Source organism: Dasypus novemcinctus, chromosome 16 (assembly GCF_030445035.2).
Source record: "Dasypus novemcinctus isolate mDasNov1 chromosome 16, mDasNov1.1.hap2, whole genome shotgun sequence".
Classification (NCBI taxonomy): Eukaryota; Metazoa; Chordata; class Mammalia; order Cingulata; family Dasypodidae; genus Dasypus; species Dasypus novemcinctus.
In genome coordinates, this window is record NC_080688.1 from 82,464,162 (window position 1) to 82,752,519 (window position 288,358).

At 36.7% G+C, this 288,358-nt stretch overlaps 1 protein-coding gene and 1 pseudogene across 3 annotated transcripts; one reads left to right on the forward strand and one right to left on the reverse strand.

Moving 5' to 3' along the window:
- Window positions 1–49,610: 49,610 nt before the first annotated feature.
- On the reverse strand, window positions 49,611–51,432 carry LOC139436643 (histone-lysine N-methyltransferase SETMAR-like; annotated as a pseudogene).
- Window positions 51,433–54,402: 2,970 nt separating this feature from the next.
- CDH7 (cadherin 7) lies at window positions 54,403–185,322 on the forward strand. 3 transcript variants are annotated; one of them, XM_058277868.2, is made up of 12 exons: window positions 54,403–55,036; window positions 65,417–65,826; window positions 105,758–106,052; window positions 109,470–109,589; window positions 118,216–118,383; window positions 120,659–120,846; window positions 138,094–138,347; window positions 150,211–150,347; window positions 151,065–151,186; window positions 151,871–151,988; window positions 155,010–155,261; window positions 170,496–178,242. In XM_058277868.2, exons 2-12 carry the CDS (start codon window positions 65,617–65,619, stop codon window positions 170,987–170,989), a joined length of 2,358 nt encoding a protein of 785 aa, XP_058133851.1. In that variant the 5' UTR covers window positions 54,403–55,036; window positions 65,417–65,616; the 3' UTR covers window positions 170,990–178,242. The 3 variants fall into 3 exon arrangements, with proteins under 3 accessions (XP_058133851.1, XP_058133852.1, XP_058133854.1); XM_058277869.2 differs by having other exon boundaries at window positions 54,423–54,542; XM_058277871.1 differs by lacking the exon at window positions 170,496–178,242 and adding an exon at window positions 184,824–185,322 and having other exon boundaries at window positions 54,937–55,036.
- The last annotated feature ends 103,036 nt before the right edge of the window (window positions 185,323–288,358 follow it).

The following is a 288,358-nucleotide window of genomic DNA, read 5'->3' on the forward strand; positions in this document are numbered from 1 at the left end:
AGTCTTTTAGTTGGTATATTTATTACCATTCACATTTAAAGTGATTATTGATATATTTGTAGTAATAAAAACGATATTGGTAACTATTTTCTATTTATTGCCCTTGTTTTTGTGCCTTTATTTGCCTTTCACACTTGTACTGCCTTCTCTCACTGAACTGAGAACTTGATTTCATTTTCTTGCCTCTCTAGCATATCAATTATACCTCTTTTTAAAATTACTTTAGTGGTTGCTTTAGAGTTTGCATATACATTTAAAACTAATTTAAGTCCACTTTCAATTAACACTATATTGTTTCACACAATATTTCCAATTTCTCTTTCCCATCCTTTATAACATTGCTGCTATTCATTTCAATTATCCATAAGTTATAATCACCCATATATTGTTGTTATTATTATTTTGAATATACTGTCAAAAGTTATATTAAGATTTTGTCTTCATTTGCTCCTTCTCTAATGCCCTTCCTTTCTTTTTTTATGTGTTGTTTTTAATTTTTTTAAAGATGCCTAGATTACATAAATGTTACATAAAAAATAGAGAAGATTCCTATATGCCCTGCTCCCTATACCTCCTACATTTTCCCATGTTAACAACATCCTTGGTTAGTGTGGTACATATGTTACAATTGAGGAACACATTTTGGAGCAGTGCAACTAAATAGGGATTATAGTTTACATTCTCTCCCACACAATTTTGTAGATTATGGCAAGATATATAATAGACTATATCTGCCATTGTGATGTCATTCAGGACAATTCCCAAGTCCTGAAAATGCCTCCGTATTACACCTGTTTTTCCTTCTCCCTCCACTCAGAAAGTCCAATGGCCACTGCCTCCACATGAATGATATAAGTTCTTCCATTTCTAGACTAACATTAAGTCTATAGTAGAATACAAGTAAGTCTACTTTAGTCCATAGTTCATTCCCCAATCCTGAGGATTCTAGGATGGTGATACCCACTCCACTTCTAATTGAGAGGAGGCTTACATCTCATGAGGCAGATGGATGGGACTCTCTTGCTTGTAGTTGTGGACTCTCTCAGTTCCTTGGGATGGCCGTTGTCAATCACCATCTCTTATTAGTTGTCCTGGGTGAGTCTAATGAACTGGAGAATGGGTGGTGCAAGTCTGTTGAGATTCAGTTCCTAGGTAGTACATGGACAGGCCAAAGATTTAAGTCTCTTGAACATACACTTATCAACTCTAGTACTAATTATAGGTTCAAATAGTAGGGTCAGAAGAGCTGTGTGTAGGTAAAGCACAACTGAGTCCAACTCTGTCACATTGGGGAGCATAAATTCCAAAGTAGGGCCCACTGGCAAAGCACCAAACTCCTGAGACATCTGCCCTGACTATAGTGTCTGGATGTCTCCAGAGTCCTCAGGAGCCCTGCTATTTGAAGTAGTATTTACTTAGGCAGTCAATGAGATCCTGCTGAGTCATGCATAAGCATAACCTCTGGAATGACCTCTCAACTCACACTGAAGTCTCTTAGACATATAAACTCATTTGTCTTTACCTTTCCCCCCTTTTGGTCAACGTCTTTCTCCAGTTGCATTGCTAGTGTGTACTCGGTAGTAATCCTCAATGCCAGGGAGGCTCATCCCCAGGAGTCATAACCCACACTGGGAGGAAGGTAATGCATTTATATGTTGAGTTCGGCTTAGACTAAGGCCACATGTAAACCGTTGGCAATGGTTAGTAGCTATGTTTCAATATTTGTACATCAGCTATAACAATTGTACTATCCACATATAAAATGTTATTAATTGGAAAACAGGGGAAAGGGGAAAAATGGTTGGTATATGGGAATCCCCTATATTCTGCATGTGACTTTTCTGTACCCTAAAACTTCTTTGAAGACAAAATGAAAATGTAGGACACTGGGGGAATAATTGGAAACAAATGTCACTGTCATACAAGACAACAGATCTTACAGCGATGAAAGACATAATGTCAAAACATTTTTTAAAAATTTTTTGATATTTTTTATTATTCCAATTTTTTGTTTTTTGTATTTTATTTGTTATTTTTAAGACTATCATTATCATTTCATTTTCTTGTTAACTGTATTTGGTTATTTTGTCAGCTTCATTTTTGAAGAAGTTTTAGATCAAAGAAGGGTTACAACTGTGGCAGGGGAGGATCATTGGTGCAGGGTATCAGTAATGGGGGATACATGGGATGAGGCTCACCTAGGGCATACACAAATGACATATAAATATGTTCAAGTGTTCGTGGGGCATTGTCACAGTGGATGGAGATTTACACAATAACCGAAAGAATATTGAATTCTCATCCTGAGGAGCTTTGCCACACTCTCTAATGGAACAGAAAGAATCCCCCAACTATAGGGGCAATGACTAGTGAAAGAGGATGGTCCATTGATGGACCCTTGAAATTGATGACTCTACTTATGAAACTTTACTTTTGAAATTGAAACTTAGCCTAGTATTAGAGGGTGCCTAAGAATTACCTCCTGAGTGTCTCTTTTTCACTCTTCCTTTCTTTATGAGATTTGAGTTTCTAACCTGCATCATTTTCTTTCTGTCTTCAGAATTTCTTTTAACATTTCCTACAAAGCAGGTCTACTGGCAACAAATTCCTTTAATTTCTGTTTGTCTGAGAAAGTCTTTATTTCTCCTTCACATTGGAAAGATAATTTTGCTGGATACCAAATTCTAGGTTGGTAATTTTTCTTTCATAATTTTATTGGTTCACCCCACTCTCTTCTTGTTTAAATAGTTTCTGAAGAGAAGTCTGCTATAATTATTATACTCATTCTACTATAGGTAAGGTGTTTTTACCTCTAGCTTCTTTCAGGATTTTCTCTAGTGAGTCCATGAAAATCAATAGCATCTAGTTAGATGTCTTCATCTGAAGTTTCCATGTTCCATTCCCTCACTATTAAATATCTTACCATCATATAGAAGAGCTGCTGGAGCTGACAATTCAATTTTTCTGAAGCTCTGCTAGTCTTATCATTGCCTGGTGATAACTTGATTTCTTTCTGTTGTGAGAGATTTAATCTTTTTTGCCTATATCACAAGGCATAAATATCCAGTAATGTCCAGTAATTTTACTTTGTACATCTTGGTATTGATCATTTTTGGTAAACTTTCTTTGGTATATAGTAATTTCAGTTGTTTCTTACTTTGGAAATGGTCTCTCCAATTAAATTTTTTTTTTTTAGTGTTTTTTCTGCTTCCTTGTTTTTCTTTGGGAATTCCTATTATGTGTTGACCTTCTTTGACTCTATTTAAAATTCTTTTTTAACTCCTTATTTATTTTTGATTTTTAAAATTCTTTGCCTTTTCAATTTATATTGATCTTAAAGTATTTTTTATGTCATTCGCTTGACTTTTCCTGTGAATTTAGTTTCAATTTATGAAATTATTTTTAAATTTTATCTCTTTTAATATTTTCTTGGATTCAGAAACTTAGTTTCTGTTATGATGTTCTCATCTCTTATATCATTTTCTTGATGTCTTTTTTCTGCTTTGAAATAATAGATTATCATTTTTATCTTTTTGTGCATGGATAAAATGTCTTTTTTTCAGTGCATTTATTATCAGAAGGGATGTTTTTTACTCTCATTTGTTGTTGTAGTTGTTGTTACAATAACTTTGTTTGGATTTGACTTTGAATTTTCCAGATGTTCAATTTTTTTATGTGAAATAAGTTCATTGCTTAACTTCATGGCTCTAGAATTCTCTCCTTATTTGCTTTCCTATAGTGTTCAATATTGCAACTTACTTTCTGGAAATCTTTGGCTCCATTTCCCTTCTCCACTTTTATTTGGAACTTCTCTTACCATAGTCTCTGTTGTACTCTATAGCTCAATTTGAAGTTTATTCCCAGAAATGTATCCCAAAAGTAGGTCTTGTCATGGAAAGCAGATTTGGTTGGTTCATTTAGTGGATCCATGGGCTTGGACTGCAATTCCCATGTCAGTCTTTACATTTGAAATTAGAAATTGAAAATAGTATTTTCTAAAATATCAAGGTTGAGATGCTTGTGAGAAACTTAAGGTGAGATATGCATTTGGGAATCTTCCTATGTGGGAGTTCAATCCACCAAAGCAATTAAGATTATCCAGAAAGCACAAGCAGAGGGAGAAGAGAAACAAAGAGAGAACGTTGAGAAACTCTAATAATGAGAAGAGAAAGAGAATGTAGAAATCACATGCAGAACAAACTCTCAGGACTGCATGTTCTTTTGTGGGCAAGAATCAGAAAAACAAATTACAAAAGATGGAAAACTGAAAATTGAAATATAACTATTAGAATTCGTAAGTCTCAGAGCTGCTGGAGCTTCTATAGACTTGTACTTCAAAAGTTCAACTTACATATTCAAGGTTACGCAACCAATAAATCAGGGAAAATAATTTTAGCCAAGATCATTTGGCTTTATAATCTTGGACATATAATAAAAAATTAAGTAAAAATAAAACATATCAATATAAGCAAAATAACTCAATAAAATACTGATGAATATTTATTGGTTCTTGTGGTAGGGAGAATTTTCTAATTTTGAAAGCAGAAGAAAACCAAATTTTATGTAAGTTAATTTTTTTCCAAAAAAATTGGCAACATCCACATACGAAAACAATAAAAGCAACTTAAGAGGAAACATATTATTAAATGACATATATAGCTGTAAATTTTAACTTAAAAGTACTAAGCTTGTGCCAACTCTTGATAAAAGAAAATACCTAATATGACTCAGTAAATACCAAATCTCACAAGCACATCGAAAGTTATAAAGCATTACAATAACCTGAAAAGAAGTACAAGACCTATGGGGCTGAATTGAGAATCACAATCGGCAGCTGACACAAGCTTTGCCAATTAGAGCAGATGGTATGGATACGCTTTGGTCCTCTGCCACAACCTCCCCTAGTAGGAGACCAGAATCTATGCCAAGAGAAAACTTGGAAGCTGCTCTCCTACTGCACTGATGTAAGATTTTCAGGCAAATCTTAATATACCTGCTTCCCTCTACGCTGAACTCCAGTATCTCTCATTATATATAATATTTGATTTTAAAAGAATGGGGAAGGAGAGTCTGGAATTGATCAATTGTATTCCAGAGATATTGCCTTAATACGTTAAATTCTGGGGACAAGGTCATCAACAGGAGTGCCACTGGTGTTATCTTCTGGTGATTACCGTTCCTGAATTATTTTAGTGTAGTGTCCAAGAAAGATGTTTTGTTTTTGTTTGGTTTTTGAGACTATTATATCTCAGCCAAATAAAATTATACTACCGAAATATTTTTTAACCCAGGAAATGGGTATAGGAGCTCTATTCATCAAACACATGTACACAAATCTTGAAGCCAAGGTTTGCTAGTTTCTTCCCTCTTTACTACACAGGCGGAGCTTTCTGTTTAGGAAACAAGCAAATGCTTTAATGTGGATTATGTTATAATAGCCTTCCTTACTCCATCGGCTTGAACCATTCAAAAGTCTGTCAATGTGTTGCTTGAATATGAAAGCAAAAGGCTTCAGACCAGCCATTCATTTCTGATGCTATCTGAGAAATGTGCCCAAGGGACAGTGATAAAAGGTAGGGTGAGCCATAAACCTTTCCTTCTAGAAAAAGTGAATTTACCTAGACAACTTTTCATCCTAGGAAAAATAAAGAAAATAAAAAGTCCACATGAGACTTATAAAATAAAAACAGTGCAGGAAAAAGGATGGGGGGGGGAATAACTTTAAGATTCAAGGAAAGTCTTTGCATCCTAAGATGGTTTAATTCTCTGAAATCATCAACTCAGATGTCCACTGCTTTTACACGGCTCAGTAATTACCATTACTGATGATTTTCAACGTCATTGAGACCTCCAAACACTGAATTCCTCTTCTTTCTTCCTCTCACCTCTCTTAGCTTATCATTTCCTATCCAGCACAGATTCCAGGGTCTCTTCCTTAACTCCACTCTTGTGAATATATCCAGCAATTTTTTCCCGTTTTCCTTTAGCTGTAGCCACCTGGAATAAATTGAAAGTTGGATAGGCTCTTTATCTGCCTTCTCTAAGCTTATGCCAGGTCTGCTGAGCCATACTGGGAACACACACACACACACACACACACACTTTCAAAGATTATGGTCTCCAGCCTAAACTGAAGGGCCATTCACCACGTTTATACCACTATTCAATTCCACACCGTGGTTTGATCATACCTTCTCAACTCTCTTCAAACCTACCCCAGCCTCGCCTTCCCTTTCAGTAGAGCATCTTGCTTCACAAGTTAAATAGAGCCCATCAGATGGGATCATACTCCACTTTCTATCACCACACTTAAAAATTACCTGCATTTTTATCAGTGTTCATGGTCTCCTGTTGTAGAGGAAAGGAAGTCGCTTTCTTGTCCAAGGAGTAAAACAGAATAGGAATGCACCACAAATAAATGCAGTTGGATGTTTTGGGGTATGGCTATGAGCTGACTGATGGATGTTACTGGCATCTACTGGGTAGATGCCAGAGAAACAGGAAGTTCTGCAATCTGCAGGGAAGTCCTGCATGTTGAAGTTGTCTCTTCTGGCGTGACTTTCAAATGTCTTTCTGTCATTCAAATTAGTGTTGAACATAACTACTTCAGAGATACCCCAGAATTTTTTACAGATTTTAATATCCTGGGAGTTCTAGAATTGCAGCCACTGTAAACATAAAGGGAAATTTTATTCTGTTTTCTTCAGAATTTTAGCAAAATGTGTTCGTTAACCTCTCCTTTCGGCTTTTTCTTCTATTCTTACAGTAAGTAAGTGGCATGTTAGAAAACGATATGGGATATAGGGGGAATGAAAGTCAGTTAAAGGGATGGGGAGTCCTGGAGGGAGATTTAGAATTGGAGAGAATTTTTCAGAGTAGGCCTAATTGAGAAAGTGACTTTGAGTCAATATTTGAGGGAAGTGATAGATTTATCTATATGTTCACGAAGAGAGGCACAAAAGTGAAAAGCCACTAATAGAAACCGTACTCACTCGCATCCGCTAATGTCCAGGTGATGATAGCTGGAATGGCTCATGTTTCTCGCCTAGTTATAGCACATTCTTGGTTTGGACACAGCATATGCTATAAAAAATATATATTTATATTTATATTATTCATCAGGAGAAATATGATACTTCTGTAAATTCTAAAACATTTTATCCAAGCTTTGCAATGAATTTTATCAAAACCAGGAAAAGTTGTGGAAACCCAAATGCACACTCAAAATATATATTATGCAGCAACTAGTTATTTTATCCAAGGTTATATAATAAACTTTAAATAACTAAAATAAAAATTGTAGTAATTTTTTGTACTTAAGTGTTAGAAGTAATTCACTTAATAAAATAAGCAATAATCAAATTTCTATAATATAGTCTTTGATCTATTTGTCTATTTGTTTGTTTGTTTGTTTTATGCTGTCTTCTCTCTAAAACATTTATCCTGTATGGGACTATGAGGGAAGGAGAAGGGCCAGGTTCTGGGTTTCTCACTTTTTTTTTCTGATGCAGTTATATGATCTAAAGTGTAACAGATGTGTTGCATTCGGGTTCTGGGGCCCTGAGTTGACTTCTTTACCATGCAGTCAGCTGGATGGGGCAGCTGGTGTCCCTCAGTCATTCATATATTAGACTTTCAAAATTTAAATACTAGAGTAGCTATAAAGTTTTCTTTTTTAATTTCACTTTATATAATTTTATTTGATTGAATATATTTCACTTGCATTTTAAAAATTTATTTCTATATATTCTATTAATTTTATAAGCATAGCATATGCACATGTATTTGATATTATTATATAACATTATTGTACTTCAGTTCTTCATCTAAACTAAGGAATATGTGACACTAAACATTTACAGACATGTTGCTGACATATTCATTAGCCAATGAGATTATTTGTATTGTAATATTTTTATTGTAATCACTTACTCATAACTATAAATACTGACATATTCGAAAATGGAGAAGACTGAGACTACATAACAATACCGTATCTGTAAAGACTGAATTGCAGATAAAGACTGTTTTCTTTTTAATTGGCTGTGGGTGTATTGAATAGTGACATATAAAGAGTGGGAAAAATGAAGCCTTAGAAATAGGAGTAGGAGTACCATCTGTTTTCAAGAAGATGGATTTTCACCCATCACTTAATTGTTTGTAAGCATTACAAAATTTTTCGGAGGATTTCTGTGTGACTTCAAGTAGATGGCATTTATGAAATCAAGTGTAAATATTCATAAACGGAATGTGTGGGTATACACAATATTGAATTTTTCAAGATCTCAATCAAAGTAGAGCATTGTTGAGAGAACAAACAGCAAAATGCAAAAGGAATAAATGCTTAATTGTCTGTTGTATAATGGCACTAAAAGGGAGGTCACCAATCTGAAAAGTCTTTTGGCATGGCTGCAGAAATGTTTTAGTAACAACAAACAAAGTTAAACCTCCTGTGACTCTTAGTAGGAATTCAGGGAATTGTTTTATCGTTTATCCCCTGATCTTAAGCAAAGATACCTTTTTAAATTCAGAAGACTGTAGCAAATATACTTGTGATTGAGCTGAAGCCAACCATTTAGTCTTTCAAATCAATGTCTTTTTCAAGATAAAAGCATACTTTTTTTCATTAACAGTGAATGATAATACTATAAAAGTTTTCTTTAAAACATCAAGCCCCTGAATGAAATGACTCAAATCCAATGGTTTGGCATATGATAGACCAAATATGAACACAGTTGATTAAATTATTAAATTTTAATTTAAATATTGTAGAATTATCTAAAACCACTCTAAGTTAATGAGTAACGTGGACTATAGCCTACATAATATGCTATAAAGTTTGTCTTAGTTTTTCTTATGTTCCCAAATTATTTATATTTTTCAAAATATTTCAATTTCGTGTTATAATTTATCTGTCAATGTACAAGTGTACTGCTTTTAAAACATCGACTTTTTGCAGTAATGCACTATACTGAAATAATGTTAAAATTAGATATGCGTACGATGTGACAACCATTTACTTTTAACATTTTACCCCTTTATTTTTATTCACTTCATTTTGTAGGCCTTTCTGGTAAAATGCATTTACTCATTTATTTAATTTCCTTTATTAATCATTCAGTTCAGCTAATAAGTGCATTCCTTTTGGTAAAATTTATTTTGAATATAAGAACAATTGATGGCATATGAGCAAGTCAGCTAAATAAAGAGCAGCCTTGAAAGAACACTAGAGGCTTAACAGATCTGGTGACTGAATTTCACGAGTCCATAGTGTTCATGTCAACAATAAGGAATCTAAGGCCTTGTGTGTTTTCACAATGGCTCATCTGTTTTGAGGTTCGGTTAAATAATGGTTAACGCAATTAAACTATTTGTTTGACTGACTTCTTAATCACTTATTCTTTCACTGAATTAACATGTAGCTATTTTACATGTAATGGTAGGGAATTAGTTATCTAAACTGACTAAATCCATAAAGAATAGGACTTTAAACACATAAATGTAAATATTGATGATTACGTGTTCAGAGTATTTTGGAAGAGTTTTTTGATAAATTCCAATTATTTTCATATAGTTAGTGAATATCAATTTGTATAAATTATTTAAAGATACATATTCTTGTTCTGATAATAAGTTCAGAGCATTTTGGAAGAAGTTTTTAAATGAATTATAATATTTTATATGTAATAAGTTAATATTAATTTGTAGAAATGTCTTAAAGATATATATTCAGCTGTCTGTTGTGACAATTACACAGATTTACAAATACAGTTTTCATATAGTATATGAAGGTTAAACAAATTATTAAAATTTGACATATTATTGAATGAATATAGTATAGGTTCAAAATGGAACAAAGTATTTAGAAATAGGGCTACCATAAAAGGATGAGTTGTTGTTATTTTTTTACAGATTATTTAAGAAATAAATAGTCTAAGTATTATAAACTTGACTTTAACACTTTTGATTGCTTCATAGTTAATCTCTCCTTTAGGTTGGTTTCATGTGTCAGTTATACCATTTAACAAAAAAAAAGGTAACCTTTTAAAGGGAAAATATTCATTAAGAGCAACTAAGCTAAAAAATGTTAGCTTAAAAAAGTAAAGTAGCATAGAAACAGCTATGGCATTTCATTCATATATATTGTGATATTTGTTTAATTTCAAGGAATTGACCACCATTTGACTGATTTTATAGACTTTTCATATTACTCCAGAACTGGCCAAATAAGAAGGAAAAGCAATTACTAATGTGTCACTGCTTCATTCTGAAACACAGGAGACTTTTAATAATTTAGTAAGTTACGCTGAAAATCTACCACCTTGTACACAGTAATTGTGTAAAATCCTAACAGAAAATGGAGAGAAACCCTGGCCAAAACTGCTGAATTTAAATGGTCTACAGTAGTTAAATGTTTGGAAGATATTTTATTAGAAGCAGCAGTTATGTTTAAAAGGAAAAAACCAGGCTAGATTGCTATTCCTAATGACACAATATCTAGCAGATAGTAGAGTCTCATTAACACTGAACAAAATGAAAACCCAAACAAATATATATTTCTATTAAGTAAAAAAAAAATGACTACTCCTACAGCTTTGTGTTTTAAATAAAATCTGTGTTTTCTCTCTTCCTTAACCAACACTTGGTGACGGGTCAGGCGTGAGCAGAGAGAATTGTGATTCAGACTGTAGATATACAGGCGTGGACTAGGCAAGAGGTAGGAGCAGTCTAAACCCCAGGCCCTGGATGGGTGGAAGGATACAAACCCTGGCCTCAGAGAGCAGGAGCACCAACAAGGAGGTGCCATATCTGCATAGAACTTCATTCTCCTGAAGAAGTAGAACTAAGGCATCATCATGTACAACTAGGCACTGAGATGTGTGCCAAGCCAGGAAATCAGTCACTGGTTTGCAAGTGAAAGGTTTGAGGCTTGTCCTCAGGAAACAAGATAGAAAAATTAGCCCATAACTGAAATCAAAGCACAAATTGCTCATTATGAGGAATGGTACTGGTTTCCTACTATTCCTTTCCTCTTTCTGCCTCTGCAATTCCACTAGATCTTCAGGTTCTCTTAGATCCTCACTGAGATCTTCTTGTGTATTAATGAAAATATGTAGTCACATGGCCAGTTTTTATCCCATAATTCAGCTCTATCCAATGGAAACTGATTTGAGCACAATGGTAAGCCACAATCTTAATTTTAATTTTGAGTAGCCACATTACAAAAAGTAATGATTTTAACAATGTACTTTATCTGACCCAATATAGCCAAAGCATTATGTTCCACATTAAATCCACATAAAGCATATTAATGAGATACTTCATATTGTCATACTAAGGCTGCAAAATCAGTGTATGTAACACAGCACACATCCCAGTTTGAACAAGCTCCTGTCAAATACTCAGGAGATGCACTGACATACGTGGTCCTACCATACTCAGAGTTGCCCTCTACTTCCTCCACTGACTATATCTTGGTAATATTCCTGAAGAGGATAGATAGCTAGGCACCCCTTTTTAAGAGTTCCATAGCATCCCATTATATGGCTGTCATAAGTGCAGATAAAGGATTCTAAATGCAAAAAGAAAGATTAAGAAAACGGGAGGCATTATGGGAGTGAGATAAAAATACTTCTAATTTACAAGCAAGGAAACTGTCAGAGTCTAAGCAACTGAAATGGAGTTATAGGAAGGTTTAACAGATCAATACACTAAACTTTCACATTTAAATGTATTTTGATTAAGGGTTAGGACTGAAAAAATGAATAAATTGACTAATTTTAGCAAGAACTGAAAAAGAAAAAGCACAGAGTTAATACAAGGAAACTAATAGAGTTAATACAAGGAAACTAATATAAGCACCTTCTACGTCTCTACTGGTGGCTATGGACTGCCTTTGATTACCAAACTAGTAAGACAAATACCACACCAGGGGTTGACCTAACAACAGGAATTTACTGTGTCAGGGTTTCAGAGGAGAAAATGTTGGCTTCCTCCTGGGTCAGTAGCATCCTCGCTGGCTGTCACTCCTTGGGGTCCTTGCCTTTCCCATCACATGGCCATATCCTCACCTTTCTCTTCTGGGTTCTGTTGACTACTGGTTCCTCCCAGTGGCTTTTTCTCTGTCTGAATTTCTTCTGCTTATTAAGGATTCCAGATTAAGACCCATCCCACCACACATTAATGAAAAATAATATCCTTAAGAAGTCCTACTTACAATGGGTTCACTCACACGGAAGGTGGATTAAAAACATGTCTAAATTGAGGTTATTATTCCCTTAAAATTATTGCCAATATTAAAAATATATTTCAGTTCAAAGAGACAGTCCTTGGAACTGCCTTGTATCTGGTTTCTATACATTTGGATTAATACATACACTCAGCATTGAAAAGTAGGAGTTGAAATAAAATATTAATTAGATGTGCAAAGTTGGTTCTAAAGGTATGCTGAGAGGTACATTCAATGCAGAGCAACCAGGGAAGCCACACAGTCCACTTTCCCCATTTCAAGGGTCAAGCAAACTGCAGGCTCTTAGGAGAGGGTCAGAGTCTGTCCAGAGGGCCGGGGTCGAGTTTAGCTGCTTCTGCCAAGGTCGCGGGCACAGGACTGAGGCTTACCCTGCTGCTGTAGTGGGCTGAGCGCACACGGGGACCTTCTGCAGAACTGGCTCTTTGGATTATTCACTAGCTGAGTTTCCCTTCATGGCTCTTATTGAGAGTGTTGTTAACAATATTAGAAAAATAATAAAATTTTATTATTTTAAAAGGTTTATCACCACTTTTGCATGCAAAAATAACTGGATTATTTAGGAGAAATACATCCAGAATTTCATTCTTTTGGTGGACTTTATGAGTGGGTGAATTTATTTATTTCACAAAGAAGTGGAAATCTGTTATAATTAGGTGCCCACCTAAGGTAGTAAGTGCCACCAACACACCTTGACTGTTCACTCAGGATCCATTCGTGCACCTGTGCATATGACAAAGAGCTGCCAAGGTCGTCATTCATTCTGAAAGGATATGAGAAGAGACCTCCCCAGAACTACAAATCAATTCATGCGCATTTTAACAGAAACCTTCTGGTGACTCAGTGCTAGGTTTGTTGACAATTCTAGAGGGACAGGGAAAACTGAAGACTTGGGAAGGAGAAGCTGGCAGATATAGGCACTGCCTAAGTGAAAAATCCTTCATGGTCACAGCCACCTAACGTAGCCACTGCCTAGTCCTTAAAACCTTTGAGGGTTTATCTTTAGTGCAAAAAAACACAAAAAGACCAGGATTTATATAAGGACAATACTGGACAAGACTTACTTTTTATGTTATAAATCTACATTTGAATATTGATTATAATATAATAAAAGTATTTGAAGGTCATAAAAATGTCACATATATATTGGGTGAATTTAGAATAAAAGCATTATTTTAATCTAGAGATGGTGCTATCTTCCCTTTTAAATAGGCAGGCAGTATAATACAAATTTGAATCTGGAGAAACTGAGGCATAAAACATTCCCTTCATTGGGAAAGTCAGTGATATAATTATCAATCTTCTCATGAAAGTACTATTCTCATTTTAGTCTTTTATAAATTTGACCACTTGAGCAAATAAACTCAAGGTAGCTTTCTCTAAAATGGAAAACTATTACTTGATCAAACTTGGATTTTCATGGTGCTTGATAATTTAATTCACTTGTATGTAATAAGGTGATATTGAAAATGGGCATGAAATTATATTTAATAGATAATAAATTGAGAAGAGAACACTTCACAGCCAATTCAGTTGTAAAACCTGGTTGTGTAAAAAAAAGACAAGGCAATTAGTATTACGGATTTAGCCCAAGGTAAGTAATCATGAATGCCTGATTTTTTAAAAAATTTCAGCAGTGTTGTAAAAATTAGATTATAGGAAATTATAGGGCATTGCATCCCACTTCCAATAAAAGTAAACAATATGCCAGATTTAAAAACAATAACTCTTAGACGATAACATAACGGCAAATCATCATGACCTGGCATCTAGCAATGGATTCTTGGATATGATACCAAAAGCAGTAGCAACAAAAGAAACAATAGATAACTTTAATTTCATCAAATTAAAGACTTTTGTGCATCTATGGGAAGTATGAAGACAGAAAACAAATTAGAGGTTACTAGGGTAAAGGGGGAAGAGGGAGTGTTTGGAAAATATGAATCAAACAAGCAAAAATGAGTCCAAAACTCTGTTTTGCTTTAAAAATATATAAAAATAAAAAAATCCCAAGTGTACAAAACAAAAAACCTGCTAACCAAAAATTAGATAAAAACCCACTAGAATTCTTTGAATTTGTTGCCAAATATACGTGTAATAAATAATAATTTCTTTCATCTTATGTAAGATTCTGAATTAAATTCCAACCTTTCTGCATTGTCTTCAAAGAGCATTAAAAATATAAAGTTGCAGAATTGACTAAAGAATCCAAATTTTAGGTAATGAACTCCTGAAGACAGGAACCATTTTACACTTTTAGAAACTATTGAGGACCTTAAACAGCTTCCATTTATGTGGGTTATACCTGTTGATAGGTACCATATTATAAATTAACACTGCATGATAACTTGAAAAATATGTATTCATTAATTGCAAACAACAAAGATACCCATTTCATGCCAACATAAGTATTTCTGAGAATAATAATGCTATTTTGAGAATACAATATTTAGTGAGATAAGTGGCATCGATTTATATTTTTGCACATCTCTTTAATGCCTGACTTAAGATATCTTGATCCTCATATCCGCTTCTGCATTCAATTTGTTGAGCTATGTTGTTGTGTTTGTAGCATATGAAGAAAATCCAACCTCACCCAGATATATGGTTGGAAAGGGAAGATTTTGCAGACCCTTGAAAAGGTCTGAGACCCCAGGGGACCTTAGGCCTCACTTTGAGAATCACAAAACTATTTGGAACACTAATTACCGAAGAGAACTTCATCCTGTATGACAGATGAATTCTAGCTAAAGCCATTCCCATTTTCCAAGACTTAATAAGAATGAAACATTTGTAAGGAAGCAATCCCAAATATACCTATTCTCTATTCTGGGAGAGGTACTCCTCTTTGGCTCCCCCACAGAACCTTGGCTTATCTCAATCCTTACCTTGTCTTGCTCAGTGTTATATATTTATTTATTTTCTGAAACTCTTTATTCTGCCATCTTCTTATGGGCAGGGCATATGCCCACTTTCCACTGGTTAGGATCTTGTCACAAGATGAAAGTACAATGGATCACTTGTTAAAGAATGTAAGAATGAATGGCTGAATGAATGTATGAAGACTATTACTTGAAATTTTATTTTAAGAAAGGTATTCCATCATCTAGCAGCTAATAGAAGTGTTCTGAGAGGATTTTTTAGGACAGGGAGAAACTTGTATTTAATTACAACAGCTAGTGAACCTCAGGAGAAAAACTTGACACCTTTCAGACACCTGCTGTCTGAAAGACATAAAAGAAAGCATGTTTCTTCCTTTTTTTCAGTTTGCTGAAATGGTGTCAGAGGTGGCATTGGATTTATGCTAATCATACTATTTAGAATCTGAAAAATATTTTATAACAACCATTTTATTTAGAAATAATTTCCTAAATTGAGATAATATGGTGGAAACAAGAAGAAAAACAAGTATCCTCAAAATAACAAAGGAAGTTTTTCTAGTCACACATCTAGACTTCTTATAGCAAGACTCTTTACATACTTCCAATCCCAAACTGGGTGATTGTATCAACACACTTATTTTTAATATTCCTTTGGCTTTGATTTTACAGTAAAATTGGTCTTTGTGTTTGTGCACGGATGCAGGCATGTAATAGACATGGAGAGAAAAATAACATATGACTTGCAGAACTTCTAAAATATTTCCTAATCATTTTATAGGACTTACCCTTTCCCAATTTTTTGTACCTAAGTTTTCCCATTTCCCCATTCACATTAATGTAGAAGCTAGGAAAATATCATCATCCAATTTTTAAAGATATGGTTACAGGTTAAATTAAGTCCCCAAATTCGTATAGTTGGGCTCGAGTGAAGATTCCTGTAGATGGACACTTTTCACAACATTGCTTTGCCTTTCCTCATCTTCTCACAGTCCCATCTTACCACCCTGCATGACTGGTTCTACTTCCTTATGAGATTATGGACGAATGCACAGTAGACCTCATAGATCTTCTTGCCTGATGAAGCAGCTGGTGGTGGCTCGAAGCTGCTGGCACTCTTGTGCAATTGCTCCACAGCCAAAGCAGATGGCAGAATCATGGGTGGAAATGAGGACCTCTCGTGCGGATGGAATGGGAGGCATAGGGACCGCTTCTGCTCCTGGTGGGCTTCTAGTACTAAACCCACCCCAGGAAGGTTTGCTCTTACTGATGGAGCAGAGGCTATTTATGAGGTGGCCACTGGGTGGGGCAAAAGTGCATACTTTGTAAGAGGACACTGACCTAATTGAAAACTATAAACGAGATAAATTGTTTCCTCAAATTGCATTCCTAAAAGTAACTGGAAGGCTCAAATCCAGATTTGAAGTAAAGGTCTGAATTCTCATTTTCTAGCATATTTACCGTATAATATTTTTACTGATTGTGTATATCTTTATTCGTGTTTAAAAGAATGTGTCATACACATATCCACACAGCAAAGTCTAAGGAACTAAACACAATTATTAATTTGTCTAACAGTAAAATAATATGTTACCACTGCTATTTGTAATAAAATTTTCTCTCTAATAGATCTTATCTGTTGGGCAGATATTTTGTCTTTCTGAGTATGTATGATAAAATTTTGCTTCAGAGTGGCAATTTTTTAAAATGATACTGATATTTCATGTATTTCCCCCAATCTACCCTATGATTTTTTAAATTCATAAACCATACAATTTATCTAAAGTGTACAATCAATGGCATTTGGTATAATCACAGAGTTGTGCATTCATCACTTCAATCAATATTAGAGCATTTTCGTACAAAAAGAGAATACAATGTCATACAAATATGCAAAATATTACAACTAGCTATAGTTTCTAACATTTGATGTATTTCTCTAATAGATCCTATCTGATGGGCAGATTTTTTTGTCATTCTGAATACGTATGTTAAAATTTTGCTTCACTGTGGCAATTTTTAAAATGATACTTTATTGCATTTTTCTCCTTAGTTCTGTTGCTTTGTGATTGTTGTAGTTACAGTCATCAAACACCACATTCATATGTAGCAACATAATTGTGGGAGTTTAGTATCTATAATCACTTTAAGAGAATGAGTGTGAATTAGCCCTTGGTTGGAGTGTTTAAAGAGGAAAAGAGTGAGATTTAGTGTTTAAAAACAGATGAGCCTTTTTCTACATCCAGATTTCTTGCAGATTTAGGCCTAGTCTGATTTTCTTTAGATTGGGAAAATTTGTAACCATGCTGCATTTAAATGAGTACATTATACAAAAGCTATATTCAGGTGGAATGTAGTAGTATATAGCATTCTATTTAAGGGACTAAATGCCTGAAAATCTAGCACAATAATGAAAATTTTCAACCCTTCAAATTTCTGTCATTTATAGACAATGTGAAAAATTTTGTTTTAAAAAAATTTTTTTCACCTATACGAGAAAGTTCCTTTTCCCTGGGTAAGCTTGTTATGAGTGAGAAAATAACAACTGAAAATGATAACACCACAAATGTCAGTATTAAATTGAAAGTAGAACATTTAGTGATATTTCTAGACTTTAGTTTATATTCTATGTGTTTTAATTTTTTGCTTTTGCTTTTGTTTTCTCAGAGAGGCAAGACTCTCTTCTTCAAAAGTGAGGAGAGAAGGGTGGGACTATGGGAGTATCCAATTTGGAAAAAAAAAAAGAAATCAATATTTAATGATACCTTTTCCTTTTCAATTTTCCCTCTCATTTATTTAGTGCTAAGAATGTCATTTTTAAGATGAAATATCTCAGAAGAGAGACCCTTTATTTTCTTTTTTCAAAACTCTTTTTTACGGTGTAGTAATTTATCAATAACAATATGCACTGTCAGCAGATAAGATATTCATCTTTACCATACACCATCTCTGTGGGGCGAATTGCTGCGCGGTGCACCATGGGAACACAGGCTTAGAAGCAATAGAGACTTTCAGCAAATGACAGGGCACAACTGGGCAAAAAGAGCAGGGGAAGCGTCCCATCGGGGCCAGTCCCCCGGAGACAACAAACTGCCTGGGTGCTTGGGTACGGTTCCGTAGGGTCACCTCCACTTGCCCCGCCTGGTGTCTGAGGAGAGAGAGGCTGTACTACCTGAGGCAGGGCGTTTGTACAACCGAGGCAGGCAGGGCCCTGCCTCACAGAGTTCCCGCCCTAATAAGCAGCTGCAGCTACTAGCTCCCAGTTTCTGGGTTTAAGGTCCGGTCAGGCCTTTTCAATAGATGTAAGACCTCCCATGAGTTGCAGAATGGGAACAGACTGAAGCGTTTGCACACAACAGGAGTGGAGTAGGGCTGAGAGATGGCTACAAGGTATGTCCATAATGTCCCCAGGAATCTCATTTATTTACAGAAAGTGTTGGGATAGAAGTAAAATTGCATTCAGCAAAGGTGCTGTGTTCAACATTTCTACCACTCGAGTGTGACTGAATAGATAAAGTAACGTCTCCACAGGGTTTCTCCCTTTGCTTCATTTGTGGCCACTAGGTAATCTCAGAAGATGGTTCAGTCACTACTCCAAGAGTCAAGATGAGGCACTTCTAAAACAGGAACAGAATGACCCACCCAAATACATCATCGAAATACTATAGGTAGGACAAATCAGGAACTAAATGAGACTCAGAGTAACACCTATGATAATAGCTATAATGATAATGATGATAATAATACAAATTCCATTTATTGAACTATGTGCCCTGCCCTGTATTAAAAAAATATTTTAAGTCCGATGCTCATAATTCTGCATGTGGAGTTTATTCCCTTTGGTAGGTGGGAAAGCAAGCTTGCCCAAGATTCCCGGGACAGTGAATGCCTGAGAAAGTACCAGAGAGCACTTATTATGACTGTAAACTCCAGAGTAAGGAAACGTAGATATCTGACACTTGCTCAGTGCCCTACACTTTACAAAGTGCTTTTACACCACTATTGGATTCATTCAGGAACCCTAGGAGATTCAGATATTATTAGCCTCTTGCACAGATGAATAAATGGGTACTTAAAATAACAATAATCACATGCCTAATAAATTGCAGAGCTCCAGGTCGAAAACTAGTTCTGTGCTCTCTCTATCAAATCAAACCAGCTGGGCTGGAGAACTGACTAAAGTAAAGAATATAGATATATAGGGAGGAGAAGGATATACATCTTAGAGTCCAATTCAGATGAGGATTTGTAGCTTTTTCTATTTATCCTTGTCCTACAGGTTACTAAAAGAAATGTGCCTGGAGGGGAACCACGGGGACAAAAACATTTGAGGAAATAAAGGTGGCTTACAAAGGCTGTGTGTACTGGCAGGGCAGAGGCCTGGAAGCACTAAATCTGCCAGCAGTAAAGGGAGGCCGAGAATTACGATGGCAAGCACTCGGGGCCTGAAGGCCGGTGGTAAGAGGTCCAGGCCAGGTTCGGTCACTAACCAGATGGAAGACTTGGGGGTCACGAAACCTCTTGGGGACTTATTTTCTCCACTTACGTACAATGAGCAGGTTGAACTATCTGATCTCTAGAGGATTTACCAACTCTAAAGGTTTATGGGCCTAGACCCTAATTACGTTGCAAAATGTATGAGGAAGTAATCACTGATATTGGAGGAACCCAATGGCCTCTACCAAAAAAAGTCCCCAAAGATCTTCTACCAGCTATCATGGCACCCAGACTTAGCCCTAGACCTCAGACCAGCAACAGTAGTATTATCCTTGAGAATGCTGAATTTTACCTGAACCTGCGATCCTGGAACTGAGCATAGGTAAGAAATTCCCTGCCCTCTGTGATACTGATAAAAGCAGCCTTCACATCTCCTAGCTTGATTAAACCTCAGGCAGGCTTGTCTGTAGGCTGCTGACCTCCCCCCTCACATTGGCCCTTACAGAATCCTGACAGAACATATTCCCCCTGACATCGACAGTAAATTTGGGTGATAAAGCCATAGGATCAACACACCCTGTTGCTTGAATTCACCCTCCAATATTTTCCCACTAGCTCAGCCCAGTCTCTCAGAACTCTCTTGTCCTCTGCTGCAGGACACTTGAGCCCTCACTCTCTCCCCTATTGAGAAAGCTTTCTGCTCTCCCTCTCTATCATAATAGCTTTCTGCTCTCTCTTTACTTCCCTGTTGCCATAGCTTTGAATAAAAGTCATCCTTGCCTGTTTAACATTGTCTGGTATGATTTTTCTTGAACGGCCTGCTTACTCTGCTCTGATTTGTCTTCCTTGCAGTTAATTCAGGAGAAAAAGGAAGATTCTGAGCAAATAGATCAAATTAGAAAAAAAAAAAGAGATTCAAAAGACCCCCTTTTTCTTGTAAGGCCTGGCTAGAGAATTATCGAGTCTATTAATGCTAGACTAGATAATGAGTCATGTTTCTGGACATGATGGGCCTCTCCCATATTCTTTTGTCATCAGAACTTCCGGAAACTTCCATTCCTTTCACTCAAATGCTGACCAGCTCCCTCTCTGTGCTTAAATATGGCAACAAAGAAAGGGCAACCATCTTTTGAGACTGACCCAGTTGTAACTTTGTTCTGAATGTATGAAGAAAAGTCCAAAGTAGTTTTTCTGGATTCCTAAAAAGGCAACTCCTCTGCCCTTCCAATATGCACCTAAATCAGTGATTCTCAGTGTAAGGATTTTTGACATTTGTCCTTCTCCTTTACTTTTCTGGTGGGACATTATATTATTTTATTCATTTGGTTATGTGTACAGGTGGGCTTGTTATCTAAAAATTTTATTTCAGGATGGTAAAAGTCCATTATAAAGCACTGGTTGTGAAAGGAATTCGTTGGCTCTTCTATGGCTCTGGATCACCAGTGTAAATTACTAACTTTATTCACTAGAAGTCTCCTTTCCAGACTCCCTTAGCTCCAGTGTTCCTTCAACATTCTTGATTAACCAGCACCTTAACTGCCCAGGACTAGGTCATCTGATTTTGCATTTGTTTGTATATTACTTAGAAGCACATGGGGGAAAAAAATTAGAAATCAGTGCTGTCCTGTCCAATCCCAAAGATAATCTAGTCAGCTAGCATTTATTGTACATATGAATCATGAAAGGCTCAGCTTCCAAACGATACAGATATGAAAGACATGGCATTATCTCAGTAAAGTCATATTTGTAGTTGGCAGGGCAGGAAGACACCCGTAAACATAACAGCATGAAGGCGTTGGTGCTGTATGATACATGAAAAACTTTTCATGCTATTTAGTATCTCACAGCTTTATTGAGTGATTCTGGAATCAGGTTGCATTCCATTCAGAAAGTATAAGGGAGCTCTGTTGGTGGTGGTGGTGGAGGAAGCTTATACAGGACAAACTTGGAAGCAAATAGGAAATGTTCTGATTGGCTAATTTTAAATTTCCATTTTACATTGACAGGAATGCCTCAGAAAGTGAGGAGCAAATATGCATTGATTAGTATGGTATGGTAAGGTGGGTCATTCTGATGAGCTCTCTCTACTGGACCAAACCTGGTTTATCATTAGGTGTTGCTTATCTGCAGTACTGTAGGGTGTGTTCCATTTTGTCTGAAAGCCCTGCAGATCAATCATTTTGTCTTCTGGAAAATGCTTTCTCAAAAGTGGATCCCTCCCATCCCCCAATGCTCAATGCATGCTGCCGTTTTATTTTACTTAACAAGTTTTAGGAAACAAATGACATGCTGTTGAATTACAGAAGGAGAAACAATTCTTTCGAGGGTGATCAGAGGAGTTGTGTTTTTTTTTAATGAAAAAGATAACATCTTGAAGTTCAAATGGGGTTTTGATACAGTAGGAGAGAAAACAGTATGAACAAAGTTAACTGGCATAAAAATTTGTGTTCAGGGAATACTAAGTAGTCCACCTGAGCGCAGAGGTGTGCATGCAGATGGGGTTTCAAGGAGCACGTGACAGACTTTGAGTGCCAAGCTAAGGAATCTTGACATATCCTGTTGGACGCTAAGAAGACCCTGCAAGTTTTGGGAGAAGGTCCTGACATGATCCAAACTATTTTAGGAAAATGATTGCCAGCAGTGTAAAGGACAGAACAGAGAGGCAAAGAAGAAAAAGAGGAAATGACTCATACTTAAGGGATGAGATGAGGCAGCCTGACCCTGAGAATAGACTGTGAGAACTGGAAGGAGGAAAGCTTCCAGGAGAGAACATTTGATTTGTTAAAAAGGTGTAGAGAATGAGGAAGACTGAGGAGGCGAAGATGCCAAGGCTCCTCACCTAGGCGATACCTGTAAGGGAAAGAGAAAACCTTACCGGAAGTTTCGAGGGAAGATAATGAATTTGATGCGGAACATGCTGATATCTCAATGTTAAACTCTGCTCTTAGTCAAGACAGTATCTAAATGTTAAAAGCACATCACCCAAAAAATATTGATAATAACCAGTCAATATCAGCTGTCTTCATGGCACAGCACTGACTCGTTTAAAAAGCCACTCAAAATATGAAGGAAGTCCAATCATGTTTTAAAGAAGAGGGAAATGAATTATGTAGGCATCAATGCTGTAGGTGGAATTAATTAGCAGATACAAAAACGATTCTTAAACGAATGCTATAATTTTAAAATGTGTACATAGCTGCCAATAAAACACAGCTTTTTATCTCCTATTTAATCTCATCTGATGTGACTTGATATGATAGCAGGCAGAAGAATAAAGCAAAAGTTCTGATGCTAGGAGGGACCCCAGGTGTGTGCACACTCCCCAAATCCATCTTTAGAAGCCACTTACTCTTGTACACTTTGGGTATAGCAATCTTTCACAAGGTCTTTCACGAAATGCTAATATTTTGCTTTTTGCTGTTGTTTCATGAAAAATTTCCATGTGCTCTTCCCTCAGATGCAAAGGATGTTTCCATGTAACAGTTTAATTTGAATGGGCTATAAAACAAGTTACTAGGCTGTTGGGCTTTTACCCAAGATATGGTTTGCCATCTCTCTATCTCACAACCACCAGGCAATGTTCCTGGTCAGGCTTCTGGCACCACTCTGGGTGGAGGGTAGTGGTGAAGGAATTACTTCAGAGCTGGGCCAACTGCTCACCCACTAGACTCCCACTCCTCCACCCCGGCACTTGATGGATTGAATTAGAGATCAGTGCAGTCATTTTAAAGAGGAGACAATAGCTCCCAGATAGATGGGGTTGAGAAAAAAAACCTAATTACCATATCTAGAGAAGCAAAATGTTAATAATAAAGCAAAGCTTGTCAGAAACGAAAAAACAGTAGTAAATAATAAGCTATTTGACTAGACAAGCATGAGTTTTAGTCGTTGCTTTTACACTTTTAAATCACAGAGCTAACAATCCTTTTTCTGATTTCATGCTCACGAGTAAGAACCTGATTATAGCGTGGCTTCCCATGTGGCATGGCTGCAGGTGGAGTGTCTAGTTGTCTCTCCAATTAGATAGCTCATTATAAATTGATAAACCGATGGGCATCATTCTTTTTAAGCTTTGTTAACAGGAGACCATTCCTGCTCCTGGTTGATATATCAGCTTTCTCATCCTCCTAGACTTAGATCCAAACTTTTTTTTTCCCCACACTTTTTTTAATTGAAGTTAATAGATCACAAAGAACATTACCTGAAGAAACAGAAGAGGGAAGCAGATTTGGCTCAACTGATAGAACATCTGCCTCTCATATGGGAGATCCAGGGTTCAAACCCAGGGCCTCCTGACCCATGTGGTGAGCTGGCCCATGCAGAGTGCCGATGTGCACAAGGAGTGCAGTGCCATGCAGGGGTGTCTCCTGCATATGGGAGCCCCACATGTAAGGAGTGTGCCCTGCAAGGAGAGCAGCCCCACACACAAAAAAGCGCAGCCTGCCCACAAGTGGTACCACACACACACAGAGCTGACGCAGCAAGATGTTGCAACAAAAAGAGACAAATTCCTGGTGCCCTGACAAAGAATGCAAACGGACACAGAAGAACATACAGCAAAATGACACAGAGAACAGACAACAGCCGGGTGGGGAAGGGGACAGAAATAAATTTTAAAAATAAAAGGAAATTAAGAGGTTGCCATATAACCCACTCCTCACTCCCCACTCCATCATTTTTGTAAATTGTATTTTTTGACAATATGTACATCTCAAAAAAATGTTGCATTAAAAAACATAAGAGGTTCCCGTATACCCCCCACCTCCCCACCCCACTCCTTCCACACATCATTGTGGCACATTCATCTCACTTGGTGAACACATTTTGGAGCACTGCTCTACAGGATAATAGTTTACCCTGTAGTTCACACTCTCCCCAGTACATTCAGAGGGTTATGGCAGGAAATATCAAAGTCCAGCATCTGACCCTATAGTATCATTTAGGAAAATTCAAAATCCCCAAAATACCCCACATCACATCTCTTCTTCCCTCTCCCTTCCCTCAGCAACTACAGTGACCACTTTCTCCACTCAATGCTACAATTTCTTCTGTTAGCCATATAAACTCATTTGTCTTTGTTATTTCACCCTTTTATTCAAGGTCAAAAAACAGTTTTTAACACATGATCCTCCATGTAGGCTGAGATATTCTGCTGGTCTCAGCTGACCCTTTTATTCAAGGTCTCTTTCTAGTTGCATCACCAGCTAGAGATTGGTAGTGATCCCTCAGCGCCAGGGAGTCTCATCCTCAGGAGTCATGTCCCACACTGGGGGGAAGGTAATGCATTTACATGCTGAGTTTGGCTTAGAAAGTGGCCACATTTGAGCAACATGGAGGCTCTCAGGAGGTAACTCTTAGACACCCTGCAGCTCTAGGCCTAGTTCAAGTTTCAGGCACACAGGCTCATAAGCATAGTGATCAGCATCAAAGGCTCATTACTGGACCATCCTTCCTTCTTGGTCTTTGCCAATGCATTTGGGGGATTATTGCTGTTCCACTGGAGAATGTGACAGAGCTCCCCAGGGTAGGAATTCAGCACTCCCTCAGTTGACGTTTGTAACTGTAACTATTATAAAAATACCCAACATATAGCAAAACATTTTTATATCCCCTATATACATGCCCTGGAGAACTCCCACTCACTCATGTGCCCCCCATCAATAACACCCCACACCAGTGTTCATCCCCTGCCATAGTTGAACCTCTCTGTAGTCCAAAACTTACTTAACAATGAAGCCTAATGTATTGCCAAATTCAATTCGTAGGAAATTGAAATATAATGATGGTTTTAAAATTTAGAAATAGAATACATACTAATTTAGAAATACTAAAATAAAATAAAAATAAATTGGTGTATTAAAAATGAAAACTATTATAAAGCTTTGTTTTTAATGTTTTTCTTTTATCAGTGTAATAGATGTTGCCCTATATATACAGTGCCAAGGCACTTTCTTTCATTTCTTCCTAAGTATCTACATCCTTTCTTTTTTTCTTTTTCCTGATTTTTAATTTTGTCTTCAAAAAAGTTTTAGATCACAGTAATTCACATGTACAATATAGGGAACTCCCATATATCCAACATCAAAATCTTTTCCCTTTTCCCCAGCAATGATCTTTTTACATATTCATGTTATATTTTATATTTGCTGCAGCTGATGTACAGATTTTGAAACATAGCTATCAAACATGGTTCCATTTTGCTTTACATTATGGTTTATATTTTAGACTGTACACATTTTAAAATGTTTAGTTTCCTTATGTTTTACAATATGGCTTACATTTTAGCTTATAGACTTTTATACACTTTTGGTGTAAGTTAACATGTCTTATATCCATCATTACATGATCTTGTGGAACAATTTCATTGCCCCCCAATTGCCCTGCTTCCATCTATTCTATACCTCTCCTCCCCTCCCCTCAGGGCCCAGAAGTGACAATCAATCTTCACTGCTTGAGGACCAGATTTACAGATACTTACAACAATGCTGAGGGTTTGACATACTAGACTACCGTAACCAATTGGGAGCCCCCATTCTCTAGAGAGAAACAATTCCCTCTGTTTGAGAACATCAGATCTCCCCAGGATGTGGGTACACCTTCAAACTCATTGTATGGGTCTCCATCCAATGATATTACACACTGAGACAAAATGAGCATTCACACACTCCCTAGAAACCTGCCCCTGCACCAGATGCCCCCCTTAAGGACCGTAAACTCGTAATCCTTCCTTATTATATTTTCTAAAGAGTTTTCTCAACATTATAGTTTAAATCATATACCTAACAGTCTCTCATATTCAACTGTTCTCACCATCCCTTCCCTCAATTCCTTGGGCTATCTGACCCATCCTCCCAACCCTAGGCCCCCTCAACCCTGCAAAACCCCACCCAAAGCTATCCCTATGCCCCCATCTTATCCCTTCCCTGTACAAATCCTTACCTTCAGCTTATCATAGACTTCACCCATGTAGGCATCAGCTTGCAACCTTCCTCTCCTCCCCTGCCCCACCTTCCTTTAAGCCTATCTTCCAGTCTCTAGCTCTCTGAGACAGCTTGGTTTGCTTACTACATATCAGAGAGGTCATGTAGTATTTGTCCTTCAATGTCTGGCTTGCTTCACTCAACATAAAGTCCTCAAGATACATCTATGTTATCACGTATGTTTGTACTGTATTCCTTCTTATAGCTGAGTAGATTTCCATTTTATGTATATACCACATTTTATTTATCCATTCATCTGTTGATGGGCATTTGGGTTGATTACAACTTTTGGCAATAGAGAATAATGCTGCTATGAACATTGGTGTTCATATATCGATTTGTGTCCTTATTTCCAGTTCTTCTGGTTATATATTCAGCAGTGGAATTGCTGGGTTATATGGCAAATCTATAGCTAACTTTTTGGGAAACTGCCATACTGTCCTCCAGAATGACTGGATCCTTCTGCATTCCCACAATCAATGGATGAGGGTTCCCATTCCTCCACATCCTCTCCAGCACTTGTAGTCTCCTGTTTTTTTTGATAACTGCTAGTCTTATGGGAGTAAGATGTTATCTCATTGTAGTTTTGATTTGCATTATCTTAATAGCTAGTGATTTTGAGCATTTTTTTCATGTGCTTTTTAGCCATTTGTATTTCTTCTTTGGAGAAACATCTGTTCAAATCTTTTTCCCATTTTTTAAATGGGTTGTTTGTCTTTTTATTTTTGAGATATAGGAGTTCTTTATATATGCAGGATATAAGTCTCCTCTCAGATGTACGGTTACCAAATATTTTCTCCCATTGTGTAGGCTCTCTTTTCACTTTCTAGACAAACTCCTTTGAGGTGCAAAAGGTTTTAATTTTGGGGAATTCCCATTTATCTGTTTGTTCTTTTGCTGCTCGTGCTTTGGGTGTGAAGTTCATGAAACCATTCCTTATTACAAGGTCCTGTACATGCTTCCCTACATTGTTTTCCAAGGTCTTTATGGTCTTGGCTTTTACATTTAGGTCTTTGATCCATGTTGAGTTGACTTTTCTATAAGGTGTGAGATGTTAATCCTCTTTCCTTCTTTTGCATATGGATATCCAATTCTCTAGGCACCATTTATTGAAGAAGCCATTCTCTCCCCATTGAGTGGGCTTGGTGACCTTGTCGAATATCAGAAGAGTGTATACATGAGGATCTATATTAGAACTCTCAATGGTTCCATTGGTCAGCTTGTCTATCCTTGTGCCAATACCATGCTGTTTTCACTACTGTATCTTTGTAGTATGTTTTGAAGTCAGGTAGTGTGATTCTTCCAATTTCATTTTTCTTTTTCAATATGTCTTTGTCTATTCGGGATCTCTTTTCTTTCTCAAAAAAGTTCATAGTTTTTCTAGTTCATTAAAAAAATCTGTGTTGATTTTTATAGGGATTGCATTGAATTTGTGGGTCAATTTTGGTAGGGTAGACATCTTAATAATATTTAGTCTTCCTATCCATGAACAGGGAATATTCTTCCATTTATTTAGGTCTTCTTTGATTTCCTTGAACAGTTTTGTGTAGTTTTCTGTGTATAAGTATTTTACATATTTAGTTAAATTTATTCCTAGGTATTTTATTTTTTAAATTTATTATCGTAAGTGGTATTTGGTTCTTGATTTCCTCCTCAGATTGCTCAACATTGGTGTACAGAAATGCTACTGATTTTTGTGCATTGATCTTATAACCTGCAACTTTATTGAACTTATTTATCAGTTCTAGAAGCTTTGTGGTAGACTTCTCAGGGCTTTCTATGTCTAGGATCATGTCATCTGCAAATAATGAAATTTTGACTTCTTCCTTTCCTATTTGGATAACTTTTATATCTGGGTCTTACCTGAGTGCTCGAGCAAGTACTTCTAGCACAATGTTAAACAGAAGAGATGATACTGGGCATCCTTGTCTTGTTCCTGATCATAGAGGGAAAATTTTAGCATTTCACCATTATAAATGATGTTAACTGTGGGTTTTTCATATATACCCTTTATTGTGTTCAGAGAGTTCCCTTCTATTCATTTCTTTTGCAGTGTTTTTATCAAGAAAATGTGCTATATTTTGTCAAATGCTTTTTCTGCATCTATAGATATGATCATGTGATTTTTTTCCTTCAATCTGTTTATGTGGTGTATTGCATTAATTGATTTTCTTATGTTGAACCATCCTTGTGCATCAGGAATGGAACCACTTGGTCATGGTGTATAATTCATTCAATGTGTTGTTGAATATGATTAGCAAGTATTTTGTTGAGGATTTTCACATCTAGTTTCATTAGAGAGATTGGTCTGTAATTTTCCTTTCTTGTAGTGTCTTTGTTTGGCTTTGGTATTAGGGTAATGTTGGCATCATAAAATGAGTTAGGCAATGCTCCTTCTATTTCAGTTTTTTGAAAGAGTTTAAGCAAGACTTGTGTTAGTTCTTTCTGGAATGTTTGGTAGAATTCACTTGTGAAGCCATCTGGCCCAAGACCCTTCTTATTTAGGAGGTTTTAATGACTGATTCTATCTCTTTACTTGTCATTGGTTTGTTGAGATCATCGATTTCTTCTTTTGTCAATGTTGCCTGCTTATGTGTTTCTGGAATGTGTCCATTTCTGCTAAATTGACTTTCTTATTGGAATATGGCTTTTCAAAGTATCCTCTTATGATAGTCTTTATTTCAGTAGGGTTGGTGGTAATATCCCCTTTTCTCATTTCTTATTTTGTGTATTTTCATCTTCTCTCTTTCTTTGTTAGTTTAGCTAATTGTTTGTCAATTTTATTGATCTTCTCAAGGAATCAGCTCTTTGTTTTATTTTTTCAAGTGCTTTCTTAATTTTTATTTCATTAGCTCTGCTCTGATCTTTGTTATTTCTTTATTTCTTCTTTTTTGGGGGTTAGTTTGTTGTTTTTTTACTAATTCCTCCAATTGTGCAGTTAGCTCTTCAATTTTAGCTCTTTCTTCTTTTTTGATGTATGAATTTATGGCTATGGATTTCCCTCTCAGTACAGCTTTTGATTCATCCCATACATTTTGATATGTTGTCTTATCATTTTCATTAGTTTCAAGGTAATTATTGATTTCTGTTGAAATTTCCTCCTTGACCTAATGTTTTTCTGAGAGTGTGTTGTTTAGCTTCCATATTTTGGTGCCAAATCTGTGGACCTTGCAGAATTCCAGCTTCATTTCACTGTGGTCAGAGAAATTATTTTGTATGATTTCGATCTTTCTGAAATCATTGAGTCTTTCTTTGTGTCCTAGCATGTGGTCTATCTTGGAGAATGATCCATGCGCACTTGAGAAGAATGTATATCCTACTGTATTTGGGTGTAATGTTCTGTATATGTCTTTTAGGTCCAGATCCTCTAATATATTGTTCAAAGTCTTTGTTTCTTTATTGATTCCCTTTTGAGGTGTTCTGTCCAATGATGATAGTGGTGTGTTAAAGTCCCCCACTATAATTGTAGAGGCATCTATTCCTTCCCTTAGTTTCTCCAGTGTTTGCCTCACATATTAGGAAGTGTCCTTGATAGGGGCATAAATGTTTATGATTGTTCTCTTTTCTTGAAGGATTATCCCTTTCACTAATATGTAGTGTCCTTCTTTGTCTCTCACAATAGTTTTGTATTTAAAGTCTATTTTGTCAGATATTAATATAGCTACTCCTGCTCTTTTTTTCATTATTTTTTGCCTGTAAGATTGTTTTCCAGCCATTCACTTTCAGTCTCCTGGAATCCCTGAGTCTAAGATGTGTTTCTTGTAGACATCATATAGATGAGTCATGTTTCCTTATTCATCTTCCAATCTGTGTCTCTTAACAGGTGAGTTTAACCATTGACATTCAGTGTTATTACTTTCAAGGAATTACTTATATTAGCTCTATATTCTTTGGATTTGTGTTTGTCATATGTTATTTGATTTTTTTTTCTTTTTTTTTCATTTTAGTTGTCCTTATACTCTCCTCCACCTCTGTCTCTACTGTTTTTTTCTTTCCTCCTGCAGAACTCCCTTTCGTATTTCTTGAAGGGCAGGTTTCTTGTTGGCATACTCTCTTAATTTCTATATATCTGTGAATATTTTGACGTCTCCATCATTTTTGAAGGCTAGCTTTGCTGGATAGAGTATTCTTGGTTGGAAATTCTTTTCTTTTAGCTCCTTGACTATGTCATACCACTGCCTTCTTGCCTCCATGGTTTCAGATGAGAAATCAGCACTTAAACTTATGGAGCCTCCCTTGCATGTGATGGTTCTCTTTTCTTTTGCTGCTCTTTTTTTTTCTTTTTGTCTTGCACATTGGATAGTTTGACAAGTATATATCTTGGGTAGGCCTGTTGGGATTTATGCTGTTCAGGGCGTGTTGTGCTTCCTGGACATGTTCATGCATCTCCCTCAATAGGTTTGGGAAGTTTTCAGCCATTATTTCCTCCAACACTCCTTCTGTCCCCTTTCCCTGCTCTTCTCTTCTGGGATGCCTATAATGCATATGTTTGTGCATTTTGCATTGTCACTCAGGTCCCTAAGTCCTTGCTGGACTCTTTCTATCTTTTTATTGGTCTATTCTACTCTCTGTTTGATTTCAGATGTACTGTCTTCCAAACCATTAATTCTTTCCTCTGCCTCTTCAAATCTGCTGTTATTGCTGAGAGTGTATTTTTGATTTCTTGGATTGTGCTATTGATCCCTATCTTATCCATTATCTTTTTGTGTATGATTACAATTTCTTCTGTACACTCTCCACGTGTTTTCTTAATATGCTTAATCTCTTCCTTCACTTCATTAAATTGGCCCATCATACATGCTTTGAGAGCTTTAATTATCTGTTCGGTGTTCCACTCCCCTTCCTGGTTTTTAGTTTGTTCATTGGATTGGACCATGTTTTCCTGATTATTGGTATGGTCTATAGTTTTTTGTTGCTGTCATCATTTTATCTTGTTGGGCTTATTCAGTTGATTAGCTTCTTCATCTCAGCGTTTAATTAGTTGTTTTTGTGTGCATGTTAAACCTTTTCTTTGTCACTTTGTTCTTCTTATTCTATTTCCTTGTTGTTGGCTAAGTTCCCTTGAAGGAAAATATTAGGGCCAGAGAAAGCAAAAGGGGTAAGAAAAGAAAAGTATTATAGTAGTATTGATAGTGAATGTTAGCAGAAGAACCTTGTGAGATCTAGGAGAATGGATATTGAACTCATGTAAGCTGTGTAGAGTTACAACAGTAAAAAAGTGGAGTACTTATAATGAGATAGTAAACTGAATATGGGGAGGAATATAGTGTGAATTAAAAGGCCAGTGTGGTCAGGAGAGAGGGAAAGAGAAAAGAAAGGACAGTAATATGTAGAGTAAATAAAAGATAGAAAACAAAATAGAGGTATTAGAGGTAAAAAGTCAGATATATTGGAGGCTAACCAAAGAGAGGTGGACTGTAAGAGAAACAATAAATGATGGAGGATAGAAAAATGTAAGGAAAGGGATAACGTTGGTAGCCAAAATCAGTACACACAGAAAAGAGGAAATTGAGGATGAGGAAGCACAGCAAATAAGAAATGTTGCCTGCAGGACCTAATACAAAAAAAGAAAAAAGAAGGAAAAAAGGGGGGTGGGGGGAGGGGGAAAAAAAGCAAGCAAGAAAAAGAGAAAGGAAAAAAATAAAAAATAAAAGGGCCATGGGGGGATAAAGAGGAAGGAAAAACAAGAAAACAAACCAACAAAAAAGATGAGAGAAGGCCTCAGGCAAGGAATCCTCTTTGCGGTTGAATAAACTGCTTAGGAGTCTGACCTTCCCCCTTTCTCTCTTCCTCACTTCCCTCTCTCCCAGGGCAGCAGGAAGGCTGTGTGAGGGCTCCCCAAGGAGATTCAAATGGGTCCCTGGTCTACCAACTCACCTCAGAAAATAGTGTCTCTTAATTTCTTGAGAGAGAGCACCCACTCCTTGCCAGGAACCCTAAATATGCTATCGGAAGCCTGCAAAGCACATCCCACTGTCCCTCTCCTTTAGGTGTGTTACAGGGAGGCTAGTTAATTTTCTGACTCCACCTTCTCCCAGACCAAGATTCCTATCCCAGAGTGTTTAGGTAAATTGGGCTCCCTCAGCAGATTCGCCTCTCCTCTCTTCCTAGGTTCTCCCCAAGTCAGCTGATAAGGTCCTCCAAACTCAATAAAAGGGGGACGAGACCAGAAAATTGAACTGCACTCCTTGGGCCCCTCTGTGCCTCCCACCTAAACCCTCCTACTCTTGGAGTTAGTCCGGGACTGGAGGGGTAGGGCAATGCCAGATTTCTGAGAGTGCTGGGCTCGGGAAACAGAGGCCTGGGAGAATGTGGACTTAGGGTACGAAGGTCTGTGAAATGTGGGTTGCGGGGGTTCAGGGAACATGGGCTTGGGATTCACATGTTTGGGGACACGGGGCTTGGGAACGCTGCCATGTGACCAGCAGTTCTCAGGGAGCACTGCAGCCCTTAGCCCCAGGGGGAAGGGATTTACCTTCCCACAGCTTCTGAGTTCAGTGTTAGCAACCTGCAGTTTTACCTTGAGCAAACACCAGTTTTGTTGCAGCCTCTTCAGATCAACGTCCAGACACTTCCTGCTTTGTAGGCGCTGAAACAGCCTGTCCTGCAGGATTCTGTCACCAGTCAGCTGGTCCTTTGCAGGAAAGATGACGATGGTGCACTAACTTGGACGCCATCTTACCCTGCCTCAGATCCAACCTTGAAGCTTGATGAATTTGAGGGTACCACCCTATAAAGCTTCTTCAGAGACAAATAGAATGCCTTCCCCTAAGCCTTTCCAGGAGCCTGTTGACTGCAATGTTTTCTGAGTTCATTTCAGAAATAATAGTCACTACTGGCAGAGGGAAGTCAGAGTGAGATAAAATACAAGGTAGCATGTTTGGCTCCATAATGTTATCCAGGCAGGGTGAGCATAGATTTCCAAGTTCAATACGTTGAAGGGTGACATTGAGAACTCACCAGATGCAAGAACAGGACAACAGGTGTCAACTGGACTGTCCCAGGAAAAACAGGGCATATAGTCTCCCTACTTAAGACTCAGATTGCTGTGATGGACAACTCTTGAGAATTTAAACTTGATGTTTTCATTACAGTTCTTTTTGTGGCTTTAATATGAACCAGTACTACAAGATAGAGCTTCCCCTCTTAACAATCAGGTACAGACTCCTCTCAGAAATGCTGGGAAGCTGCAGGGTCCTGCACTTGGCAGGCTATAGCCCAGACTTCCCTTTTTGTGGGTGGCATAGAAGGAATGGGATTGGGGCACGGTGCCCCCAGCTGTGCTCAGGAGAATCTGTATTTTGCTGCCTTAACTGAGAAATCTATTCTATAAGGTGAAGAAATGAATTTTACTATATAATTTTCCCCTCTCTGGGGATAGGGAATGGGAAACAAGTGAGAGTGAAGAGATCTTTTATTTATAAGTTTCTGTACTATTTGAATTGTGATTGTATTATTCTGATTTGTAATGATAGTTTTTTATTTTTTTTTTCATTAAGTCATTTTACCCTTTCTTAAATTCTGAGAGACTCATGTACTTATGTAATAAAAACCCCTATTAGCTGCCCATTAAGCTTCTTAGGAAAGCAGAAATAATTTTGAGTATCAAAGGGCTTACACACAAGGCTTTGATAAAGGGAAAATTTATTTTATAGAGTAACATAGATACATGTATAGCATTCTTTCAGGTTTTCGCTGCTTACACTGTTATGTCTATACTGAATTTCTTTTTATCTCCTGATTATCTTTTGTTGAGGTTTATCATGGAGAACAGTCATGCTGAAGTCCCCACGGTGTGTAAAGTGAGATGTCTATGTGCAGTCTTTATTCTCTGAAAGAAATTCCTTTGAGCACACTTTGCAGAAGAAGACAGCTGCTATAAATCATGTGGAATTAAATAATACATTTGAAATTTCTGAAATGGAATGAATTGAGATTAAAACATACACATGTAAGTGAATAAATACAGAAAATCAATTCTAAACCCAACAGCAAATTCCTGTTGCTTAAAATCTCCATTTTTGAGGTTGTTATTGGTTACAATATCAATGTTTACATAAAGTATATTATTAAGAATTAACCCAAACAGACAAGTTGCCCACTTAGCTGAAGTTCAGACTCTAACAATGCAAGTCATAGAGATCACAATAAAGAAATAAGTTGTCTATATTTTATCTTGGCTTCAAACATAGATAGTGCAATTTCTCTGAAATAAATGGCTTTCCAAATTTACTGATATTACATATTCCCAATCCTGGGCAGTTTAGTGATCAGATTTAGGCACCACAGTCTAGAAGCAGAAAATTAGAAGGCTAAGGACTTTAAAAATAAGGTACTTTAAACCACTTTTAGGTTGTATATGTGTATGTGTGTGTGTGTGTATATATATATATATATAAAAACACCAGAGCACTGTAAAATACAAACAGGGAACCCTAATGTAAACCATGGATTACAGTTAATACTACAACTATAATAATATTCTATCATCAGTTTTAACAAATGTACCTAATGCAAGGTGTTAGTAATGGGGGTTATGTGGGAACTCTTTATTTTCTGCATGATTTTTTTGTATACCTACAGCTTCTCTAACAACAACAACAAAAACATACTAAAAGTAAGCTAGGGAGAAGACAAAAATTTACTTTACTATAGAATAACTGCTAATTGTCCTAAGATGCACTTGCATGTAATATGTTCAGGGAAATTAGAGAAGTGCATGAAACCTTCAGAGACAGAGCAGCGAGAAATGAATAACTTCAAATGGAAGACTGGAAAGAGTAGAAAATCCATGTATAGGGAATTCATTCTCACTGAAGTCAGTTAGAAAATGTATTTCAGTTCTCATAGCAGGAAAGTTATCCTTCCAAACATTTGTTAAATGCCTTCAGGCCAACAGGAAAACATTAGCCATTTTTAAAGGAAATTATTAAAAAGAGCAAAACTTCTATGTATAGAGGTTTTTATTCCAGATTCATTTAACAGCAAAATATTGGAATAGTAACTGCAAATTTTTCACATTTATTGAGTGCTTCAATATAGTAAGGACATTTCTAAATATTATGTGTGTATATATATACATATTTCTTCATTTAATATTTAAATAAATCAGCAAGATAGATATTACAATTATCTCCATTTTGAAGATTGGTAAACTGAGGCTAGATGACTTAGTCATACTGTCAGTGGGTAGTAAAATCAGAATTCTAATCCAATACTCACCCTTTGGAATCAAGCTAAATATTCAACATCAGGCAAATGGTTAAATAATTTTTGTTTATCAGTGTTAATGTGCATCATTAAATAATATCCATGACTACTGGAGGGATACATTAAAAGATTTATGGATTTAAATTTAATACTCTTATGTATTTAATATATTTGTAAATGTCATTTAAAAATGAAAAGAAGAATTTCACTTATACTCTACTTACAGTTATTTAGATAGTCATAATTTCTGTGAAGGAGAAACAGAACATATGAAAATGAAAATTGTTGCTGTATGAAAGTAAGCAAACTGCTATAATGGATAGAACCCAAAAGACAATGAACCAAAAAGATGGAAGGTTATTTATTGCTTGGATAAGTTTCCAGGGAAAATAAGCAGATTCTGAGGAACAAAACCACCTAGGGACTTGTGCCAATGGTGGCTCTGCCATATTTATCACACAACTTTCAGGGCTGCTCTGGACCTCGCGATTGCACATGCTGGAAATGGGGAAAAGCAGAAGATTGGAGCAGGGATTTCTTCTTAAAGTGAGGTGGAGGTTGCATGTATCCCTTCCCATTACATTCCACGAGGAGAGCCCAGATTCATAGCCTCACCTAGCTCAAGGAAGGCTGTGAAAGATCTAGGCAGGCACCCAAGAAGGAGAGAAAGGCTGATACTGGTGACAGCTACCAGCCCTGGCCTCAAGGATACTGTGAGAATTTTCCCTTCTTTACCTTAATTATTATTTATTCAATAAGGACAAATGTTTTAAAAATCAGCAATAATTGGACAGTATTTCCAAGTAAACCCTGTCTCTTTAGAAGTTCAATTAAAACTCAACATTTTGAAGAAATGAAGAGTTGGTCATGACATAGATGTAAGTGTCATATGACTTCAAATGGTATAAGGTATCCTTTGATGAGAAAACATAAGAGTTACCATTCTGGAACAGACGGAAGTACATCTTGTCTGGTTGCCCATGCAAGATATTTCACAAAGGAATGAACTTTCCATAATATATTTAATTTCATAATATTGTACCATAGAGGGAAGTATCTTCATGACCCACCTGGTAAGCTGCTCCTGCCCTGAAGCAGAAGATTGCTGGCTGGTGGAATTGTATCCTGGCTAGTGTACTGTAACTGCAGATGCTACTCTTCCTCATATCAATGTCTAATTATCTTTAGGATCATTTTCTTTCATTCACATCCTGTTGCCTAGAGTTACATCAGTTAAAAATACTGTTAATCCCTGAGTGTTATCCTAAAAAAGGAACGTATGAATATTTGGTACATTGTTTTGTCTTGTTTTACTAGCTACAGGTCACCTGTTCTTGTTTTCTGTAAACTGTTCTGTTTATATTTTATATTCCTCCCAGTACTTTTAGAGGTACTATATAAATTAATTTTTCTCAAACTATATTATCAGCTCCATTTCCTCTATGCCAAATGTCTTTGTTTATTTTCCATAACAACTTATAGTCATGAACTAAATTCCTTAATGTTAATTTCACTGTAAATTGCATGGATTTTACTGGACACCCTCTGGACTCTACTCCCACAGATTAGTACACTGCGTTTATACTGGGTATGGAGCTTTTAGGACCAGTGTTAGAGCAGTAATTAACTTCAGAAACAGAGATATTCCTCATCTTCTTATGAAAGAGATATTCTATTTAGATCAAACACATATCAAAAGAGCGCATGACCCACCCCAATCAAGAGAGTGAATGAGATGCATTGGGGCTCTGTTCTTTGGAAGCAAAATTTAAGAAAATAGTTAAAGGATCTCAGGAAAAGGGCAAGCACTGAATCATGAGAAAGCCAAATTAAAAGCTGTGGGATCTTATGGAGCCTGGCTAGCCATTCCCCGACCCTTCACCTGCTCAACACAGAGCTGGCTGTGCTCCCAGTTCTGGAGGGAAGAGAAAAACCTCATGCACATACTGGGAGTCCAGTCTGGCGGTGATCTGTGGGACTCATCATCCCAGAACTTACCCTGTGTGTAGAAGCCAGTTCACCAAGCTTTTCCGAAGAACATGGTGGGAGAGCAGGCCTGTCAAACTCCTTGAGTCAGGATTGCTGGCTGTACAGCAGTGCAGTGGGACAAGTATTTTCCAGGGAAGAGGGGACATTTGAAGTATGTAAAGGGGTACTTCCTAGGGACATATGTGCAAACCCAACATAAGACACATGCACAGGAAAGATCAGAAAGGCCTCCGTTCTTCAGCCTGGAGTTAGTTTCTAAACTCATTGTATGGATAATCTCTGAAAGAGAACACTCACAAAATCAATCTGCGAAGACTAGGAAAGGCGTTTTTGGTTTTCTTTCTTTTTGTTTATTTATTTTATTTCAGACCCCTAGAATTAAGGAAATCTCTGTCGTAATACCAACTAGATGCAAGCTTAAGGAACAGAGGACTTACAGTCTAAATTCCAACAATAACACATTAAAATATCAGTGTGTCCAAGTTTCAACAAAAGATGACAAAACATAAAAAGAAATAGGAAGTGATGGCCAAGGCAAAGGAGAAGATTGAAGCATTAGAAACCATCAATGAAGAGGACGAGACTTTGGACATATCAATCAAAGAATTTAAACATATGGTCTGAAATATGCTCAAAGGGCTAAAGGATCATGGATAAAGAGAACTGTAGGAAATCAAGAAACCATAGATAAACACAAAGGGAATTTCACTAGAGAGCTGAAAATTAAGCAAAGGAACCAAACAGAGTTGACCACCACAGTAACAGAAATTAAAAACCCCCTTCAGAGCTCAATTACAGATTGAAGCTAGCAGAAGAAAGAGTAAATGAACTTGAAGCTATGAATTGAAATCTCCAAGTCTGAGAAACACAAGGAAAAAAAGTGAGCAGAGCCAGAGGAACCTATAGGAGACTGTCAAGAGTACCAAAATACACACAGCAGAGCCCTAGAATGAGAAAAAACAGAAAAGGACAGAAAAATATTCAAATAAACAATGGCAAAAAATCTTCCCAATTTTAACATGAATATACATATCTAGGATGCTCAATGAACTGCAAACATGATAAAACCAAATAGACCTATGTGGTAACATATTATGATTAAACTTTTGAATGCCAAAGATAATGAGAGAAGATAAAGAGAATTTTGAAAGTTATAACAGAGAAGCAATGTGTCACATACAATGGAGTCTCAATAAGATTTAGTGCCAAATTCTCACTGGAAACCAAGAAAACAAGAAGGCAGTGACATGACTAATTTAAAGTCCTGTATTAGTCAGCCAAAAGGCGGGGGGGAGGGGGGGTGTCAGATGCAAAGTACCAGAACTCTGTTAGCTTTTATAAAGGGCATTTATTTGTGGTAGAAGCTTACAGTCACAAGGCTCTAAAGAATTCTACTCAAGGTACCATGGAGGTACTTTCTCACCCAAAGACTTGCTACATGTTGACACAAGATGGTGGGTGACATCTGCAAGGGTTCAGCCTTCCTTCTTCCTCTTAAGGCTCCATGGTCCCAGCTTCTTCCAATCTCATCTGTAGGCTGGCATAAAGTTCATTTCTCTTTCATTGGCACTTATTTCTTTCCATGCTCATCTTCTCTGTTCTCTTCACAAGGTCAGCTGTAGACTATCACGCTCATTTCTCTTCCCAGGGCCTCTGCCAGGTCTAAGAAGCTGTCTCTCTTCCTCTGTGTTCTCCTTTTCTGTGTTTACTTCCATGTGAGAATCTGTTTTATCAGCTCAAAGGGTCTGGGACTCAACGCTGGGTTGTACTCTAATGACATGGTTGAATGAAAGCCCTGATCTTAACATAATTTAATCAGATGTCTCAGCTGAATCTAATACATTCAAAGGGTATCACACCCAGAGAAATAGACCAGTTTACAAACATAATCAATATTTCTTTTTGGAATTCATAGATAATATCAAACTGCCACAAGTCCTAAATCAAAAAATTGCCAACCAAGAATTCTGTCAGGCAAAATCGTCTTTCAAAAATTAGGGAGAGGTTAAGACATTCCTAGATAAACAAAAGTTGAGGAAATTTGTCACCAGTAGACCAGCCCTACAAGGGATGCTAAAAAGAGTTCTGTGGCTTTAGAAGAAAGGCCAATAGACAATAGATAGAAGCCACCTGAAGAAATTCAGACATCTGGTAAGGGTAACAACAGGGTTAATCTAAATGCTAGTACTACTGTATTTTTGGTTCATAAATCCTTTTTACTTCTATGGGATTGAAAAGGAAAGGCGTAAAATGTAATGAGAAATCAGTGGTTTTGGATTCATAATGTATAAAGAAGTAAATTGCGACAAGAACTACATAAAGGTCATGGGATGGAGGGGTTGGGGAACATAGTTTGTGAACACAATCTTAAAATGTACAACTAAAAGTTGGTATTAAAGCAAGCAAGATTGATATAGATTATGGATGTTAAATTTAAGCTCCATTGTAACTACAAAGAAAATATTGGAAAATATGCAAGCTCATATGCTAGGAGTGGGAGGGAAGGGAATTGGGGAATTAATGCAAAATTGATAGAGGGTTTCTGTTTGAGGAGATGGAAAAATTTAGCTATGGAAGATGGTGATGTTACTGCAATGTAGTGGGAGTGGTTGAAATGGGAAAGCATGTTGCATATATGTTCCCACAATTAAAAAATAAAAAACAGCTACTAAAGAAGCAACGACAATTAAAGATGATCCACATCCTGGACTAGATCTATCAAGGGAGGGGAGAAAGCTCAAAAAGACATTATTGGGTCATACGAAACATTTGGAATACAGACAGTAAGCTTTATATCAATTTTAAATTTCTTGAGCTTGATAACTGCACTTAAGGTGGATGTATAATTGAATATCCTTGCTCTTAAGAAATGAACATGGTGATATTAAGTGTTCAAGGAACATGATGCATGCAACCTACACTCAGATATTCAGAAAATGGATTGATAAATAGATAGATGGGTCGACAGATTGATGGATAGATGGGATAATACAACAAATCTGGCAAAATGTTGAAATTGAGTTATATGGGGGGCAGGATATGTTGGAGTTCTCTGTAAGTGGCTTATATTATTTTTGTGTCCTCTAAGTATGAAAATACTTCAAAATAAAAAGTTTAAAATAAAAAAAAGCAGAACATTAGGCCAATTACAAAGTCCATGTGAATTCTAGGTATTTGGGGAGAAATTTCTTGTCACATAATAGTTTTGAGTATATTAGGAAATGAAAGATTTAAAGAATATATAAATTGCCAGTCATGAAAAGAGTTCTGCATAGGAACATAGAGGCAACAAGAAAGAAAGGTCTCAAATTTAAATACTATGCAGAATTTAGATCATCATTTCAAAAGTAATGGAGCCATTCCTGATATAAATGACCATGGAATTCACTTCAATGTCAGCACTGACTTTAGTCAAGCAAAGGCCAATGAGTTCTCATCACCAGAATAATTTCCCCCCCATAATTTAGGAGGTGATTAACCAAGTCAATAAATATGCCATATGCATGGGAAGCAGATGTGGCTCAAGTGATAGAGCTTCCGCCTACCATATGGGAGGATCTGGGTTCAATTCCTGGGACCTCCTGGTGAAAAAGAAGAGAAAGTGTGCTTGTGTGGCAAGCCAGTGCCCATGCGAATGCCCACGTGGAACCAGTGCCTGCATGAGTGCCTGTGTGGTGAGCCAGTACCCTGTGCAAGTGAGTCATGCAGCAAGATGATGGTGCATTAAAAGAGAGACATGGATATCACCCAGCCTCTAGCTCTCTGAGACAGCTTGGTTTGCTTATTTCATATCAGAAAGGTCATGTAGTGTTTGTCCTTCAATGCCTGGCTTGCTTCACTCAACATAAGGTCCTCAAGATTCATCCAAGTTATCCCATGTGTAAACTACAATGTAAACTATAATCCATGCAGTCCAGCAGTGCTTCAAGATGTATTCACCAAATTCAATATATGTGCCACAATGATAAAGGAAGTTGTTGATGTGGGAGGAGTGGAGGTGGGGCGTAGGGTATGGGGGAACCTCTTATATTTTTTAATGTAACATTTTTTATGATCTATGTATCTTCAAAAAAATACAATTAAAAAAAATGGTCATTAAAAAAAAAGAGAGAGAGACAAGGGGAGAGTCAAAGTGAAGCACAGCAGAAACCAGGAACTGAGGTGGTACAATTGACAGGGAACCTCTCTCCCCATTAGAGGTCTCCAGGATTGAATCCTGGTGAATCCTAGAGGAGAGAAAATGAGAAGACTACTACAGACAGCAAAAACAGCAGGGCAGGAGGAGGGGAAGGGGGACAGAAATAAATTAATAAATTTTTAGGGAAAAAAACGGTATATGCTTAATGATAGATGGATGTATATATTTTTCATTTATTTGCATTTATTAATTTTTTGCAATGTTATTATATACCAGTGAAGTTTAAGTTAATATTTAAGTATCATCATTTTATTCTTTGAGTTCCTATGATTTGTAAGTTTCTCTACTAAGCTCTACAAATATGGACAAAGAATGGTATCTAGCCACAATAACTAGCAGTTCTAGTGGGGATGAGAAGAAAAATATTCTGAAGCAAAAGTCTTAACACATGAACATTTTATCACTGCCTTTGAATGGGAGTCCTGGAATTGGACAGGTCTCAGGTAATGACTAGCTTAAACTTTATCACAATAATAAATTTGGGGGACTGAGGAATATGGGATAGATGCTATTAATTTAAGGAATACAATCCCATCAAAGAGGAAAAATAACTGATGTATTTTTTTTTAAAGATTTATTTATTTATTTCTCTTCACCCCTCCCCCCCTTACCCTGGTTGTCTGTTCTCTGCATCTTCTTTGTCCGCTTCTGTTGTTGTCAGCGGCTTGGGAATCTGTGTTTCTTTTTGTTGATCTTCTTGCTGTGTCAGCTCTCCATGTGGGTGGCACCATTCCTGGGCAGGCTGCACTTTCTTTCTCTTTACAGACACACTCCTACGCAGGGACACCCCTGCGTGGCAAGGCACTCCTTGCGCGCATCAGCCCCACCCATTGGCCAGCTCCACACGGGTCAAGGAGGCCCGGGGTTTGAACCGCGGACCTCCCATGTGGTAGACGGATGTCATAACCACTAGGCCAAGTCCACCGCCTCATGTATTCTTAAATAATGTTTGCCTAGTGTTCTCATCTCTATTATTATCTCTAATTAGTGGATTAGGGATATTTAATTTTAGAAGTAAATATGAGATCTTTGATACATGTCCTTTTAAAACGTTTTTGTTTAACCCTATCAAAAGCTTTGATTGAAATGATAGTGTCATTTAAATCAATTTATGTCACCTTTTTAAAAATTATTTCAGTTATAATTTGCTGATATTTTCTTTTATTGGTTTTTGGTATGTATCTTGTTCGTTAGTTTTAAATTACACATACATTCTAAGCTTAAATCAGAAGAAAATCCAGCAAGCCCTGCCTAACCCCCGCTTTGGTGACAATCACTTACTGCTTAATGGATGGTTTTCCTTTATAAATGCCTTCAGACTCCCCTTCTGAAAGGGCATGTGCCTCTTAAGTGTAGGCCACATATCTACATACCAATGAGAATTCCTCAGGTGTTAGGAAGGCCCAGAGGCTGTAGCACATTTGATAATTAAGTGTAACTTAATGAATGCCCTAGTACTGCTTCTTCTGATTGTCTCTTCCATAACTATCTTGTAGTTTCTCATGGCATGATGGCCTACTTTTCAACATGACCATGCCTTAATATCGAGTGTATCAAATCTAATCCTATGGTTTATTGTGGGCAACCCCAGTTGGTCTTTTCTGAGCCTTTTCCTCCCTTCCTAGTGAATGGAAGTTATACTTAGGCCCTGCTGGTGGCTTGAATCACCTCAATTTGTTCTGGCAATCAGAGGCAGCTGCTTCATGGGAAAGACGAGAGGCCCACTGAGCATGCCCTCAGGACTGTCCTCCAGCTGAATGGAGAAGGCTCAGCTCTTTCTGCCAGCCAGCAGAGCATGTGCAAACAGATTTGCTGAAGTGCAGAAAGGTCCAGTGATTTAAAGAAAGGCTTGGTCTCTTTTCCCCTCTCACTTATTCTTTTTTCCTTTCTTTAAAAATCAAACAGGACAGTGGACGGGCTGGTATAATCTTAGCAACATCTGTTGCCTTTCACAAGGGTCTTTGCGAGGACAAAAACTTTTCAAGTGAAGACAGCCTGGACATGTTTCCCCAAGCACAGTTGGGCCTTTGTGTGCCTTCTGTCAGAAAGAGGACGAAGAAAGTTTGCTCTCTCCTTTTTTTCCTGATGAAACTGTCTGAAAAAAAATGTAGTCCCAAGTAGTGCTTAATGGACCTAAAGAATGCTAGAAAAGTCACATTGTCTCCCTCCTTGCTTTTACTCTCAATACCTAAATCTAAATCTTAAGCTCAGGTCATCAGAAGTGTGAAGGAATGTATGCTTTGCATTCTTTCATGCATATTTCTTTGAGGTTTATTTCTTTAACTTTAAGAGTAAGTCCAGAAAGTTTGGAGTTTTTAATAAAATTTATTTATTTTTGGTCAAAACAAATATTTCAGATTTTTTTCTCTTAAATTTGTTCATGTGCCTCTTACACCAATTAACTAATGTTGGGCTGTGACAAGTATTAATTTAGATAATTAACATAGGAACAGTAATCTGCTTTTTTTGCCAAATGTTTTTCACAACCAATTTTGTTTATCCCAACCATGACATACTTTCATAACAATGAGAGATGATGCAGCTAATGCACATGTATCTCCTGCAGCATCGCTTCTTTAAAGAGAGAAACAAGAAAACAAAACCAAATCAATTATCTATAATCTTATTAACTTTATATATGATTTTGGAATCCTTTACATAATTTTGAAAAATATATGTAGTGAAAATCTAAAGACATAGATTTATGTTTATCAAGAAAATGATGGAAATTGTACAGTCTTTTCTTATGACCCCAGACCTATTATAATATGAACATAAAAATATATCTGAGATTATGCATGTTTTTTTGATACTCAGATTCTTATATTAACATGGTATTTTAAAGCATGATGTACTTATGAATGGTTTAAAACATCCTTTAAACTTTTAAGTCAAAATGTATATAATGTGTTTTATTCTGAAATTAAAATGTTAATGCATTATTATACTAATAATGCTATTTATGGAAGTACAATTAAAAGTATAAAAATACAATATTGTATTTGTGCTTCCAACGACTCTTCGCCAGCAATTACCAAGTTTTCCTACTTTTCAACCAAAAGTAAAAATAATTGAACAAGTTCAGTATAGAAAGTAGTATATAGGAATATATAGTTCATGTGCCATATAAGTATGGAAAAATATGCTAGACATATTTGAATAATTGAAATAATTGTGTTTTTAAAGAAAGGAAACCTTACAAGTTGGGTATTAATTAACATTCAGACCATCCTGCTAGGACAGGGGAGGCTAGAATTACCTGAGAATGTTTCATAACTAGTCTTCATGAAATGGGATGATTCACATATTGTTTTATTTTGCTTCCAATAAATTTAGCTAAATGCTAAGATCCCTTTAAAATCAAATGTGAAAAAACTTGATAGCATAAATAAAAGGAAAAAAGGTCAAAGGCCATTTTCAACTTGCATATAATAAGGCACATGAAGAGCAATGCTTCAATACGTGTTCATCGATTGTAACAAATGTACCAGACTAATGAAAGATGTTAATGGGGGAAAACGTAGGAGGTATAGGGGGTGGGGTATTGGGAATCCCCCTATATTTTCTATGTAACATTTATGTAATCTAAAGCTTCTTTTAAAATAAATAATAATAATAAGGTAGATGTGTCCCATTAGGTGTTACTAAAATTCCAGGGTTCTGTAATAATGTAGATGGAACAGTGTAAATATTTCCAATCATTTTTTAAAAAACTATAAAGATAACTGCCATACACAAGAATGATAAGGTTCAGTCATGTACAATGTCTAAATGAGGGGGAAAAAATTAGAATTTTAAGTCTGACTGCTTGTATCTGTTATCCACATATATGCATAGAGGCCCAGCAGTTAAATTAATAAGTTGACTGTTGAACAGAGTGCACATGCACATCCTTGATAATATGCAAAGGCAGGCTAATTGTGGTCTGGTTTTCAGTGCCTTTAGGAGAAGTCAGAAATAGAGACTTGTATGTATAATCTCCCAATAACAAATACTGGAAAACACATCTTTTCAAAAGTCACTGTATGAGCCTGCAGTTTGGGTATAATTAGCAGAGCTATTTTTTGACACACTCTCCCAAATCAAACTCACACACCTAAAACATTATTTGTCTTGATCCTTTTTGTATTCACTCAATCATGAGAGTCAAACTAGGCAAATCTGTAAGGTCAGTTAATGAGATGTCTCTCAGGGATTACGAAGGATATATTTTATAACTGTCTTAATCCCTAAGGGACCATTTAAATATTTAAAAACCAATAATTTTCTAATAAATAACAGAAGTATTTTTATTCATAATTATGTCTTCAATAAAATTTAGCTTTTAATTATTTGAATTTTGAGTGGAAACTACTTGATATTTCACAGATAAAGGAATTGAATTATGAATCAAGGAGGATTTGTCTTTTTTATAGTGAACTATTCAGCATTTGATATCATGGTCTTCCCAAGTATATGCATTTTATCCTAAAGCAATGAACTCATTCAATTCTTATTCTCCTAAAGATTGAAAAATATATTGTTATTTAAGTAAAATTTTAAGGTGTGATAAAGAGCCCAGTCTGTAGAATTATTTATGAAAATACATTCAATTTTTACATTTATAAATTTGTCATAGTGCAAGCTACAAAAAATATCAAATTCAAAATGAGAAAGGCTAGAGCCAAATTCTTACTCCATTGCTCAGAAAAGCTACAACATGTAAATGAAAGTTCCTCTTGGTGTTTGAAATGCAAAATGTTAAATAAGTATGTCTAAATATCCAGGGTCTTTAAAAATCCTGTTTTGGATAGTTACAACATGGATGAACCGGCTTGCTTTCATTCCTGGGTTTTGATTTTTATTCCCATACCTGATATTTGTCATGAGATTCTGAACCAATCCCTTTGTCTTTCTGAATTTTGCTTTCATCATTGATAAAATGAGGGAATATGCTTCAGTGTCTTCAAAGATGTTTTATGTAGGTCATTCCATGCATAAGGTATTGAGTCCAATTATCCTCAGTGACTGTGGCTTCTTGGCAATTTAGTCACTTAATGAGGCTCATTAACCCTTTCAGACCATTAATTGTAGCCACAGGTACATTTGGAAGGCAATTCTTAAGTTTCTTTTTAAGCTATAAGATTTTTTTGTCAGCATTAAATGTAAAACAAAAACAAAACAAAACAAAAGAAACAAACAAAAAAAGACCTAACTAAATAACCATGGCGTAATTATTTATTTCCACCAAAACTTATTCTTACACGGATGCACTAATGGGTTAATAAATATTGCATCTTATTTTGCTTATGTGGTCTGCTTGTTTATACTGACTCTATTAGTCTATATTTTTAAGTTTTGATCCATTTATTTTGTACTTAATCTTTTGTAGAGAGGGGGACTTCCCTTAATTTTGGCTTTAGAGTGCCCATTCTGCTGGTTGGGGATGGAACACAGAAGAGATGCTTGTTATATACCTTTTTAATCTATAAGGTCTAAGAATGGAAAGTGGAAACCCTTGGCATTTCAAAAAGATAATGACTGCTTCAGAATTCACCTTTGTTTTTGTGCAATCTATGTATCTTAAAAAAATAAAAATAAAAAAATGGAAAAAAAAAGAATTCACCTTTGTGCATGAAGTTGCTCAAGTTCATAGAGAGACTGCAGCTCTTCTTAAGCATAAGTATCACCTAGGGCGGCGGTTCTTCAATATTTTATTAAGCATGTTTACCTTCCTAAAACTCCACCTTTGAAGAAGATGGCTCATTTCATCTCATCTTTCTTCCTAAGGTATACAGCTTCCTCTTGTATTTTCCCCTTCTGGAGTTTCCCTTTGAATATGAGTTTAGCCCATAACCCTCATACTCCAAGGAGATGTGTTTTGGGCCCGTGCAACTGCTGAAAGTAGGGTCATTCATGCTTGCACATTTTATGTGTGTTATGAGAGCACTAAATATAATTGAGTGGCACTAGCCATAAAGCCTCCAGAACCCAGGGCAAGCCAGCCAGCTCTCTGGGTTGACACACAGGGAGCAATCAAGTGTCACTGAGGGCCATGTAGTGGGCACAGGAAAGGACGACAGTGTCCCAAAGAGCAGGGTAACAGGGGATTGCATGCTTATGTACAAGAATCTCATTTTATCAGGAAAAAAGCTTTCCCTTACTAAATCCTTCTGCTCCCTGGAGATTGTTTACATTTCTCTAATTAGTCCCGATTTTGCTATCTTCTCCCTTCTCCCCTCTATAGCCCATTCATGTTTCAAGACCCAAGTGAAATGTTAACGCTTTTCAGGACTTTTCAGTTGCCTCTGCTATCTTCCTCCTTCAAATCCCACAACTCACTCCCTGCCATTCTCTTACCGAGTTGAGGTGACTCTCCCTTTTTGTAGTCAAGTGTGTGCCTGACCAGCTCTGGCCCATAGGCCTTTTCCTGGTAGCTCTTGCAATGCCTAGCATTAAACCTGTGCATAGTGTGTATCTGACAAATATTTTTAAAATGAACTGTGTTATTGTAAAAATCCCCTTTTTTTGCAAGGGTCTCTATGGCTTATTACAGAGTGACAGAGCAATGCTTAACAGAATTTGCATTAGGTTTTTGCTCTATGAAGGTTTCAGAAGCCTTTCATGGAACCACAATAATTCAAGAGAAGGCACAGACCTAGCTGGATTATTCTTGACGATTCTGATCTGAGCTGCTTTTTTAAAAAGTAATTTATGTTCCAACATTTCTGAATGCAGAGGAAATATGCAACGGCACACCAGGAGTATCACATGCCATTTAAATAAGGGTTCCTTTGCTTTGGTATTTAATACTAAATCCTAATCGAATGTTTATCTGTTTGATTTTGTTCTTCAGAAGGAAAATGTTGGGAAATTTGAGTTATGCAAAAAATTGTACTTCTACTTGCAAATGTTAACCAATGGCCCACAATGACTCAGAAAGTCTCCAGCTCCTGGAAGAAGTCCTGACTCTCTGGAGGAAAGCAGGTGATGGCAGGGAAGGCTTTCTTGGCTTACATTGGGCTAGAGAGGATTCTTCACCTTTGCTTCCCAACCCCACTATGTGTCATTTTGTCCCCATTTCTGATGGAATTTTCCACAGTGGCCAGAAGGAGAAACAAGCTCCCTGCAATCTCAGCAGCGTCTTTGGCAGGAGAGGCTAAGCTTCCCTGAGCATGCACACGCCTCTCATCCCAGATTCCTGAGTGCTGTGTGCTCTGTAGTCTGGAGGACTGAAGCCTCTTCAAAGGCCTGCTGCCCTCTTCCTCACCCTGAAACTTTTAAGGTGAGAATTCCTTAACACTCCGTAAGTATCCTTGCATTTTTGAAATGATTCTACACTATCTAAGCGGCTCCCTTGTTCTGTGAATATCTTCAGGCCCTTGTAACTGAGTGACATACCCTCCAAGTACTATAGTTTTGTACAGAGACTGAATTGTTGGACATTGAAAGAGGAGCCCTTGAGAAATCCTAACAAGCAAAATAGTTGTATTAGAGCAGACTTTGGCTTCTTCCCATCTAGTACACTATTAACAGCCATGGTCACAATTGAGAGGGCCTGTAGGGGAATGGTGCTGTGGGGCTAACCTTAGGTACACAAATCCTGCATCCTTTATCGCTCATAGAGTTCTGCTGTTAGGTTGGTGCAAAGGAATTGTGGTTTCAGACTGTGAATTGCAAATCATTAAAACTAGGCTCAAACTCGTCTTTATTACTCAAAATAGGAAACATTACCGTCAACACATTTTTGCCAACAAGAAATGAGTTTGCTTATTCCTGTAGTGTAAAAATCTGTGCTTTGAGATTTGACAAACTCTTGGAAAGCATTTTCGGCATCCTGATGGTTGTGGAACTGTTTTCCCTGCAAAAAGTTATCGAGATGCTTGAAGAAGTGGTAATCGGTTGGTGAGAGGTCAGGTGAATACGGTGAATGAGACAAAACTTTGTAGCCCAATGTGGTCAACCTTTGAAGCGTTGGTTGTACGGTGAGCAGTTGGGTGTTGTCGTGGAGGAGAATCGGGCCCTTTCTGTTGACCAATGCTGGCTGCAGGCGTTGCAGTTTTCGGTGCATCTCATCAACTTGCTGAGCATACTTCTCAGATGTAATGATTTTGCCAGGATTCAGAAAGCTGTAGCCAATCAGACCGGCAGCAGACCACCAAACAGTGACCATGACCTTTTTTTGGTGCAAGTTTGGCTTTGGGGAGTGCTTTGGGGCTTCTTCTCAGTTCAACCACTGAGCTGGTCATCTCTGGTCATACAAAATCCACTTTTTGTCACATGCCACAATCCAATCGAGAAATGGTTTGTTGTTGTTGCATAGAATAAGAGAAGATGACACTTCAAAATAATGATTTTTAAAAATTTTTTCAGCTCATGAGGCACCCACTTATCGAGTTTTTTCACTTTTCCAATTTGCTTCAAATGCAGAACAACTGTAGAATGGTTGACATTGAGTTCTTTGACAATTTCTCATGTAGTTTAAGAGGATCAGCTTTGATGACTGCTCTCAATTGGTTGTAGCCAACTTCCAATGGCTGGCCCCTAAGCTCTTCATCTTCAAGGCTCTCGTCTCCTCTGCAAAACTTCTCGAACCACCACTGCCCTGTATATTCGTTACCAGTTCCTGGGCCAAATGCGCTGTTGATGTTGTGAGTTGTCTCTGCTGCTTTACGAACCAAACTGAACTCAACTGAACTCAAAGAAAATCGCTCAAAATTGGTTTTTGTCTAACATCACTTTGATAGTCTAAAATAAATATAAAATAAACAGCAGGTAATAAGTCATTAGCAAAAAAACATAGTGAGAAATACACATTAAAATGATGTATAACATAACCACATTTATTTAAGAATATATGCCAATATCAAACAGCAAATTTCAACAATGCTAAAACACAATTACTTTTGCAACAACCTAATATCTTTTCTGATTCCTCCTCCAAAATATCCTTCTGGTACAGGTGATTCTATTAATTTAATAAAGAGTGAAGATAAGTTGAAAATATGATTTTTTTTAAGTGGGAGAGAAAAGAGGAAATCTAATTTATGTGTTGCCTTATATGATAGTGACACAATCAATCAACTGAAGGAATTTATTATATACAAGAATAGGAATATTAGAACCTCTTACATTTACAGTTCATAGACTCTTAAACAGTTGGCAGCATCTTAGGATGTACCTAGTTCAGTAATTTTTTATGTGTGTTTCTCAGAAAACTATGTGTTCTAATTAACCAGAAGCTGTGGGAAAAGGAGAGGAGAGGAAAAAGGAGCAAATAAAACCTGTCTTGGTCTGAGACTTGACCACAACTTAAACCTGTGAAACTTTTCTTTGATTTGCAGTTCCTGATGCTGGCCTTTCCAGAGAATAAAACACAAACCCCTTACAGGAACTGAGAAGGCCCTGCAAGTCCTGCCCATGCCCACTGCGCCAACCTACTCCATCTCCACCGTTGCCCTCGTGCGGCTCCTGCCTTCTCAGACATGCTCCGCTCTTGCTGTCTGCACACATTTACTCTTGTTCACTCTGCCTGGTCATTCTTTCAAGTCCTCAGGAGGCGGCTCATTCTCACCAGCAGAGCTCATCTTAATTGCTCTCACCAAAGAGAGAGACCGTCCCTGATTAGGTAAAGAGGCATCCCTCAGTTACTGCCTGTATCATCCCCAAGTCAGGCACTTAACTGCATTTATGAACATCTGTAATTTACCACCATTATTTACACTGGTAGTTGTTCATTGTCTGTTCTCCTCCTTGCCTAATCCTAATTCCTAGCATATAGCAGCACTCTACAATTCCTTACCCCTTCAATTAATAAATTAAAACTCTAACAAGCCTAAATAGTTTGAAAATCTCCACGCTGTTCCAAACCTATCGTTTAAAAAGTGATGAAACTGAGGAACAGAAAGTTTAAGTCTAGGTTGTGCAGATAGTCTCAGGACCAGAATTGGAATTCTGGTTAACTGAATTCACTTCACCTTTCCTGGCTGTGTAAAGGTTATGTTTTAAGACAATTTTTAAAAAGGAAGGTAAGTAGCATGGGAATAGGCAGAATATCTGGTTTAGGAGAGAAACCTGAATTTGCAATCAACTTCTACAAGGGACATAAGATAAAAAAAGGAAAAAGCATGAAAAAACTGAAGAAAAGAATAACCAAAATAACTTATTAAAAAAAAAAAAAAAGGTCTCCAAATCTCTGCCTTTCCTATATACAACGTCCTTTGAGTAAAACAAGCTCATAAATGAATATTGTGTAGTATCTGTTTGCTGATCACCATATCATTTCCTATACATGACAGACCCAGGCAATCAATGAGTAGTTCACAAAAAGCTTGACATGCTTGAAACTGTGCTAAATGCTGAGTAGGATACAAACATTGACTTGTTTATTCAAAAGTTTTTTACTGAGCACTTTGTGCCAAACGCATGCTACTTCCTGATGCTAATCTTTTACACAAGTCTCTGCCTTCCTGGAGTTTTTAGCCCTGAACAGTCATCAGAACAAGTCCCATCCCAGAAATCAGTTCATTAGGGAACACAAGATAAACCTATAAAGGCCATGAGAAAAAACTTAAAATTCAAGAGTGTGTGATATTTGCCAGAATAACTGAAGCTTTTAATACAGAAAATCACTTCAAAGTGCTTAAAGATGAAGCCAAGGATTAATGTCCAAGTGCCTGGGAATGAGGCTGCTCTTGACAGAGAAGGTTCCTGGGGAAAATGCAAGGTGATTTTAAAAAGCAGTTGGGCAGTCTGGTCTAAACTACTGAGATTGGGTCGGTGGCTGATGGTGGAGTGGAAATGGGCCATAAAATGGCCATCCAAACAGGTATGGAGCTTGGGGAGGTTTTGGGTTGGAGATCCCACTGTTCCTCTCTTTCCTTTTTTTTTTTTTTTTTTTAAAGTTTTATTCTCATTGGTTCATTTATTAATCATTTAACAACTGTTTGAGGTTGGGGACGGGAGCAGGGTCCCGACGTGCCAGCAGGTTCTGGTTCTCACTGGTGCAGACCCACCCCCTGGGGTCTGGAGGGGGATGGAGATATAACTTTAAAAATGAACCCATGTTGAGTAAACAGCTTAGCATGGTACCTGGAATTTAATGGGTATTCAAATTGCTTGTTAGAATTATTAGCATAGAACTCAGTTATAATGCTAACTAAATCGGCAGGGAGGGGGGAGGCTAGATGGACAGGAGGGACTGGGCGGGGGTGGGGGGTGGGGGGGGGAGCAAGTGTGCTTGAGTGAACCAGAAAGCAGAGGTGCTGACACGGACAAACCTGTGCCCCAGTAAGAGGCATCTGCACAATCCCTGCTAAGAGTGGATGGATACGAGGAGGAAGACAAGTTCCACTGGCAGGAGAAAAATGAAAATGAACGTTCTTGCAAATAATCACTCGCCCTCCTAAACTCCTATGACATAACACCTAGTCACCAGGATAAATCACGCGCCAGAGTAGAGGAAAACAAAGCGTGCTCGACCCACCTGGCTGCTGCGCGGTCTAAAGAAAAGATAGATCCTCTTTCCCACCTCGCGAGGGTCCTCCGTCCCACCCAGCGAGTAAATCATACACCTCGCAAGTTTTGCATTAGAGAGCTCAGCAGGGGAGAGCATGCTCTGCAAGCAAAGAAAGTAGAACTAGGGCAGTCCGAGGAGATTGAAAGGGCAAAACTATCAAGCAAGAAAACTGTAAGTTCTGATTAGTTTTATGACTTTGCCTTCATGCCTCAGGGGCTCAATTGATCACGGCTTCCACGACAGGCTAAAAGGGTGGCGGGGGGGGGGGGCGGGTGCTGGAAAAATTCTCCAAACTCTCCTCCCGCTCGGCGCTCTCGGCTGCCAGTGCCTGGCGGGGAGATGGATGGGCTGCAGGCCCGCCCACTCTCCCGGCGCCCCTTTATTTTGCAGCGAAGGAATCCATCCAGCCCGCCGTGCGGGAGGGGGCGGCGGGGGCCGCGCGGGCGTGCGCGCGCGCGAGCCGGCTGAGCGCTCCCTGTCGCCCGCCTGTCCAACAGCCCTCGCCGGGTCTCCGGGAGCGACAGAAGTCGCCGCGGCTCGCGGGCCGCCGCCCCACCTCGCCCGCCGGCGCCCCCCGCCCGCGCGCCCCTCGCCCTCGGGCCGCACGCGCGCCCTCGCCGGCCCCGGCCCTGGCCCCGCCGCCGGCCCGGGAAGCCGCCGGGGTCCTCCGGGGCGGGCCGAGGCGGGCCGGGGCAGCCCGAGGCCGGCGCCAGCTCCCCGGCGCCCCGCGGAGCGAGCGGTGACTGGAGAGGGGGCAGCGGGCGGGCGCCGCCACTCCGCGCTCCGCCGCCCGCCGCCCGGGGGTCCCCTCCGGGGGCGGCGGGCGCCCGACGCCGCGGGCAGCGCAGCGAGGCCCCAGGTGAGCGCGGCGCGCCGGGGCCGGCGGCGGTGAGCGCCCTCGCGGGGCGCTCGCGCGCAGGGGCTGAGGCGGGCGCCGAGGGCGGGCGGGGGCGCGGCGCGGAGTTGCCCCGGCGGCGCCAAGTTGCGGCGCGTGGCCGCGAGCCGCGGCTGCCGAGGCAGGACGGGCTTGTGCCCGAGCCCGGGGCGCTCGCCCGGGAGCGGCTGCGCGGCTGGAGCCCGAGTGCGACGCGCCAAGTAGTTGAGGGTAAGAGCCGAGGCCAGCGCTCTGCCCCCGCGCCGCGGACCCCGGCCTCGGCCGCCCCGGGGGCCGAGTCTGCGCGGGGCTGGCCCTCCGGGGTCCGCGGCGCTCTGCCATTGGAAGGGGCGTGTGTGCCTGCGTGGGCAGGCGTCCCTTTAAAGGTTCGCGCTGGGCACCTTTCGCCTTGCGAGCAGCGGGCGCTCACCCGCGGGCGCGCTGCGCTTCGCGGTCATTGGTATTCTGCGGGTGCCGGGCCTCCGCAGGCTCGGCCTCGCTCCGTGTCCTGCTCCCCCGCCGCCCGGGCCGCCTTAGATGTGCGCCGGGAGAAGGGCGCTCTGCTGCCGGCGAGGGGTGCTGGGCTGCTGTGCGGGAGCACGGGGCGCGCGGCTCGTGGCTCGTGTTCACCTTCCAGTGTGGATCGATGGGAAAGGACCTTCTGTCTGTCTGTCCTCACGTTTTAGATGGCTAGCCCTACGGATCACTGAGATGTCAGAGTTCAGGTGAGTAAAGATGGGCAGGGAGTGCACCCGGGCGGTGGCAGAACGGGCAGCTGTGAAGAAGGCAGGACGGGTTGGGTGTCTCCAGGCTTTTGGAGAGCTGCAGATCGAGTCATGAATATACTTGCAACACCTTTTACTTTGCAAGAAATAGCCTTTCTTTATTAGGACATTGATTAAGTGAAAGATCCTTGAAGACTCATCCTTCATAATTCCTGTAGCCAGGCAGGTGTTTGGGTCATTTTTCGTGCAGAAGTAGCGAAACAACTTTGTGTGTGTTGGGGGGCATAGAAGAATGTGGGTAACTTGTGAAAAACCACGTAGGGCTCGTGCTGAATGGCAGTATGTGTTTTTGAAATCCAGATGACTCCCACCCAATTTTAGGTTATGAACACTGGTGGCCTTTTTTTTTTTTTTTTGAAAAGAAAGTTTGCATAGACACACTGCCTCCAAAGTCTAAATAGTTTTAAGTGTCTTTATAAAACCAAATTGTGAGGGGAAAAATAAGGATAGGAAAAAAGGGATTACATTGGAAGCTTTCAGTAACTCTCTAAAAATTACTTCCTTTCTAAAAATCTGGCTTAGACGGTGTGCTTATCCAGGCTGTTTTGTTTTTATTATGTGTAAAGGGGAAAGCCACTCAGAAGCTTTTTCCTTATTCTTAGGGCTCCTTGGGACATTGTGAATTAAATTGCAGAAGAATCGAAGCAGGGTGTTAAACTGGTGACTTTGTGGAAGTCTTGGGTCTGTCGGTGCTTAATGTGGAGGGGGGTGGCCAGAGCAGTTGGGCAACATCCAACTTGATAGTCTCATCTGGTAAAGCAAGCTGTGGGAAAGCAGTCTGCCTGTGGAAAAAGAAATAAAGAAAACAATAATCAGTAGCGCAGACCATCACCCTGCTAAATGCTCTTAAGGCTTGCAGCGTTAATAAAGGGCATTGTGCCCTTACAGTGTGAGATATTATTGTAATTAAAGGCTGCAGTGGGTTATTAGAATTGTGTTAACAATCAGCTGACAGACACACAACTCTTCTTAAGTCTCCTTTTATTGATTTAATAGCACAGAGCTTTTACCCTTTCTTATAAAAGGGTAATTGTAAAGCATCTATATTACTGCAATTTACCCTTGAATTGACTCTAGTATTTAGTGTCCACTGAAGAAGAGAGGCTGTGGAAACACTGAGCTGGCCGCAGTTCAGCCTTCCTAGGTCGAAAAACCAACCAGCTGCGGGTCTTCAGGCACGATTTCTTTGCTTGTCTCCCTCATATTCAGCGTTTAAGTGTTTTGTTTTGTTTTGTTTTATGGTAAAGCTAACAAAAACTTCATAGCATTTATAGTGGTCTGAGAAAGTTAATACATTTTTGCATTGAGCCAGATCCTTTCTTTGTCAGATCTTCCAGAAATCTTTTTATAAAGTGCTAAACCTGTAACTTATTCTTTGTTGTGACTCATTATTGCTCCATGACTCCACCTTTCCTGGGTTTTATAAGGTTTTATGTTTATGGCTGTAGTAGCTTGTGTCAATCACAGTTCTCTCTCCCCTTCCCGCCCCCCCCAACCCCCACCTCCAGAAAGATTTTTTTTTAACTTGATTGGAAGGCTTCGAAACCTTAGTTGTAATTGGGAGTTTCAGAAACTTCTGGCATTAGTTGATTGTAAAGGAACTGTCATGGAAGCTTTTGTCCTTGGCATGAAGAAATCATCTGCTGCTTAGTGGGGTGATAAAAAGGAGCTGAGGACAGGAAAGAAGGCATGTCATTACGATCCTGTGTGTGAATATCTCCTTAGCCTGTGCCAAGCCGAGGGGATCTGGCTGTTACTGGCAATACAAGAGTGCCTCCTCTGGGAATTTGCTGGTTCTGCAGAAGGAGACCCCTGCAAGCATTACCCCTCATCATTCTGTTAGGCTCCTCACTGCTCCAGCTACCATGGCAAATGAATATGCAGGCATCTGTCCTTACTTTCATTCATTGCAGGTTGTGCTGTATGTTTTCATTCTTGCAGTATTTCTTTTTGGCTATTTTGCCGTTCATTGAAACATGATGCCTGTAGTTGAAGTCCCCCATAAATCACACTTGGCACAATGTAAATACAAGAGTAAATTATTTAAGAATGGTTTAAGGCTTCTTTTAAGAGTAATGAATTAAAAAAAAACACCTCTTTAAATATAGTCGCCGTTTTGATATTATATAAATGACTTAGTGTTGTGCTTTCTCATTTTTTCTTTTTACTTTACATAAGCTTCTTCTAGTTAATTATCAAATACTGTTTCTATTTCTTCTTCATTCCTTTCACCCATGACAGAGTTTATTTGTACTCAGTTGAGGATGCCACTATAATCCATTCCGAGAAGTTTTCTTTCCGTGTTTGAGAACCAGATGTACGCACCAGGCTGTGTGATTCATTTTCAGGGCCCCTGCCTGCATATTTAGGCCAGTTAGCAGTAGGAGGTTGTGGTCTGTAGTTGTAATGTGATCTGGCCCAGGGAGTTAATGAATTTGATCACAGTTTCTTGACTTGAGAAGTCACATATCACAGAGGGTCCCCAGCCCCACTAATTAAAATGTAAAAAAAAAAAAAAAATTATACCTTTTAAGTCCAAAGGAGAGGACGGTTTTATTATCCTAACATTTGCTGAAGTTAAAGCTAAACTTTAAATGATATAGCATTACAACAAATTAAATTGTTATAGAATGCTACAGTAGAAGCTGAAGATGGAAAAATTAAGTCTTGAACGATTGTGATGGTTACTCTATGAGCAGTCATCCCCAATTATAGAATATATAGCAACAATCAAAAGGGTAGTATTGGTGTTATAGGTATTTTGTCAAATTAATTGGCCATACACATATAGTTTTATACACTCAGTTTCCTGAGTTGGATGCTTTATTTCTAAAACATTCAATGGGTGATAGTTCAGATTTCAGTGGAAATAGTTGCTTGGTGTCCTAATGTAGGAGGAAGTTATTTTTTGATTGCCAGGGTGGTTTAGAAGGGAGAAGGCAATTTTAATATCTGATGATGTTCACTGTCCATTTGTCCTAACACCTTTGAGTATATCCTTAAACAATAAATCCCTGTATCCTCTTATTCTCCACCCCACAACCCCCTTGACCCTCCTGGAATGGTGAACGTTAGGTCCTTCTCCTTTTAAAATTAAAGCTCATGGTCATAAAAATTTGAGTAAGATCCAGTCTTCTTTTTGGTGCTTGGGAAGATGATCAGTTACTAAGATAATAAATTCAGAAGAGCTTCATTACTCAGAATGAGCCATTTTTAACAAACACTTTCAAGTACCCATTGCATGGAATCATCTCCAGTTCCATTAGTAACTAGCTGTGTGACCTTGGGCATTTCACTAGGACCCTTTAGATTTTAGTTTTGTTCTTAGTAAAGAAAGAAAGGACTGGCTTAGGTATTTTTGATGTCTTTTCCAGTTCATATATGCTACTCACCTGTGATTCTGCACCTTCGGGAATCTTGAAAGAGAAAAAGCAGACCCTGGGGATATCTTTAACTTTTTTTCCTCTAGCATGAGCCTTCAAGAAACCACATTATTACCTTCTACAGAAATGAAGAGAAATACCCTTTATCCGTCATAGACATTGTCCTTAGTATCTTGGCCCATATGGGGTCCACAGAGTGGCAGTCACTCTGAAAATGCCCCTTGTCCTGGACTACTACTCTCCGTTGCTCTCTTCTGACATCTGCTCATTCATGAATGGGAGATTAGAAAAGATCTTCTTTGGCATTCCCAAAACTGTATTAAGTGGGATCTACTTTAAAAAAACAAAAACAAAAACTAACCAAATGATGAATAGACACCATTCTTTATACAAAGCAGAGCACTCTAACTTTGTGTACAGAAATAAATCACACTGAGGAAGTGGGGGTAAAAGGTGGCTGTATCACGATGAAAGCAAGGGCAAATGAAGGTCTTTGAAGAAGACTTTGGGTGGGTCAGAAGGTGGTCTTTCCTATAATTGTTCAATTAAAATAATGTCATCAAATACCCCAAAATATCCAAAAAATAAGACTTCTTTTCCCAGATCATAAAAAAGAATTAGTAAATACAAGGTTGCTCAAAGCAATAAGATTTAGCATAGTGCCCTCTAGCCACTGCTTTGAAATGGTAGTATTTCCACGTTAAACCAATTTATTGTTCACCCTTCATAAGAATTCATTAAAAATATATTGTCAAAATGCTTTTCTATTTTAAAACAGCCTTAGAAATGACAGTTTTCTCCCAGTAGGTCAAGAGCAAGATTTTTTTTCCCATTTTGTTGTGTTAGAACTGTAATTTCTTGTTCTATTGTGCTTTATAAATCAGCAGTAGTATGTCTCAGGGAATATCAAATTCTGGAAATGTTAGGCAGTATGGATTTCTCTGATTCTCTGGATTAGTCTGTCAAGTGAACTGACAGTCCTCAAATGTCATGCTTAAACTTGTTTTCCTAGAAAATGCAAATGATTAAATTTATTTACCGTCTATAATGTTCCACCCAGTGGTGAGCTCCACCCATTTTTTTGTTTTTGTTTTTGTTTTAAGTAAGAAACATTTCTTTGCCCTAAAGAGAAACATAACTCCTTTAAGTCAGTATTACCTATTGACAATAAATCTGAATTAGGATAGTGTATGCTAACTAGTTTTCGAAACCATCTTGGAAGATCTGCATATGATGCAGGCTCCAGGCAGTGTTGAGCCTGAGTAGCTGCTTCTTGCCTAGAATTTAGGAAATTGTGATGATATCAGGTCTTTAACTGAGATAAGCCGTTGGTTAGGTATATTAGACTGCAATAAAAACACATTCCAATGTAACTTAAGTGCCACAAGACCTGAAATATTAATTTATTTCTTTCTGATATAATCGATGGTCATACATTATACCTCAAGGAGGCACTGGGGATTGAACCCAGAACCTCACACATGGGATGCAGGTGCTCAACCACTTGAGCTACAGCTGCTCCCCTCTGTGCCTCTTTATAAGGCATCTTAGCAAATATAAATTAATTGGCAATTAGGCATGTTTTTAAAACTACTCTTGTGGTTATATGTTAATGTGTAGTGGCTGAATATATTTTATACTCCTTGTCATGTTTTCAGTATGTTGACTTTAATTTAGATGGAGCAGGAAGAGTTACCCTTCTGCTGAATAACAGTTTGTTTATGCATTAATGAATACATACAAACCATTTTCTGTTAGTAAAGGAATTTAGTTATTGTTTTTAAGTATGAAAAAAGCACTTGATTAAAAGCTTGATAGTCACTTGATCTGATTTTTCTTAAAAGTGGTTTCATGGAGATGTTAAATAGAGCAGAAAATCCAAGAAAATTTTATAATAATGAATTCATTTGGATAAAGTAGTATTAGCTATTAAGGTTAAATGGAATAATAAACTTTCTACTTAGAAATTATTCTTTGCTACTTAGTTGAACAAAAATAATTGGGACAAAAAGGTGCCATGATAATGTGATTGATTTCAGCTCAAATAATAGATGATGACTTAGTAAATAACACCTGGCTAATCCTTCTCCATCTTTTTCCTTCTTGCTACGGTTCATTTAAAATTTCCTTTGCAGGCTTTTACTTTGTATTCCTTTGATTAAAGTGTATTGTGCTTATCACAGACCTGCTTGTGGTGATTTATGTATTCTCAGTTTGGCAAAAAAAAAAAAAAAAAGAAAGAAAATATGTTGTAAATTTAAAACAAATACAAGTCTTAGCTTAAAAATATCAGCTCAAGCACATTTAACCTTACTCAAATAAATATTTATATCTATTTTAAAATTTCAGAACAAAGTCATTAGACCAGTAGCCATCACCACTACTCTACAAACATCTGTGGTTGGTTCTTAAGCACTTCTTCTCTCCCCAGATGTGTCTTGTTTCTGGGTTTGTTTTTCCCCTCACAGTTACAATGCTACACATTTGTAATTGTCCTGAAGCTGACACAGGAGTGTGATGTCCCTGAAACTGTATACAGACTGGTCTTTTTTCTGTACTAGCTTTTCTCCTTTATAGTGAACATGACAACTCTCCAGCCAACCAGGGATTTGCTTTCGTCAGCCTTCCCATGGAAGATGGGATGCCACCCCACATTGCATGGAGGGCAGTGGCTCTGCTTGTTTTTGATGTGACTTTCCATTAATGTCTGTAAATGAAACTCAGGAGAGTAAGAGGAAGGGAAATAGAGAAAGAACCTAGAAGGCTGAGGGGGAGGATGCAGGATTTTGGCCCTAGGTCACTGTAAAAAGTCAGCAGTTGTGATTTTCCTGAGTGCAAGTTCATTTACATGTGACGCTTAATGTTGTTGTGCTATGTTTATACATGCTATTTGTGGGATGATAGGAAGCCTGTTTGGAGAGGTTATGCCAAATATGATGAAATCTCAAGTTCAAGTTTTGCTTATTTCTGTTTGATGACCATAAATAAATGACTGCAGGTTCGACGCTTCAGGGACGCTCATTTCTTTCATGATAACCCAACTCATGACTTGATAAATTGTGTTGAACTACTGCACTGGGTTTTGCCTTGGAAAAGTTCTGATTGAAAAGGACGGCAAGGAATTGCAAAGAGATGAAGAAAGGGAACCCCTGGTCTTTGACCAGACCCCTTTTCTACTGCTGTATCCTGGCACAATTGGTAACTGCAAAAAATGTTGATGAACTTGTCCCCACTTCAGATCACAGGTGTTCACATAAGTTTTTCTGGTTTTACAAGTGTACTCCACAAAGGGTCTTACAGAGGCATTATCTGCCTCCTAAAGGAGAATTTCACCATTTAATAATGTACACTAAGCCAGTTAAAGTATCCTTGTACACTCTTGTAGGTTTTCAGGCAAAGTAAAGAAAACTTGGCTTGTGAGACAGACAAATATGTCACATAATGCAGAGAAATTGAATGGAATTGTTTTCAAAGGGATTGTGATTCATTAAAATGGTAGAATTACCAAGGGATTTATGTATTGGTTTATTATATGATTCCTTTTTCCATATTAAAAAAAATGAGGCTGATCATAATGAAAACAATCAGTAAATATTTTCTGAATGTCAAGTATGTGCATAGCTCAGTTCAAGACACTGTAGGTAAAAAGAGTATAAACAACTCTCTTCATCAAGTTTATATTACTACTAGCTGCTTTTAAAACCCCTGATTTAAATTGGAAAGTTCTAAACTCTCAGGTATGTTTCCTTCACAAATAGTATCTCAGTGACTGTAAATACACCCACTTCTTTTAAATGTTCTCACTTATTTTATATGTTCCAGCAAATTTGATAAATCCACATCTTGCATTAGAAGAAATAATTTCCAAGAGGCTAGAAAAGGAAATTAAACTCGCTTGTTTAAGATCATGTGACAGTTCATAAACATGGCATATGTACTTTTTAACATTTTTTTAGCTTTCTTAATTGCTCTCTACTCTTTCATTTACCTTGTGTACTTTATCATAGCTTTAAAAAAGCTAACAACAATCAATTTTTTATATAATTGTCAAATACAAGAGCTGGGGGAAAAAAACTTTAATAAAGATGATTTACTTCAACTCCTTCACTTTGCAAATGTGAAAAATGAACTCCTAGAGGCATCTGAGGTCAGATAGCAAGTAGTTGAGGGTCTAGGGCAAACCCCTCTAGTGATTTTATCCCATCTGCATTATATTTCTTTTCTAATAAGCGGGCACAACTACTGCATTAAATACATATCTCCAAATCTGGTACCACTGTTTGACTTAAAAAATTTCAGAGGACATGCCTTTAGGAAAGAAAGGATAACATTCCTTTAAAAGAATGTTTGTTCCTTTGTTTTTTCCATCTAGATTTTTTTGGTTCCCAATCCATGTAGTTATCTGAACCCAACTACAACTAAGAACATGTTCATGCAGTGCATTAGTTCATTAAGTATTTTACTATGCATGGTATTAAAACTGAAAGTTAATATCACAAACTAACTTTAATTTTACCATAACTTTTTGTGATTAGCTCATTTAATCCTGTAAAGTAGGTGCAATTTTGTCATGTTCATTTTATAGGTGAGAGGCTTGAGGCTTCATCTCTGAAACTTAAGTTCTTAGAATTTAAATAATGAATCCAAGGTAGCCTAGCTAAGACATGACCCAGAATTTGAATCTTTATCTGATGCAGACCCCCACAGCCTTTACCAGTATATAATTACGCTAACCGCCTCAAATATAAAATGCAAAAACCTAATTGCTATTTAATTTTTGGAAGTTGGGTTATGATACATTATCACATTGAAACAGTGTTATCAAATCTGCTTAATCCATAAAGGAGCCTAAATAATATAGGTTAGCTGTATCACAATTTTGTAAAAAAAAAAAATTCTGAGGGATCAAAGCATTTATGTCAGTTTTTATGAGAACATACATTCTCTCTTGAGAAAGCAGAGCAGGAAATGTTCTTGGGCCACAGGTTTCACATGCTGGTCTCAGTCTTTCAGCACCAAGACTCTAAGCAAAACCCAGGAACTTAGGGTGCCACTAGGAAGCGGGAAGCCAGAGGCCTCTGCCCCTCCCCATCCTGACAGCTCTTCCTACCAAAGGCCACTCATAAATGCCAGGGGTGATTCCTGGCTCATCAGTAGACTAATCCATACACACGTGCACCATTTCCTAATTTAGGCACCAATTTGCCTCTTTAACCCCAGATGCCCTGTCTCTCAATTAAGTGGGTTGCTAGCTCAGACCTCCCTGTGATGAACTTTCCTGACTGAGGGATCTGCATTGGAATAAGAAGATACGGCTCCAAGTGAGCTCTTTCAAATTCTAAACTTAGAACTACCCGGTCCAGAGTGATTTCTAAATGGAATAAATTCATTTTTAATTCCTTGGGTGGGAGATCTGATTGATGGGAGAACGTGTTCAATGCACAAGCCACAATTAATATGCTAAATGATAGTTTAAATGTTCTGTAGGTTCTCAGCACACATCAGTTAGCTATTTGTTGGATCATTCTGGAATCCCTTCTGGAATACCAGAAATTTATAGAAATTTATTTTAAACAGGTATGTTCATGTTTTAATAGAGCTCAAAATCAGTGCAACCTGTTTCTCCTAGTTGTGTGGATTATATTACCACATTTAATACATTTTTATCTTTTATTTTGCTTTCACATTTCTTCTACTATATTTGGTATTTCCACATGAATTTGACTGTCAGAAATCTTTGTCTAGTGAATAACAGACATCTGGGTTATAGAAGAGACAAGGTACAAAGTTGTAAAAGCTTATAATATGAGGACAGTGTATATTTTCTGCTTTGTTAGAGATATTTTTGGTGTCCTCTTCTTAAAACTCTGTTTTCATTCTCCCTCAAAAAAAAAAAAGATTAAGCAAGTGGCAGTCCTTGTCCTTAATTATTCTATTGTTGATTTATTTATAGGTAGTAAAATGAATGCATAAGCCAAAGTGCAGCAAGTGATTTAAGTGCACATTTCATCATAAATTCTCACTCCTCTGTTTTGGTTTGTGTTTGGAAGTTTGCTTTGTAACTGATTTTATATCCCTTGCATAATCAGAATTCTGTAACTGAAATAAGTAGACATTAGAATAAAAGGCTTTTTCCTTGCTGCTGCTAAAGCACCTCCTGGGTTCATGCCAACAGTGAGTGAGGCTCACAAATGAAGCCAAGTTTTCTCACCCTTCTAATGATCAATGTAATTAAATTCCATAAATGTTTATGGAGGACCTACTATGCACAAGGCATACTGCAACATATTGAGTAAATATTTGTGGAAGAGCAAATAACTGTCAGGCAACAACATAACCTAACATGCTCCATGGCATACATGATAATAAGTTTGAAGGGTAGAAAATGGAAACTACTGAGCTTTTCAGCTGATCACAATCAAATCAGAACACATCAAAACAGCTGGTGTGCTGTGACTCAGAATCAATCAACCCGTTTTGAATCGCCTCATACTTCTTTATTTCTCTTTACAGTTTCACAGAAGAGCTTTAAACCAGCATATGTCCTTCCATTTGGTTAAATTCGTGCTTTGAGCTGCCTTGCTTTCATATTCTAATACCAGTGAATAAAACTGGCTGTAATATAGGAAAAAATAAAGGCTAGCATTATAGTGATTTTTAAAATGTTACATTTGTGCTAAATCATATGCTCAAGTAAAATGCCCTAGAAGACACAAAATTTTAAAACTGCATTTTGGAATGAGGATAATTCTGCATTAGCAGTGTTTGTGTAATTTACAAGTACGACCACATTTCTTGTAACTTTCAATCTTAATATATACTTAATTTTAATGATTATATAATGATATCTTGTGCAAATCAATATTAAGTTGGTAAACAAAAGCTGAAAGTCATGTATTTTGGTTTCTGACACTAGCTCTTCTCTTTGTTCTGATAGGTGCCTTTTGCAGCATTCTTTGGCGAAGGCTATTCAGCAGTGGTGACCTCTTCAAATCGAACACTCTACAAATTATTATCTCTGGACTCCCAGCTGACACCCTGCCGGAGGCAAGAGCCACTAAGCCAACTGGAACTGTGCCTTTTCTCTTGTCAAGGTTTCTTTCTTACACAGGAAAAAGAAAGAGGAAAAAAAAAAAGATGAAGTTGGGCAAAGTGGAGTTCTGCCATTTTCTGCAGCTAATAGCTCTTTTCCTGTGTTTTTCTGGACTGAGTCAAGCAGAACTCTCAAGGTCCAGATCAAAGCCCTATATCCAATCAGGGAGGTCCCGGACCAAGCGCAGCTGGGTGTGGAATCAGTTCTTTGTGCTGGAGGAATACATGGGTTCAGACCCTCTCTATGTAGGAAAGGTAGGGTATTCGGCCTTCAAAGTTGCAATTATTGTCAATGTCTGTGGTTGGATGGAGAACTGTTAATTTTTTCTTTGGGGGAAGACAACTGGAAACGATCACTCCTGTGAACTAGTTCACGTAATTTGTACAGTTAGCCGCCATGCAGTTGTAATTTTGGGTGTCACATCTAGTATGGTGAAGCTATAACTTTGTGAATTATGCTTTATTCCTTGAAACAGATGCGGATTCTATAGATGCCTAAATTACCATGACTGACCTACTGGAAAAACTCTTAAAACTGTAACAAGAATATTCATTAGCAAAAAGAGTAGTAGGTTCCTCAGCCAGTTGATTTTTTTAGCTCCTCCTTTTACTGGGTACCATGTAAATGATGCCCATACCAGCTTTATGCTTGTATGTCCTTCCCTGCAGGACACTGCAAAGTGGTGTTTCTCAACTAGTTGGCTGTTCAATATGAATAATTCAGACCTACTTTTTCAAGGATCTTTTTGCTTGTTTTTCTATTTTTGCTTTCTTTTTCCATTTGGATAAAAGCAAATGTAAACTGTAGTCAACTGGAGACAATATTTAGCCTTATGTTGGACAATTCATGGTATTTGCTTGATGGCCAAGTAGTACCCAAACTGAATAGTTCTTTTTCCACAGCTTCCTTCTGTATGAATACTCAGGCAGGAACTTTCCATTTGAGTGTCTTCTGAACTGAGGGGCACAGCACGGAAGCCAGGCCATCCTTAACCATCCTCGTAGCATGTTCCCAGTCCCCAGTTCACTGTGGGCTCACTTATTTTCTTATTTGTAAAGATTTTCTGAATTTTCCATATTGGTGTTGAGCATGGGTAAAGGTTTTCTATGTTGAGTGCATGGGCTAGAAATCTGTACCTCTACATTTCTATTTACGTTGTCAGTTTTTATGTTTCCATTCCTGATCAAATGAGGCACAGAACACTGATGAATTTATCTCTGAATGAAATTTTCAGCTTTGAAGGATAGAGGCAGAATATTTTTTCTTTATTCTGTGGATCATTTTTTCATTTGAACATACCTTAACTGAGGTGGAAAAAAATATTTTTGTTGATGGTCACCTACATAAATTGAGGTCTTCTTTAGGTTGTTTATTATTTCTCTTTAATGGCACTATATTTTACAAATACTGATATTCTCTTGTCAACAGAGGGATTTCAAAAGGTTAAAGATTTCTAGGGATGTGGATTAGGAATTTTTTATAAGCCAAGTTATAGCATTTTCCTGTCCTTAAAAGAATTATGTAAGAATACAAGGTTTTTTGTGCATATTTTTTTTCATTAACCTTTCTATTTTCATCAGTGGCATCACAATATGTACTACATATGTGCTAAATTTCTCGCTTTCACTTAACTTGTTTGTTGTCCTGTACAACAGTGAGAGCAGTAGTCATAATGCAATGTTATTGACTAAGATTCCAACTCTTAATTTCTTTCATTTTTAATGGACATTCAGCAAAATCAGAAAGCTTTTATCAATTGACAAATCTACAATATTCCACTACTCAAGAAAAAGGTAATAGACTTTAGCTGAAACCATATTTTTATGTGGGACCGTAAAATTTTCTAACCACAGCCAAATATTCTCATTCATTTGGTGTTAAATGGAGCAGTTTGGATGAAGTTGACATTTGAAAACTCCAGCATAACTGAGGTTTTATAAAATACCCTTCTTATAAGTTTATAATCTTCACATAATAATTCAGAACCCAAATAAATCCTATAAGTCAATTTAGAATTAGGAAAATGCATTCCCCCCCAGGTTACCTAAATTCCAAATGTATTTAAAGTTATTGAGTGATGCTGTTGTTATTTTTTGAGAGGTGTGTGGTTCCTGATTAGTTAACATGAAATATTCTGTGCTTCCCTTTCATTTAATCAGAGGAGATTAACAGATTTTATGTGACAGAAAAGCAACATTGTATCTATCTTTTGCATACTGCACTTTGGAGTGCAGTCCAGCAATTCATAGTGAAATGCTCATGATGGAAACAAGTTGAAAAAAATGCAAAGAACCCACATCTCTTACTTGACTGAAACACAGAAAAAGAGCAGTAAAATATTTCAAGATTTGTAGATAAGAGAGACAAATGAAGGGCCTTAGAGGAACAATTCATATTTGCCTAGTTCAAGGTGGCAGAGAGTTTGAGTACTTTAGGTTTTTGTCTATTAGTTGATCGAGTGATTCTTTTTAGATAGGTCATCTGAAGAAGCAGAGGTATAAGACTAATTTTGACCTCACTGCATTTTGGAACATTTGGGTATGTAGAATAAATATGCTTTTTTTTTTTTCCTTTTTTGAGTTGCAGAAGGTGATGGCTTATGGCCTGAAATGTTCATAGGATGGAAGAAATTGAAAATACTAGTTATATATGTGGAAGAATGAATAGGCAGGTAATCATGGAAATAAAAGAAAGACCTTATTATTTTACATGGACCTCTGTTTAACCTATGGCAATTAAATTGCTACCCTTAGTCTTCCTGATAAAACCTAGCTATTTAGGTAATTTGGAAGATTTAAGAAATGACTTCAAAATACTTTAGAGCTTAATTTGATCATATAATAGCTGAGTACTGTGTGTTCCAGATTGACTTCAATTTCATTGCCAACTTTGTCATACCCTGTTAGTGGCCTAACTTTGGGTAAGTTGCCCAATGTTACTAAATTTTAGTTTTTGTATCTGTAAGATGAGAATTATGGTATCTACAATTACAATTTGTTAATGAAATGAACAAGATCAAAATATAGGGAAATACATTCAATTAGTTTATTTTTTATTTTTTTCAAAATAGTTTAGATATATTTACCTATGTAATTATACACTAATTAGAAGTTAAATGAGTTGTGGACACTGTATTGTGGTATTGTGTCAAATGTGTGACCTTTCAGATGAAAGCAGACATTATTTTATGTACTAAATAGTATTTATGCATATCACAACTAGGTAGAGCAATAGTTTTGTTTGGATGTGCTTAGAAATATAGCATGTCTTTTATGTTCATATTTGTTTAGAAACTTTGACAAAAATATTGTCAGGGAGTAAATGATTCAGTCTTTAAATACAGGAACATCAAAGGTCGGAGAAACATCTGTTTAAATTGTTTTACATATTGAAATCATGACTGGTGGCCAACAAGATGAGTCAACTGCTATAAAGTGAAACAAATTTGGTCTCTAAGACATTGGGGGAAAGTGAGGTCACAGTATGGTTTGTGAACTTATTTTAGCCAATATCCTGAAATCATTTAACACAGGATAACCCAAGACCAGAGTATTACAGCATTGAGGGGGTCCTGCTGCACTTCACGAATCCTCACCCGGAGGCCCCAGGCCACACGGCCGAGCTGGGTGGACTCTGAAGGCCTGGGCTCCCGCAGAGCCACCCACTGACTGCTGCCTTCTGTGTTCAGAGTCAACGGAAGAGTCATCAGCCAGTACCCTGCTTGAGTTCCGCTGTCAAGAATAACAGCGCGCCTTTCCCTCGATCTCTGAATCCGTTCGTTCCCGGCATGCCCGTTTTCTTGTCCTTCTACAGGGAGAATGCAATGGAGCATCCTTTCCTTCTCCCTATGGCTGCTGAGCAGGCTGTTTTGGAGTTCGTAAGGAAGGAACATTCTCCAGTCATCTCACCGCATCACTGCGCACAGTCTAGCCCAGTCTTTTCCTCACCTTGGCATTTCTCACTTAAACGTCCCTTAACTATCTGACAAAAAAAAAAAATCTGTCTGCAAAACCACCCAGCGTCTGTTCCAGGTATTAAGTGTTTTTCATCTTTCCTGACCGTAATGGTCTGCCAGCCGATTGCCACGCTCTAGGCCATTACTTTCATTGAAATGTGTGCTTCGTGCCTCTTCCACAGTCTGCTTGCCTCGCTGTGAACATCACTCTTGCCGATTCTGCTACTCCCCTCTCTTCCCTGACTCATTCGGGGAGAATTTATTCCTATTACCCCCTTTGAAATCAAATACATAGAAATGCAGTGTGGGATTTACTTTGCTTTAAATTTAAACTTGCTTGAAAGTGTTGCCGAGCATTTTCGATGCATTAATTACACCTCAGCAGTATCTCTCAGTCAGGGATACTCCATCTCCTGATAGCTAAAGATCTGTTCAGTGTTCCAGAAAAGAAACGTTCATCTTTAAAACAGGTTGTGTTCAAAAACTGAGTTACAAGCTAGATTCCCTAACTGGGCACATTTATGTTAGGCACACAGAAGGAAAATAATGAATCCCAAGTATTGCTTAGGGAGGAGCGTAATCATTAGAGTAAAATGTACATTTTATAGATTTGGGTGGAGATAATCCTTCTAAATATAGAAATTGCTTATAGTCTCATCATATCTTAGGAAAAAACAAATATGTTTTTTTCTCTAGGTATGTATAGAAAACCAATTTTCATAACATCTTTAGAATCAGAGTTAATTCGTGATGGGCCTTGTTCTCACCTTGTTAGTTTGCTGATACAAGTGTGGACCTCCTGGTGACTTCAAAAGGAATTTGGACATGGATCAACTCTGTGAGACGCAAATAAGTTCAGATTTTTAGAAATATGTTTTTGGCAGTTATTTTTAGCTATTATACTCCAGTATAACTATAAAATATCAAACGTGTCTTATTCACATAAAATCAGTAATTCAAAAATATGGTATCCTTTTTACCATATTTAAAATAAAATGCATTAGATTTTGCCACTAAAATATAGAGGCACGCCATTAATTTAAATTTAATAATTTTCAAAGTTAGTTTAGAAAGGAAGGTCATAATTATCAAGGCCTTATGTGGGATTACGCAGCAAATGGTGGGGGGGGTTAGTTACAGTTACATAGTTAAAACCAGTTTAGGTAGTCTCGATGAGCTCTAAATTTTATAATTATGTAGATAAAAATAATTTTAAAATGCTGTCTTCCTTGATGTGTTTTTGCATTTATACATACTCTCCTTGCCACCTATTTGGTGAGGCAGCCAAAATAAAGAATAAAATTTGGCCTATACCAATTGTGTTTTTGTGTTGTTGAATTTTTAAGTACAAAACACAAGATATAAACTAAAATGATAGCCTTTCTATGTTAAACGAACTATGATTGTTTTGACACACTTAATATGGAGTACTCACTGATACAGGGTAACAGGCTTTGCATCAGTCTCCATGACTCACTGAAGAGGATGGTACCATGAGCTAAGCAATAGATCACTCACGGGACCTTTCCTTGTTTGAAGCGTATATACAGAAGTTCTATATGGGGGAGAATTTCATCCTAATCCTTCCACATGGTTTATGTTGATTATATGTGTTAGTCTGATCACTGGAGAGAAACAGTAGTTTGCAGAAATACGCTTAATTTTGTACCTCCAAATCCTCTTGTATGCTTTGAAACCTGATCTTCAGTCATTTCTTCCTTCTCTCTTTCCTTTCTTCTTCAAATACTTAGCAAGTTTGTGCTCTGTGGTTTCATAGTCATTACTGATAAAATCTTCAGAAAATCCTGGTGAACTAAGAATGAGATGAGATGAGGTGACAGATACATTTGAAAGTTAAATGAGTAAGTAAACAACCGTTAGAGGTTTAATTGAGAAGAGTTAGAAAGTCGTATGCCTGTATCAAAGAATTTTCTTTTTACAAAGCCTAAAATTTTAGAACAATTGGACCTAAAATTAACTCTTAACTTGTCATAAAACCAACCACTCATATTTTGAGGAAAGATAAACTTTCCATATGTAAAGGCATTTTAATTCATAAGAAATAAGTAAATGAATATCAAGTAAATTTTGACAGTCACTAACATAGTCTTAAGTTAGGTATAGTAAGAAGTTATATGGAAAAATTGTTCCACTTGGGGTTTGAAAATTTTTACTAAATGAGTCCTAGAAAGGATTGTTACAGTGTTCCTCCACAGGTTGTTAGATGTGTGACCTCAGGAGCATTGAGGAACCTCACTGAGGCTGAGTTTCTTTTTGTATAAAATGGAGATAGTGGTAATACCCACCTCACCGTGTTATTGAGAAGAGTAAATGAAATAAGCTAGCACGCTCAGGACATGCTCAGCCTTCCTTTAATGTTAACTCTTGTTATGCCCATTGCTGACACACTCATTTTAGCCATTAAGATCCACGTCTGACTTCTGACTTAGAGAATTCTGAGATAATAAATTTGTTATTTTTTGTTTCTTTTATAAATTTTTATGTACAGACACTCTACTCACCAAGAAAAAAAAACCTTCCTCTTTCCCCTTCTTTCCATCTCTTATGGTGACCTTTAATCTTTCTGTCTCTGTGAATTGGCTCTCTTAGGTATGTCCTGTAAGTGACGTCATACAGTATTTGTCCTTATGTGTCTTGCTTGCTTCAGCTGGTGGTAATTTGTTATAGCAGTAATAGAAAGTAAATACAAACATTATAAGTTTGATTGCTATCATCATTAGTGGTAGTGGGCTTAGTTATTATCAAGCTCTTTTAACATTTGCTATATAATCTTTGACCTTTAAAATGATATATATTCAAGGAAGAATAGGTAATACAGGACTTTGAAATCATAACAGCTTGTAATGTATTGTCTAGCATAAGCATTGAAGACTACTTCGTAAAATTTAACAAATTTGAAACTGGTGTAAAAAATGGAGAGATTAAAATGGTATTGGGCAGGACACAGAAATACTAGAAATGAACCCTAGAACAGAAATTTTAAGAATAGGGCATGCAAAAAGAACAAACTATTGGGCATGTGGAAAGAAAATATTTAGAACTTTATTCAATTTTTAAAAAAGTCTCACCCTTTAAAAACTCAATTTTTCTGTGTATGATATAAACTCATAACCTTAAGGTAAACACCTTATATCATACACAGAAAAATTGAGTTTGAACTGAAGACGACTGGCCCATTCAGAGGTGCCTGGTGTGGATGACGTGGACCACTCCCTAGGAGGCTGGTCTGGACCGGGCAGGCTCAAGGTCTCTGTCCTACTTCGGTCCTCATGGCTCAGCCGTTAGGTAGAAGGGAGGGTCAGAACACACTCTGGCAGGTAACAGCTGGAGGGAAAGAACTGGCGAGGAAAATGGCAGCCTTCGACTCAAATCATTTTATATCTCCAGCCTTCTTAGGCCAAGAGGCCAAGAGGCATGGAATAATCTTGGGCCCTGCCACAGCACAAGCAGCCAAGCTCACAAGATCAAGAAAAAAGCAAAACAAAACAAGGCAGTATGGTGAGAGCATCCACATTTCTAGCAGGCTTGCCGCCTAGTCCGCTGTAATATAAATGCAGAAGGGTACTTTCTCAAGATGGGGCCGTGTTTGGGAATGCCAATTAAAGTATAAGAACCAAGATGATCAGCATCCCTCCAGCAAGCTTTGTGTGTACACAGTGTGCAATTATCTGATAAGAATGCTTCCTTTAGAGTGTTTACTTATCGCCTTAGTTCTTAGGATGCTGACATGTTTTAAGGTATTTAACTGAAAACACACAATCAAGATTTGGACAACAAATATATAATGTTCAACAGATGTGAGTTTGAAAGATGTGATGATCACTAGTGAAATTAGTCAAACATGCTTAAAATGAGATTTTTCTGATTGTGAGTCATTTAAGGGTCCACACTGGAGGAGAACGTGTGGAGAGTGGAAGATTGCGCATTCTGCACTTAACTCTTTGAAACAAAGAAGAAATAAGATAAAAATCTTCTTCTTTTCCCATAACATATCTGAAAAACTCAGTTCCGTATCTCATGGCCTTTCTAGCTGTGCCACAGCTTATGTAATTTTCTCAACTGAATTATATTGGCTGAGTTCAGGTGTTTAACTGGTATCTTTTGAATATTCTGGAGAAGCAGATACTGGCGAGCTCTGGTCATTTGGATTCAATTTAAATTATACTGTAAGAAAAGCAAAACCTTTGACTATTAAAAGTTATTACTAAAGAAATGAAAATTATCACATTGCTATAGCAGATAGTGTGAGCTCATTTTCAGTGGTAAAGTTGGACATCTAGTATGTAAGGAACTGTGGAACAATGTCTAAAATAAAAGCAATTTAAATTGTAGAACAGGCACACAATGTGGGAAAAGTACTTTTTACAAAGCTTAATATCAAATAATGGGACCATAGTTTAAAGCTTGAAACTGAAGCTAAAAATGCAAATTTTGTTAGTGACAATACATTATCGTTTTGGTTGATCATTATAACACCTGCAGGTAGACTTTTACCTATGGCAAAACAGCTGTGTTCTCTGAATTTGGGAGAGCAGTTGTGGAGTGTAATGATCTGAAACAAGACTGTTTTTCCCATTGATTAGACCATTTGTTGGAAACGTGAACACAGTTGTTGAAGGAAAATATATAGGAGTGAGTAGGTGATTCAGGGTTAGGGTAGGTGTAAGTACCTTTTGTTTTAGACCCAATGAAATTTCACAGTGGATATTTATGATAAAAACATAGAGAATTTAATATTCCAATGATTAGTATCTTGTAATATATATTATTTTCTCAGTGTTGCTCTCTTCACATTATCTTAGGTTTTTCTGTAAATTGTGTACACTGATGAAGTCCAGTTTTTCACAGCACTTCATATTTACCTTCCTACACAGAGCTGAGAATGTGTGGGAAAAATGGGATCTTTGAAGAGGAAAGAATTTCAATAGTTGTATGAGAGTTCTTTGTACTGCTTTTCTAAGCAACAAGTTTCTCTTGGAATGTAGTAAAAAATCTAAAGTATCATAGATAATTTCAGTCTTGAAATACACATTAGTCCCTTCTAATGCTTTTTATCAAATTTTATGTGTCCTTAATATTGAAATGTATTAAAATCAAGTATTTTCATCAAAATAAAACATAATAGAGTCTTACTATTGTTTTTAAATGTTAGACTGCTTGAGACTTTCCCTCATGTATTCTAGTCTCCTTCTGAGTTCTGGAATTCTTTCTGGACTACCCCCAGTGAGTGCGAAGGCAGCCTCAGGGTCATTTCTTAGAGCAGGAGACTGTTGTGGAAACACACATATAGGAGTTACATGTGGCGGCCACGCCACTTACTAATGGTGCATGATTTAGAGCAAATAGCCTGTTTCTCCTTTCATTCGTGATAAAATAGGAAGAGCAACATGAAATCCACAAGGCTGTCACAAACATAAAAATAAAGACAAAATAAATAGGAAAGCACTTTATGAAGTATAAAAGGGTGTGTATTTCCAAAAGTTAGTTTTGTGAGGAAAGGGATCATGTCTAATCCAAGTAAAATGCCTGGAGGACTCAGTGGCACCATGTGTTGTCATTGTGAGAGACTCTTGGGTTTTGGGGCAACTTTATTTCTTTGGAGACTGAGTTAAAGTTGGCTTTTAAAATATTGGAAAGCAGCTATTTTGTACCTTCTCTCCATTTTGCTTGTCCCCTCTAATTTAAAATGCAAGCTTGAGAAGATTGACTGTTGATCTCAAGTATTTTATGTGGTACACAATTTCCAGACCTGTCCTCATACTTAGATGTGCTTGTTTGTTTGTTTTTTTTGGTGCCTTGAAATAGAACAACCGGAATTAAACCTCATGTATCTAGAAGTGATCCAGTCAGTTCCAAAACAAATTTAAAAAGCAGGATTTTTAATTATCTTTCATATGAATTTTACTCTTGTATTAACACAAACCATGGTGGCATTTGCTATTATTATTAATTTCATTGGCAACTCTTGTGGAAAAAATTGTAAGAAAAAATTAGGGTCAAATAACCACTGAATTTGCTATAAAGCAGCTAAAATGAAATTGGCTATTACCATGATAGCCCAAATCTTTCTCCAAATAATTGTTTTTCGCAGAAAAATGTTAAATGGGGAGCCCAGCCTATCTTCCGTCCATAGCAAACTTGGAAAACTTCCTGCACAGGCTGCTGATGTTTGCTTTCTCTTACCCGTCCTAGTCTTCAGCATTTGCCTTTCGTTTTCCTAAATCTTTGCCCTGGCCACCAGTCAGAGAGGCAGCCTATGGCACTGATGAAACAGTGCTGCCAGAGGGAGTGTCCAAAGCTACTGCTGTTTTTCAAACTTCCTGGGAGCACCTGGGTTCCAGGTAATGGCTCAGTCTAATGGAGAGATCTGGAGCCCAGAAGACAGATCTGGATTTAAACGCTGGTTTTACCACCCTGATCGCTGGGTTTCTGTGCTTGACCATCCTGTATTTCCTATAATGCCGTGGCTCTGTTTTGAAATCTGCTGTAACCAAACAGAAGGAAAGAAATGAAAGGAAAACAGGTGGGGGAAGGAGCTAGGTAGTGCTGTGCCTGCCTGGAGTGTTCAGTGTTTGACTAGTCCTTGTCCCTCCAAGCAAAAGGTAGCAGGAAGGTTTCGATTGGTTTCCTGATAAGGAAAACGTGAAAGAGGAAAGGAAATGGGGACTCAAATCTAGAAAAGTCAGAGCTGTAGCCAAGGAAGGTGGAAGGCTTTCAAGGCTTTGTTTTCTTACAGGGATGTTGCAAGAATCTCTGGGTATGTTACCTGGTACAGATCGTGCAGCTAATAACACATTGGTAGATTATTCCAGTGCATTGAGAGGAAGTTCAGGTTGGCTGTTAAGTCTTAACCCAGGTTCATGAATCAGGGAGCTCTGAGTGTGAATCTCAGCATTGCCATTTTGAAATTGCTTGACGTCTCTTGACTTAATCTCTGTAAAATGTGTTTAATAGTAGGTCTTATGTAAAGCATTGTTGTTAGGATTAAATAAGATGACATGCATAAAGCACTTCATATTTGACATGTAGGAAGCCTTCTTTCAGTGTTTTCTGTTATTGCTCATAATAATGATACTGTTTTCACTTTGCGTTCAATTTATACTTTCTTTAACTCACCTAATTCAGATGTTTTTATTAAAAAACAAAACAAAAATATTTAAAAAGCAACTTGTAGTCGAGGGAGAAATAAGGAATGAACCTAAACAAAATTCATCACACTGGCAAGCTTCACAACCTTAGACAAGTATTTTAAATTACATTTGATTGTTTTGTCATCAATCACAAAGGGACAGTAATGCCATGTCGCCCTACTCCACAAATTTAAAGTCAGACCCGAGACACGTAATATGTTTAAGTGCTTTGAAATGCATAAAATATTAATCTTTAAATTTATTTTAACAGGAAGAGCAGTTACTAGTTCTCTTTCAAAAATTTTAGGGTAAGCAAAGAATTTGCAACACATACAATCTTTTTTGCTAATTATTGATGAGTAGAAGTTATTTACCATAGAAAGGTTTCCAGGATTCAGCAGCCATTTAAAAAATTTATATATACAGGATCAAATCAGATTTAACATTAGACAGCTTTCAAACTACATATCTGAAGAAAGACTAGAACACACACATGGACACACATGATGATTGTTTTATTCTCAAATACTTTCAAAATCTATAAAGCTAATGAAATCTTTAAGAGTTTCCGAGAGGCAAGAGATTTCAGTGTCATTAGGATTCCAATGAAGAAAGGTGATGCTTAATGGAACTAGATAAATGAGATGGCGTTTAGTCTTAGTTAATTTTCTTCCCTTTCCTTTCCCTGTCCTGTCCTATCTTAGGCCAGAACTTATTTTGTATCACTTTTGGCTCAAACCTATTCCTACGGTTTATCCATTCTGTACTGCATTAAATAGTGAATTTAGAAACTGATTTTGACTAATTCATTTCAGTTTTTCAAATGATAGCATTTAAACTTTTCCAATCTAAGGACTGAAAATTAATACATTTTGGAATGGTGAAATTCTAATATTTTGAGGGACAAAAAGATATAATCATCTTGATATAATTTGATGACTTGTATAAACAAGCTTTTCTCTCCTTTGTGTCATTGGAAAAACATTATGTAGAAACTCAGTATTTTGCAATCCTGATGTACAGAGTTCGTAAGGGGAAACTTTGCCAAGCTTTTAGGAATTGTGATTGCAAAGGAACAAGTTTGACTACACAGGTGTTCTAGAATTTAATTAAAGAAAAAAATGGGGCATGAAAGTCAGAGGCTATTATTTTGGTATTATTATAAATTAAGAGAAAAGAAGGATATTGAAATAAATCATCCAAAGGCTATGACTTCCTGAAATGCAATTCTACAATGTAAAGCTGAAGAAAATACCTCTGTAGCTAAGATAAATATTTCTTCATGCACAAAATATAATCATTTCAGATGACTATCCATATGAAAGCTTTATGAGTTTTAGGGCAAACTCTGTAAATTTGAGCATGAAAATGCTCAAGGCTGTTTGATAGAATAAATGCTAAAACTACCCAAAAGCTCATAGTAGACTTATGATTATGATCTCTGCAGTATAGCTAGACTACAGGTAAAAACCATAACTCTTTCAGCCCAAACCCTGGAGCAAATTTCTCCATTTAAATGGAGAAATTTATGTTTTATCCATCCAAATGGAACCATCTGGTTGAGTAGAGAGAATGCATATCAAGGCATCATAAACTAGTCACTAATGATTGACTATAACTTGGAGTAATCTGCTTTTCTCCCTACCTCCTTCTATATGTATAAGAATATAAGCCATCCTCCACAACACCAAAGTATATTATTCAGCTTGAAAAAAAAACCTGTAAGAATGTGATAATCACAAGTGTCACTTTTGTTGGTTTTGTAATAATGCCTGCTTAGAGAAGCTAAATTTTTTATGCACATTTGTCTCAGCTTGATCATATCACATCAAGACTTGTCATAAACTATTCAGTGATTTTAATCTATTTTTCAGGGAGTCAATGAGTTTACCTTTGTACTCAGTTTATACTGGTCTACAACAAAATGCTGGGTATACCTAGGTGTCATCGTAATTTTTTAACTCACATCTGGCCAGGCTGATTCAAACACCACGTGACCCTCTTAACTCATGTAGAATTATAAGTACATGTTGGGCTCACAAAACCAAGGTAGAAAAAAATGCGTGGGGAAAAAAAACCCAACACATTTCTTTTTATTCCACTTCTTTGTTTTGTCATCAGAACTTGAATGAATCTGAGACTGAGAACCTCTTTAAATTCTGTGACCTACAGGCCTCCTGCTTTAGAAGGCTTTCACTCTTAGTGAAACAAAAGGGCAGGGTTGGCTGTTACCCAAACCTGAGAGTGGATTCCTCCTCAAGTTTTATGCCCTTAGTTGCGGCTTGCTTCACTCTAGTCCCGACCTTTTAGCCGGGAAGCAAAGGAGAGGATTTTTCTCCCAAAATCTCTGACACAAATTCATTTGCTCTATTTATAGTTCCTTCTCCACTTGAATCACATATGGTCCTCATCAATGTACTTCCAAAGTCAATAGAGCTATAAAATACAAATAAGTAACTGCCCAAGATGTGGTTGGGATGGGAAGAATTGCCAGTGTCTTTCAGTGTTTTAGAAGGAACATCTGGCCAAACTTGAGTTTAGTTCTGTTTCATGACTACACATTGCCTATTTATCAGAGCTTTGACATGAATACTCAGAAAAATTCAGTCCTTAGCGCTCTTTGCTTAGATTGGCTGTTTTAGCTTTCCTCTTGTTATATATTTCATAATGTTGAATGTCATGTCAACCACAGTTGTTGTTTAATGTGAGAAAAGTTGATTTAAGTATGAAATCAGGTTAACAGTATTTACAGTTTATCTCTAAAATAGCATTAAAGTAGCCTGACCATATATACATAAATCACATGGAAATATATGCAAATGTGCATATGTTACCTATTTTTACCCAAAGCATTTTATACACTTGAATGTGGATTCTTGGTGCCAATATAGAGCTGTTTCATGTGAGGAAAAATACTTTTTGTTTATTAGTTGACATTTTAGACATTTTTAAACAGGTAGCATTATCAAATGGAGGGCAGACCAGAATATATGCAATTCAAACCCTTTCTTTACTTTGCCTCACTCACCCTTTCCTCTCTTCCTTTTAACCCTCTTTTCGTACCATTCCTCCCTCACATTTTATTACCTGCCTGACACTTAAGAGGAAGAGCTAATGTCTTAAACAGAGCGACAGACCCTGCTGTTCCACTACTCTGTTGGTTGATTTCTACTTGTAGATAAAAGTGAAATTTAGGGATAACAATGAAGTGTTAGAGTGCAACAGAATCTTCTGTTTGATGGGTGTTTGTGCTTATGTCTACTTTAGTAAATGGGTTTGCATGTGTCATATTTGGACCAGAAGGGATGAACATTTTGACATTCAGTTATTAGACAACTTATCCTCCCAAATAAATAAACCATAACAAAGTGAAATGATAACAATGAAGACAAATTAGCATAATTACCAGGCAAAGTTAGTTATAGTTGAAAATTCTGAAAAGCTCAAGACACCACCGATAATACAACATCCTTTCTGAAAAGAGCAGGCTTTTCAGTTTTTGGCATAGCATTTGTGATGCAGGAGCTTGGCAAAAACACCACAGTTTCAGGGCAACCATATGTCTTAAAGAATGTTGAGTAAGATTTCTCTGTAAATGCTACTCAATCCTATCCTTGGTTTATGAGCATCACAGTTTAGTCAGATTCTGAAACTAAACCTTAGTCGTACAAAGAAAGCAAATCTATGGGAATTGTGACTCGTCCCCTCATGGCTCACCAAGACGATCATGGATAGACTAAAGAAAACACCTGAAAATAACTGACTTGGAATATTCAAAGTGTTCTCAAGCGATTTTGGTATGCTGTTGGTTGCCCATTTGATGAAAGCTCTGAGCAGAGCCAGGTAGGGTGCATAGGCAAAATCAAACAGTGTGTTAGAGGCTAATAAATCCTATGGAGAAAAACCTGAGAATGGAAATGAAGAGTATAGGAAGAGAAGTTATCATTTTTAAAAGGTGCTTGGCCTCCATGAAAGTTATTTTCCTTAAGTTCAGAAGGAGGTGTAAGAATGAACAATGTGGTCACCTGGTAAAGTGAATTCCAGCAGGGACTCTCAGTTGGGAGTGGAATGGTATGTTTGAGGAAGAGCCCAAGGGCCAGGGTAGCTGTTTTGGAGTAGCAGATGAAAGCCGAGAGCTAAGGGGAGTCACCTTACCCTTTAGCTGTTAAATTATTTGTCCCCCTGTATAATTTCTGTTGATGAATCGGTCTTTGATGTAATAACATTAGACTGTAATTGAAAACTGTTAAAAGAAGCAAAGTCCTAGGTAACGCGTTTTTGTGTCTGCCATAGAGCTATTATTGCCCATGAACTTGTTCGGTGCATTGCAATATTGGTTTTGTGATCTCCTTAGGAAATAATATTTGGTAGTCTTAAATACCAGGAATCACTGTACTGCTAAATTTTTAAGTATCTAAATTTACTTTTTTATTAGACTGCTTAGAACTTAATCTGTTGCCCATCACCACCAGCACATGTTAAGAAGTTTTGATAGCATCTTTTGACTCCTCCATATTCCTAAATTCTTTTGGTCTTTCGGCATTTGCTTTTCTAATGTTGCCCTTGCTATTCTTTTATGCTATCTTGTATTTAAGTATGGTTGTAAGCCATTATAATTCCATTCTAGAACAAGATATGCCAAGGAAAGGTAGATGGAGAAAGAAGTAGGTAATCAAAATATTGAACTCATGCTCTTTATAATATTTGCAGCATCTCCAGTTCAATTAATGGCCTTTGGGTTGATCTTCATTTAACTAGAGTTTGGTTAATTTATTGTGACAATCTACTTGCAAAGCAATATGTTCAGTTTATGATTTTACTGAATCCAATATATTGTATCTAACATAATTTTTATGGTAATTATTAGAACCATAATGTGTACAAAGCAAACACATGCGACTATATATTACACATTATACAGACGTACTTGTCCTGAGTAATTATCAGCCAAGAGGTCAAATAAAACATATATAGCTCGCTAAAGAAACAGTATATGAAAGGAATTATTTCATTAGGATATGCTGACAATATGGTAGAAAAGATTATGTACTATGTTAAGTGCAACTCAGTGAAAATATGTTTGGTTAAAACGGTAACATTACATTCATTGTATAATGGTTGAGATAAATGCTGGTAATTTTCCAATCTCATTCATCTGGTCAAAATACTTATTTGTACAAGATATATTAGCAATAAATTCTTAGCCAGTGTGGCAGTTTGAGATTATTTTATGAATTCCAAAAAGAGAAAGATTATGTTTGTAAACTAACTTATTCTTCTGGGCAAGCTACCCTTTGAGTGCATAAATTCAGTTGAGATTAAGATTAGGATTGCTGTAGGGCTTTTTGTTGGACTACATCAGTGAGGTGTGTGACTCAGGTTGAGTCTCTGCCCCCTTGCTGGGTCTGATAAAGTGGACCCAGACACAAGAAAAGAGAACCTTGTCATTTTTTATCTTGCCATGTGACAGAAAGGAAGAGACTCAAACAGCTGAGGCTGCAGGGAGAGATGAGCTATTTACCTGATAGCTTATCACAGCTGGCCTTGGGAATAGTGCAGAACAGCCGAAACTGAGAGAGGAGGCCTGGAAAGAAAGGAATGTTATGCTAGGAGAGAGAGGACTACAGGATTGCTTAAGCATGAAGCCCCAAGAGGCTGGCCTGCAGAGCAGCTCAAGAGGAAAGGGTGACCCTGGAGGGAGAGGGAAGCTGGGACTGGGCAGAGATTGGCAGCTATCGTGCTTCACCATGTGGCAGCAAGCCAGGATCACCAGTAGCTGACTTAGGTGAGAAAACATCTCTGATGGTGCCTCCGTTTGTACTTTTCATGGCCTTGGAGCTGTAAGCTTTTACCTCAAATAAATCCCCTTTATAGAAACCAACAGTTTTCTAGTTCTTTCCATTGGTAGCCCTTTGGCAAACTGACACAGCCAGTATCCCAAGGGAACACCCACCCAAGGTAGTATATTTTATATATGTAGGAGGAAACCTAACTTTCTGAAAACAACTATAAGATTTCATGAAAAAAATCTGATGGCATTTATGGGACTTAATATGTATCATTTTCCTAGTAACATTTTAAAATAATTCAGTATATTCATCATGAAGAGTGTACTTATTTTATTCTGATTTTGATATTTCCTAAATAAGGAAAAGCATGAAAATAATGATTTTAGGCTGCTTTCCTTTAGAAGAAGAGTTATGTTCCACACAAGAAAAAAAAATAAAGACTACAATAAAACCTCTCAAAATAAGCAATAATATTTCTAATCATTTATACGGCATCCAAAATTTTTGATGATTCATATTATCCTGACACTGAACATTCACTTTAAAATGTGTTCTATGTAATTGTTGTGATCATTCTACGATAATGTGTCTTCTACTTTGGCATAGAGAGTCTTTTTTCCCTTAAGCTTGAGTGTATAATCTGGTATAAAGTAAATGGTGGTGATTGCACTGAGTTAAGGCAACCCCATTAATATAGTTTGAACTTGAATTGGTAATAATGAAATTTTTACTTGCAGCATTTAGCATATATTCATATGTGTGTTTCTACAGTGAACATACCTGATTAGATGGTGGTCAATAAGAAAGCATTTTTCAAACTAAACATTTTATCTGATGTTTAATATTTCAGGAGTCTATATAACATTAAACATGATAACCTGGGACAGATGTAAGTTTCTTGGAGTATTACACTTATAAAAAATGTGTGGGTCTGAAACTTCATCAGAAAAAACACAAAAATAGCTTTTGAACATTTTCTAAAACTGTGATTACATTGCTAATTTGTAGCCAGTCTCAGGGTCTTGGAAGTGAGAGGCTAGACCCTAAAACTTAGGCTGCCTGAGATTCAGAGTAGATCTCTCTGCATAGCAAACCATAAATCTGGTACTGAATTCATTTAATTAAATGCATTAACATGATGTTCATTATGGGATAGGATTCTTGTTTAAAATGATGTTGTTAAAGGGTGGATTTCAGGGGTGATGACTTTCTGGGTCAGGTGCTTTCCTTAGTTTCATGCCCATCAATGAAAATTCATTATTCTGGAGACAAGACTGTCACATCTTTATGTGTTTTTTACCAAAACACATTAAGGATCGTTATCCTTAGCAGCATTTATTGATATACATGAGTTGAAAGTAATGCATCAAACATATTTTTATCATGACATGTATTTTTAAATTTCTGTAGATAATGCATATGTATGGATAAGTTGAGAGAAAACTTTTTTCCAAAACATTTCATTTAATTATTTATGATTAGCTGAATTAGACAGTATTCCTTTAGGTGCTCATAGGTCTAAGAAGGTGTGGTCTTTCAGAGCTGTATGCACTCCAAAAAAACATATTCTTAGATTTAATCCTTTCCTGTAGGCATGAACCCATTGTAAGTAGGACCTTTTGATGGGGTTATGTCAGTTAAAAGCATGGCCCAGCCCAATTAGGGTGGGTCTTAATCCTCTTATAGGGGTCCTTTGTAAGTGAAATAAAATTCAGAGAGAGAGTCATAGTAAGCAGTGAGAAGTGTGCTCTGAAGAGAATAGAGAGACCAGGAAATGCACCCAAGTGCATTGCAATGTGACAGAAGGGCCACAGACCAAAGACCTCCAGCAGCCAGACCCAGATGACTGCAGTCTTCATGGAGAACAGCATCACCTTGATGATGCCTTGGTTTGGACTTTCTTTTGGTCTTCAAACTCTGAGCAAATAAATTCCCATTGTTTAACCAGACCCATTTCATGGTATTTGCTTGAGCAGCCCAGGAAACTAAAACAAAATAATCCCTAAAACTTTGATTTGGGGGTGGAGGGTACTGACTGAGATACCGAATTACTGCCGCTGCTGCTGCCACCGCAGCCACCAGTAGAGGTGGTTTTGGCTTTAGTTCAATTCAATTTAAAGGGAGCTTATTGAGAGCTTGCCATTCATTCCACAAGTCATGATGAGCTTTCCTACTCCTGATTTTGGAGGGTAGTTACCAAATACCAAAACAAATATTTTCAGGCATTCTTGAGTCTATAAATGTCAAGGGATTTGGGCAAAGTAATCTTGGTGCAGACAGAAGAATAAAGAAGTTAGAGCTGCTGTGGTTTTGAATTCTGTACCCTATGGCTTAGTCTTGCCTGAGCTGTGATGACAAAAACCACTCAATAGACTGGCTTAACCAATGGGAATTTACTGTCTCAGAGTTTCAGAGGCTATAGGGCTTGCCTTCTCCCTATAGACTGGGCCTTCGGGTGCCCGTCTGCTGGCCAGCCTTGGGGTTCCTTGGCCTTCCTGCCATGTGGCATTGTCTTCTCCTTTCTCTTCTGGGTCCGTTCATTTGCTCCTTCCCATGGCTTTCTCCTGGTAGGGCCTCCAGGATTAGGAATAAGACATACTCTGATTCGCTTGGCCACACCTTAACTAAAAGGAACATCTTCAACAGGCCCTGTTTACAGTGGGCTTGCGCACTCAGGAATAAGGTTAAGATCAAGAACCTGGTGTTTCCTGGTGTTCGTAACTCAGTCTACCACACCATGAAAGCCTGGATGTCCAGACCTCCAGAGGCCTAGGCAACAGCATGATAAGATACAACTGCAGGCTCTCGCCAGCTCCTGGGCTGGCTCTTCTCTTGAATGAAGGTGCTTAGGGGATGGACACTCATTTTTCATTTTTGCATTCTCAACACCTGAGGGTCTGGTAGTAGTATTTTTTTCAAATATATTACACAGATGCATATGATTAAGAAACTACAGTTTTTAAGTAGACTGAGAGAAATAGGACTATGTACTCAATAGATAGAACAGTAATATATTTCCTGAGTAAGGTGGTAAAATATAAGTCAAAAGAAACAGTAAACAATGGAGACGAGTAAATCACATTTACTTTCTTAACTGGATAGACCTTAGGAAAATAAAACACTGAAACTTGCCTTAAAATACTAGACCAGAAGAAAGAAATAAGGATTTTTTTTACGGTTTTATTGAACTCTGTCCTTTATTTGAACACACTCTGAAAACAAGCCTGTAGAGTCAGCAATTCATCCAGGTTCATCAAATGAACAGCTTATTAAAGTTTCAGGGTCTGACCCATGGTTGCAGGCTGCCTAGTAGCAGATTGTAGGCTGAAATGGGCACTCTGATTGGTGGTCGTGTCAGTAAACATTTAATAAGCAGCAGTGATGCATGTGTTTCTCTGCCCCCAAATTCCTTGTACCCAGCAGAAGTTTTTCTTACTTTGAGCTATTTCTACCAGACCCCATAGAAAATTCTGCATTACTGGCTCAAATAATCAAACATGTTTAAAGGTAAAAAATCTTGCGCAGGAAAGCAATTGTGTTCCATTACTAAAACAGGTGGCTTTGGAGTGCTCTATCAGAGCTGCTTATCTTAACATGCAAAAAACCCCTGAACTTCAGAAAGAAAGGCAAAAAACAAGCCCAAAAACCTTTCTATAGCAATTTGTGAAGTCTAGTTTGGTAGCGATAAGCCATGGTGTGGTATAGCATGAGCTAGTATGTTTATAGATAAACATTCCATTTTAGAGTTTAGGCCATCTGCCTTTCTGCTCAGATAATACAGGTGCTCAAGTCTCCAGTGGTTCATAACCTCCAGGAATCACCACCTCAATGTCCAGATAGACCTTTCTGATGATGCCACTCACCAGGCATCTGTGCAATTCAGAGAACAGATAGTTAATGCTATTTATTTGTGTTCTTACTAGGAAGACAAGCAGGGTACACCTGCTTCCCCTAAGTAAAAGTCCCTAGATTGTTAGCCAATTAGTGAGAAGCAGTTTTCAATAATCAGAATTTACTTTGCACAGTTTACCCTACCTAAGTCTAGATTTTACTTGTAGTTAAGACAGTTTACCTGGTTGAAAGCCAGACTTCTGAGTTAAAGGAAGACAAGAAAAAAAAAATCAAGGTCTATAATAGTCCTGTAAAAGCCATGTTAGGAATATTTGCATTTGTTAAATTCTTTGAACAAATATTTATGGAGTCTCTAAGTTGTACATCGTATGGCTATGTACTGGGTGTATAAATATGCAAAAAAAAAATGTTCTTTTCCTGCTGTTAAGTCACAACTTAAATAAGGAAACTTACAAAAATACCAGTGTTGTTTGATAGAGGTTTTCATTCATGGAAGAGTAAGGTAACCCAAATCATCCTGGAGAAATTAGGTCAGACTTCAAAGAGGAGATATTTCAGCTGCTCCTTGAAGGATGAGAGAATGATCCAAGGAAAGATATTATTGTCCAAAAGGAAATGTTTATGCACAGGCATAAAGATATGAGAAAATACAACTGGTTTAGAGGTCTGTAAGTGGTTCAGATAACCAAAGAATAGGACAGAAGAGGAAGAGGGGGAATGTGAAGCAAGAACCTCATCGTGCAAGTTAAATGTACCTGCTATGGGATTGTTTTTATTCTTTTATTTTGCTTGTCTTTTTGTAAGTGACAGAGGTGGGGGAGAGGGGATGGTTTTGAGTTCATTTGTACTTTAAAAAAGCCTGCTCTGGAGGGATCAAAGGCTATGAAATTGAAGGAGGCAAGACTGGAGCCAGAAAACCAGTTCATCGATAGTTAAATATTATAGGTAAGCAGTGGTGGGGGATAAAATGGGGTGGTGGCAATGGCAATAAAAGGATGGGCTGGACAAAAACTATTAGGAAAGTGGAGTGGTTGTGAGGTGTTTAACAATTTAGTATGCAGTTGAGGGTGTTGGGAGGGATCCAGGAGGAGGGAATAGAGATTTTGTTCACTGTAGAATCTATAGTGTTGACAAATATACCTGCAACATAGCAGTTGCTATGCAATGAAGGTAAATCCAGCACTTTGGGTTTACAACAGAAAGTAACAGATGAAGTTGCGATTTTGCCAAGTTGAATTTGAAGTTGTCTGAGGAATATCCATGTGAAGATGTGCGTGTGTGAAATACTCTAATCCATATACATAGAAGGTGGTGAGAAAGACAACTAATGGAACCTAATTGGTGATAAAGTATGTCATGTATAATGACTCTCAAACAGCAAGAGTTGACTTTTAAGCTTGGGTCATTAATCAGGGCCCATTGGGAATAAAGGGTAAGAGCAAGTACTCTAAATTACACTTATTTTTATATTCTCCCCCATCAGTTCTCTGTTCCTGTTCCACCCAAGTATAAAAATACTTTTATAAAAAAATACCACATTAGTCTTTGTGGTGTTTCATAAATAAAATTACTATAGATTATTTACAAAAGGAATCGATTAGTTCAAAATATGCCCACTAAACGATGTAGAACATTAGTCAGTGTATATGTCGTAGTAGTGCATGATTTACATACCTTGAAGAGAAATTATTTATTATAGTGCTTTTACAAGTATGAAAAAATGTTTGAAGATTTCATTAATTTTCTGGCTTATGAGAATTTTAGCATGAATTTTTAAAATGTCTTAAAAAGGATCTCATCTGAATATTACAGATGGTACTTGTTTTTAGTATGTGTTTATCATCTCCATTTCAAATATGAAATCTCTAGGAATGTATGTATATGTATTTGTATATATATATTTCAACATTATACATTTATTAGTTCAGCTCTCTGCATATACCTATACATATAAATTAGTAAAAATCATTTGGTCTGAGACTCAGTACTTCTGTGGGGTCTTAATCTAGTTGCACTAGTGTAATGAAAACTGCCTTTACACTTGGAATTACGTGATTTGTAAGCCATTTTTTTTTTTTCATTATTTCACTTGAATATTACAGAAACACTTTGTGATTTGAGAGTCGTTACTATCACCAGATGATTTATATATCATATATGTGTCAGTATTTATGGATGTATATCTATACCTGTGTATATAATAAACATTAATAGAACCAGACATTGGCCCCAAGCGCGTGCCCTCTGACTGCAGACCACATTCTCCTTCCAGTGCTCACCACTGTCTGTTTAGACACTGTCTGTCCTTCCCCTACTGACCAGTCTACTTAGATTTTTCTTCCACTGCTGACCCCTGTCTATTTAGATTGATGCCAGATGTTCTGTGGACTCTTAATGCATGAAGCAATCAAAAAAAGATTTACAGTGTAGTAAGCATACATCAAGACTTACTTTCTATAGAAAATGCTTATAGAATTCTTAGGGGCCATGTTACATAATATATATAATAGTTTAATATTCACTCTGGGATTCTTTCCAATAACAAATCCTGTTACTAGTTTAATTTGTTTAGAATAAAACAATTAATGGAAAAGTGAATACAACTTGACTGGTTCAGATTCCTTCTGCTCTAATAGTTTTACGTATTCTCCAATCCAAGTAACCTTTCATCTCTTTCTCTTTGGCCTTCATTTTAAATTGTTATCTGTGGCTTTTAATTAAATGTCATCTGGCTAAGTAACCTTTCTCTGCTTACTATGATAATTTGTCTATACATTAATTTGGATATTGAGTTTTGAAAACTCTTAACTATTTATTCTATGGTGTTATGTTAGATATTTTTCTTAAGTTCCCCAGAGGCCGACAAACTAGGTCCTAAAAATAGCTCTTAGAAGTTCTAGCCATGCTTCATGGGGCTGCAGAATTGCTACTCTAGCCATTCTTTTCTTAAGAGTGGCAAAACTTACGAAAAGATATCTTTAAGAGAATTTGGGAGATAAAGATTCTGATTTCTGTAGGCTCCTTTGTTAGCCAGCTCAGAGAAGATTGTGGGTGAAGCAGCAGGCAATATTCCACCCTAAGGACTAGGTGCTAGTCAGTTTATGTTGTATATTTTTCACCTTATATATATATATACATACATATATATATATATATATATATATATATATATTTTCCCCGTGGCTTTTTTTTTTTTTGCTTGCTGTCTGCTTTCTGTGTCCATTTGCTGTGCGTTCTTCTGTGTCTGTATTTTATTTTTTTATTTTTTATTTAAAAAATTTATCCCCCCCACTTGTGGCTTGCTTGTTGTCTGCTCTCTGTGTCCATTTGCTGCACGCTCTTCTGCATTCTCCTTCCCTTTCTATTTATTGGGTCACCTTGCTGAGTCGGCTCTCTGCGGTGCTTGCCGGACAGGCGGCTCTCCATGGCATGTGGGTGAGCCTGCCTTCACAAGGAGGCCCCAGGACGTGAACCCAGGGCCTCCCATATGGTAGATGGAAGCCCAACTGATTGAGCCACAGCCGCTTCCCTTCACCTTATATTTTTAAAAACATATGATTCACATGGAAGAAAACATGTATTTCCTTTCTCAGGAAATAAGCATGCAAATCATATATTGTATTCTAGAATTTCAAATCTTGCTCCTTTTCTCCCCAAAGCTGCTGAGTTTACCTCTAAGTCATAGCACACAAGAGACTCTCCACTCTTTCCATTGTTACCAGTTTCCAGAAGCCCTTTCACCCATGCAGGCTGAGTCTGGTTTATATGGAAACACATCTCTTTCTAATTCCATAAGAACTCCACTCACATCAAACATTTTGCAACATTTTAAAAATCGGTATTAAATATAATTGGGGTCAAGGGGCATATAGTACAGCATTCCATGAAAAACCCTCATCTCTGACATCTACTCTGGGCTGTCCCACCTCTGAAACACCACCTTGAAGGGTTTAATGTTGTCATCTTTGCTCCTTCCTCCATGGAGCATCCAGCTTTTGGTTTCTCTCCTTTGTGTTGAGGTATTCAGCAATGATCTATTGTAACTTGAACATTTGGGAAGTAGGAGTATCCCACTGTCCAACCCACAAAGTTTATGTGCCATTGCTTCTAAATAAACAAACATGAGAAATTCCAGTGCATGCACGTATTTCCATTTCATTACAAAACAAACATTTCTTTAATGCTTCCTTTAAAGCTTGTAAAACAATACTATTAAAGCCAGTCTATACTATGGAGGTCAAAAATTCGTTAAGTATTTTTGTTAATGATGCCAACTATAAATTACTTGCAACATCTCCGGATACTATACTTTTCACTATTGTAAGTTATCTACTCAGTGTGATTCCAATGGAGACTTGATTTTGGAAGGAAAATGAGAATAAGATAATCTTAAAAGATACCCTGGAGAAAAGACTGCAGTGGCAGAACTAAACAAAATGCTGTCGTTTTTGAAAGCTGTTGTCATCATGTTTCTTTGAAGCACCATAATAGTCATTGATTCATGTATTCTTTTCACTTTGATTTGCTTTCTTTGATTTTTATTTCAGATAAATGCAAAATACAGATAATTTTGCTATGGATACTTTAAGGATCTGATAGGATTTCATTGAAAGCCCTAGGCAGTGTGTTTTTGCTTTGCAAACCCCTCTCTTTTCCATAGCAGAAGGGGAAATGTAGAAAAATAGAGAATTAGAGGTAGGAAGTAGGAGATAAGAACAAAAAACACCATATTCTATCAACTATAAGATGTGTCTCTGTATATTTACATTTTAGCCTGAGAAATTGGGATGCATGTAACAATTAATGGCATCTTAAAATCATGTAAAATTAAAATGTCCAGGTTTCTTTTCCTTTTGTGGTACACGTTACATATTTTGAGATTATGGTACACGTTGCAGTTAATGGAATTTTCAATTCATTGAAGATTGAGCTCATACCTCTCATAGCTTTGAAGAGATTGGGTGCTAAGCTGAACTTTAATATGGAAAATCGAAGGGAGCCATCCATGATTTTGAACAGATTTTTGAGAGTGATAAAAGTCATTGTGTTTTAGGACATTGAATCTGGCAATATGTAACACTGGGTGGGAGATGATAAAGGAGGGGACTCCAGTAAAGAGTTTGCAATTGCTTTGCAAAGTATAAATTGTGATGCTGCTAATTTCTGTGTGAGATAAAGGGGTCCTCAATTTGGTAATGGGCAAGTTGGAGACAGATAGTTGGCGGACCATGGAGGTGCAATGACAGGCGTTGACCATGCTCGGGAGTGGGGTCAAAGAGCAGGGATGGTTTGGAAACAAAAACTGAAGTATTCAGTAGCCAAAACTTCATGCTTTGCCTTCCTTGTGGTTGGATCGTTCACATTGGTTGGGGAATTCAGGAATCCAGCATCTTCCAGGTCATATCTTACTGAAGAGACGGATGGGGGTGGGCAAACGCAGCCTGGGGGTAAGAGTACAGAGTGTGCCTGTGAGACCAACATTCAAGCCTGTGACATTATTGTGGTGCTGTGGGCAAAGCACTTAATCCTGCGAAATCACAGTGGTTTTTTTTCATGCATCAAATTAGGACAATAATGTCCACCACAGAAGTTTGTTAGAAGAATGAAGGGAGCACTTGCCCCAGTGTCTGGCCCAATAAACATCAGTTCTTACTGTTAGCTGTTAAAATAGGAGAGCTATGCAACAGGTGACACAAAGTAGAGAGAAGTCCGGCAAGGTTCCAGCAAGGAACAGAGACAATAATTATTTCTCAGTTGTGATAGGAATTTTGAGTTAGACCAGATCATATCAGTGGGGAAATGTTCTGACATCATTATTATTAAAAAGGTCCTATTTCACATGGTCTTGCAGCCCAAGTTCAACTAGGCAGAGTGATTACTGATTGTTTTATATTGGACAGTTTACAACATGTGCCAGTTTAATTGTGGGATTCTTTTTCTATTGTCCATAAAAGAGATTCACTTGTCACTCTCCCCGCCCCTTTGGTCCACAGCAAAGGAAGTTTAAGTTGATAGATGTAACATAGACAACAAGGGGACAAACACCCACCCAAAACAATGCCTTCCAGGTATATATTTTTCTAAGATTCCTTGGTAGCAGCCTTCTACCAGGAAATCCTTATCTTCTCAGTACTGCTGCAAGCAGTTTGGGTTAGTTCAGAGTGAAATAGAGAGTAAGACATTTGAACCATGTATCTATAATGTGACAGGAAAAAGTACAGAGAAAATGTATAACATTGTAAATCTCAGAGAAAGAACAAATGGATCTTCTTATTGTATATATTTGTAAGTGGTACTAAATGAATCTGCAAAACTGAGATAAATTATAGGTACCGTTAACGATATGCCCTTTTAAATAAGTGCACTTACCCTGACAGTTGTATGTTTAGGTAGCATATTATTTTGGCATACCCTTTAAAAATATTTTGCATATGTTCTTGATTGAAACCAAGAGCTGCTAATTACTTCTGTTGAATTATTTTAACCAAATTGCAAGCTGGTATACACAAACAAAAAAGATCCTAAATCCCAATTGCCCAGAAATAAATGCCTTAATGCCTTTCCTTCACAAGCAATTACTAAAAAAGACATTTGAGATTATGAAAAAGAGTTTTACAAAATAAGTCTGTGGGATTTACTGATGATACGACAGTCTGAATATGTTCTAAAATACTCCTGACTTTACCAAGGTAGCAAAACTGTACAATTTCAATTTCAATAAGTAATTTGTGGGAACAAGTTTAAACTATAAGGCATTAACATGTACCTAGAACTCAGCCCCGAATGCCTTGCTCATTTCCTGGAATCTACAGCAACATTCAGTACTTAAGCACATTTATTGAATGGATGGGCGCTTGATTATATTTTGGCTATTTTTATAGAGAGAGGATATAGAGAGCTTCAGGTTGGAAGGGGCCTGTAGACTACCGAACCTGACCTAATTTTTAGGTGGACTAATGTCTAGAGAAGATAATAATTGCCTTGGGTTGTCCACCATGAGGGCATAGCTGTTGTCCCATAGAACCGAGGTCTTTTGGCTTTCGTCCTATGTTCCATTGTTTAATACAGATCTGAAATGGCTCCAGTGTTACTCTGACTCACTTTAGAGATCATGCTAAGGTTGCTGAAGAGCTTGTTTTATTCATCTTGAATTCCAATTCTGTGAATTAATGGGTAGGATAATGGAGCTCTGATTTCTGAAGATTCCTGATATCTGAAGAGACAAAGTCACACTATGATTTAAATGTGACTGTTAATAAAAATCAGAGAACCTGTTGCATTTTTTAAATCTGAGATAACATCATCAGTTAAAAAGTGAAACAGAATTTTGTGAAACGCTGTCTTAATTAAGGAATAGTGTTATCCTCCCCTGCCTTTACTCAGCATTATGATGTGGCTGCTCCTCTTTCCGTGGTTCTGTTATAGTCTTCCAAGTGATACCAGAACAACCCGTAGTGAAAGACAGCCAGCCAACGGCCAGCATTTCTAAACAACACCAGGGGTACTTTTCGAGAGTGTGTGAGCAGAATTGCTGTTTGAGGCAGACTCTTCCTAATGCTTAGGTCCCATCCATGTATTTACCTAATTACTGACTTTGCTCTGTCATGCTTGCCGTCCCTACCCCTTGCACCCTGCTCTGTTGTTATTTCTATAACTTTACTAATGTTATTACATTTGTCCCTGAAAATGTTTATTCTTAGGGCATTAAATACTGCAATCACAATTGCCAGTGGGTAGGAAGGCAGGAGATTGAAGTTACTGTGGGTACAGGGATGGGATGCGAAGAGGGCTCAGGAGGGGCTGTGCTTTCCTCATTTATTCCTGAATGGTAGGTCACTTGAGCCACAGCATGGCGTAATGATTCCTTATACATCCCATATTTTAGATGCGTCCACGGAGGGTCCTATTGTATGAACCAGGTCTGTTTCCCATTTAGGAAGCTTTAGTGTTTATTGAAATTATGCTACAGATTTTCTTTTGAGGTATGCTTTTGAACATTTGTATCTTTTCAATTATTGCCCAAGCTGCAGACATGCTTATTTTCTCTCTTTTATTTCTAATTAATGGACCTATTCCTCTTGTTGCTTTCAAAAATGATATTGTCAGTTTAAAAGATGGAGGAATGTTTCCCCCCTTTCTCCTTGATACTGCCTTTCTTCCTTTTAGACCAATGGTTCTTACCTGGGATGTAGACTGCTATGGTCCAGGAAGCTTTTAAAAATAAGACGCCTGGGTATGTGGCCAGAGATTCTGGCTGAATAATACGGCAGTGGGGTGTGGACATCATACAACTGGAATGAACAGAAGCCGCCCAGCCGGGGCTGCGGAAGCTGGGGCTGCCATGTAGGGACCAGCACGTGCATCTTGGCCCCGGGACTCGCTGAGCCAAGGCCCTTTTGTTCCCTTCTCTTCTCTGGTGAGAAACTCCATAGTGAATCCTCCGCACTCTCGGAACGGGTTCATTCACAGCATGGTGATGCTATAAATCACAGCATTTGGGAGCATGGAAAAAACGAGTATGCCAGTTATGGACTGAAAGAAACAAGTGGCGCTCCTCCCACAGTTACAGCTTTTAGGAATTTTGCTGCTCTGCAGCTTTGGCTTCAGCTGATGCTGCTTCTGATCTACAAGGATGCATTTATAAAGATGTCCCTCTCATCCTCCCATGCCTCTGAAGGGATCAGCATGGTATGCATGAGGACAGATGAAAACAGCCAGCCACATTCTCCTCTTATTGGTTAAGTTAGAAACTCTTGGATGTGCCAGGTCAGAGTTTGCAGGAAACAAACTCTGATGCCTGTTGGGATTTTTTTTGGAGTGTGTTCTTGGAATATCAGCGCTTCTTGAGGGAATGAGATAAATAAGATTGGGCAGAAGAAGTTGCTGAACTGCAGATACACCTGCCCCCAAAGCCAGTGCTGATCCTTTGGGGAACTGGAAAGGTTTGCTGGATTGTCCTGAATTGGGGGAAGGGCAGGTGGAGATCTTTAAAGCCCCACATATATCTGTCATTGGATATGGGCTGACCCCAAGAAAAGAATATCACCTAAGCAAAGTGTCTTATCTTCAGATGGGAACACCCTTGGGGAAGGTCTTAGTTGAGAGGTGTCGTCCATCCCCCCCCCCAGCTGCTGGGAGGTGAGTGCTTTGCTGGGTGGGGTAGGGTATGGAGTTGGGAAGCAGCCACAACATGCATTGTAGTCCTCTCCTTGCCCTGCTCATGTTAACTGTCTTCATATAACAAGTTCTGGGAGAATGACTCCAGAAACTTAACTAGGTTTCTTTTACTGGTAAAAATTACAGGGTTAGTGATGCAGCTGTTCTCAAGGTGCTAGGAGTCCATCTCATTGTTTCCTTCTCTTGACCAAGGCTTCCTTGGCCCAAGGCTCTTCCATTTGACCATCAAGGTGGAAGAAGAGAGTCCCAAGAGCAGTGAAGTGTCCAGGTGCCAAGCTTATGCTTCCTGGCCCTGCTGCATAACTGGGCCCCACCTCCTCCTGGTGGTCAAGGTCTATAAGTCCTACTAGGACAATGACTCCTCTCCTTGTCTGCTGGTCTCTTGCTGCTAGGAGTCCAAAATGGGGAAAGAGGGATGGCCATAGAGTGTGAAGCTGGCGGGAGCCCTGGTGTAGAACTGGGAACCAACATTCCCAAGGGGTAGCAGTAAGAGTGAAGCTAAGCAGGGACAGTCCCATTTTAACTCTTTGGTTAGAGTTATTGTGTATTCCACCTACCCCAAGAAGCTGTGTGACATTGACAAGGTGGCTGTGCAGCAGAGAGCAAGTTTTCATACAAGTGGTAATTGTTTGAGGGATGACAGCTTCCAACACACCCACCAGTTGGGAGAATGAGTGCTTTATTCCTTAGGTAGAGGGATGGCAGTTCTCAGTGACATAAGCATGGCTCCACTAGGGTTTAATCACAGAAGTTTAACTGATGTCATAAATATTGACTTCGTTCTACTACCCACATCTGTTCTTGTTTGCTTTAAATTTCCAACTTTTTATCATAAAGACAGAGTAATTAAAAAATTAATGTTTATGAGCATACATAAGTCAATTCTGTGGGAAATAATTAGCATGCCAACAAAACAGCATCATAGATACTCTCATTTAAAGTTCTTACTCTTTGTTTGTGACTCTGGCCATTATTAACATCATGTAAATATAAGCAGGGCATTTTGTTGTTCTTAGTTTTATCTTTCTGGCCCAAGAGGTTGCTCAGAGCCTAAGGGGCATCCTTGCGTCTGAGTCATGTAAACTTCTATGCAGAAAATATGGTTTATATTAATAACGGGCTGTAACTTTGCATCTATAAAACATACTCCCACCTTATACTCCACAAATTAGCTTCTCACTTTTTTTTTCAGTTTCCTGAAACATAATTATTACAAAAAAAAATAAAAGGAAACTTGCTATCATCCACCATGGAAAAAGTCATTTTAAAGTGGCTTAGGCTTTAAGTATAGCCATTATTTTAAGTATCAACACATCACCACGTACTGAATACACACATATTTACTCTAGATTTTTCCCTTGTGCCATCTGTGGTTAGAGAAAGGACAATTCTCTTTTAAGTAAAATGTATAAACAAATCATGACATAGTGTAAATTTTTCCAACAACTATATAAAAAGAAATTATAAACACAGTGTACTTAACAGTGATGAACTGTTTTGAGCAGTAACATCATTCCTACAAACAGGTATGTGTGCAAATGATGCTATTTGTTAGACCAGTAGTTTTCAACCTGGGATGCTGGTTGAAAACATAGATTCCCAGCCCCAATTCAAAGGCATTCTGATTCTATAGCTTTAAGGCTGAGCCCAGGAATTTGCACTTAACCAACATCCAACATATGTTGGATACAGGAGACCCACATATTAAGCTTCAAAAAGACCCAGCAAAACAGTAAGTAAAAGTCAGTGAACTAGTCTGTAGTCTTTTAAAAATGCTTAATTATTTAAACCGATTATTACAGGATGTAGATTATACTATATCTGTGCTCTAAGCCCTCTTTATAAATCACAGATCAAAATTATTCTCGATTATAAATTAGTAGATTCCACATATTATTTGGTTGCTAGAATATCCATTAAAAGCAATTTATTCCATCATTAGTCAAGTTTCTTCCTGGAAGTTAAGTCCCTTTGTTCACTATTTGGCCAACTCTTAGTAATAGCCTTCTTGTCTTAATGTAAATATCATTTCTTCAAAAAGCACTTGCCTGACTACCTGGACTGGGCTTGGACTTACAGCCCTGTGAATTCTTGGTACCCATTGGATGCTTTCCCATGGTCATCACAAATGCAGTTTGCTTAACCTTCTGCACTGACTGCCTACCACCCTGTAAGCTCATGGAGATGGGTCTGTTGGGTTCAACACTTTGGGCTCTCCTATGCCGCCCTGTCCCTTTGCACCTTCGCCATATACCCTGCATAGAATATACATCCCATACATAATTTAATAGATGAATAGTATGTGTTGAGTGTCTAGATGAAGTATGGCACAAGTAAACAGAAATAGGCTAGGTTTGAATTCTGTTTAATCTATCAGGTCAATGCAGTTTTGGCACCAGGATAATGACAAGTGTATACGTCTAGTCCAGGTTGCTAGTACTTTTAACTTGGTACTTTCAAAAACAGGTAAAGGGGCACTTTTAATTTGTAAGAATAAAGATTCCAGAGAGAATTAATAGGACAAACACTAGATACCCAATAGAGAACAACCAAGACAAAATGTATTAAATGTCTATCACCAAATTACAAACACACGAATATTCTCTGTGGATTTGGAGTAAACCATCTGGCCCCCTTACCAGAGTTTGATTGGTCAGAGCAGTTGTTGAGTGGCCTCGTTGCTGTCTGTCCTCCTTTTGGGCTACCTTCTTTTCTTTGTTCATTCTCTTAGTTCTCTGTCATCTCTGGCCTTCTGTGTTTGTCCCTTTTTCTTGTCCACATTCTGACCTGAGTCACCATGATCCTTGCATCAGAACTGAGAAGATAATGTAGAGAATTCTGTCTTTAAATTATAGAACTGTTAAAGTTTTCTTCCCCAAATGCAGACTCCAGAATTATGTTTCCATTGTTTTAACTTAGGTGTTCCTCTTTTCAAATGCAGAAAACTTCAGGAAATATTTTACAAACACACTCTACAGTAGCCCTCTGCAAAGTGTACCTGAATGCCTTGTGTAAAGCGGCAAGTACAGAACATCGGTGCATGTCTTCATTGTGGCCTCTACTGAGGGCCTTCGGCCTCTGGCCACTGTGTCCCATCCTTCCCTCATGTTAGCACAGGAAAGAGAGTTAGACTAATTATTGCCTCTGGGCACTTAAAAGAGCTTTCACCTGAGGTTTATTCTTTGGCCCAGGGCTTGCAAACCATCTGTGGTGAAGGACTGTTTGTTGTGGTGGTGTGTGTTTGTGTGCTTTTTTTTTTTAATTTTCAGTCTTTTGTGACCTGCTACTTTTGTAAAAGATCATGAAAATGAATTACTTAAAGGAAATCAATCCCAATTTTTTTCATCATTATTAAGCTCAACAGACATTAAGTCAATCTGTAAAATTACCATATTTGTAATTTACTAGGTCCTCCTTGTCTAGTTCTGTACTTACTTCGACTCAGATCTGTAACACCCAGTTCTGGGCTGTGCTGGGTTTTGCTGCCCCAGCTTCCTGTCACAAGCATTTCCAGCTCGATCGGCCTAGATTTAAAAAGAAGATTAGAAGTATCTTCCTGAGAAAAAAGCGTGCTCTTTCTAGGATTTGCTTTTTAATTGCTTCGGGCCCACTATGTGGAGTTTACAGCCCAGTGAACACCGTGGCCTGTTCACCATTATGGTAGGACAGGATGAGATCTTGGCTTCAGTTCCGGATCGCGTGACTCAAGGCAGGTTTCCTAGGTGATTTTAAAGTTTTGGATCTGGCCTGGAGTCAGTGATGGGAGATAGGGTGAGATTAGGGCTGTGGACTTCACTTAGGGAGCTGCACGTCGCCATGTGGAATAGACAGTGCTTTGGTCCCTGATGAAATGGCCGTGGTTCTGATGTGAAGCTGTGCGTAGCCATGCCGTCGGCACAGGTGTGCCACCTTTCACACAGAAGCTAATTATTTCCCACTAAGTAGTGAAGAGAGTTCTATTGCACCACCACATGCAAATGTATGTGAAGATAGAATATTACACTTTACAAAACTTCCAAATTCCTTCATTTTACCCTCTTATAAGTCTTCAAGTCCAAGTGTACCAGTCCAGATCCTGATATGCTACAGACTAATAAACTGGGATTTAAGAGCAATCGAGGCAACACAATAAAAAGTAGAGGGGAGATCCAGCAGCTACACATTGCAGCACCTTTTGCACTGACCATACAGTTGTACCACTCAGCTACTGAGTGAATGAATGTTTATCACCACTGAATTACCATAGCCTTCTCTGAGAATGAAAGCAATCTGAAAAGGCCCCTCCATTCATTTTACTTACTGTTGGTTGAAAAAATGAAATGAGATTTCCTTGGCAATTTTAACCTTACCTAAGCACTTCCTGAATTGCATCCCTTTCTTTTATTACTCTATACTAATTAATAGCTATGCTTCTTAAACCATGCATCTTCATCAGAGTTGCTTCACAAGGAAATCATATTCCATTACTCTGGACCACAATGATAATTATAAATTAGGAATACTTCAACCAGAAAGAAATGACTCATACACTTGTTTTCATCTGTAATATTTCTTCAACAGCTTGATAATTACAGGATACCTAGGTGGCATGTAGAAAATATTAAAAAGCATAATGATAAAAGAAAACTTGTGTGTAATGTGTATATTCAAGCTGTTTTATTTCTGCCAATTATTGTTTAGATTCACCCTCTTATAATTTTTAGCTTATAAATAGTCAGCAAAAGTAAATGACATGAATCCTAAACATCTGCAATGTATTTTTGAACATTAAAAATCAGGAATCTATAAAAACTAAATAAGTAGTAGAAAATTCATCTCATTTCCTTTGCTAATATTTAATATAAATCTTTCTCAGATTGATTAATGTGCTTCTAAAAAAGTACGTGTTTTTTTACCCTGCCACCATCACTCCATTTTTGAACAAAAAATGTATTATAATAAATGTTTAGCAGTATACAGTTTTTACTCCTATAACAATGCATTTTATATCCTTTCCTATTTAAATATTCATTACAAGAAAATATGAAACTATGATTATTTCCATCCTCATCACACAAATGTCAGAGACCATCAGGTTTTTTGTTTCTTTTAGTGTCAAAGTAATGATAAACATCTCTTTCCCTTTTTGTGTGTGTGGGACATGAAAATTAAGCATGTTCTAAAGGCAAAACATTAAAAGCACAACCCCTTATAGTCTACTATTTACCTTTCTGGAGCATTCTACTGTATATCTCAGGAGGTAGTCATCAGAGTTCAGTGAAATCCAAGTATGGGTATTTTTGTCTCCATTTTAGGGAGGAGGAGACCACGAGAGAGAGAGAGAGAGAGAGTGAAGATAAAATCAGTACAAACAAATAACAAAACTCAGTTTAGAGGTACGCAGAGGGAAGAAAAGTTGATCAATGTATGCATTTGATTTTTTACCTCAGGCTTTGTTAAAGTAAGGGCTATTTCCCATTTTCAGACTATCTTGAAGCAGATGGATTGAAAGTGCCAAAGCAAGTAGTTTCTTATCAACCATCGCTGGTTAAATGGATGATAGGAAACAGTAAGAATCCAGTGCATAGATCTGTTTTCAGTTTTGGTCTCTACAAACTTTAAGTTAAAGAAAATGGTGGATTAAAAAAACTATCAAGGACTTAGAGATTCTGCCATATAAAGACGTGTACTAAAACCCTTGTTTGGGTGTGGAGGTGGGTGTGCGTGAGAAGCACTCTACAAGAACTGGGAAACAGGAATAAGCAATCCTGTCTGCCCCTCTGAGGGCTCCATCTCCTGCGGAACACAGTTGTGCGGCCTGTGCAAATGGGCAAGTACGAAGCACCATGCCAGGTGTTACCACGTAAAGGGGTACCCAGGCTGCTAAACGCAGTGTAAGGATAAGTGAGGACAAACTAAAGACACAGCGTGGGGTTTTTAAAAAAAGGGTTTCGCTTTGTTTAGATTTTTGCCTAATTCTGTTGAAACTTAAAATGATAGAAATTGAAATAAAGCATCAACCACTGTTTTACAGAGTAGACAGTAAGTTTACTAAATTTAATCCAACAGCCTGCTTATTGAGAATGTGGAGTATGGTGATAAAGAAGAGTCATGACACAATGACACAGTTCTTAAGGAGCTTGGAAATTAAAGGGGCTGGATTTGAAAACAACTAAACCAGATTTTCAATATAAAAAAGAATGAAATGTATTCTCTTTTAGAAATTCAAACAACATGCTATGAAATAAAATTAGGAGAACTGGTAAGGCTTCAATGGAAGGGAATGTGCAGTGAGCTGAGTTGGATGCCACTTGGCAGAATGATGACAAAGGACGTGTTGAAAGTATGAAAATGCCCACTGTACTGGGCAGCAGTGATGAGTCCATCCAGCCTGGAGCAAGATGTGCACTATGAGACGTGAACCGGTGGGGCTAAGGAGACAGCAAATGTCCAGGCTGAGTGCCATGCTTAGAACTGGGGTTAAATCCTTAGTTTATAGGCAAAAATAAATATATTCAAGAAGGGTGTGACATAATTTAATGTATATTTTAGGAAGCTAATTTCTGATGAGTAGTATGACAGGTAGAAACCCTGAGTTATAAAAAGTACAGAATAATTGGGAAATTTTATAATAGTGCTCAAGTGAAGATTATAAGATTCAGAACTAGGATCATATCGGAGAATGGAAAGAATGGGTTGGATATGTCAGAGACAATTGATGGGAGGGGCTCTCACCCAGCAGGAATGGAAAAACCAGAGTGAACTGTTAAGAAACTTCTCATTTCTCACAGTATGTCTAAAGCATGCTTTGCTTTCCTGGCCTGGATAGATTAGCCTGAGTCCAGTCCAGTTTGATATTTCTTAGTGTCATCATACACAGTCCTGACATAATGACATGTAGGTCAATAATGATTGCACCTCCCTGATTGCACCTACCTTTTGTCTTAATTTGAGCTGGAATCAGCTAAGTGTCCTGTGCACCTCAGTTTTGGTTGTCATTTGCAAAATTATTCTTTACTGTAAATATTTACTTTGGAGTCACAACAAATTCATTGAAGGAACCCAGACAGTTAAAGTGAGTTTTGTCTGGTGATTAATGAATTGACATTTTATTTTTGTTATTCTTTGGACTAGTCATAGAATCACCTTTATACTGTGGTATTTGCAGGTGAAATAGACATAATGTCTTGAGTGCTGCTTTGCCCAAATAGAATGCAAATATTTGAGGTTGTGTTTTAAATTTATTATTTATTGATTACCATATTGGGAAAGCATAGAATATTTGTTTTCCTAACGATAGATTTTCACCATGAAAAGTATTTTTCCACTGTTTATAATGACCAATTTTCACAAAGATGTGTGAGATATGTGTGTGTACATATGCACATGTCCACATATGTTTTCAATGCTTGCATAGACCAATGTGTCAGCTTAAGAGTGTCATCTCATAGTTCTACACTTGGCAACATTTTTTGTCTTTGCTGAGCATTCTTTTTCAGCACCAAGAGCTAGCATTTTTCACTGATAGCTTGGTTTTCATTCCACAAATTAAGATTGGTAGAGTACACATAGCCTCACAGATTAATATCTGAATGCGTCCTATAATTACATATCTTTTCTTAACATTTCAAAGTTGGCCATCCACTTTTCACTGCAATTGCTCATACTAAACTTGGAAGGACACTGAGCTTAGACTCAAAGCAATTTTCTGCTTGGGAATTTTGGCAGCGATCACAAGCTTACTGATGGTCCCAGCTGGGAGAAAATTGTTAGTGATGGAGAGGACAGTAAAGCCCAGGGCGCCAGAAACCAAGTGTGTGTGTGTGGCAGGGGCGGGAGTGGGGGAAGAACGTGGTGGAAAAGAAGGAATCTGATCACTGCGTGATTGGAAAAACAGCACTATGAAACTGCTACTCTTTCGCTTTTAGGCTGTAGGTAATGGAGAACCATGTACACATCATCATATAAGGTGCAGCAGCAGAGGTCAAGGTGAAGGTCACTGTTAGGATATAATGGGTTTTATACATTCAGGGATACTGTATCCTCTCTCAAGTTCCTGGAATACCCGAGTTACATTGCATCCCCACGTCATGAAAATAGGAATCAGTTGACAGGAATTAGTTAATGAATTTTAAGGACTGGTTCTGTAAATGGAGATCCTCAGTGCAATCTCGAAATGAAGTAAACCTGGGATTAAAGACAAAGACCTAATTTTACTTATATTACAGTCATCTAGGTGCTGCTTTAACTGTTCTGACTTCAACTGGCCTTAGCATGTAGAAAAGCCCAACTAGTTGCTGTGGGACTGAGCACCAATGAGGGGAGGGCAGGCTTAGGAGGGCGGGGTGAGAAGAAGCTGTGGGGAGAGCTTGAAGCAGTGGTGGCTCAAGAGCAACTTTTTTCTCACCTGTAATCCGTGTTTATCTCAGGTCTCACGTTGTTGCTATGTAGTGTTTAGTATGACAGAGGTTTTTGTGGATATGTCAGGAAAGGAGTCTTCTGGTACGTCATAAAATGCCTTGATGGAAACCAGAAGTACCAAGTTTCTTTAATCCTTGAGGATGTGATCAGGTGTCCTTCTTTGCCCTCATTCTCCTTTGCAGCTTTGGATCCTCGTGCCTCAGGTGCTAGCAGCTTCTCTCCTGGAGGCAGGGTGGTGGTGGAGGGAGTGGAGGCTCACTAGGACTTTTCCACCAGGCTGCTGGGTTTTGGAATCCCAGTGCTGCTGCAGACAGCTGGCTGTGTGAGCTCAGACAAGGGACTTAGCCTTTCTCTGCCTCCGTTTCCTCATTGTAAATAGGGAGAACAAGGCAGCTGTGAGACTTACTGTGTGGTGAGCCTGGCACCCATGAAGCTCTCGGTAATTAAATCTAAATAATTCTCAGCTTTCTTGCTTCTTCAGTAAGGAAAATATATGTGTAATAGTAACCACGAGAATGACAAGAAAATGAAATAACCCACAATATGTCAAGAACATCCTTTGCCCATATGTGGGGTAGGCATGTGGAATGTGGGTCCACTGGCTCAGCCTACGCTGAACTCATTTAAATTATATCTTGTGCCAGAAATTCATTTTTGGTATTATTTTGTTCTGACTGAATACTATAGAAACCAAAGGATAAATCAAGAATTTAAATACCCTGAAGCAGAGTATAAACACAGCTGTTACAGTACAGTGAAAGAACCACTTACAGAAATCCATGGTGCAAAAAGCTCCATCTTCCACAGCTTCCATGGAGGTCTGAAAATGTGCTCTATGCACACTTCCCTGTGTAGTTTTCTCTATTTTATATTTTAGTACCTTGTCTTTTAAAGAATGCAAATGTCATTCTATAGGGCAGTGAGAAAAGAAGCCCTTATTACTTAGAAAATTGGGTTTTTTCATTCACATTAATGGGTTTCCAGACTGAGGGTTGGGCTATTGTTGAAATGACAGATTGAGTAGTGTGTTTCCCAGGTTATGAAGTTCAGGAAAATGTGTAATTATTTCTGAGTTTCCTAAGGTTCCACTGTTCAACATTATGTTCTGACATACAGCAGGGACAGTTCCAGATATGAAATGCAAATCAGGCAGTGCTGCCCTGCTGCTGGTGCCGAGGTTAATCATGCAAATCTAATGCGGTTCGTGGTATTTCAAGAAAGGTTTTCGTTGAAGTCTCAGGCACATATTGATTTAAAATTCCTACTTCAGAATGCGGTGTAATTTTTCTAGCTTCAAAATTTAAAATACAGAACGTCATCTGGACACTGATTTAGTGACTGGACATCCATCCATCCTTGTTAATCATGTAAAGGTGTGGGAGTGGGGGGGAGGTGGCAGGGAAGGGCACCCTTAAAGCGTGGGAATTTCTGAGCATATTAAAGGATACACTAGGTCTAAATTTACAACTGTTCTATAGCAAGTCCCTTTGCTTGGAATAAGATCAAATCAACCAATTAAACATTTTTACTGAATGTCTGCTCTGTTCAAGGAAGATGGCTAAAACTTGCAAGAACAGATCAAATCAAAAATAACACTCCAACAAGTTCCTAACTCTGGGGAGGATGTAAAATACCTTTGGAATTGAGACTGTTTACAGGAAGAAATGAAATTGTCTTGCTCACAAGTGCAAGCTGACACATTCTAATAGCCTTTCTGCTGTGCACAATAAGCGTTCAGCTTATCTTTCCAAGAACAATAAAATTTCATGTCCTGCTGCCTGACATAAGAATTATTTTTACATATCGCCATATCACTGGCTCTCTTGTAAGTTAATCTCATCTCACATGAATTTTTCACCAGCTTCACTCTGATGTTGATAAAGGAGATGGTTCCATCAAATACATCTTGTCAGGCGAAGGGGCAAGTTCCATTTTCATTATTGATGAGAACACGGGGGACATTCACGCGACCAAGAGGCTGGATCGCGAGGAGCAGGCCTACTACACGCTGCGGGCACAGGCGCTGGACAGGCTCACCAACAAGCCCGTGGAGCCCGAGTCGGAGTTCGTCATCAAGATCCAGGACATCAACGACAACGAGCCCAAATTTCTGGATGGCCCGTACACTGCAGGGGTTCCCGAGATGTCTCCGGTCGGTAAGTGCAGACCACTCTGCTCTCGCAATCAGTATCCAGGTTTGGGCGGTTTGTGTTGAACGTTAAATCATTATAGGTACGGACTGAAAAATCATGTTAGGATAGTGAGAGTCGGGGTGAGAGGAAAGTTGGAGATACGCCAGTAGCCAGTACCCAAATCCTATTAATTCAGCATGTTATCTCATTTAGATGGAGAATTCGAAAATTCTTCCATGTACGCAGCCGCCTCAGTGTCTTCAAGAAAATGTCTTACATTTCCTTTTCACTGTAACACTTAAAATTGCTCTTAAAAAATTAAAATTATGCCTAAAATGGTGAAAAACAGATGCAGCCCTGTCCAGGTTACCAACTGGCTAGCCAGGCTAACATTCAGATCAATACGCTTATAGTAAGGGTGCTTGGACCAAAGTCCATTCACATGCCACCATCTTTTTGTAACTTCTCTGGAAATTATAAAATGAAATGCATGAAAATTTGTAGAGAATTTATGATAAGGTAATGGTATACTCAGTTTGTGACATGTAAAAAAATAATGAAGCTTCTTTTACTCGAAGGTCTTTGACATTGCTCTATTACTAAATAAAGAACAAACACTGACATGCACACTATCTTAAATAATGTAAATTCTTCTTTCATTTCCCTATTTTCAGATCCCCTGGAATAGTTTTCAGCCAATAATGTAATTTAAACCAGGACAGCCTTATAAAGCAATTTAATAAGTATGGCCCTGAAATAGAGATCAGTTGGTTTATATATTTATTTACTGTTGTTTTTTTAAGTATTGAAGGAGGGAGTTTATTGAAAATAATAACCAATCTTGTAATTAACAAAGGAAAATTTTAGTCAATATGATTTATTTAAATAGAGGTCTTTTCATTCTTTTACTCATTCCTTCAATGATTCTACTATGCCAGGGAATGGGGCTACAAAAACATGTATTATGTGTGCCCTTTTAGGGAATGACAGTTTAGTGGCACTAAATTTCTGTTATTACCAGCAGATGGAAGAGGGAAAATTATTTAGGGGTGCAATGGCTCTCACTGCTAAAGAAATTCAAACTGAAAATGAGTCAGAAAAATAAATGCCTGTGGTTAGGACAAATGCTGAATCATGATGGCGGCAAAATAGCGAGCACATTTGTAAATATTTCTGCTTTGACCAGGTGGGGTTAGTCACACTTTCTCCTACCATCCCAGCCTGCAGACAGCTTCTGCTGTTGTCCCTAAGCAGTGGCAGCAGCAGCAGTAGCAACAAGATTTTGGAAGTTTCTGAAAAGGAAAAGTCACTTTCCTGCTGAAATTAGCAATGCACTTAAAAAGAACATCATAAAGAAGCAATATTTGAGTATGCTTGAGCAGCTCTGTATAAATACAGTGGGGTTTGGGGCATTCTCCACTGACTTCTTAGAGTTTTTCTTTGGTTTATGAATAGTAGAGTATATCTGTGCAAGTTGGGTTAATGTGAACTTTTCATTTTAGAGACTCAAAGATGTACTGTGATTTTGATTTTGATGGTACCTCTCTGATACCAAGCAGTGTCATACTTATTATACTCACTTGTAAGTTATTTTAGTTGTTTGTTCAATTCAAATTGGTTCAGCAAATTTTAGAAAATGTTTCTTACAGGACTTCAGGGTTTAAATTGACATTAATTCAGCACATTCTGGAGTTAAAATCAAAATGAGAATTTAGAAAAATGTGTACATAAAATATATTATGTGGATTCATATTGAGTCATAGATTATCAAAGTGGTTTTTTATTTTATTTTATTTTATTTTTTTAAGAAAGTGTTTAATTATAACCAAATAGATATAATAGCTACAAAGCAGTATGATATATATAATTTATATGCTCCTTACATTTCATATTCAGGCTACTTTTTATTGAATGCTAAATAGTTATTAGATTTAAAATGCATTTGTTCGGCATTAGGACTCGTAATTCATTACCAAAAGAGTAGTGGAACGCATGGAAGCTCTAAAGTTATCTAAAATATGTATATATAAATTAGTTGATGAACACTTCAAATAATATATCATGGGATCTGTACAGAACAAAATTTACCGAAGGGTAGTTTTGATTATTTTGTTTAAAATTGTGTAAATCAATACTTAAACATCACCAGAATTAATATTTCTGTACAGATAATCTATGCTTTATGTATAGTGAATTAGCAGTCATTTTTCTAACACTTGAAAATAATCTAAATTGAATTGAAAACGTTTTTTAAAAATAAATCTTTCACCATTTTGGTCCCACAAGACATTCATAGGAGACAGTAACTTAAGTATATCAAATTAAAAAAAGTTCAGAATTTTAAAAATGGTGCCGTACGTAAAACTTAATAATTTTCACTCAATTTAAAAAAAAGATTTGGTAAGGGATCATAGGATGGAAAAGAGAATGGATTTTAATGAAAATGACTTATGAAATGTTTAAGGCATTAAAAAAGGCAAAGTCTGTGGGAATATATCTGAAAGAGGTATTAAATTCAAAATTTTGTACTTTCAGGAAATTATTGGTAGCACTTTAGGACTGTAAGAGAATACATAAAAAAGGGCTCTAGTCAATGAGATTCTCCCCTCCTTATCATATAGAATGTAAATGATATATGTACTTAAATATATAAAGTAAGCAAACACGAGTTTCTAACATTTTGAAGATTGCGTTCCAAATGGACAACAGAAAGAACAGATCAGAAAATGCTTTCCACTTGGAATAAATGAATGCATATTAAAATAAACACATGTAACACAATATTCTATGATAGTGAATAAACCCTGACCTAATATAATGCAATTTTTAAAGTTTGCCATGCTGCTCCTTTTTGGGAAAGTTTAAATTTTTCATTTCAAATTTAAAATGAATTAATTGAAATAAGTAATAAAACATGTTACCAAAAATACAAGATAGCCACCTAATGTCAAGTTAAATGGATCAGTCAAATATTCTTACTACAATTAACGTAGTGTTGGTTTCTGTCTGGCTCTACTTACTTACAGTAGTGAAATACAGTCAATGACTTGAGCTGTCCAAGGTGCTGTTACACTGTCTCCTGGATGAGACTTATGGGAGCTGCTGTTGATAAGACCTAATTTGACCCTGATGAATGAGAGGCCTAAAATTTGAATCCCTTTCAATTCTGAGTAGATCCAGATCTGAAGTACATGCCCAATCTAATTTTTTGGCCAACATATTTTCATTTCCCTAAATACTCCTGAAGTTTTTTTGTAAGTGGGTATAATCTTTTCAGGTTTGCCTTATAAAAAAAACATGTCTCAATTTTTCCTATACCTTGAAACAAGAGAAATGCAAAAATCACATATAAACCAAGTGTAAATTGCAGCATTTTGTGATTTCTGACATCGTGTGCCATTTGAAAGTGCTCAGTCCAATGACTCTTGCATTGGTGCGCAGGGACTTCAGTGGTACAAGTCACCGCGACCGACGCTGATGATCCTACCTACGGGAACAGTGCCCGAGTGGTCTACAGCATCCTGCAAGGACAGCCATACTTTTCTGTGGAACCAAAGACAGGTAAAAATCGAATTGTGACACTCCTTGTAGAGACATGATTTATATCTTGGTTTAGAATTTTTTGTTTTTTTATGATATTTGGCACTGGTAGCAGACACTGTATTTTAATTTTATGCTCCTCTCAATATGTATAATTCGATAATAGCATTTATAGAGCTATTTAATTATTTATTCAGTAGTTATTTATAGGATGATCATATTTATTAGAATGTTTTATTAAATTTATCAGTAATTCTACTAAGCTTAATCACAATATTAAATGTTAAAATATTTCAGCTAGTCTTATGTGTAAGGAAACTGTGGTATTGACTCTTACATTTTTTTGTTTTCTCTCATGAATTCACTTAGGACACATTATTAAAGGAAAATGTAAATCTCAAACAGAAATCCCCTGCCATGTAATTGAAGAGTTAATAGGTTCAGTATATGCTTCCAGAGGTTGGTTTTTCTCAGGAAAATTAATTTAAACCTAACAATTACAATGATGATCGCTAAATCAAAACCTAAACTTAAAAGCTTATTTTTTTTAATTTTAGGAAAAATCTTTATACTGTGTTTCAAGACTGCCTGGATAGAATATTTACATGGTTGGATGGTTTGGTCAGTTTTATTTTTAAGCTGAAATGGTATCTATTAAGTAAGACTGTAAACTAGAATTTTGTTATCTTGGTTACAAAATAGTATTTTAATCTAGTCCTCTTTTCTGTCTCTGTGTGCCTAGATGGTTATTAGGGAAATAGGTGTGTGATTTATTCTCTTCATTACTGTGGAAATCCAAAATGTCTCCGTATTATTAAAAAATTTTCTATTAACATGGAGTAGAATTCTTGCTCAAATATCTATGTTTGAAATTTTGCATATTTGATATATACTTATACTTATGATCCTAAATGAATATCTGAATGCCCTTGATCCTATTTTCCATATTTACAAAAATGACAATATTAATTCATTCTCAAATCATTGTGGAGGTTAGATACTTCAATAACTTTGGAGAATGAGTTATAATGTACATGAATAGAGAAATCCCAGCTTATTATTCATTAGAATTTTCATAGAGATTGCAGTGCATTTATTTATACTAGTGGTATAAATAAATTTAGTGGTAGAGTTTGGAAACCACCTGGAAAATCTAGTAGAGAAGGAACAGTTCTGATTAAGCAAGTATTGGAGAAGAAGGAAATGAAAGGATTTGATTTACAATGTGAATTCTGAGAATATAGAAAGTGTGCTGGTGGTTGATTTAATGACAGATCTGAGAAAGCTTAATTCAAACACCCACCCCTTCCCATATATATCTACTCTTTACAATCTAGAAAGACATTGACAGGTTTCTGACAATTTTCTCACAAATTATACACGCCTGCATTATATAACTGGTTCAAAAATAGCATGTACTAATCCCAAGGGTTAAATATTTTGCTGCTAATAATGATTGGCTTGCAGTTTTAGCTTGGCTGTCAGATAATAGGATTTTCCTGTGTAGGAAAAAAGCATCACTGATTCATGATCAACTGGGCTGTATTTTATATCATGGCATGATATATCATTTGTACTTCCAACTTAACTTTCATTTAGGAATCCAGAGGATCATATAGTATAAGAGGTGAAAAATTTTCAGTGTAATTTTTTTTAATGCTGTTGAACATGTTTATTGTTGAGACTTTTTTTTCCTATGGCAATTAAAAATCTGGGCATTTTTGTGCTCTCTGCTATTTTGCTAAGTCATTTAATGGAGAAAACATTACTTGAAAGAAAAAATAAATTGCATTTTTCTTACCAATCTGAAAGTTTTTGATCCCTAAGGGTACAGAGAGCTGCAAATCAAGTTCCAGTTCATCTTTCTTATGTAATGTCAGTCTGATTCTTATCTAGGTGAGAAATAAATGGCATTATTTTCTGCATCTCCAAATCTGAGAGTTTGGGGGAAGAAAGTAAAATATTTGACAGGACAAATGTTGAAAATATATCAAATAGAGAATATGTAAAAATAGACCCCATCCATCACAGTTAGGTGCAATTTTATAAGTTTAACTTCTCAGAAAGTAGCATGGTTAATAGCTCAGAGCTCCTGTTCCACCTGTAGTATGACTTGCAGGCTGAAGGACTAGAGGGTAACTGTATTTTCTAGCCATTTAACTTCTCCATCCACAAAACTAGAATGTGAGTACCTTCACAAACTAGTACTGATGAATGACTTTGACCAGCATATGGAATGGCACAACAGAAACAACAATGCAGCAGAACAGGGTGATGTAGATTTCCATCATCTGTTTTCCTATCACCCTCAAACTTCCTGGAGACAAAGCTCTTCTGAGGAGTATTCATTATTCTGTAACCTACAAGCATATCCCTCCCATGTTCTTGTTGGATGATGGCATGTCTGGCTACAGAATTTGCAGTTCAAAATGAAAAATATGGGGGCCACTTGTTCTAAAATAATTAAGGATTTCAAGCCTTTGTCAGTGGAGTACTAGACCAAGCCTCGGGCTCTGTGTGGATCGCCATGTTTGCCCAGGTCATACACCCATGAGGGTGGTGGCCCTGGAAAATGGAGTGTTCATCACTTGTCATTTAGGAGTTTGTTCTTATTCACTGCAGGAGTGATTACAGGGTACCTGACTTTCATATTACATATGTGCTCGTTACATCATTATTTAAAGCAAGTGGTATAGCCCCCCATCCCAAATGTGCCCTCCACACACGTTCCATTCTATGGCCTGACTCACATTGTACAGGGGCATCATCTCCTCTAGGGCTTTCTGAGGATGTCCCATCGTGGGCTGCCAGGCATCCTTTCCTCCCTGATTCTTCATTTGCCTCCAGCTCTGGAGTCTTTGGTCATTCGAGAAACATCCATTGTTACTACTGTTGGCTGTTCTCCATCTCTTGATGGGCCCATGATAAGCTTCACTTAGAAATAGAGAAATCAAATAATACAAGGCTTAGACATTAGACAAATTTAGAAAGAACTACAAATGTATTAGGAAGATATTCACCTTTTTTATCTTAAGTTTAAATTAAGATGTATATCCAAAAAAAAACTTTTGATTTTAAATTTTAAAGTAGGTTGTTTTCTTTCTCCTAGAGGTTTCTTACTTAGCCCTTGAGCCCTAGTAAGAGACAAAGCTGTGGGTTTCCTCCCAGTGTGATTTACGACTGATAAATGTCAAACAGTAAAAGTACAGTACTTGATTTTATTGCCTATTTTATTAAGCCCTTTTATACTTAACATCCCAGTATTTAAATGATTATCATCAAAGGAGTAAATTTTTAAAGCCAAAAGCAGATCTTAAATGTTTATACTTATTCCAGTTTCCAAGTTCCATTGAAATTTAACCTTCAAGCACCATGAATTTTTTTTCTTAAAAGTTGGGACTACTTTATGAAGGATATATTCCTGCATGCCTCAATTTCTAAATAAAATTGTAAAATGAATGTTGTTTGAACATAATACTTATTCAATGCTTTAATTCTACAGATTTGTAAGAAATACCTCAAAATGTGTTAAGACACATTGTTTTTTAAAAATATAAACTAAGTACATTTATTTTCCCAGTGCAAATCAATTACCAAAGATGTTCACACCTGAAAATGCTTGTCTAACTGGTTCTTCATTTGCTCTCCAATTCTTTATTGAAGTTACATTGTAAGTAACTTCAAAAAATTTTGGAAATTTTATTTTAAAATTTCATTGTTTGAATGTAAAAAGAATAGGCATGGTGATCAGTATATCCCAGGATGAATTATGTTTATTCTGCTTCATGAAATACTTAACTAGGAGCTCTCCCCAGGAAAGAAGATGATATTTAGGACTCATGATGAATTCTAAAAGTGATCTTTGTTTCCCAGTCAGAATGTGCATAGAAGAGTGCTTCTTACCTAAAATATAACAACAGATCACATTATGCCTAAATATGTGTTTGTATCTTCACTAGCAAAATATTGCATTGGACTTTTTTAATGAATATACAGTGTATTTCTAAGCATCCTATAAAACAGAATATTTTAATCTTGGTAATAGACATTTTGAGATCTTTTTAAATATTAATAATTCATAGAGAAAGACAATGAACATGTAAATACACATTCACCTCATCACCAGTAACATCTCTTCTTATCCACAGGTCCATAATCCCCCAAAAGCTTTAATTCTAAAGCAGCTACCAAGAGAGCTTACATGGTCTCCAATTATTTATGTTAATAGCAAAGCAGTCAGACACACAGCTTGGATTTTCAACTGTTTTATACTTGTGTAGAGATTCTTCTGTCCCTGTCTTGGTGGTTGTCTCTTGAAGATTGTCTGTGCACTTTTGACAATGGTTGTACCAAATGGAATTATTTCATTTACAGACCCTGCCTCTTCCTAGGCAAAGACAGCCACGAAGGAACTGAGGTGTCTACTCTATAATTCTATAGACCTAACATTCCTGGAGTAGCTATGGAAAAAAATGTCATAACAAAGAGAGTTAGGAATGCAAATGGTTTCTAAAGTTGGTAAATTCAGATTACCTAGGCCATAGTTATCATAGAAGTATCATTCCAGAATTAATTACATCCCTGTGAATGTTGGTTTTTCACTGTTGAAATTCTCCATGTTATATAAGTTCATTCAAGGGAATATCTAAACATAGTGACTTGATTTCAGTCATGAGAGTCCCAGTGAGTTGAACTCTCAGTGGTATCTGTCCATGTTTGTAAAGGCCCATTTTGCCCCGGGGCATTTGGGGAACTGGATTCCTGGGGATACCCAAAACCTGCAGAATCCAGAACCCAAGGATTGTTGGGTTCCTCAAACTGGCATAGATTCCAGAAATGCCTCTTCTGTGTCAAATGTGGTAAACATATGAAATTTCTAAGAACATTCCAAGGTAATTGAATATACTTTGGAACTCTCTCTCTCTATATATATAATCATCAGTGGCTGCTTAGACATTTGAGAATCATCAGAAATTTACCCATAGATAAAAAAAACCAGACCATTATTGAGTAATGTCAATGGTAAGTTTATATTTTCTATGCATAATGCTTTCTGTAAACATGGGTAATAAATGCATGAAAGCTTCTGGGTTCCTGGGTCAGATGATGCTTCTGCAGAAAATTTCGTATTCAGAAAGCTTAAAATCTCAGCAAGTTTTTTCTCCAAAGAACTAAAATATAATTTTTCTTATCATTAATAGCTTAAACTTATTGATTGTTGAAATTAAATAAGATTGCTATCTTCTGTAAAAATCTCATGGAATTCTAGAGACCTAGCTAGACAAAATTGGCCTTTACCAGTCCAGAGGAAAACTGCTAATAATTTGCTAATTTATACATATATACTTGAGTTAATGTGGGTGTTACATAAAAAGTCACAAAACACAAATGAAACCCAATGTATGAGAATTATTTTCCAAATTTAAACTCTTTATACTTAAAAGTAAAAGCTAGCAGTTTCATACAGCGAGAAATCTATTACTGAATGTCCTTATTTAAATTCCGTTTTCTCACAATTATTTCTATCCTTGTCAAAAAATAGTTTAAAAGTTGAGGTATTTGGAAATTATCATTGCCTCCTGCATTACTTTGCAAAGTTAGTAATGAATTTTGTTTTGGAAAAAAGTGTTATTTATAGGATCAGTTGTAAAGAGACAATTAGAGGTATGAAAAATGAGTAACTTGGGCTACCAGACTTTATCCTTATAATGCTACATTTCCTTTCAGAAACAATACTACTATACAAAAACATGAGGACAAGCCTGTGGTATTTGCTTTGCTGCTTAGTTGAGATGGTGTGGGCCTCTCACCATCCTAATATGTACAAGGATGACAACTCACTTATACAAATTACATTAGAAGAAAAATGAAAGATGAATAGACATTTAAAATTAAAACTTGATGGGTAGGCCATCTTTCTAGAGCTAGCTCATTGTCATATTATTTTGTCACCTGCACAAAATGCATTTTTACTGACCCAATATTCAATAGGGGCAATGCTCAATTAAAAAGGTACAAATCAATAAAGGATGGTTGACAGGGAAAAAAAGATGGAGATATATATGTCCCAAAACTCTTAGACCAGCATTATTTATGTTATGTGACAGTGAGTCTCAGTGAAGTCAAAGCTTGTTTCATTATAGATGTCACAAAACTATTTGGTTCTAAGACTATTTACTTATCAGATCCTTATCAACTGGACCTAATGGTTATATGACTATGTGTCATTTGATTTTCATTGTGGTATTTCAGAGATTAATTATAAGCAGTCTGTAGATAGCTGAAAGTATTCAAAGAAGTTATTATTTAAAGTGATCCTGTATTGCTGTCATTGTAGCAAAAGTGGCACATTGCAGTTAGTGAATTATAAGAGATTTTAAAAATACTTGGACCACCCGAAGAAGTGTAATTTACACGCTTAAAATATTGGTGTACGCTGCCTTGTGCGCATAAGTGTGTGTGAGAGTAATAGCTAGTGTTCACCTAACCAAACATATGGTTGCTTAATATATTGAGTGTTATTCAACTTGGAATGTTATAAACCAATAATAATTGTTTAAATTATTCTTAAACTATTGAGAGATTTTTCTCACCTGTTCCCATACTGTAGAATGTTGTGACAAATAGGATGGGTGTAAATTTGCCCTCAAAACTTATTCTTAGCAACTAAAATAGAACACCTACTATTGTTATATGTGGCCACTGAGGAAGTAGCCTTTAGACAATTGACAGCTTTCTTTTTCTTTTTATATATTGAGAGGATATGAAAACAGTTTTATGCTGAACACCAGGCAAAAAAGGCTTATCCCAGTCTGAATGCAATTACATTCCTCTGGGGGAAAAAGAAATTTTCTATTAAGCAACCCAGTTCCCAGTTTTGCCCCTGAGGAGTTCATGAAACCAGTGGTCCTCTCCCTCAGATGTGAGTTAGGCTTTAAGTTTTAACCTCCCCCTAGAAGTTAGAACTGTAGACAAGAAACATTAGACATTTTCTAGCTAAGACTAAACATAATGGTCCTATGTGCGTAATAAGGAAGACATTGCCTTTTGGGGGAAAGATCACAGTCCAAAAAAATATTTAGGTAAGAGATTGCTATGGACTCCTTATGTTTCATTAGTAAAGATGCTCTCATACTGCTAGTTCTGAGGTCTATGTAGATCAATAGCAAATATTTTTTTCAATTAATAATATTTATACATATATTAAATATATTGGGTATATATGCCATTTTATATATTTACATGTAACATAATTAAAACAGATTCTGTGGCAATTTAATATATTATCATTGTCCAAAATACTTACATAATAATTAAATGGTTGTTCATTGTTAGTTAAAACAACTAATTCACTGCAACAGTGACAACTGAGTCAAGTTTCCATGTCAGGCAACTTGAAATTCTGAAATGCATTTCTCATATATCCGAAATCATAATGACAATATTAAATGCAATTGATAACAAACAGCAGTGACACTCACCAATAATTTCAGTGTTGTTGATTTCCATTAACACAGTCCTTATCATCTCTGGTACTTTTTCTCAGGCCATTAGATAACAACATGAGATCATCTCACATCACACCCACAATTTGAAATGGTGTTGGCTTATTATAAGTATAGATCATGCTCATATTTATTATTGTAGAGTATTTTAAGAGAAATAAATTGCTGCCCTCTTGATATAGATGTGTAGTGGACACAACCATTCTAAGGTCCACAGGATGGAGGAATAGAGTATGGATTAGAGTGGACTTACTGATATTCTATTCATGAACTATTGTGATTAGTAATCAAAGAAAATGTGGCATTGGTATGGAGAAAGTGACCATGGTGGCTGCTGGGGGTAGGGAGTGGGAGGAAGAGATGTGATGTGGGGGCATTTTCGGGACTTGGAGTTGTCCTGGGTTATGCTGCAGGGACAGTTACTGGACATTGTATGTCCTGCCATGGCCAACTGACTCGACTGTGGAAGAGTGTGGGCTATGGTGTGGACCATTGACCATGAGGTGCAGCGGTGCTCAGAGATGTATTCACCAAATGCAATGAATGTTGCATGATGATGGAGGAGGTTGTTGTTATGGGGGGAGGAGTGGGGTGAGGGGGGTGAGGGGTATTTGGGGACCTCATATTTTTTAAATGTAACATTAAAAAAATAAAGACCAAAAAAAATGAAAAAAAAAAAAATAAATTGCTGGACAAGAAGTAGTAGGGACAAGAGCCAAAAGATTACTTATGATTTCAAGTCACCGCAAATCATGTGGTTGGAAAGTGTGAAAGGGAGGAAAAGGAGAGGTCCATTTCCATGAACTTGTTCAGCTGACTGCCCATTATTCTAGATGAGTGGTCCGTTTTATTTGTTTATACATTGTTATTTCCTTAACCATGTTTCCATTATTAAAGATAATCCTCTCTGTCTGATATGGAGAACTCCTGTCCATCCATATTACCAGAGTTTTCTGTGCTTTATGTTATTAATATAATTATCACATCCCTTTGGTCTTTAAATGCACTAAAAATAATCAAAGTAAACAGAACAGTAACAAAAGGCAACAGCTCAAGAGCAACTTGCTACCTGTGTCAATGATCTTTGTTAGTATAAAAGTGGTAATTCATGATATATTTTACTGGGATTTGAAATTTTACAGGAGTCATCAAGACCGCCCTTCCCAACATGGATAGAGAGGCTAAAGACCAGTATTTGCTTGTTATTCAGGCAAAGGATATGGTTGGTCAGAATGGAGGACTGTCAGGCACTACGTCAGTCACCGTGACCCTAACTGATGTCAACGATAACCCGCCTCGCTTTCCACGAAGTAAGATGTTTTGTCAAATGGTGCAAGTTTAATAACTTTCCTCACTGGTCTATGAAAGTGTCTTTAAAAGGACTTTCTTCCCCCAGTACTTCTCAATCCAATGATTCTCTTACTGCATTCCTCCACTTATATCTTATCAGGGACATGATTTTAATTCCACTAATGTGGAATTAAAAGGGTATTGAAAACTGATAGAAGCAAACTTATATTTGCATATATCCTACCTAACTCGAATAAGATTTTTTCTTTCACTCACATTTTAATTAATAGACAATTATCAAGTTTCTTTATGTCTTTTTATTCTGACTTCATATTTTTTTCATAGTCTATAAATTACAAGAATTTACTAATTCCTAGTATTCTAATATGATTTATGAAATCTACACAACAAAATACTGTTCTATTTTTAAAGATAAAAATAGAAGACTACTGAACTTTTTATATTTAATTGCATAATGTGTTTAACCAGTTCGTGTACACTGAATATTCCTTTAGCAGTTCTACCACTTTTTTCTTGTGTAAACTTTCAGTGTTTCAAAATAAATCAGTCTGGGGAACCAGAAAACCACATGCCCTCATTTAACTTCTTTGACCAAAGAGGCTATTGACCTAACCAAGAAAAAGGAAAAAAAAAAATTCTCTAGGTAGAGGTACCCTGTTTGTAAAAAGAATTTCATCTGTCTCTCTTTGTTCCTGTTTATTTCTAAGTGTATGTGATACTTCTTTAGAATGCACAAGGAAATAAGGAAATTGCACCCACCACAAAGTTTCTAAAATACTTGTCTGATAGAAAGGTAGAACTAAGCTGTCTTACAACCAGATCTTAGAAGTGAACAGTGCCAAACAAGGAAACTTTCTGAGCATATCTGAATGCTACCATTTTTACATTCAACTACATCCTCTTTAGATAGTTCATTTTTATTTTACATATTTAAAAATATATATATAACAAACATGACATGCCTCCTGGAAATATAAGAAAAAAATTGACCCCAAGCTTAGCATTTTTTTCTTGAAGATAACCTTCTGGGGGCACTCGATGGAGCCAGGAATAGGATGGAAGAATGGCAGGGAAAAAGGCAATAACGCCCCGATGTTGTGATCACAGCAAAGCGAATTGCTTCTCTTTTCTTTAAGCCTGGAATGCTAAGAATTGACATTAAGAATTTTGTGGTTTCAGTTGTCATGCTTTGACAAGATAGAGTACAGGTTTTCTAGCTTATTAGATATTCTCCTACTTATGAAAATAAGGAAATCCAAGGATATGGCATTCGATTTTTAATTTTTGCTAGTGTTTTCTCAGCCATTCAATTACAATTGTAGACTTGAACTAAATGGATTTTATTTTGGACATTTCTAGATGTGCGAAAAGGGTCACTTAAGAAGGATAAGTATATGTTGTGATCATTTTTAAATAACCAGTAATTCTTCAGAAAATTTAGACAACTGCAAACAACAGCAAATCTTAGCCTAAAATGTGGTCCCTTCATACAGCTACCTTTCCTTTCTATATTCCTCCCAAAGAGGATCATTTCTTCTCTTTTTACAGGAAAGTTCAAATGCATCACAGTCTTACAAACTAATGAAAATGGGAGAGGGTCCAGTAAACAGGAAAAAGTAAATGAATAGCAAAACACAGTGATGGAGCATAGTGTTTGGAGGTGTTTCCTCATTTCTAATTAATGGTCCTTGGTTTATGATCCTCTTCATCTGCTTCCCCCACTTCTCTTACCTGCTGTTCAAATAATGCTACCTATGTCCTGTACCATTGTGCCATTACATGCAACCTAAAAAAGCACTCTTACCCTTGGCAAGTGTATGAGCCAAAAGAATATTTACATTGTCATTCATAAATCTCCTTGTCCAGTTTTCTGAAACTTTCACAGAAAAGATACATTTAAGCACATCTCAGTGTTAAGTTATCAGAAGTATGACCATCCGAAACCTCAACTGTACTTCATCAGGAGAATTTTTAAAATTACGTTGTCTTATTGAAGCGGGCATAGTTCTCATCATAGAAGAACAGCAAGGGGCATTCTTTTCTCAATCTTTCAGGAGACATGTGTTTCTGTTGTCATGTTGTGATTATTACCTAATGATCCCTGTCTGACTTCGCGAGGCTCTGTGGAACTTATTTGTCTCATACAGCTGTAGCATCTTATTATTGAAGGGGAACAACAGCACACTTAGCAAGATGGGGCAAAATAGATAGTTGATTTTTTTATTGGCAAACTTGATAAAAGCTTTTGTTCATTTCTTGTCTTGAATTTCACAGGGTCTTACCAGTATAACGTCCCTGAATCATTGCCTGTGGCATCAGTTGTGGCCAGAATTAAAGCTGCCGATGCAGATATAGGGGCTAATGCTGAAATGGAGTACAAAATTGTGGATGGTGATGGATTAGGGATTTTCAAGATTTCTGTTGACAAAGATACCCAAGAAGGAATCATTACTATACAGAAGGTAATGCTTTCTTTATTTTTATCTTTATTTTCTACCAGGGTCACAATACAGAGATTATTCCACTGAGAAGTCATTCTACTTTGATGGAAGAATATACTTGACAAAACTATATGGCCATGTGGCAATATTGCTATTTTAAATTTAGAAACAGAATGGTGCATTTATAGTTAAGTGTGAGAATCTGAGGAAATTTGAATGGCCTTTATAATAACACCCACTCAATTCTATTCTCTGAGTGAACTCACAGCCCTTATCAATATACTATAATAATAAGGCACATTGGCAAATGTGCTGTTTTCAGTGATCTGCTTGGAGAGATGAATATGGTTCTTCGTTGATGGTTCCACTAATAAAACTCTGACATCACTCGACTGCCTTTGTAAGCAAACTGGAAAGGTGCTCTGCATTCCTGAAAATAATCTAAAATAACCTTGGAAACAGAAACCAAAATTGTTGAGAATTTCTTCACTACTAATCATTCTTTTAGAAAATGTATATGTAGTATTGTAAGTACTTGAAGAAGTCATATAAAAAGGTTACAGGAAGAAGTCATATAAAAAGGTAAAATCTATCATAATCCCTAAAATGAAAATACAAAGGAGAGAGAAAGAAAATATAATCCAAACCAAAGACTGTTCGCCATGGTACATTGTAATTAGCTTCTAATACTGGCTTGATGTGAGGGAAAATGAACTCTTTACTCTCTCTGCTCTTATAGACATGATCTTTGACAAAGATTAAATTTTTAAAAATCAAAAGGAATTATGATTAAATATAACCTTATTATCTCAAATATTTAAAACACAAATAGTTAAAAACTGTAGGAAGATCTCTCTCCTCCCCCAGTTAGACCAGGAGCTTTATGGCAGTTTGACAGTCCAGGTGTATAACTTGTAATTAACACTCCTCAATAATTAACACGTATCAATAAAGGAAGTTATGTCTTAGTTGTTATAGAAAGCATATGTTTGATTCCAAGCCAATGGGCAAAACATTTCTGCAATTATTTCCAGTGGACAGCTGCTGTTTTAGCTCAGCTGGTGACAATCTGTGTAAAAAAGTTTTAATAACTAGGATAGGCCAACTGTTGGTAGAATGTTTTGTTTTGTTGTCTAAAATAAAAGGAATGTACTGAACTCTATTGCTGCTCAAATAGTTGATATTTATCCAAAATGAATCTGCTCATGTTCAGAAAACTTTAATACACAGTGAAATTCTTTTTAGTGAACACACACATATATTTCATATATTATAATGAAAAAAGCATAAAACATTGAATATATCTATACACACACAGATATATCAAATATCTATATATTTGACAATGATGTTTGACTTGGAAATAGAAAATAAAATTTATCCTCAATTCCTTAATATTTTCTGCAAGTTTTAGAGAATTATTTGTTAAAAAGGATACAATTTTTAAAAAATTCAATAAAATGTATTTAACCTAAAAGCATAATATCCATTTAAGAAATTGCAATGAGAAAAGCCAATTCTCACTGATAATATAACAACACAGAACATAAATTATTAGCAGTATTATTGATAGTCTGTATAACTCAGTGATAAACATCTGCCAGCCTTAGTTTTGCACAATTTACAGGTTTTATCTTATTTAATACTTATTTAATATCTTATTTAATACTTTGTAAGGTTGTTATTCAACAACCTCACAAATATATTCCCAGGAAATCAAAACTGAGAGAGACTGAGTCATCATTTTGTTTTCACCCAGCTAGTAAATAGAAAACTTGATTGAACATGAAGCTCATAAAAACATATGCTATAAGTGTTTTAAGATGTAAGATCTTTAATATATAAGTAAGTCACTCAGACTGACGGGGACACTAAAGGCTTGGTAACTCACCTGAAAAAAATTTTTTTAAATATAAATGTTGAAACATATCAAACCTCCAGTAAGAAGAGAGATGCCCCTGCCATCTTTACCCTCCCGTGTGTGAGGGAGAACTTGAGGATTGCTAGCAGCCAGAGGTGAAGTCCCCAAGAGCTGGGCCCATATGCCTGAAGAGATGAACCATATGCCTGGGCTCAGGGAGAAAGCAGAGCAGTGGAAGCCAGAGAGCAACCCGGAAAAAGACAAGCCATATGCCTGATCCTCCACACCTGGGCTCTGGGGGATGGTGAGCCCAAAGGGGAAGGCAGGAATCTTGGCAGAGATGGCTGCCATCTTGCTTCATCATGTGGCAGGACACCAGGATCATCAGTAGGTGACTTTGGAGAGAAAGCATTGCTGTCGACACCTTGATTTGGACATTGCATGGCCTTGGAACTGTAAACTTCTGCCCTAAATAAAATTACCATTATAAAAGCCAATGCATTTCTGGTAGTTCGTTTTGCATAGGCAGCCCTGCAGCAAACTAAAACACCATCTAATATTTGTTCTTCATTTCGCCTTCTTTGTCTCTTTCATACATAATATAAAAGATTATTAAGTATACAGATTGCATTGGATAAACTTGTACAACAAAGATGGTAGAAATATTTTGATCCTTTTACTGCTATGGCATAAAAAACCAATGAGAATTTTAAATTTCATGAAGTAATCCTTGTTCATTCTAAACTACTATAAGGTAGAGAACCAGATCAATCATTTAGCTATCAAATGTCAAAAAATCACATTTAGGTTTAAAAACATTTTTAGAAAGCATAGGTGTTGCATGCTAACATGTTTCATATAGCATTTTAACCTTAGTAAGACACTTTATATAAAGAAGCATGTAGACTAAGAAATCATAATGGTTTTTTGCTTTTAAAGATGTTTGTTCAAACTCATTTAAAAACATTATCATCATGCATTCTTTGCTAACCTTTCCAAGCCTAACTAATCCACCTCTGAATTCTCAGCCATAATGAAAGATTTAAAATAGTGAAAATTGTACATTTAGTCTAATGAATACAGAATTTTTTTCACTTGCAAAAATTGTTTGTGGTATTATATATTCTTTGAAATTTTAGATGAAAAGCTATTGATCTAAGGTTTTCTCATCTAGAACTTATTTTTAATATGTTAAACATTTTCGAAAACAGTATGTTTTCAAAAAATTAATCCCTATTTAACAAGCAGTTATGCTCAGCACTGGGCTAAGGAATTGTGGTAATCTAGGTCTTGTCTTGCTGAAAAAACCTTAAATAAGCTTCAAAATTCAACTCCTTACAGGGCATTCAAAGAATGGAACCGTGGGAATATTTATTGGAACCGTGGGAATATTTAAACTGGTTTTTGCCAGATACATATTCCCCTCTTCCCCAGTTGCATTCAAAAAGCAGAGTAGACCTTCAACCACTTTTAATTTCTGGATATAACTTGAATTATGTTACTTCTAGCCCTTCACACCTTCCCTGCTCCTGTACAACTCCCTCTCCTATGTTCTGTGTCCATCACCCCTAACTCTCATTTATCTTTCAAGCCTGGAAAAGAACTCCCATCCTTCCTTCTTTAAACTAAATAGAAGAATTAAAATTGGATTTGCAATGAAGATTGTTTTTAAGAAAAAAATAGTGTGTGTATGTGTGTATGCTTGTTTTTTCTATGATGATGGGAACTGGTTTAAATAAAAAAATGTCTCAGTTTCACCACTACCATAATTTTTCATAGACTTTGCTGTGCTCACAGAGATTTGATAAATGTCCAAGGTTCTGTAGAAGTGACAAAGAATGCTCAGGTCCCATCTGCCAGCTACCTAACTGGTCAGCCCACCTCAGTGCCCGAAGGTTTGAACACGGTCTGTGGAAGGAGTTGAATAATGGACAAGTAACTATGCTCCCCAAATAGAGAAAGAAAAGAGACTGTCTCACAGAGGTAACCAACTTTGCAAAGATGTCAGCATATGCATGAATTTCATTGAAGTATAATACAGAAGTATTGTGGGCCTCAAAAGAAACATTGTAAATGACAGAGTTCTGAACATCTCCTTTACCAGGCCACTATTAGTGAAAACATTCATGTAAAGTGTTTTGCAAGTAAAAGTAGATTACAATTAATAATTACTGTATTTTAGGTACAGCTAAAATAAAAGACTGTGGAGCAGAAAATTAAAATATGTGCTAATTCCTCCTGAACCCTTTTGAAATTGTCTATGAGAATTCTAAATCATTTCAAGCATATTTTTTAAGAGGTCTGTATCATAATGGGTATCGACATTTTAAAAATGTCATCACTTTCCTGATTAAGGTCAAATAGCACACCCTTTTTTTAGGTTTAAAACCTGGAAGTCATTTTAGGTGCCTTCCCCATCTTGATCCTATAAAAACTCAAGGCTATATACTTTTTCTTTTCCCTTTGGCATTATCCTAAGTGAGATTATCATTTTTTTCACCTCTAAACTATTTTAGTAGTTCTTTAGATGATAACCTGTTTCTAGCCTGTCTTTAAAAATGCTTCAGTCTGTCTTTCCCATAAATTGCTATTCAAAACTCAATGATGTATTTTTTATTATTTCTACTAATTTTAAAAGGCTTTGCCTTATAAGTAGGAAAATAAGACAAAGGAATAATACAAAGTAGGAGAAAGTAGTAAAATTATTATTATGGAGTAGAATTAAATGTTTAAAATTTTAAAAAAATTCATTGCATTATTGTCAGACTTAATGAGTGCTGTCAAATAAGAGCTACAAAATTAAGTTAAAAATCAATGGTTTCACTCTAGTTCATGAGAACAGTTGTGTGACCTTCTGACCTTCACCCTAACCACAGGGCTTTCTACCCACCAGGAGTTGTATCGGGAATATGTATCCCTCCAAATTCTCCTCATTACCATCCCTGAAGCCTTCTATTCCAAAGCAGCATAGTCAACTAGAATAAAGTCATTGTCTTTACCCCAACTCCAATTTGTTTTATTGTCATGAAACCAATAGTCTCTCTCTCCTGTATTTCAGAAGAGCTTCTTTTCTTATATTTCCACAACCAAAAGTCTCTTTGGAATGGTGTTCTCAGAATAAAGAAAATCTGAAATAGAGATTTCTGAATTCTTTCAGTCAGAACGAACAACCTCATATGGTCCTACAAGACAGGATTTTGATTTTCACTTTTCTCTCCCAAGAGATCATCAAATTGGGATCACATTCCATTCTAGGTAAAAATTTCTAGGGGTCTCTCACAGCTAGTGGGGTCTGCAAAAAAATGTATGAGTCCCAAAAATTAAAGGTTATTGCTTTACCAAAATGTAGTAAAATGGGTGGTAAAATTTGAAATGGACTTTTGAATCTGAGTCATAAACATTCTGAATAAAAGTAGTTCTAAAAGAAGACCAATGAGGTTTCCTTGTGTTCTCTCCAGAAAGTTTGTTTTATTTTCACTGAGATAAACAAAGAATGCTATGGTTGATCAATGAAAATGAACCATTCATTGATAGAACTTTTAGTTCCTCCTAAAATATAGGGTAGCATTTACCACAAGACTCCACTAGGATGTTAAAAGTTTTTTGTTAACCAAGGAAATTTATTCACTCTGATGATTCTGAATGTCTCTAATTTTTACTTCACATATGGGTAATAGAGTTCCGATGTCCATTTAGATAGTTTTCTCTGCTGGAATTAGGTTATATTTTCTGCCTGTGGACTGTGCTTGATAATCAGCTGAACACATTTTATCTCTATAGTATAATAAAACTTTAGTCTACTGTGTATTTCATAAAAATCTAATGTCATTCACATAATGGCCTATATTCCAGTTGGAGCAAATTATTACCATATTTTGAAATATTTACATGTGCCTTACTTGGCATGGGGTGAATTTAGGGGCAGTAAGGGAGGAACAGGAAACAGTATAGAAATAGAAAAAGAAATACAGAATTGTGAAAGAATCCCTTCCAGGCTGCTATTATTGCTCTAATGTCATCTGAAAAAAAAAAAATTATTAATATGACCAAATGTGCAGAAGCCACAGGGCTGAAGATAGGAAGAGATATTGCCATAAAAAGTTTTTACAAAGATCATTTAACCACCCTTCGCTACACTAAGAAAAATATGATTATATAGTTTAAACATAAAGTGATGATAATACTGCAGTGTTAAAAAGTTAAAGTAATGTACATGCTATTTCATTTGCATTTATGAGTGGCTTGATGATAACTTTTATAACCTGGATACAGAGGGCTTCAGCATTCACAAAGCATATATGTAAATACTATCCCATGCAAATGAAAACTTTGTTTTTTGTTCCACCTAGAATTCTTCCATTTTACATTTCCATATCATAATTAACAATTTTAGGAAATTCAGTTTTTGAGTTTTCCTTTGAGATATGGCAGTCCTCCCTCTAATGTACTTCACTTTTCAATATAAGACTTCAGTTGAGATTAAATATGGGGTTTTGCTTCTATAAAATACATTACTATGGAGTCACAGTACAATAAAAAATGAGCATTTTCAAAATTCATTTCGATGAAGGATAACTATACTTCCAGTCTCTGGCATGTGGCTGGCTTGTTTTGTGGTGCACATTGTCACACTATCAAGATAAAATATCTAAGATGCTTCATGCCAATTCTGCTCTGCTGCTCTCATGGTCTCCTCATATCCGTACTCTAAAAAAGGCTGCCTGAGGTTAAAACAAGTCAAGCCTTGGAGCAGCAACGCGCAGGGATGGCTGATGCTTGCAGCCTCAATTCACTGGGGGGGGGGGGGGGGGGGAGCTAGAGTGGCCTTTCAACCTTCAGCTCAGCTGCATAGGTTTGTAGACTCTATGGTTCGTTCTGCAATGATGACGGGCTTATTCCCAAAAGTCAGGTATACATTTCAGGATTTCATAAAATGGCTCCAATGTGTGGTATAGGAAAATCAAGCCAGCAACATTTCCATTTTAATTTTCATGCTCTCATTAAATGTTTCTTTCAAAGATTTTATTCTATTAATCTGACTGTGCAGGATGCATATTTCTGAAGAGAGCAGAGACATTGCTGTCATTTGTGAAAAGGAATACATTTTAGAGTATTTTAGTTTTAGAGACCAAGGTCTGATAAGATTAATATAAGCCTAGTAAATCTAATTTAATGATTTTCTAAATTTCAGATAGTTTCTACTTTATTCAAACCATTTTTATTATGTATGTATAAGTATATCCTAACATCATTTTTAATCGTTTTGTAAGTGTATGCATGGGTGTGGTTACCTGCTTATTTAGATATAAACTTTGCATAGTTAATATCAGAAATGAATTCAGGGTTTTACAAAGAAAATAAAGAATTCACTCTCTTTGAAAAATATTGAGAGTAATATAAATGTCAACACATGATTGAACAAAATACATTGTTTTTGAATGTAACATTAAAAAAAAAGACAAAAAAAAAGTCATACACCAAAGGAAAAAAAAGATATTGTTAATCTGTTAATTTAGGAGATCTTCTGCTTTACTGATTTTGACAATTATTAGGACATGTTCTCTGAGTGTTAAATTTATTTTCAGTCCATTGTGAACTTTATTTTGGTCAGCATAAGTAACAGATAATGCAATTTACCTTTATGTCTATGTTTTTCAAGATACATTAATGTCTATATCAGTTTCAGTGGGTAGGATTTTTAAAAAAAGATACATTTAATAAATAGATATGAGAAGAGTCAGTGACTTTATAAGGAAAGTCTGAAAGTCTGTTTCTAGCTTGAGTATCAAGATGCTGTTCTGTGAGAATGAGGGTGTGGAGACGATTAATATGGCTGGAAAGTATTAAGTTTGAGGAAACTTTACTCTCCAGGTGATTATGTCTAAGAGGTTGTGAATGAAGATTTGTAGCGCAAAGAAGAGGTCTAGTATGAATTTAGGTTTCTGAGTCATAAACACATGCATGGCAATTGAGAATATCTAAGGAACATGTTAGAAAGTAAGAGAGAGCAAGTTTTGCACATTGCTTGGTTAGACTGCAAAGTTTACGTTTGCAGGGCAGAGAAAGGCTCAGTGAAGGTATTTTAAGAGGGTCCAAAATAACTGATCAGAAAACAAGTACATAAAAATGCATTTTCAGATAAATAAAAGAAAAAGAATTGCATATATTATCAATAGGGAATGGAATTGATGGCCTCTGGAGTCTTTTAGATGACAAAGATAGGACAGAACTGATAAGGTAAAGATTACCATGGTCAAGGGACTGGAGCTTTTGATGAGTTCAAAGAAATTCCTATGTCTAAATTTGACCACTCCCCATTATTTAATTTGGTCCTTTCAACTACGTTTTGATTAAATTGTCATTGAATGTCAAAACCTGGAGTCACCAGGTCTCATTCCCTTCCTCTCCAGTTTTTTTTAACTGTCTGCTGCTACTTAACAGTCACCCCAAAGCGTGGTGCTTTGAGACAGTATTTTTAGCTCATGAATTTGTGGGTCAGCAGTTGGACCTGGGCTTGGGTGGGTACTCTAATTGTGGGTCTTACTTGGGCTCACCCCATGTGTAGGTGGTCAGTTACTGGTCACCAAGGTTGCTTTGCTCTGCGGAGGTAGCTTTCTGTCTGTTGGGGCAATAGAGGGACTGGACCACTGGCCTGTCATCACTCAGCAGGATAGCCTTGGCTTGTTCCAAAAATGGCAAGAACGGAAGTTGCCCTGGCTCTTAAGGCCTTTGCCCAGAGTGGGTACAGTGTCACTTCTGCCACATTCTATTCATCAAAGCAAGCCACAGATCAGCTCATAGTCAAAGAGCAGGGGAATGAAATACACAAGGAGAAAGGAGCTGTGAAGAATTATGGGTTGGGAAAGTAGAAAAAGATTTTGAGCCCAACTCTATCCCAGGGAAAGGGAGCCACCACCAGTGTACACCTGTTTAAATGGCAATGACTGGCCTGAGTCTCAGGCCCTTTGGCTTCCACTTTAGTCCTCTCTTTGCTATCAACAGCATTCACAAGGTGTCATATGGATCAAGATTAGTTCATTGTGCCACTCTTCAATGATGGTTCCTAGGAAAACATAAAATAAACTAGAGATTCTTAACCAGGGTCCCGCAGATCCCCAGGGGGTCCATGGGAAGATTTCAGGGTGTCCTTGAGCATGAATTTAAAAACTCAGGACAGCATTATTCTTGTGGGGATGTGGTGGTGTGGGTATGATGTATTTATTAAATAATACACAGTACAGTGAGGGCTTAGTACGGGGTCTGTGGGTTTCATCTGACTGGTAAAGGGGTTCATACAACAAAAAAGGTTAAGAACCCTTGAACTAAACTTTTTTTGGGTTGTAATCTGCATTTAACTGCCCTGAAAATTTTTGAGACCTTTTTACAGAAGTCATTGGGTACAGTCAGGGGTGCATGCTAGAAAATGTCGACCTCAGCCTAGTAAGGGAATCAACTAGGGCTGAAGGTGAACCCAGTTTTGGACACTGGGCAGGAATAGGGCTATTTGTAAAGTTAGTTTATATTTTTGTTTCTGGATTCACAGTAGGTACTTGTGGTAGACACCATAGTGGTCCTGTGAAGATGGCCATGTCCTAATCCCTGGTATCTACATGACGAAAGAGGTTTTGCAGGTGTGAGTAAATTAAAGACCTTGAAGTGGGGAGATTATGTTGGATTATCTGAGTGGGCTCAATGTAATCACAAGGCTCCTTAAAAGAGGGCAGCAGGGAGAGTCAGGGTCCGAAAAAGAGATGCCAGGGAAGAACCAGACATTGGAGTAATGTACTTTGAAGATGGAAGAAGGGCCTGGAACCAAGGCATGCAAGGGGGTCCCTAGAGGCTGGAGAAGACAAAGAAACTTATTTTCCCCTGAAGCTTCCAGAAGGAAATCAGCCCCACCAATGCCATCTAGGCTAGGCCGACCCCAGCATTCTGTGCCTGAGTTAAAATAATACATGATAGCAGTGGGCATTTTGTTAGTAACAGTCCTCAATTTATCTCTCTTTAATCTCACTACTACAATTCTGTTTTCTGCTTTTCCTTGTCATCATTCTGGATTTTCTTTCTATTCTGTTCTATGTCATCTCCTTAATGTGTTTTCTTCATTCTGCTTTTTAAAATTTACCTTCTTATTTTGGTGATTGTTACCTTGAGCTGTGTCTTGAAAAAGCAGCTGAAAGATGAAAGTTTAAGAACTGGTCAATCCAAAATTGTTGTCATTCTAACATATTTGAGTAATTTTTTTGTCTGAGTATAGAACTTTGGATTTTAAATAATTTTCCCTTGGAATTTTAAAGGCCTTGCTTTGAGATTCCTGGTGCTCATTTTGTGTAACTTTTTCTCTTTTCCATTTTTAGTGGTTTATAGACTCTGTCTTAGTAAAACCATAATAATCTTTTGCTGTTTATATTATTTGTATTATCCTGAAATTAAACACAGTTATCTGGGGGCAGGAACAGATAAGTATTACTCTCAGCAGTAACTGCTTTGGTTCCCCTGGACCCAATTTCTTTCCCATTCTATGGGCATGTGATGACAGCCGTATTAACAGATCTACAAAAAATAGGGGGCGGGGAGGATCATACTTTAGGTGAGGAACATTGAAAATAAGCACCTGGGAGCTTATATACACACTGTTGACCTCCTCCTCTCCTGGGGGAAGCAAAGACTCTTGATCTTCCGTACATTAACAAAATTCTCTTTGGATAAAAAGGAAGTTTCCCTAGTTCTGGCCATCTGGTAATACACATAAACTTCTCCTGAGAGGGAGATAAGTCATTGAATTTACAAACCCTAAAATGCTTCCAGGACTACAGGTCTCATCCTCGTTTATAAACACTTCCTACTAGGAGGTAGAGCTCTCAGAAAGATTTCACACTGTCTGTTCATCCTGTAACTTCCAAGGCTTGGCTTCTGGCCTGGTCACAGTAAAATTTGCCCAGAAAGTGCTAACCATGCAGACACCTAAAACACTTCACTCTCCGGCAAACCTGTGTTTCTAAATTGCATTTTACCCTTTGCTTTGCCAATCCAAGGGCTGGTAGTGGGTTGAATGGTGTCCATCCAGCACCTTAGAATGTGACCGTGTTTGGTAATAGGATCCTTGCAGCTATAATTAGTTAAGGATCACTCGGTGGGCTCATCCCACATCTAAGAGCTGTTATGCACCCAAAGATGAATGACCTTATATGAAGAGAATGGGGCAGAAAGAGATACCCAGAGGAGAAGGCCCTGTGAAGATGGGGGCCGAGATTGCAGAGAAGCACCCCGAGCCAAGGGACACTTGCTGAGAGCCACACAAAGCTGGAAGAGCAAGGAAGGACCCTCCCCTAAAGCCTTGGGAGGAAGTTTGGTCCTGCTGACACCTTGATTTCAGACTTCTGGCCTCCAGATCCCTGAGGAAATAAATTCCTGTTGTTTCAAGTACCCCAGTTTGTGGTAGTTTGCTAGAGCAGCCTGAGGAATCTGACACATGCACTTTTATTCTGGAAACACAAATCATTAATTTCTGAAAAAAATTTTCAATTATGATTTCCTTCTCTTCAGTTGATCTCTTCTTTCTTTTGAACTCCTATCATTTGAATGGTACACCACCCAGACAAGTCTAGGATCCCTTCCAACGCCATTGTTTGTGAGTCGTCTATATATTATACATATTTACTATAAATATATTAAGCAGTTTATGGTGTTACCTCTTGGTAGATAAGTCCAACCTAGAAACTGAAATGTGCTATGCATTTAGTGTATATACATTTGCAAAAGAATTTAATTGTTATAAAATACAAATATGTTAAAATACCTGCTTGATTGCTATTTTTTTATATTCAGGACTCATATCTAGGTTAAAATCTTAGAGGAAGCTGTATGGCTAGATGATGGATATTATAATTCCTGATATTTGTATCCTTATTTTATTCCGCATAGCCTGATTTTTTAATATTTTAGGCTCAAATGATACCATGATTTATTTATAGTATCTGTGAAAGATTCCCAGTTTACCTGTAGAGCACCAGGCACTTTCTATATAAGTGCATAAATTCTGTTTGCAAATATGTGAATGTTCGTTGATATACGGTCCTTATAATCAACTGTGCTAAAAGTAATTTCTTTAAAAAGGTAAAGTAATACCTCATAAAAATATAAAATAACATGTTAAAGATTGTATTTAACACATTGCTCATGTGGGAACTGATAAGATGTTAAAATCAGTTGCAAGTAAAGAGTCCTTCATTTATGTGGAATAAGGAAAGTTGCAATGAATTTATATATAAATGTGAAACAGGCTTTTTTCCTTGGAAGGAGAGAAGTCATTTGGCTACCCTGACAGAATTTTTTTCCCATTTCAGGAAAATCATTTTGTACAGCTCTGATGTTTTCTACAATATCTTCAAATAGCTCAAAAGGCAAGGGAAGACTAGAATCACATAATCAGAAGGGTGTGCTGTAAACAATATAGAGTTTATCCTTAGAGACACCCACCAATCTTCTTTGCTTTTTCTAGATTTGTTAACACCTACTTTTACTGGTTTTCAAATGATTTGTTTGGCCTTAGATATGTTTGTTCATTCAGCTATCAGGGAGTCTCTGTATAGTCAGATATATATCTGGAGAAATGTAAGATTAATAAATTTTGGCCCCAATCATAAGGATCTCAAAGTGTAGAGCAGTGAACCAGATATGAACAGCCAGCCCCCAGGAGAGGACACCCAGAGCTGGGAAGACCCTAGCGCTCTACTGCCCTTAACCCATTGACCTCCCAAAGTGAATCAACAGGGTGTGTCCAGATATGGAATTGTAGGTTTGTTTTTTCATATGTCACTTTGGAACATATTTTTACCTTATTTTCCTCTCTACAAAAGACTAACGTCTTGCCCATATCTGCATGTAATTTTCATGACTCACAAAATTTTAAGACAAAGATAACCTTCATATAGCAACGAATATGTCTCTCAATCCAGGGAAGGAGGAAAATAGTACAGCTGTGCATATTAAAGAAGGTATGTTTTTCTTTGTGAAAGTACTTAGTTTTAGAATGCTTTTCATTGTATTTAAATATACAGTACTCTTGCTGAGATACCTAATTCATGGCTGTAAATCACTTTTAAGGTTCTGGATAGTTGATTTATTTAGAGTGAAATAATCATACGAGGAAGTTATTGTTGGGAGTCATTTTTCCATTGGTACAATTCCATTTACTTAGGAACAAAATTAAGATTTACAGTGATTTGATCAGGAAGTAGGAAGGATATTGAAAGCTATAGAATGTGGTTTGATCTCAAAGACCGAGCTGGACTCTCCAGGAAAGGAAAGGCTTTTAAAGATGACAAGGAGTCAAAGAGCTTTTAGAGATAATCAGGATTAAACATAGGAAATAAAATGCACACAGGCATGCACACACACACTAATCAGCCTTGTTTGTACCACATCCTGGTTGAAAAAAAGAAAATGAAGACTTCCCAGAAGATTTAAGTTGGATCAGTTCCTGAAATATCAGAAACAGGATCAGGTAAAGGTGAAAGTTCTGTAAATTGGTCATTGAGCTTATTCAGAGCTTATTTGGCTACAGACAAGAATCCAAACTGTATGGGGGAAAAAAAGTACAATGATTTTATTAAACTAATTCAGGATTACATTTTAGCTTAGGTTTTAATACTGAAAAATCTAACAATGGCAAGGGGAGATATTGAGACTGCACTATTTGTGATAGCTAGTTCATTGAATTCAACAGATGGATGTTATAATTTGACTATGCCAGAGGCATAGGTGTCAATGCCATGGAGAAAAGGGGCATGAGAAAGACTCAGTCTTTACATTCTATTCACGCATAATATAGCAGGAAACAGGAGTCTTAATAATAACAGTGTAATAGCAATTCAGAAAATATACAGAAATTACACTGTGTCTGTCACTGTTCTAATTGCTTTACTTATATAAATTATTTACAGTAACTTCATGAGGTTGGAAAGGTGAGCAGATGCCTAAACTTGATAACGTGAGACAATATGAGGTCCTGATTGCTCTTAGAGCTTGAAGAATGCTGACATGTCTTAACCGAAAGGAACTGGGTGTAGATGCACATAGCTCTGAGGTCACATAGTATCTCTGCTCCTTAATGTGCTTGTGTGTCTTCGTAATCTTGGTTCCAATGGAGGGGACCTCTGTTCCTGGTGTCTCAGAGGTTGGCTGAGGGATAAAAGTCAGTGTTTTGTGCATAAGAAAAGGTCACAGGAACAGGGGACATCTTCCCACAACCTGGTATTGACCTGCATAAGGTTTCAGTTTAAGTCAGTCCAACTCAAGATTTGATCCTAGGTTCTTATTAATCTTTTTATTGCTTGCCGCTGTTGGCTATGGCATGAAGAGAATTTTGGTTAAATCTCCAATTTTATATTGTTTCCAGTGATACATAGTTCTCAACATTGAGTAGAGCTGGTCAGGCATTACTTTTATTTCCTTCTCTTCCCTTTCATTTTTCTTTTCCTTTCTTCACTTGTCATTTTAACTTTTTTTCTTTTTTTGTTGTTGGTCAAGCATAACCCTACTATTAAATCCGTCATGGAATTATTGCTTATATAGAAATCAATAATGAGAAGTAAAATTGGGAATTAAAATTTTATTGCCGAAGCTTTTTCTTTCATTCTGTCCATCATACCACACCCCTCCTTGAAAACTAGATCTTTGACTTATTCTTGCATTCTCTGAAAATAATTTTGTATAGTAATCCTTTTTGTATGTAATCTTGATTCATAGCCTTTCATTTGAATTATTTTATTGCTCTTTTCATAATAGCTTTTAGGCAACCAATCAAAATATATAATACCATATTTCTTCATGACTTAATGACAAGATTCCTTATGTCATGTTGTTGCCTTTAAGACACATTTTTAAAAAAGATTTCTATAAAATAAATGAATTCATTTCTGCAGTAAATTTTAAATTATTCTTTCCTAGTCAGTGAACCTTTTACTTGAATCTAAAATACTTTGTATCCCTTTTAGTAATAGTGCAAACCTGAACAAATAATTTGTTGTGGTTTTTAATGGATATGAAGGGAGATGGTAAAGAAGATTTTTTAAAAACATATTCTATCAAATATAGACATAATATTTGGAAATAAGATTTCTTTATAAGGAATATGAAAACATACTGTAAATGTTATTAACAAAACTATTTATGAGTATCTGTAGAGGTTACCTAAGCAGTAAATGCATTTAGGTTAATGGGAATACATTGTTCTATTCTTGGCCATTCCCAAATTAAAGATTGAACCCAAGAAAATGTTAATGACTTAGGTTTCCAGAAAGAGGATTTGCATCAGAATTACATGACAAATCTCTTAAAAATACCTGACATATATCTGTGTCCCATCCTGAATTTGATGAATCAAAATATTAGAAGCAATCAGGCTTGTGTTGGAAAGTGCCCTGGTTGATTCTGATGCTCACCTTTGGTTGAGAACCATTGGGCTAGATACAGTCTTAAATAACAGACAAACCAAAAATGTAGCCTTAAAAATGTCACTGAATTTATTAGTAAGGTTTTATTTAGAGCACTGCCTACTACATACATATCTAAACATTCTTACGTGAAATCTCAGGTAAGAATTAAAACTTTGCTTTCCCGAATCAATTCCATGAAAATTTTCATGGCAGGGACCATATCCTTTTTCTTTTTGTCATCTTCTTTCACTCCCTCACTTTGGCCATCAAGATGCTCAGGGGCAAAGGTATAGTTCAGATATAGTGCTCTTGTGGCTTGGATATCTGCATTCTAGTATTTTCTAATTCATTAAGTGTTTTGAGGCCCCTCTAGGCTCTAGCATCCTACTAGGTGCTGTGAATAGGAGAGATCAGCAACTCAGTGTGGGCCTTACAATCTAGCAGATGAGACAGACATTCAACACATGTTTTAGTAAGTGCTGTGGTCTAAATATTAAGAATATATTCTGAGTATTATTTTATGTAATTTTCCTTCAGGATTAAGTGGAGTTGGGCTCTTTATATTATATAACTCCATTGTTATGTAACATATATATTTGAGTATATTTTATATAATATGTGTAATATATATTATGTATAACATAGATGTACATGTATATGACTGCATTGTTTTATTTATCAAGTCCTTTGTGGAATCAGCTGGAATATATGTCTGTCTAGTATGTGCATACTTAAAAGCATTACACTTATTTAAACAATTCACTTTTATAGATATATATTAATAAAGTATCATCCGAAATGTACAATCAGTGGTATTTGGTATAATCACATAGTTGTGCATTCATCACTTCTATCACTATTAAATCATTTTTATTATTTCAATAATAATGATAAAAAACAGACAAGAAAATTCCTCATCACTCAATCTCTGTGCTTCCCCCACTGTACATAGCTGCTGTATTATATTTTAGCCCATTTTTCTTATTTTTTTCATTAAATGCTAACAATTAAAAGAAATATACTTTATAATTGGCAGGATTTCTAGACATTAGTTCTTTTCTCGTTTTAAATATTTTTGTTTTATATCATCCAGTGCAAAGGGATATTTGGGGACTGTTTTACAATGGTGAGATGGGGATTGAAAGTCTTAAAAAGCTATTTCTCTCAATATCCATAGAGGAAAACAAAGAGTATTATTGTCATCAATGACTTTACCTGTTTTGTTTATAATTCTTTTTTTTTTTTCAAGATGTTCCTTGACTTGAGTAGCATTTCAATTGTCTTTACAATGTTCATAAGCTACCATGCAGTTTGATCTGGGTTGCAGTTTTTGAGGGGATATTTAGCATATTAATCCTCTTGGAAAATTGGTTCCAAAATCACGATTCCGGACTGTAACTGTAAAGCATCTACTGAAAGTACAGGGGACTCTAGTGTATCCCAATGGAGGGGTCGCAGAGGCCCCATGATCTGACTGCACAGCCGCCACTTGCTGCCTGTTGCTGTCGTCTACGGTTTGAGTACCTGAAAGCTTGGGATCCTATTGAGGTCCTCCGTATCTGTGAAACTGACCTTTAAATTCCATGGAAAGTTGTACTTTTGCTTCCTTTGTAATGTGCACCCCTGGGTAGTGCAGTTAAATTGCACGGTTGAAGAATATTACATCGATCTCCCTGTAGGAAACAATTTTTCAATCTTATCAGTTGGCTTTCAAATCATATTCTAAAGACCTGTATTTATCCAGGCAATGTATGGCAGCAGAGTGGATTAAGTTAGCTCAAAAGCACTTACCATTGTCTACGAGCCAGAAAAGCAGCAGGATTCTGATGGCATTACTATTTATTATTTTTGATGGTGCATTTTTATGGCAGGGTCCTTTCTGTGCTTATTGACATTCATAAATGAAAAGACTCTGCTATACTGGCTACTTAATTGGTAATTCCATTTTCCTAATAACTTTCTTTGTAGGAACTGGATTTTGAAGCCAAAACAAGTTATACGCTACGGATAGAAGCTGCAAATAAAGATGCTGACCCTCGCTTTCTCAGCCTGGGGCCATTCAGTGACACGACCACCGTGAAGATAATTGTGGAAGACGTGGACGAGCCTCCTGTGTTTTCCTCACCTTTGTATCCCATGGAGGTGTCCGAAGCCACACAAGTTGGGAATATCATTGGCACTGTAGCAGCTCATGACCCTGATTCTTCCAACAGCCCTGTGAGGTAATGGCTCATTCCTCTCCTTTTGATTTTGTATCAGTGTGCCTTTATTCATAAATTATGTTTCCACATTGTGATCCTTTGGCTCACAACAAATAAAAACCAGGTTTATATATGTATCAAGCCAGAGTAGCAGAAAAATTCAACATTTTACTAATTCAGAAATGTGCCACCTGATTATCCAAAGCCATTATTATGTAGCAATGTTTTTACAAAAGCCATTAATACCCACAAGCCGGAGAAGATGTTTCTATTAAACCAATTATCCCTAGCCTCTTTCAAAGCAAACTGCATTCAAAAATGAAGTGATGCATATCCTAGGTATAGGATAAATGTGTGTATCAGGAAAAGAGTTGTATAAACAATTTAAATTTGGAATTAATTTTTAACCAAACCACCTTTCAGTGTGGTCCATTTAGTGAACACATATTTGTCTAGCTTATTATTTCCACTTATACAAAATAAAATATCTTTTTTGTGCATAAGGAAGATTTTAAAAAGTGTACTTTCAATATCCTGTATTTAGGTGAGACGTAGTTTGGTAGCCAGTTAATCTCTTCAGAACAGAATGATGACACATAAACATTTGAGAATGTCCCAATATTCCATTTTGCACTTTGACCAATAATATATCTTCTGAGATCTACATGTATGAATGTGCATATGATAAATAATAGCTGTTGGAATGAATATCATAAATTTAATGCCTTTGAAATAAAATGTGCCTTGTATAAAATGCCTTGATTTGAATTAATAAATAATGTACTTTACTTTTCAATGTGAAGGTTTGATTTTGATGATAAAAACCATAAGACACAAAAAGCAAAGTTTTATATCCAGATGTTAGCTTATAAGCTCATTGCAAACTTTCACAGATAACTGATATTTAATAATGGTAAGTGCTTTTGAGCTGAGTTCTGAACTAAGTTTGGACATTGATTACAAAGTGTCATGAAAAATATGTATAATTTATATGATAATTTTTGGTTAAAAAACTCATAACTTTTTTTCCCAAAAATAATAGGCTGATTTTGGCATAGATACATGATATTAAATCATTAGTGTTCTCTTTTATTTGATATTGATATCAGAATCTAACCAAAATAAGTTCACATTAACTAGTCATTAAAAATTGAATTCGTCCTCATTATTCCCTTAGCTATAACAAAAAGTTGAGTATGTATGGATGGCTATACTATTTTAATGTAGTGATCACAAACCATTCTGAAAATATAATCTTCTATGCATTAGAATATCTACGCATCACAAATATACCAGACACACAGAATGAGCCTTACATTTCTCCCTGTATTAGCCAAGCCTTCATTGTCAAAACAGCTCCTAGGCTTAAGCTCATCTCCACCTACGAAACTGTGAACTAAACATTCACATTAACTTGGACACACTTAAATTTGGGCTCATTACAGCCACACTTTTCTTGGTGACACACTTTAATCTCCTGTGCTTGTGAACAGTTAACCACAAAACAACTGTAGGCATGGATCAGCTCCTTCAGTTAGTCTGATTGCTACTGAAATCAGCTTGTTTAGTGGGGAGAAGAAAAGAGGTGGTCTCAATAATCTGGGTATTTGGAGACAGAAGGAGACACTAATACAGATTGTAATTTAGTATCTAAGGGAATGAGATAATTTAAGATAATTTTTATTTATTGTATTGTATTTTTATTTTGTTTCCTATTTTTCCTCTCCCCATCTACATGTGTGTCATGCTTTTGAAACTTTTTCAAATAAAATATTTCACTTCTTTGATACTTTACTTTAGCAGTAGTATTATATTGATAATTTGGGGAAGAAGAAGGAATAATATCCCAAGTGGATGGTGATGATGATTAGAGAGATTTAAGTAAACTCCATGTCTGTTCTTTCAAGCACAGAGAGAAAGGGTCAGAGGCTGGTGATTTTGGAGGTAAAGGTCTCTTTAACATGAATGAGCAGTTGGCCAACATCATCGTTTTTACCTTGTTTTCATTTTCGTAAAATTAACAAAGATAGTCTGAAAGTTCAAGGTAGTACTAACTTTCTGTTACTTAAATCTCATTAATGCAGAGACATTTCCAAAATGATCTAGAATGCTACATTTTTGTGAAGTTTTCTTTTGCATTCGATAGCTATAGGATTAATGTCTTGACTTAGTTTAATATTTGCCTACTAGGAAGCATGCCTTTATTTTACATTATTTTTCATGAGATCAATACATTCATTCATAGTTTATATTCTTCTGGATTCCCCTGTCATGTATTTCTCCCTGCCCCACCCCCTACCCCCATTATGATATCCTTTAAGAGGCCACTGCCTTCATTTCGTAGTCGGGGAGGAGGCATTTGCTCCTATGCATTCTCTAGAAAACTGGCTGTCTTCCCGAGCCTGCTACTTGCTGAATGACCTTGCAGATGTCACTTTGCCTCCTAATTTTCCAGAGGCTCTTTTGAGGATTAAGTAAGAAAGGGAAAGTAACTGATTCTTTTAAACTGTGAATTATGCTTAGATATAAGCAGTATTTATCTTTATCATTGCTAATATTATTCATTATTGTTCTTTATGTCATTTTTACATTTTGGTATTAGAGCCAGTGAAAAGAGATGTACCTTATATACAACTCCACTGGTAATTCTCATTGAAAGAAATTTTATGTTCACTTATTTTTCAGGATATGGAAAATATTACTTAGTTGTTTGATGTATGGAAAGATATATTTTTATTGGGCATTGGAGTAACTGTCAAAATGTAAACCCTCCATCAACCTCTGCCAGTGGATGAGTAGATAGCCCAGTCTTGTGGGACCCTAGGAACAGTGAACCTCCAGATTAGATGGAACCCTACAATTGTGGATTTTGTGCTTGTGCACTCTAGAAAAACTGTAATTGAGGAACGTTAACTTCCATTGTTTGAAATTAGGACTAAAATATTTGAATTGTAAAACAGCATGGAAAGTTGAATAATTAGTGTCTGAATTATTGACATTATTTTGTAGTATAATACTGAAATCTAGCATACATCATGTATATTGGGATATTTACTCACATACAGGGCAAGAGATTAGAATTCTAGAAAGAAATATATTGACTTGCGTCCACCAAGACAAAATTGCCATCCTTTTCCAACATGATCCTTACCTCATACAGCATTTTCTTATTTCTACCTGCTCTCCTAAAGCAACCAAAAAACGTCTATGCACATCTCTGTGTATGTTGCCCTTTCCTTAATAGAAGACAGCGACACACCTATATCATGAGAGGAACCTTGCCATTTTGCCTCTTTAGAAATATAAGGTAAAAGAAGGAAAGATTAAAGAAAGGCATTGTGAAATGTTATATATACTTTGTAGCTTACCCACGATGTAGATAGCTTACCTAACCCAACATTTCATGTGTACTTTGCTTTTTACTTTTCCCATAAGGAAAGTAGAAGCTATAGGCAAAGCCAAAGGTGGAAATTCATGATATTAGAGATTACTTATTAAAAAAAAAAAAAGGAACAATTTTTAAAGTAAAAGTGGGTAATTGAGGGCAACCATGATTCTAGCTTTTTATGTTTCATGTAGTTGTGTGTACATTCTGATTGCGAATGCCATATGTGAAGATTTATCTTTTGAACTTGGAAACACAGATTGTGGCCTGTTGATTCTGATCATCTTTCCAAATGGAAAGGATTTTACTAGTGTGAGATTCTCATTAAAAAATTGTTAAAATCTGAAAGGGCAGCCCAGAGTCTAGAGCACAATTCATTTCTCATGTCAGCATTGATGGGATGATCAATGAATCAGCATGTATTTATTAAAAACCTGCTCTGTGTGAAGCCCTAGGGAATATTTCCTGATAGGAAAATGAAGATGAATAAAACATTTCCTCTGACTTCAAGGAACTTGCAATCTGGTTGAAGAAATAAAACCCCATAAAAAGTTAAACAATAATGAACAACAACAAAAATATGCCAGCGCTTTAACAAGACAAATTATGAGATAATTAATAATTGCCCAGAGTTTACCGGCCAGAAAACTTCATTTGAAGGAGCGAAAACAAAAGCAGAGCTTTGAGGGATGGCAGGATTTGGGCAAGCCAAGGAAATATTATGCAAAGGCTGTTTAGGTTTTCCGTGGTTATTTCCTAGGAGTCTTGCTATATTATGAAATCAGCAAATTCATATCTGTAGGCAGCACAGCAAGCCCCAAATCCCTATGCTAAAAATAGCCAGTGAATTGAAACACGATTTACTACAAATGAGATTAGATGTGAAGAAAGGTGATTTAAAAGGTAACAGTGAGCATTTTCAGCATTTTAAACAATTTAAATATAGAACTATATTTATATTTATGTTTAAGGGTGCCAAGATGATCATCTTTATCAGCAGCTTCTTTTGCATTCCCATTATTATATATCCTCAGATAAAAGTTGATAAAATACTATCAGATATCACATTATGTATGTCACAGATTGAGCACATTTGAAATGTTTGAATAATTCGGTGTGTATTGTTTTAAGTAGTTTGTATGCATGCATATGTTTGTACATGTTATTTAATCTAAATTATTTACATCTGATTATTATAAGAAATCTAGCAAGCTGGTAACATTTAAAAATAGTGTTGGCAGTAAATTTGGTTAATTTGAAAAGTAGCAGAAATAAGTTCTGTGGGAAAATGTGCTGTAATGTATTTCAAAAAGCTCCTTGGTTTAATATAGTATCACTAAAAAGAAAGGAAAATGTATATGTTCAGGTATGGTAAAAATGTAGAACGTGATTGTATAGAATAGTATACTTTGTATCCAGAGATAATTTTCAAAACTTGGTAAGTAGGAAATTTCTAATTTTTAGCCATTTTTCTGTTTTTCATTATATTGCTTGTGACCTAAAACTCTGCTTTTGAAAGACTCCAGGTAAAATGAATTTATTGAAAAGTCCATTTCTCCTGACTTCTCCCTTGTTGTGCTTTCCACACTAAAAATGCTTATTGAAAAATCTAATAAAGGACTTCAAAATCCATAATAATTTTTACTATAAGTCAGAGAGAACCATATATCAGATTGAAATATTAGGTGACTAACAATTAGCTTATACTGGACACTAAGAATTCTTTAATTGAATCAACAAAATTGGCCACAGTTACTTGGAAAAAAAAAAAAAGGAATTTATTATAATAATTTGGGGTAACTTACAAAATCAAAGGAAGGGTTGACTAGCCAGTCTTCAGAAAACAGGGGAATCAGGTTCCTCTATAAGAACCTCATCCAGATAATGCCAACGGAATGAACCAACACCACCCTTATTTTGCATATTTCCCTTTGTGCAAAGTTCACATTTCTTGGTGAGTTTATTTGCCTCTCTTGAAATGTGCCCGTCACTTACTCAGGCAAGTTCTGGACACGTTGATGGTGAGTACCATCAAGAAGCATGTTATAGGGAGAAGTTAAACCCAAAGGAAAATTGTGTTGCCATTATCAGAGAGGGTATGAGGAGGCTATCTGCTATCAATATACACTGAACTACATACTGCGCATTAAAACCCTGTAAGGCAAGCATTATTAATCCTATGTCAAAAATAACAAACATGTTCCCATCACACAGTAGAAAATGTGGTTCCAGAGTTTTATTGAGGTTTATATTCAAACCTGTACAATTCTTATGCAACTTCCACATGCATACACACACACACTACTTGGGAGACGTTAAGGTTTCATTTCAAGTGATTTAGCTATTCTATTGTTCAGATTTATTCATGGTCACTTCTTATATTACCTTTTGCCATTGTTTTAAGTAGTTAAGATACATTTGTGTTACTCCACCCTGATCACATGCACCTTCTATTTATGAATGCTGACATGCAAATTGATAACTGGGTAATAAAAAGGCTCCTTTTAATTATAAAGAAGAGCATATTTATTCTCTGCAACTTATTTGACAGCAGAAGTAATAATAGGTATTTGTTAGGTACTTCCTTTTGTAGCAGATGTGCAGGGAACTGAGGATATATAGATAAATGAGATATGGTTCCAGTTCTCTTGCAGTCTAGCTGTAGAAAAGATCTTACACCAAAATGCATTAAAATTCCAATGTTAAATCTAGAAAACAGAAATCATCTTGTACCAGTTTCTCATTTTGCACATGAAGAAAGAGAAGACTACAACTGGCAAATGAAAAGCCCAATTTAGTGTAATTGGTTAGTGGATGAGTCTTGGCAAGAAATACTGTCCCTTCATTCTCATTCTGTGGTTCATGATGGTGTAGCACAAGAAATCATGAGGTAAAGTGGCAAGAATCTTTCATATAGCAGATTTTCTTAGAAAGTTACACTTTCAGATGTAATGGGAAAGGCTTACTGCTTAATGCCAGAAGTTTCTTCTAAAGGAATAGTAGGACTAAGGTCATTGGAAAGGAGTTAAAATAGTAGTAGAGGACCAACATGAGAAATGCACAGAGATGGGAATGCAAACGATATTTCATTCTTTAACTAACATCAGTTTGACTGACCTAGGGGTTTAGAGAGGAGAGCAATGGGAAACAAGTGAAAAGAGCAGAACCATGGAGTTGTGGATGGCACCAACTTAATAAGACTCATTTCTGTGAAGAAGTATGCCAGAAAGATGGCTAAGACACGTGGATCTGAGGCTTGGCTCCAGCTGTTATCGACTGTGAGATTTTAGTTTCCAGTACCCAAAATATACCAATAATACTATCTGTTGGCATTAATTAGAAATTGTGCTTGGCTGGTGAGAACCATGCTCAACACTAATGACTTACCAATGAGAAGTCTAGAGCTAGGCAGTCAAGGACTGATAATTTGGCAGTGTATTGCCATGAAGGACCTAGCTGCTTTTGTCAAGCCCTTGATACCTCATATTTACAAAATGGCTTCTAGATCTCTTTCCACTGTACTCTTGTCCCAAGTGTGAGAAAGGCAAAGGGGCAAAAACAAAAAAATATTAATTGCTTGCTGAATCAACACTTCTAATTTTTCACATTTTTGACATTCAAAAGCTAAACGTGTGCCTTTATATATGATTTTGTGCCCACATTTGCATATTTGTCTTTTGGTAGCTCCTATTAATTGTCCCTCCTAAATTAAAATTTCTTGTTCCTGATTCTTATTTTCCAGTGATTGCAAAAATATATGTCTGGTATTCAATGAGGCTCAACCCAACAACTTTCTTTTGCATCCCCTTTGCTAGAACTTAGATATAAATATACTGCCTCTACAAGGAATGCTAGAAAATCTTTTTTAGCTGGATACATGGCTAGCTCTTTAAAAAAAAAAAGGCTGAGTTTTATTAGTAAAAATTAAAGGGAAAAAGATTTTAGGCATGCAAATAGAGAAGTCTCTGTCACATACAACATTACATATTTCTTTTGAGGATTAGGAAAAATGTAAACTTATGTTTTAAAATCATTACATTTGGAAAATGGGGAAGATCTGGAGGGATAGGGTTGGGAAAAAGTAGACAAATTTACTTTTAGATATGTATTGCAGGCAACTGGAGCATTTTACAAAAATCTGGGGAAAAGAATTAAAGTTGGATATTGAGATTTAGATCTGGCTACCTAAAAAATGGATGGGGCAGAAGTTTTAACTGCTCTTGCTGCAAAAAATATGGAAGTGACCTTTCTAATTGGCCCCTGAAGGAAGCCCATTACTTTAGACTGTCATTTGCAGAAACTGGAGGCTTAGGTGAGTACACACAGAGCTCTTGGCAGCAGAAGTCACCCTGAACTTAGCTTTGGTTCATGGTAAGAGAAACACCAGTCTTCCTTCTCCTTCCAGTTCAGCCTCCAGTGACTCAGTTGCCAGACCAGTGGATCTAGAACTGCAAATAGTATGTCCTCAAATTTCTTTAGGATCCTTCTCTTTTAGGTCCGTCAGCCCTCCAAGATTCTAAGTCAGACACATTTTACACTTGTCTCTCTAACATTGCCCATATTTTCTCTCTTTCTCTCATCTAAGGGATCATTTTTCTCAGTTTATTTCTCAACTATATGCATTAAAAACAATACTCCTTAGGCAAGCTCTAGTTTTTTGGAGGTTTTTTTTTTCACGTCTAGAGGAGCTGGTAGAAAATAGGGAAACTCCTTTAATACCAGTGAGCTTGAGTCCTTGGGAGCCAGAAACAGAACAACCACCTAGTGTGCTATAGACTGTCTATACCTTGACCTTGCCAAGGTCTCCCATCTCTTCTCAAGTCACAACCTCTTTCTCTCCCCATACCTGCCCAACTTCCTCCATCATATCTTACATGGCTACTAAATACTACGGGATTCCTACTAAATACTACAGGTGACCATTATTCTTTGTTTATATTCTGTGTTTCCTGAATACAGTGTCACTTGTAAGTGCCGAAGAATATTTACTGAATGCATGAATGAATGGAGACATAAGATAAGAAAATCAAAGTAATTTACAAATTACCAAATGTGTATGTGTGTATATGTATAAGGCTGTGCTATTTGTAACATCTAAATGTGGATTATAGTAATGAATTCACATAATTTATAAACTATAGAATTTTAATAATTAAGAAATAATATATATTTGAAAGATAGGAAAGGCTGATTAACAATAGATCTTTTCTTCAAACATATAGAGGCCTTGGTTGTAAATAGAACCCTATGAGGTCAGTAATGGTTGGAGATATTGCACATTATTAATTCTCAACTTTAATGTCCTTTATTCTAGCTCTGTGACCTTTGCAACTCTTGATGATTGGCTTTAGCCTGATGGGGAATTGTGTGAGGTCATTTACAGATGTGTGTCAAGTTCAAAGGCTTTTTGCTTTGTGAGAATCTAGAAGTCTATTTTAAAATAGTCAAGTGTTCTCTTAGTAATTAACTTAGAGATTTGAAAAAATTAGCAATTCATGCTTTTAATGCTCGCTCAGTTGATATATGGGTGTGTGGATATTAAGAGATAATCCTCTTATCAATCATTAATATAAATTGTTCTATTACCATTGCATAAAATAAACAAAAGTATATATTTATACATGTATATTTGGTGTGTGTGTGTATATATATATAGCATATATATACACACGCACACACACAAATACACATGCATGCATGCACATATTTAAGATGTTAACAATATGAAATACGGGTATATAATGGTTTGACTAATGCAACATTTCAGAGAAGAAAATACATCTCTTTTATATGATTGACCTATAAGTTGGAGTTCAGAGCAGAAAACTGAAAGTACTATAGATATTTCAAAAGGAGAGGACTAAAGCAGGTCATTAGAAGGTAAATGTCTTTGAAATGACTGAAGGAGATCTAGACTGGATCCAAAGCAATAACTCCTGACCAACACATAATTCATCTACAGTGGGTTATGAACCCTAAGGTGACCATAGGAACTGGGTTTCTAACAAAAATATCCCACTTCCAACACCACTGTCACTGTCTAAATCACACAGGGAACCAAAAACTGGAAATTGGACTGTGGCTGCATAGAACCCTGGCAGTTGCACAACTGTTTGCTAGTAAGACTTCCAAAAGGGAAAGGGAAGATGGCCTCTGTTGCACTTGCAATTTCCTGATCACATCAAGCATATATAATTGGTAAAATCAATTCTAAAGGCTGGACAGAGTTTTCCCTTGGCAATTTGCCTCATCCAACATAAATGTTTAATCAACCACGTATCATTACTTCCTCACCAGGCCTTTTCCTTTATATATCTTGTGATTGTCTATTCCTCAGTTAAACAAAACAAAAATACTAGGGTCCTGTTCTGGGTAAGCACAGTCTACTTATCTCTCTCACACTGAATGAAACCTTAAAACCTGGATGAAGTCAAAGCTTTTTCTTTGAAAAGAGCAATAACATTGATAAGCCCCTATGGAGGCAGGAAAAATAGTTTATTTCTTAGTATTATGAACAAAAGTGGTACATTCATTTAATGGAGTACTGCTTAGCAATTAAAAGGAACGGATACACCAATTTAGATGAACCTCAGAGTCATTATGCTGAGTAAAGGAAGCCAGTTCCACAAGGCTACATTCTACATAATGCTGTTTAGATGACTTTCTTAAAAAGGTAAGCCTGTTGTAACACATCAGTGGTTGCTTGGACCTCATTGTATGGGAGAATGTGTCTACAAAGATATAATACAAGAGAGTTTTGTGCTGATGGAACAGCCCTGTATCCTGATTTTAGGAATGGCTGCATGAATCTACATGTGTTAAAATTCATAGAACTATACTTCAAAAAGTCATTTTTCCTGTATGATAACTTAATTTCAAAAAGAAAATAAAACACTGTGAAATTATCTCTTTTGAGACTTGTTTAAAGGATATCCAAGCTCTAAACCTTGAATCAGGAATGAACATGTGGAAAGATTCCTTGGCAAGCCCATATTTTTGTATTCTATATTATGGTTAGTTTGAGAAATATTACAATAAAGAACCTCATAAAACTCATTTTGAGTTTACATTTGTTTATATTTTATTGGTAACATATCAAAGCTCCTATCTTGTATTTCTTCTTGGTGTACCAGTGTTACTTTTAAAAAGCCTAGTAACTTTGTGCTCTCCTGCTTTCAAGTTGGCTGCCACCAGCCTTTCTGACCCATAGAAAATGATGGAAGCAATGGCGTATGACTTGCAAAGCTAGAAACTGTGTAGCCCCTATTCTCCTCATCCCTCTCTCCCGCCATGTGTATGCCTGGGTAAATCCAACCCTCTCTTTTTATGCACATATTAAATGAATAGCCATCAACCTCAAATGGGCAATCCACACTTAGCTATTCCATGGTAATTTCCTTAGAATATATTTTGTCCTTAGAAAACTCCTTGTCCTCAAACTGCCTGTTCTCGCCTTTGTTTTCTCAGTTGATAACCTTGTCTCTTATATCAAGAAGAAAAGAAAAGCCATCAGACAATAATGTTTTCATCCTCCCAACACCCAAACACCTACAGCTGCACAAAGACAATAGTATCTCTTGGTTCACAGCTAATTTTTTTTTTTAACATTTTCTGACACTTTTCTTTCCTTTTACATTTCTTGCATTTTGTAGTACAGCAAACAAGATGATTCCATTTAATAGTATTAGAGAATTTCTATGTAGATATAAAATAATTGTTCAAACCAGAGTTAGTATTTGTTTGTTTTCAATTATTTGTTTTAAAATGAGAACCTTTATCTCATCCAACTGAATAGATTGTGGAGGGAATTTGAAGATGGTGGTTAATGAGGGGAGGGTATATTTTGTGGATGAAACATAATAACATCGAATAAGGTGAAATATGAATGGAATTAGAATAAAAATACAAGTAGAACCCTACTTTTTCACTAATTTTTGTATCACAGCCTTTTTGAGAAAATTATTTTGCACACCAAAATATTTATGCAATTTTAGGGGGTCTGTTTATACTTGGAAACACACCTCTGGAACCCAGATCAAGACTTGAAGGTGAGAAATATAGTAAAAACCTGTTAAGATCAGGCTGGAATTATTAAACTAAAGATTTTTTTTTAAGTATATGCCTATGGGCAACATGTCTACCTATGTTTCATTTTCAAAGACCAATAACCAAACTAGAGTTACTAAAATCTATTGTAAATTGTTTTCATCAAACAAAAAAGACTTTAAAGTTAATAATTATATACTCAGAGCCATTGTCAAGATAACTATATTACTGTTTTCTTCTGTTTATCAGAAAAAACAGAGATGAACAACAAGCATGTTTTGAGCAAGCTATTACTTGAGCAAAATTTTAAACTAAGCATGCACTTCTGTTATAAAATGGCAGATTATAGAATCAGCAGGATTTGGTGATTGGCTATGCAATTAATGAGATAATCTTAGCAAACTGTAATCAAACATGAATATTGAAGTTTTGTTTTTTTTAATGTTCAATTAGGTACTCAATTGACAGAAACACAGACTTGGAGAGATACTTCAATATTGATGCCAACAGTGGAGTTATTACAACCGCCAAGTCTTTGGATCGAGAGACAAATGCAGTTCATAATATCACAGTCCTTGCAATGGAGAGCCGTAAGTTGTAAGGTTTAAACTAAATTGGGAAGGAGGATATTGGAAGTGGAGAACAGGTTCTCATGAGGGTATAAATTCAATTTGAATTATATAGTTGCTTATTTGAATTGAACAAAAATTTGAAAATCTCTAATTTTCAAGCTGCAATATATATTCACTAGCTTTATTTGCTAATATTTACAGAATGAATTAAAGGAGATGACTATAAAACTAGACCTGAGTTTTGTTCAGAAGGCTTCGTTGTATTTTGTGGTCATATTTCATATATTGTGCTTACATTGATATGGAGCTGTTGAAAAAGATTTAGCTACAAAATTTATTAAATTGATATCAAGCCAAAGCACCAGATTTGCTTATTCTGATATTGAACTAAGCTTAGTCCCTGGTAAGAACACCATTTAAAGAAGACTGCTTAATTTTATACATATAGTATTTTATACATATATGATATATATGAATACATGCATAAAATGCAAATGTATATTCATATTCAAATCCGTGGTTTATTGGTCATTCTTCTTTCAACAATGTTCTGCTCCCTTTAAAAGCTACAATATGATGAGAATTGATCATTTCATTATTAGAATTGTTCTTTAGGAAAGGCAAACGGTTTTGATTGATTACAATTGCTTTTTATTGACATTTTCTGAATAACATGCCAATTGAGTAGCAACTTTACACTTAGAGTAAATGATGAGACATTTTCTTCTTTCTTAGAGAATCCATCTCAAGTAGGAAGAGGCTACGTTGCCATCACTATACTAGACATCAATGACAACGCGCCCGAGTTTGCCATGGACTACGAGACCACTGTCTGTGAAAATGCCCAGCCAGGTCAAGTAAGAGTCCACAGAGCAACTTGTTCCTAGTTTGTGATTGCTTTAAAAATACTCAGCAGCCGTTAATGGCCTTTGAAATTCTTCTAGCTTTAAGATAAAATATAATCAGCTTGTTTTACCAAAACGAACACTTTGATGTGTAGCATAAACTAACGTTAAAGAAACTTTAAAATTCCGGTTTAATTGGGATGATGAAAATTCCTGAAGAAGAAAAGGTAAACATTGTAAAAACCTGTTAAATGATTAAAGGCTCAGACCCCTTTAAGGAGAAATATAGCATATTAAGCTTTATAGGGATGTTTCCCACAATTACACGGCACAGAATTTAAGTAGCTTGAAGTTCTAAGAATTAAGTGTAGTTCAATCTCTGTTTTTTCCCTCCTTATCTGTATTCTTCAGAGTGCTGTGATGTTTACTGGGATGGTTTAATCAATTGGTACAGCTTATTTCTGTGCTTCACAAAAGTACATTCAGCCATGAATTTTGAAAAGGACATGATTTATTTTCCAAAGCCCTTTTTAGATTGGGTTCCTCTTAGTACATCTGATCTGTCTCTCACCCCCAGCTCATTCAGGAAGATGGCACCTACCATAAGGTGCAAAGTTGCTCGCTCCTGCCTCAGAGAATGTACAAAGCACGCCAACATGGCAACATGCTTTCATGTTTTACATTCTCTGTTCCCAGGTTATCCAGAAGATCAGTGCTGTTGATAAAGATGAGCCATCCAATGGACACCAGTTTTACTTCAGCTTAACAACCGATGCAACAAATAACCACAACTTCTCACTGCAAGATAACAAAGGTAAGTTACTGTTGTTGTCACTGGAGGCAGCCATTACAGACGCTGAGCGAGGGCTTTCTCTCTCTCAGGAATGCTGATTGTGGGTTTCTTTTTGAAAACTAGCAAGGACATTGATTAAAGGGCAGTGAGCCCCTCAAGTAATTTTTATCTATGGATTTGCTGTCATGAAGAAGAAGCTGCTATTTAAATCATTTTAGGCATAAGGCCAAATAGGGGAGAATGCCAGATCCGTCTCACTCTGTCATTTCTTGTAGACACTTGTTTCCTTATTTGTATGTCAAGCTCTTTAACCAGATTTACTGATCTTTTGAGGGCCAACTAAATGCCTTAGTAGGGATTATGCTCCATAGGTATACCTTGAAACATTGGGAAAATAGACTACATGCTCACCCTAAATCAACTTTGTAATTAGTATTTTCAATACTTAGAATAACAATAAAGAATAACAATGGTTATTCTTTTATTTTAATGTAAAAATAACAGTAATACATACAAATGAAAACATTATGCTCATGTGCAAAATGAAATATAGCGAAGATCTCCCTCTTATTCCTCTCTCTTTCCTTGCTTCAGAAGTAAATGCTTTTTTGTGTGATCTATGTATCTTGAAAAAAAAAATGTAAATGCTTGTTATTAGTTTCCTAATTGTCATCATAGGAATATTTTTACAAATGCCTGTAACTCGATTGTCTTTTTGTTCAGTATATATATTGACAATTAAAAGAACTTTTCAAAGAAGTACAAGAACCTATTATTGTCTGTTTTCAGATTTATATGTTCACATGGGTTTTCATTCATGTTTATTCTAGCAGAAGGTGAGAATTTGCAGCACTACAAAAAGAGAACAGTATTCCCCAACAGTACAGAAAACATAATCTTTCTTTCATTTAGATTGTATGTGGAAGTCAGGTTTCAGAACAAAACCCTTTTAGAAAGAGATTTATTAGCGAAGTGTTGGTATATGACCTAGAAGACAGCCTTTAGGAGTGCTGGGCCCACCACCTTCTTTAGTCCAGAAAATCTTCTTTGGCCTCCAAAACTGAATTTAAAAATAATTATTGTTCCTCATCTCATTCTCTGCTTAATAAGAATACTGTCTTATTCCTGTAGTAATGTAAAAAGAAGAATATTCTCTATGTATGTAATCTCCAACTTCCTGACTCCGTCATAGCTGGAGGGGACAGTCCTCAGCTCCTGGACCCAATCAGGCCAAATGCTGAGAGGAGTTTGTAACCTTCACAAGAAGAGCGTGAACATTTCCCCCATGGGGTGTCATCCAGCAGCACCAATAATTGTTGGATGGCAGGTGCTCCAAAAGGCCTGCATTTATAAAGCAGCCACAACTGCCACGCAATTGGTGGAGTTCCCCAAGTCAAGCCCAGAACCCCTTTGCCTGCCCCTTGTAGGAACAGCTGTACAGATGGGGGGAAATTGGTCCTGGTGCTGGCTTCCATCTTAGGGGGTGAATATAAAACATTATGCATTTTATGATCTGACCTAAGTATAGAGCTCTCGTCTCACATGCTGTGCATTTGTTCCAGCATATGCTTCTCAACTCATATTTGTTATCTTTATTTTGATACTAGGCATGTTAGATTACAGATCAAAAACTTTGTAAGACTTTTTGTATAAAATCAATATAACATCTGAGATGGTGGTAGACAAAGATGCTGATGAGTGTCTGTGTGTGTGTATTGTTTTTGTTAAATGTAAAGGAACATACTCAAACCAATATCCTTAAATAACTCCATTTGTAGACTTTTAGAGTACGTTCTCTTTTAAAATAAATTTTTAAATATTTTAAAATTTTATAAATAAATAATTTTATTCTTAAATTTTAAAATAAATAATTTTAAATTTTAAAATAAATTTTTATTTTAAAAATTTTAAAATAAATATTTTAAAATAAATTTTAAAATATTTTAAAATAAATAATTTGTTTACAAAAGCAACCCTACCAGATGAAATCTGAAAAGCAAGTGGTTTTATTCCTTCCTCATCTATAACCACAGGTAATACTAGTTCTGCAGGCTCATGTTAGCTTACTGTTTTGTGCAGTTATTTGAGAAAGAATGAATTCCAGCTTGCTCTTTTATGTTAACATTGGATAAATGCCTTTTTTGGCCCCTTGGGAAGAACACCTATAATAAAGCACACTAGATGAAATTATGATCCTCTTTTTCTTTCTTGTTTTTTCTTTTATAGTTTTGTTATTAAGTCAATTTAAGGAATCCCATAATTTAATTAATAAAAGTTAGCTGGAGAAATTGCTACCAGATAAAATTACTAAAATTATTTTTCTTGTACAGAAACCAGAAATAAAGTGATGTGGACTTAGTGGTCACTGTTACAATTTTCATAATTACAATAATTGTTTAGGTGCAATAGAATATTGAATATAAATTAAATTTGAATGACTTATCTATCACTGACAAAATATTTATATTCATGGAGTTTAGGTAATGATTTATAGGGATAAGGATTTTTTAATGTAATATTTCTACTTGAATACCTGTGCAAATTCAATTTAAATTAAACTCAAGTAGCTTATTTCACTTGTTTCCGTATTGGACTCGGGACTTGTCAATAAAGAATCGATTGGAATATTTCATTTATGCTGTCTAATGATGCTGCGGAAATATTTAACCTGTTAATTTTTGCCATTAACTCTGTAAGTATGTGGTTTGAAATTTAAGATAAGTGAAAGGGTATAGTACATGTAGTTTCTAAAAAGCTTCACTTAGCATTACAAATAAAAGTATGAACATTTTCATATTCAGTTTTATATTATAAATATTTTTTGCTGTAACTCAGTATGTAGGATAACATGAATATCTTAAAATATTTCAAATTTAACCAAAAGAAACTCAATGGCAATAGTTATGATAAAAAGATACAGCAACTCCAGTTCTTCCTTAATTTAGAAAGCAAAGTAAACACAGGGACCTTAATCAAATGAAATTTGGAAAAACAGATCCCATCAGGAATTGGGGGTGATACATGTCACTTTCCTTATCCTAGACAACACGGCCTCAATTCTGACCAGGAGAAATGGCTTCAGGAGACAGGAGCAGTCCGTGTACTACCTGCCGATTTTCATCGTGGACAACGGGTCCCCTGCCCTCAGCAGCACCAACACCCTCACCATCCGAGTGTGTGACTGTGACTCAGATGGCACAGCGCAGACCTGCAACGCGGAGGCCTACGTCCTCCCTGCAGGGCTCAGCACCGGTGCCCTGATCGCCATCCTCGCCTGTGTCCTGACTTTGCTGGGTAGGTACTACCTCCAGTGTCCCCGCTGTAGCAGCAGTCTCGGCTCTACCGTGGCCAGCCACACCTCACGATCTTTCTGTTCCCTGTTCCTATATGGTGTACCCTGGAGGTCCTGGCTTGCTGTGGCTGCTGTAATCAAAGGACCACAAAGTCCCATTAGCTGGTTAAACAACAGAAATTGACTGGCTCACAGTTCTGGAAGCGACAACCTGAAAGCATGCTGTTGGCCGGGCCATGCTTCCTCTTAAAACGGCAAATGCATTCCGTGCCACTCCCCTGGCTTTTGGTCCGTGGCCTGCACGCCCAGGCCTCCTGAGCATGCGGCAGCCTAATTCAGTCTCCGCTCCCGCACAGGGCCAGCTTGCTCTCTTTGTCTGGGTTCAGATTTCCTCCCGCTAGCTGGAAGAATATTGGATTAGAACCCACCTTTCTCCAGTTTGACCTCAAGTTAACTAATAACATCTTCACAGGTTGTAAGTCCATATTCACAGGCCTGGGGACTAGCAGTTGATCATGTCTTTTTGGGAGACACAATTCAATACATAATACGTGGAGGACATATGCAAATATTCTATTAGGCGGTTTTGTCTCACTGAGTAACACACAGGTAATTGGCCACGGATTTCAGTGGTACATTTAAAGTATAACTCGGAAAATATAAGCTATTTCATCTTCAAAACAGCAGTAAGATAAATGGCTTGTGTTTGAAAGCCATTTTTTTCTAAGTGTATTTCTTAAATTTACTGTATCCCAGCTGTTTGCGTTAGAATACTCTACCGAGGAGATGACTGAGACGAGAGAACTTTTCATTGTTCTTATAATACACTTACTTTAGAAATTGTAGTTTTACAGCTTACCATTTTCCAGGAAAAAAATTAAGATGGATTTTTAAAATTCTTTCCAAATTTTCAAAGATTGCAAACTCAGCAATGCAAAGGTTATCATTTCCCTAGGAATATTAGCATATTTAATTGTACTTTTCCACTATGGCTTGTTATTTCATTAAGTTAGATTTATAGCTCATACTAGAATTGCAGTTTTATAAGAGATATGAAGTATCCTTTTAAAAATTGGGGAACATCCAACATGGCTATTGGGTAATGGAGTTTATACATTAGCTACATTCTCATTCACAGTATGATTTGCTGTAACAACTAAAACAAGGCATTTACTATTTCACCTGGGACCATACCATGTGTTTCTTGGAGTTTAGTAGAATTAATCCATTTATCATATATTTTTATAAGATCAGTATTTAGCCATAGGAGCCAGCATTATGTAAATTTTAAAACTAGCTTTGTAGAGTTAGATAAACCTAGGTTTTGTTAATGCCCCTAACGTGTACTAGTTCTTCACCAGGGAAAGTTAATCCCCCAGTAGCTAGCTTCTTAATTTAAAAAGAGAAAAAATAATAGAACTAGCCTCATCATATTTTTTGTGAGAATTAAATGAGATAATTCATGAAGGAGCAGGGTGACTATTGTATAGCAGACATTTGGCAGATGTGCTATTGATGAATCAAAAATTCTATTATCCAAGCTGAGACCTGGTTGCTAACACACAGGAAAAGATCTCCTAAAAATATGTTATCATTATCCTCAGTAACTTTCAGTGAAAGTAAATGTAGAACGGAATAATTAAACTGTTTTTTTCCATAATGCTTCACATAAATCTCAGAAATATTTAGAAATTCATAAGAAATGGCAGGTAACTCCCAGATAATATCTGATTAGAATACAAGGGAATAGAGTGAATTCTTCAAAATAATTTTTATTGCTCCAGCAGTTTCCAAAATATAATAATTAAGATATAAATTACAAATTTATTTTATAGTAGCCGGGTGACCTAGCTAAGAAGATAAACTATCATTTCATATTTAAAATGGCAGTGTCTTTAGCTTGAAAGACTCAGAAGCAGGAAAAACAGAAGGGATAGGAAGGTGGCATATAGATGACTCTTTGTAAACAAAATTTGAGCATTTGATTACAGAAGCTCAGAGTACAATTTACTGTACTTGAAAGGAATAATATAAAACTATATTCCTGAAAATTTAATTATTATCAAACCTTAATTGACTTAATTTTTTTGTAAGCCTGTCTACCTGATGAAGTCTGTTTCGCTTTAGGAAAGGCTCTCACCTATGACTTTGGGGTTCCTTGTTATTTGGGTCTCTTGAAGATTCTAATTAGGAACCATTATGTAACTATTACTAAAAATTTGCCAAATAAGGTTTTATTCTGTTTTATTCTTGCATTTAAAATATATTCATGTATATAAAATATATTGATACATGTTTATCATGTCTGTCTATCTAATAGGTTTGAGGGATTTTGTCAAAATTTAGGTGGCAAAACTTAGATTGACTACTATTTCTTTTTAAATTGAACCATTGCTTAAAGAGACATCAAATTAGGAATGCCTTTTCCACTCCTGTAGATCTGGTTTATATGCCCCATGTTTTATTCATTTTTTAAAAGTTTCTGCAAGTCTATTAAAACATAACTCAAAACAGAAACTTACGGTGTTGATAAACAGTGTGGAACAGAGGCTCCTGCCTGCAGCTTCCATCTCCATCTCAACCCTCCATGTAACCAGTGTGCTCAGAGCTGGTGTTTCCACTCAGAACTGCTTTGTATCTGACATCCCATGTCTTTTGAAGCAGGCGGTCAGCACTCCTCATACCCTCATGGTTCTGTCTCCTCTGTTAGAGGCTCTGGGTTTTCATACGATAGGTGCTGACCCAGGGCCTTTGGATTCTTGGAGGGCATGCTGGTAGGGCATGCATCCTGGCATCATACTTGCCAGTGGGTATCAGGGCTTGTACCTCAAGCCTTTTCAGCCTTCTGAACAAATATGCTAGAAAAGGACAAGTGAGCAGATAGGCATGGGGAGGAAGAACAAGAGAATCAAGTTCAATTTGAGAGTGAGACTAGAGAAGGACCTGGGCTCTGGACTCACAAACGCATTCTTCACTGCATGCCAAGTTTGTGTTCCAGCAATGTAACAAATTAAAGGTACTTGCCACATGCCAGAAGGAGATCCACGGAGGTTTCCAAAGTGTACAAACTGGAAGGCATTCCAGAAATAATTTCCAGCCTGAACCTCTGCACCACCCGGATGGAGAAATTGAGGCAAAATTAGTTTCAACGTTTCACAACGGTTCATATAACAAGTTAGTAGCTATTATGAGATAAAATTCTGGGTTGCCTTGTCCTCAATCACTGCTTTTGAATTAGACCACAGAGAAAATATATTTTGAAAATGTAGAATTGTTGCTGACCTGTAGTTCATTCTTCCTCAATATTTGAAATAATATTTTAGCATAGTCAGATTTGCCAATCTGCACTTGTATCTATCTTTAGATAACTTTATGGACACACTTCTGTGACTTCTCTCTCATTCTTCTGCTTGCACTTACCCTCTCTCTCTAATTTATTTGTAATGGAATTCTCTGTATGAAAAGATGATCCCAAATTAGTGTAGTTATGAATGTCCTTGTCCAGTAAGTCATGGGGTTTCCTGTATTTAATCAGAGAAGAAATTGAATAAATGATGTCATTGCCATGTTCAAATTTTATGATAAAGTAACCAATCAAATGTACCTCAGCTGTTTTTCAGGCAGAAAAATTTCATCTATATATGGCAAGTATTCTAATCTTGAGTAAAAATTAGGACCCATCATCACCACCACCACCATCCTGATTATATATTTTTGTCATAGTAAATGCATAGTTGTTGACATGTGCAGTTATTTTTCAAACAGGTTGAAAACACTCTAAAGAAACAGAAATTCACTGAATGACTGCACATTAATGTTTCTGTGGATTTTAGGAAATGATCGAAGGGAAAGTAATTTCAACTGTTTTGTTTTAAAATATGGTTTCAATATTAAATATTGTTCTTCTGTTCTGAGAATGTCACAGCTAGACTCTTTTCTATTACTCTGTACAAAGCACCTTTTTGTTGTACAGTAAAGCTGTTGCTGATTTTACTATATAAAGTTTTATTTCTCCCCAACTTGGACCTTGAGGTTCAAGTAATTGAAGTCCTAAAGCATTTCTTCAGCTCTTTGCTGCTCAGATATAATTGGGATTAGACTGGCCCAGCTTCATAGACTCAGGCTTAATAAGGTGTTTATGGAAGCCCATTGCACACTGCATAGAACCTCACCTCTTCCAGGTATCTTGGGTGGCCAGCTTGCTGTGCTTGATGTCTAGCTGTCATGCAGCAATTCTCATTTCTTCCCTGATCTACCTAGTCGTAAACCATATTATGACTCATGTTACTCAGGCAACTTATGATTTTGTTCAACAGAAAAATACCTTCGCTGTTTTGTAAGTGATAACATTTCCTAAGTCAAAAAAATAGATTGCTGAGGAAAAAATGATAACACTTTATAAAAGATTGATATGCCTCATACTCTACAATAATGAACATACTTGACACAGCAGTCCTAGTGATTGATAATCACCAGCAGATTACAGACGACAGATTCATAGTAGAAGATATGTTCCTTTTTTCAAGCCAGGTGAGCACTCTAGAAATGTAATACATTCAGTAAACTCTTCCTATGTGCTAGATATTAGCCTAAGTGCTTTATAAGCATTATCTGAGTTAATTCTCATGGCAAGTTTTAGAGGCAGGTATTATTAAGTATCAGTATTATACATACTTTTTATATAAGAACACTGTAGTATGGAGATTAAGAAATGTTCACAAAATTATAGAGCAAATGAGTGCCAAAGCCAGGACCCAAACCCAAACAGGCAGTCCTATTTGCCCAGAGATTTACAAGTGTATAGGTCAGGAACTGCCCAAATAGAGGCAACAACTATAATATGATTGACGTAGTGGCTTTATCATTTCCTTGATTGGCTCTGAGCATCTAATTTAAAGTATTCTCCAATTACTTCCAAACTTGAGAAACCACAATTAAAACTGTATATGTTAACTTTGAGATTACATCACAGTGCAACCACAAAACAATATACCAAACTTCCTTAGGTGTAGAATATTCATTATGCATTGGTCAATTTTTCTGTCTACCTTGAGACCCAAAATCATTGTAACTCACATTTAAGGGAGAGGAAGGCAGTGAATGTTTTTTGGGGGAAGGAAAAAGTGAATTTCAATGGTAACTAAACCTTTCCCTGTCTTGAGAAATTGAAAGAACTATTTCCTTTATGCAGATGATTTGCAAATCAGCGCCTCTGGTTTGTCAGATCCTTTCTCGGCAGATCTAGATGAGTAGATTCAGTGTTCTATTAGACAACTCCGTTTAAAATGCTGCATGGAAATACCAAATCCTGCATTCCTCTTTCTTTTCCTGATTCACACCTTTTTCTGTTTTTTCAATGAATTTAGTCAGCCTTTGCTCTTCTCTCTTTGATCCCCAATGGCCAGTCAGTCCCCAAGTTCTGTTAATTTCTCTATGTTGATTCTTGAATCCATTCCTTTCTGTCCCTTGAGACTGTACCCAGTTTTTGTCCAGGGCCCATCTTTTCCCTTCATAATTACTGCAGTTGCCTCCAAACTGATTTCCCTGCCCGTCTCTGTCAGATCCACTCCACCAGCACTGCTGACAGTAAGCTCTTTAAAAGCAGATGTGATTGTGGCACACCTCACCTTAAAATAAGACTTCCATGGCTCCGTGTTGTCTACAGCCACAAACCACAGGCTCTTTCTGTCCCACTGGCTCCTTCTCTCCAACCTCATCTCTCCATCACACAGTGTTTTTGAGCCTAAGTGAATATGTTGCTTCCTGCTTTGCCATCCCTGCTTATAGAGACCCTGTCCCCTTTGCCTGGGACCCCTCTCCCTAGGATTTGTGAATGGCTATCCCCTTTTTGTATTCAAGACTCACTTCCCTAGTTTCTCAATACAAGTTGGTGTTACTCTTAAGGGCCCCATAAAATGTGGTTTAATCATGTTGGAGCACTACCCACTGTGGTTGTCTTGTCTGTTTCATTTGTTTGTCTCCTTGCCTCTCTCTGCCAATAGTCTCTTGCTTTGGGAGCAAGGGACTCAGCATTATTTTATCTTACACATAGTACCTCAAAAAATTCTGACCTGATATACAGAGGGCATTCAGTACATGCATGTTGAATGAATCCTTGAATTTCTTGGCTGTACTTAGTAAGAGAAAAGTGCATTGGATTTTTTGTCATTATCCATAAGTAGGCTCACCATTGGTCTCTGGTTTTTCCATTCCTAAGGTTTTATAGTTTTAGAATCTTTTTTGAGTCTAGCCTATGTTTCCAGATTTTCTGGAAAACCAGTATGGTTTAGGTTAAAAGTACTTAATTTACATTTTCAGGTCAACAATCCTGAAGCTATATAAGGGCTCAAGAGAAAAACATCAGATTATATAACTAAAGATAGAGAAAATATTGCAGTGGACATTTCAAGGTTACTAAGTTGTTAAATTCACCTGAAAACTTACTCAGAATGCCATCATTAATATCTAAATTGTCTCAATTACCCACTTGGAATATACCAATTAGAATTTTTTTATTTAACTTTTATGATTATAAGTAAATGGGTCTATAAGTTTAATTTTAAATTTTTGCCATCTCTTACCTGATTATTAGCTCTAAATCCACAGCACAGAGATCCAGGCAAAATGCAAAGCAACTTTTTCTCATCCTACAGGTCTTAGCCTGAATACACTGATAACATCCTTTTCTGACCACAACCAGATTGCATAGGTACCCCTGTGTTTCTCCTGTCATTTCACTTTTTAATTCATTAATCATTTTATACCCTTGCTTGAAACATTTCAAAAGCATCAAATATTCTGACATAAAATCACATGCTTCTCATGGCCCCCAAAGGCAGAGGCACATTGTAATGCTTGCTCACTCTGAGCCTCTGAGCTCACCCCGCTGGAAGAGCCAAGGGCCCTTCTTTCTGTTATTTTCAAGTATGTCATTCCTTTTCTGAAACATTCTGCCAGCATCCCTTCACCTTTGGGACTGAGCTTCATTGTACCAGCTTCACTGTTACCTCCTTTACCTCCTTTACTGCCCTGTGTAAATCAGGTTCCCTTCACAACCATTATTCTCTCTCATAATACCTGTTTATTTCCTTTGTAGCACTTACCATGATTTATCTATGAATATATGTTTCTTTTGCTCAGATATAAAATTACCTTGAGAGTAGGGATTTTGTTGCCTTCTTTTAACCAACTTAAACCAATATCTTCTCTAACCATTATTATCCAATATATTCTCATGGGCTAGTGTACTACATGTAGGAGGCAAACTATTTTCAATGAATTAGACCTTTTAACATGTGTGTATCTTTACATGACCCTCTTCTCTCTCTCCCCTGTATCTCTATGTCAAAATCTCCCTCTCCTTTCTCTTTTAAAGGCAACAGTCATTGGATTTAGAACCTGCCCTAAATCATGGGACGATTTTATCTCAAGGTCCTTAACTAATCCCAATTGCACAGTAATAATTATTTCACTACTATTGCCACATATTTAGGTGCTTCAGAGGTAGAATTATTATCTCTACTTTTGTCACTCAATGACCCAATAGGTAGAATGAGGTAAATAGTCAATAATTGACTAAATGGGTGGGGGATCATCAAAATTACATGTGAGTACATGGTAAGATTTGTGCTTTTATCTGCGCACCATTGTATGACTCAAATTTTAGCAAGACCAATGGAATAGGAATTGAATTTGTAGACCTTTTTTGTAGAAGTTCACCTTATATGGCTTATTATTTAACAAAAAGAGATAGTGTGGCCTTTGTGTAGAACTATTCTAAGCACTTTACAAATATCAACTCATTTAATTTTCATAAAATGAGTTTGGCCCTACGAGGTAAGTTATTTTTTTCCATTTTGGGGAGTAGGAAACTGAGACAGGGTTCAGTGCAGATAAGGGCCTTGAATGGACAGGCTCAGTGGATATAAGGAATGGAGTTGAGGGACATTCCAGGTATTACAGAACATAGGAATTGGTTGACTGGGTTATGGCATGAGCAGGAGGTGAAGACTAGAAGGGAGTGAAGAAATCAGAGTCCAGGATAGTCTGGAAGTTTCAAGTTTGGGTATTCACTTGATTGAGAAAAGAGCCCACGGGATAAAACAGATTAGAGGAAACCTAATGAATTTAGACCTGGAAGCTTTTAATGATAGATGAGTAGGAGACATGGGCAGAAAGCTGTAGTAATAGAAGTGGTAATAATAAAAATGAAAGTAAGTACCACTTACTGAGCACTTACATATGCTGAGAAACTCATACATTTTTGTTATTATTAAAAATTGTGAATAGTAAATATCTGGTTATCCAGAGAAATAGATGGAGCTGTTTAGCTATGAGAGTCATCAGCAATCACCTTATATAGAAGGTAGTTAAATCTTGAGTTTCAATGAACTCATCTCAGAAGAGTGTTGGGTGAATGGAAGAAGTCAAGAACAGAACTTGAGAACACCAAGGATATGTGCTATGGAGAGACAATCAACTCCAAACATAAAGCATGGTTTGAAAGTCTTCAAATGATGTCTTTTTTTTAAACAGGCTGCAGAAGGTCACATATTATTCTACTGAATGTGTTCAATACATCTTACCATATTGTGTTTCCTGGTTGAAGTTCTGTGTCAACTGTGAGAGATATGACACATAAATGAAGGGCCAGAAAGCACTGACTGGCTGTGACAAGTGTCAGTCACAGGTAACTTTGGTTTCAGGAAAGGAACATGAAAAAATACAGATTACTCTGTTTTAATAGCAAAAATGATTTTTAAAAGTAGAAGTATGGAGTAGACTATTTTACAAAAAAGAAAGGCCAGTAAAATTGAATGTAGAAGAAGATAAATTATTGATTGGAAAATGGTGGTAAATTGTTGCCACTTGATGACCTCTTTGTCTCTTATGAAAGTGAGGTGTACAGTAGAGTAATGAGATTGGAGAAAGGCGGGAGGTGGAGGGGGCATTCAACAAAGACATAGAAAAGAGTCTAGAGATTTCTTTGTAATGGTTGTTTCTAACCTGAAACCACCAAACTGCAAATTCATTTCAAGATTAAAAGAAAATTATTGAAAAATAGGGCTAAATAGAGAAAATGTATTTTCAGGTTTTGAGAAATATTTATATATATCAAACAGGATTGAAGAACAGCAAGGAGTTTAAAAAAAGAAAGAGAAAGGTATTGAAGACTAAATTCCATTTGCATATTGATATGGATAATTATTTATAGTAAAGTAGTGAAATTGTATACAGAACAGGGAATTTTTTAGTTATACCTTGCAGATACTCTTATAATTACAATTATAATAGTTTTTTTTAGCTCTTCTTAGAGTTAGTATGCTTTAACTCTAGAGAGTATAATACTAGTATACTCTAAGGCCATATGCAATTAAGATTTTAAAAAATATTTCTGAATGTTTTGTTTAGATGAGCTGTATAAACAAAATATATTATGAGCTACAAATGTAGACTGCATATGGAATTTTAGGTATTCTAGTAGCCTTGTTAGAACAAAAGTAAAAAGAAACAAGTAAAATAAATGTTAGTAATAGATTTTATTTAACTTGGCATATCCAAACAGTTATCTTTATAACATGTAATCAATAAAACATCACTCATGTGATATTTTATATTCTTTTTTTAAAAAAAATTATATCTTCAAAATCAATGTGTATTTTACACTTAGAGCACATTCAGAGTGGCTATATTTCAGGTGCTGAATAGCCACATGTGGCTGATGGCTACCATGTTAGACAATGCAGAATTAGATTTTATGATTTATTCTGAGTGTTCACAGAGACCATGGAGAAGATAGCATGTGGGAAAGCTGTTCCTTGATGAAGGCTAATTCATCTTCCAAGTCCTAACTCAAGTGTCATCCCTTCCACGAGACTTTTTCTGAATATCCTAGCCAGATATCTTCACTTACCCACACTCCCATAGCATGTTTTCTATTGCTATGTATTACCTTGTATAATGGTTAATTGAATATTTTTCTTATAAAAATGTTGAGATTCTTAATGGCATGAGCTGTCTGCATCTCTTCAATCACAGTGTCGCACATACTTTATTATTTAGTTAACACAGATTGATTACTTGCATACTTGTTTTGCTCTTTATGCTTAAGATACTGTAGAGTGGGAAACATAATCACTTCCTTTATAGGACTTAGAGGTTTAGCAAATCAGTGCTTAGTAAAAAATACTGTTAAATTAAATGAAATTCAGACTTTAAACCTGTGGTAGTAATCTCAGAACAATGGGTTAAAAAAGTGAGATTTAACAGGGGTACATAGAGAGTCTTGCTGTTTGATTAAAAAATATCTTTACATAGTTACCGTGGCTTGATGGTAGTTCACGTGAAAAGACTAAGTGATTTTAAATGAATGACAGACTTTTCATTTTATGTATGTTAAAATGAATAAAATAAGTAACAGAAATAGTTCCTCTTTAATATAAGTAGCCTTGTTTAGTGGTATTACCTTTGTGTAATGATCAGTTCACATCATAGAATTTTGCCTAGTTCTGGGTGCCAAGTCTTCCAACTTTTGAGTCTTCTGACATTTGCAAGTGTAGAACATCCAAAGCAGGATTTCAGGAAGACAAGTTGTTGAACTCAAAAACAACTGAAAACTACACTTCAAGTGCCTTTAGACGTCTAAAGCATCTGCCATCTTTAAGATATGAGTATTGATGATAACAAAAGCTTATTTGAGAGAAAGAAGGGTTTCTTAATTGTAGAGATTGGTTATGCTCTGGGTTAGTCCCAGGGAAGTTAGTTACAATGCTCTGACTGACTGACTTTAAAAGTGATCCTGTAAAACTCATCCTAAATAAATGCCTAGATTTGTATCAGCCACAAACTGCAGTGAAGTCAAGAATAAAGGGGCCCTCTGATTTATAATACAATGTATGTTTTCAGGTCTTATCTTTTTCTCTACTCTCACTTCCTTTTATTCTGTCCATTGGAGGTATATTATTATGGTCTGTATGCTTCTCTATACCTATGTTTGTCTGTGTCTTCTAACAGTGAATTGCATTATGATTTGTACTCTATTTACTTAGGTGTTTGTAACCTACACCATTTTAAGCTCCTTGGATGTAGGAGTCTTCTCTCATTCACCATTTTTTCTTCCAGGACATAGCACTATTTCCTACCCAGTAAATGTTGGATTGAAGGTTATGAAACAATTGTAAAAGCAGAAATTTAGGTCAACATGTACTTTGCTGCTCCAGCAGCATCCTAACTTTTTCTCCCACATCTCTTCTTCGTCAGTCCTGTCACAGTGACTTTTTGATGAAAGACGAATCTGATCATAACATGCATTGCTGAAAACCCTTTTGTTCTTAGGCCTGCAAGATCTGGTTAGCGCCTCCATCTCCAGCCTGATCTTCTTCCTCTTTATTTCTCTCCAGGCACGTTGGCTCCAGAATCTTTGCTCATGCTTTTCAGTGTCCTAAGAATGCTCTTTGCTGTCGTCTCCCCACCCCCAGCCCAGCCGTCAGCCCTCAGTTGTCCTCAGTTAAGACTTCCCTGCTCTCCTTACGTGCATTTGTTTCTCCTAATGACTGTGTTCATATGATCACATTTCCCCTCCTCTGGAATACTTACCACATTTCTACTTTTACATTTCTTTGCTTTATTATTTGATTAATGCCTGCTTCTGTGTGCAATATTGTATCGCCCTTCCTAGTACATAGAATAAATGGTCAAAATGTATTGGTAAAATAAATATGTAAATTCCCCAGCACACTTGTACAATATAAGAGCCATTGTGCCTAGACATCAACTAGACCTAAATCTTTTCTTCTTTCTCCACTCCAAAATATAGTCCAAATGGCAGAAAAGACATATGGTAAAACCTTTTTAAATACATAATCTTGTGCTTACTTAGGCATAAAATAGTCTTTTTAATACAGGAATTACCCTTATCATCCCTGAAGTACAGTTAATACTTGTTCTATATAAAGGTTAAAATTTATTTTTCATATGTGCTCAAGTAGTTAGAAATTAATATTCTTCCAGGTCATTGAAATGTTAAATTGTCTAACCTTCTAAAACACTTCACACTTTTCTTAGCTTTGAGCAAGATTGGGAAATAAGGCAAACTCCATAAAATATTCATATTCTCTCTGTGAATTCTACTGTGGGCTTGACACACCCGTGGATACCCTCATGTTTCAGCTGAAGACTCGCACATCAAAAAGCAAATTTGTCAGTAGTGTGAAAGTACATTTGCAATGGAACATGGGAAGTAATTCATTTATATATTGATGTATGGCTAGATTCATTGTAGTTATAATGATTACAAATATGATGAGATTTAAGAATTTTTAAATGTTTTGCCTAGTTATACAAATTTAATGATTTAAATTAAAGTAGCAGGTAATTATTACATAACTCTTACCCTCTTCATACCCTCACTTACTCATATACTAATCTACTTCTTACATCCTTTTGTACTCAATTGGATGCCTGCACTCCCAATTTTGTTCCACAGTGTTTATGTTTATGATACTTATCTCTCAAATCTCTGCACTACTCTGACTTCTCAATTAAAAGTCTTTCTAGGTCCCAGTTTAATCCTGTTGTGGTTACTTTTACTTTTGGGGAGTGAAGGGATAAGTTTCAGAAACTTAAGTTGCATATAAATCTAAAATTATTTTATTCATATGTCTTAAAACGTATCAATGTGTGCTTTCTTTGATTGGGCAATTGGCACTTGAACTCTCATTCTTTCACTCACAGCCTTTGTTTTCCACTTACCTCCTATGGAAGTGCTAAGCCTATGCTGTTCTGGAGAGTGCAGAGCCTTTATAAGCAGATTGAGGCTGAGTATCCCTCTAGTTGCTGCATTTAGTGTGTTGGCCACAGACAGGTCATTTCATGTGTCTGAGAAAGTCATCAAATGGGAGAATGCCTACCCCAAAGAACTGTCTTGAATGGGTAAATGATAGGTCTTGTGTAAAGACCTTGATTTCTCACCTTTTCACCTTTTTTGTCCTCCATTTATTCTTTAGTGCACATGCTTAACTGCAACATTTGGTCCACCTTCTACTTTGCTTGTCACCTACTCTTGTTCTTAGTTTTCCTTGGTTAAAGGAAAAACCTGATGTTTCCTGTTGCTATGGTGGTGGAGTTTTTAATTAATATCCTTGATAGACCAGAGGATAATGATGAAAATTGCAGTATGACACACTCCCAGGTACCTGGACACACTCCCAGGTACCTGGCATTCTCCTAACTGTACTTAGATTATTCCCCAAGCTTTTTACCTCTTTAATCCTCCCTTAGCATGTTGAAGTTACCTACTATTATCATGTATAGCTAGGCTCAGGTAGATTAAGCTACTTACTCAAGATCACACACCTATTATGTGGAAAAGCTGGTCTTTTCTCTAAGGCCTTCTTGACAACAAGCTAAAGCCCCTTCTGCTTTAATATTCTGGCAACCACAGACCCCCCATAGGCCCTGGAGTGGCCATAAGAAGTACAGTAGTGAAAAGTTGGGAGAAGAGTAGTGGAGCCACTTAGCAAAAAGGGATGTGAGTGCAATCTACTTATGGAAACAGGAGAGAAATGGATGATGTTGAAGCCTCATCCTTTGGACTACATACTTACCCCTTGAGGAAGCCAGTTAAGAATGTTCAGATGCAGTTTTCAGGAGCAAAAAAAAGTGATGAGGCATCTATGTGCTATGGTAACACGAGAAGGGTGCCAGAAAAGCTCAGAAAGAATCTGCATTTCTAGACTGTCAGCTATCAGCAAAGCAGAAGAGTGAGTAATAGGCCATGGTCAAGTTGGCAAGGAAAGCATCACCATAAACAATTGATTTTCACATCTATGCTTAAAGCACCAATAAAAATTTCTCTAGTTACTGACATACTTAATGAAGATGGAAAAGCAGAATGGCATCCAATTACTTAAGAAAACAAACAATGTTCATTCAAGATAATATGTATTTTTTTAATTAAATATGTATTTAAGTTTTTTATTTGACAGTTTAGAACATATATTAATGTCCTCCTTGGTTTTATATTTGTATTTTCAAAAGTATTTCTAATGCCAAAGTAAAAACTTTAAGAATTCATTTTAAATATAAAAATTCTGTTATTTTCAAGAACTTTTTTGAAAAAACATCTGCTGAGGGTAATACATCCCAAATAGTAATCCATTTAGTATATGTTTTGAGCCTTGTAGACCTCTAGAAAAAAAGTCAAGCTGATGTTATAAAATTTAATCTTAAGACATTTTATTTGTTGACAGATAATTAAACATAATCCATTACTTTAAATATTTTTGAATGCCAGAATTCAAAAAAACATCCTCTCCCTCATGATCATGGATATTCAGAGGTCCATGAAATATAGTGTATTCCCAATTCAGGTAACTTTCCCTAATGCACAACTGTGACAACCTCTTCCCTAGTGTATACTAATTAAAAGTCCACAGACTATTCAGTTTGTTTAAGCCCCCAAAATATCCAGTGTAGTTGTCCTCCTTTGCGTTCCAGTGCAACCATGTTTCACAATTTTAATTATTAGTTTGATATAAGAAGAAAAATCCCTAATATTAAAAGAGATGCTTGAATTTTTAAATCTATTCTTGCCTGGTGCCAAGTGTCACAACCTATATTCTCTTGCATGGTATAACACATAAAGACCAAGATCAAGTGGGACTTTATGTATTATAGATCAGCTTTTAATCTTTATATTTTGCCTGACATTTTGCATTTTCTTTAACAGCTGAGTTGCAGAGGCAAGGACAAGGTATTTCTTCAAAGAGCCTGACTAAATGCCTTCATCAATTTCCTTCTGAGATTGCAGTTGTTAAAGTAGACACAGAACATTTATGACTACAGTGTTGCCTTTCTAGCAATTAAGGAGTTCACAACATTCCTTTGTGGCTCATGACTTTGAAATTATTATATTTATCCTGAACTGGTCCTTCAATTTGTGCTGTCAAATCCTTTGGGGGTATACGTTGCGGAGTGAGACATCAATTCTGAATAGGTGTGGAAAAGGCTTTCTTGAGTAAAAAAGGGTTCTATTTTGAAGGCGTTTTAGCAATCTCGAAGCATCTACTGCTGTGAGCACCCACCCGTGAATAGGCAGGTGACCAACTCATTTCCCCTTACAGGGAAGAGACGCCATCGGCCGCCATGACAGGCCTGCTTCCAGCGTGGCGAGGGTCGGTTTACCCAAGGGTGGGCAGGTTTACTGAAACTTTCCCTTTGCTGTCTCATTGTTTCAGTGTTGATCCTTCTGATTGTCACTATGAGAAGACGGAAAAAAGAGCCCCTCATTTTTGACGAGGAGAGGGATATCAGAGAAAATATCGTCAGGTATGACGACGAGGGCGGCGGAGAGGAAGACACGGAAGCTTTCGACATGGCCGCCTTGAGGAACCTCAACGTCATCAGGGACTCCAAGGCCCGCAGGGATGTGACCCCAGAAATCCAGTTCTTGAGTCGGCCGACTTTTAAAAGCATCCCGGATAATGTCATTTTTAGGGAATTTATCTGGGAAAGGCTGAAAGAAGCGGATGTGGATCCCTGCGCGCCCCCTTACGACTCTTTGCAGACCTATGCATTTGAGGGGAACGGCTCAGTAGCTGAATCGCTCAGCTCCTTAGATTCCATCAGCTCAAACTCTGACCAGAATTACGATTACCTGAGTGACTGGGGGCCTCGTTTTAAACGGCTGGCAGACATGTATGGCAACGGCCAGGAGAGTTTGTACTCATAGCCTTGGGACCTTAAGTGGAAATGTACTGAAGAAAAGGTAACAGCAAAAAAACAAAACAACAACAACAAAAACCACTAAAAAGCAGGAAAAAAAACAACTACTCCCAGAAAATAGGAACTCCACTTGCTGGAGAAAAATGGTTGTATATATTTCTCCATTTCTAACTGTTTAGGTTTCTGCCTTGGTGAAGCGTGTCTTCGTTAGACATATCCAGTGGAGCGTACTGACCACAGACTTTGAGCATTTTTTGAAGGCTTTTTGATACAAAGAAATGCTCTGTGGGTTATGAATAGATAGCAACTCTCATATACCTGCAAAGGCACCTAACTTCTATGAGCAAATAGTGCCCTGTGTCACCACCAAGCCAAGGACACCCTTGCCATACCTCCATGGTACTGCCAGTGAGAGGACTAGAGCATGATGTGCCATAGAAAAGTCATGGAACTTCTTGCACATCAATACTTGGAACAAATTTAATTTACAGTGATGCTTTTAGCTTGCTAGATTATAGAATGCAGCGGAATTTTATTGCTGTTGGTTAGCAAATATATTTTATTTCAATATATAAATTCCTAGAAAATCCTCCCCAAATGAAATCCCTCCAATACAAACCAATAAAATTTGGTTTAAGGCAACATAAACCATTATTAAGTGAATACATTTGTGAAGTGTTCCAAATAAGAAAAAGGGAAATGATTCTTAAAGTGCACATTAGTTTGGAGATGCTTGTGTAGGTATGAAAAAGTTGCTGTCTATTCGTTGGTTTTTTATTATTATCTCTTCTGATTTGTACAGGAGAATATCTTCATTTTTATTGTTTGTTTGACACATGGTGTATTTATTTTGGAGTTCCAGTCTCTACTAAATTCAGGTCCATCTTACTGCCTCATAGTATTAAATTCAGTAGAACATGCTGATTTTTCTGCAGTCTGAGTTCTGTGAAGGAAATGAAGCATGGAAATGGAGAAATAATAGAATAGCAATTGGGCCCTGTTGCAGTTTACAACTCAGAGAGGAACACAACTGCAAGGATACAAAAGTTCTTCTTCTGAACCATTAGAATGTATAAAACATTGAAATAAAATATTTATACTTTGTATTTTAGAAAGAAGACTTCAGAGAGAATTGAAATTTTCTTTGATGCAAGATTTTTCAATGTCACTAGTTTCAAGGTCATGCTCCAAAGACTTTTCATTAATTTGTTTCCCTCCCTCCCCTACTCCTCAACCTCTTTTGGTGTAAAAAGTATTGCATAAAGGACTGAAATTTCTTTTATATCTTAAACCATGTAAGGTTATAAATTACAAAGCCCATTTTAAAATTCTGATGCAAATATGTCCCTGAAGAATTAACCAAGCAATGTATAATTTCTGTACTGCCATAGATAGATGTGCCAATGTGAGGAAGGCAAATTTAAATGATCACATAATTATGCATTTGAGATGGGATTCTTAGAATAAGAAAAACTTATGGCTAAAATAATATTTCAACCTATCATTTTTCCTAGATTAATACCAGTTTAATGTGCATATATTCAAGTAAGAATGAACTTATCTTTTTCTTACTTTCTCCTTTAAAAAAAATTGTTGTTAAATCCCTAAAAAATCTGCAGGTAGTGGACACCATATAAGAACTTGGGTTATGAAAGTGCTTCTTTCTGAAAGTCAGACACTGGAACCAGAGAATCGATACGTTGATTACACAAGGAGAACTATGTAGGAGTCTGTAAACTCGCAGCCCACCTTTAGAAATGCAGTGTGATAGTGGCCTTCAGCTTCGTCAAAATAAACAATTCAATAAATTTGATTATCTGCAAACAGTTATTTAATTTGAATAAAGTTTTACAGACACTGTTTCATGATTAGATAGGTCTGCTTCTTGTATTAATATATAGAAATATGAAAAATCAGTTTTGTCAGTGCAAAATATACTGTTTCTGTCATTTAGTCACATGTGTTTTTCAAATGAAAAAAAATATATCATGATTACCCAGTTCAATAACAGCAGAGTGTGCAGCAGGAATTATATAGATGTTAAATCAGCACGGTGCTGAGAAAACAATTTTGTAATAATCCCCTTGTTGTCTGCAAGAGATAAAAGAGTCGAGTACATCTGGAGTTGATGTCAGCCCTACTGATTGTTGCACATACCACTAAATGAAGGTTTTACTGTATATTAGAAAAGGAACATCATTCACCTTGCTTTCTGTCCTTTTAAAGTATATATTTATTTTCTGTGTTTTATATTTGTCAGTAATAGATTGGGGGGAAATGACTCACATTTAAATCATATTTTGAAATCACTGCATTTACTCAATTACTATTTTACCTATGAAGGATTATAGCAATACAATATTGAACTTGATTCAACGTTATTTTTAAGAAATGCTTGAGATCGCTGTAAGAATATTGCTAATATTTATATAAAGTAATCTCTAAGGTTACTTATGTTAGTGAATTTGTTGTTTTAGATGATTGGTTTTTTTTTCTTCAGAACTTAATACTATATATAACTATCTGATATAATAATTGAGAGATAGGCTTTGTTTTAAACTCCAAAAAACATAAAGCTAATTAGAATCTTCTCCAAGAACGTTTAAATAAATATCCATGACCCCTTACCGTCAGTGGTGTACCTGGAGCCAACTGGAACTCCTGAGAGTAGATTCTCTCATCTCTTTCCCACTCTGCTGCTTGTGATGTCATTTTGATAGGCTGAAGTCAGCCTTAGTGGAAGTATTTACACAGTCGCAGCAATCAGCAAAAGCTTCTCTTTTTTTGGAGAACCAGTTGTTAAACATTTATCAGCACTCCATTGCTTAAAGGAAACCTCATGATTGTGAATATAGTAGGAATGCTAGAACATGAAATGAGAGGAACGTATGCTACATCCTACACCTCGGTAAGATGCACGTGGTGGTGATGGCACTGGTACCAAATCCTCAGAGCTACCTGTAGAAGGGAAGTGATGGTTAACATTTTCAAGTGGAGTTCAGGAAGACAATGATGTGAAATATTTCTGTTTATCCTTGCAGAGGAACCCATAGATTCTCAATGTAAAACAAAATACTCAGGGTGCCCCAATGTAAAGCCTATTTTGAGCAATTTCAACTAATTTCTTAAAATTATTTTCCTATCACTTGTCACTGTCCAAGTAAATGAAAGCCCCCAAGGTCCACTCATTTGAATCCCTATTGTTGAATAATTTTAAATCAGCTTAAAGTATAGGAAAACCATTTCATCATGAAAGCAGACTTTCACAGACCCAGCTGAAATTATCAGTGTGGATTTGCGGATCAGGGTTTCTGTTTAGGACTCCAAGATCATCTACAGGCCAGAATCAGGAAAGAGACAGGAAAGCATTAGCCATGTGCAGACAGTGAGTACATCTGTCTTCGGGCAATTACCTAGAGCCCGGTAAACTTTTTTCTTTAACACAAAGCTAGGCTGTGGCTGATGGCAGTTGAGGTGTGGTGAATACCAGACACTGGCAGGAAGTAATAGTGTTTAGGTAGTGACAGCTGCCCTTTCACTCTGCCCCCGGAGAGTGTTTTAAATTAGTTTAGCTTCATATACAATTTCATTCACTACGCTGGATGGTGGGTGGACTTTAGCAATTATTCCCCTGTAAACTGTATAGTTGTATAAGGTATGAGTGATATTTGTACTATGGCCCACATGCCCAAAGAAACTTAAATGCAAATAGATGCTTAACATTTATCTCCGAAAATAATTAGAGCTCAGAATAAATTAAGTTAAATGTGTTGCAAGAGGCAGAAACAATTTAGTTAAAGCATTTAAAAGTTTTTAAGTACTAGTTGTATATATTAATCTTTAAAATTTCAGTTTTAATTTGACATCTATTGACTTATCAAGTGTTTTAATTACCCTAATTGCTTTCAAATCACTATTTAAAGACTTATTTACAGTTGAGCTAATTAAATTAAAGTTGGTTACATTAAAGTTTCAACTTTTTAAACTCTGATCAGGGCTGGCTGGCTGCAGGTGGACCATATGTGACTTAATAGATAAGTCCATTTATGTTCTGTTAGTCCGTATTCTCTATTTGATCCTAAATATGTAGTCAATTATTCTATAATTATTGGTAATGTATAATGTGTGAGCATGTTGGTGTATGAGATTTTGGCTGGGCAGGCTAATAAAATAATTGAAGCTGCCTAGATTATCATAATAGAAGAGCAGGGCATGAGTACAATTTGACTATAATTGAAATTGTTTCAGGGGAGTGAGATGAGCCCTTAAGAAAAATGGCAAGTATTTTAGGCTGTGATTTGGCAGGCATGGTAAAGTGGAATTCTGGGGATAATTTTTCATGTAAAACAAGACAGTCACAGTTTGTGTGACATTCTGACACTTTTTCATTGCCTATGCTCACTGCTGCCTCAGAGTTTAACGGAAGAGGATATATGCCTGTGGGGGGGGGGTCGTGTGAGTATGGTTGGGGGCATTAGGAAGTATATCTGAAGCAACATTAAAAATAGTCTACTATTACTTGGTTAAGGCCAGTGTGTGTCATTTGGCCAATGCTAGTTAGGCAGTGTGACTAGAAAATCTGGTACTAACTGAACAGAGCAATATGTGATTTTCTTTAACAATGTCATTTAATTTATATTTTGGTGGTTTTAATTTACATTTTGAAGGCTTTTGTGGCTATGGGGGAGAGCATTTAGCTGAACTATCGGAATAATTGCCTCATTTCATTTTATTGTGTAGCTGCGAGCTCATTGTTAAAACAGACTATCGAGTGTGAATTATTTATTATAAAATATCACGAGGCATTGGTTTCTTGAGTTTAATAGCATGACAGTGCGGTATACTGGAAAGTACACTGAGTTTGTGCTTATAAAATTCAGGTTATAAAACGCAACCCCAGCACATTTTTGCCACACCTTAAATGTCATTTAATTCTCTGAACTTGTCTATCTCCATGATTAAACTTGAATTCATTATTAACCTGTCAATTTCAGAGGTATAAGAGATGATTAAGTGAAAGAAGTAAATTGTGAAACACTATAAAAATGTAAGGTTTTTTAATGGAAAATTACAAACAGTATAATAAGGTTGATACTGTTATATGATAAACACAGATAATTTCTATCTGGAAAATATGCATTAAGGAAAAACATGAAATAAGTATATTAAATTGTGAAAGAATATTCAGAGAGACAACTGACATAAATAACTTAAATCATTACTCAAAAAGTCTTAAAAGGAATGGTGAGGACTTTAAATGTTGGGGTCTAAATCAAACTAATTCAATCATTTATATGAATTAAGGACATCAAGATTGACAAGGTATTATGAATAAAAAACAAGTGGAAGATGAAGACTTTTAGATAATCCAGCCTCATTACAGGAAAATATACTGGACTAGAGAAGACCATTATAAGACAGTAATGATATATTGTCTTAAAAATATCCAGAACCAACAAACAAAGTGAGGTTCTAAAGAAGTCAGTAATTGTGTATGTCATGAATGGCATATATGTAATTAAAATTTGTACATTTCAGATAATTAGGATATAATACTGACCTAAAATTAAAACCATCCTAAATACAATGTGTTCTTGTTTTGATGACTCTGAAAGCACTTCCAATAAAAACTTTATAATAGTAATTCATTGTGGCCTCTCATAAATTTAGAAGCTCTAGGATATTAAAAAATAACATACCCTCACTGCTATTTTTGTTAGCGATGTTTTACTCATAAAATGAGTTTTAATAAGCCCTCAAGTTCAGCTTTTTTGGTTACATGAAGCACATATGAATAGGCATTACAATGAAATACATTAATAAATATACAATTACTGAGAGATTGTTGAGAAGTACAAAATGCTTTAACTCAAAAACAACACATTTGCATTCTATTAATCAATGAACTTTTGCTAACGGTTTACATTTTAATAAGGAAAGTACTAAGGAAGATTATATAATTTACTACCTACTGATTCATGCTGTTTTGTTTTTTTCTGAGTATAAACCTATGTTCTGTATATCAGGATCTGGAATATGTATATGTTGTTATGAAATGTAGGACTAGTACTACAAAAGTAATCAACTTTTAAAAATAATAGATCAGATATAGCATTTGCATTTTACCTGTAGTAATATTTTAAAGGGAAAATAACAGGAAAAAGAAAAATAATTTGCTACACAATATTTATACACAGACAAATATATATACACCCACAAGGTTTATATTTACGTCTGTATACTTGGCATCAAATTGCATCTATATTGCATGTACTCATACACTCACATATTAAGTATACACCTCAATTTGAGTCCAAATGTTAGAGTGGAGTAAAGGAGTTTTAATGTTCTGTTTTTAGATATTAAGATAATTATGGCAATCTTATTCAGTCCCTACAATTAAATTATCTGAGTATGCTGAAAAAGTACTGTGCATTTGTAAAGTTTCTTTGCTACAGATTTCAGAATTTCTATCTCAAAATTTAGAGAAATGAGCAACCATATAAGTAAACAGCAAAACTTCCATTTAAACTATTACTGCATATTTATTTGAGTCTCCATTATAATTATGTTGAAAATGATTGAGTCCATTTTATTTTTTGCAGTGCTTTTGCTTACATAAGAGTCACTTAAATAGAGATAGAAAGAATCTCAAACATGCTAATTCAATTGACCACACAATCGATCCTGAAAATCAAGTTCCACTTAGCCTTGGAAATGAGACTTGAAGTATAATTCCTGTATCTGTATATATGTCAGGATCTTAAGAGATCATTTTAGTTCAGCTCAAGCACTACTTTCAAGCAGGTAGTCTCCTAGATTGTTAAGCATTTGAGATTTTTAAAGCAGATACAGGGCATAAAGTACCGTTTCAGAACCATAGGTGTGACTGCATAGGAAGTATGCATTGTTTATGAATCAAATGTAGGATAACAGATGGTGGTAATGTGGGAGTTCAAGTTATTGCCACATATTCTTTCAATTCTTAAAAAACTAATAAAATCTATTGAAGAGTAAGATATTATAGAGGAAAATAATTTTCCAAATTCCTGATAACTCAAAATCCCAGAAACTCTGCAATGGCTACTTCTGTTGTCACCATTCTCAGCTGTGATGTTGCTTCCAATTTCACTTCCAATTGTACCTCCTGACAACTTGGAATAGAAAATGAGTACTGTTGTAATTAAAGTTTGATGTTATCTTTTTTGTGACTTATTTTTATATAAAATTATCTTAATAAAATTTTCCATGGATATGACATTTTAAGTTTCAGAACAGCCTAATAAAATGTGATTTCAGTTTTCTTACAAGTCTTTGAATTACCCAAATTAGGTACTGTTATATTTTAAGAGGAGAAAAACTGAAGCCTAGAATAATTGTAACTTTGCCAAATGAGAAATCAGTGGTAGAGATGGAAGAAGAGGGGGAAAAAAAACCTCGAGATTTTCCCATTATCAGTTGTATTACCATAAATCTTCTTAAAAAGGTGTTCCAGGTTTGGTGACTAGAAGGGTAAGAAGAGAATTGAAATTCATTTAAGAACCAGATTCTCCTATCTTAAATAGCCCTTAGTTGTCTTACAAAGAGTGAATGTCCTATTTATTATTTTTAAATTCCTAATTAGGAAAATGACACTGAGTTCTGTGTTTCAGTGTAATGAGAATCCAGAAATAGTCTGTCAGTAAACTGGCACTTCATCACTATTTTCCAATCTAAGTCCATTACTTCTTTGAGGGAGTGCATACAAGCTTCTTGTCTACCACCAGCAACATGGCAGACTAGATACTCTGTGGATCACCCCTCACTCTCTCGGCAGATTCATTTACTTTTCAATGCACTGTTGGCTAACAAGAATAAGGAAAACCCCCAACTTCAGGCATTGAGGTGATCAGAAACGTAAAATGAAAAACCCATGTATAAAATGTTTAAAGAAATCAAAGCTGGACTAAAACAAGGAATACTTGATTACCAATCATCAAGTATATTTTTTAAAAAGTGAAATAGAACATTTAGAATTGATACATATAATCCTTGAATCTAAAAATACAATGGAGAAGGTATATACTAAATTAGATTCTGTGTGAGAGAGACTTGGTAAACTAAGAGGGATTGGAAGAAATTACCCAGGCTGCATCATAGAGAGATGATAAAGATAAAATCTACAAGAGCATGAGGAACCAGGGATAAAATGTGGAGATCTAGCATGTCTTTGAACCATTGCAATCCCTATCAACCAGGATTTCAGTAGAAAGTTTCATTTCCTCAATTGACTCCTATCTCTGTGTTGTGGTTTAATTTCCTCAATGTTTCCTATGACCCTAACTTCACAACAAGGTGTACCCATTCTACATTCTACTGCTCTGTTTATTGAGCTCAACGAACCATTTAACAAATACTGTAATAAATGTATAAAATCTCAGCTCTAGCAACGATAAATTTGATTTAATCAAAACATGTGGCAAGTGAAAACTGAGCACGATACACAGGTGATTTGAATCAAGGCTAGATAAGTATGGGCTCTGTGTTTTATATTTCCTCTCTGGGGTATTCTGGATCATTTCATTTTCAGTTATTGAAGAATAAAGAAAGGCACTAAATTGTTCCTCTAGTAAAAAGGCAGTTTAGTTAGATTGGACACTGAAAGGGTCATCTATATTAAGTGGCATAAATTAAGATGGCATTCTTTTCTCTTCCAAGTACTTCCCTGCCCCAATCCATTCCTTCAGTGAGAAAAATGCTGCTGGTTGAGGGTTGAGCATTTTGTCAGCTCTTGGTTATTATATCAGTCACTCATTCTGACCTGTACCACTGCTAGGCGGTCTTTAGGTATCTTGGTTTATAGAGTTCATGAAGTTGGCTGAGGTATTTTTTCCTATTTTATGGTTTGGTAGTGAAGGGATTCTTTCAGCACTAGTTCAAGGCAAATATGGTGTATCATTCTTTTCTTTGGGGCATCTAAGGAGGAAAGGGTTGAGCATTGTGTCTTTAGTACTTGATCGCATGGGGGTTAGCAAGGCAAGGAATTTGTGACATTCACAAACTCCTTAACCTTTGAAGGCACTTGTTTCCTTCAACAGCTGGAATGATAAACAGAATTTAGTCTCCTAGAATATTTGAAGCTGTAGATGTACATACACCTTTGAGCGTTTAGAAGGGACAAAGAAAAGTCTCTATCTATAAACCTTTAAAAATTCATATTCTAGTTTCCTTATTAGGCTACCATCTAGCATCCAAAGTAAAGATAATCAATGAAATAGTATTTAAAAAATAATGGAAGTATATCTTATTTTTAATATGCATTATCACTTTCATTATGCATGTCAGGAGATGCTTAAATCACATAAATGCTCCTTAACTGAAATTTAAGAAACTTATTTATATGTCACCATTATTGCACATCTGTTTCTGAGGAAATGTATCACCAGCATTTCACCTACAAATAAAGTGAAACTCAAAAAGATTTGATAAGTGGCCAGTGTTCCATAAGCATTAAGAGAAGGAGCAAGACCTGGAGCCAGGCTAAGTCCTTTCTTAGCACTACTATGAGCACTCATAATTTGAATCTTATTATCATGATACTGCCATTTTGCCTATTAAACATATACATGTTGGTCATCACATGGCAGATAATTAAAGCTTTGTGTTCTTCCTCCAGTTTAATAGGTGGTAGAGGGGGGAAATCCTTTAAAAACTGATCCTTTAGCATTAATGTGTCTAGGTGAAAAAATGAATTGGTCCATTTATGTAGGCAAATATTTGTTGTTGTTTTAAATATATTGTTCCACCTTTTGTTACATCTCATTGGTGTAAACACAAAGCAACTAGAACTGAAAAGAAATTCTTGATAGATCATTTGGACAGTTGTAAAGTTTAAGTGTGGAGAATTGAAAAGAGTTATGGATGGAAGCTGGAATCAGAAGGTGTGACTTAAAAATGAATGCTCATTATTGAATGCCCCAGCTTAAAAACAAAAATGCCACTCAGTAGCAGTCAAAAGATGGTTATGCCAAAATACTTAGGTTTGGAATTGAAGGCGTCTTAAAGTCTATTTTTACATAAACAAATAGAGTAAGACTTCTACAGTTCCTGGATCCATTCTAACACTGATAAAGTGAAAGGGTTAGAAAATGTTGGTTGACTAAAGAATAATTATTCAAATTATTCATATTAGCCATGATTCAAGTCGAAGACCTCCTCCTCTTCAATGCATCTTCTACAAACCCAGCTATTCATTCATTAATTTTAGAAATGCTTATTAAGCATCTACCATAGGCTTGAAGCCAACCAATGACTTAGGTAGACATTATGACTACACAACTATTAGTTTTTTTCTGAGTCTGGTTCCTGGGTTACCTAAATCATAGTAAGTCATGCTTGTGAAGAAATGTTCCTTCTGACTTCATAATATACACACATTAGAATTTCTGGGAGTGGACATTCCTATAGGAGAGTGCCAACAGTCACCTCTGTCAGATTCTTCACTGTAGGGACCAGCAAATAACATTCCTTATATAATAATGCTGAAGCTATCCAGAGAGTCAACTTGTTGCTAGCATAGGTAAAGAAGATTTTTCAATCATTATAATTATCAATGACTTGAAGTGCTTCCAAATTGTCTTTTACAATTTTAGCATCAAAGTAAGTACTAATAGTATGAATTATAACCCACTGAAAAAAATAAAAATATATGCATCCATGCTGGCATAAGACTAAAAAAAATTAATTTATGGAGAAAGGAAAACATTTCCTTGGGGTAGAATTCCAACCAATAAATAATGAAGAAATGAAACTAGGAAGACATCACTGGGTACTAAAACTAGTGTATACAATTTGTCAAAGAACAGATCATTTGTATAGTCTCAAACTTTGTTCTCACAAGATATTAATTTCAGAGAGAAATTAATAACTTTACAGAAATTAATAACTTCAGAGAAATCTGGCAGACACTGCCTTAACCAACCAATTAACTGGTCACTGAAAAATAGGACAAACTCTCATCACTTGGCTCCCAGTATAATAGACATATGAGGACAAAACATCAATGTTATTCCTGCCAAATATGTATAACCTGTTTCATGAAGAAATATGGTACAAATTGATGCATGTTGTACAAAATAATGAGCCTTCACTTTTCAAAAATGTCAAGATCAAGAAAATACTAAGAAAATCTAGGGCATGTTTCAACTTAAAAGAGAATAAAGAGATATGACACATATATGCAATACATCGATTTCCAGTCAGTGGCCTTTTTTTTTTCCCAAATGCTTTTATGAAACTACAACCTAGATGCCAACATAGTCTCTGCCAGACCACAAAGAGAAATTTCTTTATTGTAATGTATGAATAACAAATGGGATATTTGATTATAGTAGAAATAGAATATTGAATAGAGTCAGCATTATCTGAGTAACCAAAGATAAATTAAAATAGATAATTAGATAAAAACAGTGAGATTTGTACAGGGCAATGCTAAGGCAAACAGTGCAGATTTGAAAGTAGTTTCTATGGTGATCGCCAAAGAGCTGCTAATCATCATTTCCTTTTTCCATATGAGAGTATATTTTGCTCTAGCAGAGATAATTTATGAGGTCTTCATATTCACCAATAGAATATGAGGTGGCAATAGCTAAGTTTCCTCTACCCACATTAGTTTTTCAAATAGAGGTCTATGAATATTGTAAGGATATTATCACTTTTTAAAATGTCAGTGACAGGGTATCTGATTCGTTTGGTGTAGATTCACTTAGTGGAAATCTATGTATTAATTTTAGATTAGATATTTTCTTTAGAAATACTAACTGAGGAATTATGGATGCTGTAACAAGTATTATAATGCCATTTTAAGTGTCTATTTCTCATTCATTATACTCAAGAAAATAATTGCCCTAAAGGTTTGAGCCATTGCTAAGTAGGTGTTCAATTACTTCCCTTCATAAGCTCTCCTAAATATAGCCAAGGTGTATCAGTGAAGCATTTTGCATATTAAAAAAGAAATTTAAATTATTATATCTAAGCAAAGCATAAGAATGACAAACCAAATTCTAACAAAATATAATTAAACGGGGGCCCTACTTTATCTACTTTAATGACTGACAAAAGATGAAATATAATTGTATATTCAAATTTATACCTTAACATATTTAAATATCTTTCCCTGAAGGATCTTAAATTATCTTTTAACCCTTGTTTACATTATTGATGTGTAAATGTACTCAATTATTTTAGAATGTTCATAAAATCAAAAGTAACCTAAAATATGGAACATTTCATGGATCACTTTGAATATGAATTGGCTGATTAAGTGAAAGAATGAATAAATAAAACTGGTCTAATTTTCCTATTTTTACATGACAAAATTAACATTAAAAGATGTTAAGGGTTTATTTGAGGTCACGACATTTAGTTGCAGAGGATTAGAAATCATGCTTTTGTTTTCAAATGTAGTATTCTTAATATATCACAAGCCAGTATGCTTATGGAATAGTCAATAAAAACTTCAGTATCTGTTCACTATAGAACCATAGTGATGAATGAAATGTCCATACTTCTACTTCTTACTATCTTTCAAACTTGTGCTATTGAATGCCAGAATTTTAAGGAGCAAATGTATGCAATTCAAATATATGCAATTCCCTTTGAAAAGCTCAAATGCTTTTTTTTCCACAGTTTTGCTTAAATGACTTTCTACACACTGCCCTTTCACAAATATGCCACCCCTAGTTAAGGTTTGGGTATGGAATGTGAAAAAGAAAAAGCGATAACGGAGACACGGATCACTGTGGCTGTTTGGGTTAGTGGTCTGTTAGGTGTTTATGGGGAGAAATGGTTCCGACCATTGCCCCAGGGTTACTGGTGTGGCTGGTGAGAGATGTACCTCATCATAGATTCTGCTGCATCCTGCCTGTGATTACACTGGGAATTTGAAATTCCCGGAGCTTTTCCAGCTGTAAAGTGGTATCTTACTGCTTTTAATTTGTTTTTATCATTTTACTAGTGAAGTGGAACCTCGTTCCTTAGACTTATTAGAAATTTAGTTTTCCTTTCTATAAATTACCTATACAAATTCTATGACCATCCTGTTGGATTCTAAGCATTGCAGATGTACTCTGCTGCTCTGTCACCTAGCTCTTCGTTTTTCCATATAAGATCCTTTATTGAACAGAAATCCTTACTTCTATTGAAGGAAATCCATTATTTTCTGTTACTGACTTGTGCTTTTAGAGATTGTTAACCCCAAATCATAAAAATATTCTCCTACATTGGCTTTCTGATCTTATTTTCATATAATCTCAATAAATTTGGCTTATACTTGTATATAAAGTTAAGAGGAATGTGGTTTTATTTTCCTACATATCAGCAATTCTAATGAATGATTTTTCTTTTCATCACTGATTTATGATGCCTCCTCTATCATCTACGATGTTCCCATAAACTCATGATTCTCTTTGTGGACTCCATTTAGTTCTCGTGATCTATTTGCTGTTCCTGCATTAGTACTATTTTTTAAATCATTTTTATTATTATTTAGTCGTACATCTTCATACCTTAATGTTTAGTGAAGCAGGCCCCGTCCTCTTTACTCTTTTCAGTTGCCCCTTCTCTATCTGTGGAGATGGTGATGTGATATTTCTTACGAGTAGATTAATTTGGTGAGTTACAATCACAGATGCCTCAAGCTGACTCACCCTGACTTTGCTGTGCATCTGTACCTGACTCTGGACTTCTTTAAGCCACTTCCTCAGCCAGGCACATTGCGTTATTTCCCCTTCTGACAGAGGAAAGTACTATTCGACTTTGATAGGCCAAGTCAAATTGACTATATTTCTCTGCTTTTCCCCTAGGTATGCTTCCTGGATGTTTAAAACGGCTACTTCTTCACCTTACCCATGCTTCTCACTGTGTATATGACGTCTATTGAAATACTTATAATGTCGCAGTGTAGAATGTGTTTCATGCTCGAGTTCTCGTTACACTCTGAGCCTGTATTTTGACCATTTCATACCACCTTAATAGGAAGGACAATCCTTTTTATTCCCTTTTATATCAAAGCACCTTGAATATTGGTTGTCACTCCATAAATCATGGGTTCTTAACAAAGAGTCCATGAGCTAAAACTGAAATTAAAAAAAAAAAAACAACATTATTCTTGTGGCTATGTATTGGTGTGGGTGTGATATATTTATTAAATAATACACAGTACCGTGTGGACTTAGTAAGGGGCCCATGGCTTTCACCTGACTGGAAAGGGGTCCGTGGAACAAAAAAGGTTAAGAACCCCTGCCATAAATGCTTACTGAATTGAATTAACTCCGTACCTTAGCGGTGATCTCTAAGGAACTAACAAGCACAAAGCATAATTATTGGTTAAACCTGACAGTTTATTCAGTCGATGCTATTGCTTTATATTCATCTTTTATTTGAAGAGTGATTTCCTTTCATTTTAACAAATACTTATCTGGTCTTCTGTCCTTTTTGTGAGGCAGGCCCTGGGATGAACAATTAAAGAAAAATCCCACAATCTAATTTTGTATGAAAAAATAGGGATCTGTCATAATATTCTCTTTACAATTGGCAGTATGTTAGAATTAAAAGCATGAACAATTATACTGTTGGTCAAAAGCAAACTTACCTTATTAAACATGACTTTTGTTAATTCCTCAAATTCTAGTTCGTTCTTTCTGAATTTTTCCTGTTTAATATTATTAATATTTCTGAACCTTTATGGTGATTAGGAAAACACATACATTTAAAAATGCCATTATTTAGGTACTTTTTCCTCAGATGTGAATAGGGATTTGACTTATATAACTATTGATAATATTAATAGAAATATATTATTACTGTTAATAATATAAAATATTAACACATTACTCAAATCCATAATAGATTATATATTTTTTTAAAAAAGCAATTTTCTTTCAAAATATACTTAGTCACTCTATTTTATTTGGCTTGCTTTTTAATATAATTTATTACAAGAATGTATAAAAACAATAAAGATTAGTATTTTGAATGAATTGGCTACATCTCCATGACCCCAACACAACTAGTAAAAATGAGAGATTCAATTAACCCCTGGCAAAAATGTGAATGAACATACATATATAACACAAACATACAAGCTTTGGTGGAAGGCGTGTACCCTTTTCAGAACAGTGGTTTCCTTTCACCATATAGAAAACAATGAAATTAGGAAAAGGTACAAATGTGCTTTTAATAAAACCTGGAACATTTTGTTTATTTCAATGAAAAAAAAGGTGAAGGAACTATAGCTTATTTTTAATGTTTGTCAAGTCTTCGTGATAGTTACACCATTTGCTATATTGTCATCTATATTTTTAAAATGCAATTAAATCTAATTTTTTTGAGAAAACTTTTTGAGCTCCCAAAAGTTTCTACTGAAGTAGTTTTGGCTGATTTTTTTAAAACAAGCACCATGCTTTATTCTGATTGATGATCTTTTTTTCACTTTGAGAAACCTTTCTTTAAAGTATTGACAAGGGAACAGAGATGGTTTAAGTGAGTAGGCAGCTCCTTCCCATATCAGTTCCTGGGTTCAGTTTCCGGTGCCTCCTAAAGAAACAAGGAGGACAAACAGACACAGCAATTGCAAACAATGTGGGAACGGGGAGAAATACATAAATAAAGTACAGCAAAGGGGAGAGAGAAAATGTCCTTGTTTAAAAAAATTTGAACTGAAATTTATGTGACCCCTCCTATATTTATAACCAATATATGCAATCTAGGATAAATTATCATAGCCTCTCTAGGGATGTTATCAGCTCTTGAATTTTGACATGATGAAGGCTGAACATATTTTATTTCTGCAGCCTTTTCCCACCCAGACATCATTTATGGTAAAACTGGAAGTTCAAGGTGTGGCAGCTATCTCAGGGATTTGGGTGGGTTGGGAATATGTCTGTTCTATCCAAGAGAGGAAGGCTGATCACACTGCTCAGGAGGTGGCCTGGTGCTAACAACCACATCGTGATGTTCTCCTGTTGAATATAAACAATCTCACAGAATGCCAACATTGGACAAGGTCACTGTGTGACCTTGATGGATCAAGACAAAACCAAGGCAGCCTTAGATTGGTCTCTGAACACATGCAAACACAAGAACATTGTCTAAACACGTAAATGACCAAATGCCCTCCTGTCCCAGCTCATACGAGTGACTGCTGCTTCTTCACCAATTCCAGCATTATTCTCACTTTATTTCTTCTACCTACTATGTAGAATTGATTAAGAAACTCAATCAGAGAATCATCTTCACTTCATACACCCTCTAATTTAGAGCAAAGTCCTGCTTTCTTGAACTTTCTCCAAAATCATTTAATACAAGTCCCCAAAACATAAGTACTCTCTAAGATCTCCCTACTTAGATGCCCCACAACTTTCCATGGTGCGTCTTCTTGCCTGTTGCAATGAATATTTAGCCCAACTGTTTCAGCTACAGGCCTGTTACTGATGGTTTTTGGCTGGAGGGCACTGACAATAGTTATTCTGTACAGGATGATGAAAGATGGGGAAGTAAATGGAAGAAATTGTAGGGTCAAGGGAGGGTTTTTCAAAGATGAGAAAATAGTGTAATATATGGTGGGCTGGTGTAAGGAAGATAATTTCTGAAGTGGTATCTCTGAGAAAGTGAGAATGGAAGGAATCTCATAGATAAGGATTGGCCTTAGGTAGGAAAAAAGAGAGTCCATAAATAGTAACATGAGGGAGATAAATAGTAACATGATGGTTAATTTTATGTGCCACCTTGGCTAGTTTATGATCATATACTTGCCTATGTGTACTGTGGGTGTATTTTGTAGATTAGCATGTTCAATCAATTGACCTTAAGTCGAGGAGATGCCTCTTCATAACATGTGTGGCCTCATCCAGTTGGCAGGCTTCACAGCAAGAACTGAGGGTTCCAGAGGTCAGAAGAATTCAACATCAACTCTTACCTGAATTTCCACCATAGAGCCTGCTCTATGGAACAGGAACTTGCCAGCCCCACAGTCATGTGAACAATTCCTTATAGTAATTTTTTTTAAAAGATTTATTTATTTATTTCTCCTCATCCCCTCGTTGTTTGCACTTGCTATGTGCTGTGTATTCAGGAGGTAGTAGGAATTGAACCCGGGACCTCCAATATGGGAGTGGGGTGCCAAATCACTTGAGCCACCTCCATTCCCTGCTTCGTTGTGTCTCTCATTATGGTTTTTCTTCTTGTGTTTCTTGTTGCATCATCTTGTTGCATCAGCTTGCCCTGCCTGCCCGTCATGTCAGCTTGCTGTCTTGCTTGGTTTTTTCTTTAAGAGGCACTGGGAACCTCTGCTCTCAGCATTTGTTGTATCTCTCATTATGTTTTCTTTCTTCTGTCTCTTGTTACATCATCTTGTTGTGTCAGCTTGCCACACCTCCCCATTGCGCCAGCTCACTGTCTTCTTTAGGAGGCACCAGGAACCGAACCACAGACCTCCCACATGGTAGGCGGGAGCTCAGTCACCTGAGCCAGGTCTGCTTACCAGTATTTTTTTATACATGCAGATATATCCTGTTGGTTCATTTTCTCTGGAGAACCCTGACTGATTCAATAGGGCATCTGGATATCATCTCTAAATAGCTTGATAGATGTGGTGTGGGAACATGTGGAAGTTCTCACTGGACAAGAGAGAAAAGTCATCCAGTGGAATGTGAGGTTGGGGAAAGAAGTCAATGATAGAAGAGACAAAGTATGAACAAGATATCAAGGGAAAGGGAAAAGCAAGGGGATGTGAGAAATGGAACAGGTATGCTGGCAGCTGGGAGGACTCATACCCTTGAAATTCTTGGTCACCAGACTCTCCAACATTTTCACACCCCAAGGGATTTCATATAGTATTTGAAAAGAGGTGGACTCACCTTCTGATGTCTGATTCATTGGGATTGTCACGTTTTCTATGCGTGCACACCCGCACACACCCACACACATTCCTCCAGATGGAATTTTCAGAAGTGGGTCTTAATAAAGACAAGGAGGACAACGAAGCAGCATGGAACAGTCACTAATGGCCACTTATTTTCTGCCTAATCCTGGGCAAGTAATGTGCCTCTCTGGGGTTCATCTAGGGAGGAGGCTTGAGGATACAATCTACTTCATATAGATGCCAAGCAGGTTAAATGTGTTAATACTTTAAAAGTACACAGAACAATAGTATGCAATGTGGTTTCTAAATAGACAGAAATCTTATCAAACTGAAAGCTTACATCAATTTTTCCTGCCTTGAGAAAATGAAGTACAGTGGAAGAACCACTAGAAATAGCCTGTCTTCATGGGCTGTTTGCCAAATGATTAATTCTGGTAGTCATTTGTGGTGGTCTTTGTGGTCCAGCTTATTGGTGTTTTATCTGGAAGACTTATATCATTTAGTCTGAAGCCAATCATGAATGAAAACACTCCTTTCATCTTTCCATGCTTCACTGCATTTAAGTTTTAAATTATCTCTAGAAGAGTTAAGAAAGAAACTTGCTTTAAAAGTTGGAAGAAAATTTCAGTTAATGATAAAGAAATAGATTACTAATACAGTACTAACTACCTAACCTGGCCAGTTTTAAGTGTGAAAAATGCATTCTTGCCTACTTCATTTCTATCAAGGAAAGAGAGAAATTTGAAAGGGATGTCTACTTTACTAATATGTCCTTTAAGTCTTATTGTGTGATAACACACTTAACACGTTATGTAAAAAACCTAAATTACCACTCATCACTATCTTACTGCCCCAGTATAATATTAAATTTTACATTTGGAGATATTTATTTAATGCCTTCTATGCATGAACATTTGCTTTTGTATGGCTGGAAATTTATAAAACATGTTCACAGATTCTATAAAAATCTGAAATGACATAAAATGACATGATTTATTGAATGAAAATTCTTTAAATCTACAAAAATTCTAATAATCAGATTTTACGAGAAACAAATTGTCTTAGGAATATTGATTCTAGTATTCTAAATATCTACATGTTATTGAAAGAAGCAAAACATTATTTAGTAACTATATTAATAAAGTATTTGGGGAAACTAGTAATCTAAATTACTCCTAATCCACCTATCTCAGAAGCAAAAGCATGTAGAAAAAGAATGGTGGCTAGGAACCGCCTAGAAGCCTCACAGAAGGAGCTGAGATCCACCCAGGAGAAATAAGATAAGTTTCTATTAAAATACAACAGGGCATTTAACTGCTCTGATCGTCTACTCTCTTTGGAGGTGCTTTAGATTGGAAGTATCGTATCAGTGATGGAGTTCTTTTTACTGAAAAAAAAAAGGAAGTTCAAAGCATCCCTCTTGGTTCTCAAAGAAAATGCCTTGCTTTACAGATAATACCCAGAGAGAAATAAAAGTTACTTTGTGTGAAGTTATTACACTGCATTTTACATTCAAGGACACTCTAAGGGTTTGTGAATTATATAAAAATTAAAACAAGAACAAATAAAAGGTTGAACAATGTCTGCTTGTTCTGTTCTTCCAACCCTACTGCCTGCCAATGCTAGAGAGTATCAGGACACTTTAAAAAATACATTATTTTACCTTTAGGGTACATTCTCATTCATTTAGGTTTTATATGTATGGAGTAAATATAGATTAATTAGACAGCAAAGTTAAAATATTGGAATAAAGGAAAATATTTAATAACTTCAAACCTTTTGAGAATATGTGAGCCTAGAATAATCATCCTCAAGAAAAAAAGAAAATGTTTTCTAAAAGGCAGAAAATTACCTTTCTGAAAAACAATTAAATTAAAAGTAAAACATATCACCCAATGAAATAAAAAGTAACTTTTAAAAAGCTATTTCAAAGATTTCATATTGAGAACTGGTTTTATTTTCCCTCCTGAAGATACTGAAAAAGTCAATTTCAAGTTATACAAACCCCTTGGATTTAGAAAGTTTTAAAATGTTTTAGACAAGTACCTGAATTTCTAATGAAAGAAAAGAAACTTGTCCGTTCTCCTATGTGTCTATGTATCTATATAAATGTATGATATATGTATATGTCTATGTATGTGTGTATGTATATATATATTTGGCCATTATACTCAAGTTGGATTCCAAGAATCAGTTCTGATTCAGGTAGCCTGTTTTCTATTTATAAATTGCTGGAACCTTAAAGACCATCCTTGGAAAATTCACTTTCCATTACTACATCTCAGTAATAAAATAAAGGTGTTGATACTTGCAGACTTGTTTCCCCAGGATGTTATGAAGCTAGAAAAACAAGCAATGGGATATTGTGAAAGATGAGAGATTAGTGTCCCTTTGCAATTGCTAGGATAAGAAAATTACTTATCGTTCGGGAAAAATAAAGCAAATTTATGCTGCTTTTTACTAAAACTGGTCACAGGAGTATAAAGGGCATTGTAAACAATACTTGTTGAAAGGTCCCTCAAGACAACATAACTTTTACACTCATAGAAAACAGATTTAATCTAATGGCATCCATGAAATTCACTTAATTTTATTAAGAATTTTTTACAACGTTAGGAAAAAATTTTACATCACACTGAAAAGGTGATCTTACATGAGTACTTGCTTCTCTGAATGCATCCCTACTTTAATACAAGGGAAATTCCTGTGTATTATTTTTCAAGTTTGCTTTTAAGGTGTGGGTATGAACTGCCTTTTTAAGATTTCTGTTCTATGTAAAGTGCATAATATTTCAAGTAGTATTTTTGTTATTTTTGCATAGAGAAACAGGATAAAATAGGGTTATCTGAGGATTTATTAATATATTTCTTCGAAATTTTCTACAGGTATCCTTAGCCTTGGACTTCAATTTCCAAGTATTCTGTGTTTTTCAGGCTTTAGAGTTAAAGCTAAAATCAAATGATTTAATTTTTAAAATTACATATCATTTGAAAGCAACAGAAAGACAGTTTGAATAATATGTTTATATTGCCCCAGTGCCATGATTCTAGAGTTGGAGCCACAACATCTGAACTGCTCAGAAATAGGATGTCATGTTGACAATTGCTGATTTTCACTGGAGAACTGTTAACTTAGATGTATTAAATTTAGTGCACTTTGGAAAATGTAAAATTGGACACAAGAGATTAAAATATAAATTGTATTCTACAAGCAAATAAATCTAGCTGTTCTGAGTCATTAAAATAAGCCTAAAATCCTCAGGGGAATGAAAAGAGACAATCCCGAAGTGAATCTCTGCTAGTCCCTATCATTTTACAAGGTTGCCTACCCCTTTTGAACTCAAAAATACACAACTGCTCACAGAACCCATGATTCTTTGCTCTGCCTCATGTCTTTCATTTTCTATGTGGGGTGCTTCCTCACTCTATCCTCAGTGAAAACCGAAGTTAATTTAAAATAAGTTTGATATTCATGCTATAAAATACTTGAAAGATGACTTGACGTTGTGTGTGATGCAAATAGTCTTCTGAAGATGATGCTTGCATTTCATGGTGCAATATTATAAACAAATCAGAAAATCATGTGTAAGAAATGCACATCAACTTGAAGAATGATAACCAATATTGTAAAAAGATTAGTTCAGAAGTACCAGGTAAACCATTCTTTAGAGTGGAAAACTGAGGGTTTAGATTAGGATTATAGATACCCTTATGTATTTTTTCTGCATAAATAGTTTAAATTCATTTTGCCATGCAAATGCTTTATCTCTCTGATAATTAACAAGCAGTAGTTTTTTTTTTAACTCTCTAGATCTAGTACACAAGATAAAAACATAGTCACTATACTGAGCAATTATCTTTAGCTTTTTTCCTTGATTCTGACAGACAAGAAATTATTACCTTCGTTTAGCAGAAAAACTCAGAGAGGTCATAGGTTATGCCATATTCTCTCCAACCAAAACAGACAAGAAAACAGATGCACATATACCCACAGAACAGAGGAAAAGCAGGAAGTTTAAAAGAGGGAAATTTTAATTTAGTAGTGTTGGAGGTATGGTAGGAATCCTGGTAAAAGAGCTGAAGTCAATTTTCAGTTTAAGAAGGGTTTTTTTAAGATGCTGTTTGCATGGATTATAAATTTCTTTTCTAAATTTCTAACGAGTGAGAGGCTTCAAGGGTTCCAGCCTAAAAACTACCTTAATTTGAAGAAAGGGATGATATAATAATGTGGTAAAAATAAAATTATCCCCTTGGCTAACCCTTATGACTAATAAATCTATACTCTCATACATTTTATGGCTGAGTTAGAAAATCTGGAAGTTAGTTTAACATGTTTGATGTTCTCCACTACAAGGAAAACTTCTTGAGGGAAGAGACAGTGTCTTCTTTTATATCCTCCTCCTCCTCACATATACTAAGAATTGCTTCCGGGTTACATGCAACCTAAGAAATAGATGTTTGGCAAGCAAACTAGAAAGAAAAACAATGGGATTTTAACATAATTTGTAAAAACATTTTGAGTGAGTGATGACAGATCCATTCAAAGGTGAGTATCAATGCAGGGTATCTCAGATTTAGTATAAATATTTCAATGTGAGATTTTTAAAAAAATCCTTTGTGGAGTTGTTTAATATAATAACATGATAGACATGTTTGACAATTTTTGTGGTAATTGTTTTAAAACTTCTAATACATGCTTTACTGCGCAGAAAGTTAAATAAGGACCTCCATTTCCAGTAAAAGTTTATATCAGAAAAATCTTTCTGCAGGTGACAATTATATACTCTTGAAAAGATATAAAAAGTAATTATTTGAAATCCCTAAGAGAGACCCAAATCAGGTATAAACTAGAGAGGATTTGACTGTTAGAAGAATGGAGCACGAGTAAAGTATAAAATGGCAAGTGACAAGGGCTATGAGTTAAATATGAAGTAATTAAATACTGAAATTGAGCAGTCTGATGAACTAAAGTTGAATATATTTAAACCAGAACAAATATTGAAAATTAATGATAAAATATGCTATCACTAAAAGCATAAAGAGAAAAGAAATAGAATAACAAAAAGAGCCAAATAAACCAATGAAAAGTGAGAAATGAGCAACCATGAAACAAAAAAATAAAGTAATAAATGTAAAATAAAAATAAATATCAAGATAGATTTAAGCCAAATAATATCAAAATTACTTTAAATATAAATGGAATTAACAACCATGTAAAAATAGGAGTTTTCAGACTGGATTTTAAAAAGCAGGAGACAACTATAAGAGACATTATGTGCTTTCAAAAGAAGCACATAAACTATTAAATAAATGTTGAAATGAATAAAGATAAATGTGATGGTCTGAAGCTGGATGGATGCCATAAAATTATATTCTTAAAGTTAATCCATTCCTGTGGCTGTAAACTTATTGGAGGTGGGATCTTTTGATTAGGTTACCTGAGTAAGATGTGGCCTACAGTGGGTCTTAATTTTCCTCCTGGAGTCCTTTTTTAGAGAATGTAATTCAGAGGAAAAGAAAGAAAACTATGGAAGCCAGAAGTCAAAAGCATCAAAACCCAAAAGAGAAGGGAGAGAGAGCCGCTGACACTGCCTTGTGCCTTGCCCTGTGACAGAGGAGGCCAGGAGGGCTGGTGGCTTGTCCTCAGGAGAAAGCATAGCCTGATGATGTCTCAATTCAGACATTTTCATGGCCTCATATTTAAGTTCGTAAGCTAACAAATCTCCATGGTAAAAGCCAACCCATTTGTAGTATACTGCTTTCAGCAGCCTAGCAGATTAAAACAAGATATAATGCAAACTTACTGCTAAAATAAAGCTTGTGCAGTTACATAAATATCAGTTATTAATTCATTAATATCAGACTTCAAAGCAATGTCTTACTATAAATAATGAGGGACATTTCATAATGCTAAAGGGTCTATTAATTAAAACATAGCAATCAAAAAGACAAATCCACAATTGTAATTGGAGATGTAACAATTTTTAAAAGTCAGTAATAGATTTAAACATCTATTTATAACAAAATGAACTAAAAGTCACTTAGAGAAGACTACTCAGCAACCAAAAAATATGCATCCTGTTTTTCAAGTTTCTACGTAATGTTCACCACTATAGAGCATGTTTGGCCACAACATAAACCCAAGGCATTTCAAAATATTGAAATATTATAGAATATGTTCTCTGACCACAGTAGTATTGAACTGGAAATTTAAAAAATTGAGAAGATATCCAGAAAAGCCTCACATATTTGGCAATACTTCTAAATAACTCATGGTTGAAAAGAATCACAAGGAAAATATTTTTAAATTGATAATGAGAATATAGCATTTCAAAATCTATGGGGTGCTGTTAGAACAGGGCCTAGCAAGAAATTGAGTGCTTAACTGTTTATATTAAATATTATCCCCTCCTTCTCTCCCTGCCCTCATTATTTTCAGGAAACCACTGGTTTTCTTTCTATCACTATAGACTAGTTTACATTTTCTAGAATTTTATATAAGTGGAATTATTAATATATGCTATGTACTCTTCTTGAATCTTGCTTCCTTCAATCAGCATAGTTGCTTTGAGAGTTAATCAAGTTCTTGCATGAATCAGTAGTCCACTCATTTCTTTTAATCCCCCCTTGCAGCTTTTTGTGTGCTGTCTGCTCTCTGTGTCCATCTGCTGTGCAGTCTTCTGTGTATTTATTTTTATTTCCCCTCCCCCACTTGTGGCTTGCTTGCTGTCTGCTCTCTCTGTCCATTTGCTGCGTGCTCTTCTATGTTTTTTGCTTGTCTCCCTTTTTGTTGCGTCACCTGGCCAAGTCGGCTCTCCACAGCGCTTGCAGGCCAGTGGCTCTCCGTGGTGCTTGCGGGCGGGGCGTCACTCTGCAGCACCCAGGCCAGTGGCTCTCCGCAGCGTGCCGGCAAGTCTGTTTACACAAGGAGGCCCCGGGATGCGAACCAAGGGCCTTCCATATAGTAGATGGGAGCCCAACTGATTGAGCCACAGCCGCTTCCTAGTCCTTTCATTTTTTATTTTGACTAGTATTCTTTTTTTTTTAAAGATTTATTTATGTTTTTATTTCTCTCCCCTTCCCCCCCACCCTGGTTGTCTGTTCTCTGTGTCTATTTGTTGCATCTTCTTTGTCTGCTTCTGTTGTTGTCAGCAGCACGGGAATCTGTTTTTTTTTGTTGTTGTGTCATCTTGCTGTGTCAGCTCTTCATGTGTGTGGTGCCATTCCTGGGCAGGCTGAACTTTCTTTCGAGCTGGGTGACTCTTCTTACGGGGCGCACTCTTAGCACGTGGGGCTCACCTATGCGGGGACACACCTGTGTGGCACGGCACTCCTTGCACGCATCAGCACTGTGCATGGGCCAGCTCCACACAGGTCAAGGAGGCCCTGGGTTTGAACCACGGACCTCCCATGTAGTAGACAGATGCCCTAACCACTGAGCCAAGTCCGCCGCCCTGACTAGTATTCTAATATTTGCTTTTCCCTTTACCTCTTGAGAGACATTTGGATTGTTTCAGTTTTGAGCTTCTACAAATAAAGCTTCATAGTCATTATGTACAAGTATTTGTATAGACATATGCTCTCTCTACTCTTGATTAAATGTTTAGCATTCAAATGACTTGATAATAAGGCAGGTATATGTTTAACCTATTAAGAAACTGACAAACTATTCTGCACAGTGTTTGCACCATTTTCCATTCCAGTTTCTCCACATCCTCACCAACACTTGGTATGGTCAATCTATCTAATTTAGCCATTCTAAAAGATGTATGGTGAGATCTCATTTTACTTTTGATTTGCATTTCCTGAAGAACTAGTGATGTTGAACATCTTTTCATGTGCTTATGTGCCCTAAAGTAAGCTTTATTGTATTTGCTTATTTGTTATAAAGAAAAGAAAAGTAAGTAGATATTAAACATCATCAAAAATTACAAAAGTCTGCTGATCAAATGATACTCTTAGGATGATGAAAGATTATAAATGGGAGAAAACATTTATAATGCATATATTTGAATACAGACTTGTGTCCAGAATATATATACACACAGATATTTTTAAATCCTTCAAATCAATAACAACATAAACCAAATTAAACAAAATGATTTGAGTGTGTGCATTGTATAATATCTGTTCCATCCTCTTCCCTTCTATACCTAGCTATCACTTTTTATTCCCTTTATCTTTCTTTATTTTATTTTATTTTTTAGGAAGTACTGGAGATTGAACCCAGGATCTTGTGCATGGGAAGCAGGTGCTCAGCCACTATTTCCTTTTAATAGAGAGTATAAATGAAATCTCTTAAAGAAAAATCTCTGCATGAGTAGAGTTTTTTCTTGTATCCCTTTCATTCCTCAGATCAGTCTAATTTGACTATGCCTTCAACACCCTAATGGACTTGCTCTCCTTAATGACATCCAATTGTCAAACCATATGTCCTATTTTCAGTTCCCATTTTATTTGTCACTATTGGGTTTTCTCTGCTTTAGGAAAACTTCTCACCTTTTTGCTTCCTCCCAATGCTCATTTGAAAAACTATCTCAACTTCATTTTTTCCTTCACTGTTATTTGAGTTCTTTCCCACTGTTTAACCTTCCTCTTAAAATACTCCGCAGTATTCTGCAACAATTTCTTTTCTTTAATGTATATATATATATTTAAAACTTTTTTCTTTGTTTTTATTTATTTATTTTTAATGTTACATTAAAAAAAATATGAGGTCCCCATATACCCCCCCCACCCCCACCCCACTCCGCCCATAACAGCAACCTCCTCCATCATCATGGGTCATTCATTGCACTTGGTGAATACATCTCTGAGCACTGCTGCACCACATAGTCAATGGTCCACATTATAGTTTACACTCTCTCCCAGTCCACCCAGTGGGCCATGGGAGGACATACAATGTCCAGTAACTGTCCCTGCAGGACTACCTAGGACAACTCCAAGTCCTGAAAATGCCCCCACATCACATCTTTTCTTCCCACTCCCCACCCTCAGCAGCTACCATGGCCACTTTCTCCATCTCAATGCTATATTTACTTCCATTACTAATCACATTAGTTCCAGAATAGAATATCACTAAGTCCACTCTAGTCCATACTCTATTCCTCTAGTCTATGGACCCTGGGATGGTTATATCCACTCCACCTCTGTATCAAGAGGGTGCTTAGATTTCACTTGGATAATGGATATAGTTCTCCTGTTTGCAGTTGTAGGCACTCTTGGCTCCCTGGTGTGGTGGTGACCTTCTTCACCTCCCTATTAGCTGGCTGGGGTAAGTCCAATAAATCAGAGGGTAGGAGTTGCAAGTCTGTTGAGGCTCAGGGCCTGGCTATCACATGGACAGTCCTGAGATTCAGGTCCCATGAGTATACACTAAACCCCAGTGCCAACCGCAGGTCTGGTAAAAGTGACAGGAGATCCTTGTGAACAAAGATCACATCTGAGTCCAACTCCATCACACTCAGGAACACAAACTCCAAAGTAGGGCCAACTGACATAGCACTGAAGTCCATCTTCCATGACCACAGAACCTGGGGGTCTCTGTATCCCTCAGAAGAACCAATGCCTGGGGTTGTATCTACTTTAGGTGTCTCTGGGACTCTGCTGAGGTGTGCGTAAGGGCGACACCTCTGATGACCTCCCTACTCTTTTAGCCATATAAACTAATTTGTCCTTTCCATTTCCCCCTTTTATTCAAGGTCAAAAAGCATGTTTAACTCCTGATATTAAATGTAGGCTGAGCTATTCTGCTGTTCTGATAGTTGACCCTTTTATTCAAGTTCGTTCTCCAGCCCATCATCAGCTGGTACTTGGTAGTAATCCCTCGGTGCCAGAGAGGCTCATCCCTGGGAGTCATGTCCCATGCTGGGGGGAAGGCAATGCATTTACATGCTGAGTTTGGCTTCGAGACTGGCCACATTTGAGCAACATGGAGTCTCTCAGGAGGTAACTCTTAGTCATCCTGCAGCTCTAGGCCTAGTTCTTATTTCAGGCACACAGGCTCATAAGCATAGTCATTACCATCAAGGGCTCATTGTTGGACCATCTTTCCTTACTGGTCTTAGCCATTGCACTCAGGGGATTGTTGCTGTTCCATTAGGGAATGCGACAGAGCTCCCCTGGCCAGGAACTCAGCACTACCCGAGTCGTTCACAACTGTAACCACTATGAAAATATCCAAACATTTTTATGCACCCCACACATAATCCCTGAAGAACTCCCTCCCAACCATGTGCCCTCTTTAATGTACACTATTTTTTGTATGACTGCAAGTCTCATCTCTATGAGGGTACCTCAAATCCTTGACTCCATCCTAAGATCTTGACCCACACTTGCAGTCCACCATCTAAAGCTAGATGACTCACATACACTTGAAATTCAAAAATTGTATAGCAAAATACATTTTGTTTTCATCAAAACCTATGTTCTGAAACTTAATTTTCCTATTTTTCATAACTCAGTTAACATCATCTTTCCAGTCAAAATAGAAATCTGCAACTCCATTTTGATTTTTATTTACCTACAACTTCTTATTTTATTTTGCTCCTTATATCCAATTTGTCTCCAAATACAGTTCTACCCAGGAATGTTACAATAATTTCACCATCTAAGTGTTATTTTGGTTCTTCATCAGGACTATGAAAAACTCTTCCTAACTTGTAGACTCCTCCATTTTACCCTCCATAAACATAAGGCTCCATTATTTATAGACCCAAACCCAAAGTTCTAGACAAGGGACAAATATTTTTATAAACCAATGCAAATGCTACTATTGCAGCAATAATGTGCTGTGTGTCAACCAGCCACACAGCTTCTTTGGGGCCAGTATGGTTTGGTTAGGCAGCCCAACTCTTATCTGTGTTTGCTGCCTTTTCTGGGATTCGACTGGCTGGATGATCTAGTCTGGCCTCACCTGGGACAACTAGGCGGGGATTCAGTTTGGTTTCACCATTCCCTCTACCTCCATTATGTTTTCATGGCAATATTTGAAGCACAAGAAAGCAAGCAGACTTACACAGTGTCTCCTGAGACCTGGGCTCAGACCTGCAGTACCATCATTTCCACCTCATTCTATTGGTCAAAGTGAGTCACATGAGTGGAGAAATATACTGTCTTTATAGGACAAATGTCAATAAAATCTGTCTATCCCACATGGTAGAGCTGACTCCTCCAACTGCATTTCCTGTGACTTTCCTCCAAACTATGGTAGCTAGATAAAATATAGGACACTTATTTAAATTTGAATTTCAGATAAGCAAAGAGTTTTGTTTTTGTATAAGAATGTTACATGAGATATTTGGGATGCAATTATATGAAAACTTTCTTGTTTTTTAAATCTGAAATTCAAATTTAACTTGGTGCCCTATATTTTGTGTTATTTTGTTCTTAGCTAAATCTGACAACCCTACTCCAAACAATACAACAATAGCAACGGCGGGTATCAATTATATAAATGACTTTATGGAAAGAACATTTTAACTCCCTAAGTTAGGAAGAACATACTCTGAGACTTATGATAGTTCTTTAAATCTCCTAAATTTAAAATCCTGCAAGAAATCATCTCATTGTACTTATTTTATAATTGTGTGCCCCACAAGTGAAAGAAATGTGGGAGTATGTGGGCATTTCAAAAACATCACTTTTTCCATTTCCCCTAATATGCACCATGATTTCAAATCTCAATGCCTTTTATTAGACATGTACTAGATACACAGGAAAAAACCATTTATCTAGAAAAAATAAGCAGGCCTTGATCATCTAGTTCCTTGGGCCTTCTCCCTTTTCTCCTACCACCCAGGACATATTCCTCCATGAATAATGAATTATTTGGGGTACCATAACAAATTTACACTGTTATGCTCTTTAGAATGCTGAGCTTAAGTGTCATTTGCAGTCACAAAAGCTTGACTACTATCTGGGACCTCAGAGACTCAGCAGAAGTTCGCACAGTTTTTGCACTGACAACGGCAGCCGGCAAATGTGCCCACCCAGACTGTGAGCCCCCAAGCCATGCTTGCTAGCCAGGACTGCAGGGCCCTGGAGGCAGATTACCTCTTCTTTTACTCAGAGCCTCAACAAGCACCTCGATGGAAAGCACCCCCAGGAGGGCATGGCCTTTTCCAGTTAGGGCAAAATGCCATAGTAATCTGGCGATCTCGGCTTGTGTAGGCAGTGAAATCACTTCACCAATCTGACTTAACTGTTTAATCCTTAGTCACTACTCCAAGTGAGAGCAACCAGGACATCTGTCTATTATGGAATGTTCATGGCTGTACTTCTTCAAACAACCCAAATCCCACCACCTTCATTTCTCCTAGTACCTTACAGCATATTCTCCACTTTTTTTATACAAATGTTTACATATTACTATGCATTCCAAACATCACGACTGGATGATATCACTTGTCTGACAAAAAAGTTACACAATATGAAAAATGGGATGATTTCTTGCATAAATTTTAATTTGGTCAATGCAAAGGATTTTCCTGAGAGAGTATGTTTTCCAAATTTTTGGTGTTAAAATATTCCTTCTGTTATTAAGTAAATTTGTAACAGATGTTAGCTGTTCCTGTTATTGTTTTGTAACTGTCCTTTGAAACAAAACAATTGGCAACTCAGTGTTGATTACCCTTTTTAAAAATATTTCTGGTATATGAAAAGCCCAAAGTCTGGAAACCATTTTGATAAAAGAAAACTTTTTATGCAATTGAGGATCTCACAGCATTATTGAGTGATTCATGAATCTGGCAGCATCCCATTCAGAAAGTAGAAGGAGTGGAAAGGAGAAGCTCATACAGGGGGTGAATGGGGAAGTAAGTGAGGAAATGTTCTGATTGGCTGACGTTAAGTTTCCATATTACTTGGGAGGGGGTCTTGTAAAATGGGGAGCAGGTGGTTGCTTAGGGAAGAGGAATTGAGTTGGCATAGAAAGGAAGAAGGTAGCTGGCAAGAATTGAGAAAGGTCTGGCTGTATTTAAATTTGATCTTCTGAGTCAGTCAGGTTTTATAGGAAATAAAAACTTGCTTAGGTTTTTTCATTATGCAGACGTGGGACTTAGCACAGCTGCCTCCGTATTGGACCTTCTAAATTACAAAAACCCTAGGACTCAAATATGACTATTGGCACTAACTATTCAGCATAGGAAAGATTTGCTGAACCATTGCTGGTGGGAAGGTTGCTATAAATTTTGACAATTATCTCTGTTTTCTTCCTGGACTATGTAATTGAGTTCAAATTTTACTCCATATTTTCGGTTAACTTGAAAAAAACTGACTGGAAGAAATTTTCACTTCTTAAAGTTTTCAGTTTAAAGCAGCAAAAGGGAATGTCTGGGATTGTAATAATCATGATAATAGTATAACACCACTAATCATAATAGTGATACAGTAATAAAAGCAATCTGGCTGGAGCATTAACACCATCTAGAGAAAAGAGATTCAGAATGCTAAACTACCATTCAAAATGTAAGCAATTAAAATTAATTAGCAGCCACCAGGTAAGCCTCACTTCCTTCTCACTCATCTGTATTTAATTTTTTTAAAGATTTATTTTATTTTTTTATTTATTTCCTCCCCCCCCCCCCCCAGTTGTCTGCTCTCTGTGTCCATTCACTGTGTGTTCTTCTGTGACTGCTTCTAGCCTTATCAGCAGCACTGGGAATCTGTGTTTCTTTTTGTTGCATCATCTTGTTGTGTCAGCTCTCCGTGTGTGCGGCGCCATTCCTGGGCAGGCTGCACTTTCTTTCATGCTGGGCAGCTCTCCTTATGGGCGCACTCCTTGCACGTGGGGCTCCCCTACGTGGGGACACCCCTGCATGGCACGGCACTCCTTGCGAGCATCAGCACTGCGCGTGGGCCAACTCCACATGGGTCAAGGAGGCCTGGGGTTTGAACCGTGAACCTCCCATGTGGTAGGCGGATGCCCTATCCATTGGGCTAAGTCTGCTTCCCTGTATTTAATTTTGACTCAAGCTTTATTGTCATCTCCCACAGTCAGTAGGAAAATGGTGATTTGTCTTTCCCAGTGTTATGTAAAACTACCATTACATTTAATTTCTCATTGTATTTTAGCTCCATTGGCTCTAAGACAGAAATTTAGTGAAGGTGGGGTCAGCTCAGTGCAGTCCAGATTCTTTGCTCCTCAGCTTCCCTCTTTTACCACTGCTGATAATAAACACAAGCACATGTGGGTCAGAGGATACAGAATGCCTTCATTCCAGTGGCACAAAGATGGGATTTGCTTCTGTAGGCTACATTTGCCTAATTGTTTCTCTAACTTTTTAAAAACATACCTATTCCACTCCTGACACTGGTTTGCCTTGATATAGTTTTTTCCATTGTGCTTCTGTGGAATCATACTGATTTTATTCTGCATGAAGTATTAGAGTGTTCTGATTTCCTGTGTTGTTAGCTGTTTTTATCATAGAAAAGGTTAAATTCTATCTATTGATACTGAGCTTCTATAAAACAGCAAACAGGCAACGTTTACCCAGGAAAACAAGATAGGGCAGAAGTTAATAATCATAAATAATTTTACTTCCAAACATGGGCTTATATGTCATAGATGTATAAATCTTTATCATGTTTCATTATTTTAATTAATATTCTTGTCACAATCTTCAGGCAACCTGGTGTTAATGGCTCTAATTGGTTATGACTATTAATTGATCAGGAATTTTTAAAACACAGAATGGATGCCAAACCTTCATTAATTTGAGTGGGAATTTTTTTCTGAATATAGCTAGAACATAGATTGAGAATTCAGGTGAATATTGTCATCCTTTGTCCAAATAAAAACAAAGTAATTGTAAGGTTTACCTTTTAGAGAATGAGTTTTTAGTTTTTTTCCTTTTTTTAATTGACGTATATCACTTATACATAAACATACTTAAACAGTAAGTGTATAATAATAGTTGTGAACTTACAAAACAAACATATAGAACATCATACAGGACTCTCATACTTCACCTACCACCAATACCTTGCATAATTGTTAAACTATTTTAACTAGTGATTAAAGAGTATTGTCAAAATATTACTACTAACCAAAGTATTTTCCCCCAACCCACCCTATTATTATTTTCTTTATATCATTTTTATATGAACATACAATAAGTGTATGGTAAAGGTTGTGAAAAGCAAACATATGTAACATCATACAGGGGTCCCAACACCTTGCATTTTTGTAAGACATTTGTTACAAATTATGAAAGAATATTGTCAAAATTTTAATACTCATTATAGTCCTTATCTTACATTTGGTGTATTTTCCCCCAACACACCCTATTATTATTTTTTAAATATATTTTTATGACAGTTGTAAACTTACAAAACAATCATGCACGTGTGCTGAATTCCCAAACAATACCTCTCTATCAACACACAAAACTGTGGTGGAACCTTGTTGCAGATTATAGGATAATTTCACCAGATTGTTACCACATCTGTAGTGTACATTTGGCTCACATTTTACATACTGCCCCATTATCAACACGGTACATCTTTGGCATAGATATTACATAATTACTGCTAACCACAGTCCATAGGTCACTCCAGTTCTATTTTTCCCATGCATCTCCACATTCCTGCCACCCTGCAGGAGTGAAGTACATTTGCTCTAGCTCACAAAGGACACTCTTACATCTGTACCACCGAGAATGAGTTATTATCATTGAGTCAGCAGACCCCTTAGGCAGGCTAGGACCCAGAAAGAGGGAAGGCTGCAGGTACCCAGCAGAGAACAGGGCCCTGAGACCCCACCTGGAAGGCCCCTGCTGCTAAGAACAAAGCTGGAAAAACCCCACCTAGACCCTGGCCTTGAGGTCCCATTTGGAAAGCTTTCTGGGGTCAAGGAAAGGCCCCAGATAACTCCAAAGAGACCTCCCATTGGTCCCCTGAGAGCTACCAGGAGGGGATCGTAAAAAAACAATCAGAACAGCAAACAGCTGGGACCCCTCCCCAACATTAGGAAGGGGGAGGAGGAAAGGTCTTAAGAAGGCCTAGCCTGGGGCCCCACCTGTGTGCCTCACCCTGTTGCATGCCTGCACCCATGTCTTGGGTTGTGTACTTAATGCATTTCTCGTTTTCTTCTTTCTTAATAAACTCTTTACTCCCTTGCCTACCCTATGGCGTGTCCTTAAATTCTTTTATGCAACATAGACAAGAACCTGGAAGCCCAGAATCCAGAGCATTCTGCTAACATCCCCAGGGCAAGGTTTCTCGGAACTTGAGCTGGTGGTCCATGAATAGCTTTTTGATTTTATAGTAAAGATAAGTCTGAAACAAAGTTCAAAGAAACAACAAAAAAGCACAAAGAGAGGATAGTCTGCAGCCAGGCTCCATGGATTAAATTTGGTCACTGCTTATCTCAGCTGACTCACCTCCCTCCTCTGTAATCAAGATGTTTATAACTTGTTTTGTCTCATTTGGGGCTTTGAGTAGCTGACTTAATTCTGTAACATAAATATTTTAATGAATAAGAACTATAATTTCTTAAAGTGATGTTAAAATTTTGTAAACCAACATATGCTTTATTCCTTTCCCTTTTTGTAGTCTTTAATATATTGCCCACCTAATTTTATCTATCATTTGGAAAGGTTGCATATCATACTCTTTGATGTACAGTCTATCCTTGATTCAAGCCTTTATATGAGGTAGAATTAAAAAGGACCTTGAAGCAATAGTATGAGACTATTAAAATACCTACATCTTATCTCACATGAGCCTAAGGTAGCCAAGCATAGATGGGGACTAAATAACAGCAGCAGCTCCTTTAAAATTGCTGTCACTTTAAAATATTTTGCCTTGGATTTGTTTAATTTTCAATTCTATGGAATCTGTCTTATAACATGTGATTGCACCACTTTGTTTACTCCAAGTCAGATTGTCTTATAAACTTTGCAAAGCACAATTTACTCCAGGTTTTTCAGTTTTTGTGGTTTTTTTTCATTTCAGTGTGATATTTTTATCCCCCAGATGTTTTAACCCAATTTTTATAAACTCCTGAAGAGTATCAGTATCTTTCACTTTTATGATATATGCTCTTATTTAGCCTTGTTGATAGTAATCTTCAAACACATTTAAAGTAATTTTAAGTAGAGACCATACCACTGTTAAGAAAAAATGAAATAGCATCCTGCAATAGGGGTTGCTAGAAGCAACCCTTTTCCAGGAAATTACTGGAAATTCACAAAGACAATTGGCTGCAAGGGCTTACAGAGAAACTGAAACATACCCTACAGAATTTCTTTTAGCTCACCTAGTGATAAACCAGGTTTGTCCTGGTAGAGATAGCTTATCAGAATGGTCAGGCTTACCAAGCTAATCAATGTTTATTTCCTCCCTGCTTTGTAAAGTCCTCCAATGAAATAAGAAACTTTAATGTCATTGTAGCTCACTTCCCTAAATACCTTTATAAGCACCTGTGATCAGTTGCCTATTTGAGACTCTCCCTCCATTTTGACTTCCCTGCTTGGGAAGAGTTTTTCTCTCAATAAACCCCTTTAATACTTTGACTTACATGTGGTAATTTGTGGGGTTTTTTGACACTATCCAATGTTAGAATTTTCCCGTGTTTTCCCCCACCGATGTTTTCGCCATGGACCAAAGTACCACAAATGATTCCTAAAAGCACTAACATTTTATATAAACCTTTCAAAGAACAGCATGCTAGAGCTCCCAAGCAGAGCACAGAAAGCAAACTCAGTGTGACAGATGAGGTATACTGGGTGGCATGGGCAATTGCTGCAGTTACATGTTTACTTCAATTGCTTGAAACAACCGAAGTAAGCAGGTATATGCAGGTGCTACAGCTGGACATTGCAACCTTCCAAGTATGTCTTACTTTTTTATTCATACAAAAGAATTGAAGGGCAGTTTTGATCTAATTCTCTTTTGTTAAGTTTCCATTTATTGCTAGTTCTTTTTCTGCAAATAGCCTTGAAATTATAAAATATGAGATAAGTTTGGAAAACTTGTTTCCACTTTTTTAAGTCATAATAGTAAGATTCACTAGTCCAAACTCAAAAGTGTAGTTCTTTGGGCAGATAAATTGTTGTAACTCTAGAGAACAAAAAGTTATCAGATTCTTAGTTTGTGAACTAGGGTTGTAAATCTTTCAGTTCCTCCAGCTTCTGCTGCTTCTCTCCAACTCCCCTCTCCCGCACCATGTAGTTGACTTTTTCCCATAGAGATGAGTCATATCTGCAGTGTCTTATCTACAGAAATATTTGTTCCATTTTTAATAGCTTGACTGAGGTACAATTTATCTACAACATATAGTATATGTTTAAAGTATAAAAGAGTAAAATTTGATGTTTTGATATGCATATATATGTACAGATACACATCTGTGAATCCATCACTCTAATCAAGAAAATGAACTTATCTATCACAACCCAATATTTCTCTGTGCCCCTTTGTAATCCCATTCTACTACCATTTCTACTACTGTATCTCTGTCATGAGTAAGTACCCACTGATTTACTTTCAGTCAATACAGGTTAGTTTACACTTCATGAATTTCATATGAATGGAACCATATACTATGCATTCTATCCTGTCTGGCATCTTCCACTCAGCATAAGTTTTAAACTATCCATCCATGTTATTGTTTGGATCTGTTGTTTGTTCCTCTTTGTTGTTGAATGGTAGTTCATTTAATGGATATACCACAGTGTGTTTATCTATTCACGTATGTATGGGTATTTGGGTTGTGCGGTAGTTCGAGTCCTTTGCATACCCCCCAAAATTATGTTCTTAAATTGGCCCATTCCTGTGAGTATGGTACCTTTTGATTGAATTGGATTCAGTCGAGGGCTATTTGATTGAATTGCATAGCCCAGGGTGAGTCTTATTCCTCTTGCTGCAGTCCTTTATAAATGGGAGAGAGGAGGCCACAGAAACAGAGAGAAATGCCCAGAAGCTGAGAAAAAACACCTATTATTTAGAAGCTTAAATCGATGGAACTCAAGCTGAGAGAAGCCAGTGAAGTCAAAAGCTGAAAGGCCTGGAGGAGACAGGAGAGAGGAGCAGACACTGCCATGTGCCTATTCGCCCACAGCTACAAGCTGGGGAAAAAGTGTCTCCTGATGGTGCCTTGATCTGGACACTTCCATGGCCTCACAACTGTAAGCTGATAAGTTAATAAATCCCCATTGTAAAAGCCAACCCATTTCTGGTACAATTGCCTTGGCAACCTTTTGTTTTCAGTGTGCGCTATTACCAATAAAGCTGCTATGAACATGTATATAAAAGTCTGTTTATGGACATTTACTTTGATTTCTATTGGGTAATTCTTAGGAGTGAAATGGCTGTGTCATGTGGTAAATTGATGTTTACATTTATGAGTTGGCTGTTTTACAAAATGTTTTCACAATTTATCATCAACAGTGGAAGAGAATTTCAGATGCTCCATATGCTATCCAACACCAGGTATGTTCATCTGTTTAATTTAAAACATTAAAATAGATGTGTTGTAGTATCTTGTAATTTTAGTGTGCATGTATCTCATAACTAATGATGTCGAACATTTCCTTGTGCTTTTCTGCCATCTGTGTATCTTCTTAGGTGAAGTGTCTGGAGTAATTGTAGGGTTCACCTCATTTGCTTTCTGCCTCTTGAGATCTGCCCTTTGCCTGATTTCCAATGTTGTTGAGAGCTGTTGTTTCATTATCTTTTGCCTAGTTTTTAAATTGTTTCAGGTGGTAGGGTGAGTCCATTTTCTGTTATTACATCTTGGCCAGCACAAAAGTTCTTAGACCTACAATTAAATTGTTAGGGCTATTTCAACTCATGCAAGAATATTTCACCAAAACCATAGTCAATTAGACTTAAGTAAGGGTCTTTAAGTACCTCTGTCATTCTTCCTTATGTGCTTCTCGTCACTCCATTAAAAGGGCACCAAGCAAATTCTAAATTCATCATGCTGACTCATTTTCCCACACTTGAGGTATAAATAAATTCATTTGTGTTTTCCATACTTTACACACTAGTTGGACACTCTGCTCTGTTACAAGAAATACTGAATTTACCCTCAAATATTGCTGTAGTTGCTAATGTACTTTTTTACTGTGTCTACACAAATTTCCCCAGACACCAGCTTTGGGTCTATATACAAAACTATCATTAGCATTTGTTTCAAGTCATTGATTATCTCCTCTAAACAGTTTGGTGCTTTCCATAGATGAATGTCCTCCCACAAGGCCCAGACAAATGATTGGATATTGTTAATAATTAGCATCCATGGCTAATCTCCTTATGGTCCACCCCAATTTAGGGAGACTATATGTCCAGTGAGTCCCAGGCACCCACCCTGCTGCTGCCAAATGTACTGCATTTTCTTATTACTATAATTAATCATTTCACACTGTAGTTCTGATGAAGCGAATGCATAACTACAAACTCAAACTATAGAATCTAGCATCATAATTAGCAGGAAGAGAGTAACGCAATGGTAAAAGAAACCAACTAGATGCTTCCTAATTTTTAATTGTTCGGTATTTTAAAATTTCTTTCCCATGATCCTGATCAAAGACATATTCAGTATATCCTGGATCCTAACCATTATTTCTCTGCTTTTGGTCTGGCTTCTGGGTAATTAATATATAATTTGCTTTTTATTTAGGCAAAGGGAATTGTCATTTGTCTCTGCATCTTTTTGTTAAATCATGATTTTATCAGTTTATCATTAACTTGCTATTCCAGACTTTGAAATAATGATAAATTATAGAAGTTCACCTTAAACAGAAAACATCATGAGCTAATATTTTTTTCAATGAATCATGTATATTTTGTTCCATCCTACCACCCCCTTATTGTTTTAACAAAGATAAATCAAGAAAGTATTACTTTTGGGGTCTTTTCATAGCAGTCAGATCATTGTCTGCATCTGGTCTGTTTTCTATATTTCAGTAATCCACCATTTTTATCCACCAACCTAGAGTTGTCTGATGTGAGAGACTTGCACAAGAGGTCACCAAAGATCAAATTCTGTCAGGTCATATGTTTAACATGTCTTAAAGAGAGTTGAAATCAATGTAGAATAATGGTGCTTTCTCTTTTGTATTTGTTTTGATTTTTCTATAACAAAGTTTCAGGAGAATACACCTTGACTGGTTTCTTGGTCTCATGTGTCCCATGTTTAAGCCTCCTAGCTTGGTTTAAACAAATTAGGTCTAGCTTAGATTTGAGAGTCAACTCATGGCCTGAAAAGACCTATCTGATGGGTCAGTTCAAATCTAACCGGTCAGCTCAAAGAAATGCTTAAATGATATAATCATATCATAAAATGCCTTAACTTTCAAAAGGAAAGATTATTGAAATAAATACATTGTGAATGATTCATTAAAATGAAACCATGTTTTGTGATATGGGCTCAAAATTATCTTACTGTGATAGGTCTGGTAAATTTTGTCATGAAGTACAGTTGTACCTGGGTCTGGTCGTTAACTGGATCTGAGAGGCATGATGAGTACCAAAAATGATGCTTACCAAACAAGTTTTTCCCATAAGGAATAATTTAAATAAATTTAATGCATTCACAAACCAAAGACAATGAACATTTTTCAGGCAATACGTAAAAATATAGGGTTGTATGTCATTACTTTGAGAAATAAACCTAAAAATTAATAAACATGTAAGTTAAATAAAATACGAACTTCACTTTAACTGTACTGAGAAGAGTTCATGGCCTAATGGGTTGGTGGGAGGAGAGTGGTGATAAGAGAATACTGGAGTGTTACTTAGGAGAGTGCCCTTCCAACAGAACATCGGGCACTTGCACTTCGGGTGTTCTTTCTCTTTTCTGCCTTTTTTCAACTTGTACTACAAGCTATGACACACTCTTTGTCACCTTCACTAAGAACTTTTCCAATGAGGACTGCTTCTGTCTTCTTTTCAGAATTTCTCGGAAGTGTGGAATTGTTTGGTCATTCAATAAATTCACCTTTCTGCTTGTCAGAATTTTGTTCAGATGTTACTTCTCCACAAAATCTTGAACTTCTGCCCATTTTGCACACATTTCTTTTATCAAGGAACTTGGGAAGTCCTCCCTTATCTCCTCCTCACCTGAGGAAATCTCTTCAGCCACCTCTTGCTGCTGCTCCTTCTGTAGTTCTTGCAGCTCCTCAGTGCTGCGCTCTTCATGATGTTCCTCCACTAACTCCTCAACATCAGCAGCATCAACCTCCAGACCCATGGACTGGCCCAAAGGTACAATGTCCTACACAACTGTACCCTCTGTACCTGCAGGGTTGGGGTCAACCTCAAACCCTTTGAGGTCTCTCTGAGTCACAGCTTCTAGTCACAAATTCTGGCCTGGTAATGCCTTCTCATCTTTTGTGTTACAGACTCTACTCGGCATTTTTCTCCAAAAAATCTCCAGTCTCATCACAATTAAAAACTTGGTGGGGAATAACACTCTCAGCCTCTATGTAGTCTTGAAATTCCCTGGCAAATTCATCAGCAGTCTTTTTATTAGCACTCACTGTCTTGCCCCACAACACTATGGATAACGGTCCTCTTTTTAAAATGATCAAACCAGCCGTGGCTGGCCTTAAAAACTTCAACACTCTCATCACTCGGTTCCAGTTTGTTTTTCAAAAGATCGGCATGCAACCCTTTCGCTTTTTCACATATCATGGCTTCCAATACACTGTCACTTGCTAACTGCTCCTTGTTTCCTCAAATTAATAACAGCTTTTCTACTTCCTTGAATGTTCGAGAATGCTGGTTTGTTACTGCTTTGACTCCTTTTGCAACATCAGTCTTTTTTATCGCTTCTTTATTTTTAATGGTGGTGGAAACTGTTGTTCTAGGCTTGTCGTATTCCCTAGCAAAATCAATAATGCAAATACCGCTCTCATATTTACCTATTTTTTTTTCTCACTGGTGGTGTAAAGTAATTTTCTTTTCTGCTTAGCAGTGTCACTGTTCATTTTCTTAGGGCCCATGATGAGAAAAAACGCAAAAATACACAAAATGACCACAGAAGCTAAGAACACAATGGGATGTGCACAGGGTTAGGGCTACAGTGTGACTAGCATGACCCTGTGTTTCAGCTGGAAAGGTTGCGAGTCACCAGGCAACTGACACCCACAAGTTCTAGTTTGCGCCTTGACTACCAAACAACAAGTATGGGGACAAAATTTTCACATCAAAATTGCTCCTAAAATAAAACAAAAAACAAAAAAGATGTGCCAAGTACCAAATTCGATGGATTTCAAAACAGTGGCGTATCAAGGTGTGGTGTGCTCTGGTGGCTAAAACCTTCAGTGGTTTTCTCTAAAGCTGGTTCTCAAAGCATGGCACTGAGCAAAGCACCAGCATTACCGTGGAACTTGTTAGAAATGCAAATTCTTCCTCCTGCCCTCCTCCCCCCTCCACCTTGCTCCCAAACTTTCTGTATCAGAAATTCTGGGGGTGGGACTGAGCAATCGTTTAACAAGAGCTCCAGGTGATTTTGATCCTGCCAAAATGTGAAAAATCTCTGCTCTGAATAATTTTACCTTGTTACTAAGGAAAATATCTGTGAGGCTGCCATAAAAGGATATTCCTAGGGAAATGTCTACAACTTATCAGTTCAAATACTAATCTTGGGAGCCTGCTCAACAAATCTTATATCAAACCAATTTAAAGATATCATTGAAATAAGTCTTTATAAATATGAATTCAAATTTAGGTTTGACACCTGAAGACTATAGGATCATGTTTCATAAAATAAATTTAAATTTTCTCTGAGGTTTTAACTTTACAAGAGTGGCTTGCAACCATGATAATTTCTTCCTAAAATGAGCTCCATTCCTCAACTTCCTTATCAGCCTGTAATGATTGTGTTTAAATACTGAGATTAAAATAACTCTAATAGGAAAAACTGTTCAATTTAAAATAATACAAAATATGTCCTAAATGATGAAAATCATAAAACAAAGTTGTCTCATGATGGTAACATAGCTAAGCTTTTCCATAATTTTTTAAATTTTAAGATAACAAGCATCAAAGTCTTTTAAACAAGCTGTTTATCGATCTCCTCCATCTTTGCTTTACCTGTCAGCCATAGTTTATATTTATTCTTTGCTTGTGTGGAGAACGAGAAGTGCAAAGAATCCAATTCAATATACTGTAATAAAATGGTAAAGTCAGTACAATTGATCCCAATACTTAGATGCTTTCAATACAGTGAGAAATGACAGCTCTATTAATTGGAATTCTGAACAATCAATCAGAGCGTCCCTTTAGATACTTGACATGAACATGAATCTACAAAAGCAATATTATAAGTTATCTTACAGTTGAGGGAGGGCCTTTAGAGTTAAAAGATGTGAATTATTCATGGCAGCTGCCTAATCATTTCCAAAGCATCATCTGATATCCCAGTTTTCCATTTCATTGTGCTTCTTCACCCTCTCTGTATTGACAATATAAGGCAGACTAGGGAAATCGCTGTGCTTTAACACAAAACAGGATACACAACAGCACTTGGGGACATGCCATGTTCTTCAAGGCAAAGGATCTGCAAAGCATAACCTGGCATTAACAACTGTTCATGCTGTAATGCAGTGGCAGTGATGATGTAGTGAAAAAAGAAGAAGGAAAGGAGAAGATGCAACTTTGAATTAGATGAACTTGGACTCCTTCTTCTGACATTCACATGTTCTATTTCTTTGGCTTATTAAATTTAGCTCCCCTGCTCTTGGCTCCTCCATCTGTAAAGTAGCATAACAATATTTACACTTTCAATGGTTACTGTGAGCTTTCTGTTTGTAACTCTTAAGTTCTCTCTTCCAATAACCCTCAGTACTTCCTGGGGTGTTTGTAAGTGGTTGTCAGTATAAGCTGTTTATTTGCAAGCCAACGATCAAGACACAGTCATTCGTCATTGTTTCCCTTGAGACAATGATTTTAGTTTCTGTTCTCTAACTTTGGTGCTGCTCTGATTCTGCCATTTTAATATGCTTTTGCTGTATTCTCTAATGCTCTTCTCATAGAATAGAGGCTAACTCTTAAACCCTTCCGTATTACATAATTTAGTGATGTTTGAATAGTCACTTCTTATGGATGTTTTAAATTGTTCTGTAAATACACTAGAGCAAATCATCAAGGTTTAGATCTCTACTGCTCTCATTCAAAAAGAAAAATATTCTCATTCTTTGAGGACTCATCCTATCCCTAGTCTATTCCCTCATGTTTTCATATTTGATTTTAACTCAGAAATGCTTATATCTGTCATTAGTTACCTTTATTCCTTCAAGCAAGATTTATAAATAATGTCAAAGGAAATGTCTTCTTCAAAATTAAAGACTGTCTAAATGTTGCTGAATGCTTAACTCTCTAATATCCCCACCCTGCATTTTTACTTTAATTTTACACAGTCTTGGTTCTGGCTGCCACATTTTCTTAACTACTCTCCCTTTAAAAGCATAAGTTGGATTCTCCTGTGTATGGCTTGATGGCACATTTTTTGCATAGGTCTCCGAAGACTGCCACAGCAACATCAAATGATATCTTAACTTATGTTTTAGATGAACTTTCATGGATTGGAAAAATAAGTGCTTTGTATGACATCAAACACTTGTCTACATTTGTTAGTCCTCTACGGTGGCACAAACTGACAATTATGGATAGGTTGTCCCTTTTCTCTTTTTTTGTGTATGGAGGTCAAAATTAGCTGAAATGATTCATTCCAACCTTCTAACATCACTTTGTAGTCATAATCCCTCGGTGCTCCATTCTGCGTCTGAACTGAGCAGCAATCAATTTATCACTGAGCAGAGGAAATAGAAATGGAGGAAAATGAAGGGTGTGCTAAAGGGATGTTTATGATTGATTATTGTCTAGGTATGTCTCTTTTCAGAAACTAAACTAGCAATATGCAGTGTAGTGAGCTGAACAATAATGTATAACTAATTCTAATTCAGGTCTTGTTAGCAAGTATCCTTCATGGCCTGGGGTGAAAATATATGTTATTATCTATGTTTCCTGATGTCTGAGTTAGCATTGCTTTATTTACTTTCTCCATTATTAACCTAGGGATTTATTAAGGGCTAAATATAAGTCACTTTTAAGCCTATTTTTAAATTAATTCAATGCTATAATTTGTTTTTCACAAATTTTTGTAATCCTATACATTTTTCTAATTTAATGCTGAAAACTAATATATTTGGCTGCTATTTGGAAAGTCAATTGGCAAAATAAATACATATTTAAACAAGGAACATATTATTAGATGTATATGTTTTGAGAAAATATTCGATTAGCAATCAGCAGAGGTCAAATATTTGACCTGAATAATGGTAAATACTTGTTTGGAACTGGAAAATCTAACACTTCATTTGCCATGGTAGCCAGCACAGGGCTCAAAAACACACCAGAGATGAGAGCCCGAAGGGGAAGAGGACAACCTTCAGCACTGCACTGTTTTTTTGATATACAGATGTCTACATGGATATCTTTTAAAGGGGAACAGAAGAGTCAGATGTTATGAATTTTCTATCCTTACAATTTTGGTAACTGATTTTAAGGAATATGGACATGTATAAGAGGTTTAAGGATAGTATGGGATTCAAAAGGGCTGGGTAATGATCTCTTTTTATTACAAGGCAAACCAAATGTTCTTCCAACCTTGTCACCAACCCTAGATTCATCACTATGTTCTTGTTCTCCTACCCAGAGAATAATAATTTAAAAAGACAAGAAATGAGCATATATGTAAATAATAGGTTCTGGGGATTCACTATCATCTAGAAAGTGAAAGGATGGAGTGATGGAGGATGATGATAACAGAGGTAGTGGTGAAGGTGGTGATGGTGATGGTGATGATGACAATCATGGTGGTGTTGGTGATGATTGTGATGGCGATAGTGGTGGCGATGGTGATGATGGTGATGGTGATGAGGGTAGCAGTGAGGATGATGGTCCTGATGGTGGTGGTGATGGTGGTGATAGCGATGATGGTGGTAGTGATGGTGGTGATGGTGCTGATGGTGATGGTTTTGATGATGTTGGTGGTGATGATAGTGATGGCAATGATGGTGGTAGCAGTAATGGTGGTAAGAATTATAATAATAATAATCATGGTAAGAATATTTGAAATTTATTTAAGGCTCAGTATGTGCCAGGAACTCTGCTAAGTTCTTTACATTTATTATCTCACTTAATCCTTCTGTAATGATGCTATAACCAATCTATAAAGAAGGCAGTTATTACCTAAGAAAAAATGAGGAAATTTATCTGTATATTGCTTGGCTTTGGAATAGAATATAAATAAGAAATAGACCTAAATTCAGAAATCTCACTCAGATGGAGGCAGCAGATACTCTGCTTATTGTGATATTATTTAGACCGCAAAGAATAGTACATGTTTAAGAAATAAAATAAAGGTTGAATGAAATGAGAGAGGACCTGGTGGGGGGTTACTGGAGATGAACGATGAAATCCAGGAGAGGGAAATACAGACAACAGAGCAATTTGGAAGAGGGAAAAAGTTATGAAAATACATTGCATATTCTGAAGAAAGGAAGGATATTAAGGTAGATAAGGGCAACGGAGGTAAAATCTAGGCTGGGGCAGGTGGTGAAAGTCCTTGAATGCTGACGAGTACCTTCCAGGTCTGACCTCTACCACCCTCATTGCCTGTGGCTTCCTCTCATTGTCTATCCTTCCACTATACTGGAGTAGGAGTCCAGTGTATGGAAGCAGCCACGCCTCCATGCATTCTGGGGTCTTCGAAATAGCATTTCTTTTGTCTGAAATCTACTTCATGTGTCTTCTTTCCTTAGTTGGCCTCATCCTACCCCTAATTATCCTCTTCCAGTGAAATGTCATTCCCACAGTAAGGACTGCCCAGTCACCCAGACGTGGGGAGGCATCCCTTGCACACTCTGATAGCACCCTAGTTTTCCTCTTTCGTAAACCCCAAACACCCAGTATATTATTGGTGCATAGATAGTGTTTAAAAGATTGTTTGGGACAAATAAATATTCACACCTTGGGGAATCTCTGAAGCAATATCATAGAATAGACTCCGGACTCTCAGATTAAAACACAGACTTAGCATAGTGTTTTATGACATGGGCTTTGATCTTACATACACCTAAGGGTTGAAATCGAGCTTTTCCAATTACTTTATGTAGGATTGTATTAGTCAGGGTTCTCTAGAGAAACAGACACAACATGAGATATCTGTCAATAATATGAGATTTTATGAGAGCTTCTCTCGTCACTGTGGGGATGCACAAGTCCAGGTTCTGCAGACAGGCTGAGAACCAGGGGCTCTGATGAAAGTCCAATGAAGGTCCTTGATGAGTTTCTGGGAGATGTTGGCTGTCCAAGACAAGCTGGGAAATTCTCTCTGAATCCTGAAATCACTTCCCCTTTTAAGGCATTCAACTGATTAGATAAAGCCTCACTCATTGTTGATGGCAAGCTTCTTGGTTGATGCAGATGTAATCAGCTATCTAAGCAGTAAACTCACTGGTGACTAAAGTCCATAAACATCCTGTATTACAATTAGCCCAGGGCTAGCTTGACTAAACAACTGGGCACAATTACCTGGTGGAATTGAAGCATTAGCCTAACCATCACGAGGATGAAGGAAAAATTACTTAAATCTGGATACATCTCAGTTTTCACATCAGTAACATGGTACAAAATTGAATCACTAAATAACAAGATTTTTGTGGGAATTAAATGATATAAAGAACTGTATATAGTAAGTGCTAATAAATGATAGTTTCTTCTTCTTATTCTGACTGGTAATTCATGAATCACTCCTCAGTTATTCAATTTCAGGAAACAAATAAATTCTAATCAATTTTCAGGTAAGTTACTTGATATCTTAAGCTTTCACTACTTTCTCTCCAATGTCTAGGAATCAAATAAAGACAATGAGACAATATTCTTTGCACTCCAAATAGACTATCTGAACCCATTATTTGAACTTTGAAATGGAATAGATTTGGATAAAGATGGATACATGTGTATACAAATACAAATAGTTGCTGTAATTAAGAATATTGTAAAAATTAATAATATCCTCATGTCAGACTTTGTTCAACAAATTTCTATCATGCCTATGCCTTCTGGAATGAACAAATATTGTGAATCTGGTATTAAAATTTTAAAGAAGAAATTTATCTAGACCAAAAAACCAGATTTCATTAAAAACAGAGCATATTTTACTCTTTGCCAACACACTCATAAATATCTGTTTATAGTTTCCCTTATGCTTAATTCCATTTTGTGAAAATAATATAGTATTCAGATAATGCAACAAACAAGGATCATTTGAAATTTAAACAACACTTTATAAATGTCACAATATTGATTTTTTAAGAAAAAATGCCATTTACTTTTAAACAAAGGAGTTATTCAACTTTATGAAATGTACACTATATTATGAGCATTTAATTCTAACACAATAGTAGGCATGTTTGTGGGTGTTCATATAAAATATAGTTTTCAGAGTACTTTACTTTTTTTTTTTAAACTTTAAGTCGTCTTTAGATAATCTGAAATGGTTTAAGCCAGTCATTTTTTGTTAAGTAAAACATTAATATTTTAGAGCAATAATTCAAACTACGTAGCTAGAGACAGAGTGCTTAAAAACCACCGTAGGCTGACATTTATTGTTGCTTTCCATATCTGAGTATTAAAATCAATTGACACCTAGAAACATTTGCCTGGTAGGTTTTCTGAAGTTGCTTGAGCTGTATGTGCGTGGGCATGTGTGAGTTAGTTTTGAAGCTATATGAACTTTGGTATATTATGGCCTGTTGTTAGGAGATGGGTCAGACTTTGCAGCACTTGTTTTTGACATGCCAATTCTGAGGTTGCACAGTCTGTGTTCCTCTAGAACAGGTTTATAATAATGATGACAATATTTGTTAATGTTCTACATGGGTATTATGACTCACACATAATATGTAATTTAATCTTCACAACGGAACTAAGGCAAAATTATCACACTCACTTAGATGAGTTAACTGGTTTACAGAGGATGTTAAATTGTTTGCTATCGTAGAAGAGACTTGGAATTTTAACCCAAGTCTGTGTGATACAAGAATTTGAAATATTAAGCACAGAATAAAATTTCTTAACCTAGGATTCCTGGCTACAGACAGGGGGTGTGCAAGAACTGGCTTGAATCTGCTCCTGAGAGCTGATTGTCCTCAGCCTTCCCAGCACCGCATGCACTGCCATCATTTGGAGCTCTGGATACCCACCCTGTTGAGATTATTTACATCATGGATATCGGTAAATGCTGCAAATCAGGGATTTAATTTGTCAGGAGAGTCAGTTTACCAGCACACTCCTGGCAAGGAATATCCTGTTAGAAATGGTCCAAAAATATAATTTATCTTTGATTCCTTTGAATATATGCACAATTCCATGGAGATTTATTATTACCTACCATTATTGGCCTTTACTAAATCTATAACAAATTAGTTTTTTTATTATTTTAGGAGGTACCAGGGATTGAAACCACTGAGCTACACCTGCACCCCAAACCAGTTGGAATTTAAAAGTTACTTAAATTAGATGTTGGTAATTTAAAAGTGTTGCATTGTCAGATAAGTTTATTGAGGATTCTAAATCACTATTCTCCTATGAATTATCTTGCCAAATGATAATTAGCAAGTCCGGGAAGCCCTTGCTACACACACACACACACACTCACACGTATGTACATAGTATATACTTGTAGATTGTTAAAATTCTTGAAATTTTCAGGGTGTGTTATAAGTACACTATAAATATAATCTTGATATGTTTATTGAAATTATTCTAGATTTTTTTACATTGTAAATTGCCATCAGTTTATTGTAAACACTAAAACTATAGTTTCTTTGGATGATTATTCATGATTATACATGTCCAATTATGAGATTTTAATGTGTATGTGAATCGCAGCTCAAATACAAATCATATATATTCCTATTTCTAAAGTCATTGCAAACTGGATTCCCCACACACACACCCCCATCCCCCCCAAATATATGGTGTAAAACATCATCACTGATTTCTGATTTTGCAAGTAAGTCCAAAAGGGTAGCCGGTACTCTAATAGTTTTTTCTTCTGTCTCACCTGAGAGACTGAGAATTAAAATAGCTTTAGGCAAAAGTGCTAGAGGATTCTTGTAACATCTGATGGCTCTGATGGCTCAGGGTCTAAAAGATAATAATGATGAGAAAAGGAGTATGTTTGGAATTAGCAGGATAAAGAAAGTCCCAACAGAGAAGTGCAATTTTAATGATTTTGTGTAATATGAAAAACAACTCAGTTTTTATTTTTTTAAAAAACAATTTTAGTATTTAAGAAATTTAATTTGGATAAATACTTGTTTCAGCAAATGTCAGTGAGGAAGCCGAGTTAGGTAATTTTGAGATCTAGTTTAAAAAGGATGGTACTTTAACCTGGAAAGACAAACCAAGTGAAGCTGAATATTTTTAAGTGATATTTATAGACAAATATTGAACTGTATGAATTTATTCACTTTATGTATTTTCTTTGAATTTCTTATTCTTACTAGATGTGGTTATCTCATTCTTGGTGACATATTATGATAAATTCATGATCATAATGTGTTATAACATTCTTAGGTTATAATTTTTCTTTATGATAAAATATATCTGACTGGACAATCTATATTGCATACCAAAGCATACTCTGTTTTTGAGAGAAATTATCATAACTGCCAGTGGAATCTAGTGGGCACAAGTAAACCACAATTGGAGACAATTAGTGGAAGAAAAACTGTGTAAGCAAAATTTTTGGATGGTCCTTTGAAATACAATTATATATATACTTAATAGAACATTTAGGTGAACAGGGTTTCACTTAATCCTAATTCTCAGGAGCCCTCTTGAAATCCTCTTGAAATTGCTTTGTGTATTTATTTCGGCCTCTTTAGCTCTCATTTCTGTTCCCAGTCTACTCCTTGGAATAGACTTCTTATTCTACTTGGTGTAGCGTCATTTTTTAGGGGCCTATTTTTTAAAATTATATGATCTTATTCCATGGTCTTTTGTTCTGCTTTTTATTTATTCACATCTCATCTTTTTAAGAATAATCTATTTGGCTTTGCCTTTCAGATGTTGCATCGAATTCTGTAGTATGCATGTGCTAGATTTTAATTATCCCTTGTTGAGCTCATATTACTTCCAACTTCTCACTGCTCTATATGAGAATTTCTATAGGATATGATTTCTGGAATGAGATTTCTTTATCTCAGATTATATGCATATTTCATTTGACCTGGTACTGCCAGCTTGCTTCCAAGAAAATCCAGTCTACACATTTTTCAGCAGTCTATGAGAGTCCCTGCCACTACTGTCATTATGCAACTGTCAAGGGCTTGCCAATTTGATGGGCTGAGATTTCTTACTGAATCCCTCTTTCACATAGATGTCAAATGTTTTAAAGCATCATTTGCACTTTATATAAAAAATAGAACAATAAATGTGAAATGTATTAATAGTTGAGGTTGGTGAGTAGTGGGGTGTGTCAGACAAGAAATCCCCAGCAAGCTATGCAAGACTGAATAATTCCATCACTGTAAGGTGGAGATCAGTAGAAGTCACACAGGAGACCATTCAGGGAAGACTCTGCTGCAAAGAAGAAGGTTTGGCCATTGCAACAGAAGGATCTCTTAGCCAGTAGAAAGAGAGAGGCATTAGAGCAATCTAGCAGGTGAGAGCCCAGGCAGCAGCTAGTGAGCAATGAGCTCGTGTTTTAGGTCACACTAGGAAAAGAATTGGAATAGTTCATAAGAAACTAAAGTGGTTTGGTAGGCAGAATACTGACCCCCAAACATGTCCATCTTCAAATACTTGGGGCCTTTAAAGATGTTATATTATTTGGAAAGAGGAATTTAGATTGCAGATGGAATTAAAGTTGATAATCAGTTGATTTTTAAAATAGAGAGATCATTCTGGATTATGTGAGTGGGCTCAATCCTTCAGTGTGGAAGCTGGAAACACAAGAGTTCGTGTGAGAGGGATGTGATGTGATGCAGACTTGACTGGCTACTGCTGCTTTGAATATGGAGTTAGGGTCCACGAGCCAAGGAATGTGCGCAGCCTCTGAAAGCTGCAAAAGTCAGGAAGATGGATATTCCCCTAGTGGCTCCAGAAAGGAATACAGCCCTGCTGACACCTTGATTTTTGCCCAGTGAGACCCAATTTCAGACTTCGAACCTCTAGTATTGTAAGATCATAAATTGATATTGTTTTAAGCACTATATTTGTGGTAAATTTGTTGTTGTTGTTGTTGTGTTGCTTTGTTTTTGTTTTTAAGATACCTGGGCTGGGGACTGAACTCGGGACCTCATATAAGAGAAGCTGGCACTCAACCACTGAGCCACCTTGGCTTTCCCGAGCTGGCTCCCTCATTTGTTTGCTTATTTCTTCTTTTTGTTTGCTTGTTTTTAGGAGGCACTGGGAACCAAACCTGGGACCTCCCATGTGGAAAGCAGATGCTCAGCCACTTGAGCCACATCCACTCCCTTGTGGTAAGTTTTTATAGCAGGGATAGGAAATGAGCACAAGGAAACATGAATCCTAGTGATTTTAAAACTTGATTTCAAGATATAGTTTAAACTGTAGCAGGGGCAAGGGAAAGCAAGGACTCAACTACTACAAATGGAATATGGGTCGGTGTGGTAAGCAGGGCTGAACTGCTGAAAATTTGGTACATATGTCTTTAGGTTCTTATGGTGGAGTGGTGAACAGTTCCCACTTGAGCAGATAGAAGTAGTCCAACATGAAAGGGAGCCTTGACACTAGGTCTACCATTACACAAATGGTCTCTGTTGAAAACACAGATTTAACCTTTAAAAACTGAATATATGCTAACCCTTCTTCTAATATTTCAATTAATCTGTGAAAGATTTTTGTGTTTGGAAGTAGAGAGAAAGGAATAAAATATTGGTTGTCAGTATATGCTTGCTTTCTTGAATTTAAGACAGAAAAGCCAGTACTTAGAGAACTGAATTATTCTTTTCATGATTTGCTTGTTAATTTTTTTGTCAAATACTCACAAATAAGTGACTAGATCAAATGCTGCATGTTTTCTTGAGAAAACCTGTGACTCTGATAGCTGTGGTGAATTTATTTAAAGCTGTGTTGAAGCTTAGATGACCAAGACACTAAAGCTATTTTGGAAAAATACAAAACATTACAAATCTGGTTAAACAGTTATTTGTCAATTTGGTGCAAAAAAAAAATCAACAATAAGGTATGTATTACACCCAGGCACTGGTAGATGGAATGCTCCTCACTGATGTCTAGGTCTTAATTCCTGAAACCTCTGATGGCAAAAGAGGCTTTGCATATGTAACTAAAGTTACAGACCTCAATGAGGAGATTATTATGGATTATCTGGTGGGCCAATGTATTAATAATTACAGGGTCCTTAAAAGCAGACAACTTTCTCTGGCTGGAGTCAGAGAGATGTGCAGAGGAAGAAAGCTGGATAAATTTGAAGCATTGGAAAGACGCCTTCCCCCTACCCTCCCCTTGGGGAAGGGGCATGGAAAACTTGAGAAGGGATACGGGCAGAAACCAGCTTCTGGCTGACAGCCAGCAGGGAAATATGGACCTCGACTCTATACCCACATTAAACTGAAGTCTATCCAAACAAAGTGAAGCAGCTTGCCCTGCAGGTTCTTCCCCAGTGCCTACACCAAGGAATCCAGTCCTGCCGACACATCGGTTCCAGGTTTGTGAGACCCTGAGCAGAGGACCCACTCATGCCCACTGGACTTCTGACTTCCAGAGACTATGGAATAATAAATTTGCCTGGCTTTAAGCTACAAAATTTGTGGGAAGTTGTTGTGGGAACAAAAGAAAATTAATTATCTCTGCTTGGGGTAGCAGGCATGGCCGTGGTGTCACAGGTTTTGTAAAGCACATGACCAGATGCTGTGACTCAGAGGACAGTATGATTTGCAGAGGAGAGGAGAGGATTGTTAGTGCCTTTATCTTCCTCTCCCAACTAGATGAGCTGCCTCTGAATTCTGGGTGGTGTTGCAATAACTACAAAGCTAAAAATAAAATCAACTTAAACTTCAGTTGGGTTTGGAAGAGTGCCCTGTGTTTTTGATGCATCTATCAGGCTATTATGCCACCTGGCTCATCCTGAACCTGGATTGTAAAGTGTAACTTGGATATTCACAATATTCTGTTGCCATGGAATGTGTTAAAAGAGATCTTGCAAAATCGTTTTTTTTTTTTTTTGTTTTTTTGGATGCTGCCCATTTCTGACAAGTTGCGTTTCCTCTCAGATCCCGCTACTGAATTGTTCCCTTAGCAGGGCTTCTTGTGAGATTTTAAGTGATTTCGTTTTCATCTGAATACATACTTGAAGAAATCTTGGTATAATTCAATTGTTACATTTCTTGTCAGATACCTGGAAAAGAGTGCTGACCATTTGAAATTTTTATGACTTTTCCTTTTAAAGATGGGTTATATCTAAAACATGTACAGGAGTACTACCAGTTTGCTAGGTTCTGTGGAATATATGCCTTCACTTGTTCTTTGTCTTTAAGAATTTCCTCTAAATCTGTATCTCTTCACACATTTCCCCACTGATTGTCTTCCTCTGCCACCTGTCAGGTAAGTGTGCTCACTTAAATGGAACAGTCGCCTGTCCTTGTGGCTAAATGGCACCCTGCCCTAAGAATTCAAAGACCTCCAAGTAGCATATCAGAAAGGTTAACGGCAAATGAAATGGTGCATTTCAGTATTACCATGGACTTCATTAAAACTTAGTTTTAGTTATTGGTCTTTTCTAAGATCACCAGTTCCATTGAATCATTTGATGCTGCCCTTGTAGTTTCCTTAATAATTCAAAAACTTAGTTTTAAACATCTCTTGTCAGCATCTTTCAATATCGTGCAATGACCCTAACACCTCCCAAATCAAAGAAGGGGCCGGGGCAGAGGTGGGGTTTAAACATTAAGGTGAATCTGTCTCTTGTCAACATGACCCCTGAATAGATGTAGGCTTATAGGCAAGAAGCCTGTACTCGATGGCGTTTTCCCCAATAAAAGGACTTGAGGAAATTGTGTCACTCGGTGCTTTCATCATTTTCTATAAACAATACATGCTCATTATATAAAATTTGAAATATAAAAAATTGAAAATGAAACTTAAAAGCAATACATTATCTCTTTACTCAGAGATAACTACAGTCAACATTTTGGTAGATTTGTCTCCAGTAGGTTATATATAAAATCATATTGTTGATATAGATTCTCAGTTTCCTTTCTTTTGCTTAACTTTATATCATGCATATTTTTTCTTTTCATTAACTAGTCTTATGAATTTAAATTTGAATGACTACCATATGGCTGCAACACAATTTATTAAATCATTTTTCCATTACTTACGTCTTAGATGGTTATCAAATTTGCATAATTATAAAAAATAACATATAACTTATATTTTAACACAAATTTTTCTTTCCTTGATAGACTCCTAGAATTGAAATTTTTAGACCAAAGTCTATGAACCTTTTCAAAGTTCTTGATACACACTGCCAATTTCTTCCCAAACTCTGAGAGACGATCACATAGCTAGGTCTCTATAATTTAACATTAACCTTCAATTCTGCCAATTTGTTAGGTGAAAAATCATATTTCATTACTTAATTTACATTTCTTTGATTTCTAGTAAAACCTTATGTTTTCAATCTATGATTCATTATCTTTAAAATAGTCGATAATATCTCTTATGCTTACCTGACAGATATAGTAGAATGATTAAGTTCATCTTCTCTGCTATATGCCTTCACAACACCACATGCCTCTCCTTCACAGCAATAAATTAGAATGACAAATTCTTTGAAGCATGGGTCATGGCAGATTTTGCTTATCCAGGTTAGTAAGTTTTATGAATTCTCTTTAAGAAAACAAAAATAAAAATAAGTCTGCAAATATGAAATGAGCACAGCCATTACTATGGCACAGAGGGAAGGGAGGCTGGCTGTGTAAGATAAGTTTAAGCCAGAATGAAGAAAAAGAGTGGTTTGAACCAACTGGAGTTAAGATTCTGCAACACAATATCAACACATCAACCCATTTTTAACTTCTTCCAAGAGTCCTGGATGGAGCTCTTGCAAGTGAGGGCGTTTGGAGCTTAAGCATTATTAGTTCCAGGGTAAGTCCATGTCTACCCTCACTGTCACAACTCCACTGCCAAGCACAGTGCCTCACACACTTCACAATCAGGGAAAACTGGGAGGAACTAGTTGATAAACATGCTCATTTTCTCTCCAAAGAGAACAGCTGAAAGATAAAGACGGAGAAAGCTTATTCCCAAATGAAGAAATAGCAATAGCAAAAGGCCCAATGCAGAAATGAGCTTGGTAATAGAAAGGGGATGTAAGAGAAGAGATGTGAAAAAAAAAAAGAATGAGCTGGAAGAGTCATAGCAAAGATAAGCATGTCAATGTCCAAAATAAAGAGTGGATTTCATTCAAGTAAACCATTGACTGGTTTAAGCCAGAGAGTGACGTTGTGTGATATGAATTGGCCATTTCATGAGGAGTGAGGCAGGTAAGCAAGTGAGCAAAGATTGCCGTATTGCAGTCATCCATTTGGAAGTGATGCTGTCTGGGGGAGAGGCAGGGGAGGTTCATAGGCTCACATTTGTTTAACACGAGTGCATTACCATGCACTTCTAACTGGGCACTGCCACCATGGCCCAGGCTGAGATGGAGGGAAGGACATTATAGATGGGAATTTTCTAAAATGAGATTGTGTTGATGAATGCACAACTCTGTAAAAATCATTGAACTGTTTTTTTTTAATTATGAAAATTATACCCAATAAAGTTCTATTAAAAAAAGTAAAAAGGACAGAATTACATAAGCAGGAATCCAACTCTGGACTGGATGTCAAAATTTGGAGTTGTCAGCATAAAGTGGTATATCAGCCGGGATCCAGTCAGGAAAATGGAAATCCCATTTGGCATTTCAAGCAGAGGGAATCTAATCCATCACAAAGATGGCAGAAGAGCTTGCGGAGAGGGTTCCTTCTCAGTGGCACTGCTGGGCTGAGGGAGTACAACCAAGTTATTATTATTTTTTAATTATTTAATTATTTATTTTTTAATTTACATTAAAAAAATATGAGGTCCCATTCAACCCCACCGCCCCCGCCCCCCACTCCCCCCACAGCAACACTCTCTCCCATCATCATGACACATCCATTGCACCTGGTAAAGTTCATCTCTGAGCATCACTGCACCCCATAGTCAATGGTCCACATCATAGCCCAGACTCTCTCACGTTCCATCCAGTGGGCCCTGGGGGGATCTACAGTGTCCCGTAATTGTCCGTGAAGCACTATCCAGGACAACTCCACGTCCCGAAAATGCCTCCACATCTCATCTCTTCCTCCCGTTTCCCACACCCAGCAGCCCCCATGGCTACCGTTCCCACACCCATTCCACATTTTCTCTGTGGACATTGGATTGGTTGTGTCCATTGCACACCTATTACAACCAAGTTATTTTGAGAGTGACCAATATTTTCTGGTTGCTAGGACAAATGGAGCTCCTGAGGTGATAGGACAGGAACAGAAACACCTCCTCTTCTCATCTCCTAAATTTTCCTGCTGGCAGCCCAACAAGGAGCCTCTGCCAGTGGAGTCTGAGAACTGTAGTTTGCAGAGTTCCAGCCCAGTGCCACAAAGCCGCGTACAGAAGGGTAATTTCGGAACTGAAAAACAATAGTTGAATAACCTGCCCATTTAAAGGGCAAGATACTGATAAGAACTGAAGATGTCAAGGTCAGGTAGAAAAGGCAGGCCTAAAAAAGCAAACTGCCAGGAGGACAATAAGGCGCATGCTGTTTCGATTTAAAAATTAAGTTTGCATAGTAAGAGATCGTTAGGTTGATTCTATTGCCTTATAACATTTTGAGTACTTTTCTTTCTCACTGAAGATACAGGACAATTATTTCTCAGAACAATAGACAATATTTTTGTTTGATTCATTAGAAGTAATAATGAATCTAATATAAACAGAATATGCTTAGTTGGTTGTTTTTGTGACCTGCATATACCGAAATTTCTCTTAAAGCTACCATGACCATATTTTCAGGATAAAATTGGAACATGTGTCAATATTGATGGAGGGATTGATGGAGGGGCATATTTGGGTTACATAGTCTTTATATTTATATTTATGCCTGCATCTATGGCAAATGTAGCACAAAAGTTTTATTTCCAGAATGTAAATATAAACATTGCATGACTTTTGTGATCTCCAGAATTACCATCAAGCTATAACTTACATGTCCAAAATACATTATTTAATATTTCTTTTTCTGCCTATCAACATGTTAAATCTAAGTAATTTTATTTTATTTATTTATTCCCTGTTTCTGTCTAAAACATATTTGAGATAATTTATAACGAGGAGTTAAAGCACAAAGAAAAAAATGAAGAATCCTAATATGCCACTTAAGTTTTTTTTTTTTTTAATTTTCAGAGGTTAAGGTTAAAATTTGATTCTGAGCCTCCTTGAAATCTAGGCACTAAAAAAAGTCTGGTGATTTGTGTAATACTTAATACAGGAAAAAGAAAGCATATCATAATTAATGGGCACTTATGTAAGAAATATTGAGGTTATGCAATAGACATTATCCTCTGTAGTTTCACAACAAATAAACAAACCCTAAAAATGCAGTATGAGGCAAACTGGTGTAGCTCAGTGGTGGAATGCTCACTTCCCACAAATGAGGTCCCGGGTTCCATCCCTGCCCCTGGTACCTCAAAAAAAAATAGCAATATGAAACTTCTCAGAGGAAAGTAATTGATTTTGAGCAAGAGTTTTGAGTCAATGGGCATTTGGTAAAATATTTGCATTTGGAATTATTTTTCCTTATATATTAAATGAATTTTTCTAAATATAAATTTTATTTTTTTCTAAATATTATTTTTCTAAATATAAAAATTCAGCCCTTGAGAAAGTGTGGTTTTCATTGTATCTAGAGCAATTAAATTTATTCAAAATATCTATATGACAAATATATTGATTTTGTGAGTGAGCTTATTCTTTCTTCATTAAATATGTCCAAGCCAGGATGAGGGGTGATGATGGTGATGATGAAGAAGAAAAAATACAGTAAGGGTCTAAATGATTATGCTTCACTTTTCCTCCTTAAAAGGAAATCATTATCATGTCATAATTTAGTTTGCAATTCTTATCTTTTTCTTTTTAAAAATTAATGTTTCTAGAATACTGCGGATGCTGCTGCAGAACATTTTGGGAGGGAAAAAACAAACAAAACTATGGCTCTGAATTTCTCATCTGAAAGATGTCTGCCAAGGTCCCAGCTCCCATTGATTCCTCTCCTCTCCTTCTGGGGGGAAAACTGCGGGCAGCAGTTGCTACGTAAAAACTACAAATTATACTCTTATCACCTTCAGTTGATCAGTACCGGAGCTCTAAGTAGCATGTTAATCACTAGGTGATTAAAAATCATGCCGCCTTCACCTGCCAAGAACTGGTGTAGTCTTGAAAAGGGAAAATGAAGGACTGTTTGCAAATGATCGTGACTGATGTATTGGTTGTGAGCCTTGGAAAAGCCTGATGAAGTGTCTTCCTAGAAGTTTGCTGTGAAGTCAGAGGTTTCCCCTTTTGCAGAATTCCATTTGCAACAATATTTCCCTCTACCACCACCTCCACCGATGTCAAACGTATTCTTAACGAGAAAGAAGATAACATGAAGAATGAAAAAATCCATTAATCAAGATAATGGTTATTTGAAGACTCTTTACCATGCTACAGCTAAGTCTGGCGTCTCTGTGGCCCCGAGGGAGGGCTGGGTTTCAGTCCCACCACCACTATTTAGTTCCAGGTGACTCATGAATGTAAAAACCTTGAATGACATCTGGCAAAGTGCCAGCATTCAATTAATGGCATTAACATGCATTCCATAGATAGGATGTAGACTATGGAAAGCCATTCCTGATTTCTAGGGTATATATCCATTCAAAGGACGGGGATGTATGTTACCTGATATGATTTGACCCATATCAGATTCTCGGGTATAGGAATGCTTTGGTTAATCAATGTTCCATCTTACTCCGACTTGATTAATTTGCTGATATGTTAGCCTGGTATTGACTGGTGATAACATACCTTCTACTATCCTGTGGTATCTTAAAGATATCTGAGAATAATAGAATTTCCTTGTGGCCTAAGATCTTGTGGCAAATATGGTTATTTGTAGCACAGGGGTAGGAAGCAAAACAACACAGGTGGTTCATTGTTAAGAGAGCAAGGTAGGGCCCAGCTTCATTTAATTTACTAAATCATCAGCTGCCTTCCTGCTATAGATTTGTTTGTTTGCCCTTGTGGTTTTCACTTATTAGAGTGAACAGTATGTCATTAGTGGAAAGGATGATTTATGGTGATAAGAGGAAGCGTAATTAATATGCATATGTAGCAAAAAGTAAATATCTGAGACATTCTATCTCAATCAACCTTAAGGAAACAAACCATAATAGTCATTTAATCAGTCTCATCCATGACTCTGATTATTGCCAAATGCTAGATTGCCGGAAAAATATCCAAGAATTCACTTTAGAGTTTGGAAAATTATGACGTCTAAAGGTGATAAAATTGTTGGAGTGATTTTTCTGTTTCCTAATCTCATTTCTTGTCATAAGTGAAATGACAAATGAAGGAAAGTTGCTACTCTACTGAATTCTTTCAAAGATTTTAACAACCTAGAGAGAGAGCAAAAGTCTTTGCTAACTGAAATGCTTAGCTCAGCGATTAAAACTTTTTTTTTTTTTTGGTTTGGGTTGTAGGTTATAGTGTTAGCTTCGAAAGGGAAGAAGTGCAGTTTTCTTTTGCTCAGCAACTATTCTACATTTTTTGATGGAGGATGTAAACAAATTTAAATTGCCATAGGAGAGGTTATGATTAGTTATAGGGAAGAATTTCTCTGAGAAATCATGATGGCTATATGGGAGGTCTCAAGGCGATGGATTTTCTCTTTATTTTGACACCGTTTTATGTTTTGTCTCCCTTTGTTGCAACATTTTGTGTTCACGTCCTGAAACAGGATTCTCGGTGTGGCGGTTGATGTGACGTGTGGCCTGGAGAGGAGTGGAGACTTCTCCCCCCAGCAGCTGAGGGCACTGCTGGAAGAAGCCCCTCGAGTGTCACTCTCTGGGGGACTGCCCCAGCTGAAGAAGCTGCCTCGCACGCTCACGTCCCCGCCTTGCGCAGCCCCTCCCAGGGCCTGGCTGCGCAGGCAGGTGGAGGCCCGAGCGGCTCTCCGCAGGAGCTCCCCGGCCCCAGCGGAGTCCCTCGCTGTGACCGCCTCTCGGCTCACCTTGGCCTCCCTTCAGTCCCGCTTGGGTCGCGCCCGCGTCCCTCCCCTGCCCAGGGGCGGATCCCAGGCGCAGAGGCTCCTGAACCCCCGGATCGCTGAGCCCCGCGCGAGCCCCGCGAGGAGCCCTGCCAGCCGGGCGGGCTTAGGCGCCGCGGGCCGCCTTCCGCCGCTGTTCGCACTCTGTTATTATTTTAAGCAGGCATCTTCCCAAGTAACACAAGTAGAAAAGCGAACAAATGGTAATTGCGTAGCTTAAGACTTTTCAGCAAGCGGGAACAACGCTTTTAACAGTACCCAGAGGAGGAAACAGGACCTTGTCCGGCGCAGGGAGACCCCTTCTGGACCCCACGCCTCTCAAAGCGGTGTCTATTCTGACCTCTAACATGAGCGAGAGATGATTTTGTCCGTTTTCGAACTTAATATAAATGGTATCATCCGATCTGTGAGCTATTCGTGTTCTGGCTTCTTTCACGCCACCTTAGGTCTGCGAGATGCATCCGTGTTGTTACGTGCAGTTTAGTCCTCATTGCAATACAAAATTGTGTGAATGTCACACGTTAGTAACCAGTTTATGGACATTTGTTTCTCAATTTTGGCTACTATGAATAATGCTCCTAGGAATATAGTTTAACTGTCTTTTGGTGACCATATGTACATTTCTTTTGAATATCCTTGTATCCTAAAAAGAATCGGTAAATCATAAGGAAATTTAACGCAAAAAAAGCCACGCGGGTGGGGAGCCAGAAGCCAGGAGTCAATGGAACTGGGAAGAGGAGAGGCGAGAATAGTGCCCTGCGAAGCAACGCAGGAGCGCGAGCGAAGGAGCCCAACACTTCTGGCCGCCAGCAGCAGAACGTTACAGACTCCGGGGAGAAAGCATCGCCTTCCTGACGCTTCAGCTTTGTCCTTGTCCTAGCCTCCGAACCGTGAGCCCGCTGATTCCTGTCGTTGAAGCCAACGCATTCTGTGGAATTCGTGTTTGCAGTCTAGGAAAACTAAGACTTTTTAATTCACTGCATATTTGTCAGCTGTGAAGTATAAAAATTAAATTGAGCTCTTTCCCTTTTTCTTGCCTCTTTTTTTCTTTGTCTTTCTCCCTATTTCTTTACTCTTTCTTTTCTCACCAACATTCCATTATCCACATTTTTCATCACCAAAATGATTGTTTTCTTCTCCTCATTTTAATCTGGTGAAGAACATTTACTGATTGGTAATTTAAATTGCCTTGCATTTCTGAAATTTCTTTAATGTCATCATGAATTATTTTAAAAAATACTTTGATGAATTTTCTTTGCTAATTATTTGTTGACAATTGTGGATGTAATTTTCCTTCTTTCGTTATGTCTTTTTCAAATTTTTCTGTAAAGGCTATGTTAGTCCTTATAACTATTTGAAACGTGTTTCCTCTTCTAATCCCTGTAAGAGTTTGTGTAAAATGATGTTCCTTCTTAAAAGTTTGGAAGAATTCATTGACGAAGCTATCTGAGTAAGAAATTTTCTTTGTGTAAAGATTTTCAGCAACTAATTCCATTTTAAAAACAGAGAGAAGATTCCAGATATTTCCATTTATTTTTATTTCAGTTTTGGTGAGTTGCTTTTGCCAAGAAATTTGGCTAGTTTTCTACATTGTCAAATGTATTGGTATAATAGTCATAACAGCCAATGATTCTATTTTTAGTGCCTTCAAGCTGTGTACTCATGCTTCCTTGGATGATAGGAGTAGTGTCTCCATCCAGGGCAAAGGGTAAGCACATTTGCTGCTTTAAAAATTTCCCTTCTCAGCTCAGGGTCCTCTGCTGAAATGCATGAGCAGGTACCATCTGGCACTCTTCCCGTTTCCCTGTGGAACTTGGGGTTTGGATAACTAGTACAAAAAATGTTGTCACTCTGCCTACTAACTATTGCTGTGAATAATAAACTCTCTTTGCCTCAAAACTAGGAGTCTCAGCATCTCTGAAACTAGAGCAGGTTAACTTGTTAATTGACAAGTACATTAAAACCTGAACACTTCAGAGTTTTGGGGCATTTTTGGCAATAAGAATGGGATGCTGGCTGAGTCTTGACTTCCTGGAGAATGAAGGATGAGGGTGAGGCAGGCTGATTAATGGAATTTTAGGAAAGACCATGGTAATTGGTAGCATACATGTCGACTACACTGTAGAGTCAATTGGGCAATAAACAGTCCACCAATTTATTCCATGTTAATGAACAAGGATTGGGGAGGTGTTTGCAAGCTGAGCACAGAGACCTAGGTTCAAAGATACCTGTGCAAACGAGTACAGGAACTTCCTTACCTATCTGGCAATCAGCCTCAGTACTGCCTCACTGCAATAGAAGTACTTAAGATTTGTCCTGACTGGGGAATCGATAGCTACCCCTTTTAGAAAATGAAAGTGCACACCTACAGTAAGTGAAAGGAAGAAAGTGAATGGCCTATGGGAAGACACCATTTGCATCCTTAGATCTCTGGCTGGTTCACTTCAGAGAAAAGGGGGTGGGACATTTAATTTTTATTAAGGAAGTAATGTGCTAGAGCCCCTCTTGCACTTTATCACACTCTTGCACTTTATCACACTAATTTAGATTCATTTGGAGATGACAGTGAAAATTCTTGTTTTACAGTGTGCCCTGTCTGCTATGAGGCAGTGTGGATCCTCTCAGGAAGATCTCCATTCAAGAAACTCCCACAGGAAATTACAGAGGAGGCCTTGACTAGAATTCAGGCTCCTACTGCTCAGACTGGGTCGCACAATTTTGCAGAAAAGCACCTCTTGAAGAATGAAAAACTGACCAAAAATTTCTAAGTGAGTTTTTGCAGTCATCCCACTGCCTTGGAAAATTCTCCTAACCTGTATGTTAAAACTGAACAAAACTTAAGAGATACTATCAGGCCAGTAGGGCAGCGATGCCCCAGCAAATACTTCTTTAAAAAACAAAAACAAGAAACAAGCCACAGCTGTGTCAGTCTTGTTTGAGTCAGCCAAAGGATAGTAGCCCGAGGGAAAATCACTGTGGTTGTCACCGATGATTCCAGTGATTCCCAAAGATGAAATAGATAATATCAATAATCATAACCTAGAAAATAATGGACCTGGGGCTTTAGGTGGGCCAAAAATATTAGAAGTCCATTAGGTTGCACTGCAAGCAGCTGCTGTGCCACTCACAAATGAAAGCAATTACTCTTGGCTGATTGGCACCAGCTGTCTCCTACCATGCCTCCTGGTCCTTCCCTACTCTCTAACCTGACTTTGGTAGCTCTATCTGGAAAGATGGATTCTTGCTGTCGCCAAGGGGAACTGAATGTCATAGGCACCAATACAAGTAGGCTGGGGAACTTGGGGTGGGGGAAGAATGACAACTTTTATGGATCTGTTAGATTCAGGCACCCAAATATACTGCCTGGTCTAGTGGAGGGAGAGGGAACATGATTTCAACTGATGGGGTTTCAGAAAGGTTCCCAGTGGGAAGGGAAGCAAAAGAAATTTTGTAACTGGGACTATTTGAGTGAAGTTAATGCTAATTGTTGTGGCTTATGAATGGTATTGGTGCTTTATATTATTGTTGATGCACATAATTTCCAGAGAAGATTCTGCTCAGGAAAATAGACATGTAGGGAAATGCAAGTGAGGCACATGAATTATTCCCCAACATGTCTCCGTTCTTTCAGGGATGGTCCAAAACAAAAAATAAAGCATCCCGGGTAGAGAAGGGAAATCCCAGCCTTGATTAGGGAGTAATTAAAATCAACAGGGATGGTAAGAGATGCAATATCTCATAAAATCGCTCAGTATAGTCAGTTAAATAAGTATTAATGTGAACCGAAGCCTTTCAGAGCATCAACACCAACCGAATTCAGTTGATGTGCCTATCGCCCCATCATTGGACATTTTGTTTGAGTCCAATGTGCACACTAATTGCACTTAGCATGATGTCTTTGGCCTGGCCAGTGTCTTCTTTCCTGAGATCCATGACCAATTTGCATTTGTGTGGCAAATAGGTTTGTAGCACTCCATCAGGAGATGTAAACTCCCTTGCCATTTACCATTAGGTCTTGTGTCAGAATTTAGTGTGGGTGCCTCTATGATCTACTTTCCAAAGCTTTTGCTAAATAGATGATGTTTGGTTGGTTAGCAAGTCTGAAGCCCAGATCTCAATAGCTCTGACTGCTCTGTTATACCTCCACCAGCAAGGGTGACCTAAAAACTGTCAGAATTAAGGAACATGCTTGCCTTGTGAAGTTTCCTGAGACTCCTGGGTAGATTCACAACACTCAATCCCTCTGGCAGTCAAGGAGAAATTTGATGTCTCTTCACGCCTCCACCCACTACTACCAAAAAGAAAGCCCAGAATCTCTGGGTAATAAAATTGGGCAATGACTAACAAGGTGAGAAGGCCCCAACTACCGTGCCTATCCAGTGGAAATGGTTTATTTAAGAACTCAGCTGGTCTAGCCCTAGAGGCATCTTGGCTTTAAATGAAAAAGGGACAACTGTCCCTCGGGGGTGAACTTTTACTACCCATCTGCCAGCTGAGTATATAATTTTTTGAAAGCATGTAACTTAATTATCTTCTGGTTTCCATTGTTTCAGATGAAAAGTCATCTCCTTTTTATTAGTTTGTTGAAGGTGATGTATTTTTTTTATCTGGCTGCTTTTATAATTTTGTGATTTGTCTTTGACTATGAGGATTCCAGGAGTAGTTTTCTTTGTAATATTTAGAATTGTAAAAGTCTCTGCATTGATGTTTTTCATAATTTTCAAAAATCTCTTAGCCATTATTGCCGTGAATATTCTTTCGCATAATCATTCTCCTTTCTGAGATCCCAACTACATGTTTATTAGATCTTTTCACTGACCCCCACATACCTCTGGGGCTTTTTGTTGTTTTCACTTTTTTTTTTCCTGACACAATTTGGATATTTTTATTTCTCGGTTTTCTCTTCTACTATGTATATTTTGCTTTTAACCCTATCCATTGCATTCTCAATTTAACTAGTTTAAGGATTTTATTGAATTTGTTTTTTTATAGAATTCAATTATCTGATAAAAATTTTAATATTTTTACTTATTTTCTTCAATATTTTGTCTATTAAACAATCATAAGGTTTTTAAAATTGGCCTTTTCTAATGCTATTGTACAGTTTACTTCAATATAAAAAAACCTAATCTGTTTCTGTTGTCTGTTTTTTCTCATTTCTTTGGTCATATAATTCTGTTTACTGTAGTGTCAGGCCTTGGAGTAAAATATTATTGACTCTCCTGATGACGTTGTCTTCCTTTAGAGCAGGGGTTCTTAACAAGGGGTCTGTGAGCTTGAATGGAAATTCAAAAAAACATAAGTCTTGTGGGAACGTGTGGTTGTGGGTGTGATATATTTATTAAATAATACACAGTATGATGTGGACTTGGTAAGGGATCCATGGTTTTCACCTGACTAGCAAAGGGGTCTTAAAATAAGATTAAGAACCCCTGCTTTAGAAAGATTGAATTCTTTAGTTTTGGCTTCTTTTGTTAGTGAGGCACTATGTGATTTGGTTATCTAAATACAATCAGGAAGAGAGACACCGGTCACTTTTGTTAAGCATTGCTCAAGTTGCCCTTCTACTACAGATAAAGCTCTACAGCTTGATCATTTCCAAGCTTGTGTGGTCATCAGGACCCTGCTTTTAGAGATACCTTTGTTCTTATCTCCACGCGCAGCATGGAAGACTGCTTAAATTCTGCTTTTGGCATAGTGTTTTCGTATTCTACCCTTCTTGGTTTCAGAATTCAAATTATATCTAATGGAAAAAAACTGGTTCCATTTTTGAGACTCTCAGATTTTTTCTCAATTATTTCTTTGCAAACTTTCAAAATCACAACAAGCCTACTGGTTTCTCCATCCCTCAGTCACAGCCATCTGTGATTCAAATTCTGTTTATAAGTTGCCTCAGAAAGTCAGCCCCCTCTCTGTAGATACTTGGATTACACAAAATGTTACACACAAAAGTATAAGGGATTCCCATATGCCCCACTCCCCACACCTCCCACCCTTCCCCACATTAACAACCTCTTTCAATAGTGTGGTGCATTCACTGTAATTGATGAACACATTTGGAACATTCCGACTAAGCATGGATTATAGTTTACATTGTAGTTTACACTCTCTCACATTCAATTCTGTAGGCTATGGCAGGATATATAATGGCCTGTATCTGTCATTGCAATGTCATTCAGGACAATTCCAAGTCCCCAAAATGCCCCCATAATAAACCTCTTTTTCCCCACTCCCTGGCTTCAGCACCTCCAGTGGCCACTATCTCCACATCAATTATATAATTTCCTCCATTGCTGGAATTCTAATAAGCCTATAGTAGAATATCAGTAAGTCCACTCTAGTCCATATTTTATTCCCCAATTCTGAGGATTCTGGGATAGCAATGCCCAGTCCACCTCTAATTGAGAGGGGGGCCTCAATCCCATATGACTGATGGATAGGACTCTCTTGCTTGCTGTTGTAGACTCTCTCAGTTCCTAGGTATGGTGGTTGTCCATTCTTACCTCGTTAGTTGCCCTGGGTGAGTCCCAAGAACTGGAGAGTAGGTGTTGCAACTCAGCTGAGACTCAGGACCCAGCTGGCACATGGACAGCTCAGAGATTCAAGTCTCTTGGATATACGACTACCAAATCCAGCACCAACTATAGGTTCAAATATGAAGGGACAGAAGAGGCACATATAGAGAAGTCACAACTGAGTCCAGCTGTGTCACACTCAGGAGCATAAACTCCAAAGTAAAGACTGTAGGACCTGGTGTCTCCAGAGCCCTCAGGAACTCCATATCTGCGATAGTACCCACCTTGACAGTCTATGAGATCACGTTGAGATGTACATAAGCACCACCTCTGGAATGACTTCCCTACTGACTTTGAAGTTTCTTAGCCATATAAACTCCTTTATCTTTACCTTTTCCCCCTTTTATTCAAGATCTTTTTCCAGTTGCATTGTTAGTTGGTGGTTGGTAGTAATCCCTCAGTCCCAAGGAGGCTCATCCCTGGGAGCATGTCCCATGCTAGAGGGAGGGCAACGCATCTACATGCTGAGTTTGGCTTAGAGAGTGGTCACATTTGAGCAACATGGAGGCTCTCAGGAGGTAACTTTTAGGCACCCAGCAACACTAGGCTAAATTACAATTTCAAGAGCAAAGGTTTGTAAGTATAATAGTCAATATCAAGGGCCCATCAGTAAATTATCTTCCTTCAGTAGTCATTGCCTTCCACTTGGGGAATGTTGCTGTTCCATTAGAGAATATGGCAGAGCTCCCCAGGATGGTAATTCAGTATTCTTTCGGTTATTATGTGAACCTCCACCCACCATGACAATGCCCCTTGAACATCTGAACACATTTATATGTCTTTTGAATATACCCCAGGTGAACCCATCCCATGTATCCCCTATCACTGATACCCTGCACCAATGATCATCCCCTGCCACAGTTGTAACCCTTCTATGATCCAAAACTTCTTTAAAAATGAAGCCAACAAAATCACCAAATACAATTAATAGAAAATGAAGTAATTATGATAGGTTTAAACATAAGAAATAATAATTTAGAAAAACTAAAACTAAAATAAAATTTAAAAAATTGAGGTATTAAAAATAATGAAAAATATTTTTAAAAATTTGTTGCTGTTTTGCCTTTCATCACGGTAATATCTGTTGTCCTGCATGTACAGTGACATTTTCTTCTATTCCCTAGTGTCTTACTTTTTTTCATTTTGTCTTCAAAGAAGTTTTAGGTGACAGTAAAGTCACATACAGAACACAGAGGACTCTCATATACCCAACATCCTCCCCCCTTTCCCCCTTCCTATATCAATAACCTTTTTATATGTGGACAGTATATTTGTTATAACTGATGTACAAATGCTGAAACATAACCACTAACCATGGTCAATGGTTCACATTATGGTTTACATTTTGGACCATATACTTTTATAAAATCTGATAAAATTTAATGTGTCCTGTATCCATCATAGAAAGATCATTCAGAACATTTCCATCATCCCCCAAATGCCCCTTAGTGACCACCAGGCTTCACTCCTTGAAGGACAAGATTCATAGTTGCTTGAAACAACACTGAAGCCTTGACACACTGCTCTGTCATCCCCTAATAGGAAACGCCCATGCTCTCAAGAGACACCCACCCCTCTGTTTGAGAACATATTGGGCCTCCCCAGGGTGGGAGTCCAACACTTTCCCATTCATCATGTGAGTCTCCACCCACTAATACAACACACTATGACAAAATGATCACTCACACATTCTCTAGAAGACTGCCACAGGAGTGCCCGGTCCTGAAGACCCCCTACATCCAACACCCTAAACCAGTAAGCCTTCCTTGTCATATTGCCAGAAAAGCTTTTCCAACATTGTAGTTTCAACCACATACCTGCCAACCCCAATGTTCACCCGCTTCCTCCCCCAACCCTATCCCAGTTCCATGGACCTTCCAACCCACCCTCCGCCCATCAAACTTGCACTATCCAGCCCAATAGTATCACTACACCCCAGTCATATCCCTTCACTGTACAACTGCTCACTTCCACCTTATAATAGATTTGGCCCACATGAATATTTGCTCACAACCTTCGTCTCCCTTTCTATTTCCTGTAAATCTATCTTCCAGGCTCTAGCTCTCTGAGTTTGTTTTATTTGCTTAATTCATATCAGTAAATTCATGTCATGTAATATTTTTCTTTAGTGCTTGGCTTGCTTCAATCAACCTAAGGTCCTTAAGATTCATCCATGTTATCCCACATGTTAGTACTATATTCCATCTTATAGCTGAGTAATATTCCATTGTGTGTATATATATATATAAACACACCACATTTTGTTTACCTTTGTTTACCCATTAATCTGTTTCTGGGCATTTGAGTTGATTACAACGTTTGGCAATAGTGAATAATTCTGCAATGAACATTAGTTTTTCCAATTCAGTAAAAAATGCTGTGTTGATTTTTGGGGTTATGTTAAATCTGTAGATAAATTTTGATATATGCGTTTATGGCTATAAATTTCCCTCTCAGTTCAACTTTTGCTGCATTCCATAGGTTCTGATATATTGTATCAAAACATTTGTTTCAAGGCAGTTACTGATTTCTTTTGTAATTTCCTCCTTGACTCATTATTTGTCTAAGAGTATGTTGTTTAACTTTCATATCTTTGTGACTATTCTGGTTCTCTGGCCCTTACTGATTTCTAGCTTCATTCCATTGTGGTCAGAGAAATTACTTTGTATAATTTCAGTCTTTCTTAATTCACTGAGCATTGTTCTGTGGCCTAGTATGTGTTCCATCTTGGAGAATGATTCATGCGCACTTGAGAAGAAAGTATATCCCACTGTATTTGGATGTAATGTTCTGTACATGTCTATTAGGTCCAGATCCTCTAATGTATTATTCAAAGTCTTTGTTTCTTTATTCCTTCTCTGTTGAGACATTCTGTCTAATGATGACAATGGTGTATTAAAGTCTCAGGGCACCTCAAAATACATCAGGCAAACACTGGAAAAACTAAGAGGAGAAATAGAGGCCTCTACAATTGTAATTTTTCCAGTGTTTGCCTGATGTATTTTGAGGCACCCTGGTTAGGTGCATAAATGTTTATGATTGTTCTTTCTCCTTGAAAGATTACCCCTTTTACTAATATGTACTGTCCATCTTTGTCTCTTAAAATAATTTTGCATTTGAAGTCTGTTTTGTCCTGTATTAGCATAGCTACTCCTGCTCTTTTTTGGTTGTCGTTTGCATGTAAAATTGTTTCCCAGCCATGTACTTTCAGCCTCCTTGAATTCCTTCATCTAAGATAGGTTTCTTGTAGATGGCATATAGATGGGTCATATTTCCTTATCTATTCTGCCAATCAATGTCTCTTGACTGATGAGTTTAATCCATTAACATTCAGTGTTATTACTTTCAAGGAGTTACTTACATTAGCCATATTTTCTTTGGGTTTATGTATATCATGTTGTTTTTATTTCTTTTTTTCGTTTTTTAAAAATTTTTCTTACACTCTCCTCTAATACTCTCTCTCTTATTTATTCATTTCACCCTGTAGCATTCCCTTTAGTATCTCTTGAAGGGCTGCTTTCTTATTTGCCATACTCTCTTCATTTATTTATTTTTTTAATCGCCCCCCCCATGGCTTTTGTGTGTGTGTGTGTGTGTGTGCATGCACGTGCTATATGCTCTCTGTGTCCATTTGCTGTGTGTTCTTCTGGGTCTGTATTTATTTTATTTCCCCTCCCCCCCCCTTGCGGCTTGCTTGCTGTCTGCTCTCTGTGTTTTGTCTTTTTTTTTGCTTGTCTCCCTTTTTTGTTGCTTCATCTTGCTGAGTCTGCTCTCCATGGCAGTTGTGGGCCAGGCGGTGCTCCGTGGCATCTGTGGGCTGGGCGGTGCTCTGCAATGTGTTGGTGAGCCTGCCTTCATAAGGAGGCCCAGGACACGAACCCAGGACCTCCCATATGGTAGATAGGAGCCCAACTGATTGAGCCATAGCCGCTTCCCTTCATTTGTTTTTATATGTGAATATTTTGAATATTCTCCATCATTTTTGACTGTCAGCTTTGCTGCATAGAGAATTCTTGGCTGGAAGTTTAGCAGCTTAAATATGTCATACCACTGTCGTCTTGCCTGCAGGGTTTCAAATGGGAGATCAGCACTTAATCTTATTGAGCTTTCTTTGGATGTGATGGTTCTCTTTTCTCTTGCTGCTTTTAGTATTTTCTCTTTGTCTTGAGCATTGGACAATTTGACAAGTTTATGTCTTGGAAGTGGGCCTGTTGGGATTTATACTGTTTGGGGTGTGCTGCACTTCCTGGACATGTACATCCATCTCCCTCAATAGGGCTGGGAAGTTTTCAGCTATCATTTCCTACAAGAATCCTTCTGTCCTCTTTCTCTACTTTTCTCTATCTGGGATAACTATAATGCATATGTTTGAGCATTTTGTGTTGTCGTTCAGATCCCTAAGTCCCTGCTGGATTTTTTATATCTTTTTATCATCTGTTCTACTGTCTGTTTAATTTCAGATGTACTGCCTTCCACATTGCTAATTCTTTCCTCTGCCTTTTCAAATCTGCTGTTATGTGCTTCTAGTCTATTTTTGATTTCTTAGATTTTGCCTTTTATCACCATCATATCCCTTATCTTTTTATGTATGTTTATAATTTCTTTCGTGTGTTCTCCCATTGTTTTCTTAATATCCTTAATCTCTTCCTTCATTAAGTTGGTTCATGAAATTTTTTAGAGAGCTCTGATTAGTTGCTCCTTGTTCTGCATCTCCTCCTGGATTTTAGTTTATTCATTGGACTGGGCCATATCTTCATGTTTCTTAGTATGGCTTATAATTTTTTGTTGGTGTTTAGGCATCTCTTTATCTTGATGGGTTTATTCAGTTGATTAGTTTCTCTCTTTACTCTCGGGTTTTATTTATTTGCTGTTTTTATGTGGGTGGTAAGGTTTCTCTTTTCCTCTTTGTTCCTCTTATTCTATTTCCTTGCTCTTGCCTATGTTTCCTTTAAAGAAAAAGATTAGGGCCAGAGAAAGGGAAATAGTTCAGAGAAAAAAGATAATATTAATAATAATTGTAAAAGTTAGAAGAGGAACCATATAAGACTTCAGCAAATAAGTAATTAACTCATGTAAGAAGTGCAGAGGAATAAGAATAAAAAAAGTGGAAGATAACCAAATTATATAATTTAAATAAACGCTATATTCAATAGCAGACTGGGTGATGAAAGTTCACCCAGAGGGATAGCTACCCCTTTTCCATATATGTAGTTTACAGTTGGCCTTGATACTGGTATGGTAATATCTATGAGATCCAATTTTTAGGATAGTGGGCCACTGTGGGATGGAGTTAGTGCAACTTCCTATTTGCCAGAACTAGAAAAGTGAGGTGAAAAATGAAGCTCTTCATGACGCACAAGAAAAACACAATTACATGTTTCAACTATCAGTGAGAACTTTGAATCAGGTGTATCTCAGAGTGCAGGGTCTGAACATTAGATAATTTTGCTCAAAGACAGCTCTGAAAACAGACAAACCATAGAGTATAAAATGGATGCATTTCATATTCACTTTGTTTCTTATCCTGTTGTCATGACTGCTTTATGTTTGTTGCTGACTTGATAGCTTTGCGTCTTTTAATTTACATCTTGTCAGAAAAATTCTTATCCCTGAAATTGTGCATTAAGAAAAATGGGTTGCTTAGATCAACATTGTAGAAACTTAGAGCTGGGGGTGATAATATGGGACATAAATGCCTTTTTAAAATCCTTTGCATATGCAGAAGCTCAGTACAAGGAAGGTTAAATAATTTATTAAATATCATATATTAAGTTGGTGGTAGGGTCAGTACTACAAGCACATGTTCTGACTCTGATCCCGGATCTTTGCTTTATACAAGTTGCCATTCAAATAGTATTGTGGTGTGTCTATATGTACCTATTATTCCCCTTTGTTTAAATACAAGCCTTGATGGTTTAACAATACTCAGTCTGTTTCCTTTATGTTGCTTCCTGTTCATTCTCTTAATTAATTATAATATTAATGAGAAGTTAATAGTTGAAATAGATGGTAGTAACTGTTAGGAAAGACTATTCAAGAAGAATAATTTGGTGATCTTTACGTGGACTTTCTGGGAGTGTAAGTGGGGAAGGAAAATGGAATATGAAAAAACAAACATAGTCCTCTTTCTAAATTTTGCTCTGAAATGGGGCAGATTATACAGAGATGGAATTTAAATTATGTCTGCTTAGTTCCTTTTCCTTCTACAAGCCTTAAAACTTAGGTACACACACAATAATAACAAAATATTCTGTTGAGATATTCTTTAATTCAAAATTTTCTATTGCGATTTGTGTTAAAGGTGCTATTATTTAATGAGAAAATAAAATCTATTACAAGATCTTCACTAAAGTAATATTCTTGTGCATTAGCTAAAGTTTCTTTTTGTGAGCTTACAAATCGCCACAATTTGTACTCCAGATCCACATGTCAAAAATGTGTGTTAACAGGAAGTACTTTCGTATATAAATGAAACTTGTGCTGTACTTTATTTGGTTGTGATATTTATAATAAGACTCATTAGATTAAAACAAATAAAACTGAAGTCAGGGAAAACTGATAATAGCCTGTGTCATCATCCACCCATACCATTAGAATAAAGTTAGAGTGTGCTTAAAAAATCAATTGGGCTGGAAAATAGTAGTCATTTTAGTGAATCTTGAAATCTGCTAAATGCTAGAATCATGTGATTTTTTTACACTTAACTGCTTACTCTGAAGTAAATGATTTATAAAGTACAACTTTACACATGCACACACACCACTATATACATGCTTTATCTGTATATACTATATACAGACTATACTTACACATCCTATATACTATACATTAAATTGCATTGAGGGGCATTTAATTAGATTACCTATTAAGATTAGAGCCTTTAATTTGACTGCTTCAGTGAGGCCTGACTCAGGTTGAGTCCTGCCCCCTTGCTGGGTCTGATATAAACACACTCAAACGGGGAGACTCACAGGAAAGAGAAAACTCCATCCTTTTTGATCCTGCCGTGTGACACAAAAGAGAAGGCTCAAACAGCTGAGGCCCTGAGGAGAGACTGAAACATTTCGCCTGATAGCTTACAACTGAAATTGGGAAGAGAGCAAGAAGGGCTGAGACTGATATAGAAGACCAGGAAAGAAACAAGCCCTATGCCAGGAGAGAGAGGAAGTCCTAAGAGACAAGCCCTATTTCAGCTTGCAACTGAAACTGGAAAGAAGCAGAGTGCCTGAGCCTGAGATAGGAAGCCCAGAGGAGAAGGTAGAAACCTTGCAGAGATTGGAAGCCATCTTGCTTCACCATGTTGCTACACATGTTGCAACAGTAGCTACTTTGGTGAGAAAGCATCTCTGCTGATGCCTTAACTGGGTCTTGGAACTGTAAGCTTTTAACTCCAAATAAATCCCCATTATAAAAACCAAAACCTTTCTGATACTTTGCATTATCAACCCTTTTGTGGACTAATATAGAGGAGATATAAAGTTAAGTCTGTATTTAAGTCTCTGGTCACAGCATTTTCATCAACCAAACAATACAAAACTTTGTTTTATGTATGTTTCTGTTTAAAAATATATATTATTAATTCATTAACATTGAACTCACAGCCAGCAGCACTAAGCAATGTCTGAATGAAGCTTATTTAACATGTGTGTTTTCTGTGTAAGGCACCACATGGCCTTCTTGTGCTAGGACCACTATACAGCACTTCTGCTCTATGGTATGGGGGGCATTTTAGATAGCAGATTCACCAACAAAAAAGACAAAATGAAAAAGTGGCACTAAATATGCTAAAGGAATATTGGTTTAGAGTATAAGAACTGAGACAAGAAGGCAAAACGCTGCCTTGTTTGACCTCAGCCAGGAGCATACAACAGTCAACTTAAATGGGAATTCAATTGTTTTGTAATTCTGTGCATGTACTTGAATGACCATTAAAGCACTGTGTGTATTGATTTCATGGTTACCAGTAAATTTTAGTGAGTAGGCAAATTTGGGATCTATGAATAATGGGGATGGACTGTGTACCATCTTTTATATACATCTATATATGCATACACAGATATGTGTGTATATAGTGTGTGCATGCATGTTATTATGGAAATACTGTGTGCTTTGGATTCAGACCAGATGTTAATGATAATTCTATCCACTCCCTACTTCCATCCTATTTCCTTATATTACTAGATTTAAATTCTGACTGCTTTGCCCTTCTATATTTTGTATTGTGCTTCTAAATGTCATTGAGTTCCAAATAATTAGGCACTTCTGCTATGTAAATATAAAGTGATTATATCATTTCTGACAGGCTACCAAGAACTTTAATAAATTCTAATAGACTACCTTCCCATCAATCTAATCATACTATAATTAATTATCTATAAAACTGGTTTAACTGAGTTAGGTATACATCTAACATCCCCTTGAGTACCTACTTTTCACCATCACTATATTTTCCAAAGTCATCTCACTGTACCCTTGTAGCAAACCTATGGAGTAGGTGTTGCTTTTTCTATTTTAGAAATAAAGATGAGACTAAAAATTTATTATTAATGTACCAAAGTTAACACAATCAGAAAGTGGTTGGAGCAGTTATTAGCACTGGATCTGTCTGAATCAAACACACGTTCTTTCTATTACCCCATGGTAATCAATACTTTTATTACATGTTTCAAATCTCTATATGAAAATCTTTCAGGGTGGTAGTACATTACATAATCTGAACTGTATTGACATGCTATATATCCTCCTGCTTTCTGTAGGAAAGAGAAGGAATGAATATTTGCTGAATACCTATATATGTGATGGGTAATTACCTACACTGTGCAAACTGATGTACCCATGATATCCTTCTCTATTTACATATTATAAGTAAACACTGAGTGTATAGATGTTTATGCTTGTGCTTCTTCACTTACTCAACATGTATTTGATTCCCGATATTGACTGTGTGAAGAGAACTTAAGGGTAAGGAAATGTCCGTTAGCCTAAGCAACTACAGTTTAGTGGGGAAAAAAATTACAAACAAAACATTGCTAAGGAAAATGGCCCATCCTTCCTTTCTTGTGTTTAAAGCTCCTAGCTTTCTTTCTCTTCTTTTTATCCCCTAATATAGGGTCCTTATAGGGAAGGGAAAATTTGTAACAGAATTTTAAGGAAAGATGTGGTTTTCAACTCTATCTTGCCATCTAAGTAGTGCATCTATAATAAAGGCATGGAACAAAATACCCTTCATTTTTAACATCTATATTATTTGATGTATTGCTTTTCTCAAATAATTCTGGTGTCAACTGGATCATTTGAATTATATTACCTAGGAGATACTCTGAAAAAACAATTTCTGTTCATTTTTTTTTTTTACATAAAAGAAAAATGGGTCAAATGGGTCAAGTTGGGTGTTAGCCCTTTATCCAACCCTACAGCTCATGGTTTTTTTGGTTGCTGTTGTTTTGCTGTTGTTGTTTTTTAGCACAGTGCCTGATGCTAGGAAACTCTCTAAACTATTCATTGAATTAAGGGTCAGAGTGGACTGAATTAGATTACTAGGTAACTTGTACTTAAAATTCTGATTCTATTTATCTTGGACTTTTACCACCCCATCTGAGACATGAAGACCAGACTCAAGGAAAATCATAAGCCACTTGCCTTTTAAACCTTCATAGTTCATTATGGATATGGAATATTGAGCAATCAAATAGACAACATTGATTGAAGTCATATGGTGTTTTATTTATATCGTCTGCATACCTCCCTACTCCTCAAGTTGGGAGCTGGTATTTGCATTTTAGGATCTTTAGTGCTGGATAGACTTATGTAAGGATCTGTTGGCATCTAGCAGAAAGCAGATGGTTGCAAGAGAGGTTTTCTCCTGCATGATGCCAGGTCTTTGGCTCTGCCTCCAGGATATCAGATGACTGAGGTATGTTTTATCTAGGAGAAAAGAAGATGTAAAGAGGTAAAGATATTTTAACACAGGCTCATGAGGTTATCAAAACCTTATTAAGATCGAGAAGTTGTTAACTTTCCAGGAAAGCTAATTAAAGAACTTTCCAGGAGATAAAAATTATCATACAACGAAACTTAGTTTCATGGCTTCTATTGAGACTTACAATTCCAGAAAATGTACATTCATAGATGCTCTTTTGAGAGCAATTTCCCTTAAACCTACCTCTTGAAGAATTTTCACAGAAAATTGTTGTGGGCTGAATTGTGTCCCTCCAAAAGATATGTTGAAATCCTAATCCAAGTACATCGGAATGTGATCTTCTTTGGAAATATATTTGTTGCACATAGAATTTTTAAATTAATATGAGGTCATACTAATGTGATATATACCAGATGCCTGTACAAGAAGAGGAGAGGCTATGTGACATCAGAGGTAAAGAATTGAATTGATACAAATACAAGCCAAGAAATACCAAAGATTGCTGGCAAAACACCAAAAGCTCTGAAAAAGCCAGGAAGAATTCTCTTCTATAAGTTTCAGAGGAAGCATGACCCTGAAGCATGATTCTGCTGACATTTTGAATTTGGACTTTTCTAGGCTGGGGGCTGTGAGACAATTTTTTTTTTAGTTACATGATACTTGTGCTTTGTTACCGTGGCTCTTAGAAACTAAGACAAAATGAAAATAGACTCTGTTCAAATTTTAAATTTCTTGTCAACTTTATTAAAGACAAGCAAAAGAGTGGTTAATTGGTTTCATGATGGTCTTATTTTCCTATCAATGAAAACTTGGAACAAAACATTTATTTCCTCCTCTAGGATACTTTGTGCTCATTACATCTACTGGTTGGGTTGACTGACATTTCCCATCATGGGTTAGAGCTGAGAACATAAAGGAATAAATAATTATGGAGTTTACCTCATATCAACAAATATTTATTTGGCATCAGCTATGCATGAAGAACCAGGTATATAGAGACAATCTTTCAGTTATCTGAGACCCTGAAAAAATGATACTTTTTTTTTTTTTTTTCTTATTATACAGATACTTAGACAAGATGATCTAGGACAAGGAGGCTATTTTTAGGATGAAGAAATGATTTGGTGTACTGTCTTAGCAGTAATGGTTAAAGGTGGCTCATCATCCCTTTGAATGCTAGGGGTTCAGTGCAAATCTGAGTTTAATCCTTGATTTTAGCCTATGCACAGATATTTGCCTGGGAAAGCCCTGCCTGGCCATTACAAATGAGGATTATTCCCTTTTCCTATAATACTAGAAAATTTTCAACACTAATTATTTTGACAAATCACTCTAAAGTTGAAAAATTATACATTTGATTATACATTTGTTTTAGGTAAATTTTAATTTCACCATTTAAGCTTTTGTCTTCACTAAAAATTTATTTATCAATCTATATAGATCAATCTATAGCTCAGGGAAGGAGGATTTTAACAGTAGCACCAGAAATAGCACATACTAAGGCAGAGTGATTTACCAGACCCCTGAATGCATTTCCTAGCGTGCTGTGTGCGGGCTGACTTTTATCGGGTAATTATGTTGAATCTTCTCCTAAACCTTTTGTTCCCCGGGCAGCACCATCTTTTGCCTAAAGCATCATCAGTATGCTTTTCTCATACATCATCCCTGTGACAGCTTCAATGGTGTACTGAAGCAACAGTTCATCAGAGCAGCGGTGCACCATGATGATTTATCATAGTAACATATCATCGGAGGGAGGCAGCAGAATAATATATGGCCAGAAGCATTCAGGAGTGTTATGCAGGAGCATATTTAGTTGAGCAACAAGATTCAAGGGAACCTGCTGAAAACCTCACTGTCGCATACATCTGTCCTAAGCCATCTATGAGGACGTTTATGGGTGATGGCTACTGGTATGTAACTGGACACCTCATTTGCTTGTTGCTTGTCCAAACCTTTTCAGAAATTTTACAAACGCTTTGTAAATACAATTCATATTTTGTTGTTTACAAGAAAATGTGGTTATAAAAGGTAACATGATTAGGTATTGTTTTATATTAGGGGCACTCTGGAGATTGTGTCTTTCCCACCTTTGGAAGGATATTCAGCCTTTAAAAAAATGGGTCTGCTCAAAAATACTGGTGCATATGTAGTGCTAATTATAGCTTGAAAATTAATGCAAGGCAAAACATCCTAGAATATAAAGAAAGAACACTTATGAAATTCCAGTGTTAAAGAAAAATTCATCTTTTAACTTGGTTGGCAATGAAAGCAACACTATTGTGTAATTTGATGAAATTCTAAATTCTTAGAGTGTCTGATAGAAACCAAGCTATTAAGTAAATTTTACAACTTTTGGAAAATCCAACCTATCTCCTTTTTTTAAAATATATTTTTTATTGAAGTATATCATTCATACATGAACATGCACAAACAGTAAGTGTGTAGTTAAGATTATGAACTTACAAAATAAACATACCTAACATCACACAGGGACCTCATACATTACCCCTCCACCAACACTTTGCATTGTTGTGAAATAAACTATGCAAGAGCATTGTCAAAATATTATTACTAACTATAGTTCCTATCTTACATTTGGTGCACTCTCCCCCCAACTGAACAAATTAATTTTTGGAATTATAAGAATAATAAAAAAACTTCACTGGGGTGTTGATTTTATTCAATTTGAGGATAATTCAGTATGTTCAGGTTCCCAGTCATGATTTTATGCTTGATACCTGCTAGCCTTGGATCCATCTGAGATGATTAATGGAATATTAAAATAGGCCCAGTTTTGGAAGCACAATGTCATCTCTGTTAATGAGTTCTACTTTTGGAAGAATAGGCAGTGTTCTTGCCCTGATTTTGATGTTCACACTTGTCCTACTTCTTAAGGTGATGTTTAGTTAGAAATATCTTTTGGCAAAACTCCCAACATGGCATTTGTCAAGATCTTACAAATCCTCATTCCCAATTGGGTGAGAAATATTTCCTGAAGTGAGTTATTCTCTGTGCAACAGGAAGCTGCTGTCACTAACTTTATTGGTCAATAAAGAAGAAACTTTAAAGGGATTAAATCAGGTATTTTGCTGCCATTTATTTTTTTCTGACATCCTCAATATGTAGTACCTTATTTTATGAGTTTGGATACATTTCCCAATTCCTTCTTGACCAGACTGTGTTCCTATGGGTTTGTGTTTTTTTTTTGGGGGGGGCAACTTTAGTAACACTTATCTTTATGTAATATATCATTTTCATTTATTGATTTACATATATCTTCCCTCACTAGGTTTTGAGCTGCTTGAGGACCAGAATTATGTCTTATCCATCTCTCCATTCTCAAGGTAGTGTACAACAAGTACCCGATCAGTATGAGTTGAAATGATTTTGTTATTACTCATATAGATCTTATATCTCTTTTGGTTATTTCCTTTATAGTCTTTGGTAGGGGAAAATGAACTGAATTTAGTTCACGAGCCTTTATTGAAGACCTGCACTTTCTCAGGCTCTGTTATCATTCAGACTAGAGAAGGTAATAGGTAGGTAAGCATATACTTTTTAACAATCTCTTGTGCTTCTGAACAACCACCATAATGAATAATAATAGTAATACCTAGTTATTTTAAATAATGATGCTAGTCACTGTATTTTATATGTATTTTATATTTATATTTTATTATAACTAATAAAAGACATGTTTGCCCCTACTAGGCAGAGTGCACTGTGCTAAACGATTCATATGTATTAAATTGAACCAAATGCTCATATCTATCCAGAAGCAGGTATAACTTTTGCTCCAAATTTACAGACGATGACTCTAGGTTAAAGAGGATATGTCACTTCAACAAGACACACAATTAGTAAGTGGTAGAGCAAGGATTCAACTCCAGGTGTATCTGAATTGGAGCCTAAACTCTACCTACCTCCCGAAGTGTTTTATTATAAATAAGCCCAGATACTGTGAGGATAGAGAGGGGGGTTTCCTGCAGATTGAAGAGTCCAGGGGAGATTCCAGTAGAAACCTTTGCAAGCTGTGCGTTGGACTTTATCCTCCCCTCGTGAAGATGTTGAAAAGTTTCAATGGGAAATTATATTATCATATTTGTTAGTTCATTCTGGTGCCAGAGAAGAGAATATGTTTAAAAAAGGTAAAAATTAAGAGATAGTATAATCTAGGACAGTGGCCTTCAGACTTTGATATGCATGAGAATCACGTGGAGGCCTTTCAAAAACAGATTTTGATGCCTTAGGTCTGGAGTGAGCCCCAGAATTTGCATTTCCAACAAAATTTCTGGTGGTGGTGAGGCTGTTGGTCAGGAGATCACACTTTGAGAACCACTGATCTAAATTAGTGCAACTATTCAGGATAGAAATGTTACGACTTGACCAATAAGGCTACAGTAGAGGGCATAGTTTTGAGAAGTACATAGACATTAAAATTGTAAGGAATGAGGAAGCAGTTGCATTTAATTCTTGAAAAAGAATGAATTCTGGTAAGATCTAATAGTTTAGTTGAATGGTGGCATTAACTGAGGTAAAGAAATAAAAGGAGGAGCAGACATTTTTGGAGACTAAGGAAGATGTTACATTTTGGGAATTTTTGATTTGACGTTATTGAGAGACAATTCTTTTTGAGTCTCTCATATTTCTGCTGCTCTCATGTCACTGTTTGTTACTCATTGCCTTGTCAAGGCTGTCTGTATAGCAAGCACAGACAGAGAGATATATCATCCTCTGCATACATCTTTGTTTATTTTTGGGGATAATAAGTACACTGATTCCATCTGGGGCAAGAAATGAGCAGGTTTACTTGTGGACCTTTAAAAAATATGGAGTTTCCTAAAGGCAGGGTTCCTCAGCTGTGACACATACCCTCTATGTGTACAGTATCTGCCTGGTCCACTCCAAGAAAGGGCAGGTGTAACTGAGACAAATATGAAGGCCATGCTGCCTGCTGTGCTGTGGGTAGTAAAGTTTGTATTCTTTGACCCAGGAGTCTCTGGGTCTTCTGCCAGCATTGATGAAACGGGCACAGGCTAACTTGTTAGGATAAAATTTTAGGTACTTTGCAGCTTTTGGCAGATACCCCTTTGGAACATTCTAGAGGATATGACTAAGAGAATGACAGTGTCTGATGCTTAGGTAAATGTCAGCTTTGAGGATATAATTTTGACAATCTTCAGTATATCAGTGCATAAAATCATTTGAGAGATGACATCATCAAAGAAGAGCATGTACATTTAGGTGGAGAATTGAGTCAAGATTGGAAATGAGTTAGAGTTTTCCTTTTAGGCACTAGAATGGAGGTGGATTGAATTATAAATGCTATTGACCTCAGCTATGGTTGGGAGTGGGGTGTGGGCCACAAAAGTAGGAATCGTTATGTTAAGTGAAATCAAAGTAATGGTTATAAATCAATTATAAGCCAATTTTTAAAGAATTTTTATATTACAAAATTGCCTACAATATGGCAAAAAATGTGCTATAAGATAGAAAATAAGAACCAATGGCAGGGGAAGTGGACTTGGCCTAGTGGTTAGGGCATCCGTCTACCACATGGGAGGTCCACGGTTCAAACCCTGGGCCTACTTGACCTATGTGGAGCTGGCCCATGCGCAGTGCTGATGGGCGCAAGGAGTGTCCTGCCATGCAGGGGTGTCTCCCGCGTAGGGAAGCCCCATGCTCAAGGAGTGTGCTCCAAAAGGAGAGCCGCCCAGCGTGAAAGAAAGTGCAGCCTGCCTAAGAATGGCACCGACCACATGGAGGCTGACACAACAAGATGGTACAACAAAAAGAAACACAGATTCCCGTGCCACTGACAACAACAGAAGTGGACAAAGAAGACGACGCAGCAAAACAGACACAGAGAACAGACAACCGGGGCCGGGGGGAAGGGGAGAGAAATAAATTAATTAATTAATTAAAAAAAAAAAGAACCAATGGTAAGCTCAACAATAAAAAGAAAGCAATTATTTACACAATAGCACAGATGCATCTCAAAAGTATTATAATTGAAAGAAATCTGACACGAGTCTACTTAAGGGTTTGACTCTCATAAAATTCTAGAAAAGATGAAATTATAGTGACAAAACGTTAATCAGTGGTTGCCTGGGACTTGGGGTCAGGGGAAGTATTGCCAGCAAAGGAGCATGACCAAACATGTTGGGGTGATGAAGATGTTCTATAAAATGATTGTGGCATAATATATTTACTATATACATTAGTCCAATTTCAGCAATTTGTGCACATAAAATTCGTGAATTTTGTTTTACATCAATACTCAAAGTTGATTATAAAAACAACTAAGTGATATTGCCCAGGGCAATGAATGCATAACTTATTCACTGCCTTCATTTTGAATTTTATTAATATATCAAATCTTAAGATTTTAATATAAAGTGTAACTTTTGTATTAAAATTTTCTTCTTGCTAAATGATATTGCAGGGACGGATGCTGGATATTATGTATCCTGCCATAACCCACTGAATGGACTGGGGGAGAGTGTGAACTACAGTGTAAACTATTATCCATGTGGTGCAATAGTGCTCCAAAATGTATTCACCAAATGCAATGAATGTGCCACAATGATGAAAGAGGTTGTTGATGTGGGAGGAGTGGGGGAGTGTGGGGTGTGGGGTATATGGGGACCTCTTATATTTTTTAATGTAACATTTTTTGTGATCTATGTATCTTCAAAAAATACAATTAAAAATAATTTTTAAAAATATGTATGTTAAGTGTAACTTTTATATTAAAATTTTCTTCTTGCGGATTCTCTGTCACCTGCTGTTAACTCTTTCATACAAATATTGAAGCTGTGTTTGGGGCATCACTTAGATGAACTCGTCACATTTCTTTAGTTTATCTGCCTTGAATTGATGACACTCCAGGTTTTATATTGCTTGTTTTTTCTGAGTTATAAAATTTTTAATGCCCTTGGTATATTGTACCTTAACCATTCACTTTTTATATGCTGTTTGAGCTCTGAGATCTTAAGATGACGGGATCTTGATTATGTCTCAAAAAGAAATAAAATATGAGTGGATACTAGTCTAGAATGCCGAAAGGATATCCATGTCATTATTAAAGTCAGGCTAGTTCAGAAATATACACCTAGTTGAAAGAGATCTACCTAATTTTTTTGTAGTCAGAATACCTGGGTTCTTGTCCTAATTATAAAACTAGTGTTTTCCTTGGCTCAGTCATTTAATGACTCTCCCCCAGTTTATCTTCAAACTGAGTGTAATTATATCTACCATGCAAAACTGTTGAAAAAAGAAAAATGTTTGGAAAGCAATAAATTTAACTTGTTATTTTTGCAAATGTCTGGGAATTGCATTTAGTGAATAATCAGAATTCAAGGTAGCTTAAAGAAAATGATTCTCAAGATTCAGTATCCTTCCATTATCCTATTTTATCACACATTCATCCATCCATTCATTCAACAAATTTTCAGTTCTTTCTAGAGTTACACCAGTTATTTGTCAAGAGTTGGGAGTACATTGTTGGGCAGAGTAAAGCCAATCCTTGCTCTCACATTGCTTAGTCTGGTGAAAGTTAGGCATTAATCAAAAATTCACTGATGAAGGCCCAATGCCAAGCCGGGATAGGTGCTCTCATGGAGAATGGAGAGAACCATAGACTTGTGACAGCTCCTAATGAGGGGATCTGAGCTGGACTGTGGGTGAGTGGAGAGGGCAGCATTGAAGGTTTTCCTAAGGAAGCGATACTTGAACTACATGAGAAGGATATGCAAGATGAATTAGCATATAGGAAATCAGGGGAAGAGCATTTCAGACTGAGGGTAAGAGAAGAAGCAGAACTCCTGTGGCAGGAATGATCAACAGACCAGTGTGTTTAGAACATTTTGGGTCAAGGGTAGGGAGATGCAAGATAAGGAGAGGTGGGAGGAAGGGACATCTGTGATATGCATAGCATTTAACACCAAGAGAGATGGGAAAGGCTTATGGTTTAGGAAGAAAACCCAATGGGACTTGAATTTTTTTTAAAAATCATTTAAAATTATCTTAATTTTCCTTGTATTTTTAATACAGTCAGAAAACATATAACATGTTTTATCTACAAGTCCTTCCCTCTTCAAAGTGAGAACCTTAAAGGTTGTTCTGAAGGTGAGTCACCTCAGTGACTCAAATAGATGATCAATAGGCTCTAGAGGAAATTTTTAGTAGAATTATTTAATTTGGATTATTTTTAGATTGTAGAGGTGTAGCCATTTTTTTTTGTTAAAATTCTGGCTACTCAAAATGGCAAAACGAGAATGAAGTAGTGATTCCTCCCCATTGCTTCTTCTGCATCCCCTGAGATTTTATTACTTATGATTGTTTTGCAATGGGTATATATTCTCAGTGTACCTAATTTCTAGTTTTCATGCCAGAGAAATACAGTGCTAATAAATAAATACATCTTTAGCAAAATGTGGCAGCTGGATTTATGCATTCTTACTCTCATGGCATAAATCACTGAATACTTTGAATCCTCAAATATTAAGGATGACATTTTTATTTTTTTCTTCATTTGACAATGAACTATATTGTTTCTTTTTCTTATTAGAGAAAATGTAGGTTTATGGAATAATCATGCTGAAAATGCAAAGCTCCTATATACACCCCCTCATACACAAAGTTTTCATGACTGTTAAATGTGGTAATAGTGTGGTACTTTTGTTAACAGTTTATGAAAGAATATTATTATAATTGTTACTAATAATAGTCCATAGTTTACATTAGGGTTCACCGTGTTGTCCAGTATTATGTTGTTGCTTTTTTAAAATTTTTATTCTAGTAACATATATACAGCGTAAAATTTCTCCTTTTAACTGCATTCAAATATATAATTCTGTGGTATTGATTACAATCAAATGTTAGGCTACCATCACCACCATCCATTATCAAAACTTTTCCATTACCCCAAATAGAAATACTGTACTGATTAAGCATCAAGTCCCTATTCCCTACCCTTAGCCTGGCCCCTGGTAGCCCGTACTTTTGTTTCAGATTTTATGAATTTTCTTTTTCTAATTATTTCGTATCATTGAGATTATGCAATATTTGTCCTTTTCTGTCTGGCTTATTTCATTCAACATGATATCTCAAGGTTCATCAATGTTCTTGCATGTATCAGAATGTCATTCCTTTTATGGGTTCTATAATATTACCATTGTATGCATATATTCCTTTTTAAAAAATCCATTCATCTGTTGATGGACACTTCAAAAGATGGGTTGCGTCCATCTTTTGGCAAGTTTCCTGTATCAGTCTTTCAAGCTGCCATCAGATAGATTTGTAGGGATACACAGACACCCAGTATACACTTAGGGTCTACTCTTTTTCCCGCGGATGAGGCCAGGGACCGACAACGGGAGCAGAGGCTGGCTCCATACTGCCCTGAGTGGGGTTTGGAGGACGGACCAGCAAGCAAATTACAAGCTTCTCCTAATGTTTTTAAAGATGCAATTTCTTGATTTGGCCCTTGCCTGTTACTGCAATCCTTTAACTGTGTTCTGGAGTTTTGAGGAAATGGCTATGACAGTTTTTGCTAGTTGCTCAAAGATTCTGTTGGAGAATGTTACCCTGGAGCATCTTACACAGCCTTCTTGGCCAACCCCCAATATATTGTTTCTTAACTGTACAGAGTATTCTGTGGTATTTTAATCTTCTCTGGCCCTATTTCCTTTTGTTGTATTTGTGTCTTACGATCTTGAAAAGTGTTATAGTAATAAATAAAGACCACTTACAGAATCATTCTTTCCCTAAGGGGCTTTATAACAATGAGACATAAATGCAAACAACTAATTCTGAAAGTTATGTTTCCTGGAGGCAATATATAACTTCCTAATGATAATTCAGGGCCCATTTCCCATTCTGTGGAATTTTCTTTGAATCTGCCAGCAATGGTCTTTAAAAGAAATGTCATTAATTGAAAATATTCTGAATTGTGGATTTTTATTTTACATAGGTATTTATTCATATAATTTGATTATCTAAAATATACTGCAGGAAATAGAGATAATCTCAACCATTCATTTTGCATTCAAATATATTATTATAGCATAAGGATGTCCACTTATGTTGCAAAATGTTGATTGAGGGCAAGTTCTATATATTGTTGCATTTCTACACTGTAGACTTTTAGATATATCATGAATAATTTATAACATAGATTATGAGTATACACATGAGAAATGGCTGTGTATACTTAGTTATTTAATCAATAAGCAAATATTGAGATTATATATAAGTGTGAATGTGCTTATAAATACACAAATATGCTCCATGTTGAATTAGTATCCTCTTAAATTAAAATCTACCATATTAGAATAACAATGATATGTAACAGTTAACAAAATTGATTAGAATAAAAAGCTTTGTTTTTAAGTAAACATAATTTATTGTCTGAATCATTTAATGCTAATTTAGTTTTTATAAGTAATTGTATACCATTTTCCGAGATAGCAGAACATTGTTGGGCATGTTTTCAAGCCATCTCCTATTTCAATGGGCATTCTTAATTGGGATTATTTATTGCATTGTAAGTATTTGCGCCATTATCTGTGAAAAAGTTTTCAAAATTTTATTTTTTGGCATAAATATTAAATTTTTCAAAAGATTTGTGTTTGACCCTTCATTTGACAAATGCAGTAAACTTAATAAAATGAAGTTGTTGAGATGAGGATTTGTAAGTGACATTAGATATTATTTTTAAAATGCATGTCTTTTTTGTAGATATTGGGAATTAAAAGAGATAATGAGACCTTATGCTTGGTTTAAAATTTGTGTGCATGTGGTACAATCAGAGCAGCCGAAACATTAGTTCCCTGTTGCTGCGAAGTACTCCAAGCTTATGGTTTAACACATTAGTTGGATTTCTCGTCTTCCTGTTCTACAGGTTAGAAGCCTGGTAGGGCCTCCCCGGGCTAAGGTCAATCTGTCAGCAGGGCTGTGTTCCTTTCTGAAGGCGCCTGGGGAGACCCATTTCTTTGCTTTCCCAGTTTAGAGGTCAGCTTCCTCCGTCGTCAAAGCTAGTGACATTTCATGCTTCTGATCATTCGTGGTCACTTCTCGGACTCTCCCCTTCTGCCTCCCCCTTCTACTTTTAAGTCCCTTTCCTCACATGTAGGGCCCACCCTGATAACCTGGAACAATCTCCCCATCTTAGGCTCTGTACCCTTAATCACATCTGCAGAGTACCTTTTGCCATCTAACGTAGCTTATTCACAGGTTCCAGGGATCAGGATGTGGCCGGCTTTTTTGGGAGGGAGCATTATTTTGTCTACCACCCCATATCTCTATGATCTTTGTGAAATACACTTCATTGAGGTGGGATTTGATTAGTTCGATCCTTTCATTAATTAAATCAACAAACATTTGTTAAGTTACCATGTGCCAAGTATTGTGCTAGGAACTGGGAATGCAAACATTAAATAGTCTATATTACTTTAATGGAATAAACTCTACCAGGAAACAGAGATTAATAAGCCCTCATTCTAGTACAGAGTCATAATGTACAGGCATCTAAATCAGACTCAGACAGGTGGAGGAAGGTGTGGGTGTGAGGGAATTCAGAAGGGGCTTTCCGGAGGAGATGATCCATGATTTAAAAAATTTTAAAACATTTTTTTTCTTTTAAGAGGTACTGGGGTTTGAACCCAGGAACTTGTACACAGGCACTCAACCACTGAGCTACATCTGCTCCCCAATGAGAGGTAGTTTTTTTGTTTGTTTTTAGGAGATACTGGGAATGTAACCCAGGACCTCAAACATGGGAAGCAGATGCTCAATTATTTGAGCTATATCTGCTCCCCTGATCCATGAGTTTTACTTAGAGAAAGTAAGAGTCTGGCAAAGAAGGAAAAGAGCTCTTGAAAGCATGGCACACTACAATTTATTCTTCAAATTTTTATAGTCAGCATTTGAAGTCTATCTTAAAATACCAGCAATTCATTCATGACAGTTGTGTTTTTGTGAAGAAGATGATTTAGTGCTTTTCAAATAATTTATGGACATGAAAGTGTACAATAATTTAAATTTAACAATTTTCTGTGGGTATTTAACCTATCTATTTAAGTCCCTTCTAGAAATGTAGACGTGTTCTAGGGTTAGTTCTATCTAGGGAATTCTATGCTATTTTAAGGTAGATTCTGCTTCACAAGTGAAAAACATATGACTGAAAATCATCACTAACATAAAGAATCCTCCCAGAAATCTCTCTTCCTTACTTTCCTCTTGCCTTTTGCAGCATTTCACCACTGCTCCCCAAAGTACACAGTAAGAATGAAGACCTAAGTATCTGCTCCACCTATAAGCTTCCAAGCTGCCCTTCACCTACCCTGTGTAGTGCTTAGCTCTCTCTACATTGTTACTTACAATAGACTTGCCTGGGTTCCACCTAAGGTGCAGACTTTATGAGGAATGGCACTGTGTTTCGTTCACTTTTATAACCACAGATTCTAGAATAGTAGATGGCAAAATCTCTCAAAATATTTACAAATTAATATTTTGTAGGCTATATATCTGTAATAAGGTAATTAGCTACACCATGAGATAGGTTTCATATTTATCTGTTTTGATAGATGAAGAAGCTGCTAAGGGATGAGTCAAGGTCTCTTTAGTAGTTAGTAATTGTTAGAACCTGAATTCAATCCCTATGTGATTTGTCCACAGAGCCTGTCACTAACAGCCTACTTAATCTGCTCCTGCTTGGGTAGATGGATTGAAGGAGAGGGATGTATGGCTCTTTCCAAAAACACATGCTTGGGGGACACGCGTCTTCCAGAAAGGTATTAAAACACAACACAAAACCAAACCAAAATCTTAACAAAGCATTCTTATGGAAACCAATATAGAGATAACATAATTGTAGAGCCAGAAATTCAAATGTGGGGGAGCACTCAAAATTGCCCTTTAACAATTGACCACTCTTGCCTAATGGAACAAGTTTGGGGGAACTAAAAAGGCCCCACATTATTCTACTTCGCGACTTTTTTTTCCTTTGGTCTTTCTTATGCCATAAGTGACTTCAAGTCAGTATTTACTATCCCCACCAATAAACAGATTTGATTTATAAAGTAGAACTATGACAAGTATCACTAATAATGAATAAGGGGAAAATGGGTACTGCAACTTAGAAAGAAGGCAGAAGAAAAACAATAACTTATTTTCAGCTTTGGGAATAAATAGTCAAAAAGACTCCAAACCATCAGCTGCGCAAGTGACTAATGAGTGAGAGCTTGAGGGTGGAGGTCCTACCATGTTTTGGGGTGTTGTGCTGAGAAGGAGGGAAGTGTGTTTTTTGGGTCACACAAAACTGCCTTGGGATCTCCAGTCTTATGCTCTGACTGGCTAGTGGGCTCAGTAAATACAAGGCATGAATAATATGCTGTGTGTTGGAAGAGAAAACCTGCATCAAGCACTTCCTCCATAATTAAGTAGCGTTAGCTACGTTGCCAAGGGTTATTCAATATTCTCATTAAAAAAATTCCTAGAGATTTCAGGGATTTTGACTCCAGGGAGGTCATGACTTCCTACGACCCAGAGAGAATGTTATTACTATAAAGAATATAATTGGCCTGAGGATTATGTAGATTGTGACTAAAAGAGAAGTTACTTTTTCAGCTTTTAATTTGATAATGGAATTTTAGCCATAGGCAAACCATAAGAAGATGACAGAGCTGAGTGGTAAAGTAAAAGGCAGGCCAGTGTCTCAACTTGTTAAAACTGCCAGTTGCTTGGTCCCCATACTCATTAAAATAAATTTTAGGTAAGGTAAGGGGATGAGGTAAATCACTGTGACTTTAACACAAACATGACCAGGTGATCTCATCCCAGCATTTGAATACCCCTCTTTTATATGTTTTAAAACTATGTTCCTGATAGCGGAGAAACTAATTTATAAATTAATCATTGACTGATTACATAGCTTGAGAATTTTAAAAAAATTCTTGATTTATGATTTTCCCCTTTAAATTCCAAGCCTGAACTTGGGTTCTCTTAGCATTCATTAGAATCTCAATTAGAAACAAAGCTATTTATTAGGAGTTATGACAAAAGATTATGACAGATGGGGAGTGGGTAGTAAGAGTCTGTCATTTTAACTTTCCTATTTCCCTTAGGCTTTTTCGAATTTTCTCTTTTATTTAAGAGTTCCCTTTGAGATGTTACTTCAAAACTCATCTTTTCATTCCCCTCTAAAATATTTTAGAAATTTTAAACAGTGTATCTCCAGTCAGAAGAAAGAGGAACCACATTTACAACCACATGAATTTCTGAGTTTTGCCTCACTTCCTTTGTGCTATGATTTTCTTTTTTCTTTTGTTAATTTCATAAATGACAGTTAAAAACATTAAAATTCTCAAAATGTGCCCAAGAATTATTAAAGTATTTAAAATGCAGTTTTAGACCTGGTTGATGCTTTATGCCCTTGGCAATCTTGGTTAATGAGGCCATTTACATTCATGAAATAAAAAGATGGTCTATAGAAAGCCACGAGATACATTTTTATACATTTAAATACATTAGTGGTGTTATCTGGACATTATTGGATTGCAGGGCCAGAATCCTCAATTATTTCAGAAGCATATTTAAAATAGCCAAGTTCTTGTTACAAAGAAGAGAACAATTTGAATTTTTAACAATTGCCATTTTCGAAGTTTAGATTGCCAGCATACCATTTACAATTCTTATTTAAAAATGGAGCTGTGATACTGCTCATTGAGGCAAACCATTAGAGCGTATTTTCATAACTTTCAGTTGATGTAATGTTATACTGGAGTCTTGTAGAGCTTAAAATGTTCTCTGTTCCCAGTGAGTACAGTCAGTTGAATGAGCTTTTTCAGGATATTAAGGCACTTTTTGCATATTTAAAGCAGGAAATTACTTATTAATATCCCTGATCCTTTTCTCAAATTCCAGATTTAGCTCTGGCAAGAGGAAAATGCAACTCGTTGGTTTGCATGTGATTTGGTTTCTTTCCATAAACTTTTCATTCCAGGAATATCAAGGAATATAAGACAGGGCCATTTTAAGTTAAAATTAAGGTACAATTAACGTCAGATTTTCCAGTTTATGTGCTCCCCACATCCCCAGGTTTGACCTGCTACTGCCTAATCCTCTGAAAATATATTGGTAAGTCAGTATTATTTCTTTTTTAGTAGACACATATGCGTGTACATGCACACACACACTTTTTAAATGATCATACAGTTCAAATTTGTTTTACTTAATCACTGGAAAGTGAATTACATGCCTGGAAAAATAATTCTGAATGCACAAGTTCTTGGAGTTGTCACAGATAGCTCCTTTTCTTAATCACAGAGACCATATCATGGATATGGTCACAGGGGCTTCTACAAAGCAATACCAGCACCTGTAATTCCTAAGCTTTTCTCTTACTAAAGGACATTTAAATATGCTTGGTATTTTAACAAGATTTACTAAATACATATCCTGCAAAATTTTATATTTAAATAAAATACATGTGTATTTTCAGAGAATGACATGGCAAAAGACTTCTTAAATGAAAAGAAAGTCAATAAAAATCCTTTGGCATTTGAATTTTAATGAACTAGGGGCCAAATCAATAATATAAACCATATTTCCAAATGGTGAAGAAAAGCATTTAAAGATTTTTTTAAATGATATATCCTTAGATTTTTGACTTTTGTAGGACAACATGACAACATATTTAAATGATATTTTTTATAACATACCACAAACCAAATATTTTCTCAATTCCCTCCCTTCTCTCTTGAAATATGCTCTATAAATCCTTATCTTTTTAACACATATTCATTTTGACCGTTCTCTGCACTTTAAATGTGTGGAAATTATTTCCTTTACAAAATTTGTATTCTTTATAGGCTTCAAATATTTTATTTAATCATATCAAATATTTTTAATTAATCATACTATCTTCATTCACAATAAAATATTTCATCCCCAGGTAGCAATGAATTTTATCTACAAATGAGATAAATATTTATCCAAATAATGTTAGTTTAGGATAGAGTATTACCTGTAATTTTTAATTCCCACATCTGAATTTTTGGTCATTTTGGCATTTCTGAGTGATATTCTGTTTTTAAAAAAATATTTAATTAATAAAATAAAATTGGTCATTTCACTGACAGGATAATGTATATCACAGTCTTATCATAGAACCTGGAGTAATATAAAATGTTGATGTTGATTATAATCCTTTCATCTTCTCCCTTTAGCAAAATTCTTTCAATTTTGGCTTTTGCTTTCTGAGTAAAATTTTTTTTTACCAATTTCACCTTTTCTAAAAGCCATTTGTTTTCTACCACAATTGGGGAAGAAACTCAAAGGGCAGTGAATTAGTCTAGGTAATAAGCAAAAGCAAGAACAAGAACAAGAACAAGCTAAAAAATAAATTACCTTGACTTCCTTATAACATAATTCTGTAATTCCAGATCTCCAAATGTCATCTACACCCTGTCAAGGACAGTGTCTCATTACTGTCAGCTTGTGTAGTGCCTCCAGGAACCTATCACTTTGGTGTCATCGTTGGTGTTACAACAGTAAGCAAACGAGGCTTGGTTTCTGCTCTTTAGCATTCGTAGGCTGATGAAAGAGGCAAATATTAATTAATAACTCAAATTAATGTTAAATCATAACTCTGGTAAGATTACAAAAAGTAAAATTCATGGTACAATGGGGTATTTGGCCCTATTGTCAGAATAGTCTTCCATGAGCGGTGAATAATTGAACTAGGATATGACAAAAGGCCCAGAAGAATGAGCTTTTTGGATTCAATGTAAAGAGTGCACAGTGCGTTGTGAGCATAGAAAGATCAGGTACTGAAAGGAGGACGATTTGCCTGGAGTGTGGCGGGCGTGTGGGGAGTATGGCATTCTTGCAACCAGATGCTTGAACGGGTCCAGAGCATGGAGGGCTGAGCAGGCCATTCCAAGGATTTTGGTCTTTATGTTAAGTGCCATCAAATTCTCCTGAATTATTTTAAACAGAATAGATGGAAATTTTGAAAAATTACCCTGGCTTCAGTTTGGCTAATGGAATGGCTCTTGGAGTGGGACTCTTTTTTGCGTTTATTACCACAATAACAACACAAACCAAAACTACTGTTTATTGAATTCTTAAATTAAGCTTATATGGAGGAACTATATATATTTTTTTCTTTATTTTTGTTATCGAAGAAAATGAGGCTTAGGGAAGTTAAACAACTTGTGAGGGTAACGCAATTAGTAAGTGTTGAATGCATCTCCTCACTACACCCCAGCATTTGATCACAAATGCAGTACTGCCTTTGCCAACAGCAAACTTGTAGTTTGTTCTGATGTTCCAGCTTGGGGCAAGGGGCCCTCATGAGAGTATGACTGGGGTGTTGCTGTTATTGGCAGAAAGCACCTTGTTGCTAGACTTGCCTTTCTCTGAAGCAATTCAGGTTAGTATTTTCTATGTTTCTCTACTTTAAAGAGTCCAGTGGGACTATGACAGTTCATAATTCTGTCCCTCTGGTGGCCACCAGTTATTCAATGCTACCAAAACTAATGGCAAATTCTCAGTCCATGTTTTACTTTTTCCCTTAGCAGTACTTGGCACTGTCAATCTCTCGCTTGAAACACTTCCTTTACTTGGTGCTCAGAACATCACCCTACCTGTTTGTGCCATTTGCCAGATCCTCCATATCTTCCCAAAGTCTAATTGTTGTAGGGCCACAAGTCTTGATCTTCAAAGCACTTCTCTATACCCTGACTTTAAGTGCTGTCTAGTTTAATTGCTTAAATAACATCTATTCACTGAAAAGTACAATGATAAATCTACAGCCCTAACTTCTTCCAGAATACCAAACTTTATCCAACTTTCTACTTAATATTTCCACTTGGAAAACTCAATGACATCTTAAAGTTAACATGCACCATAGTCCTCACCCCAAAGGAGTATTCTCCACACTTCAATCTTTTTTCCCTTCTAGTGACCTTTTTTCAAAAGAGAAATATTTAAGCTAAAATATGGAATTTTTCTTGTCCCTTTTTTTTTTTTGTTCTTCATACCCCATATGCAAGCCATTGGCAAATACAATTGAATCCATAACCAAAAATATTTTGAAAGTGACCACTTCTTACCACCATCACATTTATTGTGTTGTCTAACACACCTTCATTTCTTGCCTGGCCTATTGCAGTATCCCCCTAAAAGTTTTGCCATTGATAGTGTGCTCGTTTATTATTTATTCTTCACTCAGCTGCCAGAGTCACCCTCTTAAAGTATAAATCAGACCATGCTGCTCCCAACTCTCCCCTCTAATGGCCAGTCACGCTGTGCAGAACAAAATCCAAAGCCCTTTTCGTAGACTCAGTATCATTTATGATCTTTCTCTGATTCCCAATCTGATCACATTTCAAATTGTGATTTCTCTGGCTCATTCCATACCTGTCACACTGGCCTATGGGATAACCCTAACACACTTACCTCTGAGCTTTGTTAATTGTTTCTCTATCTAAAACACTCTTTCTCTTGTTATTCTCATGCTTCACTCTCGCTTGCTTCATTCATACCTTTGCTCTATTGTTGTCTCCTCAGAGATGTCTTTCCTGATAACTTTCTCTAAGATAGCCCTAGTCTATCATCTTACTTAGATTTATTCTATATTCATGACGTTTATAACATTATAATATATATTTTAATATATATGTACTTGTTTATTTGTCTAGCACCTGTCACCCCTAATAGAATGTAAGTTCTGTGCTGATAAGGAATTTTCCTCTTTTTCTCACTGCTGTTTCCAGCACCTAATTCTGCCTGGCACATACTAGGTGCTCATTAAATATTTGTTCAGTGAATGATAAAACGATTGAATAAATCAGCCTCTGTGCCCATAAATAAAAAGCTACACCTCCCTGAATTCTTCTTGAAAGTCTGTCCTAACGCTAGGGTCCCTCCCACGGAGGTACCCAGGATCCTTCTCCTCCCACTGCTTCTCTGGAAATAATGGTCTAGTGCTTGAAGTGGAGCCAGGGAGTCCTGGACTAAATTCCAGCTCTTTGTCTTATTGACTGTTATCATGGGAAAATTCATTTTCTCTAACAATAAAGTATGCATAAGAACACTTCCCTTAAATGGCTGGGCCAAAAATTAAATGGGGCCGACTGTTTAAAGCAATAAGTACAAAGCTTGGCATGCCGTTAAGCTCAATAAATATTCTTACTTTCATTGGTGCCTCTCTACCTCTAGCAGATCTTCTCACATTGTCAAATATTAACAATTAGTCCATTCCTTTTTTTTTTTGTAATAGCAAATGCATGTGTTACAACTATGCAACACACGACTCCCACTGACTTGTCTTTAACATCTTATGATAAAGTTTCTGACTTATTTTCTGCACCTGTTACATACCTACACGTTTAAGGCAGATTTCCACTTAGCTATGTGTAGCAAATTCTCTTTTAGGAAAAAAATTATGGTCGTTTATCAATAATCCTTTCTCTTAAATCTTTATATTTAGAATTGTATTAAAAGTCTTTTTTGATGTTTGTTAAACTTTGTACTTATCCATTTCCAGTTCTATATAAATTATACTCATCCTTATAAACATCAATGTCCAAAGAAAGTGCTTTAAAATAACAAAATAACCTGGATCATAAAATTTGCTCATGTAGAGCAGAACTAATAGAATGCTCATCCTTACATTTTGTGTTAAAGCTGTGACCAATTATATTTAGTTCTCAGTTTAATGGAGTCAGTATCAAGCAGAACTAGAGGTCCAAATGAGTCAGTGAAGTGTGCTGCATTCATAATAATAACTCTTTTGTCGACTGAGGTTTCACTCATTGAACTACTTAAATTGATTTTCTCTTTACTCATAGAATATCTCAGAACACTGTTGCTTGAGGGATCAGTAATATCAACTTGGGAATTTTTTCACAGACAGGAGGAATAAATGGTCATGCTTTTAGGGATTCAATACATCTTCCATTCATATTACCTGGCTTTGTATTGGCAACCTAGTGGTGATAATTATTATCAGCTTATCTTCGTGTAATAGTATAATTACATTTTTCAATAACATATATTCTTGTATCATAACCTGGTAGTTCTTGAGTAGAGGTAGGAGAAGGGGATTCCCATAAGTACCTCATGTGCAAATCCCTCACTATGTAGAGGTTAGAGTGCTATTAAGAGCCAGACTCGTTGCAATTCCACCCTTAATCTGAGGCTTTGTGAATGTCAGGCTCCACTTTTCTCTGTGAATAGGAAGGATTTGGACTAAATTATTTCAATATTTCTCTTTGACTCTGTCTATGATTGTGATGGCTGAAGCTATATGGACCCCAGAAAAATCATGTTCTTAAAGCTAATCCATTTCCGAGTGCATAAACCTCTTGTCGGTGGGAACATTTGATTAGGTTACTTTAGTTAGGGCTTGGACCAGATTGGGTCTTAATCCTTTTATTGGAGTCCTTCATATAAACAGGATAAATATGGAGAGAGAGAGAAAGAAAGAGAGAGAGGGAGGATGGCATCTGTGTACCTGTGCATCTCTTTTGGAGTTAAGGACGATATATTTATTCATACTTTTGATAACATTATTTTGGATGTTCAGATAGTGGAGGTGTTCATCAAGATAGCAGTAACCTCAAACAGATTTCTAAATAAGTGTTTAAGTGGGTCTCAGTGAAATTTATTTTGAGTATCATTTACCTGTAAATGATTTACAGGTAATAACTGTACATGCATAACTATCCATGTAAACATACTTGAAATAAAAGTTGGTCCTTAAAAATGAAATTTACAGATTTTTTCCTTGATTTTTAAGGCCAGTGAAGTGGGTCTTGGTGGTAGTTCTAATTTATTAATAGGCATAAATGAATATGTATTGTTGGAAACTGAGGCACAATGGTTTCACAAGGAGAGATGAGCTTTTTCCATGGCTATGCTTGCACCCTAAGGAATGTGGCAATTAAGAGTTCGTGGCAAACAGGATGAAGCTGTTAAAGGCAGAAAGAAAAGATGAGCACATACCTTTTGTTGTAAATAGAATACTTAGACTTTTTACCTTGAGATAAGATTTTTTTGAATTCCTTAGACTATGAGTAATGCTGATAGTTAACTGCATGTTGCTGCTTGTTGTCATGCAGGCTACATGTTGCTGCTTGTTGTCAAATAGACTGGGGTATATAGAGAGCCCCTTGTAAACAATAAAGTTGTCTGATGAGTCTCTACTGGCAGACCCCATGATCACAGCTCTATCGTTCTTCCTCTCTCTCTTTCTCTCTCTCTCTCTCCCTCCCTTTCTCCTTCCCTCCCCTTTTTCTCTTTCTTTCATTCCCGATGCCCTTCGGGTCCAAATCTCCAACATATTAATCAGTTTACATGCAAAGACAACTAAATATTTATATGCAGTGGGCTTCAATGTCTATATTTAAGCAACCATGTCTTTGGCAATCCCTGATAACTCTCTAGCTGGAGAGACCAATAAAACCATACAGATGGCTTATATTTATATATATGCTTTAAATAAGCAGGATGTCTTTATTTATTTTAATCGTTAGAACTTATTAATCACTCATTATGTACCTAAAGGTGAGATTGAATTTTTACATTGAGAACTGTGGAAACGCCTTTTCTACTTGTGGAGAAATTGGGAGAGTGTCCTTTTATGTTCTACCCATCTTCTTTCTCGCCAGGGACTCTTTGCTTGAAGGGTAAAATGACTCAGAAGATTTTCATTTTTCTTAGTAAAGTATCAGAGCATATTACCGTTTTGGGAAATGGAGAAATTGTGGAATTGGTAACTTAGCCACTGTATTTCAAGTGATTCTTAAAGTCTCTTTGCTCCTTTATTTCATGTATTTTGATAATGGAATCCCATGTGTACAGAGAATCTCACTGGAAATCCATTTCACATATGTTTTCCTACTGAGATGAAATTACTGAGTTGTGGGAAATAAGCCCAGACTGAATGAAGAGATTCAAGTTTACTCTGAGATCTTGGACAAACAAGAGAGAAGATGCTTATCATAAATAGCCAAGGGAAGAGATGTGTCTTGCATCCTCTATCTAGACAAGAGATCACACCACCTGATAGTCTGAAAGACTATCTAGTGATCCATCTTACATTCTGGCAAAGTATTCAGTTAAATTGTCCTTGCATTAAATGTGGATGAAAGACCATGTGCCTACTCAGCCTAAATTCTAGGGGAAGACACTATAAAATTAATGTTAGCATTGAGTGTTGTTGTTTATTTTTTTTTTGACTGCCTTTATTGAGAAATTAAAAGAAAGACTTGAAAATAGGAAATTCTTGCCTGGATTACAAGGAAAAATGAGTGGAAATATAGAGAGACCAGGTGATGGAACCCTTGAAGTGTTCAAAATTTCAGAACAAAAGTGATACTATTAATATTTAAAAAGGCTTTGGGAGAGTGGATATGGCTCAAGAAATTTAGTGGCCATCTTCCACATGGGAGGTCCCAGGTTTGATTTCTGGTGCCTCCTGAAAAAACAAAATTAACAACAAGCAAAACAATAAAACCATTTCTGGTGAGCTGATGTGGCTCAGTGGTTGAGTGTCAGCTTCCCATATCTGAAGTCTTGGGTTCAATTCCCAGTCCCCAGTACCTAAAAACAAAACAAAAATGCTTTAGGCAAAGTCTCAGTAAAATTACTCAATTGAATTATGTGGTTCATGGAAAACATTAGAACATAATTAGAATGTTGTATCCAATAAAACTAACTGGTAGAATAAATAACAGCAAAAATGAGAATTTAATATCAATTAATTTAGGGTAGCCTCCATCAGGGAAGGAAGAGAAAACAGAGAAACAATCATATTATATAACAATTACTGAGAAGAATTGTTGGTATTACTAGAATTTGGATAATATAATAAAAATAAAAGTCCACTGTATATTTGAGAGAATTATATTGCCAAAGAAATGACAAGTTCATATTTTCAAAAGCCTCTCACACTTTTTAAGTTTACACAAATTTTTAGAAACCATCCTTCCATAGCCAGGGGATGGGCCAAGAAAGCTGTTTGCTCTCCTTTCCCCCACTAAAGAATTCCCAAATGTCCACAATAGCTGCTGAATAAAAGCATGAGATGAAAAGTAATTTACATAAGGCAGAAGTAGAAGCTACAGGGAAAAACAGGTAAGTAAGCAAGATTATCACCATAGACTTCTAACCCCCACAGCTATGATGGAAAAATATTTTAATGAATTATCTGCAGGATTACAGCAATACAACAGAAAAGTTTGTACTCAAATTTTTTTTTTTTTCATTTTCTGAAGCTAGGACTGTACATTGCCTATATAGATCCTGTACTTTGAGCAGGATTCAATGACTGAGAGGGAATTTGTGTTATGCCCCTCTAAGTGGGGGTTAATTGTACTCTCTGTATGGGAATTGGTTAAAGGGTACTTTCGGTCAAGTAGAGTGATGGCTAGGGATCACCAAATATCCACGTGCTATTCCACAGCTCTCAGAATCCCGTGTAATTAGGTAGGGACCATATTGCTGGCTTCCTCGAAAGTGATGTAAATGGATGAAAAGTAAGGTTTTTCCTGACATGCTTCCTAATACCATCTTGCATAACCTTTCTGTCCTCTCTTTATTAGCCACATGTCCCAGGTGGCATGAATACAAAATGGAGGAGATCCATCCAACTCTCCTTGAATAGCGCTGTGAACAACAAATAAAATTTTATTGGTTCACTGTAGCAGTTCGATAGGTTATGAATTCCAAAAATAGATACTGGATTATGTTTGTAATCTTGTCTGCACCTAGGCATGATTAAGTTATGATTAGGGCTTTGATTAGGCCACATCATTAGGGCATTGAGTCCCCCACCCCTTGGTGGGGACTCACAGATAAAAGGCATGGCAAAGAACAGAGTTGAGGGATTTTTGATGCTGGAGTTTGATGCTGAAGCCGCAGGAAGTAAGCACACAGAGGAAAGAGAAGCAAGCCCCAGGAAAGGAGGAACCCAGGAAGCCTGAACCTTCTCAGATGTTGGCAGCCATCTTGCTCCAACATGTGAAAATAGACTTTGGTGAGGGAAATATCTTATGCTTTATGGCCTGGTATCTGTAAGCTCAACTCCAAATAAATATCCTTTATAAAAACCAACTAATTTCTGGTATTTTGCATCAGCACACCTTTGTCTGACTAATACATTCACTCTAAGAGTTTGGATGAATATGTTATTAAATAATAGATGAAAGTTTCATGTCTTTTGACTTGCATTATTGCGTTGGGATAATAGTTTCTGATTCTCAATTCTTTGAAGACAATTTGTCTTTTCTATTTAAAAAACTTTTTCTTTATATTTGCCCTTCTGAAGTTTTAGAAGTTATGAATTTATTTTTGTAATCTTGCATTGGACTTCTTGCATCTGAGGATTGGTGTCTTTTAATAAATAAACAAAATTATAAGACTTCAAATATTCTTTCTGCCTTATTTTTGCTCTCCATTTACTCAGAAGCTAATTAAACATATTTTAGTTATTCTCTAACCCAGGGATTCTTAACAAGGGGTCTATGAACTTGAATTGAAAATCAAAAAAACATTATTCTTGTGGGGATGTGTTGATGCAGGTGTGGTATATTTATTAAATAATACACAGTGTACTTTGGATTTAGTAAGGGATTTTGGCTAACCTCTGGTTTCTGTGATTTTCAGGTTCTGTTTATAAGGTCTCCGGTAACATGGATTAAGCCCACTCTTACTCAGCTGGGTCACACCTTGACTAAAAATAATATCTGCAAAAGTCCCACTTACAGTGGGTTCACCTCCACAGGGACATAGATTAAGATTAAGAACATGCCTACATTGCATTACCTAATGCAATCGACTATACTAATCCTCCCACAATTATCGCATGAGGATAAATTCAATCTGACATCATTTTGACACCTCAATTAGATCTGCATTTTAATTGCAATTTGTGTACATAGGTATAATGTATGTTTAGCTAACATTTAGTAGAGTATATTTACAATTTTAAATCTTTTCTGTTAAAATTTAAAGGACAAGTTTTATACATATATATCTCTTTTTCAATTATACCTGTCTGTGTACCAAGTTGATCTAAACTGACATTTGCAATGAAGCATGGTATCTTGCCAGGGCAGATGAGGTAGGTAGCATGCCTTACACTGCATTAACAAACATAGCCAGCTTTTCTTTGACAACCTATGTTAGATTACTTGTTTTAGCTCCACTTTGTTTCTTCTCTCTGTTCTCTCTCTTGACTCTTCCATGGTGCTACCTTCCTTTTACAATCTCAGGTGTCTCCTGCATTTCCTAAATGTTACTTGTTTAAAGTAAACAATCAAAATCCTTTTTAACGTAAAAACCTGACCAGGGAATATTTTCCAATTCCAACTTTCTTTCTCGTCATGAAAAAAATACACTGCTCTTAAATCATTTCAAGTGTTAGAAATCCAGTTGGTAGGGGAATTTATGATCTTGGAAACAGGGAGGAAAGAGTATTGGTCCCCTTTTAACTGTCCCTAAAATGTCCCAGTGAAGCCTAATCCTAGCTGATTTTAAAACCAAAACTCAGAATCCAGTTACAAAAATTGTATTATCGGTAAAGTCACCACCATCCTACAGAGGAATTATTGAAATTATGATAAAATGTGTTATGTGTTGAGAAGGTGGACTATTTTCTTTTACAAGAATTATAGCCTTGGTTGATGGTGCTTTCTGTCAACTGCTTAAGCTTTTCCCCTATCCAGAATTTATTTAGGACAGATATTCACTTATACTCTGGGATCTTCTTTTCTAACGAAGGAGAAATATGAAATATTGAAAATAATTGTCATTTTGAAAGGTGAAAATGGTAAATTTGTATCTAGAGGATATTGCAGCTGTTAAAACGTAGATATAGCACCTGGCAAAGACAGGCAAAGGTGGTTTGCATTTTCAATTCAAACTCATGGAAAGAAAATAAAAAATGAATGTCTGTTCATAAGTCTTGTGAAAGCATAGAAGCTGTGTCCTGCCTGACAGGGAGAATAATTTTCAAAGTCCCTAGAAGTGTTAACTGAATGTAATGCCAAACTGTCAACAGCTGCTTTCAAAAAATAAATTACCACTAATACCGTGTGTATTTTTCCACACTTTCTATTCCCCTGTTACCAATTAGTTAATACTTGCTTTGACAGAGAGATGATGATTCTCAATAATCTAAGACTTCAGACTTAGTGTGAATAACTTTAATAATGCTCTTACAAGAGAAAATCTCTCATAAAGCCTCACTATATCAAATCCTAATTTAGAGAAATGTGACAACAAGCTGCAAAGTGCTCTCAAGTTTAAGTGCAAATGTTTATTGGATTCTCGTTTCTCGTCAGGTTCATGTTTCACTTGTGTGTCTATTCTCTCCCAGGGACACATTTCCTAAAGGAATTTATATTGTTTTTATTGATCACCATGGAAAACTAAAGTTATATTCAGCAAGTATAACATACATCATTCTTGAATTACTAAAGAGTTTGTGCTCTGATACACATGAGAAAAATAGTTATTGGGAAATGAGGTCACATTTTAATGCATCTGAAATAAGTATTTATATGAAGATGTTGGGGAAATGGCAAAGGGAATAATAAAAATTATATATTAGTATTAGTTAAACTTTCACTTTAAGATAATAAATCAAGCAAACAAGCTAAAGAAAGTTTAGAGTAAGTAGCAAGGCAACTATGGCTTAGCTAGCAGGTAAGAAAGCTATAATGTTATATGCACTAGAATGAAACTAAGATAGTTTTTGCCAGCCAAATCTTAACAAATCTTGAAGTTTATTATCTTTTCCCTGTGTGACATCCACATCTCCTTCCAGTAGCCCCCTCTTCTCCTTAACCCACACCCCAGGTAATCCAGTTCCCCAGGAACTGATCCTCATGACCCCTGTGCTGCCTTCATGCCCAAGATAGGTACTGCTGCCATCTCCATCATCGTCCTCCAATCAAATATTTTCAGTTTCGTAGTTTACTTCTTCACATTTTGCCATGGCAATGATGGCCATTGATATGAAATGAAACCCTTTATTTAGTGCTAAATACCTAGTACTATGCTTTGGAAGACGTGCATAAGCTATTTCCTTTAAATCCTCTCAATTCTTTGTTCCCTACTGAGGGGCAGTGATGAATGATTTTATTTAAACTTTAGTCAGATTATGTCATTTCTTTGCACAAAACCTTATACTGTATTTTTATCTTAGATTCAAAACTAGAGTCCTTGCAATGTTAAAAACAGTCTAGAAGACTATCTAATCTACCTAGTTTCCTCCCTCCATCCTGCCTTCACTCTTACTTCTCATCCTTTTGTACTCTACTTCAACAACACTGGCTCCCTACCTATTTATCTCTATGATCTGAGAACCTTCTGCCCAAAAACTTTCGTATTTACTATTTCACTTGCCCTTAGATATCTGCTTGGTTGACTCCCTTGCCTTCCTCAGGCTCTTGCTTCATTGTCTTCTTCTATAAAGAGCCCTATCCTGGTCATACTATCGAAAATTGCATTGCCCAAATTCTCACTTCCTCTTTCCTCTTCCTTTAGATTTCATCACTCTTCAACATATGCCATATGTTACTTATTTTTCTTGTTTGTTCTCTGCTTTTCCTTGAGAATGTAAGCTCCCTGAGGGTGGAGATTTTTGTCTGTTCTGTATACTCTTGCATACTCTCTGCCTAAAACAATGTTTGGTGTGTATTATATAATCAATAAACAGGTCGAATACAACTGAATGAATGAATGAATGACTGCCATAAGATGTAATTTAACAACTCAATATTTACATATTATCAAACTAAAGAACTGGGAACTTAAAATAACTATGTTTATCTGTTAAGGGCTCATGAAAAGTGTAGACAATATGCCAAAAACAGATGGGTAATGTAAGTAGAGATATTGAAAACTTAGAGAAAATTTTAAAAAATGGTAGAAATGAAAAAACACAATAACAGAAATGAAGAATGGTTTCAGGCCATTCTTTCTGAGGAAAGAATAAGTAAGCTTGAAGATGCGTCCATGAATACATTCTAAATTGGAATGGAAACAAAAAAAAAATGACAGAAATGGAACATAATAACCCAATAATTTGTCCCACAATTTAAAAACGTGTAGCATATATAATTGTGGTATTAGGAAAAGAGAGAACTGAGGAGAAGCAGCATTTGAAGTATTAATGGCAAAAATATTTTCAAAATGAGATGATAGATACCAAACCACAAATCCAAGTAGTTTTGAGAACACTGAGCAGGAACAATAGCAAATCATTTACACCAGGGCATATAATAGTCAAACTGGAGAAAACATGAGAAATCTTCAAAGTAGTCAGAGTAAAAACAAAACAAAGCCAAACCACCTTACCTATAGAGGATCAAGGATAAGATTAAATGAATTTCTTGTCTGGAGCCACATATGCAAGAAGAGAGGGGAGAGAAACATTTAAATCATTGGAAGGAAAAAAAGACATCAAGCTAGATTTCTATAGGCAGCAAAATTATCCTTTAAAGGTGAAGGAGAAATATAGGATTTCTCAGAAAAGCAAAAGCTGAGAGATTTCATCATCAGCAGACCTGCTATGCAAGAAATGTAAGAAAAATATTTTTAGGTAGGAGGACCATGTTAAAGATCAGAAACTTGGATCCTCCATAAAGAAAGGGATAGCATTGGGGACGGAATAAATGAAGGTGAAATAAAATATTTTCTCTTTATTATTCTTAATTTATCTAACAAATAGCTGTTTGTGTAAAGTAATAACAATGAATTGTGTGATATTAGCATATAGATAAATCACATGAATGACAGCAATGCTATGAAGAATGGGAGAGAAGGATGGGGTATATTCTGTTATAATATCTATACCACATATGAGTAGTATAGTGTTATTTAAAGGTGTACTTAGATTAAAAATTTTTTAAAGATTTGCTTATTTATTTATGTCTCTCCTCTTCCCCCCACCACCACCCCACCCAGGTTGTCTGTTCTCTGTGTCTATTTGCTGCATCTTCTTTGTCCGCTTCTGTTGTTGTCAGTGGCATGGGAATCTGTATTTCTTTTTGTTGCATCATCCTGCTGTGTCAGCTCTCCGTGTGTGTGGCACCATTCCTGGGCAGGCTGCACTTTCTTTTGTACTGGGCAGCTCTCCTCTTGAGGTGCACTCCTTGTGCGTGGGTCTGCCCTATGCAGGGGACACCCCTGCATGGCAGGGTACTCCTTGCGTGCATCAGCACTGCCCATGGGCCAGCTCCACACAGGTCAAGGAGGCCCAGGGTTTGAACCGCAGACCTCCCATGTGGTAGATGGATGCTCTAACCACTGGTCCAAATCCACCGCCTTAGATTAATTTTTAAAATATGGCAACTGTAGGGCAACTACTAAATTTCTGCTTAAGTGTAAATTGAAATGTAAAGAGAGGACCTCTTACAACATGCTCAATTAAAACCATTGAATGTAGGAAAAATGGGGAGACAAATAAGCAAAAATAAGTGCTATAAATAAAAGCATGAGATATTATGCCAAATATATCAGCAATCACTTTAAAGGTGAATGGTCTAAATATACCATTTATAACATATGTCAGAGTAGATAAAATATATTTAAAAAGCCCTTAATCTTGAGAGACAAAGTAAACATTAGAACTAGACTCGGATATGGCACAGATTTTAGAATTATCAGACCAGAAACATAAAAAAAAACCCAAAAACAGTTATTAACTAATTGATAAAGTAGACACATGCAAGAATGGGTTGGTAATGTAAACAGATAGATGTTGTCTATAAGAAACCCACTTTAAATAGACATCCCATCTAAGAAATTTCATTCATTCCTTAACAAAATAATTTGAGGCTTGTTTAGGTGCCAGGCATTGTATGAGCACACAATAAAATGGACTGAAATTTCAGAGACATTGTCCTTGGGAGGGTTGTACCATGTCATTTCAAATATTCTAGATTGTGATCAGGTCACTTAAAATTTTTTAGATCACGAAATGTTGAGAAAGACTGATTTATTATTTCTCATCTTGAAAATAAAAAGAAGAACTGCTACTGAGTCTACAAATGCATTTATTTACCATTGCAGTTCTTTGTCCTTTTAAAAAAATCAAATATTCATTGCTATGTCTGCAATTCATATTCTATTCATTCCTTGATGCAATCCAATCTCACTTTTGTTACCTTTACTTTCACTAAAGAATTAAATGTTCTTTATGTCACCAAATAAAAAAGATGTTCAAGTCCTCATTTTATGTACTACTTTGGCAATTTTGACACTGCGAGCCCATTATTTTCCTGTTCTTTTTTTCAAATTTCTCTTTTTCACTCTTGTTCATTTCTTTCATTTCTCTTTTTTCCCAGATATTTTGTTTTCCATTCTCTTTTTTTAATATATAAAATAAAATTATACAGAAAATGATAAAATAATGTAGCTGATATTCTTACTGGTAAGCAAAAAGTTAATATTATGTTAAACACTTTCTATAATAACTTATAAGAATATAAATATTAGAGTTAGAGCTAAATTTTTCTTTCACAATGAATACTAGAAACTTTCCATTAATCCTTATCCCAAAGGTATATATTTTCATTTGTTACAAAAGTTCTGGGTTCATAGTGCAATCACGCATAAAATATGGGAGTCCCATATACCACCCTATTATTAACATCTTGCATTGTTGTGGAACACTTGTTAAAACCCATAGCAAATTTTCATAATTGTACTGTTAAATACAGCCAATGGTTTAAATTAGGGTTCACTGTGTAGTGTAATTTATTTTTACTTTTTTTATTCTATTATAAGGTATAAGATCTGTTTGCCCTTTTAGTCACATTCATACATGTAATTCAGTGCTATTAATTATGTTCCCATGTTGTGCTACCATCACCACCATTCATTAAAAAAACATTACATCATTCCAAACAGGAACCCTCTACATTTTAAGCCTTAACTTCCTATTCCCTACCCTTACTCTATCCCCTGGTAACCTGTATTCTAGGTTCTGACTATGAGTATTCTTATTCAATTATTTAAATTCAGTGAGATAATACAATATTTTTTTCTGTTATGTCTAGTTCTTTTACTCAACATGATTCAAGTTTCATGCATATTGTTGCATGTATCAAGACTTCCTTCCCTTTGTGGTTGAATAATATTCCATTGTGTGTATATACTACATTTTAAGTATCCATTAATTGACTGATGGACACTTGGGTTGCTTCCATCTTTTGGCAACTGTGAATAATTCTGCTATGGACATCAGAGTGAAAATATTGGCTTTTAATTTTTTGGAGTATATACCTAGTAGTTGGATTGTCAGGTCATATAGTAGTCTAATATTTAGTTTTCTAAGGAACTGCCAAACTATCTGTTGTAGTTGCTACAATATTTTACATTGCCACCAGCAATGAACAAGTGTTCCTGTTTCTTCACATCCTCTCCAGCGCTTGTTACTTTCCATTGTTTTTTTTTTTTTTTTTTTTTTAAGTAGCAGCGATTCTAATGGGTGTGAATTGATATCTTATTGTGGTTTTGATTTGCATTATGGCTAGTGATATTGAGCATCTATTCATGTGCTTTCTGGTCATTTGTCTTCTTTGAAGAGATGTCTGGTTAAGTCTTTTGCCCAATTTTTAAGTGAGTTTTTTGTCTTCTTTTTGTAATTTGGAGGATTTCTTTAAATATTCTGGGTATTATACCTTTATTTGGTATGTAGTTTCTAAATATTTTTGCTGATTGTGTAGGTTGTGTTACACTTTCATGTTAAATTACTTTGAGGCACAGATTTAATTTGATGAGGTCCCATTTAACAGTTTTTTTTCTCTTATTGTTTGTGCTTTGGGTGTAAAGTCTAGGAAACCATTGCCCAACACAACATGGTGATGATAGTTCCCAAAGTTTTTTTCTAGGAGCTGGATAGTTCTTGTTCTTATATTTAGGTGTTTGATCTATTTTGAGTTGATATTTGTATAAGGTGAGAGGTAGGTGTTCTCCTTTTTCCTTCCTTCCTCCCTCCCTCCCTTCCTTTCTTCCTCTCTCTCCCTCCCTCTCTCCCTCCTTTTCTTTCTTAATGGAGATCCATTTTTATCAGCATCATTTGTTTAAGAGACATCTTTCTCAATTGAGTAGTCTTTGACCCCTTATCAAAAATCAGTTTTCCATAAATAAGGGTTGATTTCTGAGCTCTCAATTCTATTCCATTAGTCTATATGTCTGTTTTTGTGGCAGTACTGTGCTGTATTGTTAACTGTGACTTTATAGGTTTTAAGATCATGAAGTGTGAAGCCTCAAACTAAATTTCTCTTTTTCAAGATGGCTTGTGCTATTTGTATAGTTCATAAATTTTCACGTAAATTTGATGATTGGCTTTTCTATTTCTGCAAAGAAGGTTGTTGGAATTTTGATTGGAATTTGGTTGAATCTATAAATCTCTCTGGGCAGGACTGATATCTGTGCTGCCTTGAGTCTTTTTATTGACCCTTAACAATCCTGTTCTTAAAGCAAACCCATTCCAGTGCCTGTAAACCCATTAAAGATGGGACTTTTTTATTAGATTCAGTTAAAGGTCTTTTGATGAGATTGTTTTGGTTAAGAGTCTTTAGATTGTGGACCTAGGGTGGGTCTTAATCCTCATACTGGAGTCCTTTACAAAATGGAGAACTAAAAAGCCACAGAAACCGAGAAAAAGGGCAGAGAGTCAGAGAGAAACCCCAAGAGGCTGAGAGAGAGGTTTGCATCACCCCACAAGGCAAAAAATATGGCCAGCTGAGCTACTTGCTGAAGGTAAAGGGAACATGGAATGGGTAGTGGAAGAAGGTAGTGATAAATATATATTTCAAATACATGACTAGTTACAGAAATGAGGATAGTAATGGTTGCACATATTTCTTCCTTATTTTATTGTATGTTTGTATATGTACATAAAATTAATATTTGTTTTCTTCCCTATCCTTTCCTCTTATCATATGCCATAAATTGGATTAGTTTCATATTGTAGTATATAAAGATGCCAAATTTAAGGTGAATATCATCCAAAGACTTGCACCCGATTCTGGAGGGATTTAGTGCATTTCCGGTTGTGTGCGGGGCACTATATGTGTGTGTGTGTGTGTGTGTCTGTTATTGTTTTTATTTAGATCCTAAGTATGATTTAAGGTGATGTGTATGGTTGCCAAGTTGATAAGGAATGGCTGTAATGGTTACTCTAATATGTAAACTTGTCCGGGTAATGATGTCCAGTTTGTTTTATCAAGTAAGCACTGAGCTAACTGTAATAAAAGGGCATTTCATGGACTTTAATGATCAGCGAGTTGATTGCATAGATGGCTGTAGATGATCTACAGTCAACTGAGGAGATGGCCATCAGCCATGAGTGACATCTAATCCAATCAGTTGAAGGCCTTAAAGGGAGAGGTGATTTCAGCATTCAGAGAGAGAATCCCTATCTCTGCTTCAGATAGCCACCATCTCCTGGGGAATTCAATGAGGACCATAATCTAAGTCTCAGGCTTGCTACCTGCCCTACAAAATTTGGACTTGTGCATCACCACAGTCACATGAGACAAAGTTATAAAATCTCATACTATTTACAAATATCTCCTATTGGTTCTATTTTCCTAGAGAACCCTGATTCTAATGTAAGGGCTCTTTATCCTTCCACAGAAATTTGATTATTGGTGCAAAGAAAGATGTTGGAAGTTTGAGTGGGATTGCGTCCACTCCATATATCGCTTTGGTTAGAATTGCCATCTTAATAACATGTTGTTCTCCAACTCATGAATAGAGAAAATCTTTCCATTTAATTAGGTCTTCTTTGGTTTCTTTTAGTAATATTTTGTTGCTATTATAAATGATTTTTTTTTAAATTTACTCTTCGGATTGTTCTTTACTAGCATATAGAAACACTGCTGATGTCTATTTGTTTATTTTGGACCCTTCCACTTGTTTTAATTTATTTTCTCTGTTAGCTTTTTGTGGCTTTTTCAGGATTTCCTATATATATTGGATCATGTCAATTGTAAATAGGGAAAGTTTTACTTCTTCCATTTCGATTTGGATACCTTTTATTTGTTTTTCTTGCCTAATTAGTTGGGTTAAAAAATCCAGTATAATGTTGAATAATAGTGGTGACAGTGGACATCCTTTTCTTGTTTCTGATTTTAGAGGAGAAACTTAGTCATTTACCATAGAGTATGATATTACCTGTGGATTTTTCATATATATCCTTTATCAAGTTGATGTGCTCTCCTTCTAGTCTTAGTTTTCTGAAAGTTTTTATCAAAAAGGGGTGCTGGATTTTGTCACATGCCTTTTATGCATCATCTGAGATGATCAAGTGGTTTTTCTCCTTTTGTTAATGTAGTTTATTGCATTAATTGATTTTTAAAAAAGGTTGAACCACTCTTGCATACCTGGATAAATCCCATTTATTCACAGTGTATAATTATTTTAATGTTCATTGTGAAGCAGGATAGTATAGTGAAAGGGGAAAGGTGGCTGGCCTGGGAGACCACATGGCTAGCAGACCACATGGCCATGGGACCCTGCCCAGAAACCTCCTGAGAGAAGGCTGAGATGGTGGCCCTGAGAATCTCAATTAGAATGAGAGGGAAAGCCCTGGATATCCTTGAAAGGTGCCTCATCATTGGAGTCTGTGGGGAACTGATGTGTGGAGTAATCAATCAGAACAGAAAGCAGCTGAGGCCCCTCCCTGAACATTAGCAAGGGTCAGAATAATTGATAGCTTAAAATGTGACCACACAAGTCAAATCACGCTCTCTCTGCCTAGAGAAGCCTGCATCAAATCTCGATGCGTATTTTTGTCCTCTCCCATTTCTCAGTAAATTCTGTTCTTTCCCCCTATTTCCCAATAAAATTCTTTTTTACTAGCCTAACTAAACAGATGTGTTCTTAAATTCTTTTGTGCTACCTAGCTAAGAACCTAGAGGAATCTAACACTTCCCAGCTTCATTTGGATTCAGTTTGCTAGTATTTTGTTGAAGATTTTGTATCTGCATTTATAAGGAATGTTGGTCTATAATTTTCTTTTCTTGTGTTATATTATTTGACTTTGTTATTAGAGTGATGTTGGCCTCATAGAATGAGGTATTGTTCGTTCCCTTCAATTTTTGAGAAGGTTTGAGCAGGATTATGTCAATTCTTCTTGAAATTATTAGTAAAATTTACCAGTGAAGATACCTGATAATGGGCTTTCCTTTCTCGGGAAATTTTTTATTATTGATTCACTCTGTTTACTTGTTATTGATCTGTTGAGGTCTTCTAGAATCAATGTAGGTAGTTTGTGTATTTCTAACCATTTGTACATTTCACATAGGTTATCTAATTTGTCAGCGTACAGTTGTTCATAATCCTTTGTTATAATACTTTGTTGACTTCTGTTTGATTAGTAGTAATGTCCCCCTGTTTCATTCCCAACTTTAGTTTTTCATCTTCTTTCTTTTTGTCTATCTAGCTAAAGTTTTGCCTATATTATTGGTTTTTGGTTCTGTTGATTCTATTGTTTTTTAGTTAAGTTTCATTTATTTCTAATGTTATCATTTTTATTTCCTTCCTTCTTGTGTTTAGTTTGCTGTTCTTCTTTTTCTAGATCCTCCAGTTAGTTGTGAGATAAAATATATGGTTGAGATCGCTTTCTCTTTTTTTAATGCAAGCATTTAGAGCTATAAACTTACCTTTCATTTCTGACTTTGTGGTATCTCACAACTTTTGTTATGTTCTATTTTCATTCACCTCAAGTTATTTCCTAATTATCCTTGTGATTTCTTCTTTGACTTATTGGTTGTTTTAGAGGATGTTATTTATTTTGCACATGTTTTTGATATTTTCAGTTCTCTTTCATTTACTGATTTCTAGCTTCATTCAACTGTTGGAGAAGCTATATCATATGATTTTAATATTTTTGAATTTATTGAAACTTGGTTTGTGACCAAACATTTGGCCTATCCTGGTATGTTTTTGTTTTATCTCCCTGTTTTTTCTTTTCTCCTTGAGCATAGTCATGATCATTTTTAAGATTTTTAAATCTTTTTCTGGATGTCTGAAGTCTGTTCATCTTCATTGATGGCACTAAATTTTTATCTTATTCCTTTGTACACACCATCAGTTTTGTTTCATTGTTTCTTTCGTAATCTTTTGTGGCATAATGTAATTTTAATATTTTAAAGTGTTAATTCTGGTATTTAATCCCAGAGCTCTATGTTCTTTAGGTTTGTTTCCAGCTAGTGATATGATAGAGATTTTCTTCAGTACCTGGAATTTGGAATTAACAGAAACAAAGGAAAAAAACACTTTTCACATATTTGCAAATTGGCTCTGTATTGCCTGGTGCTCTTCTTTGGAATTTAGCCCTCCTATTAGGAGGATCATCTCAAGTGAAGTTCAAGATCCTCTCTGTCTTTTCTGAGCATTTACCTTGTCCTGTGCTTATGCCTTTTAGTATACCTAGGAATTCTCCCACTTATGGAAATCTTAATGCCCTTTCAGATATTAAGAATTAGACTCTCCCCCAGCCCCTTCCTGGGTGTTCTACTATATTCTTAAAGCAGGTAAACTTTTATCCCAGGCTGGTTTGACTTAATTGTGTTACACACTGTTTCACTTGTCCTCAATTTACTTCTGCCTGCTGGCAAATTCTTAGAGGGGGACCCAGAGACAATTTTCTTGGTTCTGCCCTTCAGGATGCCCCCTGATAGAGTGCAGTGATACAGAGGCACTCAGTGTGCATATAGGGTAACACTGCTCCATCTAGAACAGGGCCGGTGATGCACAAGGGGAATATAAGCTTCCTCCATCCTGTGTCAGTGAGGGAATGGGGAAGGTACCAGCAAGTTCACCACCTTTAACATTTTCAAAGATGGATTTTTTTGGTTTGGCACTTGCTTAGTAACTGCAACCTTTAACTGTTCCAGGAGTTTTCAGCAAAATGGCTCTGCCAGTTTTTGCTAGGTATTGAAAAATTCTGTTGGGGAATTGTACCATGGAGCATCTCCTACTGCCATCTTGGTCAAGTGGACCTGCACATAATCTGCTTTTTCCTGTTTTTGTTTCTTGTACTTTTTCTCTTAGTAAGCCTGATAATACCTGTTTGAAGGATATTGTATATGAAAAATTGTTTCATTTGTTTCTCATTCTGAGGAAGAGATAAATGGGATTAAGGTGTTCTAAAATGCTTTTTTTTTAAAAATAGTAATTACCAAATTATATTAGGTTTTTATAAATCAAGGATGGTCGTTGTATTTGCTAGAGTATTCACTATAAAGCAATAAAAGACGTAACTCTCATAAGATAGAATAAAGGTAAAAAGTAGAATATTAAAATTATTTAAATGATCCAAAGAGAACTCTCTGTACTGGAAGTTATTTGGCAAGACAAAGTTAAGAATTTTTCACCTAGTCTTTGCCCGAACCGGAGGGGGCAGATTCAAGGGACCTGTGGGAAGAAGTGAGGGCAGGGGTACGAGAGGAATGGAGGCAAGACAGGATTCTGATCAAGCCTCGTTTATTGGGGGTAGAACATGGGAATTTATACTGAGGGAAGAGAGCGTGTCCATAGGTGATAGGCTGGTTTTGCGGGTGGCAGACGTCCAAGGAGGGCATTGGCTGAAAGTTTGTGCCGGGTCTGCAGAGTTTCACGCCTTGCGCACGCGTGCTGCTGTGGTTACCAGAGTTGTGGCGGGAAGGGGAGAACAAAGAAACAAGGAGGAAGAAGAAGAAGGAAGTGGCGGGGCAGGGCTGTAGTAGTTGTGAAATCTGCCATGCTATAGGAGGTTGTAAATAGGTTTCACAGCGGGTGGCTCCCCACAAGTATTGAGAAATCTTTTAGAAAAACAAAACACTTTAATTCTCAATGTTTCTAATATTTTAAATTTCCACATACTGAAGAAAGTTTAGTTTTAGTGTTTTTTTAAATTTCTCTATAAATTTATAACCAACAGTAAAACTCTTTTTTATGCTTAAATGCTTAGACAGACAAATTGTGTAAAGATCACAGGATGGTGGCGGACTTGGCCCAGTGAGTCTGTCTACCACATGGGAGGTCCGCGGTTCAAACCCCATGTGAAGCTGGCCCACGCACAGTGCTGATGCACGCAAGGAGTGCCCTGCCACTCAGGGGTGTCCCTGCGTAGGGAAGCCCCATGCACAAGGAGTGTGCCCCGTAAGGAGAGCCGCCCAGCATGAAAGAAAGTGCAGCCTGCCCAGAAATGGTGCTGCACACACGGAGAGCTGACACAACAAGATGACACAACAAAAAGAAACACAGATTCCTGCGCCGCTGACAACAACAGAAGCAGACAAAGAAGATGCAGCAAATAGAGAGAACAGACAAGAGGGGTGGGAAGGAAGGGGAGAGAAATAAATAAATAAATCTTTAAAAAATACAAAATAAAAAATAAGGGTCACAGGATAATCGCATGCTGCCATTGATTATTAAGATCACATTGCACAGTTTCAGCTTGCATAGTCCTTTCTATAGGTTCACAATATAAATAAATCCTCTTCCGTTACTTGCCACTGGAAATGGACGTGAATCCACAGATAGAGGAGAGGTGCAGGTGTACCTGTCTCTCCTGTTTATGTTTCACGGGGTCTGAGGCACGTGGACTAAGAATGTCCATTGTGTGACATTGATTCAGCAAGGAAACCTGTGCCTTCCTTCCGTCATATTATTTTTTCCCCAAAATAGCCTAGTGACTCCATGAAATCAGTTAGTAATACTAACCATGTTTTCATTATATGGATAAGAAGATGACAATTTCAAAAGTGTCCATGTCTAGGCAGCAAATTCTTGTAGAGGCTTAAAATTCTAAACTATTTGATGCTTTGTTGGTATACAAGCATGCATTAACATAAAAGCTGCCAAACACTAGTTTATTTACAGCCATGTTTATAATAAACTTGTCTAAATGATTAGGTTGGAGTAATGTTGTGGAGGGACTTAAATGCCAACCTAGGGAATGTGTTCTTAATTTGAAAAAAGAATGCCAAAATGTTGGCAGCACTACTTAGAATATTAATAGCTGATGCTTTATAGGACTTAATTTTTGTGAAGCACTCTTTTAAGCACTTGACACGAATTAATGAACTTTATCCTCATATTTACCAGGTGTTGCTATTATTCCTATATTATATCTGAGGAAACTGAGGCACAGAGAGTCTAAATGATTTGATCAAATATACGCAGCCAGGATGTGGCAACGCTGGTTTTAAACCCGGGCTCTCTCCTCTCTTTTACTTTATCTGAACCATTACCTCTCACTAAACTATACCATGCAATCTCATAATCTTCTCGGTACACTAGGCCATCTTCAGAAGGCCTTTTATGCCTGGAGATCATTAAATATGGGAAAATATGATAGTTGTAAATTGTTTCAGTTTTGTATGATTTGGGGGATTATATTTAATCTTTGATAATAAAACGTAATCTAAGCAAGATTTATTATAATGACAACATGACTAGAAGGAAGAGGAATATCCTTAGTTCTCATTTTTGTTTTCAGTAACTCTAATCAAATAAACTTGTTAGTGCTTGAAATAGTTTTTCAAAATCAGAATGAACGAAATCACATTTTTTTCTGTTTTTATTTGTCCTATTTTGACTTACCAGTTTTATCAATTTTTCTACTAGCCATTCTTTCTTTTGTTCTCTTCAAGTGCTTAGGCTAAATGCCTGGGATTGAAAATAAAATTCGAAAATGAATTAGAGCCCAGGTTCACTTGAGGAACCCCAGAACTTCAATCTGCTCTTTGTTCATGTGGCCACGAATTCCCATGGGGCCTGGCTGCATCATATTTGGTGGTCCAATGACCACCTCTGTATTTTCTGTATTTTCTTTTTTTTTCAAGTACAGTTTCAGAAAAATTCTATAATATTCTTAGTGTTAAAATACCCAAATTTCCTTAAGTAGAAAGAAAGCCACAATTCATATCTCTATTGACTGCCATAAACAAATGTACTCTGCTTGACATACTTTCTGTGGGTTTTCAGAACTTTGGAGATGACTGTTTCATAATCACTTACATTCTCAATGACCACGCAGTGAAAAAAGAGTCTTTACTATTAGGTAACTTAAACAAAGCATTTCATAGATCAGTAAAGTGTACACTCTTTCAGCCTAAAAAAAAGAAAGAGAGAGAATGGTGCATTTCATTGTTTTAAAATTTCTTGTGGCTGCCTTATGGTGAAAAAAAAAATTAATTAAAAGCACCGCAGGCTAGTGAGCTGAACTCTGTTTTAGATGAGCACTTATGAAAACCTCAACAATGCTAACAAGACATTTAAAAATGCTTCTTGGGAAACTAAGAATGACTCTCAAAGGTTCTGTGTGTGATGTCTGGATTCAGCACTTAAAAGAAATGAACACCCAATACTTCCATAGAACATGTCACCTCTGCCTGAAAGTGGTAAAAATTATTCAGTCCTTATCTGGAAGCTGAGCCTCTGGTGGGATGACTGATCCAGAAGCTTTTGATCAGAGGAGAGTTAAGAAGGAAGTGACCTTCCTCTGCTGCCGTCCCTGGTGGGGCCACACAGGGCATGCTCTAGTCTCACCGATTTCTAATT

Coding starts and splice junctions, on each gene's coding strand:
- CDH7 (XM_058277868.2), top strand. CDS start 65,617: ATGAAGTTGGGCAAAGTGGAGTTCTGCCATTTTCTGCAGCTAATAGCT. Junction 118,384..120,658: donor CCCGCCTCGCTTTCCACGAA/GTAAGATGTTTT, acceptor TGAATTTCACAG/GGTCTTACCAGTATAACGTC. Junction 151,989..155,009: donor CTCACTGCAAGATAACAAAG/GTAAGTTACTGT, acceptor TCCTTATCCTAG/ACAACACGGCCTCAATTCTG.